The sequence below is a fragment of the Dermacentor variabilis genome, chromosome 3 (genome assembly GCF_050947875.1).
Source record: "Dermacentor variabilis isolate Ectoservices chromosome 3, ASM5094787v1, whole genome shotgun sequence".
Lineage (NCBI taxonomy): Eukaryota > Metazoa > Arthropoda > Arachnida > Ixodida > Ixodidae > Dermacentor > Dermacentor variabilis.
In genome coordinates, this window is record NC_134570.1 from 134,770,995 (window position 1) to 135,032,232 (window position 261,238).

Consider the following 261,238-nt stretch of genomic DNA (forward strand, 5'->3'; position numbering starts at 1 on the left):
GGCTTCGTCCTGCTCCATGCATAAATACGCTGATAATGATGATGCTATTAATGATTGATGATCGTCATGGTCTCAAAAGTGGTACTAGAACTATGATTTTCACTAAACAAGCATCACTTATTCATCATTCGCCTTCACTTCCACAATTTCGACAAATGCCCTATACTCAACGGTAATTCAGTCGCAGTTTGCAGTTTATCATTCTTTAAATAAAAAAAGAAACTGACACTGAAACTGAATTAGAATAGCCATAAAAAAGAAAGCCACGAGAGCATATGTATAATCGTTATTAAATTCACGTTCTAGCTGGCTGCATGCTTTAATAATGTTTCAGTCATAGTAGTGCAGACGGTTCGTTAGTATTGTCATGAAGAGGTGAGATGCATAAAAACAAAACCAACAAAATGACGAAAACAGTGGGAGGGTGGTAGTTAAACTTGCAGGTGAAGCGGTGAAGCCCTACAAGTGATCTTTCGCTTTCGTTGTCCCCATTGATTGTTCACTCCTTTAATACGAAACAATACTAATTCTGAATGTGCCTTTATTGTACGCTTAACTCTATTTGAAAAAGAAAAGACAGGCGCCTGAATTAACCTGAGATTCACACATTCTCAGCTGAGTGCACATTGACAACAATAAAGTGAAGCTTGTGAGTGCAATGTTATTTATAGGCTTCTACATTTTTGGAACAAAGAATGACTACAACATGTAGTGTACGCGTTGTGTGGGTGTGTGTTGTGTGTATGCGGGCTGTGTATCCGTTGTTTGTGCGCGTGTTAGTATAATAAAAGTGTTTTGTAAGTGGCCTCACACAAGGTATTAAGATATGCATACACTAGATAACTTTGTTGGCTACTCGCCACAAAAAACCGCTTGTGCTAGAGTCCTTCACTGAGTTCCGCACGATCATGCTGCTGCCATACGGGTACTAAAGAAACCCTTTTGTTTTTCAGGTCAGTCGCAGCATGACACCCTGAGAGAGGAATTAAGGTGCAGCTCTCAAGCAAGAATCATGGTCGTGCACCAAAAGTCTGCATAATCAGGTGTCTTCGCGATTGAGTTTTAACGAAAAACTCTCCAAGAACGTAATTCTGAAGCCCCTTTCAGTAATTTTGCCGATCCACTATGGTATGATATTTAGGCTGGTTCCCGTGTGCTGTGGTACGAAGTAAGCTGTTTCCGTTTTCTGTTATGGTGGCTTATTTAGCCATCACTGCTTCTTGGCTCAAAATAAAACCCTTTTCTATTTTCGTACGAAATGACCTGTAGCCTGGCTATATATATATATATATATATATATATATATATATATATATATATATATATATATATATATATATATATAATCTATTAGTTAACCAATTATAATTAAGCAATTTTCAGGTGAGAACAGTCTTTCTATTTTACCATTCAGTTACGATACTCCAACCACTACCTAACTTGCCAGAGCAGTTTCCCTTTACATCAAAAAAGCATTGGATTGTATTTGCATTTTGAAAATATTGTTAAGTAGGAAGACGCCGACGAAAAGCTATACGCGAGTATATTTACAAGGCAATACGCCACACTTGCCCAAGAGGCAACAGCCCGCGCTAGCCTCTAATCGTCGTCGTCGTCACCCTGCTCGCGTCTTTGTCATCACAAATACTGTTCCGTAGCACTATTTCCGGCCGCGAAAGTGGCGTCCTGGAGCGACTAAGCGCCGGACTCGGAAGCAGTGTAGTAGGTCTTGAGCCTAGTGACGTGCACAACATCTTTAGATGCTAGAGTAGAGGACGAGGTTGAGCGCACAGGAGCGATTTCGTACGTCACAGGCGTCACCTGGCGCAGCACGTACTAGGGCCCTGTGTATCGCGAAAGGAGCTTCTCTGAAAGTCCGACGTGACGAGAGGGCGACCACAGGAGTACGAGCGCACCAGGCGAAAACTGTACGTCACGGTGGCGGGCGTTGTACTGACGCTGCTGAGTGGTTTGCGAGGCCGTCAGTCGAGTACGGGCAAGCTGGCGTGCGTGGTCGGCGAGGGCGATGGCGTCGCGCGCATACTCATTTGTTGAGATCTCAGCAGGAGGAAGTGCGGTGTCCAGGGGCAAGGTCGGTTCACGACCGTACAATAGATAAAATGGAGAAAATCCGGCGGTGTCGCGCCGGGAAGAATTGTACGCAAATGTGACGTAAGGAATGGCAATGTCCCAGTCGTGGTGGTCCTTAAAGATGTACTTGGACGGCATATCGGTAAGAGTACGGTTTAACCGCTCTGTCAGGCCATTGGTTTGAGGATGGTATGATGTAGTCAGCTCGTGTTGAATGGAGCAGGAACGCACAATGTCGGCGATAACTTTCGAGAGGAAGTTACAGCGACGGTCAGGAAGCAGCTGTCGCGGGGCGCCAAGAAGCAAGATAATGTCACGGAAGAGAAAGTCCGCGACTTCAATGACGCAACTGGTAGGGAGAGCCCGCGTGATAGGGTATCGGGTGGCGTAAACAGTTGCGACGGCTACCCATTTGTTCCCAGAGGATGACGTGGTAAAGGGACCGCGGAAGTCTAATCCAGCACGAAAGAACGGTTCACAGGGAGGGTGATCGGCTGGAGATGACAGGCAGGTAGCATCTGAGGTGTTTTCATACGCTGGCAAGGATCACAGGCAGCAACATAGCGTAGGACGGAGCGAGCGAGACCAGGCCAATAGAAGCGGCGGCGGACGCGGTCGTACGTGCGGGTTATCCTGCAGTGGGTGCGTCATGCATCTCAGAGCACAGTCTGTCGTTGACGTTTTGGCACGGCAAGAAGAAGGTCAGAGCCGTCAGGGAGCAATTTCCTTCGGTACAGAATGCCGCCCTGGAGGACATATCGGCGAACGGATGCCTCGGTAGGTGTAGAGCGCAGACGCTCGATGAGTACTCGCAGCGATAGGTGTCTGTACAGCTCATTGGCGATGTTAGCGAAGGCAGACACAGAGAAAATGCCGTTGGCGGTACTACTGTCGGCGTCGTCAGGCTCGTCTACCGGGTAGCGAGAGAGGCAGTCAGCGTCCTTGTGTAGTCGGCCGGATTTGTAGGTGACAAGGTACGAATATTCTTGGAAGCGTAACACCCAGCGACCAAGCCTTCCTGTAGGATCTTTCAGTGAGCGTAACCAGCAAAGCGCGTGATGGTCTGTGACAACGGAAAAGGGTCGGCCATACAAGTATGGGTGGAACTTCGCAACCGCCCAAACTAGGGCCAGACACTCACGCTCAGTGATGGAATAGTTGCGCTCCACGGGCGAGAGGAGCCTGCTGGCGTAAGCGATAACACGGTCGTGGCCGCGCTGGCGTTTTGCCAGTACGGCGCCAATACCGTGACCGCTGGCATCAGTACGGACTTCGGTAGGCGCAGAAGGATGGAAATGGGCCAGAACGGGAGGCGTTGTGAGAATGTCGATTAAATGTGAGAATGCAGAGGCCTCGTTATCACCCCACTGGAAAGGGGCGTCTTTTTTCAAAAGCTGGGTTAGTGGTCGTGCGATGGCTGCGAAATTTTTCACGAAACGGCGGAAGTACGAGCAAAAGCCGATGAAGCTGCGCACGTCCTTGACACACTTTGGAACAGGGAAGTGCGTAACAGCATGGATCTTGCCTGGGTGCGATTGCACTCCCATCGCGTCAACGAGATGTCCAAGGACGGTAATCTGGCGATGGCCGAATTGGCACTTCGATGCGTTGAGTTGCAGACCGGCTCGTCGAAAAACGTCCAGGACTGCTGAGAGGCGCTCGAGGTGCGTAGCGAACGTTGGGGACAATACTATAACGTCGTCCAAGTAACACAGGCACGTGGACCATTTGAAACCGTGCAGAAGGGAGTCCATCATGCGTTCAAAAGTGGCTGGAGCGTTACATAGACCGAACGATATCACTTTGAATTGATGAAGACCATAGGGTGTTACAAAAGCAGTCTTCTCGCGGTCGAGATCGTCCACGGCAATCTGCCAGTAGCCGGAGCGAAGGTCAATAGAGGAGAAATAGCGAGCACCGTGGAGGCAGTCAAGGGCGTCATCAATGCCAGGTAGGAGATACGCGTGCTTTGTGGTAACCCTGTTAAGGTGCCGATAATCCACGCAAAAGCGCCATGATCCATCCTTCTTTTTTACCAGTACAAAAGGCGACGCCCATGGGCTACATGACGGTACAATAATGTTCTTGGCAAGCATTTTACAAACTTCGGCGTGAATAACTTGAAGCTCAGCCAGTGATACTCGATACGGGCGGCGATGAATAGGAGGGGTATCGCCGGTAATAATGCAATGTTTAACAGCAGTAGTTTGTGCCAAAGGACGATCGTTAAAGTAAAAAAATATCGTGGTAGGAAAACAGAACGCGGTAGAGCTCACGAGTGTGCTCGGACGGCATGTCGGGCGCAATCATTTTCTGTAAGTCGGCGATGGTACAAGTTGCCGACTGCGATGGTAGAGGAGGATCGGCTGAATTGTCGTCTACTGCAATATAGATGCTACTGAGTGATCCTCGAATGAGCAAAGCTGGGCCAGAGACATCCCGCGTGGCAGCACTTGTGTCGTCAAGCCAAAATTGACCACCGGCAGGCAGATGCAATTCGCCGTAATAGATAAAGCTGTATGCAATATGCACATCTCTTCAATGTGCACGTCACAATATCTGTACACTGACATAATAAACACTGCAACTCAGCTTGATACTATTGTGTGTCGCAAATTTGCGCATCAATAGGTGCGGTCACTAAATTAAAGAAATTACTGGTACCGTCGGGTACATTCTGCAAACTGGCAATCAGTGCCTATAATACACAACGCTGTGCGTACTTATTTGCTTCGCTTACCTTGCTTTGACAGGGAATGTGCATTTTTGTTTTCCTTTACGTAGGCCTGCGATTCACGGGGTGGAAGCTTATCTATAGCTTGGTAAACTTACTTTAGGTTATAACAACTTCGGGGGGGGGGGGGGCGAGGAGGAAAACTGATGTTGCTTGTCTTGTGAACCTAGTGCGCATGCGCAGTTTTATTATTATTTCTGTTTTTATACAAGGTCATAGGAACTTTCGACATAAAACAAAAGAATTTCTTGTTTTGTGTAATGGACCAAATCACAAATTCTTTCTTAGAGCCATGAGAGAACAAGTGTTCACGATATGTAACAGCAGCGCAAGGAAACTGAGCAATGTAAGAAAAAAGAAAAGATGGCGGCGTACATGAGCGCTACGTGCGACCTTCCTCTTTTTGCCCCAAGGTTAAATATTTCTAGCTTTCACCACATTGCCAAATTTTCGTTTTTGGACAAACTGCATATATGCAATATATTTGCCATATTAAAATGCTTCTGTACGGCACGACAGAAAATTGAAACAGAAGTTCACAACAAAATGGACACTAAAATGGATAAACAGAGGCATAACAAGGAATATCCGGCGCAGCCAATGTTTCGGCCAAGGAAATTCACGAGGAACAGTGTCCTCAAAACATTGGCTTCAGCGACATTCCTTTTTTGCCCACCATTTAGCACGATAGAAAAGCGTCTGGACAAATCTAGTTTCTGCACATTGAAAACAAACAAAAATGTGAAACAGGAGAAGAAACACACCAAATTTCTGTACCACCGAACAGAAAATAAATTTCATAGAGAAACATAACTTTTTTTGTGCCTTAAAATGGATAATTGTTTTACACATGCATTGTATGCAAAATAAGATTAAACAAAACAAGAATTAAACAGTATATATAGCCTTCTTGTAATACATGGCAGATAACTGTCTTTAAACAAAATTTCTCGCAATGTATAACAGAAAAAAGGAAAGTTCAATAATACAAAAAAAAACAGAGCTCTACACAAATTTTTTAAAAGGGCAAGTGCCAGAAATTTTCTATTAATTATGGAACTATTCTTTATAGTGCAGCCAGTGTAGTGGTAAAATGGTGCAGCGTTTGTGAAACACACGTAAAGCGCCCCGGAGCGCTTTTACACGTAATTTATCGCAATTTCCGGAATTGATTCCGATAAACGTTGATTGTTTCCACATGTGCATTTATTGTTTAGGATATAAACACAGTGTCTCGTTTAGTTCACCGAGAACACAAGTGCCACCTGCTTGCCGTCTCGCATAATGCATAGAAGAAAGAAAAGAGAAGGCTAAGTAAATGTTTACAAGGCACGCAATTAGAGCAGAAAGGTATTGCTACACATTAAACTTGAAATGGTCCACGTTGCCACAAAATACAATCTTGCCAAGGATGCTCCAAAAGATAGGCATTTATACTTGTCAACGTCAGTGCTCGGGCTTAAAGGGAAGCTGAAGAGTCTGTCGAATTCAATAGGACCCTCATATACGGATGCGGGAATCTTATAAACCATGCAGGTAAAGTTCAGGGCGGGATTTTTCACTTAGGAGCGACGTAATCGCCGGTTAAAATTGTGCTGTCGCTCCGCCCCTTGTCGAGCGCCGCGCGCTACTGCTGACGCTGACGATGCGAGCGGAGACCGGAAACCGCGGCGTAGTGACGTCAGCACTGGTGTTCCGTTCCTTCGCGGTCTCCGCGGCCGTGCCTGACCGCGCTTGTTTCTGCGTGCATGTCGTCGTAATCTGCCTCGCTCAAGCCTGCATTCCTTTGTTTGTGTGCATGTAAAGTGGTAGTTGACGTGCGCAGCATCAATTGAAGTGGTGAGCCGATCATGCCGGCGTTCTGTGCAGCCTACGGTTCCACGAACACCAGCGGCCGCGACGATGTTCCATTACCCCGCAATACAAGAAGCTTGCAGCTAAGTGGGAGGCGACTGTGAATCGAAAGAATTTCAAGCGCTCAAGAACAACAGTGCTGTGCTCTAACCACTTACGCGACGACGATTACTACCAGAGTTTATCAATAAGGCGTGAATGAGTTAGAGTACGACTTTCTGCTAGCAGGCTTTCTAAACGCAGCGCGAGAAGGTCGGGGCAACGAACGCACAAAGGCGGGACGGGTGTGGGCGGACGGATGGTAACTGGTTTTGGAAGACCTTATGAATGCACGAACTCGTCCAAACCTGGACTTTGATTTATTGCTAGCTCCTTCGTGCTAGCACGCTGAACGGAAGGTACATGTTCATCTCCCACCCTTGAAGCAGGTTTGGTCGCAAACCGCCGTTAATTTTCTATTCGCACGTGTGTTATGAAACAGCCAACATGCAGCTACCAGAATGCAGTGAAAATGTTGAGTTTTCATGGGTTTGAAAGCCGGCGCCCGCCAGGACGCTGCGCTCCCCCTCGTGCACTGAGAGAAAGCGGCCGTCTCACGCAGCCGATGGAATTCGCCGCCTTTACGGCTCCGGTTACGATTACCGTGCGGATGGCGCGCTGATGAAAACCACTACACGTGGTACAAGAGCCGGAAAACTTTTCCCGCATGCAAACCGTCTGCGTAGATTGCCGACAGCTTTGGGACAGCGCACAAACGCCGACGATCGCATCCCTCCTTACGTTCCACAAGGAGGCATGCTGGAACATAACAACACAGTTGTTTGCCCGAAAACAAAGTCACTGGATCGCTGAATACAGCACAATGCGTTGGCAGGCTAGTTGGTGCGGATCCATAAATACTTTATTTTGCAAAGATGAATACAGCTTCGCAAAAAACATACTCACCAAAGAACATTTCTAACACGAGGAGATGCTAACACTTCGCTTTCGTTCGCGTCGAAAGTACTGCTTGCTACCAGCATCCTTTGCTTTTTGGAGAGGCCGGCTACGTATATGTGTAGGTAGCAACGCCGACTTCCTCAGAGAAACGCAAGCTCTAGAAATTTACCATTACCGTCTCACCAAACCACAGCGCCAAACCACCTTGCACCGTGCTTCATGTGTAGCGGCAGCGGCCGGTCCGGACGAACACCAATGTTGACGTCAGGAGGCGTCCGTCGAATCAGAGGCGGAAAGGAGGCGCGCGAGCTGCCCGAGTCTGCTGCTGCACTTTTCGTCGAAATAAAATTTGTTTGCACTTTCTGTCGCTCAATTTTGTTGCGATATTCGAATTCGGAGGGTTGAAAACCCTTACGTACAGCTCCTCACCAATTTTTTTCTGGAAAACTCTTCAGCTTCCCTTTAAGTCAAACAACGTTCTAAAAATAAAAATATATGTTTCGCCACCCATCCGGGCGACTTCGTCGGCGCACAAAAGGTATAATAGGGAGGATGCATCCTACATATCTACGAAACAGCTGTAAGCATCCGGCAAGGAACTACGCTAGAATGACAGGCCGACCGATCAAGGTGGACAGACCTTGATTGTACAAGTTTTTATCGGCCCCAATCGCTGCGTCCGTGCCTACGTTTTCACACTATCAAAATCAAATAAATGTCCTTTGTCAAGCAGTGATCGACTAGTTTCCTCTCTGCTCGGTGTCATCCTTCGTGTATTCGTTGGGGCGTGTGCCACGACACCGCCCACTCCCTCCAAGGTAGCTGGCGTCGCAGTCTGGGAAGTTCACTTTGCGGACGACACCGCTTTGTTCGTCCGGTGGCGTGCGGGGCTGCGGCTTCGGAAACAGTTTTGACAGTGTGCACGTGGGCTTAACGATACAGTTGTAACGCCCAAAGGCCCAAAGCCCCGCGCATTGCGCGACATACACCACGACTATATGGTATGATGATTTGTTATATGTAATGACTTCCAAACATTGGACTCTCTCGTGCTTTCCATATATTACGTCAGAAGGAACTAAATGTTACACTCATAAATACGTTAATTATGTAGCCGTCCTTCCTTGAACGTGGCCGAAAAATTTGTTAACCGAAAGATTTAGTGAAACTACATAAAAATGAGCAACGGAAAACTGCAAAAGGTGAAAGAGTTAAGATACTCAAAGTGCAATACATTTCCTTTTTTTTTCTTTCACAATGTTTCTGTTTTCAGTGCGCATGGCACGTAGAAGCGAACGCGCTATCAAATACGAGAACCGGTTTGTAATGCTGTCGGGTCGCAATCAGGTACACGTTTCACTTTGTCGTGAATTATTCATTGTGGGATGCGAAAAGCGTATTCGTTATATGTTAAAGGGATGCTAAAAATGAAACACTAACATTTCGTTTTCATAAAACATTTTTCAGAAACCGTATTCTCGTTACTTCACCATACGACGTTGGAAACTAGAAAAGAAAATGAAGGTTGCAGTTGTTTTTCTTGAATTTCACGCTAAAACCCTTGCACCATTACGTCAGTGAGACGTCACAGATTTCTAAACATTCTTTTTGGTACTTGGGGGCCGTTTGTCGAACAGCTTTCGAAGTCTTTGGCCCTGGTAGAATGCAAAATATCTCATCCTTGCCGATAAGAAATGAGGAACACCTAAGCAGACACACTCAAAATGACTTTCCCAGTTGCCGAGCCACGCCATTATGTGTACTACAGCTCTTAATTGTCCCACTGCGGCGGTAAAATTATGACTTTGTAAACATTCTCGCCTGAAAATAGAAGCTAATTGAAACTACGAACACGAACTTCCACACTGCTACTCATGTGGCGGCTTGTGTAGTTCGCCAGAAAAAGCACTATTAAACTGAATGTCGACTGAATTCTATAGCATAAATTTCGGAACTCACGCTTTACGCAAATACCAATTTCCACACGAAATCCTACCAATTACGGCACCATATACCACTGCTCTGATAACAGATTCCACTATTACTCACTCCAAATACAAACGTTTATGGAAAAAAAAGTTTACTTACTGACTTGCCAATTTTTTGGAGCCTTTGTTGCTGGAAGCCGAAGAAAAAAGAAAGATATAAAACGGTGGAACTGAGGTGCGTGACCAGTACTTCAAGCAGTCCGAGTGATTTTCTCAATGACTTCTTTAATACGAAAAACAATTTACAAAGCACATCTAAGACGTTATAGAAGTATTCTGCTTGCTACAGAAACGTCGTTTTGCTAACAGCGTTTACAGACTTCAATCGGCAAGTGTTCTTAACAGGCCCACTTTCTTTTGAAGGAATGTAGAAACTGCTCTTGTAATAAAACAGCGCGAGATACTGGCACCGAAACATATACAAGACGAACGCTGCGGTTCCACTTCCATTTCCACTCCCATCTTGAAGACCCATCGATGTCGGCCTCTCTAATGTCTATAGATTTAGAATCATTATTACATTTCTTTGCGCGCACCTAGCCGCCTTTCACGATCTGTTCACCTGGCTTCGAAGCTGTACTGTCTGTACTGCTAAAGCAGGGCTCTAATGCAAGCAATACGATATACTGGCTTCAAAACAAGACTTGACGCCTACTGTCCCAACAGTAATGTTTCTTTTCTTGCATCATGCAGCCACTACCCTTCTCGTTTCTTTTTAAATACTTCATGTTAATACGCAAAACGCTGCACGCAAACTATCGAATGTAAAAAGGTGCTACTTGATTTCCCCATAGAAAGGAGAACTAATCAAGCCATTTCGAGCTTTCCTCTGTTTGTCTCTCCCCCATCACTGTTCACATAAGAATAGAGTGATTATTATTACATTGCTCATCGCCGCCGCTACTGGCTATCGAACTCTTGCCTCAGCGACAACGTGCAGATCCGAACAAGACGTGACAACCACTAGGCCCTACGAGATACGAAACTGTGACGTTTGCTTCTATGTGCGGAGTTTTACAAGATGTGCATACTCCGAGATGGGTGGTGGCTGTGCAAGAACATCGTAACTCGTAGCAAGAGGCAATGTATCTATAGCAGACAAAGGCGACGTCTTGCACAGCCCCCCTGTACTTCCTTTCCTGACGAAAGTAACTCAGAAGATTCACCTACTAAGCCTCGTGAATTACAGCCTGAAGGCGGTGCTTCCTTAATGCGACCTCAGAAGAGGCAGGTGAATGACCGCAATAGTATCCTCAGGATGCGAATGCACTGAATTATCTGATCATAAAAATAAGTACCCTATTTCAGGGAGCAGTCGGTGCTTTACTTTAGATATGGTCTGCTCGGAAAATACAGACGGAGAGGTCCCGAGGCTTATTTCGTCGCGTATTCCCAATGGACATAATATGAAATTGGAGGACACATGGCGCACTTAGGCATGTACCATTCAATACTTGTATTCACGGGTAGTAAGGTACCTATACCGAGCAAGCGCACTTAGGCATGTACCATTCAATACTTGTATTCACGGGTAGTAAGGTACCTATACCGAGCAAGCGCAACAATTGTCCGAAAGTCGCATATCTGTGATAAACTTGTATGATTTTCAATGCGTGTCAGTGTAACGCGATGCGGAAGCGCTGTCGCATTCTGAGAGATAAGTATCAATATTTCATTCTTCAAGTTTTACAAGGGGCATACACAATAGCTGACAAAAAGTGCAAGGCAAGATATGCAGATTTCGGCAGATAGCCTATACTCTTCGAAGGATGATATGTGTGGATGCGATATAATAGATACTTTCTCGAGAGTTATCGCTGACGGCGTAGGGCGCCAAAAAAAGTTCGATTCTCGCTTAGCGATGGGAATGAAAAGCGAGATACTGCGATCGTCTGACTATTGAGAGAGAGAAAGAGAAAGAGAGAAGTTTATTTACAGGAAAGCACGGTGGCTGACCTGAGCTACAGCTTGATCTGGCCATTTACTCTACACTGGGTAAAGGAGACGGCTATGAAAAGGAATGAAGAGCTATGGAGAAAGGAGAAGGTTCTTATAACATGCCTCCTCTGATAATGTTGCCAAGCCTATAGCTCTAAAGCCATGCGTTTAGCCTGGTGACTTGTACAAAAGCTATAGCTCCTCGTACAACAACAGCTGCGGTTTTTCCATCGGGCCAAAGAACCAAAAAAATAATCAGACCGCGGCCTACTCTGGATGTGTGCCATGGAAAAGACCAGTATTCGTCCTTCTCGCGCGTATTTGCTACAAATGATTAGTCACACTGCCGAAACTTGTCGCAAATGTGTAAAGCCTGAAACAGGCACTGTTTATGATTCATGGCGTTCGTAGACGTTTCGAAAGTTACACTAGTCCCCGTTACTTCTAATATGCCAAATTTGTACCCGCTTTTGGGAGTGAAAGTCGTGTAAAGTGAAAGTGCTCGCAGTTTATCCTCAGTGTGCATAGCTATATGAGCTTCCCGCGCCTATGGTCTGTTTACTTCCGTTTGCAACTTCCATTTGCAACAGTAAATGCGAAACTGCTATCTGATGCGGCATCGGATACATTTCGTCGCTTTAATGATGAACTTCGGAATAAAGCAATAAATGCATTGTGAAACTCCTCGATACGCACCCGCCTATTTATCGGCAAACGTGTAGCTAGCAATCGCCACATGACACCCAAGTCAGGCATTCTGTATTTAAGCTTCCCGCATATTACTACTGCACGTGACTCATGCGACTAGATCCCAAGCGCTTTTGAGCAGCTAACATACATCGGTTATATTGCCACACTGTATGACGAAATCAAGTTAGTTTTGCTTGAGCAGGTAACATGGTGAGATGCATGCGCCTAAGCACGGGCACACTTACTTGGTTTTGTGAGACCTGCGGAAAAAAGTGAAACAAAGGCAAAGCAACATCAGCAACCGTCGAAGCGGCAAACAGTCTACACAAACGGGCGCTGCGCAGCGGATGCGTTAATAATAGTGGACAGTGCGAGCAACGGGGCAAGGAAGATGTACTGAACACACTGGCTGTGGTATAGCCATCGCATCCGTTTCGTTATTTGGCCCGGACTCCTTGCCGACTCCGAGCGAACAAGCACAACTCAGTGTTCTCGTGTGTTTTGCGTTGTTCCTCTTGGAAGGACAACTGGCCTGCGTAATTAAGACCATCGCGCCATGGACGAACATCTGAGCGCTGGATTAGGTTTGTATATAGGCTGTAGCGATATTTCGAGCAATTTATGTAACACGTAATGAGCGCAGATATGACGCAGGAACCACACAAAGAAATTACCACAGTCATCGCCTGGCTTCTCGTTTCTGCTGTATCAATTTAGCGCCGAGTTTCGCCATCGAGAGGCGATTACAGTTGACAGGAACCAGTATTTTCATCTCCTGGCGTAAGGTACGAATTAATGACAGAGACAGTATGAATCAAAGAATGCGCAGTGCGCGTAGCCTGAAGCACAGATGACTGTTGGATGGATGGATGGATGGATGGATGTTATAAGCATCCCTTTTGGAACGGGGCGGTGGGATGCGCCGCCAAGATCTTGCTATTATACTGCTTATTTTCCTAACTAGGTTGAAAAAGAAGAAAAAAAAAACCACGATGAATTCCCATAACCAAATTTTGTGACCCTCTATTGTGAAATTTGTTTTGTACGTCTCCGTCTTTTTTTGTCGTTTCCCTACTTTTCTTCCACCGATCTTCCAATCGCCTCTTACTAGTCTCTATTGCGGACATGTTTACTTTCCCCCTGCTCTAACTGAACACAAGGACTTCAAGGAGGCCAGTGGTGCCTAATCCGACCATTGGGCAGATATCTGCCCCATGAATCCGCTCTCGCCTCCAGTTAATACATTTATTTAGACAACTACATTTATTCAAACCTCAAGCGTAACTCTGCTGCTTCACTAATTTATTTCGTTTCTATTACGCTGATCGCAGTACACGCGTCTAAGATCGCAGTACACGCGTTACGCTGATGACAGCAGTACACGCGTCTAAGTTTCGGGTGAGCTTAATCATCGGCAATAGAATGATAATTGTCTTACGCAGCTCCTCATGAAAAAAAAAAAGAAACGGCCCAAACTAACCTAGGAAAGCAGAATATACCGAGTGTTTTATTCGTTACAAGATGATGTCTGTATACGGTGAGCCAAATAGCGGTTTGCGACGAACTTGTTGCAAAGACGGAAAATTGTTTCCCCGAAACGTTATATCATTTGCAATGTTCATCAGACTTCTGGCTGCCTATTAATTACCATATACAAATGCACATTTGATTTTGTCCGTTAGTAGATGGTACTCTCGTCCCTTAGTTCGTGTTGCTCCTTCATGTTTATTTTATTTCCGTGAAAAATTCAGCGGAAGACGATTATGAAGGCTCATTAACAGGTCCTGTTTTTTGCCTTGCGGAAAGTTTAACGAGACTGGAACTGCCCTGCCTATGCAAACATTGCATTGAGGCCACGGAGCTTTTCACTCGAAGATTGATCAGCCTGGCCCGTACGTACTGCTTTCCACAGGACAGGGGTATGTTGTAAACCATTCCTGCCTAACACTTTGTACATAAAAGCTGCGCTATCATTACTTAATAATGTTGTTGCCTCCTTCACCGTGCCTGCGATTGTATAACTGTGGTTAGTGAGAGCTTGCTGCCTCAGTAGTTCTTTGCTTCAGACTCTCCTCTTTTATGCAAAAGAGAAATGTGCACGAGCTTCCTTTTATGTAGTGTTTTTGGTATTTAAGGAAGAACTAATGAACCGTACTTTTTCTTTCAGAAGAGACAGCACTGATTCAAACACTAAAACATTTCCTCAATAAAAAATTACTGCAAATGCAGGCTATATCTCTAACGCACAAATTTTCATACTATGGCAATGAAATCCGACACAGCTGTGGACGACAAGAAATACATTTGTTGCGAATATATTTAGATATGTAGATTACTTTTTTTATTGCGCTAAACATGGGGGTGGGAATGAAGAAAGGAAAGACATTGTGAATCGCGTGCTTTGAGTTCTTTATGCAAAGTCTACCCGGGGACTGAGGTTCACTCATGTGATGCCGATTGGAACTTTGCTTCTCGTTCTCGCCGTTCTCGATGCTCTCGCCGTACATATTTTTAGTGCTGGTCGAAAATGTGGCAAGTTCCGTAAAACATTAACACCAAGAAATCATGGAAACTCAAAACTGTGGTGTACGAAACACAGTGATGTGATTTTAATGTAATGTGTAGTTCGCAAGGAATAAATGTTAAGATGTTAATATTTAAATGAGTGTTGGCTTGATACTTACGAATGACATTTACGATTGTACTTATTGAAGGTCTAAACCCTCAAACCGCGGACAGAACACTGCAAAGTGTGAGCCCACCCAAAATACCATACTACAGCACATGTCTCTATGAGGCTTAATTCACCAAGTATATTTAATGAGGGATCGTTACTGGCCTCATTGTGCGACCTTGCCGTCAAAAGAAATCCGTGGCAAAAAAAAAAGAAACGCCCCACAAATTACCTCACCTTCATGTAACTGAAAAACATGGCCATGCATGGTGAGGATTCGATCCTCCGGCTCACTGCCGCGGCTCCGTAGGCAAGCGCGCTAACCACTGAGCCGCCGTTGCAATCAACGACAGCGACGAATGTCTTCGAGGCTGAGGGCATGGTTGAGCTCAGGCTGTCGGGCGATTAACTAGATGGCGCTTGAGAGGAGGGACGCCACTGTCGGTGCTATGGAGCGTTAATCGTCCAAAGTTTAATCGCTCGCGACTACATCAGCAGACGAGACAGTAAAGCGTGTACGGAGGTGCCAGTTCCCTGCAGATGAAGTACGAGACAATCGCAACGCAGAGAAATAACGTTCACCAACCAAGTTCCGACAACACGCAAGGCTCGACATACCACTCCGATCACAACGCCATGCCACTGTCGATAAACTAGGACCCGAAGACGCCGTCGCCGGAACCCACGGGCGATAGCGACGAATAAGATGAAATGCACTTCAGGTAGCCGTTGGACGACGACTACGACGTCCCCCAGAGTAGGCGATGGAGTTTGTCTACGAGCCCGACGAAGAAATGTAGTGTCAGCACCACGGTGCCGCTCGGAAAATTACTGTCATCACTAGGCAAAGTGGTGTCACCGAGAAAGGTCACTCGAGGAAATGTGCGCGAAACACTGCTTTAATGAGAACGCCGCAAATAAAGCTCAGCTGAGAGATCGCAATATGTCCGGTTTGTCGTTTTACGCTGCTGCGACCTCATAAGCAGCAACATCACATTCGGAAACACAACGTAGCAGCACTAAACTGAGCGACATAACCAGTGACACGCTCGGCGACAATCAATGCTCTCGCATTTACACACCATAAGAGTTGCTTAGGTCCCCCCAAAGATTTTTCGTAAGTGTTCATCGCCATTCAATGAAAGCGTTAACAGACATGTCGAAGACTGCGATTGGCTGGTTATGTAGCGGTGTCGCGATGTTGATGCTTTAACGTATCACTATAGATTGGCTCGTCGCTGGGCCGCAGTGTTTTTTATGGCTGCCACGCGCCGGAGTAGCCAGAAGGAACACGTGCAGCACTATCTTTAATTCCTCATGTACAAAACTATCATAACTAGCCGTTGGCGTCAGCTAATGTCGCTCTGTGTCGTGACTTCAAGATAACGCCGATGACGTCACGTCTCGCGCTTCGAGTCGGCTTTAAAATAATAATGTGTAAGCTTGTGTCGAATGTTCTAAAGTTCAAATATGCATGGAATGATTATTCGAATTCAACTTGCTGCTGATTCTGTAGTTCATGTTTGGAAATGCATAATATTCATTTTTGCTCGAATATAGAGAATGCCTAATCAGGAATGGTTACCTGTTGCCGCGCCCGCTGTTTCAGCATAGTTTGCATGTATTAATATAGAAAACATAAAATATGAAGAATAAGATAATATTTACAGTCCTGTTCTAGTTTCATATTATTCCCCGTGCTATCAAACTATAACTATTAGGATTTTATATTCAGAATTATTGATGTAAGTGGTAACTTTTCCAAATGATTCTGCTGCTGTTGGGCAAAGGTTGTGTTGCCAGGGCAGCCTTTCTTGCGTGAACGCATCGAGTGGCTAACTTCTATAGTCTTTTTCTATAATTCAACAAGAGCAGCAAGACTTTAGAAGTCTACGAAATTGGTTTCGTGATTTAGACAAATGAACGCATTATGTTGCTCACCTGGCTATCTTTGCAATCCTTTAACTGCTTAACCTACACGGGACACATGTGTCCCCGAATTTGAAACACATCTCAATACAGACATTTTGCCCCTAGAAACAAACTGGGAGCAATTTATGGAACGAGTTGGCTTCCGTAACAAAACATTTATTTTGGTTGACAACTCTTAAAAAAAGAAAAAAAAAACCGACAAAACATTGGTGAAATCGTGCAACAATGGATACGTGCTTTCCCGTCACTGATTTAGGTACAAGCGCTGTAGATTAGTCTAATCAATCAATCAATATAAGGTGTGTAATATAAAGTGCAGTGATCGAGGATGCCTAACAAACCTCCGATACTTCAATTTAAAAGTGTTCGAAACACTTATTTACCAAGAAAAACGCATTGGGACTTATGTGTCCCAGTGTACCGGGACCGAATGCTGGGTGCCAATTGGCGGCGTTCGCTAGGGGGTGGCACATTTATCTTCTAATAACAGCTTGAAGCGAATAAATTTGAATACTTTGTGCCTTTAACTGTGGCCAAGTTTATTTTTAAAAAAAGGCCCAATTTTTCGAAATTATGTCAGAACAATAACGCATATTCCTGGTATCTGAAGAAGAGATTCTAAAATTTTTGGATGAGAACGACAATAAGTCTGTTTTACAGGTTATCAAAAAGATTGTTTGACAACATTGGTGCAGAAATTGACGCACAGAATATTCAGAGAAGCCGGAATATTCAAAGTCGCAGAAAAAAATGAAAGAGAGAACGTGTGTCAGCCAAAAACCTTGCACTTTACTCCTCCCAAAAACAATGTGTGTAGTCAAAGGGTTATCAAATGAAAGAAGACGTACAAAAGAGCGAATGACAGCTCATTCCCGCGTGCAGCACATGGAAATAAAGTATATTCCCAACTGCGAACAGCCGGCGGATCTTCTAACATAAAAATATTTTCTAAAATGAAGTTGGGGAGCTTCCTAGAAATGCTCGTAAAAGAAAAGAGTTCGGTATGCTGAGCAAATCGGGAACATGTTCATAACATCGGCAGAAGAAATCAAAACCTTTACAGTCACGTCCTGTCAGCTCACAGGTAACTTAGGAAGTGGACTGAAAGTCAAAAAGAAAGTACTACCTTCGAATGTTCTTTGAATTCCTGGACATTGCCGTAAACATTGCCGACATCATGTACGTCAAAGTGCAAGCTGACGAGTCCAATGCCCGCTCTGACATAATTTCAGTTCTGCCAAGCAGTCGCACAAGTTCTTACTGATTTATTTTTTTTTTAGCCGAGAGCGGGAGTACAAGTCTTGAGCAGATATGCAGGTGCGAAAGAATGTGCGCGGGACGAGAAACTCCCCCGCATCAGATCTCAAAAGCTCCAGCTCGAAAAAAATGCACGGATTGTTCCTACTCAAGCTCGAAAGCCGGGCATTTACCGGCTGCAGGATTTGCAATGTTCACTCGCGCTTCCCTATCGCAACAAACTGCTTCGCGTTGTTTTACGGTAGAAGCAGCTAAGAAGCCCACGTAGATGTTCTGCTCCCTCAAGGTAAATAGGGACACATATGTCCCAGAGAATAACATATAAGCTATAGGAAATATATTTTTTAAATGTGTCTTTTTATTGGTTCGACCAGCCCAAATAAAGATAAAAGTAAAATACACCGATAATTTGTCGGCTCATTGGCTTATCTACCTGAAGGGGTTAATACAGTGTGCGATGTCCAAGCTTAATCAACGAACGCTTCGATGCCGTGCTTCTGATGACAAGTGGTCGCTTTGTTATATTTCTGTTATTACCATAGTGGAAGATTTAGGATCCCCTTTAGGTCGTTTCTCCAATTACAGTCTCCTAAGTAGACCAAACATTTCGTATGGAGAATGCCGTTACATGTAACCTATAAGGCAAATAGTACATTTTGATGAAACAAACTCTCATGCAGAGTTTATGTTTCGTGCTTTTGGAAAATATTGATACCAGAAGGTTCTTTTACTCGTATTAGATTTTACATAAAAAATTACACTATTCAACACCTCTATTTACAAGAGTTCTGCCAGCCTGATACTTGCTGAGCGCGATCGTTTTACGTGCTCAAAAGGCTTTGCAGAGCATCCACATCTTCGGAAATATATCGGAATCTCTGGATCCGGAGAGGCAGCCAATGGAAATTGAGCCTTGCAACGTTTAACACCCGAACCCTCTCGAGTGCGGCTAGCTTAGCGGGCCTCTTTGAGGAATTATCAGACATTGTTTGGGATACCATCGGCCTTATTGAGATTAGAACTGGTGAGGCTTATACATTGCTGAATAAAGGACATGTCCTCTGCCATAGAGGTCTCCTAGATAAGAAGCAATACGGGGTAGGATTCCTAATCCATAAGGACATAGCGGGCAACATTGACGAATTCTACAGCAATAATGAGAGGGTGGCTGTAGTCGTAATCAAACTTATTAAGAGGTATAGATTAAAGGTACTACAAGCATACGCTCCAACATCCAGTCAAGATGACGAGGAAGTAGATCAGTTTTATGAAGATGTTGAATTAGCGATGAGAAAAGTGCATCAACATACTGTAGTAATGGGCCACTTCAGTGCAAAATTGGGGAATAAGCAGGCTGGCGAACAAGGAATTGGCCACTACGGCGTCTATTCTACAAACGCTAGAGGAAAAATGCTAGTAGAATTCGCAGAGAGGAATAAGCTTCAAATAATCAACACCTTCTCCAGGAAGCGTAGCAACAGAAAGTGGAGCTGGAAAAACCCCAATGGTGAAACAAGAAATGAAATTGACTTCATACTTTCTGCTGTTCCCAGCACTGTTCAGGCAGTAGAAGTGATAGGTAGGGTAAAGTGCCGTGATCATAGGTTAGTGAGGGCTAGGATTCACTTCCATTTGAATAGAGAAAGAGATAAATTGGTCAAGAAGAAACAGGTCAACCTAGAGGCAGCGAGGGTAAAAGCAGACAAATTCAGGCTGGTACTTGCAAACAAATATGCTGCAGTAGAACAGAGAGTTGATGATGACATAGAGCTAATCAATCAAGCCATAACTAGGTTGGCTTGAGAGGCAGGAATTGAAGTGGGAGGCAAGGCACCAAGGCTACCAGTAGGCAAGCTAAGCTCTCCCTAGTAACAAAGGACCTAATAAACAAACGACAAAAAGTGAAAGTGTCCAACTCAAGAGATAGGCTAGAGGTTGCGGAACTGTGAAAACTGATCAACAAGGCGAAAAGAAGGGATATTCGAAACTATAACGTGAGAAAGACGGAAGGAGAAGTCAAAAATTGAAACAGCTTGAAATCGGTGAGAAAGAAACTTGTCATAGGACAAACCAAGATGTATGCACTGAAAGATAAAAGGGTAATATCATCAGCAATCTCGAAGGTATAGTAAAAGCAGCGGAAGAATTCTATACTGACCTGTACAGTACCCAGAGGAGTGAGGATACGTCAATTAGAAACAGTAATGAACAGGATACAGGAACTGCTCCTATAACTAGCGATGAGGTCAGAAGGGCCTTGCAAGACATGAATCGAGGAAGAGCAGCTGGAGAAGATGGAATAACAGTCGATATAATCAAAGATGGAGGAGACATAATGCTTGAAAAACTGGCGGCTCTTTATACGAAGTTTCTATCGATTGCAAAGGCCCCTGAAAACTGGAAGAATGCAAACATTATACTAATCTACAAAAAGGGAGACGTTAAAGAATAGAAAAATTATAGGCCCATTAGCTTACTTCCAGTATTATACAATATGTTAACGAAATTAATCTCCAATAAAATTAGGGCAACAGTGGACTTCAGACAACCAAGGGAACATGCTGGCTTCAGGAAAGGATACTGTATACAATGGATCACATTCATGTCATCAATTAGGTTATCGAGAAATACGCAGAGTACAATAAGCCTCTCTATATGGCTTTCATAGATTACCAAAATGCATTTGACTCAGTAGAGATACCATCAGTCATAGCGGCTTTACGTAATCAAGGAATACAGAACGCTTACGTAAATAGCTTGGAAAATATCTACAGAGGTTCTACAGCTACCTTAATTCTACACAAGAAAAGCGGGAAGATACCAATAAAAAGGGGGTCAGATAGGGAGACACAATCTCTCCAATGCTATTTACTGCGTGCTTAAAAGAAATATTCAAGCTATTAAACTGAGAAGGCGTAAGAGTAAAGATCGGCGGCGAATATCTCAGCAGCTTTCGGTTTGCCGATGACATTGTTCTATTCAGCAACAATGCAGGTGAGTTACAACAAATGATTGAGGACCTTAACATAGATAGTGTAAGAGTGGGGTTGAATATTAATATGCAGAAGACAAAGATAATGATAAATAGTCGGGCAAAGGAACAAAAGTTCAGGACCGCCAGTCGGCCTCTAGAGTCTGTGAAGGAGTACGTTTACCTAGGTCAATTAATCACAGGGAAGTCTGACCATGAGAAGGAAATTCACAGAAGAATAAAAATGGATTGGATCGCATACGGCAGACATTGCCAGCTCCTCACTAGAAGCTTGCCATTATCATTGAAAAGGAAGGTGTACAATCAGTGCATTTTACCAGTGCTGACATATGGGGCAGAAATTTGGAGACTGACAAAGAAGCATGAGAACATGTTAAGGATAGCGCAAAGAGCGATGGAACGAAGATTGCTAGGCATAACGTTCAGAAACAAAGAGAGCGGTTTGGATCAGAGAGCAAAGGGGTATAGACGATAGTCTAATTGATATCGAGGATAAAATGGAGCCGGGCAGGTCATGTAATGCGCCAGTTAGATAACCGTTGGACCATTAGGTTTACAGAAAAGATACCAAGAGAAGGAAAACGCAATCGAGGACGACAAAAGACTAGGTGGAGCGATGAAATTAGGGAATTCGTGGGTGCAAGTTGGAATCTGTAGGCGCAGGACAGGGGTAATTGGAAATCGCATGGGAGAGGCCTTCATCCTGCACCGGTCATACAACAGGCTGATGATGATGATGATAACACTTTTAGCCACACATTCGACAAGTGACACGACATCCACGCCGGTCACGAGGTGGCATCAGCGCGTGTGTGTACTTGCCTTCCCTGAATGTCACGGTGGTGTCAGTCTGTGCCGGTGGTTCAGGTGGGGTCGCTGGTTTCACTGTGCATAAAGAAAAAAATTGTAAGCAAGGACGTTCGCCGACACGCATTTTACTGTGAGTAAAAAAGAAAGTTGCTGCAAAACTACCACTGGCACAAATGCATGCTGTTGCGAGCGCCACATAGTCCGACAAAGTCGTCGAGCTCCAAAGAGCCGTAAGAAATAGCGAGTATTCACTACACTAACAGTACACTTTTTACCTCACCGCAGAAAAAGAAAAAGATAGTGGTGAAAGGAATCATGTAATGTAAGGCCTTTTTACTTGCTTCCTAAGTACATTTTAATGTGTCACGCTGTTCATTTACGAACGCTAAATTTGAAATATATCGCAGCAGCGCTAAACGCCGCATTACTAAACTCAGCCCTCAGGTCAGCCCGCATAATCACAAGCTACATACAGCGTTTTGTTTGCTTCAAACAGCTTTTCTTTTGGTAAAAAATAACCCACAATAGCTATCCGAATGACGTCACCACAGATTAGTGATGTGTCCAGGCGGACATCATTTGCCAAAAAAAAAAAAACCAGAGCGATCGGATCACTAAATAAAATAATTACAATAATTAACTTCCTAGTTGAAGACTTTACAGAGATGTTTATTAGAAAAGTTGCAATAAATCGTCATTATTGCCCAGTTCTGTGTTTCAACATTTCGAAATGGCCATGGAAGGCAAAAATATTGGCCTCAAGTTATTTGTTGAATTTACCCCATTGCGCACGCAACACTGCGAAGCTCGGCTTGCAGTGCAACCCTTCTCTGACGTGCAGAGCGGCGTTAAATGAAGCTGGGCAAAGGGTGCAATGAGGAGTTCCATGGCCCTTCTGCTGGTGAACTTACTATGCATCCAATCGGGAGTTTCGTACAGTGCCGACGGGAACAAGGTCGGGCAAAGGGTGAAGTGCGACGGCAGCTTGATTTTATGCCACCCTGCTACGTCACGAGTTGGTTGCCACGCAAGCTGTGCTTCGCCCTGCTGCTCACGTAACCATGTAAATTCAACAAATATTGTAAGGCCAACTAGCTTGGTCTACGTGACCATTTTGAAATTTTGCAACGCAGAACTCGTCTTTTGCGGCAATTTCCTTCATCTTTCCAAAATAAGGTTGTGTCCAAATTTTGGTTACTAAGAACTTATAGAATGTAATTAGCTTATTTATAAAGTGATAACTTTGGTTTTCCTTGCAAATTATGTCCACCTGGGCGCATAAATTATCTCTAGCGACGTGATTCGAGGCACTTTTGTAGACTACAAAAGAGTGCTCCAAGTAAAAAAAAAATCACTGTATACCTCGGCAATCAACAACATGATTTCAAGAGCCGGCGCTGAATGTTAATCTCTTGCTACAATATTTGCATTGCTTGTGTACGGACAATTGTTTGTCACACCTCTAACAGTGAAAGGGCCGCATGATGCTTGCAGATTACACGTACAATAAATCGCGTCCGTGACGAGCCAGAGGTCAGTCGCGTAACTTGTCAAGGACTGCACTAAATAGAAAGAGGATCTATTGCCATTGTGTAAAAGGGAAATAGACAAAGGTGCAGAATACTTTCAAGCGGTATTTTGCTTCGACCGTTGGAGAAAATCTACTTTGAAGCACCTTATTCACAATAAGCTTATAAAAAGAAGGTAATACCATCTATTTTGTAGTTGTACTTCAACAAATTATTGTAGTACCTTAATAAACTTTCTCGAAAAGGTTAGGTCAAGGACAAGTGGTATATCTCCAACTAGTTTTAACCCTCATGATCATTGTCGTTCAGCAATAAGAATTTTGAAATCCTATATGCATGCCTCGTCCTTTTGAACCTGGTCCGATCGCCATTATCACGTATTGAAAAATAAAACAAAATGTGCCCGATCTTTCATTACGTCGTCACTTGTCTCACTATGGCGTGCTTCACCAAATGTATAGCTTTAACCGAATCCTTAGAGCTCTAAATTCGCTACCTTCATGTACTACATATATTTTATTTTGGTTGCTTGTGCACTTTTGCTTCCTCCCTCTGAACAATGTGCCGGTATTGGTGTCTTCGTAAGGCAGTTGAAACTGCCATAAGCGCCTTCATCCGAGAGAGTCTATGGGTACATAAACACTGAAAAAAAAAAGAACTTATGAATTTCCTCGCTCAATGCCCATCAACACAACATAAGTGTGCCAGCCTTCGAACTAATGAGTATTTGTTCTTTGTTATCCACAAAACTAAAATTTACTAAAATCGCCATCCCCTCACCTTTCACTTCATAAACGAACATCGCTGCTGATTAGCATTCGAGCTAGAACTATAACTCAAGGAATACTATCGCGCTGCTTACGAGCATGTGGGTATACTATGCATGTGTGATTGTATATGCTCGGAGTACTATTACAAATCTGTCTTTAGGGGTTATTCCACAACCGCTTTCATACGGCAGTGATGAAGGCCGCAGAAAGTCAGAGGTGGCGCGCGACGGCGTGGTCGCTTTAAAACGCCAGTCAAGTGACAGTCACTAGCGCAGGCGGCGTGCGAGCCACGAAGCGGCCTTACAGCCAGGGTGTGGGAGAGCAGCTGTCACCAAAACCAACAAAAACGCAGCCCTATAGCGAGCCATTGGAACGCGCAGCCAGACGCTGGCGCCGGTAGAGCTGGCGCATCATGCACACACACGTGTCGGATGTAATGGAGAGTACAAAAGTACTGAGCTCGGATGTAGCTAAGTATTTGAAAAGTTTCGAGTACTGATATTGCATTACTTGCGTACTTGTGTACATTACTTGTGTATTTACGTACACATTACGTATACATTGCGTACACAAGTTGTAGTTGCAGTATATATGAAGCTGTTAACGCGCAAATAGTAAGTAGCTCAGGCCAGGAACAACAGCGCTGGGGAAAAACGCAGAGTGAAGCTACTATGGCTGCGTTATCTGTGTATAGCTTCGGGAGAATCGCGAGCTAAGTGCGAGAAGAGATGCATAGAATGGTTCTCAATATACAAAGATGCCAATGTTTCATCAGAATACTCCGGTGATCACGCTCACTTCTGATACTTGCATGTTTAACGAAGCTGCTGCCCTGAGATGCGATATTACATGTGCTTGTAACTCGTAACTCGGCCAACTAAGTTCGAGGCGTTGTCAGCAGTGGTTAGACGGAATCACTTTGCAAAGGATCGCCGTTACCGTTTGACGTGAACTTGGCACCAGACCTCCCAGACCATGAATCTTTGGTTGCTCCCGTCAAGTGGCGGTGATGTGTGATTTAAGTTCACGAATTCCAAATGCCAAGTATGCCTTATTGATCTTCGGGCGACGTTAGCCCGCCGAATGAAAGGAATTTCGCTGTTGGTTGGTCTCTGAAGTTAGACCCGGTGTCGTAGCTCAGTGGCTATTGCGTTGCGCTGCTGAGGTCGAGGTCGCCGGTTCGATCCCTGCCACGGCGACCACATTTCCATGGAATGAATTGGTAAAAACGCTCGCGTGCTTATCCCTACGTGCCAGTTAATGAACCCAGCTGGTCAACATTAATCTCCAGAGAGAGAGATAAAACTTTGTTATGTCCTTGATGGGGTTCAGGGGTGGCGGGGGTCGGAAGACTAACCCCCAATCCCCCCTTCCTCAGACGGCGGCCAGTCCTTGCTTTCTGGCGGCGTCTTCGGCCATCCGGACGGCCCAGAGCTGCTCCTCTGGGTCCAAGCTGAGCAGCAATGTCTCCCACTGCTCGGCCGTAGTTATGCGTGTGTTAGTGTGGGAGGTGTTGGTGGGTGAGGCTTTGGGGCATTGCCAGATAATATGATCGAGGTCAGCGCGGGCCTCGCACGCTTTGCAGAGTGGAGAGTATGCATCGGGGTACATGCGGTTGTAAAGCACGGGGTTCGGAAAGGTGCGTGTCTGAAGGAGTCGCCAAGTGGTAGATTGAGACATTAATCTCCAGTCTCACACTACGTCGTGCTTTGTACTCACATCGTACTTGTGTCACGTAAAACAACAGATTTTCTTCTTCCCCAACACAATTTCTGACGCGTGGAGAAGAAAGCACTGCGCAGCACGTCTGCGTCCAGAATGTACGTACGTCTGTAGGTGAAGTAGACTGAGCCGGCGATCAGCGCAGAGCCGACAAAGAGTAGGTAGCATAGGGCGCACGTAAACACCAGGGCGTTGGGTATGATGGGCTTCTGTGTCAGCTCGTACAGGGCTTGTTCTCTGCGCGAGCATAAATAACGTGCAGCTGATCAGTGAGAGCAGTCAGCCGGGTGAAAAAATATTTTAAAGCATTATGGCGCTGTGTGCCTGATGTGCACGTCACCTACTGTGCGTCTAATTCTTTTTTTTTTAAGTCTTCAATCGCTGGCCGTCGTCAGGTGAAACTTAGTGGCCTTCATTTACTCATATGGTTATCTTGAGCGAAGTTTTCTTACCGACTGAGTATTTCGTCCAACTTGTAAATATATGCATAAAGTTAACTACTACTTTACAAGAAAAAACATCAAGTGACCTAAATGTACACTTCCGAATACAGTGTACGCTTTTTCTTGTGAGGTAAAATATATCCCTAGTAAGAAGAAAATACCTACGTTGAACCCAGCGCAACCCGGAGGTCCGAAAAAAAAAAGAAAGCCTACCTTCTGGGCAAGCAGCTGTACTGGTTTAAAGCGCTGGTTTATTGCCTGCCTTGAAAGGGTTTGCCTGGCTTCTATTATATATATATAAAATATTATATGAGAGCCAAAATTAAGTCCCAGCAAATGGGTTATATAAGCCCTGTATGCTGACTGATAAAGCAGTGTCAGTGCGCGCACCTCTATCCATTGGTATATATAAAAAAAAATCCTAATCAAAACCTTAACATCCGTCGTCGGCTCAACCACATGTTTATGGACACTGAATTTGAAACGGAACTGCGCATTGTACTCGGGAGATAGTTTGATTTGCTTATATATATTTTTTAGCGATTCGGCATATAGCAGTGGATGTGAGAACATTCTTCGCAAATCTTCCACACTGCCCCTGTGCCACAAGATGTACAGAATCCTTGACTCTCCATCGTTAGCCCGCTAACGATGGTTTGAAACTCCGCTTTCCAGGCCGTCCGCACCACCGACACACTGCGCTATCAGACTTGTTAGTGGAGAACTTTTTCCCCCCAGGCGGTAATTTTTGAACGCGCTCCGAAGTGTCACGATCGTCAAAGCACAAAGCAAAAAAAAAATGGCCGCCTCAGCGAGCAGCGCGTGCCTTTCGAAAGATCGCAGATATCGCAATTCCGCAACGTCTGCGGCTGATTTTGTCGTTGGATCGAAGCAGCAGCGTGTCGGAGAATGCTGCCTTTTCGTTGGACTCTGGAGACTACGCAAAGCAGCTTGAACATCGTCGGCCGTAGCCCGGAGCGCCCAAGCGTAGCGCTTGCGGTCCAATTATTGTAGTGGAATACCTGTTCAATAAAAAAAATTAGATTTTTTTCCGGAGATAGTGCCTATTACTATGACGCGGGAATGCATTTTGTATGTCTCATAACTTTTGTTACATTTTTTATTAGTATATACAAGCGTGTCTTCACAAACATTGGTCAACTTTATCTCACAATCTTGATTATCGTTTTTCTATCTATATTTATGACATATATATATCGTTAATAAAGCTTTTGTGCATGGATGTATCACATAAAATAATGGGTGCAGTAGTTCCTTAAAAAAAAAACAAAGATCTGCCTTAACCTACAGAAAAAACATTCATTTTTCACAATGTATGGAAAGAGGTAAATGAAGGCAAATCTGCGTGGTACTTCTGCGTGCTACCAACTGTCCTCACCATTCATCCTTCTACAAGCGTCATAAGCTGTCTGCGTCCTCGTTAGAGTGTTGCCTAGACGTTTGGAACTCTGCATATGCGTGATTTGATGTTTGCATTTCGGTGTACCTCGTGAGTTTAGTATAGTGCATAAACCAGAATAAAGAAAACATGGCATAATGTTTAATGTTGTGGCCTTTCCGGCATATAAACATAAACAGTATATTATATTGCACGGTATATAAGATGATAATAAAAAAATAATTGTGCCTCGAACGGCGAGTCGGGCGGCAAATATGCATGTATTCGCGGGCTCCTTTCACGCTCAGAAAAAAAAAAGACAAGTGGCACGTGTTCAGCAGCCGAAAGCTGTATCGGGAGTTTCTCATGTTGCTAGATAATTTCCTGATTGAGACTTTTCGTTTAACTATAATAATCGAGAAGCTGTATAATTAAGACTAATTATTTAATTAGACGGAATGCAAGAAATAATCTAAATATCTCAAAGCGACGGCAAATAATACTATCTTCGTTCTGTCCAGCTACGTGGAATTTGAACATTTTTTAAAAGTGTGGCTCAAGTTACGCGGAACGCTCTGTATTTTGACACATTTACTTGTTTAACTTACTCCGGTGACCGCTTTTTGCTGGCTAACAAACGTTAAAGGTTATTGCTGGGCGCAGGAAAGGGCTTGCATGTATCGCAAATCTCCCGAATATCATGGAATGCTTCTATTCGTTGTGCGTTGTCACCGACCGTTGTGTAATTTGATTGTGTTGACACGTGTACTTGTGTAGCTTTCTCGGGTGACCGCTTTTCTTTTATCTTCGTTAGCCGGTGAAAAAGCGCTCACCTGAGAAAGGTAAACGAATGCAACTGTCAGTATGCAAGACGCGAATGATGTCGTACTTTCGGGGAAGGCATGCGGGCGCCAGCGAGTACGCTGCAAGCTTCGTCGAGTTACGCCTAAAAGATGACGCGCTTGACCCACACACGTTTTCGACGATCACCGAATTTGATCGCCGCTGTCGTTGCACTCGTGCGCTACTTGTTCGCCGAATAAATACGTAAATTTGATACTCGCAGCTTTCTTTTTTCACGATGCGTCATTCTTCACCGTGAACTGCAACGTGACAATATACTGTTAGGACACCTCTGCACGAACCTAAAAGATTGCGCTGCAGTGGAATGCAACAGACGAAAGACGAGATTGTTTCTTTCGAGGAAAGTAGCGCGAGCTGTCGTTGAGCCGCATTTCTTGATTTAACCCTTAGATGTCTGGAAAACAGAATTTACATTCTGAAATTTACCTCACTCTTCGTAGATGTACTGCGCAGTAGGAAAAAAATCGGCGGTGAATGTAAGAAATAAAACAGACAGACAATGACAAAGAAGCAAACGCGCACTACAGCCCGGGTCTCAACCTGCCAGCTGTACGTAAAGAAACGCACCCCAGCCTTAGGCAGCCTGGGTCAGCTTCAAACAGGTACGCACAAGTGCAAGGTCATATCAATTTAATAGTTAGTTAAATGCCAATTGCTTATTTTATGGGCTTATTGCGTCGTTAAATAAAGAATTGCCGTTCTGATTACGAGATATTGCGATGACACAACTAATAGCTATATGAGATGATTCCGACAGAAGAGAGAAGCACGCCTTCGCAGCCAGAGAGGAGAGAGCGGACTGCTTTTATTGTCAAGAGGAAGGAGCTGGAGAAAACGCACACATGTTTTGGGGGAGCTAGCAAGAAGGAATGGCGGCGAGATAAAGAATGACGCCGAAGGCGAGGCTACGTTTCAGAGCTGACAAAAAAGCGGGGCTCTACCTAACCACAATGGATATTCGCCGGCGTCATGAGACCCCCAGTGTGCGTCGTTGGCGGAAGCGGGCAGTGGCTACAAAGCCGGGCGCAGACGGTCGGTAGCCACAACTAAATGGTGCAATCACACATTTATAGCAAATTTCCTTAACGTGTCAAGCTTCCACGATGATCCTTCTTCGAAGATCTAGTGTCTCCGAAACACTTTGGCCGAACATGTGTGGAATTAACTGTTAAATCATTGATGTACGCATTATTTACTATGCTTCCGTGCTAACGTGCAGGACAAGTAAAACGCTCACCAGTTCGGCCCCTATGTGCTCTATCTCAGCGTACTTGTGTGTGCTATAGAACATCGAACGCGCCGCTTCCTAACTCGTTTTCTAAATTTTTTTTTGATACTGGATTTTCAGGTCTCGTTAAGTATTACCAGCGACAAAGTTGTTTTGCCACTAGAGGACTGCCATAATTTCGCGGGTATTACCAATGAGAGCTTCTTGGCGCTTTTCCACTTTGCGTTCATTGAAGTTTCATTATGATGGTGAATTGTAGGAGTACATTAAGTGCAGTGGTGCCTGTACACGTTCACCGATAGCATTCTACCATCCCTGTTTTATGCGACATCTTTTTAACTTGCACTGATTTGACATTATAATTAGTTTAGCCTACAAGCTCGCTATGTGCGTAGTCTTATACATATTTGAATGCGAAACAGTTTTTTTGTACAGAAGAGCCATCTATACAGATCGTTGTAGACTAAACAATTAGCACCTTCACTATATCGACCGGTGCAATGGTGGTCATGTATCAATTGCTCAAAGATAACTGCAATACCTTTTTTTCAGCACTGTACTTTCCTACCCAGGAGCATACGTGCCGGGCAAATCATGCCAGATTCTAATTGGGCATTCTTTCCTGCTACACTCTTTCCTGCATGGTTAAGTGCGCCAGGGTGCACGTCTATTCTCATAGCCTTTGTTTGCGAAATCATTGTGCAGAAGGGACAAGAAACGTGCAGTATGCCTTTGAGGGAAAAAAAGAATTGCTTCGAGTAGTTTTGTGGGCACGCTGCTTGTTGGATAACCTAAACAAAACTAGCTAAAAAAGAGCACCAAATAGTTTGCTTTCACCCACATACGAAGCCGACGTCGAGTACTCGCACGAAAACGATGAGCAGCCATAGTGCAATAGCACACTGTAAAATAATTTACACCATTAAAAGCGAAAAAGTGTGTAAATGTGTCTAACTCACACCCTTAGGGTGTCATTTACCTAACTAACACCCTAAGGGTGCGAGTAATAGACACATTTACAGCCTTTTTCACTTTTAAGGGTGTAAATTATTTTACAGTGCACTGGCAAATTAACGCCCACAAGCTTTGAATTCATGTTTTGCACAAAATAATACTAAGCTGCCGGAAAGTATTCATATGTCAAACGAGTCAGTTCTCCATAATTCGAGCAGTTCTGGAGAAGAATAGAGTTAGAGACGGTAGAGGAGTAATTTAGTATCCTCACATCAAAAAGCAGGTCTGTACATCAAAAACTCGAGAAGACGATTTTTGAAGGGCCGTCTCTGAATCCATGCATATACGGTGTTAAATGTACATTGCGCCTTTCTTCGCGAATGAGGTAAATAGTGTTTTTAGAAGAATATTACAGATGGCCGTCCGTTACTTGCGTAGACACGCTTTATCAAACACTGGCGTCCTTTCCATAAAATACCCGGGCGCATCCCGATCTGTGCGTTTGGTTCTTTGTCCATCCTATGGGCTGCTGTTTCAAAAATTTTTCGGCGCTCCACGGTGGTCTTCACGTAACGCACAAGAGTCTGACAGTACACGAATTTACCCCAATGCGTACAAAACAGGCAAAAAATGATAATGACCCACTGGTTGGGTAAACGTTGACGTGCCTTTTCTAAATGAGCGTTCTCATTACGACGGTATGTCGTGGTTGCACGTGTACTCCTGCGGGAAGGAAACAACGTTCTTTACCGCCTTACAACAACTACTCACACTGGAGAGAGGGCAATAGTCAGACACCAATAAACCATCACCTTTTTTTTATGCAGTAGCACTGTACGCGTAACTCGCCAGTCATCAGGCACAGTGCGTCTCGTTTGCTCCGCATAGAGCAGAAAAAATAATTGGCAACGCCATCTTATTCATGAATTAATTATTTTTGAAATGTATCAGCATTGATATGACGCTATCTCTACTTACCACACTAGTGTGTTCAGCAGATGAACACACTAGTGTTCTAATGTGTTCATTTTAGCGCTCTAAAATGCACTCGCGAAACGCACCACCCCCTGCTGCGACGTTGGTCTCCGTTGAGCTTTAATAGCTGCACCGCATGCGCGTTTCTGAGTTCCGCTACACGGACAGGCGGCGGCTAAACACGTATTTTAACGATGCTGGGATACGTGTAATAGCCACGAATCTCAACGGCTACGCTTTTTGGTACTGCGAGCGTCGGTAAACGCCACGGCCGCCGCGTTTCTAATATTAGCCGTTGCCGCTTCTCGGCAGTACACCTCATAGAGAAAGAGCTTAACCTCCAAGATGTAAGTACAAGATTTAAAGAAAGAAAAATAATGGAAAAGAAAGACGCGGCATCGCGTCCGTGTTTTTATGGTGAAGCTCTCGAGAGTGGGAAAGAACCGATCTGCAACAGAGGCGTTGACAGCTCCTGGCCAGGCGCAAACGCGTCTCTCGCCAGTCAGGCCTAAACAAAGGGCCGCAGATGGAAAGAGCAAAGCTGCGCGGCCCACGCCGCGACGCCAGCGTCGATAACGTGCTCCTGCGCACTAGCACTCTCCCCATCCTCGATGGCGCGAACTTCGAATTGGAAGCGTGACATATTGCCTTTCTTGGACAGACCGCGGCGGCTACTTCGAACTATCCCCAATTTCTAATGTTAGAGTTGTGTAATAATGAGCTTCCACTCCCCTACAACATTGCCACTAGAGCCAATCCTTAAGGCACGGCCACGAGATACCACTTTGTATAACCTAGATGGGTTCTCAAAGTACTTAGGTAAATTATTTTACAACATTCTTTTTAAATCTTCACACTTTGCAAAAAAGCTTATGTGGCGCAATGCAATTGTACACCCATCATAAGCCTTTCATCTAATTTACGCTTGAAAAAAAAACATGAACCGTCTTAAAAAATAAAAGAAATTGACTCGCCATGATGGCCCTGCAAAAGTGGATGTCGAAGCTGTTGAAAAGCACCGCTCAACGGTTGAAGGGGGGGAGGGGAGGGGTATGCAATGCTTTTTTTGTATGCGTGTGCAAAATATAGGTAGATCCGAATAAAATTTCCAAACGTATGTTCTCTTGAACATACGTTTTACTTCGATGTTCATATTCTAGCGGTTGCGTAAAAAGACTCAAAATAGCCTCTTCAGCACCTGTTCGATAACAGCTCTAGGCCGTGAAACTTTTCCATCGTGCCTTATTCCCGGGATACCGTAGTCTGAGTGGCCTAGGTAATGGCAAAATTTTCAAAGGACATTGTTAATAACTTTGGTAAGAGTATCCTTTTCGTAAATAACTTATTGCGAGCGTGCTGCGCTTTAGTTTGATGTTTATCTTTCAGTTCTGTAAGCGGCGATCTTTTTGTATCACAATGCTTTCTTAAACATTCATAGCACAACTCTTAGGCTCCCGTTCCTGCGTTGAGAGTCGGCGTCGCTCGGTGTACCCGAGCGAACGAGCACAGCTAAGGATGAAAGAGCGTACGCGGAATGCAGCGGGGCATGAGAGAGTGCGATATCTAAGAGAGCGCGAGGAGGAAAGCAGAGGAGGAGCGTCTAGCGGAACCATGAGGCAGAAAGCGGAGGAGGGTACGGAAGAAAATCGTAGTGCCGCGCAAGTCGGGCTTTGCGGCAACGACCACTGGGACATGGCGCAAGAGTTGCGCGCCGTCGTCTGTTCACCGATGACGCCATCGATAAGGCATGCGGCGAGCGGATCGACCGATACCAAATATGGAAGCAAAGCGCTGCCTGAGCGGAGGTCAGTCTGTGGCATCTGCTGTGAATCGTGCCCACGTGTCAGCACACGCTGCCCCTCAAATATCCCGATTAGCGAGGCAGGCGGGCCACATTTCGCTATATTTTCAATGTGCCTCAGGAAACAGATTATCCGCGCCAGCCACACTACTCATAGCGTTCTCTTTCTAATGTAACCGGTGTACCTGTATAATCATATTACAAAATATTGACATGCATACTTCTTTTAGCTGCGCTTAAATTTCGCATTAACGACTATCGTAATCGTTGGTGCAATTTTGTTTTCATGTTAGGCTTGGTGTGGATACTAACTCCGCTTATTGAAAGGACTGCATGACTTAAGACAGAGTTCTCGCTCAAGAGGCCCTGTTTAAATATATGGGAACGAAGAAATTGTTTTTTTCCCAACAACCACTGCACCGATCTTGATCAGGTATCTTGCACTTAAAAGGAAAGGCCAAAATTGAGCGACTTCTGAAGTCAGCTTGTTTATTCAAGCCGTCAAGTTTTTTCTCGCACAGTTCTAAATAACAACAAAGTCAAGTATCCAATTTACAACTATAACTGAGTAATTGAAAGCGATATCGCAATTATATAAATAGAAACTACTAACACATCAAAAGCATACAAAATTGGTTTATACATAGCACCCTGAAAAGTACTACTCATTTGTGACAAGCACTTTTCCAAAACCTCCGCAGACTACAGTTTCCCGGAAGCTATGCGTGCATATATAAAAAAAATATGCACGATTTTGATGGTCTAACGGGTGCAGTTTACGTACCTGAGATTGGTTTTTGGTACACAGTTACGGATTTCTAAATCTCGTGCATTATTTTTTGAAGCTTACAATATTATAGAATGCACGTAAAATCATCTAACCCTTAAATGTACGTAAATAATCTAAGCCTTAAACCGAATTTCTCGTTTCTAGAGGTTTTACAACATAAATTTCTCTCTCAAATGCAGCAAATCTCATTCAAATCAGCCCTGTGGTTATCGCTGAAAATCGTTCCTTTTTACATGTACTTCAATAGAGAAAACGATTGGTTCAGTGCTTTAGCAACCTTTAGATTTTTACCTTAGCCAATGATTGCAATAAATTCGCGTATTCACACCTTGCACTTAGCCTTAGTCCAATTTAGCTTTGTTAAGTCGCATATGAATGTGCTCGAACTATCATAAGTCTTCCGGCTAGTGCACTTCAACTCCTCGCTTATGCATACGAGCCAGGCAAGCTGGCAACTTCACAACTAATGGATACATGAATGATCACCCTTTAACGTCATGGAGGGCCAACAACGTTCTGTGAATAGTTTGGAGGTCAAATACGGACTGCTGTATAATTCCCACTTGAGTCAACGGTACTGATCGGCACTCATGACGAAGCTTTCTGTCTCAAAGGAGCACACTTGATGGGAACTTAGGACCACGAGATGAAGCTTGAAAGGAATACACCGTATTGGATACACAGTAATCAAGTAGTGTGTTCCTTATTTCCCCCTTATGTAATACAGTATACGTATCTTAAGGACCTCGTAAATAACACATTATGTAATTACCGAAAGGAGTAACCAGTTAGAATTAGTAATACAACAATATGAAATAGCTAAGCTATGTTATTGGGCATGTAGCGTATAAGTCTCAGTTCTTGTCATTTAGGGAGATATACATGACCCTCCAAAGTAATTTTTACTGTTGGAAGATCCCCGTATGAATGGAATGCGCAAGCAACAGAAACTAGCTACACATCATGATGATGATGATCATCAGCATGATCATCTTCATGATCATCACCCTATTTTATGTCCACTGCAGGACGAAGGCGATCTACCTGCGATCTCCGCACCTCTGTCCTGCGCCAACAGATTCCAACTTGCACCTGCACATTTCCTCATTTCATCAGCTGACCGAGTGCTCTGTCGTCCTCGACTGCACTTCTCACCCATTCTGTAACCCTAATACTCCGCCTGTTATCCAACCTACGCATTACATGTTTTGCCCAGCTCCATGTTTTTTTCTCCTAATGTCAATTAGAATACCGGCTATCCCTGTCTGCGCTCTCATCCGCATTGGTGTCTTCCTGTCTCTTATCGCTAGACCTATGATTGTTCATTCCATGGCTCTTTGCGCGTTCCTTACCTTGTCGTCGAGCTGCTTTTGTCAATCTCCAAGTTTCTACGCCCTATGTTAGCACCGGTAGAATGCATTGATCGTACACCTTTCTTTTCAATGATAATGGTGAGCTTCCAGTCTGGATCTGACAATGTCTGCCGTATGCACTCCAGCCCATTTTTCTTCTGTAAATTTCCTTCTCTTGAACAGTGAGCATTGTGTGTTATCGTAATTGTGAGTAATTGTGAGTAAGTAATGATGTGAGTAATTGACCTAGGCAAACGTACTCCTTCACAGACTCTAGAGGCTGACTCCCGTACTTGAATTCTTCTATCTTTTCCAGGCTATTGATCCATATCTTTGTCTTGTGCCAATTAATCTTCTACACTACTGTTACACTCATCATGTTAAGGTCCTCAATCATTCGTTGTAACTGGTCCCCTGGGTTGCTGAACCGCACAATGCCATCTGCAAACCAAAGGTTGCAGAGATATGCCCCGTTGATCTTCCCTCCTAAGGTTTCCCGGTTTAATAGCTTGAACACTTCCCAGCATTCAGTGAATAGCATAGGAGAGATTGTGTCTCCTTGCATGAGCTGAGCTCTTTGTAGGTATCTTTTGACTTTTTTTGTGGAGAAACAAGGTAGCTGCGGAATTTTTGCCCATATTTTCCAAGTTGTTTACGTAAGCCTCCTGTACTCCTTGATTACGTAACGCTTGTATTACTGCTAGCATCTCTACAGAATCAAATGCATTTTCGTAATCTATGAACGGCATATAGAGAGGCAGATTGTACATTGCAGATTTCCCGATTACCTGATTGATCGCATTCATGTGATCCATTGAATAGTAATCCCTTCCTGAAGCCAGCCTGTTCTCGTCGTTGGCTGAAGTGTTGTCCTTATTCTATTGTAAATAACTTTGCTGAATATCTTATGCAATACTGGAAGTAAGCTCATGGATCTCCAATTTTTCAATTCTTTAACGCCTCCAATTTTGTGGAATACTATAATGTAGGCATTCTTCCACTTCTCCGGGACCACTGAAGTCGGGAGACATTTCGAATAAGGACCGCAGGCTTTTGAAGCATGATATCTCCTCCATCTTTGAGTAAATCCAGTTATTCTATCTTCTACTACAGCGTTTCCCCATTTCATGTCTGGAAAGGCCCTTCCAACTTCATCCCTATTTATAGAAGGAGCCTTTGTAACCCGTTCATTACTACTTCGAATAGAGGTATCGTGACTGCTCTGGGTACTGAACAGGTCAGCACAGAATTCTTCCGGCTGCTTTTACTATATCATCAAAATTGCTGATAATATTACCCGGCTTTCAGTGCATACACCTTGGCTTATGCTATAACAAATTTTCTTTTCAGTGATTTCATGCTGCGTCTTTTTTACTAATTCCTCAGTCTTTCTTACGTTATAATTTTGAATATCCCTTATTGTCTCTTTGTTTATCAGTTTTGACAGTTCTGCGAATTATATCTTATCTTTTGACTTGGACACTTTCAATCTTTTGACTTGGACACTTTCAATCTTTGTCGTTTCTTAATGAGGTCTTTCGTTATTTGGGAGAGGTTGCCTTGGTGCTTTGTCTCCTACTTCAATTGCTGCTTCTGAAGCCAGTTTAGTTAGAGTTTCGTTCATTACATGTATCTGATTTTCATTCCTCTGTTCTAGGGCTGAATATTTTTTTCCAAGTACCAGCTTAAATTTGTATGCTTCTATCCTTACTGAGTCTAGGTTGGCCTGTTTCTTCTTAACTAATGTAACTCTTTCTCTCTTCATATTGAGGTGAATCCTAGACCTCACTAACTTATGATCAGTGCATTTTACCCTGCCTAACGATTCTCCATTCTACACTATGCTGGGATTGGCAGAAAGTATGAAATCAAATTCATTTCTAGTTTCACCATTAGGGGACCTTTCCACGTCCACTTTTGGTTCCAACGCTTCTTGAAGAAGGTGTTCATTATTCGCAGGTAATTCAATTCCATGAATTCTACCAACATCTCTTCTCTAGTGCTCCTAGAAATAATGCCGTATTTGTCAATTGCTTGTTCATCAGCCTGCTTTTTCCCCACTTTTGCATTGAAGTCACCCATTACTACTGTATACCGAGTTTGCACTTTTCTCATCGCTAATTCAATGTCTTCATAAAACTGTTCTATTACATCATCATCGCGACGGGAGGCTGGAACGTAGGCTGGTGCTACCTTTGTTCTATACCTCCTATTTTGTTTGATTGCGACTACTGCTACCTTACTGCTACTGCTGCCTTACTACCTACTGCTCATTAATGCTGTAGAATTCTTCACTGTTGCCCGCTATGTCCTTATGGATTAGGTTTCCTACCGAGTATTAGGAATCCTACCCAGATTGTTATATGAGAGTGCTCTATAGCAGAGGACGTGGCCGTTAGTCAGCACTGTATAAGCCTCACCAGTTCTTTTAACCCCACTAAGGCAGGACTCCTTGAGGAACTATCAGGCATTGTTTGGTATACCATTAGCTACAGGTGCGTACGATGAGAGAGAAAAAGTTTTGGTCCAGTTGGAAATTGTTTACAAACCTACACAGAAATACAAGCTCTCACATGGATGTAAATTTCTCCCCGTTCATTATATTTGCTGCAGCTTGCGCATTTCCGCGGAACTGATTTGATAACTATATGCGATGCAGTTGCTAGGCCGACATGTCCTGAAAAGCAGGAAGTGTGATTGATCGGGAGAAAATCGAGAAAAAACTCTGCTCACATGAGCATCTGGCCTTCGATATCCTCTAGGGGCAGGTCACCCAAGGCACCTGGCATAGCGCCCGGTGCGGAACCTGGGGCGGTGGCAGGTGCAGTACCAGGTTGGGCGATAGGCGCTGCACCTCGTGGGACCCCTGTAGCAGCTCCGCCAGCAGCATGCGCGCCACCATGCAGGGCCATTGGCGGCCGAGGGCCCCTAAACGGAGAGACGGGAGATCCATACGCACTGGCACGTCGTTTGCTCGCGGCCAAAGACTGGCGCCTGGACAGCGCGACGGCACGCGCGACAGCAATGGCGGAAGCACCACGCAGGGCCCCGGGAGAAGTGGGCCCAGATCCTGGATACCCCGGCGGATTGTGGTGGGCGCGGTGCGGTGGCGGCTGATGCATCAGGCGGCTTGTTCACTGCTTCGGCGCGAGGAATGAGGAGGCCTTTCGGACCTGCAAGCTTCTGGAAAGCTGCTGGACAGGGGACTTCGCTTGCGCGAGCACGCAGGCTTCTTCTCTTCTTCCTCTACCACAAGGGCGCCTGACTACTGCACGATACCCGCTAATCCACGTTACTGAGTGGCCGACGTGGCTCACTCCGAGCACTTTCCTCTATCGTCCCAAAGACAGCCAGAGGGCAACGCACACTTTATAAGGAAACCCATAAGAATACACTATTAACAGCAGCCAGAAACAATTCTGTATGGTGACTGGTAAACGACGTCTCACCAGAGTGCATATCTGCAACGAACAGCACTTCTCAGCACAGATTGTATGAGAATGTGGACTTTGACTTCCATCATTTTCCTGCAAAACCCAACTCAACCTACTTTCCTTCGGCGAGTGACTGACTCAAGGCAAATCCTTCAGAGATGAACAGCATATTTGGCCGAAGGGACTGAATCGACAAAAGCGAGTGAATGGCCGTAATGCCCCCCCCCCCCCCCCGCCCATTACAATAGCCGTAACTAGGATTTTTTCTCTCGATGGCGCAAACGCAATAGCGGCTCAGCTGCCAGAAATATTAAATTCTTACACTTTTTTGTTAGATTCAGTTCCCCGACTAGCAAACTCGGCAGATGATGATGATGATGCTGCTGCTGCTGCTGATGATGATGACGGCCTCATATTATGCCTCATACCCACGCCGGGGGATTGGCAAAGCATTGCGTGCTCAAACGATTATCTATTCTTTTGAAATATTACATATTCGATGAAAAAAAGAAAAAAAGGAAACATACAAAAACAAACAAATTACAAACGAACAATCAAAAAGTTATTCGTTTTGTTGACTGTATATAACCGCAGACGGCATCAAACACGGCCAAGGATGCTGCTTGTGGTTGTCTTCACTTTCTTTACTTTTGCACGTGCCTTTAGTCGTGACGATCTATCGGTACATTACGGCTGTCCTCACTCTTGCTGTTTCGATTTATCATCCCTGAGGTGTTAGTTCCTTGGAACCTTGACGAGGCATGCTACCAAGTTGAGCATAAGGCAATGACATTTGAAACGGTGGCAGCTTATCACGTGGGCTTTGGCCAACCTGGCGTTCAATTTGGTGTGGCATTAAAGTATAGTATATTAAATCGAAGCGTCCTTAGCCAAGCCCCCTGGACTTTGTTTATCGTCATAGCTATTGTCTTGTCGAATAGTTCTCACACACGCACACAAATAACAAATTATGCGCCTAGAGGGGATGGTGGAACTTCGGTGTCCCAGCAAAGATTAGGCCACCAATCGCAGGCGTACTTCTCTCCTCCTACCGCCAGGTGGCACGTTCACGCGACTGGCGTGTGCGACTCACCTTTGTCACGTGCGCTTGAGAAATGTGCGACATGTTGACACGGGAAAACAAATAAGCACGCGCTACTTTTCAGTTGTCCGCTGACAGTATAATGAAACTGGCAAATATTAATTAACCTTTCCACTATCTATCATGTCGTACTTCTCTATGACTACAACTCTGCTCACCACTCTTCTTTTGACACGCATCAAACATCGCCTACGTCCCCATGACGTCATTACGTCGACATTTAACATTCTGCATTTGCAAGAAGTGCTATTTATATTCTGTAATTGCTGCCATGTGAAAGCGATAACGAGGACAGAAAACCGGGTCTGCCTAACGTCAGGCTTGCGTTATCATACGTGCCATAACTGCTTGATAACGGCTATCGAAAGGCTGTCACTGAATAAACGATTCGTAGTGTTCCTGTTCTTGCGTGAGCGGTTTGATGCGCCTCGCCGCCCGGCCGAATGCCGTCGGAGTACCTGCTCGGTAGCAGCTATAACAGTGGCGACGACCAACAAGCCAGTATCTTGAGGACGGAGAAGGCTCCTGCCATGGCGTACCTAGTTCCACAGTTAGGCCACACCAAAGATAAGTGGTCGTCGTGTTACATCCGAGTCCAGTCGTACTACGTGGGTAACGACATCATCGATGACGCTAAAAAAAGAGCGCTTCTAATCCTGTATTGGGTTCGAAGCCTATCGACATACTAAGCAGGCGTTGCGCTCCATGCAAAGTGAGCCAGTTAACCAACGCTGAAGCGATTACAATTCTCGAAGAACCTTACGCACCCTAGCCCAATGAAGTTTACCCGCCATGGTTGCTTAGTGGTTATAGTGTTGGGCTGCTAAGCACGCGTTCGCGGGATGGAATCCTGGCCACGGCGACCGCATTTCGATGGGGGCGAAATGCGAAAACACCCGCGCCGATTTATTTGCACGTTAAAGAACCTCAGGTAACCCAATTTCCGCAGTCCCCAATTACGGCATGTCTCATAATCAGAAAGTGGTTTTGGCACGTAAAACTCCATAATTTAGTTTCTTTTCTAGTCAAATGAAATACTTTCAACGTTTAATTTTTTCCCCCGCATTTGAAGGGAAGAGCAATCAGCTATGCAGTTCATCGTGAAGCTGCGAGTCCGGGCTGACAAATGCAACTACGGAAGCGTGTTCAACCGCCTCGTGTACGTGACAGGACAGTGAGCGGAGTTTGCAGCACTGACGTGCAGAATGCCCTAGTTTCCCCCCCGTAAATTGATCTTGTAGGAGGAAGAAAATGCCGTGCTTGCAGCAGATGCTGCAGGACAGGGTGTTCAGCTTATGAAGCCGATGGAAACGAAGGCAGAGCCGAAGCTTCACAGGCTAGCCCGCGATAGACAGCAGCGACAGACAGGAAAATCTACTGTCAGGCGAGTGAACCGTCAACAGGCTGTCACCGGTTTGGAAGTCGCAAGCACGCTGAGGCGACTTGTGCCTTGAAAGGGACGCTAAAGGCAAATATTAGGTCGACGTAAACAGTTTCAATACCATTTAGAAACATCGCAGCGTTTGTTTCGTTCCAAGGGAGGAGAAGGAAGGTTTGCGAGAAAATTGCATCTTAAGGGCCCAAATACCTTATTAGAAATTCAAATCACCTTCCATCCAACCGGGAGAATAGTGACGTGGCATATGCCGTCACCACCCTTTGCTGCCGTCGGTGAGTAAAATGGCCCCCGACAGACGGCAGCACCGAGCCAAGATGAATTCGCCGCTGCACCAGCTTTTTGTTCAAGTGGCGTAGACCCCTCAGGCATCCCGTGACATAAAATGGAAGTTGATTTCTCTGCTGCTTGCAGTTTGTGCGAGTTTCGCGAGCCAGCAAAACGAGCGCAATGCTACGCGATAACGAAGCTGCTTAAACGCAAAAGCATGGGCGGCGCAGAGTCGAGTTAAAACGAATCCTTTCGACCGTCCGCGTCGTTGTCAAGAGTAACTTCAATGAGTTCTTTTTCCTAAATATGAAATATAACTGGACAAGTAGCATTTCAGTTCGTCTATAATACAATAGAATGATGTTTTTTGCAACTAGTTGTTGAGTACTAATGACAGAATTCAACTGAGGAGTGCTTTCGTTATCGGGCAAGTACTTGAATGTCCCGGGGGTGTCTCGACTCACGTCCTGCATTTACTTCAGTTTCTCGATTATTAAGACTATGTTCGCGACGATAGTGACGCTTTAGAGATTCTCAAGCACTAATATGTCACTTTATCCTGACCTAACATTTGCCTTTAGTATCCCTTTAAACACGCCAACTGTTTCAGCTGTACGAAAAAAGGACAGCTACTGTGTGCCGATTTAAAGGAAAGCGACCGAAGCAGAGCTTCGTGCTGAACATCAGTTGAATGGAATATGTCGAAACCAAGTGTTCCGCACAGTTGCATACACTAAACCGGAAATCTCAGGGAGACAGTGGACCAGGCAGCCCGGTACGACGCAGTAATTGGCGCCTATTCACTCGTGCGCATGGCATCCTGCGATTTCTACTGCCAACATCGCACAAGCTTGCTCTGTCTTGAAAAAATTCAGCTTGAAGCTGTCACGCAACTTGGGTCCATTGCCTATAGGTGGGAGGCTCACGCTCCCAGTTTCATACTGCGGCACGACTGTTATGGCCTCACAGACCGTAGTTCGCTTCTTCGGACTAAGCCTGTGCGGCCGTGACCTCATCCGGACACTGAACAACGAAGGTGCTGCGGTTGTGAGCGTGACGAGCGGTAAAGAACAAGAGCAAAACTTGTAAGCGATCCCGTGTGATTACGCGGACGTGTTTGGGCCTCAACTGCTTTCAGGTCTAACTGCGATCAAGGTTCCACCCGCTCATGTGTACATGAAGGAGGATGCAGTTCCAAAGTTTCACAAAGCAGGCTACTTCGGCATTGGGGGCGAGCTCCACCACTAGAAAAATTGGCGCAGCCATCTGCGTGACGTGATGTGAAGGATCACGTGGACACAGCGGCCGCGTCGGCTGCTTCGGAAACGCTGAAGCGATCAGAAAACGAAAGTCCTACTTGCGCTCCTTCTCGCTACGAGTATCCGCTTGGCAACACTTGACAGCACTATAATAGACAGTGGCTTCTTTCAAAGGAATCCAACGCAGTAGGCAGAGTGCCACAGTGCCGGACGTAGGCAACGGAGCCCGTGTAGCCTTCGCGCGTACCCGCAGGACAAGAAGCTACGTGAAGATTGCGTCGCGGAAATTAGAACCGGCAAACAGTCATCGGCTACAACTCGGCTGTGTAACAAATACTTCCGGCAGGAAAATTTCTGCTAAGGCATCAGTGCTGCGATGTTCGGTGAGTAGCAGAAAGCGCGCACTCAGATGCTCTCCGGCGTGCGTTGCCCGGCTAATGTCATGAAGCTCTGGTCTATGAAGGTGTTGATGCCAGATACTGGCACGTTCACTGGAATGGAAAGGGAGCGGTAAGAAGCACATTAAAAAACTCAATGCCCTTTCAGTCTGTGAAGAAGAATGACCAGCGAAGCTGTGTATGTGGGTCCCTTAATGGCGAACTGCACCTCCACGGCGAGGCGGCCCGGCATTGGACTGTGTTCGGGATCGGCCCACGTGTGGAGAGTGTTTAACGTCTGCTTCACTTCCGCCGCCGGTCAGCCCGGTATCGTACAATGTTCAGCATCGGCCCATGTATGGGGAGTGCTTAACACCTGCGTCACCTCCTCGGGTCGGCCCGGCATTGCACTGTATTCGGGATTTTTTTTCACACACGGACACAATAGAAGGGAAAGTAGCCCCTTACCAGCTTCGGTGTAAAAAAATCATTGCATATTCCCATGTTTGTGTTAGCACCAAACAATGAATGTGCGTTGCATTTAGGAAAAGTAGCATGCAGGAAATTGCTCGCCGAGAATGATAAACATACAGTGCGACACAAATTGAGGAACAATTATATTGAAACGTCCAAGAATTAAGAAGAAAATGAAAAAAAAAAAATTGAATCGTTTTGACGGCGCAACACAAGTTGTCGTAGGCGTCGAAATCTAGTTATGACGAAATTATTTTTTAACAGCTCTAATAGTGTCCGCGCAACAATGGCTGCTTGTGTACTTTCAGATGCTCATATGTTGCAGCCTAAAGCTCACGGCACTGTGTGAAAACGTGCTCTCAGAGAAAGTGAAAGAATGTGTTCGGCCATGCATGCAGACGCGCCTTCGTTCGATGCGAACCCTTGCAATTGCTGCATTGAGGCTTCATTCTGCTATGCTCCATTTGGGTATACAAACAGCCGTAGAATATTTCACATAGTTTGATCTCAGCGACTGTCTACGTCTCACACAAGGAGCCGGTCCGGGTGACTCCATCGCGGCGACGGCCCGCGGTCGGCGTTCACTATACATATTCGGCAAAAAGATATAGCATCTGTAAGCCATTATCTGCATTCTGTTTGCCCAAGATTATTATTTTGATAGTATAGTCTCGTTTCGACAATACTTACAGAAATCTCCAGGAGAGATCCCGCTTGGTGATCTTGATGAGCGCCGACAGTGAAACCTATGAGTAGCGCGCCGCGTTATCCCTTGTACTAGGCAAGCGAGATGCTCCCGACAGATGGCGACTGCCTAAGTCCTCGCCCCCAGTACCATGAGAGAAAGGGTCTCTAACGAGCTATACAGGCTTGTTAAACCCGGCGTACTCTACCCGGTTGCTCGATAGATGTGGGCGACGCCGATATTTGCTGTAATACAGACAGGCGGAGCAGTCCTATTAAGTGGCCATTGCAAGCCAAAAGTACATGGCACATGAGTGACAGAGCAGCACCCACTCCTGCTAATCAACGACCTTTTGCAGCACTGCAGGCAGGATATGTCTACAGCACACCATGCCCTTACAAAAATCAGTCTAGACGGTCTATAGGGTGTCTGTAGATTTCTCTTACACGACTTTGCCTTTCTACAGATTCGTTCATTTCTGTATACAAAATCTACAGACTCCTCGTTGGCCAAAGGTATTCGTTTTTTTATTTCTTTTTGATCTCATTCCATTCTACAGTCGGTCTGTAGAAAAAGTTTTTGTCTACGTCTGCTCTATATACTACTTACAGACAAACGTTGTCACTGGAATGCATTTTGTAAACGCGCAAACGACAACAGACGAAGCAGGAAACACACAGGACAAGCGCGGAAGTACAACTCAGATTTATTCCAGGAAAGCCACACATTTGTACATGTATCATAATCACACTTGATAATCATCGGACAACCATACCTCGACATTGGAATGCGGGCCTGAGTGGCACAAATTTCTATGTTAATAATTTAACTCTTTTTCACTCAGTGACACTAAAGAGCTGCTCACGCAGCTCCCAGATTGGATTCTTACACAGTAAGATTCATATATTTCTGGGCTCAGTTGTGACGCAAACACCTTCAAGAATTTTGTGTCGCGGAACCTAGGCGTGCAATTGCGACAGTGGCGACAGTGGTCACCTGCCAGTTTGCCAGCCCCCGCCAATCCTTCTACCCCTGCTCGGTGCTCCTGCAGTGTGACGTTTAAACACCCTTCCGTTTGCCCTATGTAGCTGTTGCCACAAGAGAGGGGCATCTGGTACACTACCCCTATTCTGCATGGGATGAACCTGTCAACGTGCTTGATACTGCATTCATTCCTTTTCTTCCTTCCCTGCACCATGTTGCACATGCCCACCAGTTTCTTGGGTGCCGTAATGACCACTGGGACTGCATATTTTTCAGCCACCTTTTTGAGGCGGTGAGAGATTTGGTGGTAGTACGGGATGGCAACAGATACCCGGCGTTGCGGCTCTTCCCTTCTCAAGAAAACGAAATTTCAACACACTGAATAAAGCGCAACACTCGAGTATTTCTACATGCTCTACAATGAACAACATCGTTCTACAGAGGCCCGCCAACTGTATCGCAAGGGCTTGCAGACACAGCAGCTGCCGTCGGCGCCGTGCCGCATCGTCTTATTGTGGGCATTGTTCTGTCCAATGCAAAGCCCTTCTTGCATAATAAATTTAACATTTTGTGTTCTCCTTGTTCTTCCTGGTCTACGGGTCAGACCAAGGCTTACATTGTTACTCTAACCTCCTTTGAGTTACGATCGGGGTCTTGGGCCCTGCCAAACACTTACAAAGCAGCTTTCTGTCCAGCCGCTCTCTCTGGAAGTACAGCGTGGTGAAAATATCCTATTTGATCGTTTGATTGACTCAATTGCCACGAATGCCCGAATGACTAGCTGTTATTATCTTTTTCTCACACATAGCTTGAGGACCTGACTTGAAGGGCGGAGCCGTTCACGAAACATGTGGGAAAAATATCGCGCCAATATCATTTTACCATTCACAGAATCTGTAAACGTGTTCTAAAGACTGCTCTAGGAGCTACGAAATGTTACGGACCTCTTTCACAGTACACTCGTGCTTTAGAACGAAATCACCGGTTCTTCCCTTATCAGTGTGGGCAGGTGTTGAAATTTTCGCGCATGACTCGAAAGAATGTCTCGAGTTACAACTGACACGTGTACATAGTTTATGTTTTCCCAGTGACCGCTTTCATCGTCTCAACGTTGGTACAGAGTTATCGCCAGACGCAAGACGCGCCTTCATTATACGTTCCCGCATGTTATTGGTAGTTCTATATGTTATCTAAGTTGTTGCCTTACTTTGTGCTATAAGATTGCATGCGCGATGCCAATAGTGTTGTACATTCGAGAATGCACACGAAAAGCAGTGGGTATGATGGAATCTACGCCGATTCATGTACAAATAGCCCATGCGTCTGAGCCAGGCGATCGTCAGCTGTGCTCAACGATATTTTTGTGCTTTAAGCGTAACTTTTTTTGTGCCTACACGTTCAATCAATAAACAGTTAGTTTCTTGACTCGGAGTTTCCTTCTACTGTATCGTTACGACTCGTCACTACAATGTGGCTTCTGCTAGAGGAGCTGCAGCGTTTGTGTGCCGGAGATCGCCTCAAAGCCGAATACCAAGCTAGAGCCGTGAAGCGAACACCAACGTTGACGCAGACCACTCAGCTAAGATTAGGTCGGAAAATTTGCCCTCAGAGCATGGACTTCTAAGCGAGAAAAAAAAAAGTTCAGTGCTAAGTCAGCAGCCACAATGACAGCTGAAGTGTCGGCCACAATGATCATGCTGCAACAGTCTAGAGAGCCTCATATGAGTCCTATCTTCCATGGAGCTTCGTAAGAGAACCCCTAAAATTGTCTGGAGTCGCTTGCCTAGTACAAGGAATAACGCGGCGCGCTACTCATAGGTTTCACTGTCGGCGCTCATCAAGACCACCAAGCGGGATCTCTCCTGGAGATTTCTGTAAGTATTGTCGAAACGAGACTATAATAATAAACTTGGGCAAACAGAATGCAGATAATGGCTTACAGATGCTATATCTTTTTGCCGAATATGTATAGTGAACGCCCACCGCGGGCCGTCGCCGCGATGGAGTCACCCGGACCGGCTCCTTGTGTGAGACGTAGACAGTCGCTGAGATCAAACTATGTGAAATATTCTACGGCTGTTTGTATACCCAAATGGAGCATAACAGAATGAAGCCTCATTGCAGCAATTGCAAGGGTTCGCATCGAACGACGGCGCGTCTGCATGCATGGCCGAACACATTCTATCACTTTCTCTGAGAGCACGTTTTCACACAGTGCTGTGAGCTTTAGGCTGCAACATATGAGCATTTGAAAGTACACAAGCAGCCATTGTTGCGCGGACACTATCAGAGCTGTTAAAATAATGCATAATCATAATGCATAATGAATTTAACATTTTGTGTTCTTCTTGTTCTTCCTGGTCTACGGGTCAGACCAAGGGTTACATTGTTACTCTAACCTCCTTTGAGTTACGAACATTCGTTTCGAACATTCGTTCGACAGGGTCTCAGCCTTCAACAACCGGAGCTGTGAGGGCAAGAGGTGCCGCGTATACTTCATTTGAATGAAGCCGCGAGGACATGGTTAGAGAATCAGGAGTCCTTCCTCGCAACGTCGCAGTTCTTTCGCAGCACCTTCTGGAAGACCTTCCCTATCCTCTTCGAAAGGGAAAGGTTGAAATTCTGTTGGAAGCCCGAGTGCAACTGTCTAGCGAAACCTTTACCGTCATTACGGAAGAGTTAAGTAGTTCTTTCCGCCACGCCTACACTGAGATCCCTGAGGACAAGCGAGGTCGTTTCCTCATAGGTGTGTAAAGCGAGAGCCCTTCACCGGATTGTTAAGGAACCCGTTCAAGACTATCGCTGAACTTTTTTCTGAGACCGCAACCACCTAGAAGACGCTTCCTATGCGGACAAGGCAATATAGCCACCGGACGCTGCCCGGACAGTAGGTTCACGAAAGGAACCCGGCGACGACATTTGACGTTATGTTACAGAACATCAGTGACAAAGGTAGTCTCTACGCCTACCTTAAGCATGCCCAAGAAGGCCGACAGCACGCTGGCCTGTCCATAAAGAACGAGCTGAGGACAGACAGCCTGATTTACAATTGTTGACTGCGCGACGTAGAATGCCAGCCCCGCAACTGTGTTTGGGTTCGGTCCCCAACATGCCGACGCGGACTCAGTGAAAAGCGTCTGTGAAATTATATCGAACCATACATGATTATGCAATGTATTGGGGAACTGAACTATGAGATCGCACTGGAGGGCCTTACGCAATCACAGTAGCGCCACTGCCGACCTGAACTCGTGCATGTAGTGCGTCTTGAGCAGTTGTACGCGCCGTAAAGATTTCTTCGAATTTATTTCTTGGGTTCCTTGTTATTTTCTTCGTTACGTGTGCTCTTCTTTTTTTTGCTTTCGCGTTCTGTTTGTAGCATCGCGAAGATGTTTTTCAAGAGAGGGGCTTTGACACGTGTAGATTGTGTATGCTTTCTCTAGTGCCATAATTTCCCCGGATAACCACTGTTATCGCTCGATGGAAAACGTGGTATAATAGTCCTATGTTTTATCTAAGTTGTTGCCAAACCTTGTTTAATCAGATAGCTTGCGTGACGAGAATGGTGTTGTATATTCTAGAATGCTCGTGAACACCAGTCAATACTCTGGAATCTACATTGTGTAATGTAGATTATTATTACACCAGGCAGAACGCCATGTACCAGATGCGCAGGCAGCGGTACAAGTCAGTTAAAGAAGCTTTCAGGAATAAAAAATAATTGAAGGAATAGCTTATGCATCTGAATGATGGATCAAAATTTTGACGATCGCTGATTGTGCTCACCGCTATCGCTGTGCTCTGAGCGTACCTTGTCTTTCTTTTTGTGTGGAAACAAGGTCGCCCAATAAAAGTTAGTCTTGTGATTCACAGTTTTTACAGCGTCAGCGGTTACTGGGCTCATTCTAATAGCCGTTCATTACAACCTGGGCCGCCTGCGTGGGAGTCGGCAACTCTACCACTGAGGCACGCCAGCGCATGCTAGCATGCTGAGTAAAAATGCCCTATAAACGCATCCTAGCGCGCAGAGAGATACGCAATGTGACATGCGCGCCGCGTAGTGTCGATACGTGCACATTTTGTATTGCAGTTGAATACATCAGGTAGAACGCCATGTAGGACATGCATAGGTAGCAGTACAAAACAGTTAAAGCAGCCTTGAGGAACAGAAAGTGATTGCAGGAGATGTGTAAAATACTGCTAGAAAAAGATGGTACATATATTAGGCACCTGATTAAATCAAGCCGGCTAGGTGGCTATGTCGCCGGCAGATTTCAAGGATAATTCCAAATAAATCATCATCATCATCGTTATCATCGCACCGTGCCACTTTCCCGGCGATGCGAGATTCGCGCCGCATAGCGACTATACGCGCGCCCTTTGCATTGCAGTTGCACATTATTACACCATGCGCCATGCCATGTAGCAGTTGCATAGATAGCGGTACAAGGTGTACAGAAAAGTCTCGAGGAAGAAAAAGAAGATTGTGGACATGTATAAATATTGATGTAATGAAACATCTATGGCGTACCTGATTAATTCAGGTAGGCTACGTGAGTGTCACCGTCACGTTTCAAAGGGAATGCGATTAAATCAACATCAGCGTCGTTAGCATCGTATCGTTCCATTTTATACGTGATGTTACATGTGCGCTGAGTAGCGTCCATGCGTACAAACTTTACATTGCAGTTCCGTTATATTCTACCAGGTGTCCCGACATGTAGCAGTTGCGCAGAGCGGTTGCGCGCTGCATGCTGGCCCTGGTTAACTCAAGCCGGCTAGGTCACTATTTGTGACCACCCCGTTACAAAGGGTATGCCACTAAACCACCACCACCACCATCATCATCATCATCACCACACACCCAGCATCATTATCATCATCATGATAAGCATTATCAGCAGCAGCAGCAGTAATGTACCGTACGACAGGTCAAGAGATGTGACATGTGCGCCACATAGTCTGGTTACTCGTATTGACTCTTCGGTACTCGTTAAGGCGCCTCCTCGCAAGATGCGAACCGCTGCTGCAGAAGCGCATCGTAGAGCTACGTGGGCGGCGACAGCCATGCAACAACGGGCTCAGCAGACAACTGTGCAGAGAGCAGGACAAGCCGCAGCTCGCTGTTGAGGCAGGGTGGACAGTGGACAGGGTGGCAGGGTGGACAGGCAGTAAACAGAGGAGCCGTTCCTATGGAACGGCTCCTCTAGCTTACGCTGTTATTGCGCTGCGTGTGCCGAGCAGACCTGTGACTTTATTTGCTACTGTCTGGTTTTTTACGTCGCTGCAACGTGACAGTACAAACCAGCGGCGTAGCCAGAGTATAAGGCTTCAGCCCCCTCCCACCCCCCCAAGAAACAAACATTTTTACGCGCTGTCCATGTACCGCCGACCAAAGCAACCCCCGGCGCCGGAAATCAATCTGGATTTTGTCTAGAACGTCTTTTGCGGGCTTTTTCGGCTCACCGCGGCATCTCGTGGAGGTCGCGGAGTCTGCGAAGCGCATGGATGCGAATTCAGAAACTTTATGGGTATAAAGTTATTATAAACGTTTTATAGAAAAGGTGCATTGACATTTCCAAATTTTATGCTTTATATTTTCAATTCTGGAACTTTGTAGGTTTAATATTATAAACATTGGACTCCAAAGGTACACCGACTTTTCTAAAGTCGTACATCGGAACATAAAAGGAGACAAGCCAAATCAAAACACTATCAGACATGTTCACAAAGCACGCAGCGAGGTTCGATGAGACGAAGCGTTATGGTGGTTCATTTGTTCCGTGATGCGCATAAAAATATCAACATTTTTTTTTCACCTTCGCCAATGCATCCATGTCAAGATGCTATAGCCAGCAAAGGTAACTACTTTCTCATTTATTTTTTCTAATTTGACCTTTATTCGAGGGGGCACATTGAACCTCTTCATTTTTTTTTGTTTGTTTCAGGCTACCTCACCCGCGAGCGGCCCGAGCCAGCCAGAGCACATGCGTTTTTCTCAGGTAGCCCTTACCACCGCGCGGCGCACTTCTGTGCGCGTTTTGGTTTCCTCTGGCCGATTGGATTTTCGTCTGCAGAGTTTTGGACGCTTTCTGGCTAGCAGACGAGCAAAAGAGACCATGGCCGCTCGCCGCCATCACTGTGGGCACTCGACGAATTGCACCGCGTTCGCTTGAGCGCAACCTCTCGGGAAAGTCTTGTCTCGCCGGTGTAGGATGCCGTGCACTATGCGTATGGTTTTCGGTGTACCAAGAGTCTCACGCTTTCTTCGATATTCATTTAGTAGCCACATTAGGTGCGCAAAGTAGGCATTCGATTGTGGCCAACATGCTCTCCTTTGCGAATTGTCTCATGGCGAAAGTTCAATTTTGCTACTTTTTCTTTTGCTGAATGTAATGAGCCACGGGATGCTTCACTTGCCGGATACTCTTATTATATTACTGCGATCGCAATTATATGGACACTCCACGCGCATTCCTGCCGTCGCCGTCGCCCTCATGTTCCGTATAAAGTCCAAGGTCTATAACATCATGACCGCGCGCCGCGTGCTGTATCTGCGAGTGAAAGCGTAAGTCTGGAGGGGGGGGGGGTTGGCATGGGTGAGCCGATGATGGTCGCTCAGTCTTGTGTGCGGAAGGGGGAAAAGCGGGGAGGAAGCGCGCCGCCTTCCGTAGCGCGCAATACATCGGGGGAGTGGATGGAATGCGGGCGGGATCTAGGATTCTGTTATGCGTGAGTCATAGATTGCGCAACATTGCCTTGTCTGACGGATTATATACAACGACTTTTTCTTAGATAAGTAGATTTATTAGAACCTTCTACGTATATTTAAATATCTTGTTGCGAAGTTTTGTGTACACGTGCAGTGAATGTTTCTAGTGACACTTTTTTGCCGTTTATCAAGCTGTATGTTCGCATTTATATATTTCCTTGTATCTTCGCATTCCTAATGTACGAGGGCGAGTCAAATGAAAGTGAGCTTACTCACCCCGCACAATAATGGTTCGGTTCATTATCTGCGAGGCATGCGCGTAGCACAGAGCCATCTCTTTAACAAAAGTGATGCGCAGATGTGAGGATAAATGTTCTTTAACGCTCTCATACACTGGGTTGAACAAGGTTGCGTGACAAAATGCACTCTCCGAAAGTTGAACAGCGCAGTGCCGCGAGCTTTTTGACAGCTGAAGGTGTTTCCCAAAAACAAATTAGTCGCCGTATGGCTGCCACATTGCATTTCGTTGGTCACTGTGAAGCGTTAGGACAAATGGTTCAAAGATGGACGTGAAAGTGGCACAGACGATCCAAGACCGGGCCAAAGCCACGGTGCAGTCACCCCCAACAAAATCGCCAGGGTTGATGAGCTGATTAGAAAAGAACGGAGGATAAGCATCGACGAACTGGCAGAGCGCGTTAACATCTGTGACGGTTCGGTTCACGCCATAATTTATGAACATTTCGGTTATCGGCTCTTGTATGCGGAATGGGTGCCCAAGGTTTTGAACCACCACCAGAAGACGGAGAACTTCGGCGCTGCCTTGACTCATGTGATACGGTATCATAATGAGGGTGACGGCGCCTTGTCTGCAGTTGTGATCGGGGATGAATCATGGCGCCACTCTTGCGAGCCTCAAACACGACGGTAAAGCTTACAGTGTAAACATTCGAATTCACCACTCCCAAAGAAAGCGAAGGCCATCATTTCCGCCGGAAAGATGTTGTTAGCTTTTTTTTCGATCCCCAGGGGCCATTAATGATAGAGTTTGCTAACTCTTGAGAGCCTATCAATTGTTTCCGATATTGTGCAGCCCTGGAGTGGCTACGTGCCGCAATCAAGAACAAATGGCGTGGAAAAGTGACGAATGCGGTCGTCTTGTTCCACGACAATGCCCGTCCGCACGTCGCTGCTGTGGTTAATACAAAGCTGGCAAAGTTAAAGTAGGAAACGCTGGAACATCCACCATACAGGCCAGACCTGTCGCCTTGCGACTTCCACATTTTGGGGCAACTGAAGAAACAGATCAAGGGAACCATATTCGTGTCGGACGATGACGTGAAAGAGTCAATTACGGACTTTTTAAAGCAGCAAACCAAGGAGTGTTATGAGATGGGAATCACGTGACTCGTTAGTCAACGGGACAAATGTCTAAATGCTCATGCAGACTAGTTTTCAATAAAGTACCCCTTTTGTCATATATTCACATTGCCTCACTTTCATTTGACTCGCCCTTGTACATTTTTAGGAACTCCTGCATTTCATAAGTGCCCTCTGCTGCGACTATAATTTCGGTGCAATTACTCACAATACACGACTGGTGACAGCTGCTCCTGCGTAATAGATCGGAAGAAATGGAAATGACAGCGTCATTGAGATTTTTCACTCGCCGTTGCGCATGCACAAGAATGTAAATAAGGTTCTTGAAGGACACTTTCATTAACCTATTTCTCCTGGACTTGTTCATTTCGTGGCCTTTATATTTTTCATGTCAGTGGCATAAACTGCTTTGCTGATTTCGAACTGATATAGTTATGAAGTTCGTGTGCTGTTGTCTTTACTTACTAAGAGAAAAAACATGGAAGCACTGACATCACTTGTTTTGGGCACAATTTTCGGGACGAACGAGTATATGCTGGTATGAAAAAAATACACATTTTACTTGTTTTGATAGTGCGTGGCGTTCAAGAATTCGTTTGCGGAATCTTTGGCAATGGCAAGCAGTTATTATTCATGAAATTCATGAAATTTGTGGCTAAGCCACTGGTACGCACGTAAGTAATTTGAAGTTCTAAGAGGGAGGGACGTGGACGCAGCACTAAGGAGTGGGGAGTGGGCATTAAAATATTACCCTGAGCAATGGTCCCTTATTGAAATATACACGTTTAGTTAACGATAATTCATCTTGAGACGCAGCACACAAGCGACTGCAAATTTAGCTCATCCGAGAATAGGAAAACATTGTTTTGAAGATAACAGTGACTTTGCAAGGAACATTCATGTGACCCATTTTGCCTGCTTCAGGAGCTTGCCTATATAAACGTTGTAGATAAAGGCACTTTTCCGGCGTTCTTTCACGGCCGCATTATTCAGAGCGCAAGTACTGGAAACAAGAAAGCAAAACTGATTTTTCGCAAAACCTGACGCAGCAAGGGAATGTTAGTGGATGTTGGCATGTTACCTAATACATGCATGACGAGTGTAGGCGAACGAATTTGCAATTGCTAATGCACAAGAGCCATGTTCATCTTGCTTCTTCGTGTTTGTATCTCTGTGTGTACCACCTTTGGATCGCCATACCCCATGTAGTCTTGATCCTGCACCATAATTACGGCCCACACAAATTTCCCAAGAACGCTGGGACAATTTGAACAAGGTTCTTGCACTTATAATAACACTTGATGGAGTCGATAAATTGTGCACCATTCTTGCCGAATTTCACATGACGTTTCATATTGATCCTTTGTTCGGTCTATTATTCGGTCTCCATTTCATTAAATACCAAAATTGGGTTGCACAAGAAGTACTTGCATCAAATTATGCCTTGTCACAGAGCAGTTCGGCTGCTAGTATATGTACGCTGAACTATAATATATGTTGGAAGTGGGAAAACCGACACGCGCCTCGTCTTATCGCACGTGTGTGTGAAACACCCGAGTTGTTTTGGTCGCGTAAAATCCTGTCCCTGCGTGGCTTTGCGCAACGGTGTTCATTATGTCGAACAAACTAGCCCGGTGCGATATCCCCCCCCCATGTATATATATATATATATATATATATATATATATATATATATATATATATATATATATATATATATATATATAACACGCGCGTGTGTTATATAACACACACACACACACACACGCGTGTGTGTGTGTTCGGGCGACCATGTTTGACGCCATCCGCGACCTCCTGCTCGCGTCACACAAGTCGACAGTATAAAAGACTTGGCAGCCACCTCATCGGCCTCACATCATTATGCAAGCACTCAACACAACGGCCAGAACCAAAGTGCATCACCGAATGCCTTGGACATACCCAAGTACACAGGATCAGCGGACCATGGGCCCATGGAAGATTGGTTTCAGCTCTTCGAGTTCCACGCATCCGCTGCATCATGGGCACAACGGGATATGGTCGTAAATTTCAACCATTACGTCGCTGGTGAAGCCATTTCGCTTCTACCTGAAGCACATTTTTGAAAACAACCAATCGTGGGAAAAAATCAAGGAAGAGATCATCAGTCGATTCAAAGTATACGCTCCCGACCTCCTCATTATCCAACAGCTAGAGGCACTGCTACTGGGTCGCCGCGGTCACCCACAGTCTCCACATAGCGATCACGATCAGTACCAACCAAAGCCACGTATGACCAGATCATCGACAACTTACCCACGTAGTGATATTCCAGAAAAGACGAAACACAGGCACATGTCTAACGTTATTCCACCCCGCACAGTGGACAAAGTAAAGCCTCCGTTCACTGAGCGAAATCCGAGTCGCTCTTCATCGAGAGCAAACCTTCTACCAGGATTATTCACCAAGCAGAAATTGCCGTTATGCGCGCCTTCATCATGCCATCAGAGAGCTGTCATCGTTGAAGCATAGAATGCATTGAGTACTTCTTGTACGTGCGGGCCGCGGCCTAGTTTCAAGTCCCGCGATTCTTCGATGAAGCTCATTACTTCGCACTCGCATGAAAATTCGAAGTTTGCTGAGACAGAGTCATCACTGGAAGCACGTGATGAAGCTACGTCCTCTACGACCTTGTCTAGTGATTGAATAACCGGGATTCCAAGCCACATCAACTCAGATTACGGTACCATTCACACCAGTCAAGGAAAGAACGCAGCTATTACTTCCAGCGCTGGCATGAGGCAGACTACCTTCCTGCGAAGACAACAAAAGGAAACCACGAACAGCATGTGCTCTTTTCACAAGCAAGACAATGCACTTTCAGCGGCTACGGATGAGCCATGTACATTTGGAGACCAAACGAATTCGCAACACACAAACTTCTTTCCGCACAGGACACCCTTAAGAACCGCTGCCATTGCAGAAACGTCGCAAGTCCTAAGCGTCGCAGCCTGTCAAGTCAAACACATTGAAACACACATTCTGATGGAAATGCTACCTCAGCAGCTCTCGCAGCAACATCAGAAATATCAACATAAACTCCATCAGCAGCTTCACTTACCACGACGGCAACTACAGCGCACGTGACGATGAAGAGCATCGCTAAACACATCGATGCGACACGGAACACGTGAACGTGCTAGCCAACCATCGGAAGCGAGACAATTTATGCCCCAACGATAGATACCATGTGAGCGCAATATCTTAAAGACAACTCCCAACATGCATCCTTTTGTCCGCGCTAGCTTCATAAGCAGCCACCGCCGCCCCTGCTACTTCAAGGCGCTTGAACTGTACTCACTTGTGTCAAGCGCTGAACGTGTACGACAATCAGTGCTCGCGAATTACGTCGCATGCAGACGTCGTCCGGATCGCAACAGTCAGGCCCGTCCTGCAGAGTTATACTGCACGTCACCGGACTGCTAAGCTTATTGTGAACTTTAAGCAGACTGCAGATATAAATCGGGACACTGGACCAACTGTACCTTTGTATATATTATCTTGTAGTCTCCCACTGCCCCATCTTGTGTTGCTTGCTGCGCGCGCTCTTTTGGGGGGGAGGGGCATCTGTAAAGGAGGACAGCAGGACGCTGTCCTAAAGAAGAGGGAGAGGAAGAATGAAGGCAGTGTTCGGGCGACCACGTCTGTCTCAATCCGCGACCTCGCACGCACGCACGCACGCACGCACGCACACACACACACACACACACACACACACACACACACACACACACACACACACACACACACACACACACACACACACACACACACACACACACACACACACACACACACACACACACACACACACACACACACACACACACACACACACACACACACACACACACACACACACACACACACAAAGACATGCACGCACACACACACACACAAAGACATGCACGCACACACACACACATGCACGTACACACACATGAACACACACACACACTACACTACACTAGCTTCGCATAGCGCTGCTGACATTTGCGTCAGCGCGAGTAAACAAAGATGCTTCGTGCAAAATATTGGGAAGTTACTGAAACACAAAGAAAAGGCAAGTAATCTAATATATAAGTCAAGCAGAATAAAAATAAACACGCTGGATCGAACAAATTACAATATGATAGGAGGCCACCGCATAGCGGAGTGTCCCGGCATAGCTTCGACCACCTGCGCTGCAGTTCTTTAACTTGCACCCAATGCTAAATGCACGAGCTTTATTACATGCCGCCCCATCACAATGCGGCCGCCGTGGCCCGAATAGATCTTGAAACTGCTTGCTCAGCAGGGGAACGTCATAGCCTTCGCGGATAACACGCCGGATTACGAACACACATACTGAGGCTATGAATGTCTGCATTGCGGGCATAATTTACATTAAAAACGAAGCTTTTCTTTGTCGACCTCGCCGGGTTTCGTGACAGTGGGCACTGCGGCCTGGCTTTTTCGCTTGCCGAACAGGGCAACCAATCAAACCGGGGCACGCCATGTGCGCCGGTAGGTTCCAATGCCGGATAGCCAGGTACCTGCAAAATGTTCTTCATACCGTCAATTCCTACAGTTCGCAAGATCTACATAATTTGTAATTGGTGAATAATTGCAATGCGAAGCGCGTAACGCACGAAGCGTTTCAATGCGCTTGTAGAAAGTCTTTTTTTTATTGCGACAGCGTGGCTTCTGGCATAAAGAATTATTTACAAGTATAGATACACGTCTGACTCCCAGTGGAAGTCCACCAGTGTACGGTCATGGGGCCCAAACATCAAACTGCCTACATCTGGCGGCCGACCTGGGGGTGGTCAGCACCGAAGCAGATGTTTCTGGCGGAGGGCGTGTAGAGAGGACAGCTCCCGAGGAGGGGCGTAGTAGTGTCTGTCCACTTTGCAGACAGGAGCAGGTGAGAAGGGGCAGGAGTCGCTGACTGAGGCACGGCACTGTGCCGACCACGACCAGGTTGCCGCAGGGGTACGGGCCACACGTAGGCGTGTAACCTTCGGAGCATGACCTCTTCTCAGCGTGCTAGGCCACCAGGGAGGTCGGTGCCACACGGTGGGAGAAATGCTCGCGTGGCACGCCGAAAGTTTCCTTTATCCGTGAGGAGCCCTGTTTCCGGAGAGGTGGGGGCCGATTGAAGGGGACTAGAAGTTTTGTTGTGAGTTGCCTAATCCACCAAGGCTTGTGTGTGATGTGCATTGCGACGTTTCCATTGTACACGTACTGTAATGGGTAATTCTCAAGTGCGTCCTGAATCTCCTGCGCTAAAACATCGGAAATCAGAACACGCCTCAGACAACGGATGATAGCTGAAGATGTCAATGTACCTACTACACGGCTACAGTAGCGGACAGAGAATGGATATTGCGTCTTTAATGACCAAGAGCTCCGCCTTTGTCGACGACCAGGCAGGGGAGAAAGCTTACAAGCAGTTTGCTATTTCTCTCAATATTTCCGGACAAGCGATAGCCGTGGTGATGTGATCATTACTCACACTAGCGTCGACAAACGCTACATGTCTCTGGAAAGAGTTCTCACTCGAAGTTGATGAGCTATTTGCGTTACACTGAACTTACCGAAGTGGCCAACGGATTGCATGCGTATGCGAGTCATAGGCCGATTGTCCGTAACTTGTGATAAAGTCACGGTGGTCGTGGCGGGCTGGAATAGCGGGGCAACACCCAACCATCTGCCATATACGTCTGAAGAGCTGCGGCTTGAGGGATATTATGGCAATTTACGGAACGAGCTTGGCGGCGCTGGTGAACCAGTTCATCAAGCGTATCTAATTGGGCTTCGGCATGGAGCGCGGGAGTGAAATTAATTTGCGGAAGGCCCGTAATAACACGCATTGCTGCTCGATTGATAGATTCTGATCGGTCCCAATCTGCGCGTGTCATGTGGCGAAACTGGGCTTGGTATATCAATGTTGGCTGTAACACAGTACGTATGAGGAGGCGGGCGATGGTGGCTGTGACACCACCTGGTTTTTGAGACATCCTGCGGATGAGGTGCAGCATTCGGGATGCCTTCTGGCGTGCTGTGCGAATCCAAGGGCGGGCGGAGCCATAATAATACAGGTCCAGGCCGAGCACCCGGAGTGAGCTGACGACTGGAATTCTGCTCATGTGCAAAAAAAAAAAAAAAGGTGGGGGGCGATAGGGGTGATGTTAAACGTATGGCCACAGCGCACACGAAGGGGAGCCGTCTTTTGAGGCGACAACCTGAGTGCTACAAAAGAATGGCATTGAGCACTAACTGTAACAGCGAGCTACAGCCTTGTGGCTTGAATTTGGGGAGATGGGTGGATGGACCAGACTGTGATGTCATCCGCATAAATGAGTGCGTGCAGGTGAGCAATGTCGCCCAATTGCCATGCCAAGGGTAGGAGGCTAATGGTGAAAGGTATGGGGGTTTGGACTGACCTTTGAGGTGCACAGCGATGTGGCCGAAATGATCCCACATTGTCTCTGTTGATGCGGATGATAAATTCACGAGATGTAAGAAAGGTGTGAATAAACTTGCATATGTGGGCGGGCAAGTGGATCCAGCGTAGCACTTCAACGAGGGTAGCGTGGCTGACGTGGTCATACTCGTATGCCTTGTGCAAATCTGTGCCGAGAACAGACCTGACTCGGGTCGATCGGCCACGAATGAAAACTATAGAAGATACGTTACCTAGACCGTCATCTGCACTAAAGTGAGGGTGAAAGACAGCGTGCGACTAATGATACCAGTGATGTACGTCAGGCTACCACTTTAGACGCTTAGGCACCATGCGTTCGAACAATTTCCACAAAGTAGACGTCAGAGAAATTGGTCGAAGATTTTATGTGTTGTCATGAGGTTTGCTGAGCTTTGGGATGGCGATTATAGCTGCTTGCAGCCAGTGCTCATATACGTCTCCTGACAGCCATGCAGCGTTTATTGAGCTGACAACAGCTTCGAAGGTGGCTCCTTCTAGGTTTTTAAACGAATCATAGGTCACACCGTCAAGACCTGGGCAGTCTTCAATTTGGCTTGGTCTACTGGAGCGAGAAATGCGGCTGCGTGAACGTCGACTACATCCCGAGACAACATGAGCTCAAGGGAGTGCCCCTGTATTCGACAGAAGCATAACTGGGGCGAAGATCACAGGTGAATGCGTATCATAACCGGGAAATACCTGCGCCAGTCCGGTTCCCGATGCCAGGTAAGTGTCTGATGGCCCGTCACCAGGCCAGGCACGGTGAACACGGTGGCGTGCGTGACTGGCTGCAGCGTGGTGTAGGCATGCATACGTCATTAGTTAGAATAAATTTGTTCTGTGTGCGAGTATCAATGATGAGGCGTCCGCGTTCATTGGACACAGAGTACCGCACTCATGGTGAGGAGCATTGAAATCACCGGCGATTAAAATGGGACAGCCAGGATGATGCCGCCGAAGCTAGGTGAGCTACCCTAGACGAAGACGTGGTGCTTGCCCAGGGTGGGGATGCACATAACGTGACACAAGTACAATTGCATAGTAAGAGAGTTGCACCTTTACGGCCCCCACCCCTTGCGACGCAGTGCACCATGTCAGCATAGGTAGAATCGTCTGAACGAGAGAGGTGCGAACATGTATACCTTATTTTCCCGGTTTATCCGCTGACAAACCCCGAAATTCCAGGAAGAGAGTTCTGCTCCTGAAGGAGTAACGCCCAAGTTCAAAGTGAGGCCAAGCGAGTGCGTTCTCGGAGCTTACCAAGCTTGTTAGCGAGACCATTACAATTCTATTGAATTACATATTTCCATTGAATTACATATGAAGGCGCGTTAGAAGCCATTGTGGCAGCCATCATAAGTGATCCGCGACAGTGGTAGTTAGGGGCTGTAGCTGTTGCAAGGTATGACGCAGAAGCGATGCCGGGTAGGTGTCGAACTGTAGCTGCAGATTCATGCGTAGACGGGATACCTGACGCCGGTTCTGGTGGAGGGCATTTATGACGTGCTTCCGTCGCCGAAGACCTATTTGTTGTCAACGAAGTGCTCGCAGTGACAAGGTGGTTGCGGCGAGAATTGAGTTCGGATAATTCCGTTTGTCGTCTTTCGAGGCTGCAATCGATGTCACCCGATTCCTTTTGAAGTTCTACCTGGGCCGTTGTTGTAGACGCACGATGTCTGTGACGAGTCCGGCTATTAATACCGCTGTAGGTTGCCTGAGGAGCAGACAACACGTTAGATGATGAAGGGTCATCTTCCTCGCCGGCATCATCCTCTTCTGTTAGCGGAGCGAAGCGGTTGGCAGACATCAATAGGACCTGGGTATGTGGAGAAGGAAGAAAAGTGCGAACGCTTCGTTTACTTTTCTGAGTCTTACGCTCGGTTGGGCAAGTGCGATCTGCTATTGTCCCTGGATTTGCACAGAGCACATCGGAAGGCTTGGGAAGTGTTTGGCTAATTTGTCTTCACCGTAGTCGGGTTAGGGCACGGTGTACGCATGTGGTCTTGTTGTAGGCACTCGTAACAGTATACTACGCTTCGACGGTGGGAACGAGGTCCAAGAACGCACCCATTGTAGATAAAGCGTTTGGGTGGCGTACAGCGGGTCCTGAAACTGCTGCCAATGCTGCAAAATGTGCTACCGCGTCCTAAGTAGTGTGCCAGCAGCAGATGCTGAGTGTCACAAGTCAAAGTATCGCGTAGGCTTTTCGGCGATTCGTCGTGATCGACCCGACCCCTGTCGACCAGCTATGCTTGAATAGGTAAGATGTGTCCGTTGGGTAAGGTGATCGCTGTCAACGTGCACCGATCATAAACTTTATTGAAGGAAGGCCCTTACATAGACACTGTGTTGGAGGCCCGGTGATATATGTAGCCTGAGAAGCCCGTCGCGATGACGAAAGAGGCGAGCGTCTTCTGAGGTGTCATCGTATTGATGTCTTCTATGTTGTAGCCTTCCTTTGGATGGACGAGAACTTTATATGATTCAGTGGGGCTCTTAGATGGGCGTACCGGGAGAGCGTCTGGACTGAGCAGACACAGAAGCTTTTGGACAGGAGCAACTGATGATGCAAACGCGGAAGACGCGCCCGGTGAGGCAGCGTTGCACGGAGACGCCGGTGTTCACGGGCCGTCTATCTCGTCCCTCATCGTCTCTTTGTAGGTGGCGGTCACCGACTCAGTGACAGGAATAGCCGCCATAATCTCCACGGCTAACTGCCACCGTAGCTGCTCTTTCTTGCGTGGCGTTATTGCGCCTTGGCGGCGTTGCTGTTCACGCGATGAGATGGCTAAGCCTAAAGCATTCTGACTCACTTTAGGCGACGCTGGCTTGCCCCCGGGAGCATCCCGGGCGCCGTAAATGGCTCGGTTTGGTGCCACAGGTGGCCTGGCTGCAAAGTGCATCCAAGGGTGGCGTAATTTCACAACTCCCAAGTGAAAAAATGACTTGAAATGGCAGACCTGCCGGAACACACGTCTGCCAAAATCAAGCCCTTGTGGGAAGTCGTCATGGCGGCCCTCGAGCCGTGCCGTCGTCCCTACATTTATTTTGGCAGGTGCGCGAATGTGGCGAGTGGAGCGGCGGCTGCGGCAACCAGCGCAGCGGCCTCAAGCACGCGCCATGCACTCTACTAAATTTGTCTCTTAGCAACCGGCAGTATGGCGCCGGCTGAGACCGCTGACCATAGCGTCCCTGCGCAGCGGCGTCAGCGGGCGCTACAGGCTCGCTAGCGCGAATAGCTTTAAAGGTGCTTTATTCCCCCTGCTCAGGCATGCTTGCATGGCCTAACGGTTGGAGCGTCGGGCGTCTATGTGGAGTGAACCGAGTTCAAAACTTGGGCTACTAGATAAAGTTACGACAGAACTCATCTTACGATGATTGCCTATTGAAATAGAATAGCATTCGAACAACGTGGGGGGGGGGGGGGTAGCGGTACACCGTATTTATGAAATCAAGCTTATTTACTTCTGCGCCTGTGCGACAAGGGACGTGGTGCGGCACGAACACATGCGTTGGCGCTTCGTCCATGGCGGACTTTCTGTATACGAATCGGTGCGCGTGCGAGCTCCCGAGCTTTACCGGCCAATGAAAGAAATCGCTTGATTTCTCGCGCCCGGTGCAGATAATTTTGGGAAGCCTGGCGTTGGTATGATATCTCATCGGGTGAACGACGGCGCTCTCACGATTCTTCCAGGGCAAGGACACACATTGGTGGAAATTTCAAGAATACTTCGTTTACTACAGTGGACACCAGCGCAACACTATTTCCTTGCACGAAGCCAACGCTGTTAAGGCTGCACAACGGACGCGTTGAGGTCACGTCATTTAGCGTGGAGCGAGACGGGACGATTGCGTGACTTCTCGCGTCTGGCGTGTACATTTTGTAGATTTCGCATTATGCCAGAACTACACGGTAGAGTTAAACCAGCCACATTGAAGTTCAAAATAATTCAGAGCAATATCTCGAGAACGTATCGCGCAAGATCCGCAACAATCTTGCCATGTTTCTGTACTAGCTTGCGTAAAAATGCACCTATACATAACTGACGCAATCCATATAAGAATTAATAATGTGTGTGAAATGTTGTACGTTGAAGACTGATATAAAAGTCAGGCAAATAAACTAACACACTCGGAGACACTGGTTTAACATAAGCTTATATTTGACAGTTTCTATCTACCGAGGTATTTTGTGGAGATAAGTATACAGAACAAGAATATTTTACCTAGTAACGAGCTATTGACTGAACACGAAAAGCGGGGAACATGATTTTCATTTACTTTACCGAATATTTACCCATATTGAATGAAATAAATGACCCACTGCCATAAAGAAGCCGTCATGTGAAGCTTTAGTGGTTGTTTGCAGAGACACTGTTTCATCCACTGCAGCTAGATTGTCTGCATGAAACACAGCATTGGCCAGCAGCAACTGCAAGACTCACTCTGGTTACCTTTATTATGTATTGAAAGTGACAACAATAGAATACAGCAAAGGTAGCGCTAAAAATAAATGTGCGCCGGCAAGGTGTCAGAGCAAGCTGCCGCACACGCGATGACATTGGCATAAAAATATGTAAAAATCTAAAAATTTCCCTAGCGAGTACTGTTCCTGCAAACGGCGGCACAATGAACACGCTTCGGTTCGCTGGGCTCCTTATCGGGTTTATAGGTGAGTGTGAACATAATGTTTAGCTGTGTGATAACTATAGGATTTAATTCTCTGGGATGGTAAAATTACAATGAAAAAACATTTATCCGCCTAAGTACATTTCGTGCCAAAGCATGAGCGCAGCTACCCTGTAAAACATGGCGTGTATTGCTTGGACGTCGCTCACATTTATTCTTGCATTACAAATATTCTTCATTTTCCAGTATATTTTTGTAGGAGGCACAGCGGATAGGTTAGAACAACAACCACAGTAAAAAGACAAGCTGCCTGCTCTAGTGCTACGACATACAATCTTCGTAAGAAAATATTAGAATTATGAAACTGCGGAGTATCATAATTTCAAAACTGCGGAAACTAGGAATTATGTGTTCTGCGGTGAAGATGAACCTTAAACTTCGAGATACATAGCCATTTCAAGAAAAAATATCTATACGTTGGTTAGTATTATGTACTGAACTTCATGTGAGCGTAGCCAAGGTCATGGGGCTTTAGAAAAGAGCGAATCAATCCTCGTTTCGTTCCCTGCGAAGAACAGTGCATAAACCTTATTTTGTTTTAATATTTTACAGCATATGGCTTGCAGGCTTCCCGAGCACAGGGTACGTAACTGCGCCTGCCTTTTACAGTCCAATATGTAGTCAAGTGACAATAAGCAATAGAGAAAGAGGGAAAGAAATTTATTTATAAGATATGCTGCTCTGAATCAGGTTCCCGTTCTATCTCTCCTGCGTTAAGGGAATGGCGTGAAAGAGAAAATAGAAATGATAAGGAATATTATTGGCAGTGACGACAAATGAAACAGGCAAAGCACTAAACGGTCCGGTCGATCATAGCCTAAAGTAGAGGCTCGTATAGATATAACTTTTAAAGCACAGGCTAACCTGGTAAAACAGGTTTACCGTAACGCCAAGGCGGTATTTTTTTCTGGCAGCGTTTGGCTGTCGCGATGGCCAAGCGTATTAGCCAGCTTCTGCAAATCTTCCAGTTATGGAGGGCATTTGCATAGTAGCTGCTTTCTAGTTTAGTCGACACGACACAGCTGGACACTCCTTACGTCGGGTGCAGCGTAGGGACTCGTATACGTGACTCCCTGCCTAAGCAAGTGCAGAAGTCTGGCACTGCTGCGCCGACGTGGAAGAGTAATGAAAGAAACAGGGCAGAGAAGTTACCCAGAAACGCATCGTGTTGACTATCTTACATAATTATAAGGCCCCAAGAAAGGACTAAAATAGGCCTCTCGCCAGGATTCGGACAGCGCTCTGAAGGTGTGGGTACTTGTAAAAAACGTAGATGATGGTGGCGACAGAATCAGATGGGGGGTGCTGTTTCTGTAACCAGTAGAGTGGAATGTGGGCACAGAATGTCACTATCTCGCTTGTTTTGTCGGCTTTTGGAACGACAGCGAACCCGTGAGAATGTTTGACATGGAAAAGTACTCGTAGAGATGTGCACAAGGCGAAAATGTGGCAGAAGAAGGGTATCAAAACAGAAATATTTTCCTACCATGAGATAGTGACAGTTTGAAGGAGTAATGAAAGGGACACATAAAGTAGCCGAAAACATTTTTGAACGGTCACAACCTCTGTGGACAACTTTAAGCAATTATTTCGAATGTACGCATAACCTGCTTTACAGCACTCTTCTTTACTAGCGTAGTACTGAAAAAAAAAATCACGCATTCGAACGCTTAAATTACATGAGAGAATGTTCAAGTGACACTGAAAATAAGCCCCCCCCCCCCTCCCGAGTTTAACTTGGTGCACAAGATATAATTAATGAGTATCTCACTACAATGACCAGAATGCACCTCGCTAGCTGTCTGAAACATGAGTCTATTTATATTCGGACTTGCTTGAATTTCCACTTGAGCCTGAAGTAAGACACCTTGGGGTACTCTATTTTTGTCGTAGCTTTACGTTCGCCTTCGTGGCCTGCAATCTTGTTTTTTTTTTCATTTTTCTTTTTCTATCTTGAACATCTGTTTTTTTCCCATTCTTCCTAAAGAGTAGGCAGGTTTTCGCACCTCTCCTTTGATGTCGCCAGCATGCTCTCTTCTTATTTTGCTTTCTGTCCATTGTATATGTGTGTTTTCACATTGAATATTACTACTACTACTAAGAACAATAATACTTGTGTAGTATGGTGGCAGATAAGCACGATGCCTTAAGGAATGATTTTCAGAAGCTGATTGTTTGGCATAATATCACAAAGTTGCAGCACAGTAGTGTTGGTATTCATGGCAGATTTCAAATATTTAGTTAGCAACAGAAATTTCTAATCAAAGGTAGGTTTTCGTTCATATCTAGACAGTTTTAGAATGCCTCTAAAGTGCCATTTAGGTAAGCTTGTCGATATTTTTGTCGAAGCGCTGTGTGAGCTGGCTTATGTGGCGTTGTCTTAATCCTATCACCTTTGCCGACAATATTCCTGTGTCTTAATGTGCTGAGCCACATATTCAGGGCTTCCTGAATATTCATGGCTGTATTCAGGGTGGTTTTTATAATTAGAGATGTTTTTGCCAGGAATAGTGGCACGGTGCTTCTCTTTGTGGGATGAAAAATGGTCCGGCCAGCAAACAATGCCGTATCGGCTTGTGAATTGAAGGATAAACCGGAAAGAGTAAAAAATTTAAGAAGGGTAGTCTTGCAGTATGTGTGAAATGCACCTAACGCAGATGTCACCAATACAGTGCAAACGGATCTGGACGTTTGACCTGACGTGCCGCATTCAATACCGAGGATTTCAAGCAAGTGACAGCAGAACTTATATAGAAAAAAACAGAGACCGCCGTCCGAGCATGTGGTAGTGTAACTTCCAACTTTACTCCAAACAATGATCAAACCAAATGAAGGTCAGATAGAGGATGGTGATAACAATACTGCTGGGACGATGCTGGTCGTTGACACAGCTGCACATTTGGAGTTCTTCGTGTATGAGCCTTTCGTAAAATAAATTGCTGAAGAGAAACTGCTCTCTGGGGGGTTCATGAGGAAGCTACAACAACGCATGACGTATGGGCTTCGAAAGCATTGGCAGGCAGACACGATGATACGAATGCGCCCGGAGAAGTTTTAGCAAAAATTATGCAGGAAAGCCCAACTAGAGTATGTAACTGCACCGACAACATATATATATATATATATATATATATATATATATATATATATATATATATATATATATATAACCACTCAGTCTAATTGTTCTTGGGCACTGCCATACTTGTGTTGAGGGTACCAACCAAAAAGTAATTGAAGTCGTTGTTAACGTTTCAAAATTAACAATGGTAACAATGATTTAGATCCTCTTTCTTGTTGGCGTCCTGACCCTCTCTCTTAAATATGCGTCATCCCAACCAGACGGGTTTCGGTTATACGCTCTACTTTAATTCGTGTTGCCTGAGATAATCCCTGGTCTGTTACGACTCTCTGATACTTGCAATGTTTTACTAGAAGTAATGTTGATCATTGAAGAGCGATTAGATACCGTGCCTAGGATTTCCGCCTGAATGCAAACAAAGTGCGTTTTTCGACTGAGTGACGTAAGCCTTGGCAGCGTTGGTATGTGCACGTACCAGTTGCGTCTTGCTATATTGCCGTGGGCATTTTTGTGGCTCCGGATGCTAATATGCTTATTTCTTGCGCTTGTGCGCTCATCCCACTGTGGCGCTGCTACAAAGTCAACCAATGATGCTTGTAACGATCCACGCCTCCTCGTGCGACGGAGTGAAGGGTTAGAGTGTTAGAGAATTTTTGATCGTCGCCCACGAAACTTGTTAGGAGTTAAGTTGGTTTTCCGTCTTTTCAAGTAGATGTCTACAGATTACTACACTTTAAATACTCGCTGATTCAATGGCTTGAACAGAATGAAGAATATTGTGTCGTAAATCCTTTTCTTGCGCTTTGTGGAAGACGTGGGTACATGTGGTCCGCCAAATATTACGGGAGATCGCCAACTCTCGCTTCTAGCATTTCAGTCAATATTCTCTTCCCTGCATGTCGTAGGGTTTCCTTCTGGTATCGGCATGTAGACATCTTTTGGTGATAAGACCTACCTTAACTGTTACGGGAATGTTTGCTGTTGCCTTTTACAGTAATACTCCTTGTCACACGGGCAAACTTGAGCGCACTTTGAGCGAGTGCACTTCTCCGACAGTAGTGCCATTCGCAGGCTGCCACACGTAAACGCTTAGTGACATTTACTGCCGAGCGCACTCGTAGGCAATTGTGTTCGGCGAACACAGTTCACGGCGGTGAAGTGTGTAGCCTCGTACGCAATGAGTAAATATTGAAAGAAGAGTCCTTTAAACCGCTGACGTTACATGGTAATAAAATGAGCCACACTGCAAAAAAAAAAGACAGACAGAAAATCTCAGTGCCCTTCCACTTTGTGAAGGATGGCCAGCGAAGCTGTGTACATGGGCCCCTTATTGGCGAACTACACATCCGCTGTGGGCCGGCTCGGCATTGCACTATCTTCGGGATCGGCTTACATATGGGGAGTGCTTAACGCCTGCTTCACCTCCGCGGCGGGTAGGCCCGGCATTCCACTATCTTCCGAATTGGCCCATGCATGGGGAGTGCTTAATGCCTCCTTCACCTCCGCCGCGGGTCGGCCCGGCATAGAACTATCTTCGGGATTGGCCCACGCACGGGGAGTGCTTAACGCCTGCTTCACCTCCACCGCGGGATGGCCCAGCATTGCACTATCTTCGGGATTGGCCCACGCATGGGGAGTTCTTAACGCCTGCTTCACCTCCGCCGCGGGACGGCCCGGCATTGCACTATCTTCGGCTTTGGCCTACGCATGGGAAATGCTTAACGCCTGCTTGACCTCCGCCGCGGCTCGGCTCGGCATTGCGCAATCTTCAAAATCAGCCCACGCATGGGGAGTGCTTACGCCTGCTTCCATCTATGGATCTATGGATCTATAAACGGTGACTGCGCATGCTTTGACCATGTGCTATATAGAGCAAAGATATCTGTAATCCGGCATCCACCACTGCTTCGGACACTCGCGCAGTTCGTAAATGGTCGCTTTGCTAGACAAGTGCAGTTCACATTGTAAGGTATCCTGTTATTACTAATCAAAACTATTTTAGTCATGGGTGGAAACCACTTCCACTTAACCAAGTAGTCACACAATTTAATCTAATACTAACAGCTTGAACCCTTCTCTATATATACTAGCGCAACGTCTACCGTAGCAGAACAGTACCCACGCTGTTACGATCGTCCCGTATGTTTCATTACTCCTAAACCGCAGCTTAGAAATAAAGGAGAATATTAATATAAGGTCACATTAGTGAACAGAATTTTCAGAAACGCACAATTGATCTCCGGTGATGAGTGTAGCCTGAAACACGCGCGCACACATCGCACTGCGCGCTCCGTCCGCCTCAACGCCAGCAGAAAGTCCAGCCATACCAACTTAAACCACTTCAGTGCATCACGCAGAACCGTTGTGCATGTAGAAGGCGCCACGTCACACTAAACAGGCTGCGTGTGTGCGGAAACAAACACCAAAAACTAGCACCGAGCGTGTACCTCCCACATCATGCTCGCGTAAGCCAGCATGACGACTGCCCATAGATGGCGCCACTGCGTACGCAATATGGTGGCGCCTATGATAAAACGACCTATAACCATTACCAATTTATCTGGTTCTGCGACCCTGTACTCGTAGCTGTTAAACTGTGCATTATTGAACATATCACAGAAGAGAAAGGCGTAATGATTAGTTCCTACTGATGAGTCTTGTAATTCTTAAATATTTGTTTTACAGACACATACACCTACGCAATTGGCGCTGGTGCCCTCCCTGCGGATGGAATAGGAGAGCAACTCACAGGCCCACGTCAAGAACGCACTTTAGTAGATGAAAACTCGCTTCTGAGCAGAAGAGACATCGGTGGTGCGTACGATGCAGTAAACTACATGGATGGGGAACAGGGTGATGACGGCCTTTCGCAACGTAGCTCTGTCGTGTTCGATAGATCTCGCCCAGAATCGGAAGATATGAGTGGGCCATGGCGAGAAAAACAAGGCGGGGAATCGCAAGGTACCCAGACGTTCTTGGGCGGCCTCCTTAGAAATGTGGGACAACGTGGGCCAGAGGTGGCGTCGCTTCTTGCTTCAACAAGTGCACGGAGGCGTTCTGACACTGGATCTGGCGAAGACGATTATGTTTTGCTGAGTGGTGTGGAACCGCGTAGACGTGAAAGTGAAGATGTACCAAATGCATACTTAAGACAGTTCTTATGGGGGGGCAGCCGTCAACCCGTCTTCGATGAATTGAGTGGGCCGGAGGTGGCGTCGTACCTTGCTTCAACAAGTGCACGGAGGCGTTCTGGCACTGGATTTGGCGAAGATTATGTGTTGCTGAGTGGTGTGGAACCGCGCAGACGTGAAAGTGAAGATGTACCAGATGCATACTTAAGACAGTTCTTATGGGGGGGCAGCCGTCAACCCGTCTTCGATGAATTGAGTGGGCCGAAGGTGGCGTCGTACCTTGCTTCAACAAGTGCACGGAGGCGTTCTGGCACTGGATTTGGCGAAGATTATGTGTTGCTGAGTGGTGTGGAACCGCGCAGGCGTGAAAGTGAAGATGTACCAGACACATACTTAAGGCAGTTCTTATGGGGGGGCAGCCGTCAGCCCGCATTCGATGAATTCAGTGCCACTGGAGCAGAAGAAGGTAAACGTGGCCTAGCAAGAATCAATCTACGTCCATTCATCAGGAACACTGGGGACACCGATCAAATTGAGGGCTTTCTCCAAGTTCCTAAGCTTCGTGGACGTCAGCGTTATTCAACTGCAGACTATTTAGGAGGTGCAACTGGTAGACTTTCCATGGGGGCTGTACAAGACGATGGAAGAATTGAGATCAAAAGTGACGGTAGCCGTGAAAGCAGTCTGCTTGACCTTTTGGAAGCATCGGGAGAACCAGAGCAAATTAACCGACGAAGCAGAAATTTAGAATCTGTAAGAGAGACTTCGAGTGACATGACTGGTTCAGGAGGCTCCATTGCCAGATTCTTGTCGTGGGTTTTCAGAAGACAACGACGATTTCATCGCCCTAGGCCTTACCGCTGCGGCATTTTATATCCCAATGAACGGTTCCCATTTGGCTTTAGCCGAGAACGAGGGTTAACTGGAGGTGGAGGCGGAATCCCCTACTGGAAATATGCACCACAGTTATTAGGCGTGGTAAGTGTTCCTGATGATGTGGGAAATCGCCAAGAAGGCAGCATCGGAGGAATGTACGATGATTGATTGGCATTACCAGTAATTGTATTCGATAAGTCGACTGGCGCATTTGACAAATTTGACAGAAGTTCGAGAGTTACACCTGAAGGAGGCTTCAGCGTGCATGGTAATGACTATGATAGTAGCAGCGCCTGAGACGCAAATAGGTTTAGAGGAACGCAGAATCGCGCCTATATTTAGAGATTTTGCTACGCGGAATAGACAGTAACGGTGAATGTTACATAATGCAATGATACGTCTGGTACCCCGCAGAGCAGGCGACTTAACGTGATGTCAGGCTTTATTTTGTCTCCATGGGAAAAAGAGGGAGCCGAGGAAAGCTGACTTGAAGAAGCCCAGTCTCCTTAGTTAGAATTCGAGGGCATTGATTAAATACATGGAATAGTGCGTATTGAGTTTATAATGGGTAGATCTTTTTGAAAGGAATGTGCGAGGATTACGCATGGTTTCTCATCATTTCTTCTTTCCGGCAGCATTAACGTAAGCAGTTTCTTGCTTTCAGCTCAGTCACTGACGTTTGTAAATGTGACACCAGCCACACAGGCAACAAACAATGCTTTGCGTAATGATTTTCGTCGTTGGGCCTGCAGGCTCTCAAAAGTTCACGCTCAGAAAGGAAGCAAAATATATGCGGGCCCGTACAACGTGGATTCGACATTGTTTAGAGAAGTGCTAGTGAATACACAGACGCTACATGTAAGCCTTCGATTGATTCCGACTGTGTTTATTTCTGTCATTTAGTCTGAGAATAAATGCTTTTTTATTGAAATTAGCGTGATGCTCTATTTTGTAGCCTTCATTTGACTCAAGCTTTCCTTTATGGACCTCATAGTGTAACTACGGTGGCTCGTCATTCGGCGTGTTCGTCACAGCATATGCGTGATGCACATATAGCTATATCAGACGCACACATACTCACGCATATATATATGCGGAGTTCACAATGCAGCGCAGACAATGAGAAAGGAACAAGCAGGCATTCGCAAGGACGGCCTCTGGTCTCTTAATATATATATATATATATATACATATATATATATATATATATATATATATATATATATATATATATATATATATATATATATATATATATATATATATATACATATACACACACGTATTAAGAGCCTTGTCAACTCCGCCCTTTACACCCCGCCAAGTTGCAAGTTGTCGACGTGTCTTGGATCCTGGCGCGCAAGGACTTGGAATGGCAGGTGCCGAAAACGGCATTTGTGAGGGAGTGCCAGGGGGGGGGAATGAAAATTTAGGACAACGCAGCTGTCTGCAATACGCAATGACATATGTACAACTAGCCACAGTGCTTGCTGCACGGCAGAACAGCAGGTGCAGACAGATGACATAGTCGAGTTCTCCGCGGAAGTGAAGTTGGCGTCAACGAGCCACTGAGCAAGCCGGCAGCTTAAATCTTTAGCGGGTGACACTGACAGTAACGCCCTGGTCGCAGGCCTCGCAGACGGTTATTGCTTCGCAGTGGGGAAACCACTGAACTCGATCATGGGGATTAAAGATCTGGTGGCCGCACTAATGCTACGTCCAAACCGCAAAACCATTTGCGCAGCTGTATAGTTTGTATTCGCGGCGTTGATAACGAAGCAAAACGGCTTGCCGGTACGCTAGAGTCGTCGTAGCTCGACGAAATGTCGCGTAATTGCATGCCTTTCATGCCACAAGAGGGAATAAACCGCGTATGGGTGCGTTTTGAATAACGCAAAAGGCCCCAAATTATTCCGCAGTCAACTATTACAGCGTGCGCCATATTCAAATTGGTGTTTTTAAATAAAACAAAGGAATTTAAGTTTATTCGATACAGAGCGAAGCCACATGGCTGGAAAGAAATTGCAGCACTATCGAAGGATGAGGAAGAGGAATAAGCTTTGTTTGTAGAAATGAGCTCACGACAGAATCGTCCGAGGTGGGCGGCGTCCCTACTCCAGGAGGCCGTGCGCATGAGCGGATAGCTCGGCCCTGCTCACCAGACGATGCTGGTCTTCAAAGGCTGGGGCTTGTCAGCTGGGCATTCCACTGCTCGACGGTTTGTCAGGTGATGTGCGGTGTGAATGGGTTGTGCCCGCACTCTCATACCACGTGGTAGAGGGTATTTGGCGCAGACCAGAAGGCGCACTTGTAAGCGTAGCTCGTAGGTTGCAAGGCGTGCAGCAGGCTGCCGTGGGGAAATGTGCCCGTCTCTATTTTGCGGAACATCGCCGCGTCTTCTCTTGTTAGCTTGGGATGCGGGGGTGGGTAGTTCCCCTTACCCAGTCTGTAGTGGCTCGGCATGTCGGTGTATCTCTTCGGGACACCATCGGGTGGGTAAACCAAGACTCGTGAACCCGCTCCGGAGAATGCGAAACCGGGCGGCGGCGTGGGCCACTAGATTATCTGCCACGGACCCGTGTCCCGGGATCCAGATATTGAGAGAATTGAAAAAAAAAATTCTGAAAACGTATTTCAATCTATCGATACTATCTACACAAATTGTGAAATTGACATGGCGCAAAGAAAAGCGCTTGAGAAGTACTTATTTATTTGAAGGCAGCGGTATGGCGGAATATAGTTCGTAAAAACGCTATTCTTTCTAAAACACACAATTTTTATGCGCCAATTTGTAATACACCTTATTTGGCATCCTACAACATTTCCCACATGCGCAAGACAAGTTTGCTTCCCTTCGCAAATTTTCTACGTTTCTGTGTTTCCTAGACAATTACACTTCGAAGATGGCGACCACCAACGTGTACATTTTTGTGACGTCTGCCTATCTATAAGTAAGCCTACGTACAAAAAGAGTGGATGCTTTGCTGCGAACCGTTATCTGCTGGAGAGCACAGGCGAAAGAACGCCCACAAGTAAGGTTTTCTTGCAAGCGTCTGGCGCTAAGTTCTTGCGATTACACTGCGCAGACTGCAAGAGCACTGCATGAGCGAAACCATTCACACTGCCAAGGCGGTGTACTAGCTATGCATAGAATCAAAGCGGAAAAAAAGGAGACGCCGTAAAAGCCACAGCCTCGTTTACAAGACCGATTCCCAGCGTGTTGTTTCGGGAGCAGCCAGGGTTGCCAGATGGTCCAAACAAAGAAGAGCCAAATGATCTCAGAATGTAGCCCAAGAATAGCCAGGCCAAATTTTCCGAGAGCGAAAAGAAGTCACAAACATAGCCAAAACGTTTCAGATGGTGTGGATGTTGTCGAACTGTAACCACACATTTTTCGGGCTCTAAAATTACTTCCGCCGCATGCAACGAGCACAACAATGGCCTCAAGATCTGCGTAAAGAATTACAGTGAGAGCTGCCATTCAGACGTGGATTTAGACACCACTTTGACGCCACATTTACATATCGCTAACAACGAACCAAATCCGATTTCCTTAAGACGTTATTGATATTTGCTTACTTTAGTTCACGCCTCACTTTAGCCGAGGAATTTTTCTATAAAAGTCGGGCCAAATATAGCCCCATTCCAACCTCGAGGACCATATTCGGCTGGTCACCATCGAGTGCCCAAAAGGCGGCCCCAACTCAAGGCATCGAAATAGGGATGCCTTTCTTATAGGCTTGATTAAAAAATAAGCATGTTATTTCTCTTCCGCCCTCTCTTTCTTTTTCAATTTACTCGAAAGCAGCTTGACGATGACTTAGTTGTCAAATGCTGCTCATTGGAGGCACACTAGACTCTGGAGAAAACTTGAAACCTTCTCGCATTTTCCTCGTGCGAAGAAGCGGCAGAACGACATGCTGGCCCACAACAGATTAGGTGAATTAAAGTTGATGGTTTCAATTGCAACCTGCATAACGGCGCTGGCAATAATCCAGGCGGTATTATCGAAAAGAGTTGAACTGCGCAATATTTAAACATGGATTCGCAGGCAACATTCTCGCGATCTGAAAACGTGTGCGTAAGTTTCTGTGAATGCGTGTGTTGCCAAATTTCTGAGAGGGACAGCGTGCTTTACTTAGAGTGCGATTTAAACAAAAATAAAGAAATGAAATTCCCTTAGGGAACACACAAAATCAATTTAATGGTTCGCGCACCGCTGTCGTGAAGTTAAGTACAGCGTAAACCCCCTTTGTCTAACAAATTCCAGCACTATACACCAGAATAGGAAGTCGGTAGAACACTATGTATACTTTTTCAAACTGGCAATACCCCTTTGCCTAATCAGCACTGCGATGTGGGCAAAAACAATAATATATGAACGTAACAGTAATATAGAACGTAGTTTTTTTTTATCACAGCTCGACAATACGCGTGAGCAAAGTAAAACGTAATGCATGGTAAGACGAACAAAGGGGAATTACAGTGGTCATAAAGTACGTGCACATAATAAGTAAGCCATATTGCAGCCATATTGCAACATAGTTTCAAGCGAAAAAAAAATTTTCTAGAATATGGTCGAGTGGGCTGAACGACGCTCTCTCGCGGAGGCGCCGCTTGTGGAAAAATTTTTGGAGGGCGCTGCGAAGGAACTGGATTGGGGCCGAGACGCGCTTCGCGGCATATTCAACGTAATTTATCAGCGGGTGCTGAGACCGATAGCGCGCGTACGCTCTTATAATAGTGTTTTAGTTCCACTGCAAATCTATATTGACACCTTTTTGCTACGTATATATATATTTTAAGCGTGGGTTATACAACCTCACGTCTTCAATTTTGCTGTCGTCAAGTGCGTCTCCGGATAGCGAACGCGCGTTCTTTAAGCGGAAGCTGGCGGACGCCCAGATTTTCTCGCAAGAAGTCTGTGCAGAAAATTTTTTAAAAGTTTTACTTGCTTTGGTGCGCCCGCGACTCTTGTCATCCGGTACCAATGGTAGCCTTAGCCAGGTGAACTGCTATTTTTACTATTGTTCTCTAAAAGTAACACGTTACTTTTGCCACAGAAGCCGCGTACCTGCTATGTGAAGCTACGCACGAAAATGTTATGGATATCGTGTGGTTTTACGCGCGCTTCTCGTTGGTACAGTATTGACCAGGGACAATGATCAAAGATAAGAATATTATGCTGAAATAAACCAGGTTTATTAATTGCGTGGCGTGAAGAGATGGAGATGTCCAACGCATCTAAAGCATTCTAGGTAAATCTAAGGGTACATATACATATATATCCATGGCATATGTGCAAGAGAACAATTCTCAAATATTCTAAATGAACTGATTGAAAAATTGAGAACTCCTGAACAGAATAAGCGTGTTTCTTTTAAAAGCTGCACCATCCCTACGTGAACCAGTCAACTTTCCGAGAAAAGGAATCACGGCAGTTATTGCACGTTAATATGAGCAACAGTGTTAGGGACAAGATATTGCGTATGTACTCAGACTGAATCGGGGAGACCGGGAAGTCTTTACCAAAGTAACATCTGTGGCTTGTCCTGCGGTCTCCTTCAACGTGCCAGCAGGCGAAATGATGTAGAAACATAGAGTCTAGTCGAACGGTATTTGCCATTCAGATCGTATTCTACTTCATAATTCAATATTAAAAATTATTGAATAGCCATCTGCATTCTAATGTAACGAATAACAGCAGTTTTGAAATCTCGTAGGTGAGGGGCCGATGCTAATGACGATTTTTATTCCGAATAATTGTGCTGCTGCAGAATCGTGGCTGTTGCGCAATGGCGCACCAGTTCCTCAGAGAATTACCGCACGGGTGCGAATCGGTTCTGGTGAACAAGTTCCTAGCTGTCATTAAAAATAAACGCGCCTTTTTGGGACAGCCTTTAAATCTGCAAACTTGATACAGGCTAGGAAATATTTTTTTTGACAGTCTCACCATCTCTGCAAGATTGCAACCCGCTAAATTGGTTGCCGTATGTGGTACCACACTTCTTTAATGGACAGAGCAGATCTACAAATATCTCTAGGTGTATGTGAGGGATGCCGTTCCCTTAAATACTTCATTATTGTCCTTATGGTAGTGCACCAGATAACTGAAAGCAGCCGTTTATAAGACAGAAGCTGTTCAGTTGAGCGGACGTGCAATATACAATAAGCGTAACATGTTTTTTTCAGAAACCATACTCGAGAATAACTTCTTTCCTTTGCATCCCTAGAAAAAAGCCAAAGGACGCAGCTACCCTTCCTGACTTCGAATCACCATCCACCATCGAAGAGCTCACGGCAGCAATCGGCGACGTAAACAAGCGATCATCACCTGGCCATGACGGCGTGAGTTATGAAGCGCTCGCAAATCTATGCCACACATCTCGCCTACGCCTTCTGGAGTACTACAACGCCTCATGTATAACTGGGGAGGTTCCTGCGGAATGGAAGCTTGCGAAAGTCATTCCTATATTGAAACCAGCGAAGCAGCCAACAAATTACGCCTCCTTCAGACCCATATCTTTGCTTAGCTGCATAGGGAAGCTATTCGAAAAAATGATCTACAAACGACTCAATTGGTTCCTGGAAACTGCAAAAGTTTACCCGGAGGAAATGAATGGTTTCCGGCACAATAGATCTGCAATTGATAATGTCATTGCCTTGGTCTCATCAATTGAAGAGGAATTGGTCTCTGGAAACATACCTACTGCATTATTTTTAGACATTAAGGCAGGATATGATTCGGTCTATCATAAAGCAATACTTGACGCTTTGGAAACCCTTGGTCTTGGAGGACGGCTCTACGCATGGATTGAAGACTATCTTCAAGGACGCCAACTTTTCATGAGTACCCCGGATGGCCCCACGGCGCTTTATGCCGTCGAGAAGGGAGTGCCACAAGGAGCTGTGTTAAGCCCGGTATTATTTAATTTAGTCCTCATCCATCTGAAAAGAAACCTGCCCCCTGGCGTCAAAATCACACTCTATGCGGACGACATCTGCATTTGGAGTGCGGCGCGTTCCCGCAGTACCACCCAACAACGTCTCCAGAGAGCGCTAGCAAATATATCGGCCTACCTAAATCCAAGGGGTCTGAAATTGTCCCCGACAAAAGCGTTGCCATGGCTTTCACGCGGAGGTGTATGGAAAAATATCCACTAGTGTTGGGTGGTCGTGCCCTTCCATACGTCAAGACGCAAAGGTTTCTTGGAGTGACGATCGATAGGAACCTCACATGGTCGCCCCAAGTGAAAAAACTGAGTGAGAAGATTTCCTCGGCGTCGCACGTATTCCAATTTTTAGCCGGATCACAGTGGGGCAGCAACTGTCGATCAATGGTGCTCCTCCATAAGGCCTACGTCGACGGAACACTACGATATTACCTCCCGATCCTGCACAAAATATCTCCCACAAGCAAGAGAAAACTCGAGGCAGCACGAAACAACTGCCTTCGCGTATGTCTTGGCCTTCCGAAGGGTTCGTCCCGCTCAGGGGCTATAGCAGAAGCTGGATGCCTGCCTCTGGAAGTGCTATGTTCGCAGGAGACACTTCGGATACACCTCCGCCACGTCATTCATACGAAGACTCACTTTTTAAAGGATATTTCCAGAACCCGTGCTACATCTGGCTTTGGGCAGGCCGTCGGAAGCATATCTATTTCGATTCCTGCTCAGGCGTCACAAATTATGCCGCGAAACATTTCACCATGGACACTGTCCCCACTGGAAATCGTGCCATATATACCTGGAATCAGTGCGAAAAAGAAAATGCCTCAAGCAGCGACTTATCAGATAGCTTTAGAATATATGCACAAAGAATGCGCAGCCGCAACGCACATTTTCACAGATGGCTCTACAACTCCACATCGTTCATCATGCGGACTTTTTGTTCCCTCTACAGGGCAACGATTCTCGTTTCGTCTTGAGCGAGCGACATCATCTACTTCAGCGGAGCTATATGGCATTAAGGAGGCCCTTGTGCATGTACTTCGACAGCAGCCGCCAAAGACATGTGTGATTTTCACAGACTCAAAATCAGCCCTACAAAGTATGTGGAACAGGCACAAGCGTTGCAATAATCAACCAGCAGCATTTGACATTGCTTATCTTCACCACAGGGCTAAGATTGCTGGGCATTGCATAAAATTCCAGTGGATACCTGGCCATGCCGGCATTTCGGGAAATGAAAGAGCGGACGAAGCTGCCAGAAATGGAGTCCAATACCGCAAGTTCAAAAGAACATATTTTACAAAAGCCGACGCTTCAAACATGGCAAAAAAATACGCCTATGAAGAAAAAGACCGCATCATGAATCTGCCGCTTCACCAAGATAGCTTCCTACGTTACATTGACCCAGGACTGAGACCGAAAAATCCACGACCACTTCCTCGACACTTAGAGACATTGTACCATCGTCTTCGACTGAACGTGGCATACACGAAGAATTATCTGTACCGCATAGGACTTACCACTAACCCATACTGTGATAACTGTCGCAACTTAGAGACAATTGAGCACATATTACTAGAATGCCCCGCGTACCGCGACGAGAGACAATTTTTTGAGCACCAAATGGACATGATTTGCCACGAATCCTTAACGTTACCGAGCATCTTAGGTCCAATGCCCGGCCCTTCAAAACAGCGACGGATTTTGGATTTATTGTTCAAATACCTGACAGAAATAGGTCAAACAGGAAAGCTTTAAAAATTGCATCCTTCCTTTACAAAGGCCTAAATTTACCCGCCATGTCACCTGTAAATATTAGTATTAGGTCCACTCGGACATTTCATATTTATTTTTATCCTCTTTTTCTCCCACTCTCTTCTGGAATCTTTTAATCCCATTCCCCATCCCTATACAGAATAGCATGCCAGCGGTTATATACGCACCGGCTAAATTCTCTGTTTTTCTAATAAAGAGCCCTCTCTCTCTCTCTCTCTCTCTCTCCTGCTTTTTTTCTTGCTTTTTTTTTAATAAACAAATTCTAGTGTTTTACGTCTGGCGATAAGCTTATGAGGCACCCTGTTCAGTTCTCAGAATGTTTGAAAAATAACGTGCAACCTAAATAGAAGTACACGAGTGTTTTAAATTTCGTTGCGTTATAATTTCGAATATGGCGAACTTTGTTTATCAACTTTCAATGCTGTCTAATCTCGTGAGTCGATCACCTTCAGGCTCTCCCGTTTATTCCGTCCTTTGTTACTTGGGAGAGCGTACTTATCTCACACTTCAGCTGATGCTTCTGCAACCAACCTAGTTACGTTTTCATTCATTACCTCCATCCTATCTCATCTTCCTGATATAACAATTCATATTTTTTGCCAGCACTAGGTAGAAGTCGTCTGATTTCACCCTTACTGAGTCCAGATTGGCTTGTTTACTTCTTGATGAATTTTATTTTTACTCCCAAATTTAGAACAATCCTAGACCTCACTAACCTGAAGTCACTGCCCTCTATCTTGCCTAACACTTCTACATCCTGCAATATGCTTGGGTCGACAGATAGTGTCGAATCTATTTCATTTCTTGTTTCTGCATTGAGGCTTTATGCAGGTCCGCTTCTACTTACCGTCCTCGCTGAAGAAGCTATTCTTTATGCGATGTCTATTTATTTCACTTGCATTTGCCATCAGCTCGCCTCTACTTTTTTTTAGAATGTCATAGTTGCCAATTGCTTGTTCGTCCGCCTGCTTTCCCCCAACTTTTGCACTCAAGTCGCCAAGGCCTACGGTATATTGAGTTTGCACCTTAGTCATTGCTAATTCTAAATTTTACAATACTGGTCTATTTATTCATTCCTATTACTGAAGGTTAGAGGACGTACACTTGTACTGTCTTTGATCTATATTTTCAAATTACTCTTATTACTATGACGGCTATTCTCTCATTAATGCTGTACAATTCATCATTGCGGCCTGCTATGACTTTATGGATTAGGAATCCTAACCCGTTTTCCATCTTACCAGGAAAACTTCTGTAGGAGAGGACACAGCCGTTAATTTGCAGTGTATAGACCTCTCCAATTCATCTAACCTCTCGAAGGCCAATAATATCATAGGCAATGCTTGTAATTCTTAGAAGAGCTCTGTTAAAGTAGCCTCACTCGAGAGTGTACAGAGGTGGGACTACCCGTAGTCATTTGTAGTAAAACTGCGGTTTCAAGCAGTTTGGAGCAGACAGAGTTGTATTTTTGGAGGTCCTTCGAGCAGGTGAAATTTCATTTTGGCGCATTCAGTAGCAGATGAAATTCCTTTTTGGAGTAGTTTGGAGCAGGCCAATGTGAATTTCGGTGGAATACAGCAGTAGGGCCCCGCACTGTGAAACCACAACGGATCACCGACTAAACCAACACGAGTGCTGTGCTGCAACTGCTTTAAGCAACGGCGTAGGCTGAATATTGAAGCAGATTATCTTGATAATGAAATCATCTAGCATGCAAGTTTTGGTAATAGTGCCAGTAAAAGTTTCCGTTAGGAATCACAAAAAAAGAGACAGAAAGGCGCGTTTTGAAATAGTGAGTCCAATGTTTTGAAAAGTAGCACAAGACATTTGTTTTTATAATTGTATTTTTTCTGGAATGTCTCGATAGTGCGGATAAGATGCCTGGAAATTCGCTTCACCAATAGACCGTACGGAGAAGCGAAACTTATATAAACTACTGTGATTTAGTGAAAGCCATTTCCACATAATGAAAATGCTCTCCTGTTGCCGCAAGCCAATCACAACGCGGGGCGGTGGAAGCGCACTTTAGAGCGAGAGCTTACTAGAAGGTGGAAGAGCGAGTCGAGCGGCAGCGCGGCGCGTGCTTTCTTGTAAAGCCGCAAAACATGTGTGGCACTACGATCGACTTATATGTGCACGCACCAACGCTCGCTCATGATGATAGGGAAAAATGATCTCAAACTATGCGGTTCAATCGACGCCAGCATACGTCACAGGAGACACAGAGAGCCGCAATCGACGCTGGGCTGGTACAACGTAAAACTATTCCCAGTTGCCTTTTTCGAAATATGCCATTAGCCCTTCGCAATAGGTCAAAATGGCTCAGGCCTCGCCCATACGGGCACGCAGATTTGAAGAGTTTAGTTATACCGGCCCTGGAGGCAGACCTGATAATGAGTATAATGATTTATTGGCATCCCCTTTGAAACAGGGCGGTGTAGAAATAGTCACCTAGCCTGCTGGAGTTGCTCAGTTATGCTATACTTGCCTTAAGTTTTCACGTTTTGTATACATCTTTGTGAGCTTTTCTTCTCTTCCTCCAAGCTTCTCTATCTGCTTTCTACTGCTACAGGCATGTAACGGATCCGGTTGTATCAGTCTCTTCTCTGCTTTTTTCCACCAGTGCTCTAAACGTCTCTTCCTTATCTTGACTGATGACCGGCTGAGGCTTCCGCCCACTTCAAATCCCAACACTTATCAATTTAGTTATTGATATCTAGGGCGCGATCGCAGATCGTTGTTCGGAACGCGCGTTCAGTTTTGTCTCAGATGATTGGCTTAGACTGCGCCGACATAGTAAGCCGCGGGACGTGGGTACGTTTTTGGTGACACAAAATGAGCAAGTGCTCCTCTCAATTATTTTCCAACCAAACACGTCATCGGCTAGGAACCGAACGCGACGAGGGGTGTTCCGTTCGAGCGATCACGCGCTCACTACGAGACCGGCTTCTCTTGACACGTCCGTTGGGTTGGATTGGACCCAAACGGCGGCTGTTGCAACGGAATGGCACGTTCGGATCGAATGCATAGTCTAATGTGATGAAATGGTGGTTGCTATGGGAGTTGGTGTTCTTTGTTTGGCGTTCCTCGAGGAGGAGGCCGAGCGATTGGAGGTGTGAAATGCATTTCAAGAGATGGTAGAAAGCGAATTCCGACGTCGCTTTCCTTCCTCGACAAGAATAGTGCGTTGAACAGCTCCCTGCGACGCGCCGAGACCCGGAACCAGTTGAACATTGCAGGGCAACATGTTTTGTTGTCTCTTGAAAAGCGCGCTACTGTTACCATCAGTTTATTTTTCACTGTGCGTGACATTACCTTGCTACCATGCAGAGAAAGTAATAGTAATAAATTATAGTCCTATGCATTACTATTTCAGAACGTCTTTAAGGTTGGGAAAAAAACGAGAAGATATTTTTTCAGATAAAAATTTTATTCATTACAATGTGAGAAGCGATTCGTCTTGGAATGCCCACAAGCAGACGATAAACGAGGCACGAAAGCTTCGTGGTTCCCGGGTGTTCACCGCTCGTCGGCTTGCTGTTCTCTCCCTCCCGTTCTCACAAATTTCGCGGACTGCGCAAATTGTGACGTTGCAGCGAGTGAGCGCGTTCTTTCCCGAACAACGATCTCTGATTCCCCCCGTAGTTCACTCGCAGTGCCCTATGCCTACTTCTCGTTCTTTTGCGTCTCAGCTGCCGAGCGCCGCGCTACACCACCCACTCAACCGCATTCTAAAATCATAGTAGCACACTGCGCACTAGAAGCACACTGCGGTGTCAAGTTATAAACAGGGATGACGATCTTTGACTGCAATCAACTATTGGCAGATTGCAATAAACTGCAATCTGCCAATACCTGGAACCGAAGTCTATCGAAGAAAAGTGCTTGGAACTACGGAGACAGTCAAGGGCGTCATCTATCCGAGGTAAGGGGTACACCTCTTTTTTGTTGCTTGGTTAAGATTCCGGTAGTCGATACAGAAACGCCAGCTGTTTCTCCTTATTTCTAACGAGCACGACAGATGTCCAAGGGCTTCTAGAAGGTTCGATGATATCACGGGCAAGCGTTTTGGCAACACCATCTTGTATAACTTGGCGCTCAGCGGAGGTGACACGATAGGGACGCCGGTGTATGGGTTTGGCATCGCCGGTATAAATCCGATGCATGACAACTGTTGTTTGGCGCAATGGTCGGTCATTAAGATAAAAAAATGTCCTGGTACAACATGAGCAGGCCCCGAAGCGCGTGTACGTGTTCGGTCGGGAGGTCAGTGCCCATCATCTTCGTTATGTTATCTAACATCGTGGGGTTCTAACCAATATCAGCAGGAGGCGGTGCAGCAGGCTCACTTAAGATGCAAACATGATATTCGGAGGCTGGAGCTAGGGAAGCAAAACAGACACCCTGCGGTATCACTGTAGGGCATGGTCCAAAATTCACAATAGACAGAAATGAGGCATTGTCCTTTATACTGATGACCGAGTGCGGAAACATGACATTCTGCGAGCAGAGGACCGTAGCTTTGGGCGACACGATGTAATCGCCGTCGTCCACAGGAGGATCACAAGAAATGTTGATGTACGTCACAGCTAGATGTAGTATACGAGTGTAATCGGCGGAACACAGCAGACTCGGTGCAGGCTCAGAACTATCAATGGCATGAGATAAGGCAAGCTGGATAACGTCTGCAGAGCAGTCAATAAAAGCCGAGTGTGCCGAGAGAAAGTCAAGTCCTAAGATGATGGCATTTGGGCACTGATCCAAGACGTAAAACAAAGCTGAAGTGGGGCGTCCAGCAACAGTGACACGAGTGGTACACGACCCGGCAACAGCCTGAGTTGCACCATCGTCTACGCGGACTACAGCGATCAGAGCAGGGGTAATACGTTTTTTCAGGTGAATAAAGAGGTTTGATGAATGATATGTGGGCGCCGATGTCATTGAGGACGATGACAAGTATACCGTCCACGTCTACGTTGATGAGGTTGTGATGTCCAGGTAGTGTGAGCAGATTAATTTCGGGTCGGGTCGTCGTGGCAGGCTCACCTCTCGGAGCTGCGCCCGTCAGTTTTCCGATGAGCGACGGGAGTATGAGAGAGAAGGAGAGCGATGACGCAGAGGTGCGCATGGCAGATGTCGGGATGGCGAAGGGGAGCTGTTTGATCGTGCTGGCGATGATGGCCAAGCGTGGGTGTCGTCATTGTGTAGCGGCACTCGGGAACTACCACCTGGACGTCGGATGTTTCGATAGCTCAGCCAAGGCTGCCAGTTGCAAGCACTGATACAATGGCGGGAAATGTGTCCAACGCGTCCACAACCGAAGCAGATGGGCCTGTCATCGGAAGTGCGCTATTCTGCTGAATTCTGACAACGAGGACCAACGGTTGGACGTCTGTATGACTCAGGTGCGGCGGGAGGGCGGTAGTCAGGTCCGTTGACTAGGCAAAGCGTCTGTAATCCTGCGTTTGTTAGTTCTTGACGCACAACGGTTTGGATAAGGGAAATGGTTGCATGGGAGTCATCGGGGTTACTCGCCTGAAGGGGAACTCGGTAGGCAGCTTGAATCTCGTGGCGGATGATGCGCACAATATTGTCGGATGTAGCAGGAACGGGTGGAACGGGTGGGAGACTGAGCTCCTCGCAGTTAGACGTCGCAGTCATGATCGGAAGACGTGTGAAGTTCGGAGTAACGAGGCGACCTTTTGCATCTTCATAGCGTTGGTATTCATTGATGATGTCTTGCACTGTGGCTGAGTTCTTAAGAACCAGAAGTCTAAACGCATCATACGCGCTAACTTAGAGGATATGCGCAACCACTTCTATTTCCGGCATCATGTCATCGACTTTGCGACAAAGCGCGAGAACGTCCTGGATGTACGTCACATAGGACTCGGTGCAAGTCTGAGCTTGGCTTGCAAATTCTTTCTGCGCAGCACGGCGGCGTCCGATGGGCTTGCAGAACAGATCGATGAGCTTTTGCTTACATGCCTTCCAGCTCGTAAGTTCCTGTTCATGGTTGAGAAACCGCAATTGTGCCGTGCCTGCCAGGTAAAATATGCTATTCGCAAGCATCAGAGTCGGGTCCCAGTTGTTGCTAGTGCTCACCCGTTTGTACAGTTGAAGCCACTCTTCGACGCTGGTGTTGTCAGAGGCGGAAAGGGTCACGTGGTTGTGTGAGGATGACGGGCGGGTGGCGGCGGAGGGTTGAGGCACGGTTGGCGACCTGCTCGAAGCAATGCCGTCCCCGCCGTGCGCTGGTATTGTAGATGTCGCCAAGGAGTGTCAGCTGCGTAGATCCGTGTTGAAACTTGAAAAACCGGCACCGTCCACCAAAATTTTAAGGGGAGAAAAGATGCTTGACAATATATTTACAAGATGCATACAACGGGCAGAAGAGAGGCACACAAGATGGCGTCCGTGCGCACGGCTATCGGCGATCATCGTCTTCGTCAGTCCTCTCATCATCATGCGCTTTTTGCAGCGCCTCGCAGCAATATATATATGAACGAGAAGAAAGCGGGTCAACGATGCGCCCGGTTTTTTATTAATCACATCATAAGCCAGAAAGCAAAGACACGAAGGACAGCGCAGGGAAATTACTTGTACTTACAAATTGAACTAAAGAAATGATAGGCTAATTCCAATGAAAGGGGATCAAAGAACAATTTGCCGCAGGTGGTGAACGATTCCTCGTATTCGTATAACGCATGCGATGGTCTTACCAACTGAGCTACTGCGGCGCCATTTTACCATCCACTTTCTTGGGTACTTATGTTTTTACTACTAGAACTAACCTTGTGAGTGTTTGCTAGCGTCACCACTTGTAATCCTTGGCGGCGGATGTGGAACATCCTTTCTGCCGCAGGCGTCACGAGTACGTGATCTTCTTGGGTGAAGGCAACTGGTGAATAAACCCACACAGGCTACCTGAAGACATCAATGTTGCCGCATTCGAGACTCTTGTTATGTAATTAATGATAGGAAAGAGGGACAAGCGAGGGGCCGCATTTTTTTATTAATGACACCGTAAGAAGCGTATTTTACGTGTTCGGCTTTCCACACTTCATACACATGGCCTTATTCAACTTTCACGCTCCTAATGGTACCTCACTAAGCGATTTCTAGATCTAAGTCTAGCCAAATGTTGCTAGAATGTGAAAGTAAGCCAGTATAACTTAGAATATCCAGAATGAGTTAGGACAAATTCACTAGGTAATTACTGAAATGAGAAAAAATACTGCATTATATGGCTTCCTGACTGGTAAGCCAACTCAGGAGTATGAAAATGGCCAATCTGTATTGAATTATCGATATAGTAAGGCTCCTGTAAGGTGAGCCTGTGATCATACGATAATTTGACGGTACTGGCTCTCCTGGGCGTTGCGCCACCTCCTTCACGCGGCGCAGCAGTCGTGCTACTGGTGCGCACTGTGGGGTTCCATTGAATAATTATTGGAGCGAGCTCTGGCGCTAGTGTCTACGGGAGCTTCAAGCGGGGCAATTCAGAGAGCATGCAAATGACGTTTAGTATACACGAGTTTGCATACACTTTGTCCTTCTGGCTTCTAATGGCTTCGCGATTTGGGAAACTCATCATTTTCAACAAATACTATAATGTTAATAAACAAACAATACAATTTCCCGATGGCGCGATTCGAACCCAGGAACTCTAGCCCCAAAGCTTGATATTGACGCATTGCGCAACGGACGAACGCATCCAGAAGCAGCACCGAACGCCTTTAAGAATTTATCGCAGGCACGCCCGCGCGTTGAGACTCTTGGCACGCTTCGATTTGGCCGCCACCTTGGCGGACCGAATTGCTGCAATTAGTAGCCATGGCGCGTGCAAGCAGAGTCTTCTGCGTTTAGTGAACTGTAGATTGCTTTGAGATTTAGAACTATAAAGCTAGATAAAGCCTAATGAAGAAAGCCACCAGAACGTCTGAGACAAAGAAAATCAAATACCTGCACTGGCATCATCCTCATGGTGACTGAACGACCGCAGCGCCAGAGTTCTCCCTACTTGATGTTGCAGGAAACTCTATGGCGCGCATTTGCCACCGCAGAACGCATGCTCATTGCTCAAAGCATTGCACACCAAGTCTCCGCTCACCATTTCTACAGCTGCTTCTGCTCTCGCGAGAACTGCAAACATGTCCCGACCGAAGAAGGTGAGCGTTGCTTCTACGTCATGCGCCAGAACAGCCAGAGACAGGAAGCGCTACTTTAGTCCAACCGAGGAACAGTATCAAGAATTTTTAGCTCGGAAACGCGCAAATACGGAGCTACATTATTGTGCTGCCCACTACGATAACGATTGTTAAGGATGTTTTCTCTGTTTTTCGATTTGCCTATGATTGCGGTTCTTTGCATTTTCAGTCCTTTCTTGTTTGCATATTTTTCATAATTTTGAAATTGTTATTTCTGTTGACGCGATCTCATCATAAGAAGTGGCTAGACGCGAAAGTTTCCCTTCGTGCGCTCAAAGGACGCCACACAGACCGGCTAGCGGAAGCGCTTCACTGTAAATATTTTTGTTTGTATTTTGACTTATCGCGATTCTTTGCCTTCTTGTTTCCTCCTCTATTCAATCAATTCTTGTCCTGTTTGTAAAACGTTTTTGTTATGCCACGCGTGTGGGACCAGTACATATGTTTAACTTTTTCTTTCTAAATGATGTGGTAGAAAGAGCCACACTGACGCGAAAGCAGAAAAAGACTGTTGTAAGAGCTGCAGAATATTAGAGGAAGGGACGTGGATTTTGAACATGTAGGCATATGAGGGTGTCGGAAAGCGCAAGACAGCTGAATAGAGACAACTTGGATTATTTCTGATGGATGCAGACAAAGAAGGTTATATTAATAACAATTGCCAACAATCACCGTAATACACAGTCCCTTCTTTGCCGCAAGGCAGTTAGAGGTAGCCAAAGAGGTAGTGTTGTATTCACGGCAATTTTTTAATTATTTTATTTTGACGAGGTACTAAGCGCTAACAAAGCGTGCCTGATGCTCTCTAATGTCACATTGTGGAGCATTTCGATCGTCGAATGGCAGCACACGCGCCTTCCCAGCAAACTCCAACGTAGCAGTTCGTCGGGCCACCGATTTCTTCCGCCAATGGAGTTACCTGTAAAAGCAAATTATTTGTTGCAGATTACGTCAGCAGACAAACAGCCATGATAATGAACAAAGGGGAGAAAGCTGAGAAATGACGCTGGAATTACGTAAGCGGTTACGCTGAAGACACTGCAACTGCAGGTGAAAACGTAGCCGAGGGCAAAACAGCGACAAATCTGGTAGGCAATACAGACGTGCAAAAAGTGAACTGGGCTCTATAACGTAAAACTATTGTAATATGTTTTTATTCCAATATCCTGATGTCAAATTTGCGTAACCGCCGACGCAAGCATCGGGCGTTGACCCGCAAGGTTGTCTGAACAAACCAATCAAACGCTCTCCTTGTTTATAGGACGTCACTTTTGTTTGCTTTAAAACGAATAATATTGCCTACAGTGAGCGGCTTGTCTTACCTAACTGGCTGACAAGAGGCGAGGAGCACGCTCAAGTGGAGAGGGATTCTATGGGGCCGAGACAGTGCACTGAAAATCGATAACCGGATGAAGAGGGTGGTGCCGGCGTCTGTGATTGGTCCGCTTTCCCATACTTGGCTTCAAGTGACTTCTTGAAAATCGCGGCGGCATGCAACGGAATATTATGAATGCCGCTAAAACGGATTCTGAGCAAAGAAGAGTTGGCGGAACAGGGTTGTAAACGTGCCGCAAGTGCTTGAAAATGCTAGACGGCCACGCAAGAAGTTTTATTGTACGCAAATAAACCCAATCTCTCCGGCAAGTGCGAGTAGCCAGTGCCTGAACTATCGGCGGCTGCCATCTTTTATTCCTTTCGTAACGGGGTACCCTGAGGCCATTCAGAATAACTTCTGTTTTGTTCGGCATATTATTGCATCTTTAACGTGTACACGTCACTTTGACGCGGTGAGTTTTCGCGGTTTTGCGACGTCGCATGAAAGACAGGTGAAGTGGGTGCAGCCCGGAAACTTTTGACCAATAGCCGAGGGCTAAGGGCGAAAAGGCGTTGAATCAGAAATAAGTATTTTTTGTTCGGTCCAACGATGCATAATCAGTGTGTATGCGTTATATCAGATGGGGAGCTATAGCGGTTTTCGTGACGTGGCGTGACAGACAAGCGAAGTGGAGGTGGTTCCAAAAAGCTTTTGACCATTCGCGAAGGGCGATTGCAGAATTGGAATAAAAAACTTTTCGAAAAGCTTTACGTCATAGCGCCCCTGCACTATATCAAAGAAAAATAGTCCAGTTTTCAAAATAGACCAGGCATCGGCAACCCAGCCTTCAGTGACAAGCTAGGCCATCCGAAATCCTGGCTCTTCAGTTGTTTTCTCCTCTCGGGTACTTCGGTGCCGCGGGGTCGCAAAAGTAGGAGCCGGAATGTATAGGTTAAATTACGACGCAATAATTACAATGCGACCGCAAAATTTTTTGGTTACTAGCACTGCCCCGTGGAGCAAATAAACATGTTCCTTTATTCCATCTCTTTCGCAGAAGGAAAATGCGCCGAAAGAGCGGCAAATACCGCCACCTTGAACGTTTTATAAGACTGGCGGCAGAATAAAAACTGCTGCGCTCTCAATCATCCTCAGTCCGGCACTGTGGGATAGACTGCGCCCTTAAATATCAAGCTTTCTTTTTGCGCATCCCTACGCAGCGTATGGCTCGCTATGCGCGTGCACACCCCTCAGAAACGCTCCTAGAAGCTGTTGTCGTAAAAAAAAAAAAAAATTGGAGGACACTTAAGCTTCACCTTTAAGAGTGGAATGCCCAATAGCATTCAAAGAAACCCGGCTGCTACTCAGGCTTCCCGGCAATTGCAGCGTATGTAACGGCAATGTTTACCGGGACACGCTCGCGGCGAAAGCTATAGTGCCGGTACAGTAAAGTTTGCCGCTACCCTGACGTCATCTGCCGCAGCGATGCGGCAGTACTGGGAAGGTGGCTCTGGGGCTCGGCCGGCTGGAAGCGCATTACTTCGCGCGCACTGCACTTCGTGTCGGCCACGGTTGGGGCCGTCTCCTTTTTTTTTTTCTCGGATAAGTCCTGCGACAGCGCAAGCGTGTCGGACTAGCGTCGAAGTTAAGCAGGTTCGAAACAGAACAAGTGGAACCGACGACAGTGCTGCGTAAGACACATCCATGAAGGCCAGCCCGGGATAGATTGGTACATGTTTCCGGGCAGGCCTCGCGAACTAAAACAGCGAAAGAAATGGATCGCAGCTGCGAGGGAAGTTAGGCTCTGTCATCATATTTCTGAGGAGGGTTTGCTTTGTAAATCGTGCTACACGTGCGCCTTTCGCGGCTTGTACGACGCCAGCAGACATGGTCAGGTCAGCTGCTCAACATTTAAAATACATTTGTCACGACTGTGCTGATTCGACGAATGCTTAGTGTAGCCTTAGCATTTGGTATGGTCAGGATAACACTGGCGTGTGTGATGAAAAATATTTTATGGCGAGGAAGCTTATTTCATGCTGACAAGCGCTAATTCACAGACGATAGTCGCTTCGGCTGCGGGCGTCGGAGGCGCAGTTTCACATGGTGGGATTTTTCTTGCGACTTTGCATTTGCGAAATCGCCTTTCAAAAGCGAAGCGCACATGCAAACAAACGAATTTGTAAGCGATATCAGAGCTTGTGAAAATGGCATAATGAACCTCGATAATTCTACATGTTGAAAAACCAACATTAGCGTCATATAAGTTCTGGTCTCGTGGCCAATAAATCTTATTTTTTAGGTGCAGATGGCTCCAAATGGGGTGCCAAACAAATCAACCAGGATATGTTCTAATCATTTAGTCAATGAAGAAAAAAGCACAATCGAAAGTAATCCTCACAACAATTCGACGCTTATTCTTGACGTTTACAAAATGCGGCAAGCTGACGGCAATAATTTGACGAATAAAAAGACCTGGTAAATAAGGGCTTGCTTGTCTCACTTGCCGCGCGAAATGACTTGTAGTTGCGTCGATTACGTCGGCAAGTAGGTCCCGGTGATGTGTTCAGCAGTGAGCCAGGACAGACCGCTTACAACTGCTTCAAAACAGCAAAAGTTTTCGTTTGGTACCGTGCCAGACGACGAATCACAGAGGACGTTAGGGTACCGTGGTGTTACACAGTCCCTCAAGATCGCACCCGACCGGATCAAATTTCTCAATTTATATCAAGCATGATCCCTGCTACATGGTCCAACAATTCCAATCGAGTTAGCTTATCTCACTCGGCATGACGGTGCTGACGACAGCCTACTATCGCGATCATGAAGCTCGAACTCGTTGCGTAGATCGCGATCAACTAAACGCATATCGACGAAAATTGCGATCCATTGTGACTGCGCAGCTGTACCTGATCAAAAGCGAACTGTATGGCGATCTAAAGTAACAATGTGACATGGGCATCAAATGATAGGGCGCGGTTTAGAACGCGCCGCAGAGCGATGAGGCATGCGTCGCCAACAACGAGGCGTCAATTCAAAATCGATCAACCTATTAGAAGCACAACGTTTTCAGGGTGTCAGCCTGGTGACTTCAATGTTAGTGTCACAGAACTCTTTACTGGCATGTAGGATGAACTCGTACAGTTGTTTTCCCTGCTGCGAACGACACTTCTCGTGAACGTCCAGGCCGCCACTCTTTTCGCGGAAAGAACATGTGAAGTAGCGTACAGCTTTTCTCCGTTGGTTAACCCTAAACAGCAAAGAGTATTTGTGACATCACCGAGGAGCCCGCGTGGACCTTCATGTACAAAAAAAAAAAAAAAAAAACGGCGAATCACGGATATACGTACGGATTTCGGTGACATGTCCACGAAGTTTAAATTTAGCGGTCTTTTCACCTTCCCAGCGTCGCGCCGCTCGTCACAGGAGGCGTTGAGCAGGACGGCACCCGTGCTGCTCAGTGGCGCCGCCTGTTCACTGGATGGAGCCTATGCACGAAGGCGGGCTTTCTGGTTGAAACGCGGCCTTTTGCAGGGGCCACGATGCGGTAAGCCTTTAAACTTCGTAAAGTAGTGCCACGCTTTGAAGAATGCCGACCCCTCCTTGCGCGCTCTGATCGAAGCCGACGCCGCGTCGCCATTGGCCAAATGGCGTGTGCGCTCGGCGGCTTCGTTTGTTTACAGTCGCGCTTCAGCGCCATTTCCGCTTGAGAGGTGTCTACGCATTGGCGAGGAGCACATGTTGGCGCCATTGCTGTTCTGTGTTGTTTTGGTTTGCGAACGCCTCGAACATTTGAGGAAAGTGCTACCTCGCTTCACGGCATTTTCTATCACCATAACCTGCTGCGCCATCGTATGCCAAAATAGTTTCATCAAAGACAAGGAGCTCTTCTCGATACTGTCCGGTAAGGGCTACGGGTTAGGAAGAAAGACAGCTTCATCAAACAGGAAGCCAGAACGTCAGACCAAAATTTTCCACACAAATATAAGAGGTAGTTGCGAGTCTCTGACAGCATATTCCTATGCGACGTGTGCTTTTTTTATATAAGCAGTACGGTCGTCTTTGGTGCGCTTAATTATATTGTATGCCAACAAGCTTCAATTCGTGGGCACGCACGGCTGCGTGCGAAAATGTGATTACGAAACCTTAAGGATTCAGCACATTCCTTTTGACAAAACTTTAGGCTCGAGCCCGAAAACTCATCTTAATAAAGTACCTCTCTGCATTGTGTGGTTACTAACTTGCCTTATTTAGAGCGAATAGCTTTATTCGCCTCTTTTGTTCGTGTCGTCTTTCGCGGTCGCCCGGCGGATTTTCGATACAAAGGAAAAGTGTACGTAATCTCCCGAAACTGCGTTCGCCGCCGAACGATAGCATCATAAGTCTTTGAGACGTACGTCTTAATTCATGTCAGCTTTAAAGTGGGCGTAGATTAAGATGCGGTGGCGGAGCACTCGCAAAGAGAGCGCGCGGCCACCCGCTCGTTCACTGGATGGTTTAGCCGTCGTTCACTCGCTCGTCCGTTCGCACGAGAAACATAATAGCACCATCGCCCACCTCTGAGCCTTTGCGTGTGCTTAGGAAGTTGGCATGCACGCACGTTGGCGGCACTGTAGATTGTAATACTCTTTCGAACGTTCAGAGAACTGATCGTTCGTGCGCTCTGTCGGCCTTCCTTTGTCATAGCTAACACCCGCCGCGAATTCGCTTGGTAGGGACGGCTCGGTTTATTTAGGCTACTAGGGGATTGCTGGAAGTCAGCATGTTGGTATTCGATCGTAAATGTGTTATTTACAACGATTCGCAACAGCATCTTGCGACATTCATTTGACAAATGTTGCGCACCTAATGGTACCGCACGGGATATATTCGGAGTCATGGCACAGCGTTAGCGCTCGTTCAGATACATAAAGAATAATTATCAAAACAGGACAAAATAGCTTCCGTCACTGAATTTGTATAACCATCCGTCTAGAAATTCTATGCTCTACACGAAGTTACTCAGAGCTAGAAAGACAACGCGAGCGCCTAAAGCGCATCGCCTTGCTATGCGTGCATTCACTCTGCGAAAGGCCGTCTGCTACGCTCGAGCGACGTAGCCGGCGTGACAGTCGGGGACGGAGCGCAAAAGAGAGGAGAAACGAGGAGAGGTGAACGCGGAGGAGGAGAATGTGGCTCCTTTAACGTAGCGAAACTCTCCTCTTCCGCCTTCAGTACTTCGACAGTCCAATTACCGAGGCATGGCACGCGCACACGACGGCTGCCCTCGCTGTAGCCGTTATCGATAAAAGCCCCTTAAACTTCGTAAAGTATCGCTACGCTTTGAAGAATGCCGCATCCTCCTCTCGCGCTCTTGCGGGGGCCGACGTCGCGTCGCTATCAGCCTAATAGCATCACGCGGGCCCTGGCGGCGTGCTTCAGCACCGTTTTCGCTCGAGAAGCGTCTATGGAGTGGCAAAGTAGCGACACTTTCCTCCTCCGCCTTCGCTTCTCCTCCTCGTTTCTCCTATGTTTCACGCTCCCTCCTCGACTGTAGCGCCACCAACACCGCTCGAGCGTAGCAATGGGCCAACATGCGCTCTTTGCCACTCCGTAGACGCTTCTCGAGCGAAAATGATGCTGAAGCCATAAAGTTAGTAGAACAACTCCAGAGGAAAAGCTGGGCCGGAAAAGTGGGAGCCTCTAGGGCGCCGCCCTGTTGCTACTGGTCATTGTGGCCAGCGAAATTACTATTGAAAGAGCTGAAAACAAGTACAGGTCATATTATGCTTTGTCATCTAAAAACGCATACCTGATGGCTTTGTGAAGGTGGCGCGTTAATATTAAGTTTACAGAAAGCGATCGCCAAGTCAGTGACTTATGTAAATCACGATGTACGCATTCATGCAATGAAGGATGACGCCAATTTCGGTTTCGAATCTGTTTTTTTGGATGCGTAGTAGTTTGGTACAGTTTAGGTTTGACATGCGATCGCGCGTCAACATCAGACGCTATGGCACATTCGTGCCTTTTGTGCCACCGAAGCCGCGAAGTGCTCTGGCATATACCTTCTAATGTAACTAAACGAATGTATCTTCTTGTTCAGAACATCACGCCAGTAGACAGCTCTTGTGATGCATTACAATCGTTTGAGAAACGTCACAGTACAGCATTTTTCTACATGCGGAGCGGTGTTTTTATTTGCAGGTTTCCCTTCAGTAGAAAATTGCTGGACAGACGGGTCTGCGCACCGGAATTGTACTGGCGAATCCACAAGCAAGTCATAGAATCTGCAATTTTTGCACTTTGAACGATCATGCTTTTACAAAGGCCACAGCAGAAAAACAGCCCGATGCCGAGTATTTCTGTGCCACGAAGCAATCAAGAGGCGAGTGCCTAATACGGACGAAATCTAGTGCATGAACCCACATATTATAGCGTAGGCGTTTTATTAACTGTGCAATATTTTCAACACTTCCTTGCATGCAATTTTATGTGGCGTATCTTTTCTGGTCACAAATGTGTGCAGCGAATCTATTTGCATGATCGACTCCGGGCCTGTGCGACCGTTCACTTGCACTTGATGCTGAGTCTTTTACATGTATCCTTAAAGTGCAGATATGCACATCAGATCCCTACGAGCATTTTTAAAATTCAATTATTTTAGACAACAGGCACATATGCAATGCTGACATAATCTCAAATACCACTAAGCAGCTGGGACGCATTTTTGTTGACTATACTCGCAGGTAAAATAAGTAGACCATGTGGACAGCTTCAGCTCATTTTCCTTAAATCAGTGTGTACAAGGGGTATGCAAAAATAAATTTTTTCTCACGAACCGATTATTTTCCTGCATAAGCAAGAGAACCCATTACGTTAGTGTAACGTATCTTGTACATCACACTAATATGTGCTTTAATTTACCAAATGAGATGAGTTCCTTCTATGGCTTATTCAGTCAAATCACACTGCAAGCTGCGTTAATCAATGTTCAATTGTATTTTGAAAGTGTTTAATGAAACATGTTTCCTTGTTATGCAGATATGCAATGGCAAGCCCTTCTGTGTGTTCCAAAGGTAAAATTTAAGCTCTAAATTAAAGAAGACATTTCTAGTCTGAAACAACAAGCAAAAATGGTGAATGCATAGCATCAGAAGCCCAAGGTGCAGAAATTATTAGAAGTGTAGAATGATTTTAAGGAAAGAATGCTATTTCAAAATACAAGACTCTTTAGTGGAGGTCAAGCAAGTTAATATAGGTAGAATACTCTGCAAAATTATGCGAGTGATGCGACATCAAACAATGGGTCTGCAAATGCGTTTTTCTGCAAAACAAAAGCTGATGATTGCCATTACATAAGTCGCTTTAGCATCATGAGACTGCTGCTTCATAACTTCAGAAATAAACCAAAAAACAAGACACGCTCAAATAAAAAAAAACACTTTAATGATGTTTTTTCCCCACTGAGATAAATAAAAAGAAGCACATCATACCTAATGTGGACATATCGGAGGCCTTGTGAAACACTAAAGGAAAAATTCAGTTTCGAGATATGGCACTTGCCGCATAGATGTGGGGGCCCTTGCACTAATAGTGATAGTTACAACTACATTTAGAAATTGAAAGCATTCATGCATACAAGGATGATTCTTTGCATTTTTGGTTACCACTTCAAATGCCTCTACCAAATGTTACCATGCTGCGCGCAGCCATACTAAGGATCTCACAGCAACACCTACCGGTAAAGAGCAGAAGCAGTCAAAGTGCTGGTGTGTTCTGGACACTATGTTTGAAAACTTTTAGGCAAGAAGAGTACAAGAAACAACCGCATTTATTTCCCTAATTCCCCATTTTAATGGCTTTTTATTTTTGCTTAGACAATGCCTACGCCTAGCCACAGCAGCTCCCTCATACAGACACCGCAAGTCAAGAGGCCGTGGAGGCAAATGCAGGTAAGAGGCAAGAATCAATAGCACTGGTATCGACATTCACCTAATTTCTTTATTTTTCTTTCGTTTAGGCAGCCAGCACACCTCGAACAGCCATCTTGACTGCGGGTGTGTTACCTTAGACGCCAAGGAAACATTTGAGGGAAAACGACAGGCAATGTGAACACCTACTTCTTCATGTAAACGATACTCTTTCTCTCGGATGACTCCCACGCCTCGCCACGCCAGCTCACTTGTGCACAAAGATGCCGCGGAGCCACGTGCAGGTCAGAAGCAAGACGCAGTGGCACTGTTGTCAACATTCACCCAATTTCTTTCATTTTCTTACACCGAGGCAGCCAGTACACCTCGAACAGCCACCTTAGCTGCGGGTGTGTCAGTAGATCGATTGCTGTTGTACATAAGTTCATAATAAACTTCAGTAAACTTGAACTAGATAATAAACTTGAAGACAAATGGGACATTGATGCATTGCTTTTTTTAACTTTTAATGTACACATGCAATATATGTTATACTCTCCAGTGCTACAAAGCGTATTTTGAAGCTTCCCTCTATATTTTGCACCTTTAATTACGTATGTGTTGTGTGGCCCTCAATGCTGTTCATGTTGTAGCAGCTGCTTCGTCTGTGTATCGCACATTGGCTTAAGCTTGTGATATCCACATACTTCTCTCACATATACAAAATAAGGTTACAATAAAAATAGTGTTACAATAAAAAATGAAAGTAGACAATCCGATCGTGGAATTGTGTTTATTACAGTGATTCCTATGACAGTTATTGACAAGTTGACAACTTGAACTGGTAAATCCGTCATGGAAAGCGATTGTATGTACACATGTAGAAAAAAAATGGGTATGTGTGTTTGTAGTAGGGGGGTATAGGAATAGGGCGGTACGAAAAAACGTACCAACACTGTCCTCTAGACCCATTCCGTTGAGGTACTGTAACAAAGCGTGTTATGCATAAAGTTCATACAACTCACTCCGATATTACTGCACACGCCAGGCAACCCGAGCTACATATGCCACGACTCGCAGTCGCGACTGCATCGGATGCCCTCCATATTGTTCTGGTTAATCGTGCTCACTGGGCCCAGGCGCCTTTAAATTATCTCAACCTTGCGAGTCACCGCTGCACGTGCCAGGGGAGCTGTCCGTGCGAACACTCCCTGGCACACACCTGCCTCGGCGGCCCCAACCTACGTACGGTTCTGCTTCGAGCTTGGGTGCTCTTGAGTTCCGTCTTCGCCTGCTTTATTATAATCTCGAGTGCTCTCCTGAGACTTCCGTTTGTCGGTTACATGTGCCCTATAGCTGGATCAGTACTTGTAACAATAAAAAAAAAGCCCCGATCTATCGTCGCGACGATAGATCGCGACAGCGGCTTCTGCCACATACCGTGCCCGTGCGAAGAGAATTACGGAACGGAAACATGGAATCTGACCACAGCTTCGAGCTTCTAGCTCGTTACCTTGTAGAGTGACACTCCTGCAACAGGCATGATCTCTGAAAACAGCATACTGCTGGAAACTTCAACAGGATCATCCTTCGGTTGCATGGCTGCCGGCCAACATGGACCACACGCACACCATCCCGCAACAAAGAATAAAGAACCAACGTATAAAGCCCAAACACACGGCTGCCGCATACCGCATCACCACATTACAAGCGAGACGCCATGCTGCTACGCTGATACGCTTGCCGGATTAAAACTGACTACTGTCACCAAGTCTAGCAAACGTCTCAGGAGCTGGCAACCTCAGCGCGTAGCAACATGGCGGTGCTCTTGCGGTTCCCGATTTCAATGCATGGGCCCTATGGGTAGCTTGTCCTCTAGAGACAGTTTAGTAACTCTATGGCTGAAGCACATGATGCTTGCTATTAAGCCAATTGCGACGCGGCGTCGGCCTCGGCAAGAGCGCGCGACGAGGACGCGGCATTCTTTAAAGCGTGGCGCTACTTTACGAAGTTTAAGGGGTTTTAATCGATAGCGGCTACAGCACCGGCTGACGAGCAGTGACGGCAGCCGTCGCTTGCGCGGGCCATGGCTCGGTAATTGGACTGTCGAAGTGGACTCGCGCGCCACGCGCTTTACATCTCCTATCAGCGAAGCCATATTGCGCGTCGCATGATGGAGCGCTTCGAAATGTAGAGAGAGAGAGAAAGAGAGAGAGAGAGAGCGAATTCGTTCGGACCTATACAATCGGCCAGAAGGCGGGAACATCTTCGGGCCTCCACCAAGCGGCTGTCAAGGCTTGGTTCACTTTTCGTCGCAACACCCACGTTGGTCGCCGCTGTTGACGTAGTTTCTTTGTTTCTGAAAATGCGTACTTGACGTTGGTTACGTCCTCTTACTCTTCGGCGCTAAAGACTGCCCCGAAGCCAGGTTCACGATTACGTGGACTGGTGTCGTTTTATGGCCTACTCGTTGTCCGTCTTTCGTGTTGCGTACAGTCAGCATCCCATGGCATGCTGTTGTTTAATAATATAGGCAAACGAGCATGTACGGTCCGTTAGAGCGGATTATAACAAGGCACAGCAAAGGAGCTGACGCTACTCTTTTCACCACATAAAACACACACACATACAGCAGCGACAAAAACGTACTTTGCGCATACGTATACATACGTACACCTCATAGGGCAGTCACTTTCCTAGCCTTTGTTCTAGCTGATATATGTGACAGGGCATTCAAAATTCGCCAACCACACAGCAATGCTTAACTGCACCGCATAACTTTAAACAGTCTCTGTAAGGACGGCAACGATTACACATAACGTTGTATTGAATAACTGATTGCTCAGCAAAGCCGCATACGGTGAGTGACTCGATGGACGTTACATCCATTTGCTGGTAATGACTACAACGTTCGGCGTTACCATCTCCTTGCACGATGTCAAGATGCTGTGTGCAAACGGTGCTACGAAGTCTCCTATTTCACCGGTACACGCGTTGTTCATGGCAGCAGTGCGCATCTTTCGCACGAATTTTCAAGGGGCTTTACGATGCGGCGGAGGCGAGCGCCACCTTGAAGTCTTTCAAGGAAGCGGGTGCGCTGCTCAGTGGACTCTGAGATATTTACGTGCAGTCGTGCGAAAATGGCGGACGCCGTCTCCAGTTTCTGCATTGTAGAAATGTTGGAAAAGGGGTTTGTTTCAGTTTTTGCGTAACAGAATTATTTTTTCTCGTGTACTGAAATTACAATCCGAGCTCTCTAATGCCTGTAGGTGGCGTATAATTATAATAGTTTACGATATTTCCAAGAATTTTAGTTTGAGAAATTCAATTAGTTCAATAAATTCCTTGCGTCACATGAACGGCCTGGGTATGTGTGTTACGAAAACATTTTTCCGATGCGACGCCTGACTCCGGGCGTTGGACGCCGTCGCCCCAACCAGATTTTCTGCGACACAGGCTTCTTAACGCTATCGCGTTAACACCCCGTGCTACAAGTGGAGCGAGACGTCCGTAGAGCTACTTACCGTCGTCGTCAGCTTTGCTAAGCCGCGTCTTCCGTTTGTGCAATGAGTCTAAATATGCTCAAAAATATCCCGCTTCTTGCACACTTGGTTCATTTCACAACGATGGCAGGGTGAAAACACTGTCCTCGTGACAATATTATAATATATATATATATATATATATATATATATATATATATATATATATATATATATATATATATCTGCCACAGGGACTTGACGAACAGAAAGAAATGCCTCAAGCGTCAACGAATTCAAGGAAGCCATGCATGCCCAAAAGCTTGGGCAAGTTCAGTGTAAAATCTCCTTCAAAAATAATCGCTGTCTATCCCTTATCGACTACACTTTTTTCATGCCCATAGAGTCTGCAGCCCCGTAGTTGCATCACAGAGCATTTAGCTGAACACTGAACACTGCCATCGAGAAATCCATAAAGCTGTGTCTCTCCTTGTGCCGGTTCGCATGTTCGTCTGACGCGTTACGACTGTCGTTAATGTTCACTCGGTGTGGTAGCCACGTGAATATTGTGTTGCGCGGCTGTAATCGGCGTAACGGGTTCGATCGCCGCCGATGGAGCTTAAATGCGAAAAAACTCCTATACACGGTAACGTACACGGTAATTAACTTTATTTTAGGTACACGGTAGTTATGGCAGGCGAATTACTGTGGAGCTGCCCTCTATGGCATGCCTTCTTATCAGATCGTGGTTATGGCAAGTGAAATTTCACAATTATCCGAATTCGCTCTATACGCTCTATACGCTCTATAAACACTGCGTTGTCAAGGAAACTGTGTTCGGATTAGGGACGAGAACGCGTCACAGTTGCTCAATCTACGTTGATATAAGCTGTAAAATATTGTTGATATGGTATCCGTTGTTCTGATCTAGATTATTGGTATTTTTATTCGCGGTAGTAATTCAAACTATCTCAGCGATGTATGCACAGTGCAGAGTTGGCTACTCTAGTTGTTCTGTACCATACGTAGGCGAGAAAGGATTATCGCACATGTTTTCTTTTTGCATTCTATTCATTCACTTTGGGAGAGGGGGTGCAGTGTGTTAATTTGAACATTTCCTACTCTTAATTAAATTCGTTCCTTTCGCCAATTGTTATTACAAGAAACGCAATTTTACGGAATAACGTATTTACCTAACTTTACTAACACGTCTTCTGCTTTGTTTTCACGTAAATATAATTTTGCTTGCATATACTGCTCTGATCTTTGTCCTAATTTCCAAATTGTGTGAAGGGAACTAAGATTTTGATCTTCAAACCTGTTGCGTTTAAGTGCTCTCGTAAACCAAGGTGGAGCAGAAATTCCTGACCAACTTCGTTCTCAATTCTGCAATGTGCATCGAACTTGGCCATAACACATATGTGTACTTCCTAGTTGAATATCCTAATGTAAGTCCCATGCAGCTATTTTGACCTCTGCTCAGGAAGCCCACGATTACCACCCTGGTTGACCAAGTTGTAGAAGATATCTGTCGCATGATAGTATGTGAAAACAATCATTTTCAGGCCCACTGTGCACTATAGAAAACTAAATATTACTACTTCCTCCAACACCGGAAGGAGCCCACAAAACGGCCCGCTTCCACGTACATGTGACTCTCACTCACCCTTAACACAGAAAAAGTGCAGCGTGTCCTCTTCTCCTGGTTCCCGCAGAATTTCTCACCGATAACGAAGTCACCTCACGAGGTTCACCTACTAAGCCCCATTCCCCACGTAGTTCGGCCATGCATATCAGATATCACTCAATTCAGCCAAAAACAAATAATACCGATCTCCTCTTGTTCACTCAGAACTGTGCTAACCTGAATGCCTGCTACATCATCGCGATCATCATCATCATCATCATCGAGACTCTCATGGCTCGATAACCACTGTCTGCAATTTCTTACACGTTTCCGTGGCCCTTTTCCACCTCGATACCATGTTTGCACTCCAACCTGATGGACATAATAATGTCGCCCTGATGATCTGCTTAGCCTCAACGATCGCATCGTCAATTCAGAGTACCGTTAGAATCCGTCTTCCGTTCCCGCCACTTCCATCCTCCTTAAATCCCTCCTCGGTAAAGCAGCCAAGTTGGTGGCTGCCTGCGCTGAATCATTTCTGGAACCTATCCCTGCTGCTGTAGAAGAGGTACTTCATGCGTTCCTTATACGCGTAGCCATGTGTAAGGAGCTAAGACCCCCAACAGATGGCAAAAAATGCGCGGACCGTCACACGGTTCTACGTGCCCTGCTACCTAACGCAAGGCCCGTCGCATTTATCGGTGGATCTGAAATGCTTGACGGCATTGGTCCTACAGTGACTAAGATCTCATCGATAGCCCACTTTTATTGGCAACAGCCTGGCCTGAATACAATGGCTTGCCTTGCTCTTCATTTCTACACAGACCAAAAAACGAGATATCCTTCTTCAAGAGCCTAGTCACAGTATACCTTTAACAGGACAAGCACCTTCCGGGACATGTTCTACGCATATTACTTACTTTACCTGCCTCCGTTGAAAAAGAATCTTCCCACAATATTACGCTGCATATTGAAACGGATTCTCGTCCGATTAATGAACCTATACCCATCATGTCTCAAGCACATTTCCTTGCGCGCGATTCTTACACGTTCCTTGATGGCGTTCCCCAGTTACGCCCCACACTGCATTTCACTCATTTACCTAGAGGCGAAATTTTGAACACCCATACCACCTGACGCTATAGCGGGAACTCTCCTAAGGGTACCTTCTTATTCACCCTTTTTGAACATATCAAGGTTCATATCGTCAGTAATCCTGCTTCACCTATAAGACGCGGTAACGATCGAGCGTGACACCACACCAGACATCACACATCTCAAGGATCCGTTTTCAACAGCGTGACTGAGCGCAAAAACACAATGGCCAGTGATCGTACACTAATGCCTATTACACTTCACGGCAGTGCTTATAAGTACCTTAACAACACTACATTTCGCACCAGTGCGCTAAAATGACGCGTGCGCAAATATTGTGTTCTCCGTAGGGCCCTGATTTCTGTCGGAGCACGGTGAACAAACCAAGGGCGCTATAACATAAAACTATTCCACACTTTTCTATTCCAATTCCGCTATCAGCCATCCACAATTGGTCAAAAACTTTTTTTCCACCACCCCCACTTCACCTGTCTGTCACGCGACGTCACGAAAACCGCGATAGCTCCCCATCTGATATGATGTGTACACACTCATTATGCATGATTTGACAGAAAAAAGAAAAACAGTTATTTCTGATTCGACCCCTTTTCGCTATTAGCCCTCGGCTATTGGTAAAAAGTTTTCGGGCTGCATCCACTTCACCTGCCTGTCACGCGACGTCACAAAACCGCACAAACTCACCGTGTCAAAGTGACGTGTACGCGATAAAGATGCATTAATATGCCGAACAAAACTGAATTTTCCTCGGAATAGCCGCAGGCTGCCCCATTCCGAAAGGAATAAAAGATGGCTGCCACCGATCGCTGAGGCGGTGGCTAGTCGCATCTGCCGGAGAGCATGGGTGTATTTGCGTATAATAAAACTTCTTGCGTGGCGGTGTAACGTTTTCGAGCACTTTCGGCACGTTTACCACCTTATTCTGCCAACTCTTCTTTCCTGAGGGTCAGTTTTAGCGTCATTCTTAAGCTTCCGTTGCATGCCGCCGCGATTTTCGACAAGCCACCACAAGCTAAGTAAGGGAAAGCCGACCAATCGCAGACGCCGGCACCACCTTCTTCATCCGGTTATCGATTTTTAGTGTACTGGCTCTGCCCCAGCGGATCCCTCTCCCCTTGAGCGCTCTCCTTGCCTCTTGTCAGCCAATTAGATACGACAAGCCGCTCAGTGTAGGCAATGTTATTCGTTTTTCAAGCAAACAAACGTGACCTCCTATGAACGAGGATAGTGTTTGATTGGTCTGTACAGACAACCCTGTGGGTGACCGCCCGGTGCTTGCGTCGGTGGTTACGCAAATTTGACGTCAGGAGATTGGAATAGAAACATATTGGAATAGTTTTACGTTATAGGGCCCCAAGCCATTCTCTACAGGCGACTGAAATATATCAAGGCATGTTAGCACGCACGGTTACAAAAATTGTGTCGAAAATCCAAAGGAGTCCACTACGGTCGAAAATCACTTGGCTCGTATCTAGAAAACTTGTAATCTCCGTTTTTTCTTGGAAGTAGAGCGAAAGCAATCGCCGTCCCCACCTTCGAAAAAAACACCCATAAGTGCGAAACTCCTAAACGTCGCGATTGCTTGGCACACGAAAAACTTGTATTCAATTTAAAATAAACTGAGCAATACTTTGTATACCTTGGGTAAGCCTCGCATCCCTTTCGGGGTATTCTCTATCTAGAAATTACTTGAACTGCCAACATACATAGCTTTCGAAGAAGGAAATTTACAGTAGAATAAAACTGGTGTTGGAGTCAATACGGTAGGCATTACCAAATTCTAACTGGCAGCTTGCGGCCGTTGTTGAAAAAGTGTACAATCCTTGCATTCTAATGGTCGAACCATATGGGGCAGAAACTTCGAGCTTGATAAAGAAGCTCAAAAACGCGTTATTGACCGCGCAAACAGCGATAGAACGAAAAATGTTAGGCTTAACGTTAAGAGAAGGAAGACAGCGGTGTGGCCTCAGAGAGCGAATGGGGATGGCAGATATTCTAGGTTACATTACCAGAAGAAAATAGAACTGCCCAGGCCATCTAATGCGTTGGGCAGATAAACGGTGAACCATTAGATTTACAGAAAGAATGCCAAGGGGAGGGAAGCGCAGTCGAGGAAGGCAGAAAATTAGGAGGCGTGATGAATTAGGATATTGGCAGGCGCAATTTGGAATCAGCTAGCGCGAGACAGGGGTAATTGGAGATGGCAGAGATAGAGGCCTTCGTCCTGCAGCGGATATAAAGATAGACTGCTGCTGCTGATGATACCCTTCTGAAGTTCAATGACTAGTACACATATCCTGATGCTCACAACTAGGACTTCGTTCCAATTACATTCGTTGCCTAGCTACGCCGAACTACGCCGATTGATCAAGGCTTGCTAGTTTGGACACTGTTATCTATGACCGTACTAGCTTGGCCGACCTCCGGCATGTTGTTGCCGTTCTTAGGAGCAACACCATTCCACCACCCAATCGCTTTACGAACGATCAACTCGGCAATTATTGTGAAACAGACTACGACTTTCTTCTCGCGCATTTGAACCATGTTTTGATCACAGGAGCCGTTCCTGTTGAATAGAAAGGCCCTGTTTATACCGAATGCCGGGGAACGAACTACACTTAGCATTATCCATCCAGTAATTCTCACACATCTCCGGACAAACTTATTGAACGCCCGTGATTCTCCCGTGACTCACCCATTCCTTAGATTTTATTGATTCATCTGTCTTTGCAAAGACCTTTTAGACACTTTATGATATGTATATCTGCATACAAGCACTTTGCTTCAAAATTAACTCGTCAATATTTTCTCTGTAATGCGGCTCATCGGGCCTCTACTTAGTGCTGTGAGATTGAGTGTGCTTTGAAATTTACACCAAAAGCAAATTTCTGCACACTCCTAGGACAGCAAAGTACAAAATTAAGACAGCGAGTCCTCCCGACGGCGAGACCTCATTAGCAGGTCAGTACACGCTGCTTTATAGCTTCAGTCAACTTGAACAGAAATTACGATTTACAAGCCTAGCGTGACGAACGCGGTGACGTCAAAATCACCGCTGTTTACCCGGCAGCATTGATTATGTGGCACTTGAGCAAAGTAGAAAAACGTCACGGATCGCTGTGCACCGGCCGCCTTGTGCTATCTGGGAGGCGTTGGCCAAGGTTCTTAATTTACTCGCTTACGAGTAATAAAAAACTGCGCTAAACAACAGGACGAATGAAGGGACATAGACAGCAGCGCTTCACCTGTCCTATTTAGCGCTGTTTTTTATTGCTCGTAGTCATGAACCAACCAGCCCAAATGCGTACTCTTCTGCAGTACTCGCTTACCTACGAGGAGGTCATAACTGGAAGTACTGCTCCGCGGTGTTCCATTCGATAACATTGCTTTCGCACTCAGAAGTGATGAGAGGTGTTTAAGTGCCTTCTGACTTTTTTTCAGTCATCATGTGAATGGCCAGCATCGCCGTATGAACGCTTGTGGACGTGATAAAACCATAGAAAGCATTCTGTGCCATTGTCTAACCTACAACTCTCAACGAGATGTTCTACGTATGAGTTTTCGGCGCTTAGATGGCCTACCGTTCTAGGAAGCTAAGCTCCCGGGACCATGGCCGCTGACCATTAGTATGCACAAAACCACTTAAGAGCTAATGTGCTTTTTGACGACAACCGGACTAGATGAGCGCTTGAGAGTGATTATTCATGAGTGAACATGCACGACAATTAACATGGATATACGAGTGTGCGCACAATCACTCTCATTGTTCTTTACTCCTTAGCATCTCACTTTCCCCTCCCCGACGTGTAGGGCAGCCCTGGTTAACATTCCTCCCTTTCGAAGTTGTCTCTCTGTGCTTCTGATTGCTGTCAAAGAATTGATTATTGCAACTTAACGTTGCAAAGTTTCACAGTGGTTATAAGGAACACTGGAATATGAGTTCCCGGAAGGAATTTGTTTCCCTGAGATTCTTCACAACCACCAGATAAGTTTGAATAGCGGTGACATAGCGCTCCATCAGAACTTCGCCGCTAAGAAAGGACTGCAGCCCACGACCTCCTAATTTATAGAACACCCTAGCAACTGTCGGGCGGTTGTGACTAGGTGGTGCAATACCTCCGTGTGGTTACCGCATATTTGGTTTATTAAGGAATCACAGTCATATATAATTAGCAGGCCTTTAATGGTTAGGGTCCGGCATAAAATAGATGGTAGCTGGCCCATGCCGTCGTCCAACTCATCCACGCTGAGAACGTTGTTGAAGGGAGAGACTTGTTCTCATCGAGAACGAGGAATATGGGATTTATTTACAGTATCTATATGAAAACGTTACAGTTCAATAGTCTAGCATGACTGAACGAGAATGCACACCGAAGAGCCGACGACGGCTGGTTATAAATACTCTGTCCTCCCTAGGTCCCAAGGTGAGGGTAAACGGTCGTTCAACCTCCGACCGATTCGGAGTGTCTAAAGCCATCGCACCCGGCCCGCCTTTGAGGGGGAGGTTTATACACTCGCTTCCGCACAGGTTGCACTGACCACTCCAAGATGAGAGGGTTCTCGCACACACGGTGCTGCCCCGAGCAGACGCCTCTTTATCCCAGAATCTATTCCGCAGGCAGTGGCCACCGCATCTGTCCATTGACTGATGACTTTTAACCTGGGTGAGATGGTACCGCAACACATCTTCCCATATTAACCACTAACACACTAACCATATTAACACTAACCATACTTGCTCCGCCGACTGCGTCTAGCCATATCGGTGCCATTCCGTCGGGGACGTGGCGCATTGTCTTCTTTACAAAACGAGTCGCCGCCGCAGCCATGGTGGCGCCGATGTGCTGCTGACTCCGTGCATTGTTGTTTTCACAAAGTGAGTAGTCGCAGCAGATATGCCGGTGCCATTCCGACGGTCGCTTCCCCGAAGATCGCCAGCTCCCGCCAATCAAACGTAACAGCTCCTCCATGGGCAGGAAAATTTTGCCTCGGCATTGCTGATAACCGCTGGGCAGGAAGAGAATGGCTGGTGGCAAGAAGGGGGGGGGGTGCCTTGGCTTGCAGCGACCCGCTGTTAAATGATGACACCGCCCCAAAACATCCAACAAGGACAGGCAACTGCAAAGCGAACCCCACAAGACGGCTCTGCGCCGAGATGACGTATCTTGGATCTCACTTTAGACCCGCTAGGCTTCAAAGAAAACATAAGTGCAGAAAAAAATGCTGCATCTTGCTATGCCAATTTTTTAAAAGGAATTTCGTGCTGACAAATTGAGTAATTATGGAGGGAGTCCTGCTAAATGAGAGGGGATCTTCTTGGCTTAACAATATTAACAATAACAGATCCAATATTTTGGCGGCATCCCTAAACCCAGACTTCAAATTACCCTTCTCAGATGGTTGTAGATGGTTGCAGATGGTTGCCTCCGCAACCATCTGCAACACTTTTACGGGCCCATCCCAGTGAACTTCAAGCTTGTTCTTTCTTGAAGGTTTGAAGATCATTACCTGGTCTCCTGTGTTAAACGTACGAAGCCTCACATTCTTGTCGCAATAGAATTTGGCATTCTTTTGAGCTACTCCCATGTTCTTTTCGACTAGTTGTTGGGTTGAACTTAGCCGTTCCAGTAGATTCAGCACTTATTCTACCACTGTTGGACTCTCTTTTCTTTCCTCCCACATCTCTCTTAACATTCTCAGTGGAGAACTGAGTGTCTTCCCATACACTAGTTCTGCTGGCGAGAACCCTGTAGCCTCACGAGGAACCGTTCGCAAAGCAAAGTGGCCGGAAGACAATTCTCCCAGTCCTCCTTGTGCTCGTAACATAGCACCCACAAACTCGCTTAAGCAATGAATGCCACCGCCCTACATTATTTGACTGAGGGTGATAGACGGAACTGTGTATCAACTTTACCCCGCGCTTTTGTAACAATGTGGAAGTTAGTGAACTGGTGAATACTGACCCCTGATCCAACTGAATTTCGGCTGGAAACCGAACTTGTGCGAACACTATCAAAAGTATGCCTACTATTTCGGTGGAGCTGAGCTCTTTCAGAGGGATTGCTTCTGGAAACTTTGTAGCCGGACACAGCATAGTAAACAGGTACCTGTAACCCGACCTTGTCTTTTGTAGAGGCCCTACCGTGTCTATCACAAGTCGTCTGAAAGGTTCCATTGTTAAGGGCACTACCTTTAGTGGAGCTTTCCATGTTTCTCCTGGTTTACCAGAGCGCTGGCAGGCGTCGCATGGTCTTACAAAGTTTTCTCTCTTTGAAACAGCCAGGACAGTAGTACACCATACGCAATCTTTCCTTCGATTTGTTTATGCCTAGGTGGCCAGACCACTCATTCGATGACAGGGACTCAAAAGGTCCTCTCTGTACCTAGTAGGTACGACTAACTGATCTAAAATCCTGCCCTTTCGGTCCCTGTAGTGCCGATACAACAATGCTCCTCTCTTGTATCGTCACGTTGCGCCTAGCAATGCCTTCTTTAGCTGTGTGATGCAATTTACCAAAGCTCTCATTCTTTTGCTCGGATGCCAGCGACTCTCTGTCCACAGGTAAGAGCTGATCAAAGTTCTTTGAGGCCGGTGATAGTAACGACCCTATCTTGCTTGCGAGTGCGTCAGCTGGCTCTTTCTGCCGGCGTGAACTTTGACACCGTACTGATCCACTCTCACTGAGGTAATCAGCTGGCAGGGTTTCTCCAATAGCTTTTTTCGTCCTTCGAGCCTAGCTCAGATTCAGTTACGGAAGTTACCTCTTTTGCCAGTTTCGCTGGAGCAGCTTTTGTATTTTCAGCTGAAAGCGACGCGATCTTACGAGCTCGGCCTCGCGTCAATACCTGTATTACGCCCTCTCCTAGTTTAAGCCCTTTATCAGGCAGTAACTGATGCGACCGATTCGAAAAAATGTAAGGGTACTGCAGCGACAAAATTTTGGAAACTGCAGCCTCGGTCACGAGCTCCCCGAACAGTCCACTGACTTTGGCTTTGGCCATGGGCAGCGGCAGACACGCGCTGTGTTCTTCTACAACCTGTTTGATCCATGCGACTTCTCCAGTGAAATCATCTACCGTCACGCAAAACGGATGGACAATGTCCATAGTGTCGGCACTGTCTCGCAGCACGCGGCATGGTTTCCCATTTACTTACATGTCGTGAAGATATGGGCTTCAAAGTTCGAAATTCTCGTCTTTTTCATCCACTAGGAGAAAACTACGCTAGGCTTCCCGAAGTTTACAGCGATATGTCCTAGTTCGTGGCACTTATAGCAGCCGATATTGGTCTAAAAGATTCGAATTTTCTTTCCCGCGCTTTTTTGTGCGGTTTCCCCGTTTGATTTCTCCTGGCTCATTTCTGAGGGCTTTTGCTCCACGTCTACAGGCTCCTGTCGTCTAGTCTGCGAACCCTTTTTGAACGGAATTGGTTTCCGCGGTCCATTTCGACCGTCCCAATTTCCGTCCTCTGCGTTCAACTTTCTACGCGGTGCGTACTCTTCGGCTAATTCAGCCGCGCTTTCCACAGTGTTCACATTTCGTCTGTTTTGCACCCAAAGCTTCACAGACTGTGGGATGCTTCTGTAATAGTGATCTAGACACATGCATTTTAATGATAATGTCTCCGCTATCGTACGCTTCCGTGCTATTCAACCACTCGACTAAGTTGTTGCGTATAGTTTGCATTTGTCCTTTAAGCCATATGCAAACTCAGGATACCCCTTGCTATGCTTCTTGCCCGTGCTTGTAAACCTCTGCCGAAAAGCTTCGCCTGAAAGGCGGCACTTCTTCAAAAGGCTAGCCTTAACCTTTGCATAATCATATGCATCCTGCGCACTGAGTCTGCCGATTACTTCTGCAGCCTCACACGGCAACATTGACAGCAACCGCAGTGGCCATGTACTCGGACCGAAGTTGATCTTCTCGCAAGTCCTTTCAAAATTTCCTAGCCTATGTCGTTCCCGACCTCAAATGGCTTTAACAGCCTGTCCATTCGGTATGATTGTCTGCCTCACTTGATCGTCCCAGAGCCCCTTCATTTCCTTGAGACAACTTTAAACGTTTGCTTTCAAGTTCAAGTTGCATTTTCATTAACTCGCGATCTTTCTCGCGCTCCTCTCTCTCTCTCTCTCTCTCTCTCTGTGCTATTCTTCTCTGTCCCGTTCTTCTCTCCCTCTGTTCCGTTTCTCTCTTTCCCTAAGAAGTAAGTTTCAGTAATTTCAACTGGCCTGTTCGGAAATCAGCTGCAATAATTCCGATTTTAGCATTTCCTTGCGTACCTCAAGGCCCAGTTCCTGACCAACAATCAACAATCCGTCTCTCAGCAGTGTCCTTAACTCCATGATTGCTGCTTTGCTGCCTTGGTGCTGGTCACTAAACCTACCTAGGAAAACACAACCTAGCTAACAATCAACAATCCAGCTTCCGTACTGTTCTAATCAGAACAACCACAAAATAAAGCCTAGAGAGTCAAAGTAAGAATCAAGCGCTCACCGCAGACACAGGACAGCGTCGCAAAGTCCGTCTCACCGCTGTCAGCCAGTTGTAATGGTGGTAGTCACGCATGGAATAGATGGTAGCTGGCCCATGCTGCCGTCCAACTGATCCACGCTGTGGCCGTTGTTGAAGGGGGAGACTTGTTCTCATCGAGAACGAGGAATATGGGATTTATTTACAGTATCTACATGAGAACGTTACAGTTCATCAGTATAACATGACTGAAAGAGGAATGCGCCCTGAGGAGCCGCCAACGGCTCCTTAAAACACACTCTGTCCTCCCTTAATCACTAGGTGAAGGTAAGCGGTCGGTCAACTTCCGACCAATTCGGAGCGTCCAAAGGCATCGTAGCCGAGCCGCCTTTGAGGGGGAGGGTTGGCACACTCACTTCCGCACAGGTTGCACTGACCCCTCCAAGGTGAGAGGCTTCCAGTAGACACGGTGCTGCCCCGAGTAGGCGCCTCTTTATCCCAGAGTCGACTCCGCAGACAGTGGCCACCGCCTCTGTCCATTGACTGACGACTTTTAAGCTGCGTGAGATGGTACCGCAACACATCTTCCCGGAGCTCCCCTGCTCTAAACAGACCGTGACGGTGTCGCCGTGCACACTAGCAATACTTGCTCCGCCGACTGCGTCTAGCCATCTCGGCGCCATTCCGTTGGGGACGCGACGCATTGTCCTCCTTACAAAACGTGTCACCGCCGCAGCCATGGTAGCGCCGATGTCCTGCTGACTCCGTGCATTGTTGTTTTCACAAAGTGAGTAGTCGCAGCAGACCTGCCGGCGCCATTCCGACCGTCGCTTCCCCGAAGATAGCCAGCTCCCACCGTTCAAACGTAACAGCCTCAAGAGATCGCACGCAAAGTCAAGGTAATATTCCGTAACGTATACTCACCAGGCACGCAGCACCATCTCGTCTTGGAGTATAATTTTCATCCCTGCAGTCTCTGGAATTGTAACTAAACTGTAAAAGAAGAAGTCGAGCTGTGTCAGATACCATACTTCAGTTGCTTACTAGATCGCAATAGTCTACAGAAGACATAATAAGAGGAGAAATGAACGTAGGGTGTAAATACGTGTTGTTTGCTACTTTCCAAAAATATTTCTTGGTATGCGCAAGTAACATGACGCAGAGGGCATGGTTTCCGCAGACGTCGTGGAATAAAGAGAACGCAAAGGGATGGCCGTTGTAGCGGTAGACGCGGACGGTTAACAGCTCGCGAGCGGAACCGTTAAGACGGACAACCCCCAAGTTGCGGAGGAATCCGCGATAGCATTAGTGGTGGCTTCCGCCAAAGCTAGAATTATCATGGGCGCCTCAAAGACCGCAGATCGCCAATTCCTCGAAAAGACGCATCTCGCCAGACGCGATAAAAATGATAAATAATAACAACAACCATCATCGCGGGACAATCAAAATTATTTGGGCACCCGCACACTCCTCTATCCACGGCAACAAGGCGGCTCACAACGCAGCTCGAGGATTTATTCGCCGAGCAAGTCGGCCAGCCCAGCTGGCAACGAGAGCAGACCGCATGGTCAGCTACAAAGAAATCACCGATTACTAACGGCTGGGAACGGCCCGGTACACACCAGCTCATCCCGAGCTAACCAAGAAGCAGGCGTGAGCTTCGCGCCTGCTGCAAACAAACATGTATCCTAACCCGGTGGCCTGCAGCAGATTCTCTGGAGGCAAATACAATGATCAGTATAAATTATTTAAGGGTAGGGTTGATCTGCCACATATCCTATGGGCATGCTAGAAGGCGGCCTCTTTCGAGGGCCACAAAATTGAAAACAAATTCAAGATGAATTGTAATCCCACCCCTTATGTAACACGCCCTGAAATGGGGGCCTTTAAGGAAATAAACTAAACCGAACTGAACTGAATCGGCAGAAGTGGGAGACATTGCTGCTCAGCTGAGACCAGCGAGATCAGGTCTGGGTCATCCAGCTAGCTGACGTAGCCGGTGAGACACAGGGGATCTCGGCTGTCTGCTAGGCGGAGGGAGGCTGCGTCCGACCCTGTGATTGCTCGCATTAATAAAACTTGATTCTCTCTTTCTCTCTATCTACACAGGGAAGCAACATGGGCGTTGTACGGACAATTTTGTCCTCGCAAACACCAAAGGTTCAATGCATCCGGGTTATCTGCAGGTTTGCAGAGTTTTAGCTCCGCCATTCTATATTTAGAACGACTTTCTTAACATATCTCCACAGACCCGTTTCACGAGTTTACGTAAGGTTTTCAAAAATGTGTGCGAGAACTAAATCTAGACTCCATTTCATTTGAGTCACCCAGGGTGCTTGAGTAAGTGTAACAGACAAAAATAAAATAATAAACAGATTAAAAAGTTTGGTTACCAGAACGACAATCTCAGTGTAGTACGCAGTAGCGGAGCACCCTGCATCAGTGCTGAACACGTGGAGTTCTTAAACGTTCAGCTAATGCATGGTAGGCGAGCATTTTTTGCATTCCGCCCCATCGGGACCAGGCCGCCGTCGCCGGGATTGGTCCTGTGACCGCAAAATACCTTTTGATGTGTAACTCGAACACCGGGTTGCGGATCGAAAGACCTTCATCGTTTCATGCCCTGCTCTTAATTGGCTTCACGTGTTCGAGAAACCGTTACCATTTAGCCTATGGATGTTTCGTGTCAAGAAAGGACGGGGTTAGTTAAAAAGTTCTTTCACGTTAGTTGGAAATAAACTAATATGCATTAAAACGTCTCGGGAAAAAATGTCATTGCTTTGAAATCTAAGCAAATTTAGGGTAGAAACTTGGACCGCTTGGTGCGGCATACTTGGAATTCTGAAAGACCAGCGCTTACGCGAAGCACACAGACCATATAAGTGTAGCTCTTTTCTGTGTGCTCCCTGTGAGCATTGGTCCTCCAGAATTTTGCTGGTCCTTTCGTTTTCTGTCAGTGTTCCGGAGTGCAAGAAAAGAGCAAAAGAAATTTGTACATGGCAGATCACGGTTGAATAAATCAGGTTTGCGGTGGATTTTGATTTGACATCGCGAGGAGTGGCCAAAGGGCTCAACTTGGGCCGCTGGTTCGGGTTAGAAGGCTTGACGAAGACAGCATAACGACAGCAAGATCGCAAATCTGCGATGACGGAACGGCCACGACGGCGTCACGGCCGGGAGCACATACCTGGTGGCCAGGCGGGTAGATAACAAGGACCACTAGGGTGGCGTAAGAGATAGATAGATAGATAGATAGATAGATAGATAGATAGATAGATAGATAGATAGATAGATAGATAGAACGACAGACAGACAGACAGACAGACAGACAGACAGACAGACAGACAGACAGACAGACAGACAGACAGACAGATAGATAGATAGATAGATAGATAGATGGATAGATAGATAGATAGATAGATAGATAGATAGATAGATAGATAGATAGATAGATAGATAGATAGATAGATAGATAGATAGATAGATAGATAGACAGACAGACAGACAGACAGACAGAAAGACAGACAGACAGACAGACAGACAGACAGACAGACAGACAGATAGATAGATAGATAGATAGATAGATAGATAGATAGATAGATAAATAGATAGATAGATAGATAGATAGATAGATAGATAGATAGATAGATAGATAGATAGATAGATAGATAGATAGATAGATAGATAGATAGATAGATAGATAGATAGATAGGCGAAAGGCTTAAGTAGGTTAAGAACGGTATAAGCAATAAATACCGAAAGCATGTAGCTCACATTCATCAACGAAACGATTAGGCACAGAATGTGGGCTGCTGCTTCTCCGATATGGCACCAGCAAAAGCCTCGTACCTGCAGCAGTGCTGTAAAGGTGCTTCCACCTCGCAGCGCAGCAGGTTTTGGGGTTTGGACGCGGTCTTATTGCAGTTAACGTCGATAATCTCACTTTTCAGTTGAAATGCAAACGATCCAAAGAAAAGAAACCAATAAACGTAGCTGCTCGCGCCGCCGCGAGAGAAGCCTTCGTCAGGCCTGATTTAATGTTAGAGGGTTGAAACGAGGGTTGCGCTTCCTTTAAACTCAGAGAAGCGCAGAGAAAAATTAGTTTTGAAGAAAGACTCAGGAAGATGGATGAAACAAACGTGCCACAAGTATCTACCTAAAACGCATGGACACAGAATGAACTCTGGAAGGAGAGTTCAAGAAAGTTGGCAACCAAGGAGAGGGTATTTGAAAGTGTAGGTAGGCAATCATGAGTAATCAGAAAGAAAGCGCGAGAAACAGAGAAAGCGAATTGGATATGAAGAATTCAAACGAAAAAGACCATGGAGATTCACACGAATAAAAAAAATAAATTACAAGGGAAAATGTGTACAATAACACGAAGTGAAGCGCCTTGCTGTTTGAGGCTGGAGCTGGTTGCCTAAGGACAAAAACATACCGGAGCAAATATTCGCAATTAGATGAGACATGTGTATGCTGCGACAAAAATCCGGAGACCGCTCAGCACATCCTAATGGAATGTGAAGGGATTCAACCAGCGAAAGCAGTACGTAACGCGAAACTTCCAGAAGCGCTTGAATTTAATGTAGACGGAAGTATCAACGTGTCAGCAAGAGACGTTTGGAGTATTATCCACTGCAGGGTCCACTACAGACATAGGCAGCGGTACAAGGTAGATAGAGAAGTTGAAAGAGATGTATGCAGATTGCTGGAAGGAAAGGCATCGATAGCATACCTGAGTAACTCAAGCAGGCTAGGTGATGCTTTCTCCCCGCCCTGTTTCAAACGGCATGCCAATAAATGATCATCTTCGTCATCATCATCGTCGAGTTACATATCTCCAGTGCCTATACAAGTGACGTGGCACCTTCCCACAGCTCAGAAAATGTTTTGTTGTGCACGTGAGGGTCACTCATGCAGGAACAAAAGCTTACTAGAGGGCCTGGCGACCTCCGCGGGGTCGGATAAAGGGTTGTGGAAATCACGTGCTGTTTTCGCGAAGGAGCACTGGGACTGGTGTTGCAAACAGCAGCGTTGTCGTAGTGACCGCGCCCGGTTCGCGTGGTCAAGCGAGGAAACGCGTGCGGTCTTCACGATCGTTGGCCGTCGTTAGCGCGTCTGCTTCTACCTGTTGCACCGCGCTGGCATGTGCGACACTGACAGTGTTCGCAGCGCATTCGCAGAATCTTTCCTATAAAGCTGTCTCCTCCATTTACTTTAACGCTAGCTTAGTTTCACGGCACGCCAGCACTATGGAAGAACGCATTAGGCGTAGGCAAGATGAACTGAGCGAAAGAGAAGAGAGTCGCAGTTTCACCTTAAAGGCGAAGCATTCATTGCGATAGCAAATGAACAGACAGCTATACGAAATAAGGGTAATAGTTTTATCGGCAGTATAAACGTGGAAACGTTCGTTTACTAATGAATTAATAAGTGTGTTGCCAGCTCTCACAAACAAATGTGAACACACCACATTCGATGAGCACGGGCACTTTCTGTGAAAACGCCGTTGTAAGCAAGCGCGGCAGCAGCAGCGAGCGAAGAGAGCTTCGTGCGGTCTACTGCTTCAGTGCAAGATCATCGAAAGCACAGCGCACAACAGTCTGCAGAACCCTTTTGAAGATACGGCGCGCGTAACAGCGGGCGGCCCTGCAAAGTACGCACTCGTTGGCGGAGTCGGAGCCGTCCCTTCCCCCCCTCTCTCCCGCATTGCGTTCCCACTTTCCTCCATATATGGCGCGAGAGAGGGAGCCGCGATCATCATTTCACCTTGCGCCCAGTCGCGAGATGCTCAGTTGGTGCCGGGGCGCGATGCCGGCCTGCCTCCCTCCCTTCCATTCCGCCACGGCGTCTCACGCGACGGAAGACAGCGCGTTTGCTCTCCGCTTTCTGCCGTCGCGCGTGCCAGATTGAGCCGCGGTCGTTGCCTTCCCTCGCCTGCTTTCACTCGCACATACAGCACAGGACGCGCGGCGACGGTGTTATCGTTCTTTGAATTGATACGGAGCATCATGGCGACGGCGACGACAAAAATGTGCCTGGAGTGTCCATATATATCTTTACTATCGCAAAAGAAAAGACGCGTAGGTGTGTGGCAAAGGAATGGTGGTGGAGCGTCCACATCTGGCTTTAGAAGAATGATGACAGGGCCTTTTCTATTTTGCTTCCTTCCTTCATGGTGCCACTCCTGGAGGAAGGAAAGCGTAGGAGATGCCCTGGCCAGCCTGGATAAGTTAAAGACAGTGTGGCGGAAGTCACATGGGGATTTTTGCAAGCGAGCACTGGAACTGGTGTGCGAAACATGCTCTTTGCCATACCGACCACTCTCGTGAAGCTGTAGTTGCTGCTCTCGGCCTCGGAAAAGGGAGACAAGATTTTTCAGCGCGGGTCTTTGTCGAAGCAAGTTCCGTTAGCCAAAAAAGCTGTGGTTGGAGTGTGGTGTGTGAGCGTTAAAGTTGTCATTTGAGTCCGTGAGTGCGAGTGTCAGCCAGCAACACGTAATCACGGCGCAGGTCTTCGTCGCCTTTTTTTAACGTGCCACACTAAAACGAGGGACCGCGTCTGTTTCACTAAAGCTGTTACAGAAGTTTCGTAGGTTTCGTTTTGATGCGCGTCCGCAGCGCATACTTCCAGCGCTTCGTCGCAACGCATGTTGAAAGCTCGCGCCATTTTCTCCAGCGAGCTTAACAGAGACAGAAAGGGAGGTGGCACACCATGATGGCTGCACTTGTGGCTTTAGAAACGTGACGTTAGGGTCTTTCCAATTTTATTTCTTTTCTCCATCGGGCTACTCAATTTACTCCGCCACACAGACGAAATGAAGAGATTCGAGGACAGGAATACGCGATGTGATTCTGACGGCAGTTGTGCTCTAAAGCATCGTTTTTCAATTGCCTAAAAAATGTATAGAAGATCACTGATGCGCCCCAGCATTTTGTGTTTTCCAGGATGTTTCGGGATTAAAGAAGACATTAATACTGTGTACCACGCAGCCCGCCGCGCCAGCAAAATTGGGCATGGATGGAATTAGAATATGAATACGAAGCCCAGATTCAAATAGGAATCCGAACCTGGGCTTCGTGGGAAAGATGGGCGTTGGTGTCGCGCGTGGCAACTGGAGTTTCTGTTTTCTTTTTTTTTTTTTTTGTCAGAACGTTTTCATGCAGCGGTTGGTGGCGGCGCTGTGTGGCAATTCGCCACCGTAGGTGAGGACTGTTGTCAGACGCATTCGTCACTAAAATTCATCAATGCAGCGTTTCGTCTCGACGTCTCAACAAATATTCGCTTACACCACTGAGCTGTTTCCTTCATTTAAGCGTTCGATGCGTTCGAGCTTGATGAGCGCACATACATATGTATCCTGAGTTAAGGCCGTACCTTCCTATAACAGTGTGATTGAATAGATCACGAAGAATAAATAAGGGTTATAAAGATAAAAAGGATTACTTACATATGGGAACAAATAACCGGGCCAGTAATCAGGGGCCAAAGTAGTTTTGCCACCACTGTTGGGCCGAGTTTCAGGGGCTGGACGAGTTTTAGATGGAGCCTCAGCTGCAAAAGCATAAGTTATACGTAGCACTGTAGAAGATAACCACGGCATGTTAATTTTCTTTGGCTAGTCGTCTCACATTTATAGGGGATATATAAATCCTGAGCAACATTCCTTAATGCGAAAAACAGCCTTTTGAGCTGAGTCTGGTAGAAAGGATTGGTTGGCAGTAATATATACGTATATCCTGTCAATAAAATAAAAACGTAAGAAAAAACATAAGCGCTGAGCTTCGTACCCGGTGTGCGATGTATCACCTCTGCTTTATTTTCAGACAGAACAAAGGAAATTCTCTGGCAGGGTCGCATTTTAAGGGTATTATGAGGCAAAATTTCAAAGGTTCGGGGTAATACTGAATTTCCTGCTAATTGCTAAATGTTTATTTTTTAATAACTGTCGTTTCATGCCAGCTGTCCCTTCAGCTATGCTTGAACATCTCTGATATTATTTTAAGAATCTATAAGAAAATTCGTAAATCAGGGGCCCGTAACGTAAAACGTAAAGGGGCCCGTAACGTAAAACTGTTCCGAACTATTTTTATTCCAATCTACTGACGTCAAATTTGCGTAACCGCCGACACCCTCGCCGGGCGGTCACCCACTGGGTTGTCTGAACAGACCAATCAAACGCTCTCCTCGTTCATAGGAGGTCACTTTTCTTTGCTTGAAAAACGAATAACATTGTCTACGCTGAGCGGCTTGTCTTATCTAATTGGCTGACAACAGGCGAGGAGGACGTTCAAGTGGAGAGAGATCTGATGGGACCGAACCACTGCACTGAAAATCGATAACCGGACGAAGACGGTGATGCTGGCGTCTGGAATTGGTCCGCTTTCCCTTATTTAACTCGCGGTGGCTGGTCGAAAATTGCGGCAGCATTCAACGGAAGCTTAGGAATGACACTAAAATGGATCCTCAGCAAAAAGAGTTCGCAGAACGAGGTCGTAAACGGGCCGAAAGTGCTCGAAAACGTTGCGCGGCCACGCAAAAATTTTATTACACGCTCATATACCCATGATTTCCCGCACGTGCGAGCAGCCAGTGCCCGGACGACCGGCGCCAGCCATCTTTTATTCCTTTCGGAACGGGGCAGCCTGCGGCTATTCAGAAGAAAACTCAGTTTTGTTCGGCATATTAATGCATCTTTAACGCGTACACGTCACTTTGACGCAGTGAGTTTTTACGGTTTTGTGACGTCGCGTGACAGGCAGGAGTAGTGGGTGCAGCCCGAAAGTTTTTGACCAATAGCCGAGGGCTAATGGCGAAAAGGCGTCGAATCAGAAATAACTATTTTTCTTTTGTTCGATCAAATCATACATAATCAGCGTGCGCACGACATATCAGATAGGAAGCTATCGCGGTTTTTGTGACACCCCGTGTCAGCCAGGCGAAGTGGGGGTGGTTCAAAAAAGTTTTTAAGCAATCGCGTGGGGCTGATTGCAGAATTGGAATAGAAAAGTTTGGAATAGTCTTACGTTATAGCGCTCCAGAACAAGTCATTTCCAAAAATATTTCAAGGGAGAACATTATTTTTGTATGTTTAATGAACATTTGCGTATCCCTCAACGGCGCCCAATACTGGTCAAACAAATCAAGTATACTCTTCATTATCACAGGATTTTCGTTATATCAGTTGGCCGACATGTATTTTTTGGTGTGAAACGATATAGCCAAATTCTTCTTTGCGTAATTTGATCTTACATAACATAAATGTTTCGTTAATAAAGATCATTTACGAGAAATGGTCGATTCGAGAAGCTGACGTGCTTCTATGCAAGTGGCTGCAAAAGATGTTATCTGCTCAAATTTGTCAGCGCCTCGATGTCACGCAACAGCCCGGCATACTCGCGCTCAACTTGCAAAACACAATTTTTTTCTCTATGATTACGTTTTAGTAGTGCCCAGAAGCGGTTCTTCTAAAAATCTGGTGAATATGTGCTATTGAACGAAATAGCGAAACTGTTTCGTTTGAGCAGGACCAATAAATTTGGGTTGCACTAATTATGCTTTTTTGCCTGGAGGACCCCGAACATTTTGTTGGAAATACACTGAACTGAACGGAACTAAACCACATACGCTAAACGGTCGCTTCAATTTTACTGACCCGTTTGAAATCTTCTCCGCGTGTGAAGTTTTTGAGCACTTGTTACGAAGGTTTTCTCAAAGGCAGTAATTCGCCCACGATTTATTCAGTTTCCGTGACTTTACTTCGCGTAAGCGCTGGTCGTATTTTCTCCTGCCAGCCTGGTTTTCCAATTTATTTGCTAATTTTGATCTTAGTTGCGATAATAGTTCTCAGCAGCATGGCTTGCATTCTGCACCACTCATAAAATAAACCCTAAAGCTCCGTAGCACTTTAAAACTCAACTTATTTCAAACACTACGACTACCCGCCCTCTTTGAACGTCCGACATTTATCACCCATTATCGTGCCCTGAATTTCGCTAAACACAAAGCAGGTACATAGTTGAGTTTACCGAGAGCACCGGGCAAACGTGATAACACGCTTCGTAAACGTAATGAATTAGGGTTCAAGCAAATATTTCTTACACTCCTAATCATCTTAGCATCCTTAACATTTCGTGAAACATTCCACTGAAATGCACCCCATATGCACTTAACATAAACGCTGCGTTAACGCAGGTAATTAACGCAGAGTGACTATGGGGATGGGTAGCGCGAACAGCGAGGCCGAAGAAAGAGCCACACTTTCACCTTGTCGTTCGCTCTGACCATTTTCCATGAATCAACACCAACGCGCCTCATTTTTCGTTCTTTTGATCAGAGTTATCTCGGGGCATTGGGAAACGTAGCTGATTACGGCCGCGTGACACTTTCGAACACTTGCCTGATCAATGTTTGTTAGAAAAGCAGTATTTGAAGCGCACCCATTGTACTTCACACACAGACTTGTCATAATGATCAGCCTTGTTTCGTGATGGGCCAGATGCTAAATTGGTGGCGTGTGCAGTTACGCCACGGCTGCGTGCTAAATTTTGTGCCGCTAAGTAATATACGCTCAGGAGGCGCAATATTTTGCAGAATTCGCAATAAATCCAAATACTTGTAGTTCTGCGCAAGCATTTTTGCGAAATATAAGTTAGTGCTACGTAGTATTCCCTCGGGAGGCCATGAAACACGCTGTAAAACATATAACGCTTTCAAGCACATGTGAATGACTTGAATCAGACAACGAACCTTTTGGAAGTAAGACATGATTACTTAACGTTTTAGGCATGTGGACCAGCTTTGGTCAGGGTGCAGTAACGCATGAACAATTCGTAAACAGCTTTAAAAGCACCTTATCAAGAGCAGAGAGCGCGCTATTTACGCTAACTAGAACATAAACTGCGCATCATCTATCATTATCTAGGACAGCCATATTTAAATACAGAACTCAATGAAATGCAGATGTGTTCAGGATACAGTATGCAAACATCACTCTCAGGTAAGGGTCAGCGGTTACCACGATTCTGCGTAGTGAAAACAAAATGACGTACACATAAATATACATAGGCGGGATGTCAGCACATGGCAGCTCTAAGCGGAACCTCGAATTATCCAAAATGGAGGCGTTAAGCGTATAACTTCAAGCCACATACGTGGAAAAGCCACATGTACAGAAAAAAAGAAAGAAACGATAAATTTGTATATGCATTACAATGTATGGTAAGTTATATAAGGTAAGCTCAGTCTAAAGTTAAACAGGTTAGTTTTTTCTTTGTTTTATTTATTCCAGACGAGGCCAATGTTAAATTTATCAATAAAGTAAGATTCGCGAAGCACGTGGTCATGGCTGGTGCGGAATCTAGATTCGAGTATCGTTACTTTGGGGTTGTTAAATGAGTGTCCCGGTATGTTAACACGTTTCAAGAGTCGTAAGTTTGGTTCAAATTTGGCATGCAATCTGCGATAGTTAAAATGGATTCTGATTGGATTGGAAATGGATTCTGATGATTAAATGGATACAGTCTGTCCTATGTACTCCATGTGGCAAGTACCGCACTCAAGCAAGTACGCTCGGTTGCATGAATCGCAGTTGAAACAGCCTTTAATTGTGAACGTGAATATGCTGGCTGTGCTAGTGGAAGTCAATGTAGGTGTTATATGAGGGCAGACCGCAACGTGGTTTATGGCAGCGGCTGCAACCGGTCAGGTTAGAAGTGGAAATTTTCGAAGACATTAATGTGTAACCTATGTTTTTCAAGCACCTATACACGACACGAGGTGACTCAGGAAAAGCGTTCGTTAACCTGTCGCTTTGGGTAAGGATGTGGTAGCGTTTGCGGAGTATGCCTCAGGACCTTAGGGTTGCAGAACACACACACACACACACACACACACACACACACACACACACACAACACACACACACACACACACACACACACACACACACACACACACACACACACACACACACACACACACACACACACACACACACACACACACACACACACACACACACACACACACACACACACACACACACACACACACACACACACACACACACACACACACACACACACACACACACACACACACACACACACACACACACACACACACACACACACACACACACACACACACACACACATATAACAGGGATCGCCCAAGTCAGTTTGAGATTAGGTACTTGACCTCGCTGTTATTTTGTGGCCCAGTTTAGGCGACTATAGCAAAGCGTAGGACGAGTTGAACAAAAAAACCAGTCAAAAACACAAAGGACAAGAGGAGAGGTTCACACCACAACGACAGCAATCAATTGTTTCCGCAATGCACTTGAAAGAAGCTGTCACCACGCCATTAAAAGTAGCTTTGACGCACAATCCCTACGTTTAGAGGCCGTAGGGTTCCCACCGCCTCTTTTGAAAGCGGTGGCTGAATCGCTGCTTCAGAGGCTAAAGAAGGAATGTACAAAGCTGGCAGATGGTGGGGCAACTGAACCTAGGAAACTTGAAGTTATGCCGTATGTGCATAAAGTGAGCCACAATATCAAGAAGGTTGCCGCCAAGCAGGGAGTAAGTGTTGTGTTTTCTGCCCCTTGTAAGCTTTCGGGTCTGTGCTCACGTATTTCTCGAGTCAGGGCAAGGAACCACGTTTGCACAGCGCAGCATGAAAACCGTTTTACGGCATGTGCTGCAGGGGTTGTCTATAAGTTCCCTCTCACGTGCGAAAGATTTTACATAGGCCAAACCGGTCGATGTATTAATGACCGCCTGCGTGAGCACCACTCCTCCCTGGGGTCAGATAACAGTGCAAACTTGCCTCGCCATTGCAATGAGTGTGGTTGTTATCCTTCGTTTAGCAATGTGACGATTCTTGGTAGGGGCAAGGGCAAAGAAGAGCGGGAAATCTTGGAAGCGTACTACATCAGTTTATTAGGTGATGACTGCGTTAGTACAACCTCGGTGCGCTTACTTGAAAAAGAATTTGAATTTCTAAGTCGGTCACGATAAAAGCGTTTCTTGTCTTTTTACACTATGTGATTAAAAAAGAACCAGTCGTTGTGGTGTGAACCTCTCCTCTTGTCCTTTCTGTTTTTGACTGGTTTTTTCGTTCAAGTATGTACCAACTGGCCCAGATTTCAACCCTTCTGCGTAGGACGAGCCCACACCTGCTGTATCGGCCAATAACCGGAAATGAGGCACGCATATGGGTTCCGCGAAGAGGGGACGCGAGCAACACTCACGCGTGAAGAGAAAGCGGATTAGTGGCTGCACCGTAGAAAAGGCACTAGAACTGCACCCCCGCTCGGAACAAAAGGGTAGAAGGCCCGAACTGAAGGGGAGCGTTCGGGGAGACAAGCGTGAAGATGAAAGTAGTGGGGTGCTTCAGGTCACCGCCACCGCTAATGCCCACGCACTCCCCAAATGTCCCGTGACGGAATTTGGGCAACGCGACGCTGCCCAGCCGCTTTGATGTTTGGCATCCGCGTGCCCCTGCTAAGGATTCCCGTGAAAATGGCGGTAGCTTTATCACTTAGCCGGCACACAGCTGCACGGGAGACAGATTTCTCAGTACTGGCAGGGTAGCCCGCTGTCCGGCGGATATGGAGTTAATAATCCGCGATTTCACGGAACATTCTCGGCAGCTTGTATGGCGGCCCCTTGCAGGTGAAAAGAGGGAAGACATCAGGGGCCGATACTCGCAGCCCAACATAGGGGAGAGGGAGGTGGCACGTGTCTTTGAGAAATCCTATCCCCTGGCGTGTTCTAAAGAGTGCCACTGTTTCTACCAATGCCGTGTGCGGCACGAAAGTGGTTGTGCTATTGGTTACAATGATGTGAACTCGCATGTGTGATTGGCTGGTTTGCGAATCCTTTGTACAACTGAGGGCTTAAAAAGTCATGTTTGGTTGTGTGGAAGGGAGAGCGGAGCTTCGGGCTTGGACCCGGACAGACGCTTCGGCGTTTCAATAAAGCGTCACTTCATCGGACAACGGCTCTTCCTTCGCGCTGCCACCGTGCACTCGAATCATCGAGGGGCGCCGACTTCGGACCTTCATCACCTTCCCTCCTTGACTAGCGTTGAAGCTACGAGAGGACAAGGGAAATGAAATTAACTGCCCATTACCCCAGTCTTGCGCTAGCTGATTCCAACTCGCGCCTGCGAAGTAAATTCGCAGGCTCGATTTGGAATATCAGTTATATGAGTTATATCATCACCCCACCAAAATTTTTGCCATCCTCGGCTGCGCTTCCCTTCCCTTGGTACCCATTCCGTAACTAAATGTCCACCTGTTGCCTGCCGTACTCCTCACGTACTCTGTCAAGCTCCATATTCCCCCGTATTGTCAACTAGCGTATCTGCTATGCTCGTTTGCTTTCTGATCCCAGTCGGCTTTCTTCCCGTCTCTTAACATTACGCCTGATATTTTTCGTTGCATCGCTATTTGCGCAGTCCTTAAGTTGTTCTCGAGCTTTGTTAACCTCCAAGTTTCGACCTCGTATGTTAGTTGCAGTAGAATGCAATCATTGTAAATTTGTAAATAATTACAATAGTAAATTTGTAATGATTGTAAATTGTAAACACCGCCACACTGAAAAAACCCCGTATTCCTCGTAACCACATCCCATAACAGCATATGACGTATGCGAAAAACGGCTTTTTATATGGGATCTCGTATGTTTAATGCTGGATTATTGGATGTAAGGTTTTGAATTGTGTAGTCAGCTACCAGCCAGGATTTTGTAATACCTACCGTATGAACTCCAACCCATTCTTAATCTTCTGTACTTTGCCTTTTCATAATGAGAGTCCCCTTTCAGTAATAGACCAAGATAAATGCGCACCTGCACCTCGTGGCTGACTGACAATGACGAATTCTTAATCTCTTGCTAGGCTATTAGCATTAGCTTTGTCTTGTGCAAAGTAATTTCCAGCCATTCCAACCGCACTCTTACATTTTCTCGGTTAATGCGCTCATTGATCTGCTGCAATTCATCCCCAGTGTTGCAGGGCAGTACAATGTAATATGCGTATTTCAAATTGTGCTCTGTTGAGATATCCACCGCTCGACTTCATTCCTGAGCCTTCCTAGTCTCATACCTCCAATACTGCCTCTAACCATCAGGGAATAGCATAGAAGGGATTGACCCCCTTCTTGATAAGTCATTTTCTAACTTTATTGTGGAGGAGCAAGGTAACCATGGGATCTTTGTAGAAATTTCCCAAGATATTCACATATATCTTGCTTACTCCTTCATTACGCGATGTGTTCGTGACTGCTTGCATCTTTAGGGAGCAGAATGCTTTTCCATACTTGATGAAAGCCGTATAAAGAGGTTGATAAACTCCGCAGATGCCTCAATTACCTTGTTGATTACATGGACGTCATTCATTGTAGAATATCTATTGAAGTTCCATAGTAGAATAAAGAGAACAGTCTGGCGTCACGAGCAGATATTCTCTTCCTGAATCCAGACTGCTCTTTTGGATGACCTAAGTCAAGTGTTGGCCACACTTTATTAGAAATTATCTGGCTGAATATTTTATACAATATTGAAAACAGGATAATGGTTCTATAGTTCTTGAATTCTTTCAAGTCTCCCATCTCATGGATTAGTATATTATTGGCATTCTTTCAGCTCTCCCTTATACTTAGACTCGTGAGGCATTGCATATGAAGGGGCTCAAGCTTTTCACGTGTAATATTTGCTCTATCTTGAATAAATCGACTGTTATTTCCTCTTCACCTGCCGCAATCTTTTGGGACATGTCATTTTTTAAAGCCCTTCTAACTTCATCGTTAGTTATAGAAGAAGCCCCTGTATCCTGTTCATTACTACTTTGAATGAAGGCAGTGTGATTACTCTGGGTACTGTACAGGCCAGTATAGAATCATCCGCTGCTTTTGCGGTATTACCGAAATTGCTGCTGACATTATCCTGCTTATCTAGCACTGCATATATTTTGTCCAGTCCTGCGCCAAGTTTTCACTGATTTCATGTTGCGACCATTTTTGGCAGCTTCCTAAATCTTTCCGACGTTATAACTCTCTTTTAGTTTATCAGCTTGGAGTGTTCGTTGAATTATATCCGATCACCTTGGTTAGACACTTTCATGCTATGTCGTTTCTCTATTGGTTTTCATTTTACTTGGAAGAGGTTACCTACGGTTCGCCTTGGTGCCTTATCTCCGATTTCGATTGCTGATTCTGCAATCAGCCAAGTTACGGTTTCATTCATTACCTCTATATTATGTTAATATTCCTGTCTGAATTCGTATCCTTTTCCCCTTACTTAGTCCAGGTTGCTCTGTTTATTCTTTTTACTTTTTCTCTCTTGAAATTGATAGCAAACTTCACTAACCTGTGATACGCAAACACTTGTACGTCCTGCGCTATGCTGCAATTGGCCGAAATTATTTCTTATGCGGATTTTATTCCTTTTCGCGAATTCTACCAATTTATCTCCTCTACTATTCCTAGAATCAATGCCGTAGTGGCAAATTGCTTTTGTCAAACTTGGTTTTGCCCCAGTGTTACATTTAAGTTGGCTATGACTACACTGTACTGAGTTTGCACTTTTCTCATCGCTAATTCAGCATGTTCATAGAACTTTTCTATTTGTTCGTCATTTTGGCTGGAGGGTAGAGCATGGGCTTTTACTACATTTATTCTATACTTCTTATTTAGTTTTATTCTTGTTGATACCCTCTCATTAATGCTGCAGAATTCGTCAATGATACTCGCTATCTCCTTGTAGATTAGAAATCCTACTTGGTATTGCTTCTTATCCGACAGTGCTCATAGCAGAGGACGTGGCCGTTGGCCAGCTCTGTATAAGCCTCACCAGTTTCTATAACATCACTAAGGCGAATAATATCCATGGAAATGCCTGATAATTCCCAAGACAGCCCTGCTAAGGTATCCTCACTGGAGAGTTCAAGTGTTCAACGTTGCCAGGTTCAGTTTCCGGGCACGGGCTGTCCAGATACAGAGCGTGCATCCGCTGCACGCTCTACCACCTCGCAGATCTGACCGCCCGCTTGACCAGGCCCTCCGCGGCTGACCTAACTCAGGACGACGGGCTAATAGCAAAAATCACAAAGAAATTAACGGCCGAGTTCTGCACCAGCGAAGCCTATTATTTTTCTGGTGAGGGAGTGCCTTTGTTTAAGCTCAGTGTGCCCTTCTAATTTCGTTTTACCTGTACTAGTATAACCCAACTGGCTCTCGAAATTTTTTCGCGGGTGTCAGGTGCCACTGAAAGCTTCAAAAATGCTGTGTACTGGACGAAGATTTGAAGGTGCGACGTTCACGCTAGAACTTCTACCTCTGCTCCATGCTACCATTCATTAAACCTACTTTTAGCTTAACTGGTCACGCGGAAATGAGAAGATGACTGCATCGACTGCCTCCCCGTGGAGGTTAGCATAAACGAAAGGGACACGCGTACTACGCACGACATACGCTGGCATAAGAGCAGAAAAAATAAATAAAAGGCAGCCCCAACTGTATAGCGACGGTCGCCCTGTCCGTGGACATAAAATACCCCTATATTTACCGTTTTTTTTGCTTTCGTTTCACATGGCACGTGCATAGAATAATCACTAGAATGGATCGAAATGTCACAGTTAATGTCAGCAAAAATGCTTGCACTTCCGCATTAGCTTTGAGAACCGCCTTTGACAACTCCTTCGCCATATGGATTCACTTATACCAAAAATTGGCGGCTGCGGGCTCTTTATTCATTTGCATGCATCCGCAGTCGTCATTAGGGGTGCGTATGTTTTAACATTTTAGAAGAGAAAAGTACAAAGAGGTTATGGGTTATGGTATATGTAGTCTCGAAGAACTAAATACTGTTATATGCCAGGTACTCAACGTAGGACTTGAATCCAACAACAATTAGCCACTACAGATTTATTGATTTGTACAATATCCGTCAAAAATTTCGAACCGCTGAATTTGAGGAAAACTATATATTTCTTGAATCTGTTCCTGGCAGCCTTGTATTTGGATTTGTAGTGAATTATACAGGTGAGTTTTTACTGACTGCAGTCAGAAAGTGCTTGGAGTCCGCGTTTTTTTATCGGTGCCACTAGGAATGCTTACCTCCTCTTACTCTGCTAGTGACAGCGTCCTTGGTTTAGTTATCAATCACTTTCAACTAGGTCTTTCCTTGCGGTACCTTCCCAGGAGCTTTTTTCTCTGTTGTACCTGTATATTTACGTGAGTAGCTATAAAACGACACAATCTATGCCGTCGTGATGAAGCCCATCACACAGCAGCGATCTGTCTAAGTTTTCTAAAGCTCCCTTAATATATATATATATATATATATATATATATATATATATATATATATATATATATATATATATATATATAAACGCCACGAATGACCACCTACCCTTAGACACTGAAATCGCTCTGTACTGAAGATGGGAAATTGTGTTACCTGCAATGATGATTAGGACAAAGAACCATTTGTACGATAAACCTCATGTCTTTCTCTCGGTCCCTGAACTTAGGCAGTAAAATTATATTATTTTTTAAGTGGTTGTCTGGCATCAGTACTTTCTATACTTCACACAATATTTCAAATTTATGCGAGTGCTTGGACAGCTGTATGAGGAGAAACATTGTTTTTTGTCAAAATGAAAGGGAAGGATTGTACCCGTGGATGCACATGAAGCGAGAGCAGTCACATCATTTATGAGATATTGCTCAGCTAGCTGCGATATTGTTAATCAGCTTATCTGTTACGGAAACCGTAGTTCTGATAAATCAGAATAGAAGTAAATAAAATATTACGCGCAGTGTGCCTCCGTATTTCGTCCATTTAATGAAACTACAGTTGTTCTAAGGTATTTTGTTATGCTCAACGTCCTGATAACAGATGTTGCAAGAAAATAACATGTTTTTTAATTCCTCTCCTTGCTACAGCCACTACAGCCACCATCACTGCCACTGTATAGGGGAGTACAGAATTCTCCTTCTGCTTTTACTATATCATCGAAAGTGCTGACGACATCATTCTGCTTCTCTTTTACTGCATGCTTCTTTCCCTCCTTTGTCCCAACTTTTCTCTTCACTGACTTCATGCTGAGGCAATTTGTTAAAGCTTGCTCAATTTTCCTGATGTTCTAAATTCAGATACAGCTAACGTTTTTCTTCACCAATTTTCACATTTTAGCGAGCTCTATCTGGCGTCTTAAGTTAGTCACCATCACGCTTTCTCGTTTCTTTATTATGTCCTTTGCTACTTGGGAGAGCTTACCTACTTGTTCCCTTGGTGTCTTACCTCCCACCTCAATTGGTATTTGTGAAATCAACCAAATCACGGTTTCATTCATCACCTCTATGTCAAATTTATTTTGCTATTCTGAAAGTGCATATTTGTTTGCGTGCACCAGCCAGAATTCGTCTGATTTTACCCTTACTGAGCCTAGCTTGGCCCCTTTCTAGTTCTCTGTTTTTTCTCGTTCTCTCTTCAAACTGAGAGCAATCCTAGACTTGAACTTTTGATCACTGCGTTTTAATCTGACATAATACTGCCAGACCCTGCACTATGCTGTGATTACCAGAGAGTATGACACCTCTCTAATTTCTTTTTCTCCATTGGGGCTTTCCCAGGTCCACTTCCTGCTACTGCGCTTGCTAAGAAAGTATTTATTGTGCAGACTCTGTTCCTCTTCATGAAATCTACCTACGTCTCTCCTCTACTATTTCTAGAATCGACGCCGTAGTTGCCAAATGCTTGTTCTCTAGCCTGGTTCTCCCCCACTTTTGCATTGAAGTCTCCCGTAACTACAGCATACTGAATTTTCACCCTTTTCTTGCTAATTCAATATCTTCATAAAACTGTTCTATTTCTTCCTCATCATGACTGCAGGTTAGAGCGTAGGCTTGCACTACCTTTAATATTTATCTATTATTGAACTTTAGTACCGTGACTGCTACCTTCTTATTATTGCTGTAGAATTCGTTATGTTGCTTGCTATGTCCTTATGAGTTAGAATTACTGCCCCGTATACGCTATTCCTCGAATATCCCTGAAGCAGAGGACGTGGCCGCTAGTATGCACAGTATACGGAGAGAGACAGAAGGGAGGATAGAAAGTCATAGAGATCTACTAGACTCTGTTCAGTTTGATACCCCACAGGTGGAGAGGGAATGGGGAAGTGACCGAAAGAGAGAGAAAAGACACGAGTGTTGGTAGCACTTTCTCAGTTACTAAGACAGGTGTAGCATGTCTAAAGTAGGCCACTCAATTCTGTAGCTATCAGGTGCTAAGACTCACCAGTTCCAACCTCGCCAAGGACAATAGTATTCCTGGCAATGCCTGAGAATTTCTCAAAAGCCGTGCTAGCTAGCCACACTCCATAGAGTTGACGTGTTAACCGTCGCCAGGTTCAGTTTCCAGGGAACGTCTGTCAGGATTTAAAGATTATTAAGATCATATACTGCATCGCAGGACTGACTGCCGCCTTGGTCAGATATTCTAAAGCCAATGTAGATTGAGGCCACGTGTAATCAGGGAGGCAGTGGCCAAATACTGCGCCAGTGAAGCGGATTCGTGATCTGGTGAGGGAGTCTCATAGTGGACGCTTAGTGGGTTTTTTCTTTCGTTTGCGGATAGACTAGTGTAGCCGCACCGGCTTCCATCATTTTTTGCCAGTGTCAGGCGCCAGTCCAAGCCTGAAGAATAAAGTGCAGTAGGCGAGTATTCAAACGTTCGCCTTTCAAATTAGAAGCCCGGTGGTGATACACCCCCTGCTGCATGGTAATATTACTATATATATATATATATATATATACACATATAGTAATAGTACCATGCAGCAGGGGTGTATCACCACCGGGCTTCTAATCATATATATATTGAATTCTAATATATATATATATATATATATATATATATATATATATATATATATGTTATTACGATATTATCTAGAGATGATCAAGACGAGCCGCCGCGAGAATGATGATGAAGTGGGTCTGTGTCGGCTTGGCTGTCTTGCTCCAGTGTAAATAGCCTGTAAATAGCCTCTTTCGTCTGTGTCTTTCCACACGTAACATTCTGGCGGAGATTAGCGATCCCCGTCCTCAATACGAAACTCCGAAGTGGTCGGTACATCGAGATTGTCACTATGCCTCCCGGTGACGAGGTCGCCTCTGCAACGGCTTCGGCTTATCCGATGGCTCTAATCGTCGCGGTTGCCCAACGGTGTGATCTCTGGCCTGGAGGAACAGGACGTTGACGAATGAATCAAGCTCTATGAACACGCCAGTGCTAATAACAGGTTGGATGGAACGATTATGCTCGCCAATATCATCTTTTATCTCGGCGGCACCCCACGCGTGTGGCACCAAACGCATGACGACGAGATAACCAGTTGGGACAGTTTCAAAGAAAAGTTACGGGAACTGTTCGGCGACCCAATCGGGCTCAAGGTTGCCGCGAGAAAGGCTCTTGCGTCTCGTGTTTATACATCTACAGTACCGTACGTTTCATACATCCTCGACGTCTTGGTTCTATGCCGCAAAGCTGACGATACTATGTCTGAAGCGGATAAACTGGCACATGTGCTAAAAGGCATCGCCGACGACGCTTTCAATTTGCTTGTTTTCGGGAACGTCTCGACAATCGACGCCATCATTAAAGAATGCCGTCGCCTTGAACAAGGCAAGAGCCGCCGTATCACACACCACATCAAGCGGCTACCCAACACCGCTGCTACGTCGACGTGTGAGGGTCGACCGCGTCAGGCCACCACCTGTGACGACGTCACCCGTATTGTTCGCCGCGAGCTCGAGGCCGCCTGTTAGCCAGGTTTCTCCACGACGCCTCCCGATCCGCCTGCAACCACGATTGCCATGATTCAGGCCGTAGTCAGACAGGAATTTGAGAACATGGGCCTGAACTCCGTGTGTTCAACATCTCAACCCAGCGTTCCCTAGTTCTCTAGCGGGCCTGCTCATCCTCGGCAGTCCTTTTCCGCCACATCTCGCCGCAACCCGTCCGATTGGCGTACCCCTGATGACAGGCCGATCTGTTTCCACTGCTGTCGCATCGGCCACGTCGCTCGTTACTGCCGCAACCAATGGCCACCACCTCCTAGGACATATACCGACGCTTATTCCCGCACCTTTGAACCTTCCGTTCTCTCTACCACCCGCCATGAACCCGCTGCCGCTGATGCCCCTGCTCCGAACCTTCGTTACAGGCGCTCGCCCTCACCTGGACGCCATCAGTCTCGTTTGCGCCAACCCCGTCGTTTCTCTTCGCCGCCTATCGCTTCCCGGATCCAGCCGGAAAACTAGGCACTGCAGCTTCTGGAGGTGAAGCTGCGTTGTCGACCCTGCCCTCAAATCCTCTGCTCATGTTACCTACGAACCAAAGGTTTCTTGATGTTGACGTCTATCCTGTCAGGGCACTCATCGATACAGGAGCACATCTTTCTGTTAAGAGTGCTGCCTTGAGACGACGACTGAACAAGCTCCTCAATCCAGCATCGGCACGCGTCGTTCGCGTTGCGGATGGCGGTACTGTGCCTACATCGGTATGTGTGCGGCATGTGTTAGCATCGCCGTCCGCCACACTCCTGTGATTGTTCATTGCCCCACGACCTAATCCTCGGCCTCGATTTTCTCTCCGCGCATTCTGCTCTTACTGACTGCTTTGCCAGTACGCTCCACCTTGAATTGCCGATTCCCGCAGAACCTTCCGACGCATCCCAGTGCCGCCTACGCCCCACTGGCTTTCTTCGCCTGCCACTAAAGTCAATAGTCTTTATTGAACCGTTGTCTTCCCCACCAGTTGTCTTCCCTACCTCGTCACTCCTCTGCCCGACATTCCACTACAGTATGACGTTACCTTGCCTCACAGTATACTTACTATTACTGCGAACCGCACTTGTATGCCTATAGGTAAATTTAGATTGGCAAAGCAAATTCTGCCGCAAGGTATTTGCCTTGCCAACGCTGATTGTTTCGGTGACCATCACGTGGCAGCATTATCGACCGATGCTTCATGCGAGCTTAGCAGGCCCATCGCGCCAGCCTGGTCCGCCGATCCAAACACAAAGAAAATGGTTTCGATGGACGTGTCCTCTGCGCAGGCTGAAGACCTTTGCCAAGTATTATCGTCCTACGGAGGTATTTTCGACTTCGACGATCGCCCTTTAGGCTAGACGCTCGCGATAAACCATTGGATTCTTACTGGCGATGCTACGCCTATTCACCAACGACCGTATCGAGCTTCTGCGTCGGAACGCCGAGTAATTCAAAGTGAAGTTAACAAAATGCTTGAAAAAACCTCATTGAGCCTTCTTCGAGTCCCTGGGCGTCACTTGTGGTGTTGTTTAAGAAGGACGGCATGTGGCGCTTCTGTGTAGACTACCGTCATCTGAACAACCTAATTAAGAAGGATGTCTATCCGCTCCCACGTATAAACGACGCCCTTGAGTGCCTGCACGGTTCCAGCTATTTCTCTTCTATTAATCTTCGTTCTGGATACTGGTAGATTGCTGTTGACGATATGGACCGGAAAAAAACCGCGTTAATCACACCTGATATCCTATACCAATTTAATGTAATGCCGTTTAGATTGTGCAACGCTCCTGTCACCTATGAGCGTATGATGGACTCCTTGCTCCCAGGTTTGAAATGGTCCACATGTCTCTGCTACCTCGACGAAGTCATCGTCTTCTCGCGAACGTTTGACACTCACCTTGAGCGGCTAACAGCTATATTTGATGTATGTATTTCGAAAGGCGAAGCTGCAACTTAACTCATCCAAATTTCGTTTTGCCGCCGCGAAATTACTGTTCTGGGCCACGCTTCCGGAGTACAGCCTGATGCCGACCAAACTAGCACTGCCCGAGAGTCTCCGGTTCTGAAGACAGCCACAGACGTTCGAAGTTTTGTAGGGCTATGCTCGTACTTTCGTCGTTTTGTTCAAGGTTTTGCGGCAATAGCTAGACTTCTCATTAATCTTTTGAAGAAAGGCGTAGAATTCTCGTGGGGTGCTTCAGAAGCCGCCGCCTTCTCTCGTCTCGTCACTCTTCTTACCTCACCACCCGTTCTCGCCCACTTCGACCCTGGTGGCCCTATAGAATTGCATACAGACGCCAGCGGTCATGGCGTAGGTGCCGTCTTAGCCCAGCTTCAGCGTATCTAGGATCGCGTTATTGCTCATGCGAGCCGCCCCCTCGCATCATCGGAGCACAACTATTCCATTACGGAACGAGAATGCCTTGTTGTTGTCTGGGCGGTTGCGAAGTTCCGTCCTCACCTTTACGGTCGCGCTTTTTGCGAAGTCACTCACTATCATGCTATCTTCTGGCTCTCATCGCTGAAAGATCCTACAAGCCGGTTTAGTCGATTGGCTTTGAGGCTACAAGAATTTTCATATTCTGTGGTGTAGAAGTTTGGCCGCCTGCAGCAAGACGCTGACAGCTTGTCGCGTTATCCTGTTAACGACTCTGACTCCTCCACTATTGCCAATGCTGCTTGCGTTTTCTCTGTGTCACAGCTGCTTCGTTTCGCCGACGACCAACGTCGTGACGCCTATATCAGAGCACTCATCGACCGTTTTGAACAGCCTCCAGCCAATGCTACTCTACGCCTCTTGGTCCTGCACGACGGTACGCTGTACCGTCGTAAGTTTCTTCGAGACGACTCTGAGTTCCTACTTGTAATACCTAAACACCTCCGCTCAACCGTTCTGGAAGAGCTTCATGACGCACCAACGGCAGGACACCTCTTCGTATCGCGAACCTATGACCGTGTACTTCGCCGTTTTTTCTAGCAGGGCCTTGCCCTTTCCGTACGACGTTACGTCGCCGCTTGCGAACTTTCCCAACGACGCAAGAAGCCTTCCCAGCTCCCCGATGGTTACCTGCAACCGTTTGACATCCCTGCCGAGCGCTTCCATCATGTCGGCTTAGACCTCGTCGGCCCATTTCCGGCATCTACATCAGGAAACAAGTGGGTTGCCGTCGCAGCGGACTACGCGACCCGCTGCTCCGTAACCCGCGCTCTTCCGACCAGTTGCGCAACTGTTGAGCACTTCCTCCTACATATCATATTGATGCGTGGTGCTCCGCGTCAGTTGCTAAGAGACCATGGCCGTGCGTTTTTGGCCAAAGTCATTGACGACATCATGCGTGCCTGCTCAATAAAGCAGAAACTTACCACCTCCTACCACCCTCAAACGAATGGGCTCACTGAGCGTTTGAACGGCACCCTTACAGACATGCTATCCAAATACGTTTCAGACGACTACCGTGACTGGGACTTGGCTCTACCTTACATTACCTTTGCGTAAAACTCTTCCCGTCTCGAAACTGTCCACTTTGCGCCGTTTTACCTCTTGTATTTCCGCGAACCGATGCTACTACTGGACACTGAGCTTTCGTCCACCACAGCTTCAACTAGCGCTTATGCCTGTGATGCAATCGCCCATGCTGGCCATGCCCGCCAACTTGCGCGCCCTCGTTTACAAGTGTCTCAAGACATACAGAAGCAACGCTACTACCTCCGTCACCGTGATGTCGATTTTGTGCCCGGCACCCTCGTGTCGCTTTAGTTACTATCGCGTAAATTTGGTCTTTGTGAAAAACTGCTGTCCTGTTACACAGGCCCATACCGCGTTCTCCGCCAAGTGACCGATGTCACCTATGAAATCGCTCTAGCCACGCCCACTACGTCCTCCGCTGTTACAACCAGTGACAGTGTCCACGTCGCCTGACTAAAACTCTACAACTCTACACGCGCCTTGGATATTTAACAGCACCGTAACGGCGCTTCTGCCTCCAGGGGATAGTATTACAACATGATTGAGAGATGCTCAAGAGACGAGCCGCCGCGAGAAGGACGATGAAGGGGATCTGTGCCCTTGGCACGAGCGAGAGTCGCCCTGGCTGTCTGGCTCCAGTGTAAATAGCCTGTAAATAGCCTGTTTCGTCTGTGTCTTTCTACACGTAACAATATATACCTTGTGCCTGGCTTCCGACACTTCACTAAAGTACACTTTTTACCTTTTGACACTTCTAACAGAAAGGCAATAACGAACGAAAAATTGGAAGGACTGCTCGAAACGCTACCGGACTATCGTAATGCCCTAGCCGTCTTCTATTAATGTTCTTCAAATTTAATATTGAAGGTAAAGTGCAGACCTTGACCATCACCCAACCGCCATTCCGTGCTGCAGCAGTCATTTACAAGCAATTCATTGTGAGAATAAAAAATAAATTGCAGCAGACCGCTGCATTATGTGGTGCGTGTATTTTGCGCATGTCTATCATATGTATTCGACTTCCGCCTCGAGCCTATATTTCCCGCATGCTTGAAAAGGAGCAAACTTCTGCAAGAGAGCACCGGTAACGCCTTACCTGTAGGTGCCTTAATCGTGGTGGCTTCTTTAGGTTCCTCATTTTGTTGAACTTGTGTGCTTTTGATCTGAAGTTCAGGATCATGCCCACCACTACAAATAAATTTGTTGTAGCATGGATCTCTCAATTTTGGGCACCAAAGCTTTGCACACGAGTTTTCTTCGGCTGAAAGTAGAATCCGTCATTGACAAGAGGCCATCTGTCACCCCACATCTCATGCCAGAAATATACTTCTACTGTGCAATCAACTTCAACGAAGAAGTGGTTGATTGCTAGGTTTCCCGTAAGCTTACCAATATCGAGCAGAAGAAACGTTTCGATCAAGGTCATTGCGGTGGCCAGTCACCACGCTTTAGGCCATATTGGTTACATTTCTTACCCGTTTGTTATGTGCACAAAAAACTGGATGTTTTCCAGGTTCGCGATCCATCTTCAGATCCTGGAATGAGTTGTTTCGGCCCGTTTTCGCCGATCTTTTTGGTATTTCCTACTTTGAATGGCACGGAGATTCCTGTTCGAAGGACTCCAGTAGCGAAACGGCCGACGAAGAATAACATGTTGACTTGGCCTGGTCGGTAGATGTCGGAAGAAAACGGGTAACAGCGCTGGATAAATGGACGTGTGAGCGTCTCAGCGCTTCGTCTGTCTCAGTCACGTCCCATTGTAGCGCGCCGTTACTCGTTTTCTTCAGAGCGATGAATCGCCGCTATCCACATGCCGTCATGTCGAGCAATGCAATGATTGTTTTGCACACCGTATATCGCCCACCTCCACTTTACCTGCATCCAGAGCGGCCAACAAGACTTCAGATTTGAAACGTCTACTACCACCAGCAACTATCGCCGCAACGGTGGGAAGCGGCACTCCAAGCACACCTAACTACGAACTCTCATTGGAAAGCGCGAAATAGCAGCACTCACCACAGCCAGAGACTGAGTTAATGATGACATGAAGAAACATTAGAAATTAAATGTGATAATACAAGAGTGGTTGGAGGTTCAGGGACGGCAGTGCCTGTGTAGCTGAAAAGTTGTGCCCATAATTATCGCAGGTGAAAGAAATAAATTTAGTTGGTGATATTTCATCCATTGTTCATTCAGTTTCTGACCACATCCGCGGTCCCTCGAGGACAAGCGCCCCTCTACGACCGGGATGCGCCGACCGCCTTGTCTGTTGCCGCCAGCTTCGAAGCAAACTCCTCGAGATATTGGTGTTCGTTTTGGCCAGTGCTACTTCCTGCCGCAGGTCCCTCCAGCGATGTTTTAACGTACGGTGACACTGCTTCATTCGAGAATACGTCCCGTCCTCTGGAGGCTAAGCGGTACACAGAGCGGCCTGCCCGAGATATATTACACATCCACTGTTCCCTTCGTGTTGGCAAGGTGCACCGGCCATGTACACTTTTCTCTGCACCTATACAGATATATGCCCTCCAATCGTCATCTTTTGGACGTAATATTTCGAAATCTTCATCATTATCGCACAATATTATAGCGCCCTCTTCGTTATTGCGCATCCCTTTCATCGGGCATCATCAGCGCCACGCGTCTTGCGTGGCTCGAGTCGCGAACATCCTACAGAATGCTGTCTCGTCGCTGGCTGGGTTGAAGTCCTCAGCCGTCGCACATTGGACGCAGTCACATCGTCCTACACTTTCATTGTTTCTCTAGCGCTTACGAACCTCAATTGCAGCCGAAACTTGGCATTGTTCACAAAATATAGCCCTAAATAATGCCGTTATGGTCGCTATATTGTCATTGCAGATTGGTGATCTTACTCTCGTCAAGCCGTCGTCGTCACGTCTTTTACCCCCGCCTAGTGACCCAAGCTGTTTAATAGCTTGGAGCACTAAGTATGGGACTTTCATGTTTACATTAATGTACCTATGTGACTGGACATTGTGTTGTTGTGTTTCTGAGTTGACTTTGAGTTTTAGTGAGGAATTAATGTACTTATGTGACTGGACTTTGTGTTATTATGATTTGGCGTTGACTTTTATTTTAAATGCATTTAAGGTAACTATTTTTTTGTTATACGTATATGGAAAGGATTCGCCGACGCCAACTAAATCTCCGAAGTGCCATGTAATAAAAGAAAATTGGCTCGTGGTCTTCATGCCGTCGTGCTCGTTGCACAGTCGTCATCGGAGCTTTCCCAATTGATACTCACCGTGCCGTCTTCGTCAGGCCATCCTCGTCACAAAGTCATTGTGCATTGATATGACGCTGCTATAGTAATGACGTCGTGATCGTTCAATTGTCGTTATTCATGCCGTCGTCGTCGCGCTGTCGCTTCATCATTATCACAACTTTAGCACTGTCGTCCCACTGTCGTCATGCCATTGTTGTCATACCGCCTTCGTTGTTCCATGGACGTCAATCTTTCTTCGCTATTGCATTGTAATAGTGATGTCGTCATTCAATCATGGTCATGCCGCCCTTGTCATGTCATCGTGAGACAGTCCGAATCGTGCACTTATTGGTTGACCGTCTTCGTCGCGTTATTGTCGTCACTACAACTTCGTCATCCGGCTCATCCCCGCATCGTCGTCATAGAGTTCTTGTGATACAGCCATCGCCACGCCATTGTCCTAATACACTCGTCGTCACGGCGTTGTGATGTCATTGTCGTCACTGCGTTGTCGTCATGTAGTCGTCTTCATGCGTGGGTTGTGCCATCATCGAAGTGTCATTGCGGTCGTTCTATCGTCGTCATTATAACCTCGACACCCGACTGTCGTCATGCCTTCGTCGTCATACCCTTTTCGTCCTGCCATCATCGTGACCTTGTAGTTTCACCATCTTCATCCTATCAGTAACATCATGCCATTGTAATGTCGTCGTCGTCATACCAACTTCGTCGATCTATCGGCACCATTGTTTGTTCGTCATTTTATTGTTCTCATGCTCTCGTTACTCAATCGTCATAATACCGGCGTTTTCATACACTGTCACTGCATCGTCATACCACAGAGGTCTGTAACTCAGCATTGTGGTCACTGTAACTTTCATCCTTATCATTGTAACTGACTGTCACTCGTCATGTCGTCGTCATACCGTTTTCGTCGTTCCATGGTCATCACTTCAGTATTGTCATCAATTGTCGTTATGATGACGTCGTTGTCATACCAGGTTGGTCGATCCACCGACATAATTCTTTGTTCGTATTCGATTGCAGTCATGCAGCCGTCCATCATTCGTGATTCTGCTACCGTTGTCACGCCAGCGTATTCTCTGCGTCGTAGTGACACACAAAGTATCATTCATCCGCTATCATATAGTCGATGTCATTACGTATTGGTCTTTCCATTGTCATCATTAACACATCTTCATTGGCGTGTCGTCATAGTGCTGTCGACAAGCTATCGTCGTCATACAGTCCTCATCACCTCATGGTCCTCTTGTCGCCGTCACGTTGTCTTCGTTATGCCATCGTCGTAACTTAGGAATCGACTGCTCATTCTCGTCATGCCACCGTCGTTATGCGCCTACTTCGTACCATAATTATCTTTACTTTTTAGGCACTCCGTCCCAACTGCGTAAGTGTCGTACAGTCAACGTCATACCGCCATGCTCACATATGACCTTGGAAAGAGAGTACCACAACAAAGTGGCCTAGACGATATTGGATTAGGGGCGTATACAGAAGCACCGAAATATCACGTTTACCACTGCAAGTGTCAAATAAGCGTGACTTCAGGAATACAATCTTGCTACATTGCTTGATTGCTATTTGCATCAGCGTCGGTAGTCATCGTAAATGAGTTGTGCCGTAATTTGTAAAGTCTTAAGCGTGATGTCGCACATTTCATGATGCACAATCTGTGAACCTGCAAAAGTTTATGCCACACATACACTGCTGTTTTTTATTTTTTTCACCTGCAGTTGGGTAATTAGCGAAGCCGACTGCCGAATTAATAGCTCACCTTCGGGGTCACCTGTAGAGAGAAGTATCCACGGATTCATATTCGGATTTTTAATCGCAGGGCACCACTCCTTATAGCATGTTTGCGAACATCCTGCAATAAATTGTTCGCTCGGGTAAATAAATGCGCTAGGTAGTTATGATGAATCAAGGGCAAACAGTGAAGTAAATGGCAATGCTTTTCTCTCGGTAAAGAAGGAACTAATCTGTAGAAACCATGTAATTTAATTAATTATTCATGGGTTGTACGTGCCAAACCCACCTTCTGATTAAGAGGCACGCCGTAGTGCGGGGACTCCGGAAATTTTGACCACCTGGGGTTCTTTAACGTGCACGTAAATCGAAGTACGCGGGTGTTTTCACATTTCGCCCCCATCGAAATGCGGCCGCCGTGGCCGGGATTCGATCCCGCGACCTCGTGCTCAGCAGCCCAACACCATAGCCACTGAGCAACCACGGCGGGTCTTAAGAACACAGGCAAGATATTCAAACGGGAGTGCAGGACGGCTAGAGGCCATTTGCAGCGCCACTGGAGAGAGGCTGCCATCTGCGAACAAGTGACCACGCCGTGATTGAGCGCCTTCTGGCATCATTTTAGAGCGCCGCTCCTAGGCGCCCGCTCCTGCGGCGAGTGTAAGCGTGCATCGGCGCCGTAACTCGGCGTAACCGAGCAAACGAGCACAGCGAAAAATCAAAGCGAACGCTGAGCGCAGCAAGAGATGAAAGGAGAGAGTGCGAGGAAAAAAGTGGAAGACATGGCTACAGTGAAAGCTGCACGAGATTACGAGATGGCGCCATATTTGTTCGATTCAGAAAAAGGTGCACGGCACCCCAAACGAAAAGGTGCAGGGGGTGCCAGTTGTGGTGTGCCGGGCTGCACCCACTCGCTGTAAGGTTCAAAGGTGCACTGCACCGCGGCGGCACCTTGCCTTGCACCCCGTTCAATCGTGCACGGGGGTGCAGGATGCACCGCTGCACCTCGGGGAATCGAAGGCCTAGGTGCAGCGCCCCGTGAATAGGTGCAGAAGGTGCAGAGAAACTTGGCTGAATTGAATAGACCTACAGTATTTGTAATCTGAGTGTATGCCCGACGCGAATTGTGTAGTACTTTCTTGAAGCCACGCGGGCACCAACGATAACATTGGAACCTTTCGAAGAGTCACGTATAAAAGCCGACGAGCTTGACCCGCAGATCAAATTTTAGACTATCGCCGGCTCGGTTCGCCGCTAATGTTGTGTTTGTGTTTTATTTGTTTTGCAACGCTTCGCTCAATTTGCGACGTGCCGCAGGAGACTAAAACCACCGAATCTCCAAAAGTATCGCCAACCACTTCCCCCCTCCTCCGCTCCACTCTTGCGCTCGGCGCTGCCTGGACAGCGGCGCCTCCTACGCTCACCCTGCCGTAGCAAACGACGGCTAAGGCGCTACAGGAGTAAATCTGCGGTAAAGTTCATCGAGCCCGGCGGAGAAGTTTTTAAAGCGAGATCGTGCTTGGTCAGTAGGTAACTGGCCTTAATAATGTCGTGTTGGTATTGCGCAAGAATATAGAGAAAAGGACCACTATTTAAGGCGTAAACCGCCCGCACTTTGAGAGTTCGTGTTGCTGAAACACGACGCATGCACATGGTGCGCTCAAACACGTGCGTAATTATCTCAGTTTCAGGTTTTGACTGCGTGAACGTATGTGTACGTGGTTTCGTAGGTTCATATACGCACCTGAAGGATACTTTTTGTCCACAATACAACATATCACATGAGAGTGCCTGAAACGGCCTTCACATATTGCTAGCCCATACATAACTGCACATCCACTTATGTTAAATAGGCAGTGCGAAGCATGGCTTGCGGACGAGGCAAAGGAGAGCGCTCGCCTGGACCAAGCCCAGCGAGCCGCTCGCGCCAGTGGAGTCCTGGACTAAGGGCCCAACCACGCTCGGCTACTTTTCTTTTTTGAAAATAAAGTTTCTTCTTTCCTTCCTTTTGATCGGCCGGCGCGTGAGAGATTCCAACTGTCTGGAGCCAGCAATGCTTAGCAACATGGCCGCTTCTGCTCCGCGCCTTTTACAGACGTGCGTAGGTCACGACCGTCACGTACAGGTTGTGGGAGCCATGAGCAACCTTTTCACGCGTAAGCAGTATTGATAATTTGAACAATGTACCCGCACATGAAATATTTTTTAACTTATTTATTACATTGTAAGTGGTCGGAATTCGATAGCAAGAACAAACCTGACGGACAACTGGTTAATCGTAAAATAATTATCCCCCGCCTCATTAGCACCAGTAACAATTCTTTTGAAGCGCTAAATTTATATCTGTATACTACATACGTCCGCATTATTTTGCCTTGTAAGTTTTCGCAGTGAAGCAGCGCTGCATTCACTTGAAGAATCAAAGCACACAAGACAGAGAAAGAAAACTTCATTCTTGGGCTTTATGTGCGAAAATCACGATCTCATTATAAGACAAGCCGTAACGGGGGACTCCGGAATAATTTTGACCAGCTGGGGTCCTTTAACGTCCCACCACACCAGTGCACGGGACACCGGCGTTTTTGCATATCGTCCCCATCGTAATTCGGCCGAAGCTTCCGTGATTCGATCCCACGATCAATCCGTCTGCGCGTACTTTTTAGCACTGGGCTCGCAATGGCGGTCGGAGCGCGCTGGAAAGAAAGAGAAATATACAAAAGCGCGTCGCGTGCTTCTACGTGATACAGATTGGCCAATGGAGGGGCGGAGGAGGCTGGGGCGACAGGAGGCGTGGAGGAGGCAACGTCGAGGAGAGCGGGGTGGCGGAAAGAACTAAGAATGGCTCTAACTTTGGAAAATTGAGGGGCTTTACACAAGACAGACTGGCCGCGCAAGCCAAGATACCACGAAATGAACTTAAAGCAGGAACGGCATGTTAACTGAAATAAGCTCTCGGGTTTGGCATGCCATGCTGCTAGTGCTGGTGATTATTTAAACATATCCATATTTTAGCTTGATGGCAGTTAGCATATACTCCGTGTAAGCACGTGGAAGCCCTGCAACGACGCGATACCGAATTAGCCTATTTGTTTAATTCAAGTAAGTCACAAGTGCACGCAGCTCTTACTACCTCAGCACTGCGTAATCCATTGCGGCTGATGTTTCTGTCCATAATAATGGTCACACTGTCGATAAACATGTCTGTGTTCTTTTGACTGCTTTTCGCAGCCATCCGTTCTTCTGACCAAGCAACAGGCTGATGGTCCCCAGCCACGAATAAGAGGCGCCAGAGCAAGAGCTATTCGCTACTTTCACGAAACGGGCGCCGCACTGCGCCCGGGCCGCGGAGCACTCGATCCGGCATCCGTGCCAGCGAATTGCGAAACCACCATGCCTGCTGTGTAGATGGGTCGCTTGCCAAGCTCTCTCATGATGTCGTGTGAGCAGAGGTGCAAATTTTGAATCCCGAAAGCTCTGCAGCGTGACTTCAAGCCGTTGATCTTCCGGGGACAATCACGAGGTGAAACAGACGTGACGCATTATTCAATCCTGTCCTCAATGCAACCGAAGCAAAGAGGAGGCAGCTATGCGCCGATAGATTGCAGATAGGGATGCCTATGGCAGCAACGATGCTTGTATGCTTGCAGTATATTCATCTTGATGACAACTTTTTTGCAGGAAAGAGAAGAACTTCGACGTTTTTGCTTGTTTCTTTGATGTCGAAGCGCTTTAGCTAAATTGATGTGAAGTTATAATAACGATCTGAATTAGTTGCTTTCACGCAGACGCCTATATTGCTGGTGTAGTAAGTACACAATTCTTTTGGCTTTCAACGCGAATGGAGTGTGCACACGGTTTTAGAGCTCATTGCTCATCAGCAGTGCATGTTTATATTTTGTCCACGTTCACCGCTCTCTTTAATTATGTCAGTGTCCCTGACGTGTTCCTGTAATGAGTTTATATTTGTTTATGAACGATGACGCAACCGTTGACTGCGAGTTGTCGCAGGAACCGACACAATTAAGACCCAGAAGTCTTTCGAACGCGCTCGAACGGACCCGACGAAGTCTGTCGCTGGTGGATATTATCGCACTTATAGCAAAGCTGAGGGAATTCCTGGGCTGCCATATTTCGTAGTGTGCGAAAAAATAACAGTAAAAGGGTTCTGAGGCTCCAATACAGACATTTTAGTATTCACCAGGTACCCGCGCCGAGATCATCTCCTTCCGCCGAAGGTTAAGCCTAGCGCGTACGCTTAGCCCGTTTATACACCGTTGGCCCGTCTGACCTCAGAAATCAAGGAATCTAATCCAAAAAAATAAAGAAAATCCTCTATAGTCCCGATTTGACGTCGGTGTTTTGAATAAACCATTTTATTTTCATGTGAACAGTGTTAGCATAAGAAGCGACGAGGTCTGATTTGACGGGTTATATGGGTAACAATCGAGCGACAGGATCCCCTCCTTCTCACCATGGTTCCTCCCGACCGCATATTTATGGCCTTTCTCGAGACGCTCGACGTTTCTGCGGGTGCGCGAGTGAGAGCGGGTGTGAGAGAAAATCTGGGGCCCTTTGCTCCTTCAATATGTGACTGCCTAGGCGCTCCGGGAGAGGTTTCTTAGAGAATGTTGTATGCGTTTGACCTTATACATGCCGGCATTGTGGCGTGAGGTCGAGTTTGTTCACGCTGCACGGCTATCTGCCCGCACGGTGACATAGCGGGCACCGACGCCCCATTTGGCGATCGCTGTGTGTGAAGTGGCAAGGGTCTGGCTGGCGTTGTATAAGTAGCGGGTCGCTTTTTTCGTCGCGACGATAGATTGCGTTTTTTACAAGCACTGCTCCAGGAGGGCACATGTAACCGGCAAACGGAGGCCTCAGGAGAGCAGCTGAGGTTATAATAAAGCAGGCGGCGCAGTATCTCCTAGGCACCCAAGGGATAGCGAGTGGATAAAAGCTGGAAGCAGGTCGGCCTGTGGGTTGGGGCCGCGGAGGCCGAAGAGGTGTATAAGAACGGCTGTACTCTGTCGCGGACAGCCAATTTTTTATACGAACACTCCCTGGCACGAGTAGGCCTCGGCGAGCCGCAACCCACGGACCAGTCCGGGTTCCAGCTTTGGTGCCCCTGTTACCGCTTTGGTGTCCTGGAGGCGCCGCCAATAATGCGAAATAATGACACATTGTATCAATTAGTACAAAAGACTATTGAATAAATATAGTTACGTCCAGCCGCCAACTTGCGACGCTAAGTTCAGCACTACAGCGCCCTGCGACTCCTGTCGGCACGCCTAGGGACAAACGCATACAACACGCGCTAAGAAACACCTCCGTAGTGCCTAGGCAGAGTCATATATGCAAGAAGCATAAGTCACCACATTTACTCTCTCGCACCCGCTCTTACTCGCGCATGCGCGCAAACGTCCGGCGTTGCGCAAGTGCCACTCCCCGTTGTACCTACTATTGTAAATACGCCTCCCGGCCACTCGCTTGCACGAGATCACGCGCCATTTCCCTCACCTTACCACGCCGAACAAGTCGGCGAGCTACCGAGCGGCAGTGCGCTGCCCCTTCTTTCCGCCCCTCCCCACCACTCGCTTAGGCAATATGCCGCGCACAACGTACCCGCCCGCGTCCCGCACTTCCTCGCTACTCGGCTGCCCGAGAGTACGCGCCCTCCCCTTCGGCGCGTTTCCTCGCCCTCTCTCCTCCAAGACTCACCACCGTTGTACCAACGGCCTTCCACGAACACGGCCGAAAGAGCCGTAAAATGTTATTCGCCTTAAAATACAGCACTTTTACAACGCTTATCTATGTGTAAAGAGGAGGCTTCCTGTAGTCTAGAAATACACAATTTTTGTACATAACAATATATTCCTACGAGACACTATTCTTGTCAAATAGTTTGTTGTCCAATACTTTTTTTATGAAAATTAAGATAGCTCTCTAGGGGATGTTTCTTGAACTCCAAGTATGACGATGAAAATAAATGAAATTATCAGTACGCAACAATAATATTCACTTTGCCCAGCTGATGAAAATCAATACCATTATTTTATTGCTTGAACAGCAGAGAGAAAGCCCGTGAGGGAACTTACCTTGAGCATAGGATGAAGGAAACGATATCATAATATAAACAGCAGCGAACGTTAAGTACATGGCTGGTGGTTCCTACGTGAGCACTATATACCAAAAGCCCCGTGGCACAACGTTTTTCTGCATAAGAAAGAACAAGTGTATAAGCTAAATATAAGTTACTTGATTCTGCTTATAGACTATACAGACTATATTTATCTAAATATTATAAGATAAACAAGTCTATAACCTGTCAGAATTTGAATACGAGAAGAGCTGATTTTTATAAGGTGCGTAAAAATTGTAATATATATATATATATATATATATATATATATATATATATATATATATATATATATATATATATATATATATATATATATATATATATATATATATATATATAGAGAGAGAGAGAGAGAGAGAGAGAGAGAGAACAGTGACCACTTTCAAAATTTTTTGAAGGTTAACTGTGGCAGGTAGCACATTTGACTTCATGGGCTGGTCTACTCAAAGAGACGGACATTACTAGCACAACAATTTAAGTGCATAATCGACTTTTTAATAAAAATTCAGTAATGAGGTGTTAACTAATTTCCTTATGGCCAATATTGCAATTTAAAATTCTACGCGTGGAGTTCGTAAAGCGGATGCACTTGAAACGAATTATTAGGATGACACCAGTTACGATATTAATTTCCGAACTTTTCGGAGAAATGCATTGGCGTTCCAGTTACTTTTGCGCTTCAACACATAAAAAGATGTTTTTCATACTTTTCATAATTTCATCTCTTTCATAATGTGAGCTGTTTCTCCTCATGCTTGTCCTTTCCATGCTATCTGTACTGTATTGTTTGCGTATGTCTCTTTTGGTAGAATGATGTTGGCTACCCTGAGGCCTTCTCTACAAAATTTGGCCAGAGACTTCTGTCTGGTCTTTGTTGTATGCATCAATAATATATATGAAAGCTGTATATGATGACTGGAGTGTTATGGCACAAGAGACAGTTCTGGCCAAAGAGCGTCAAACCTATGATGCAATGAGTTGACAACATATATAGAAAAGGTTTTACCTATGAGAGCTATATATAAAAGTTGGGTTCCTTTGGCTATATTTACATTTATTTGTGTTAAAAAAGTTGTATTGTCCATCCGCCCGCCTATTAAAATACTCCTTTAGTTGTCCATTGTATCATAATCTCGTAGCCACGCATGAAAGTATTTATTGACTTGCATTGTTCACGTGGAGGATACTAACGATGTTGTAATTGGTAATTATAACCTTGTGTAAAAGTTTTATCTGTTTTCTTTTTAAAGAACCTGCATTTTATTCTGTCGCTAATTTCGGCGATTTGCATTATTTTTTTTAGCTTTTCGGCTCTTGTCCTTCGATTAATCTCGCACGTATAGCATCCAGTTCGTTTTCCGTACGGTATGATATTTTTTTCCCGTCGTTTTTGAGTGGCCGTCGTTCAGGGCAAATTTCATTTTCTATATCAGTCTCACTTCTCTGCATCTCTGTTGTCTGCTCTTTCACTTGTGTGGTACGGCTCAGCTACTCCTATGTATATCATTGCCTTCACCCATTGAATTTCTTCCTTTCACCATCTTGAGTGCGACCGTGTACAGTTTCAATTTTCCTACCTACGTATTCCATGTACTCCAGACAAATAAATGGAGCACTTCATTTTCTCGCGTACTCCTGAAACCCTTCTACCTGATTCATGCCGTCTCTTTTCCCGACTAATATCAAAACATTCCGCCATGTCATCACCATTGGCTTGGAAAGTAAGAATAGCTTCTACATACTCTGGTTTTGGGAATGTGTGATTGCCATGCACAATTACTGCGCGAGCTCCGAATACAGTGGTTTGCGCGAATATTCCAAATGCGTGGCTCATTTTACTGCTTCTTTCTGGACTGCACACAACTACTGCTTTAGTACGTAACCCAGCTTCGCAACAACGACACATATAAAATTATTTTTTGTTATCCACATTTCAACAAAAGTGTAGTAAAGCTCGGCAGAAAAATGTCACGCGTTCGCTGTACCCTTTCGCCAATAATCCGGCATAAACCACCGAGACGCTAGTACCACTGGTGCACAGGGGCCCTCGAGCCAATCTTGTAGCACTGGCCCAGCAATCTGGTGCTTGACCAGCTCGGTACGCGGACAAGACCCAGAGAAAGCTGAGGCGACGTAATGAATTCCATTTTTATTTACATCACTATGTAAGTCACGGTGAGCGCGACAATCAGCTTGTAATGAAGAGTGAAGGCACAAATGCTGAAGCTCACGATGCCCGCTCTCTATTTATGCTCGCTGGGAAAACTCTAGCCCAGGAGACGGAAGGAGTCGTCGTGAAAGTTACAGAAGCACGTGTACAGGGCCTGTTCGGACGAACTGGGACGAGTGACGCTCCTCAAATGTAGGGGAGGGGTAGAAGGCTCGTTCATAAACATACGCCCGCACGCACACAGACCCCAATGCTGCGGCATTACAACTGTAGTTCCCCGGCCCATCCTTGATTGGCACCACAGCTCCGCCTTCAGGCACCTTCTCACGTTCGTGGAGGACACAGGGTTGTCGTGTAACTTGTGAATGCGCCACCTGGCAACCGCTGGCAGCAAAGGGCTCTGTGCACACCACGATCGTCTCAGTGCTCTTTCTTCTTTCTACCCCCACTCCTGTTCAGCAAAGCGCTTACTAGTGCTCTCGAAAGTAGTAATGGGACACTAAAGGTTACTATTAAGTGAACGTGGACTGTTGAAATACCATCCCAGAAACCTCGAAACGCTTGTTTCGTGCCAAGGAGAGACTTATTTTAAGAGAACATGCGTTCTGAAGCGTCCGCGTACCTCTAGCGCAGTTCAAATCGCCCGCCCTCCGATCGAGGAGTACTGACATCATGGTCTCATAGTGACGTTGCGCCATCGGTGAGTAGAACGGCGTCCGTAGACGGCGCTACGACTTTTCTGTGCGAAACGCAAACGCGCGGCCAGAAACAGAGCCAAGACAGAGCCGACAGCAGAGCGAAAGCGGGAGTATGGTGGCTAGCGGAAGGAGAAACGCGCCACCATAGCCTGGTACTTTATTCTATGACGCAAACTTCGACGCTCGTCGCAATGGACCCTGATAACGACAGATTGGCTCGCGATGCTGGGCTCAACTTCAGCGATTTGAGCACTGACGAGCGCGACCTGCTGCTGAGGGCTCGCGCTGCCGGCGCCGTTGTGTACTACGACGGCGGCCTCGACACCGGCTCTCCGGAGCGGGAAAGCAACGAGGGCTTCCCACGACATCACATGGACGTGGCATTCTCGCTGCTTGTTCCAAATGAAAGTTCCGCGAGCCAGCAGAACCCGCACAGCACGACGCGATAACGAAACTACTGAAACTCCAAAGCGTGCGCGGCGCAGAGTCGAGCGAAAACGAAACCTTTCGACCACCCATACTTTCGACCACTCGGTTACTAAAGCTCTGTTCGCGATTATATTGACGCCTTAGACGTTCTAGAACATTGCTCTATCACTTTAACTTGATTTTCTGGTAACCTTTAGTGTCCCTTTGACGCCTTAGCGCTAAGAAGTCGATGATTCGACGGAAGCCCGTCTGGTCGGGATGAAACATGAAAACGACGGACACCGACCAAAGGAAGTACTCAAAAGGAACAAAGCTAAAAGACCATTGTGAACAAGGCTTCCGTAGGGAAGCCGAAACGGCCTTTAGATTTTTTCCTTTACAGTACTTCTTTTGGTCGGTGTACGTTGTTTTATTCCTTCGGGCTAAGAAGCGCATGTCGCTGAAAATCTGGCGGCGGACGTCTCATAGACAAAAGATTTTCTGACCACGTATACCAAAGCCTTTCTTATGACGCAAGCAATTGACTGAACTAATGCAATTTCTCAAGCTAAAATACGTAGTAAAATGATAAATCACGGCTTGCACACAACCTACGGATCTGATAACTCTCGGATGGTAATTTGACTACAGGAGAGAAGATAATTCTGTTACGCGAAAACTCAAAGAAACCCCTTCACGCAGACAAACCGGCCGCGGCGTTCACAGACCGGCCGCGGCGTCCGCCATTTTGCGCGCGCCGGCGCGATGCATGTCTTGGGGGCCACGTTGCGGCGCGCCCGGCTCTTTGCACTAAGTAGAGCTGGCGCTCGCCTGCGCCGCATCGTGGCCCACGCAACAGGCCGTGATTCCACCACAAAGCTCGCCTTTGTGCAGAGCGTTCGCGGCAAGCGTTTCCAGGTAAACATTACGGTTACATACGCTTCAGTTGCCGGGAAGCGTGAGAAGCAGTCAGGGATCTTTGAATCCTATCGCGTTCCAGTTTTAAAGGCGTAGATTAAGCGTCCTCCAAATTTTTGTAGAACATAGCACCTCTTCCTCTTCACAGTCACTTTCTCTCTCTGCTCGTGGCTATGTTCGTTTCTCTATCAGGCACGCTGCATCCTGAGCCTTCGAAATTCTTGTCGTTATCAGAGCGAGAGCTAGAATAACTTGGCGTCATTGTTTTGAGGGCCGTGTGATACTGACGTTCGTTACGTAGTCGAGTCGTTGCAGTATTGGTATTGATATTATTACCAATACACTGGTACAAAAAGCAAGCAGATGTTATAAGGTGTTATTTCAATATGAGTTATGGTCATTCTTGAACCGGTATGTTCCTCTGAGGCAAGGTGAACGCATATGGATACGCAACATTAATGTACAAGTTCCGTCCAGTAAATGCACAGAAAAAATCACCGACTTGACGCTGTGCACAAATTGAACACTCTCCATATCTAATCTGGCTTCATTTTACAATAATGCACTAAGGAATTCTTAAGGCGACCACTACACTGTCTGAGGGGTGTGTGTCTGGGCAGATATTCGACGTGCCGCTCTCCGTCAACAATTATAAAAATCTAGCTTTTCTTCCTGGTAATTCTTGGATGAGCAATTGACACGTGGACATAGTTTGAGAAATTGATTCAATGTTTTCTGCCAAAACGCTGGTGTGCCATTCATTGACTGCATTAACAAAAGAGCGGATTGTCAAAATTGATACGTAGGTGGCCCACTACGGCATGCTTCATAATCAAACCACGGTTCGGTATGTAAAACCCAAAAAATAATTTGCATTTTATGCTTGTTATAAAAAAATCACAGGCCTGCACCGCACACTCAGCACAGACACAGCGTAAGCGGGAGTAGCGGCTCCACAGGAGTTCCATTTTCGCCATCACGCACAACAGGGTTTATTGCGGCGAAGCCTCTTCGCGTGCTTTTCACGAGAACAATCCGAACTGTTAGGCCGAAGTTGACGGCGAGCTGCAGCTTCTGCTGCGGGTGCTTCTCCTGATCTCTGCTCAGCGTTCTGCTGAGGCCGATGTTGCTTGCTTGCAGTCGCGCGCGTAGCTCTACGATTCGCTTCTTCAGCAGTAGTTCGTACTTTGTGAGGAGACGCGATAACGTGCACCAAAGAGCAAACACAGGTAACAAGACTACGTGACGTTCATTCCACATCCCTTGACCTGTGGCACGGGACGTTGCTGTCCACAATAATGATAATGATGCTTTTATGGCATCCCCTTCGAAATGGGGTGGTGAAAAATAGTCACCTAGCCAGCTTGAATTAACCAAGCCTAGTTACGTGCAGCATGCAAGTGTTATATGCAACTGCTAGATCTCGGGATACCTGGTGCAATATAGCGAAACTCCAATGCAAAGTTTGTACGTATCGGCGCTACGCGCCGAACTTATCACGTGGCGTGTCCAATGACACGATAGGATGCCAATGATGATGGTGATGACTTAATGGGATTCCCTACGAAACTGGACGGTGCCAAACAGCCACCTAGCCTACATGAATTGATCAGGTATGCCATGCATGTTTTTCGTTACATCAAGATTTATACGCCTTCCTAATCCTCTTTTTCCCCTCAAGAAATCTCCATCTGCCTTGTACCGCTACCTGTGCAAATGCTACATGGCCTGTCAACTGGTATAATACCTTGCAACTGCAATGCAAAGGACGCGCGTATAATCGCGACGCGGTGCGTATAATCGCGACGCGATGCGTATAATGCGACGCTCATCTGGCATCGCAAAGCAAGCGGCACGATATGATGCTAATGATAATAATTTATTGACATCCTCTTTGAAACGCGGCGGTGACATAGTCCCCTAGCCAGCTTCATTCGAGAAGTGACACGGTACCATACAAATGATAGTAATGATGATGCTTTATTGGCATCCTCTTTCAAACGCGGCGGACATAGTCCCCTAGCCAGCTTAATGGATTGGGGTACCCAATATATACTTTTTTCTAGCATTCTTGTACACATATCCTTAAACTTCTTTTTCTACCCCTAAACTTTCTTTAACTGCCTTGTACTGCTACCAGTGCATCTGCCTTATGGCGTTCTATCTGGTGTAATAATATGCATCTGCAACGCAAAATGTGCACGTATCGACGCTACTCGGCACACATGCCACATACGGTATGTCCTCGTGCGCTAGGATGCCATTATAGGGCATTTTTCCGCCGCATGCTAATAAGCACTGGCGTATCTCATTGTTAGGTTAGCTGACTCCTAGCGGGCCGTAGCTCGATCCCGGCGGTAACTGAGTATCTTTTACCTCATTCCCGGCGATAGCTGCCACGGGCACCAGCGGCGGCGGCGGACACCATTTATAACCTAAACGGCTAATGGAATGAGCCTATAACAGCTTGCACTGTAAAAATCAACAGGGTACATATCACGATCAAAGTGACTTACATCAGCAGTGAAGCAATATATCGACACACTGTACAGCAAACACCAAAACGCGTCATGTAGGAAGCTTGTAAGCATTAGGGCTTTTCTCACGCTTGCCTCTGACACGGTAAGTCATCTAGCACCGCTGAAGCGAAGTCCCTACATGGCGCGTTTGTGAATATCTGTTCAGACAATATTGTCGGAATCAATCTGATTTGTGTTCAGTTCCGAACACCACCAGAAAGACTAAAAAATTACAGTCACATTGATTAAATTAGTTGACATTCTCATTCGAATGTGCTGTTACTTATTACTACTTGTTTTCTCCCACCAAAGGTCGCGGGTTCGAGTGCCTTAGGTTGTGCTACCTTAATTATTTTGGCCTTAATTGACATCGCTCTAATTAACACTAAAGTTCGAGACTGCCACTCCTACTAATGGTCATGGGTTCGAGTGCCTTAATTAACGCGATGTTAATTACCTGTACCTTATTTCGCCTTAAGACCAAAGGTCGTGAGTTCGACTCCCACATCAGCTCCAGAGTTCGACTACGACCGAAGGTCGTGTGTTCGAGTGCTTGAATTATTTATGTCTTTACTAACTTTGCCTTTGTTCGTATGATGAGTGGCGGCGGAGCCAGGTGGGGAAGTAGACGACAAGCGTGTGAGCAGTGGCACGAGCGCGAGGAGCAACATGGGAACGTTGCATGATGAGAGGCATCGGAGCCAGCTGTGGAAGGAGACGATGTTCAACACGCGAGTAGTGGTACGAGCGCGAGGAGCAACATGGGAACGTTGCATGACGAGAGGCATCGGAGCCAGCTGTGGAAGGAGACGATGTTCAACACGCGAGTAGTGGTACGAGCGCGAGGAGCAACATGGGAACGTTGCATGACGAGAGGCATCGGAGCCAGCTGTGGAAGGAGACGATGTTCAACACGCGAGTAGTGGTACGAGCGCGAGGAGCAACATGGGAACGTTGCATGATGAGAGGCATCGGAGCCAGCTGTGGAAGGAGACGATGTTCAACACGCGAGTAGTGGTACGAGCGCGAGGAGCAACATGGGAACGTTGCATGACGAGAGGCATCGGAGCCAGCTGTGGAAGGAGACGATGTTCAACACGCGAGTAGTGGTACGAGCGCGAGGAGCAACATGGGAACGTTGCATGATGAGAGGCATCGGAGCCAGCTGTGGAAGGAGACGATGTTCAACACGCGAGTAGTGGTACGAGCGCGAGGAGCAACATGGGAACGTTGCATGATGAGAGGCATCGGAGCCAGCTGTGGAAGGAGACGATGTTCAACACGCGAGTAGTGGTACGAGCGCGAGGAGCAACATGGGAACGTTGCATGACGAGAGGCATCGGAGCCAGCTGTGGAAGGAGACGATGTTCAACACGCGAGTAGTGGTACGAGCGCGAGGAGCAACATGGGAACGTTGCATGACGAGAGGCATCGGAGCCAGCTGTGGAAGGAGACGATGTTCAACACGCGAGTAGTGGTACGAGCGCGAGGAGCAACATGGGAACGTTGCATGATGAGAGGCATCGGAGCCAGCTGTGGAAGGAGACGATGTTCAACACGCGAGTAGTGGTACGAGCGCGAGGAGCAACATGGGAACGTTGCATGATGAGAGGCATCGGAGCCAGCTGTGGAAGGAGACGATGTTCAACACGCGAGTAGTGGTACGAGCGCGAGGAGCAACATGGGAACGTTGCATGACGAGAGGCATCGGAGCCAGCTGTGGAAGGAGACGATGTTCAACACGCGAGTAGTGGTACGAGCGCGAGGAGCAACATGGGAACGTTGCATGACGAGAGGCATCGGAGCCAGCTGTGGAAGGAGACGATGTTCAACACGCGAGTAGTGGTACGAGCGCGAGGAGCAACATGGGAACGTTGCATGATGAGAGGCATCGGAGCCAGCTGTGGAAGGAGACGATGTTCAACACGCGAGTAGTGGTACGAGCGCGAGGAGCAACATGGGAACGTTGCATGACGAGAGGCATCGGAGCCAGCTGTGGAAGGAGACGATGTTCAACACGCGAGTAGTGGTACGAGCGCGAGGAGCAACATGGGAACGTTGCATGATGAGAGGCATCGGAGCCAGCTGTGGAAGGAGACGATGTTCAACACGCGAGTAGTGGTACGAGTGCGAGGAGCAACATGGGAACATTGCATGACGAGAGGCATCGGAGCCAGCTGTGGAAGGAGACGATGTTCAACACGCGAGTAGTGGTACGAGCGCGAGGAGCAACATGGGAACGTTGCATGACGAGAGGCATCGGAGCCAGCTGTGGAAGGAGACGATGTTCAACACGCGAGTAGTGGTACGAGTGCGAGGAGCAACATGGGAACGTTGCATGATGAGAGGCATCGGAGCCAGCTGTGGAAGGAGACGATGTTCAACACGCGAGTAGTGGTACGAGCGCGAGGAGCAACATGGGAACGTTGCATGACGAGAGGCATCGGAGCCAGCTGTGGAAGGAGACGATGTTCAACACGCGAGTAGTGGTACGAGCGCGAGGAGCAACATGGGAACGTTGCATGATGAGAGGCATCGGAGCCAGCTGTGGAAGGAGACGATGTTCAACACGCGAGTAGTGGTACGAGTGCGAGGAGCAACATGGGAACGTTGCATGACGAGAGGCATCGGAGCCAGCTGTGGAAGGAGACGATGTTCAACACGCGAGTAGTGGTACGAGCGCGAGGAGCAACATGGGAACGTTGCATGACGAGAGGCATCGGAGCCAGCTGTGGAAGGAGACGATGTTCAACACGCGAGTAGTGGTACGAGTGCGAGGAGCAACATGGGAACGTTGCATGATGAGAGGCATCGGAGCCAGCTGTGGAAGGAGACGATGTTCAACACGCGAGTAGTGGTACGAGCGCGAGGAGCAACATGGGAACGTTGCATGATGAGAGGCATCGGAGCCAGCTGTGGAAGGAGACGATGTTCAACACGCGAGTAGTGGTACGAGCGCGAGGAGCAACATGGGAACGTTGCATGACGAGAGGCATCGGAGCCAGCTATGGAAGGAGACGATGTTCAACACGCGAGTAGTGGTACGAGCGCGAGGAGCAACATGGGAACGTTGCATGATGAGAGGCATCGGAGCCAGCTGTGGAAGGAGACGATGTTCAACACGCGAGTAGTGGTACGAGTGCGAGGAGCAACATGGGAACGTTGCATGACGAGAGGCATCGGAGCCAGCTGTGGAAGGAGACGATGTTCAACACGCGAGTAGTGGTACGAGCGCGAGGAGCAACATGGGAACGTTGCATGATGAGAGGCATCGGAGCCAGCTGTGGAAGGAGACGATGTTCAACACGCGAGTAGTGGTACGAGTGCGAGGAGCAACATGGGAACGTTGCATGACGAGAGGCATCGGAGCCAGCTGTGGAAGGAGACGATGTTCAACACGCGAGTAGTGGTACGAGCGCGAGGAGCAACATGGGAACGTTGCATGATGAGAGGCATCGGAGCCAGCTGTGGAAGGAGACGATGTTCAACACGCGAGTAGTGGTACGAGTGCGAGGAGCAACATGGGAACGTTGCATGATGAGAGGCATCGGAGCCAGCTGTGGAAGGAGACGATGTTCAACACGCGAGTAGTGGTACGAGCGCGAGGAGCAACATGGGAACGTTGCATGATGAGAGGCATCGGAGCCAGCTGTGGAAGGAGACGATGTTCAACACGCGAGTAGTGGTACGAGCGCGAGGAGCAACATGGGAACGTTGCATGACGAGAGGCATCGGAGCCAGCTGTGGAAGGAGACGATGTTCAACACGCGAGTAGTGGTACGAGCGCGAGGAGCAACATGGGAACGTTGCATGATGAGAGGCATCGGAGCCAGCTGTGGAAGGAGACGATGTTCAACACGCGAGTAGTGGTACGAGTGCGAGGAGCAACATGGGAACGTTGCATGACGAGAGGCATCGGAGCCAGCTGTGGAAGGAGACGATGTTCAACACGCGAGTAGTGGTACGAGCGCGAGGAGCAACATGGGAACGTTGCATGATGAGAGGCATCGGAGCCAGCTGTGGAAGGAGACGATGTTCAACACGCGAGTAGTGGTACGAGTGCGAGGAGCAACATGGGAACGTTGCATGATGAGAGGCATCGGAGCCAGCTGTGGAAGGAGACGATGTTCAACACGCGAGTAGTGGTACGAGCGCGAGGAGCAACATGGGAACGTTGCATGATGAGATGCATCGGAGCCAGCTGTGGAAGGAGACGATGTTCAACACGCGAGTAGTGGTACGAGCGCGAGGAGCAACATGGGAACGTTGCATGACGAGAGGCATCGGAGCCAGCTGTGGAAGGAGACGATGTTCAACACGCGAGTAGTGGTACGAGCGCGAGGAGCAACATGGGAACGTTGCATGATGAGAGGCATCGGAGCCAGCTGTGGAAGGAGACGATGTTCAACACGCGAGTAGTGGTACGAGCGCGAGGAGCAACATGGGAACGTTGCATGACGAGAGGCATCGGAGCCAGCTGTGGAAGGAGACGATGTTCAACACGCGAGTAGTGGTACGAGCGCGAGGAGCAACATGGGAACGTTGCATGATGAGAGGCATCGGAGCCAGCTGTGGAAGGAGACGATGTTCAACACGCGAGTAGTGGTACGAGTGCGAGGAGCAACATGGGAACGTTGCATGATGAGAGGCATCGGAGCCAGCTGTGGAAGGAGACGATGTTCAACACGCGAGTAGTGGTACGAGCGCGAGGAGCAACATGGGAACGTTGCATGATGAGAGGCATCGGAGCCAGCTGTGGAAGGAGACGATGTTCAACACGCGAGTAGTGGTACGAGCGCGAGGAGCAACATGGGAACGTTGCATGATGAGAGGCATCGGAGCCAGCTGTGGAAGGAGACGATGTTCAACACGCGAGTAGTGGTACGAGCGCGAGGAGCAACATGGGAACGTTGCATGATGAGAGGCATCGGAGCCAGCTGTGGAAGGAGACGATGTTCAACACGCGAGTAGTGGTACGAGCGCGAGGAGCAACATGGGAACGTTGCATGATGAGAGGCATCGGAGCCAGCTGTGGAAGGAGACGATGTTCAACACGCGAGTAGTGGTACGAGTGCGAGGAGCAACATGGGAACGTTGCATGACGAGAGGCATCGGAGCCAGCTGTGGAAGGAGACGATGTTCAACACGCGAGTAGTGGTACGAGCGCGAGGAGCAACATGGGAACGTTGCATGACGAGAGGCATCGGAGCCAGCTGTGGAAGGAGACGATGTTCAACACGCGAGTAGTGGTACGAGCGCGAGGAGCAACATGGGAACGTTGCATGACGAGAGGCATCGGAGCCAGCTGTGGAAGGAGACGATGTTCAACACGCGAGTAGTGGTACGAGCGCGAGGAGCAACATGGGAACGTTGCATGATGAGAGGCATCGGAGCCAGCTGTGGAAGGAGACGATGTTCAACACGCGAGTAGTGGTACGAGCGCGAGGAGCAACATGGGAACGTTGCATGATGAGAGGCATCGGAGCCAGCTGTGGAAGGAGACGATGTTCAACACGCGAGTAGTGGTACGAGCGCGAGGAGCAACATGGGAACGTTGCATGATGAGAGGCATCGGAGCCAGCTGTGGAAGGAGACGATGTTCAACACGCGAGTAGTGGTACGAGCGCGAGGAGCAACATGGGAACGTTGCATGATGAGAGGCATCGGAGCCAGCTGTGGAAGGAGACGATGTTCAACACGCGAGTAGTGGTACGAGCGCGAGGAGCAACATGGGAACGTTGCATGATGAGAGGCATCGGAGCCAGCTGTGGAAGGAGACGATGTTCAACACGCGAGTAGTGGTACGAGCGCGAGGAGCAACATGGGAACGTTGCATGATGAGAGGCATCGGAGCCAGCTGTGGAAGGAGACGATGTTCAACACGCGAGTAGTGGTACGAGCGCGAGGAGCAACATGGGAACGTTGCATGATGAGAGGCATCGGAGCCAGCTGTGGAAGGAGACGATGTTCAACACGCGAGTAGTGGTACGAGCGCGAGGAGCAACATGGGAACGTTGCATGATGAGAGGCATCGGAGCCAGCTGTGGAAGGAGACGATGTTCAACACGCGAGTAGTGGTACGAGCGCGAGGAGCAACATGGGAACGTTGCATGATGAGAGGCATCGGAGCCAGCTGTGGAAGGAGACGATGTTCAACACGCGAGTAGTGGTACGAGCGCGAGGAGCAACATGGGAACGTTGCATGATGAGAGGCATCGGAGCCAGCTGTGGAAGGAGACGATGTTCAACACGCGAGTAGTGGTACGAGCGCGAGGAGCAACATGGGAACGTTGCATGATGAGAGGCATCGGAGCCAGCTGTGGAAGGAGACGATGTTCAACACGCGAGTAGTGGTACGAGCGCGAGGAGCAACATGGGAACGTTGCATGATGAGAGGCATCGGAGCCAGCTGTGGAAGGAGACGATGTTCAACACGCGAGTAGTGGTACGAGCGCGAGGAGCAACATGGGAACGTTGCATGATGAGAGGCATCGGAGCCAGCTGTGGAAGGAGACGATGTTCAACACGCGAGTAGTGGTACGAGTGCGAGGAGCAACATGGGAACGTTGCATGACGAGAGGCATCGGAGCCAGCTGTGGAAGGAGACGATGTTCAACACGCGAGTAGTGGTACGAGCGCGAGGAGCAACATGGGAACGTTGCATGACGAGAGGCATCGGAGCCAGCTGTGGAAGGAGACGATGTTCAACACGCGAGTAGTGGTACGAGCGCGAGGAGCAACATGGGAACGTTGCATGACGAGAGGCATCGGAGCCAGCTGTGGAAGGAGACGATGTTCAACACGCGAGTAGTGGTACGAGCGCGAGGAGCAACATGGGAACGTTGCATGATGAGAGGCATCGGAGCCAGCTGTGGAAGGAGACGATGTTCAACACGCGAGTAGTGGTACGAGCGCGAGGAGCAACATGGGAACGTTGCATGATGAGAGGCATCGGAGCCAGCTGTGGAAGGAGACGATGTTCAACACGCGAGTAGTGGTACGAGCGCGAGGAGCAACATGGGAACGTTGCATGATGAGAGGCATCGGAGCCAGCTGTGGAAGGAGACGATGTTCAACACGCGAGTAGTGGTACGAGCGCGAGGAGCAACATGGAACGTTGCATGATGAGAGGCATCGGAGCCAGCTGTGGAAGGAGACGATGTTCAACACGCGAGTAGTGGTACGAGCGCGAGGAGCAACATGGGAACGTTGCATGATGAGAGGCATCGGAGCCAGCTGTGGAAGGAGACGATGTTCAACACGCGAGTAGTGGTACGAGCGCGAGGAGCAACATGGGAACGTTGCATGACGAGAGGCATCGGAGCCAGCTGTGGAAGGAGACGATGTTCAACACGCGAGTAGTGGTACGAGCGCGAGGAGCAACATGGGAACGTTGCATGATGAGACGCATCGGAGCCAGCTGTGGAAGGAGACGATGTTCAACACGCGAGTAGTGGTACGAGCGCGAGGAGCAACATGGGAACGTTGCATGACGAGAGGCATCGGAGCCAGCTGTGGAAGGAGACGATGTTCAACACGCGAGTAGTGGTACGAGCGCGAGGAGCAACATGGGAACGTTGCATGATGAGAGGCATCGGAGCCAGCTGTGGAAGGAGACGATGTTCAACACGCGAGTAGTGGTACGAGTGCGAGGAGCAACATGGGAACGTTGCATGATGAGAGGCATCGGAGCCAGCTGTGGAAGGAGACGATGTTCAACACGCGAGTAGTGGTACGAGCGCGAGGAGCAACATGGGAACGTTGCATGATGAGATGCATCGGAGCCAGCTGTGGAAGGAGACGATGTTCAACACGCGAGTAGTGGTACGAGCGCGAGGAGCAACATGGGAACGTTGCATGACGAGAGGCATCGGAGCCAGCTGTGGAAGGAGACGATGTTCAACACGCGAGTAGTGGTACGAGCGCGAGGAGCAACATGGGAACGTTGCATGATGAGAGGCATCGGAGCCAGCTGTGGAAGGAGACGATGTTCAACACGCGAGTAGTGGTACGAGCGCGAGGAGCAACATGGGAACGTTGCATGACGAGAGGCATCGGAGCCAGCTGTGGAAGGAGACGATGTTCAACACGCGAGTAGTGGTACGAGCGCGAGGAGCAACATGGGAACGTTGCATGATGAGAGGCATCGGAGCCAGCTGTGGAAGGAGACGATGTTCAACACGCGAGTAGTGGTACGAGCGCGAGGAGCAACATGGGAACGTTGCATGATTTAGAGGCATCGGAGCCAGCTGTGGAAGGAGACGATGTTCAACACGCGAGTAGTGGTACGAGCGCGAGGAGCAACATGGGAACGTTGCATGATGAGAGGCATCGGAGCCAGCTGTGGAAGGAGACGATGTTCAACACGCGAGTAGTGGTACGAGCGCGAGGAGCAACATGGGAACGTTGCATGATGAGAGGCATCGGAGCCAGCTGTGGAAGGAGACGATGTTCAACACGCGAGTAGTGGTACGAGCGCGAGGAGCAACATGGGAACGTTGCATGATGAGAGGCATCGGAGCCAGCTGTGGAAGGAGACGATGTTCAACACGCGAGTAGTGGTACGAGCGCGAGGAGCAACATGGGAACGTTGCATGATGAGAGGCATCGGAGCCAGCTGTGGAAGGAGACGATGTTCAACACGCGAGTAGTGGTACGAGTGCGAGGAGCAACATGGGAACGTTGCATGACGAGAGGCATCGGAGCCAGCTGTGGAAGGAGACGATGTTCAACACGCGAGTAGTGGTACGAGCGCGAGGAGCAACATGGGAACGTTGCATGACGAGAGGCATCGGAGCCAGCTGTGGAAGGAGACGATGTTCAACACGCGAGTAGTGGTACGAGCGCGAGGAGCAACATGGGAACGTTGCATGACGAGAGGCATCGGAGCCAGCTGTGGAAGGAGACGATGTTCAACACGCGAGTAGTGGTACGAGCGCGAGGAGCAACATGGGAACGTTGCATGATGAGAGGCATCGGAGCCAGCTGTGGAAGGAGACGATGTTCAACACGCGAGTAGTGGTACGAGCGCGAGGAGCAACATGGGAACGTTGCATGATGAGAGGCATCGGAGCCAGCTGTGGAAGGAGACGATGTTCAACACGCGAGTAGTGGTACGAGCGCGAGGAGCAACATGGGAACGTTGCATGATGAGAGGCATCGGAGCCAGCTGTGGAAGGAGACGATGTTCAACACGCGAGTAGTGGTACGAGCGCGAGGAGCAACATGGGAACGTTGCATGATGAGAGGCATCGGAGCCAGCTGTGGAAGGAGACGATGTTCAACACGCGAGTAGTTGTACGAGCGCGAGGAGCAACATGGGAACGTTGCATGATGAGAGGCATCGGAGCCAGCTGTGGAAGGAGACGATGTTCAACACGCGAGTAGTTGTACGAGCGCGAGGAGCAACATGGGAACGTTGCATGATGAGAGGCATCGGAGCCAGCTGTGGAAGGAGACGATGTTCAACACGCGAGTAGTGGTACGAGTGCGAGGAGCAACATGGGAACGTTGCATGATGAGAGGCATCGGAGCCAGCTGTGGAAGGAGACGATGTTCAACACGCGAGTAGTGGTACGAGCGCGAGGAGCAACATGGGAACGTTGCATGATGAGAGGCATCGGAGCCAGCTGTGGAAGGAGACGATGTTCAACACGCGAGTAGTGGTACGAGCGCGAGGAGCAACATGGGAACGTTGCATGATGAGAGGCATCGGAGCCAGCTGTGGAAGGAGACGATGTTCAACACGCGAGTAGTGGTACGAGCGCGAGGAGCAACATGGGAACGTTGCATGATGAGAGGCATCGGAGCCAGCTGTGGAAGGAGACGATGTTCAACACGCGAGTAGTGGTACGAGCGCGAGGAGCAACATGGGAACGTTGCATGATGAGAGGCATCGGAGCCAGCTGTGGAAGGAGACGATGTTCAACACGCGAGTAGTGGTACGAGCGCGAGGAGCAACATGGGAACGTTGCATGATGAGAGGCATCGGAGCCAGCTGTGGAAGGAGACGATGTTCAACACGCGAGTAGTGGTACGAGCGCGAGGAGCAACATGGGAACGTTGCATGATGAGAGGCATCGGAGCCAGCTGTGGAAGGAGACGATGACTAACACGCGAGTAATGGTACGAGCGCGAGGAGCAACATGGGAACGTTGCATGATGAGAGGCATCGGAGCCAGCTGTGGAAGACGACGACAAACTCGCGAGCAGTGGCACGAGCGCAGCTCTGCGCGAGGCGAGCTCACATGACTTTGCCTACAGCACGCCACGTTTCGCAAACTATCGGGGGTATGAGCATGTTGAGCCTCTGGCCTTAAAAATTTTAATGGGAAACATTACTTGAGAAGCTCTCTCCAAGGTCAAGAAAGGTAATTTGTTTTTATTGGTTCAGCTTAAAAAATTAATTGTTCGTTTAGAAATCCGGCGAAATAAAGCTTGTCACTCAAACCACACATAATAATATCTATATTAATGAAAAATCATCAAGATACATGCAGCATATCATTAATGAAACAAGATGAAATTAATGTATTGGTCTTGTGAGGAATACGAAGTGATAAGCTAATGTAGGACTTTGAATATAGCCAATGCTTAGTATATTTGTAGTAAAGGTTCACATGAGGTGACTCACTTGACCATGAAATAGTGCCGGGGTCATCTGTGCACGAAGGCCCCATCTGCCGCGACTAAGTCTGATGCTCCGCCTTATTCATGCGCTAGAGGCGCAGCAATCGCAAGAATGGCGCACACCTGTAGTGGACGCGGGCGCTCAGTGTTACAGTTATCGTACATTGAGCACCGCTCGCCGCTACCCACAGCTGCTTGTTCTGTCGCGAGGACTGCGAACATAGCCCGACCAAAGAAGAGCGTTGCTTATACGTCCAGTAGCAAGACAGTCAGAGACAGTCAGCGTTACCCTATTGTGAAGGAAGAAGAGTAGCTAGAATGCTTAACTCTGAAACATGCGAATAAGGAACCACTAGTGGAAGAAATCTTGTGGCGAATCGTACAGCGTACTGTACTTGTTGCGAATCGTACTGCCCGATACGATTCGCCACAATCCGGGCATTGCGGCTCTACCTCTGATGAATAAAGGCTCAGTCTGCCTCTTGAGGGAAACGACCATGCCTGAAGCATTCTGAATATCGATGACTGTGGTCTAGTGAGCTTAGCGTGGGAGAGCGGGAAGTTCCTCCTCGACAGCTGATAGTGCGTTGTTATTTCGTTGAAGGGGAGCAGCGGGTCCTGGTGCTCCCCGCGGCTTCGCGTGCCACGATCGCTGCGGTGCGTGAGTCCTCGCGCGCGGCTTTGCGCCAGCTCGTTGGCGTTGGGAAAGTCGGGGTGCATGTCTGCCCCCATGTGGGCCGGAAACCATTTGACGATGTGATGACCCGCGGCTCCCTCGTTGCCGAGGACGGCCGCCGCTTCCCGCGATATCGAGCCCGAGGCGAATGCTCTGGCCGCCGATCGCGAATCTGTGTACCCGTAAGGACGTTCGGGGTCCCCCATTGCCATGGCTATTGCCACTTGCTCTGCCACTTCAGACGTTACCCTCTTGACCGATGATGCGTTAATGATCGTCCCATCCCAGCGTATCGAGACAGCTGCGTGCCGGTCGCTGCGCCCGTACTGGGCCGCTTCTACAAATACAGCCAGTCCCGGGCAGTTGGCGGCCGATTTCAGCAGTGGTCGGGCCCTCGCCTTTCGGCGCCCCTCGTTGAATTGCAGGCGGACGTTTCTCGGAGGCGGTTCTACTGTGAAAGTGCCTCTGACCGCCGCACTGAGCGCGAACTTCCGTGCGTTGCACTCTGCCTCTGCATTTATGCCTGCTTCTTCTAGAATGCGTCTGCTCGCCCTGGTGGTCCACAGCCGCACGACCTGTGCCTTGGTCTGTGCTTCGATTATTTCTGTTAGCGAATTGTAGACCCCTAACCAATCAAGCCGCTCCGTGCTTGTAGTTATCGGAAGACCTAGCACTCTTTTGATGCTCTTGCACATCAGTGTCGCTATCTTGGCCGCGTCTCTCTTGGTCCATTTAAGCGCCGAGGCTACGTAATTTACGTGACTCATAAGGAAGGCGTAGTAAAGTCTGATGCGATTGCTCTCGCTGAGCCCTCCCCTGCAGTTGGTCACCCTGACGATCAGCCGGAGCATGTTCTCCGTTTTGGGCGTGAGTTTCATGACCGTTTGCGTGTTACCGCCTTTAGCCTCAATTAGCAGCCCAAGGATTCTTATACTGTCCACTCTGGGGATCGGCTGGCCGTCGCTCGTATGTAATTTGATCGGTATTTGATCGATCGGCGTCAAATTGGAATGATAATATTTCAGTTTCCTGGAATTCTTAATATGCCCTGCTGCAAATGAAATAATGCCAGTCTGTGAGCTGCAATAGTCAGAGAGGTGGACGTTACTTCCACGAGAAATCGAAACAAATATTAAATTACTTTTGAAGAGGGCTCTAATTAATGCCCTAATTAATTAATTTAGCGCATATATTGAAATGTAAGAAGTTGCCGTTGAGGTTCCAAGGCGTACCCGATTGAAGTGCATGTCCATAATGGAAGAAATTTGAAGACACTCTAAAAACTAGAGAGGGTATCGCAGGAGTGAATCGGCCGATTTACTCTTCAAAGCGTTCTTTTATTCTCTCAAAATGTCGAGACGAGTGAAATGAATTGTTCACTCCGTTACCAAGGTGAGAGTGAAATGTGTTTTTCCCTCTCCCCTTCAGAGAGAGAGAGTAGAATGTCCGTTCTACTCTTGCGACCATAGAGAACAAAACGTAGCGTAATCTGCTTCAACTGTAGGAGGCTGGCCCCGAACATGGCGATGCATCACTCACGCACGCTGAACAAAGAACACACCGTTTTGCTTCTAAAAGAACAGGCAGCCACAGTTCAATAGAACGCATAGCGAGTGCTCTACTTTTTCACTCGGAGTCGCTCCACCGGGCGCGCGCTCAACATCGCGGAACAACACAGCACCGGAGAAAGGTGATCCGTCCAGCGAGCAGCAACGAAGGCCATCGAAGGGAGATCGTGTGTCAGCCATCTCGCATCGCCGCGAAAACACGACAGTCGTTCGTCATTCGTTGCATATAACAACAAATCTTCCACGGTAAGTGAATTCTAACTTAGGTGCACATTCTGCGTATATGAAATGCTGTCGCCATGAAGTCATCGCGGGGCTTAGCCGACGCGATTGACAACGGACTAGGCAAGCGCGCTGTTTCTCTTGATGTCAATCGAAAAAGCCAGTCGTCGCGATAACTGCGTGTGATTTTATCTCTTGCCGCTATCCGTAAGAGCTTTGAAAATTGCAAACGCTGCCAGCACCATAGTATGTTCAATAAGACTTGAGACGAGAGGCCGCATAAAATGGTTTGTTCACCAGCCCATGATTCCGAGCCTACGCAGAGTGTGCTTAGCGAGCGTTTTGTGTGTTTGAATTTATAAAGTTTGGCAGTCTAGTGTGTATGGAATGCTGTTGAAATAAGGAGTCACATAACAGAAGGCGTCATTTTGCTGGCGGCATGCTTTCGCTATAAATAAGCCGCGCGCTTGACGGTGTCTCGCCCATGGGTAATCTGCGAACACTGAGGTCACGTGCAGCACCAGTGCTAGTTAGAAACTTTGCCGCAGGCATTCAGCTGCATGCTACAATAGGTCAATTGGGAGCGTTATCTTGAACTTACTGAAAACGCATGAGGATCCATATTTTATGCTCAATAACGTATAAACCCTATATAAGTGATCTTGCGCGCGGCAGGTACAAGCGATGCGATGGAGATGGCTGTCGCGTTCGCTCGTCGCCTACAAGTCGTACTCCGTTTGAGCGACGCCTGCCCGGTGTTGCCGGTATGAGGGCTTCAAAATTAACACGCGTCGAAACTAGCGTGACACGTGCTTTAGTAATTTAAGCTGACGTATTTTACTGTAAAATGTTGTATAAAATATTTCCGAAGGTCTTGCAGTAGGTTCTTATCCTTGCACGTATAAGAAATTCAATCGTTTACTCCTTATCGGTAGTGTTTGAGCGATGTACATCCAGTTCCGGCTTCGCGCTATTGGCTAGTCGCTCATAGCACTTCCGGGAGACGAGCGGCGAATTTTAGATTTCCAGAACAGAGCAATCTGCTCAAGCGAGGGCCAGTTTTGTTGCTCGAAGCCGTCGCTTGTCACCGTCGTGCACTAAATCGCTCTCAATTGGGTTTAGCCCTAAGACTGAACTGTTTTTGCTCATGTATTGAAATTTTGCGATTTTATGTCGGATTTTATGTGTCCTGTTGGGGCTTTCCAGCACGGTGCGAATCCGAAAGGTTGCTTATATCTACGAACTCGGTGAATTGTCAAGCAGCAAGTTATGCATCGGCATCAAATATAACGGCTGCTCTGTGTAATTACAATTGCAGGGGCGCTTTGCATAGGCTTATTGTTTTGGACATGCCTGTGCATTTGTTAATATGAGTTGGCGTTTCAGGGTTATGTCATATGAACAGCTAAATCACCCTTCCTGTGGGGGTTACAAGCGTAATGTGTACATCTTGATTCTGCATGGGAGATCAAAGTGTGTTTGTCGCTTTATTATTTTAGTAGAGAAATAAAGTATCAAAATAAAATGTTGATTTAATTCCGTGTTACGAATCGTCAGTCGTACGCAAAACAAAGAGTTGGTCTAATAAGCTAATAGCTGCTGTCTAACTGGAACTTTTACATGCCTTGAAGAATGTAAAATGCTAGATTTGAAACTGCAGCAGTAGTCGAGTCTGTCAAAATGAACTCCATTGAGCACCTCATAAATGAAAATAAGTTCATGCCTTTTGGTAAGCTTAGATGCAGGCCGCAGTGAACTTTCTTGTTATTATTGAAATGTGGGTAAGCTTGCCATTACAAGCCTTGTTGCCCTTTGTTATAGGCACGTCCACTCATATGCACTGAACTGGAGGACAATATTTTCATCCCTACTGAGCATCATGTTTGTAGATATGATCCTCAAATTATGGGTTGAGCAGTGGCACAACCAGAGATGGTGCGGGGGGCACACTGGGCACGTGCTTAGGATGTGTCACAAGTGGTGTTTGCGATACACGAGACTAATGACAGACCTATGACATCTGACAATGACCAATATTCTATTTATTAGCAGGAGTATTTTAACATTGGTGCGGAACGAGGATGAACTGTCCGTTATTTCTTTTTTGTTTCAATCTAAAAGTTGAAGTTAGTTTAGGAGTTGACTGTTGCAGTCATTTAGATGTTTCGCATGCATTTCAGTAGGAAGACTAAGAGCTAAGCTTTCTTTTAGTGCCATGACCTTGACTGTCTTGATGTTGTTTACACCATGTGCTCATGTTGACTTTTGCACACGATATTTTTCAGGCACCCGCTTTATATAATGCAAGAAGGCAGCTGCAAGGATACAAGGATGTCAAAGAGCCCAGCCCAGCACGACTTCACGTAGTGCAGAGGAGCGCACGCCAAAGAATCAAAATACATTGCCATGAAATTTGGATAGTAAAGCTAGAATGTGGGTATATTGGGTGTACTATTTGAATAAATGTCAACAAAATAAAAAAAGTATGTCACACCAAGTTGAAAATTCACACGTGCTCTTAACATGGTATATTTATGTAATGTCTCTGATGGGATAGTCAAAATCAAGTATGCTCTCTGGAGACAAACACATAGGAGCAAATGTCATTGAAAAGTTAGAAATGTGTTTAAAAAAGCTGATTAGCTGTGAGAAGTGTATGCTTTTTGTCAAGCCACTCAACAGATATATTCGCGTTATGAAAAAATAGTGGTACAATGAAATTGCGCATTTGCTTAGTGACATGATACATACTTGCAATGAGTACGGTGCCTGTGTTCACTGTAAAAAGCAACAGCTCATGCTTGGTTATGTGCTTACATATATTTAACAGCTTTAATAGCTTACATTTAACAGCATGTGAATGCACGGGTGCACATAGAAACAACTGCGATTCTGTATTGCAAACGCTGACATGAAGCAGGCACATTTTCATGTCTTCCTTTTTATATATTTTTTACACTTAACATTAGAATTATGGCCTCATTTTAGGTTCCAGAAAGGGGAAGCATTGGGGGAAGAGATTACCATTTTAAGAAGTCATTGTTTACGTGCACGCTCACGAAACCAGTTCATTAGAACCGCTCGTGCCTCCCGAAGCGAAAGCAATGAGCAATTAAGGCCTTTAACTCTGTGCACTGTGGTGCGTACCTTATGTCTTAGAAGCCGGAGAGTCACTTGGAATTGTCACTTAGAATTGAAAGTTATTTTAAAAATGTAAAATTGTTGTTTCTCCAATCTACTTGCCAACGAAGTATGCTAGTAGAGGTAGAGATGCATTCAATGCAAAGAACTGAGATCATCTGAGTAGAACAGTTGTTTATCAATTGGCGGATGTTATCATATAGTGTTAAGCAAAAGCCGCCAAGTTTCATGGCTTCTGTAGGCATAATTCTTGTGGACTTAAGACAGAGTGCACAGTGAGGTGATGTATTAATCTTAGACACATATGTACTTGTTTTGAGACGAAGATTCTGTAAGTGCGTTAGTTTTTCTTACTGAAGCGCATCCTAACCACTTCAGTAGAGAAAAAGCTTTGTTTTCAGGTAGTTGGTTAATTGTGCAAGTATATTTTTTCATTTATTTCACTTATTGATACTGTCAGCCTAACTTTGGGCTATTACAGGAGTGGTAGGTCACAATACAAGCAAAAATATATTGACACGATAAAGAAAAATAAAGTACATTTTGGGGAAGGCACTGATAGTAGCACCATGGCAAATAAAGCATGTAATACATTACCCAGGTGTACAGTATAACCATTAGGCCAAGTTATGGTATGCGTACACATGTGCTTTTGACATTTTCAAGAAAATCGCGCAAAGTTGACGTCCTTACTATTGAGTTTGATAATAGATTCCATTGTTTTATTGCTCTCGGAAAGAAGCTGTATTTAAAACAATCATTGCGATTAATTGGAGGAGGGATATACATACTGTGGCGATGACGAAAATAGTTACTAGGAGAGAAGTGAAAATAGTCATCTTTATCAATTTTAACATGGCCATGAATAATAAGAAAAAGAAACTTCAAACGGTCATAACTCAGTTCTAGACTCTGGAGAAGGAAGTTCAGCAAGTTCACATAACTGGGTAGGAGAGTGGGAACGACAATATTTGTTAAAAATAAACCGTGCAGCAAGCCGCTGAATTTTATCCAGCTTAGACTGATTAGATGAAGTCTATGGGTCCCAAAAAATTTTTGCACACTCCATAAATGGTCGAATGAAAGTTTGATATGCCCGGCATCTTACTTCAGGGGTAGCATTATACAGATTTCTTCTAAGCGACCACAAGGCTTTCTGGGCCTTGGTAGATACGTAATCAACGTGTTCATTCCAACGCAAATCCGAGGTAAGCTTTAAGCCCAAGTGTTTAAATATTGACACTCTCTTTAACGCGACACCTTCAATGGAAAAAATCGTAATCAATAATACTTGGTTTTCTAGTGATAGACATGTAAACCGTTTTGTCAGAGTTCAGAACCATTTGCCAGCTGTCACACCAGTTTTTTACCTTTTGCAAATTTGAATTTAAATCCGTCTGATCGGCAGGTGATTCGATACGGTTATATAATATGCAATCATGGGCGAAGAGTCTGATGGGAACTGTAATGTCGTGCGGCATGTCATTGATAAATAAAGAAATAACAGGGGGCCTAATACACTTCCTTGGGGTACTCCAGACTCTACATGCGAAAAGGAAGACCCGTATCCCTCACATGCGACAAATTGGTCTCTATGGCTTAGGTAGGGCGAAAACCATTCAGATAAGCGAGGGTTTTTGAATATAGCTTTAATTTTTAATAGCAGCTTGGGGTGCGGCACCTCATAGAAAGCCTTGGCCAGATCTAAGAATATTATGTCTGTTTGGCCTCGGTTATTTATTGTATATGTGAGATCGTGAAGAGTCTCTATTAGTTGAGTCACTGTAGAGAGTCCCTGACGGAACCCGTGTTGGCATTTGTTTAGGATATGGTAGTTGTCAAGGTAGGCCAATAATTGCTTAGATATGATATGTTCAAATAGTTTTGAACAAGTGCTAGTAAGGGAGATCTGCTTATAATTTTTACGTCTGATTTGCTGCCACTTTTATGAATTGGGATAGCTTTAGCACGCTCTCATGCCCTGAGAAAGGAACACTGGTTAATAGATGCCTGAAAAATTACAGTTTGAAATTTAGAAACCCACTCTGCGTGCCTTTGTAAAAATTCTTCAGGAATTCCGTCAGGCCCCGTACTTTTTTTAGTGTTCATGTGGAGTAAGAGGTTAAATGCACCCTGTTCGTCAATTTTTGCATCTTGAAAAGGCGGCCTTTCAGATTCATCGGTAAAATTGGGCAGGAAGCCGTTATCGCGTGTGAAAACTGACGAGAAGAAAGAGTTGAAATCCTGTGCCTGCTTTAGAGCGCTATCTCCAGTTTCATGCAAACGAGTAGCAGCTGGGGGGTTAATATATGACGAGAAGACAGAGTTGAAATCTTGTGCCTGCTTTATAGCGCTATCTCCAGTTTCATGCGAACGAGAAGCAGCTGGGGGGTTAATATATATCACCAAAATTTTCCGAGGGCCTTTTTCAGAAAAGATTGTAATGTGACATAGAATCCATTTCTAGATTCTTTGATTAGCCCTTTTAATTCGCGAATCATACTAGAAATGCAGCTTTTGTCAATTGGCTGGCAATTCTTTGAAGACGATTTTCGCTTCCGTTTTAGGTTTTTTTTGCATGAATTATCTCTGTAGTTATCCAGAGATTTTTCCGTTTAGTTGTTTTTAAACGTTATGGGACAAAGCTTTCCACACAGTGTTCGACCATGTTTGAAAAGATATTCCATAGTGCGTCCACGCTTCCGCCAGAGTGGAGAAGATCTAGGAACTCATCTAACGAGACTTCGAGGTAATCTAAAATAGATATATCATCGACTAAGTCGCATGAAAAATCCACGTGCGTGGAAGGGATATATGAAACAAGATGGTGTCATTCGCAGTTTGTTTTGCTTCTTTGTCTTTCTCGTGCACTTTCCTGCCTCTACGTATGCTTATGTCGCCTTTGATGCATCATATTCATCACATCTGATATTTGGTTCACATCTGGAGCCATGCTATACTGCAGTCAGATTGCATATTCATGGAGTGACAATAATTGATCATGTAATTATGCAAGCTGCTCCTAAGTATAGCATTCGTACTGTAATGGGAATAAAAAGCTACCACATATGACAAGAAATTGGATGCGGAAGATTTTAATGACAAGGCTCCTTGCAGTTTTATGTTCATTTGCTACACACTAGGTAATATTGTAAATTTAATTTTATTTATTTGTGAGAAAGTGTAACGGATTAATTCCAACAGCACCAGGAAACTACTTTCGTGAGAAGGCCAACCGAATAGGAAATATAATACGCCTCTGCACCTGTTTGAGACCGGGCAGGATATTGCTGCAGAACCACGAGAAGGCACACTTAGAAACAATGGCGTGCAACCCATACATGAATAACTATATGTGAAATATAAGCAAAGCTAGCTAGACCTGCTGCCTTAGATGAGAATATACAACACATTTCTAAATGCACTGTACTCTAAGTCAGGAACATCCATACGCTGTACAGGATGTTATCAAATGAGCTGCAGTATTAGAATATGGCACGCAAAAAAAGTTTCTTGCACAATTTGTCTACATTACCAGCCCCACGCATAGCAGCTCATCTGGTGACCTCTGCCATATAAGTGCACGCGTTTTGTGTCAGTAATGCGTTTGTTGGCCAGTAATGTGGCATATATTTCTCTTTGATCCCAGTGTCAATACTTCGTGCGTTTGCACATGTTTGTTCTATGTTTAACTTTCAACTGTTTACTTTATTTTTGAAAAGAAGGAGCCAATTGAAATTGAAGGATATTTCTACACTGTAATACTGATGAAACTTTAGAGAATATGTGTTCTAAATTTCATGGCCACCATTGTAATCTCATTTTATGTGTTTGTGAGTATGTTTCTCAAGTTATTATTCAGTTTGTCTTGGGACTGCTCAATAAAGATTTTGACCTTTTAAGAGAAAATGATTCATGTGAGTAATTCGGCTACTGTGCATTAGATCCTATTCACCAAGCATAAGTGCAGAAGCTGCTTGTGAAGGAATCAAATAATCCCCACATGTAAGTGTTTCGAATCCCTTCAAACGTGACCATGGATCTACATCGTGCTTTCACACTATAGAGAATGGTATTAACGCTCTGTTCTGAAGGAGTAGAAACACTCCGTTTGGGGGAGCAGAAACACTAGGCTTGGAAGAATAGAAGCACTCGGTCTGGGGGAGTACTGTTACCCCTGTGGGGAGAGTATTAGCACTCTGTAGAAGAGTACTAGCTCTCCCTGTGGGGGGAGAGTATTAGCACTCTGCGGAAGAGTGCTAAGACTCCCTTGTGGTGGAATAACAAAACTCTGTCAGGAGGAGTCGCCCTACTCTCTATCAAAGAAGGTCGATCTACTCTCGAAAAGAGTGAAATATGTGACAAGCGGATACTCCCTCAAAGAGGGTGCCCGGAATTCTCTGTTTTTAGACTGTATGCGACATCAGGCTGGACGCAATATGCACTAGTTCCATACTTCCTTAGCAAAACGGTCTTGTATGATTTGAAGCAAAAAGATAACTGGTACGCCCGCATATTTCGACCCACGTTTTGGAAAATGTTATGTGAAAATTGATATCGTTGTGGATATTTATTTCAACTGGATACATCTTCCAACGTCGCCGGCTACAATTCATATATTACATTATGTGCAGTAAAGTAATTAATTATGAAGTATGTTAGTGAACCTTTGCTAATTAGTTGAAGTTGTGCTTCGATTTCTCGTTTAATAATGTCCAACTTTTCGAGTAATTCAGCTCAAGGACAAGAATTATGCCGTCTGTCAGAGGCTATGTTTAAATAATTCGAAGTACTTAGAAATGATCACCCCATATAATGGTTAGCATAACGCTAATTTTCCTTTAGAGTTTCGGGCGTAATTTTATAGCGTTAGCATTTTCAGGCTACTTCGTGCACATTGTGGGAGGCAATAGCTAACTTTCCATTTATGTGTGTTTCTATCTACGTATGTTTGCATCATAGCGTTTTCCCGCCTACCTGGATTACTTGGACAGACAGGCAGTCAGATTCCGAAATGTGACGGAATTACATTAAGGATGCTTGTCGCAATTAGAGTCGATATGACTGAGGCTACACAAATTGAAGACTTACTTCTCCACTCACGAAGATTCATCAGAAAGTACAGAAATGATCTTGCTATCATTTTGAGTTTCTGTGTTTGCCACAGAACGTTGAAATAAAATTGTGTAAGTTGGCCACGTTTCTCAGCAGCCCATCATAATTCGTGCCTGAGAGGCTGCGTTAAAAGTCAGCATAATAATTTTTTTGTAGATTTTGCAGATGTTTGCCGAGCGGGGATTTTTCAGGAACCACACACAGCCGGAAAGTGCAAGTTGAAAAATGGCTAAAAATTTTTAACATTTTCGCAAATACTTTTCGAGTGGAATAATGACTACTGTTGGAAACACTTTCTGTAACTATATTAATCGAAATTTACCCAGAGCAAGGCTTTAAAAAATGTTGGAACTTCCTGCCGGTACTTACTTGAGAGAACCCTGAGAAGCAATTACTAGTGTAAAATATACTGAAAATGTACAGTGCCGCGGAACGCAATTGTGTGTGACCTACTAGTGACAATCCGAGGAAATAAATGACAATTACCATCACCTCTTACAACAAATACCGTCACGTTTGTGCTGCCAGGCACTGCTTTTTATTGTAGACAGGTTCGCACTTGTTTATATAATCAAGTCGTTTGGGAATAAACATTTACTTTAAAGTGAGCGCTTGTGTTTTGATGTTTTGTTCCTTCCTCCTCTCGTTAGCGATGCTGCTTGTCAAATACGAACTTCTATCAACTCGCTCAAGTTATCCTGCTATTACAAATGCCGGATCTCTGACTAGCCCATCTGGACACATACAACGGCCTTCAGTAAAGGTTCCACAGCCCCACGTAAGTGCAAAAGAGAAACCGCATCGTCGTATAGGTTAGCCCAGAAGCTGCACATCCGTGTATTAAAACGCATAGACCACATCATTATCATCAAAAGAAAATACTTACTCCAAGTGTGGCTCGATGGAGAATCTTCGAACCAACAAAGCGACGTACTGATATATCCTCTGCGGCCCTGAGAGACTATTGCACATCATTTGCGGCACTGTATCCACGTTTAGAACCATTAGTCATCTGCTTCTATAATTGGAGAAATGTTCTTGTATGACTTCTGCGACGAAGAATTCTGCGAAATCAATTCATTAAACTATTTCTTGCTTCATGCAGCTTCATTAGTTTTATGTCATGGATTAACATAACCATTAGAACGAAAGGTATTATTTTGACGTCGCTGTCATTTCTATAATGTGCTGGAACTTTCCTTGAGATGACGTACTGATAGCGTCAATGGAATAGTAAATCGGTCATCGGGATTGAAAGAAATAGCAGTTATTGCTTGGTAGCGAACTAGCTGAAACAATGAAGATGTCAACTTCATCTTGTATAAACGAGCATTAGGTGTCAATTTCTTGCCTAGCTTTTGGTAAACTGTGGAAAAACGTAATAAACAGAAAGCATTAGCATCCATATTAAATCTAGCGGCATTCGTGATAAACCTATTCTCTTTCATTTTAGGCTCACCGTCAAATCACGTTATTACACCATAAAAGTGAAAAAGAAGTAAAAAGTAAAAAAAAAGTTAAAGGAAGTAGCAATGCGCTCGAATGAGAATGTCAAACTAATTTAATGAATGTCTCGTGAGCGCGCAGGCTTTCGCCTTCATCCTCTTTAGCTTATGCTAAAGTGACTATCAACTTTTTCGCAGGCTGATCACATCAATTTTTCGTGTCATCAGAACTTCTACTCCAAAATTCCACATCTGTACAAATTTTTATTTATAAGCGCGAAATGCGCCTGCAAACAAAGAGAACATTTTATTTGCAACACTGATATTTTATATCTCACTTAGCCCATATTAGACTCCACAAGGTGAAAAACCTCGCACGGGAGCAGCTTTTTTTTTTTGTTGGCCGAATCTTCAGCACCTGTCCTGGCAGGCTGCTGCAGGGACTGCCACCATGAAGTTCTTTAGAACCTACTGGCACATCCTGCCTTCATTAGCCCATTTAACATGCGCCGCAGCTTACTTTTTTCAGGCTCAGAAAATCCTAACCTTTCTGCCACCACTGCGCCACCTAGGGTCGTCTCGCAAATACTAGGCTTTGTCATCGCACCGACTTTAAGCAAGAGAAGCAGAGATTGAACGTAGTCCAATTTTGCTATGCTTTATAGATCTGTAATCACTCATTAATGAACATCTCATTAAGCTCCATGTTGCATGGAACCTTGCTATATTTCAGTAGCGCGCCTAATCACCGAAAACATTCGAGTGTTCATCACTCATGGTCGACATGCTTCATATCTCTCTGGCGAAGCGGCAACGCAGATGTCAAAGATACGTCAACACTTCGAGGTGCAATTCTCCCTCACGTCTAGTAGCATTTCCAGCTTGGCTGTCGTTATTGGTCGCGACTGCAGAGTACACCTTATAGATATGCTCCTCTTAGTGCACAGTAGGAAATCGATCATCAAGAAATGACAAGGCAATTAGAGGCACTATCAAGGAAATAATATCCAGTCGTATGTATTGACCGGCGAACGCGCGTTTCGGTGACGAATAATCTGGCATTAAAATTTGCGCACACATGCAAAGGACGGAGTGCACGCGACTCATATTATGACTTTTCCATAGAACAATATGGTAGGAGCAGACGTGCACCGCTCTGCTGAACGTTTTAATCGTTTTTATGGGAAATTGGCTTTTTCCTGTAATGGTTTTCGGCTTCTCAATTGTTTCGTGAGCGTTGATACGGCGAAATAGGCTTAATTACGTCAGTTTTAAGAAAGTGCTTAGGGTAACATTTAAAGGGCCCCTCACCAGGTCTGGCAATTTTTAGCTGACAAGCGCAGAGCATACAATGTGCGCCAACGATCCTGTTTGCAAAGAATTACGTCACTACGCGCCGCTGAAAGGCCTGAAATTTCAATCCCAACGCCGTTTCCCTCTTCACTCACGGCGAATCCGCGTGGTCGGGCTCCTGCAAGTATGTAATCGTGTCCGCCTTGTGACGTAGCTCGGGGTGACACGTGACTTCGAGAATTATTCAAGGGGACACCTGTTACTTGTGTGATCTGTTGCTTACAATGATGAATCCACGTTTAGAGAAATAAAACACACAAACGGAATGCCTGCATGTTTTTTATTTTACTTCGCACACAAGCGAGAGAGATGTATTTCCGCTTCGTCTGCTTGTCCCCGCGGTCGTGTGGTCACGTGCGCAGGTACCGAAATTATGCCCATTTTCTACCGTGTTCCAGCGCTTGATGACGCTCTGCGCACCGCTTGTTCTGACTCAGTATTCGTGTAGCACTAAATTATACCGCTAGTCATGTTTCCTTACGCACAGCGCGCAAAATCGTGCGTTGCGCGAACGAGACAACAGCTCGCGCGCGGCGTGGTCACCGGAAATGCGTAGCGCAGGGAAAAAAAAGCCAAGAGAAAAAAAAAAGAATGAAGGCGGGGCCTGTAACGAATGCGTCATGCGATCCTCGAGGTTTGGTATGGAAGAACGCAGGTAAGGAATTTCGCTTGCGAAGGCTACACGGGGTGAGTGGAGAGAGCTCCTTGCTTGGCAGTGGAGCCTACCTGCTGAAATGATGTGTTCGCGGCGCTGAAATATTTCTATCTCGGCTATTAATGGAACCGATTTGAAAAATTCCTGCGGCAGAACGCTCCCTGGAGGACACGTAACAACTTCCAGGGCATAACCGAAATTTACTGTGGGGCCTGGTGAAGGGCCCTTTAAAGGCAGTGCCATACCTTCAGAAAATATGTAAGAATTCTGAAGCGGCCCATATTTTCGCCTTCTACTAAGAAAGAGTACGCTTGCGAAATTTCAGAATTCTACTCCAAAGATTTAAACTCCCAGCTTCATGCAGGAAGATACGCTTTGGCTACGATAGAGAAAACAAAGGCGGTGACAGAGCAAGACTAGCAAGCAGCTATTTTCAGTTGCGAGGAAGCGCAGAGTTGCATGGTGAAAAAATGACCTCGCTGCTTTCGAGAAGGTCGGCCGCGGTGGTTCACAGAAACGTTAAGCAGTGACAGAAAAAAACTGACACACACTTAAGTATCCTTACGTGATTTGAATGCGAAATCATTCAAACCTACCTTAATTCCCCTGATTCCACGTCATTCCACCTTAATCCACTTTTATTCACCTTCATCCACTCTACTTCACCTTAAGTAACTTTAATCTACCTTAAGTAATCTCACTCTAACGTCACAAATCTACCTTAATCCACCTTAATCAACGTTACTCTAATTCGTAGCAATTTTATTCCTCCTTAATCCACCTTATTCCACTTTAATCCACTTTATTAACCTTCGTTCACTTCACTTCCCCTTAACTCACTTTAGTCCACTGAACTAACCCTAATGTAACTTATTCTAACGTTCATTCACTATAGTTCATTGAAACTCACTTTATTGCACGTTCATCAGTCACCTTTAATTACTGATAATTAACGTTGTTATACCATTGACTATCATGTAAATTAGAAACGAGGTCATGCAAGATGCTGACGACGTCAGCTCCTTCCCATTGGGTGCGTCGTGACGGGCCCAAAGGCACCCGTACAAGGCCACACGTGTACTTAGCCAGGTGACTTCGACGTGACGTGTACAATGACGCAAGCAGTAGGCCCACCTACCCCGAACAGTGGATTCGCCGTGGTGTCGTCGAAGTGTGCTCTTCTCGCACCCCGGAGGCCCGGGTTCGATTCCCATCCCGTGCGAAATTTCCGCGTTTCCTTTTCAAAGGCGATAATGTGGTTTTTTTTTTACAGGAACATCCCTCAAAAATGTAACGACAATCCGACGTTTTTTACGTGTTTTACTCTTTGCGCCATCGGTCATTTTTGGTACCATCGCTTGATCAGGCCAGATTTTGTGCCTCATGGGACATATAATGCTCTCGCATTAATAAAGATCAAAAGGAACGAAAGTAGCACCAAATCACGAAGCTTGTGTAAAACGCTGAAGTGCAGGAATAAAGACACAAAGGAGGATATTCCATTCACCACAGCCATGTTAAGATCTGTAATAATGTACAGCTTCAGTAAAGGCATAGGGCAACGCGTTCGGCAGATTACCATCATGATTTTACCCGGTGTCAGTGATCACTTACGTGTGTATTGAGAAATGAATGCACAATACAAGCCAGTTAGAAATTTAATTCCGCTGCTTTACGTGCCAATAGCGTAATCTCGTTATGACGCACAACGTAGGCGATGGCTCAGGAATAATTTTGACCACCTGGGGATATTTAACATGCTTCCAAAGCAAGGTACACGGGCGTTTCTGCATTTCACCCCATCTAAATGCGGTCGATGCAGCGCAGATTAGATCACGTGACCTCGTGCTTAGCCGCGCAACACTATAGCCACTAAGTAACCGCTGCGGGTGAACGCGAGAGCTACCGGCAATCCTAAAAGGCACATGTGTAGCTATTAGAAAGCACGTATAGAAGAACTAATGCTTGCACTAAACTCAAATTGTGATACTATGGAACGTTAACAAAACCAACTAACGTGGAAAAATTGTGGAACACATTACGTGCAATTTTATAGGGTTGCGTGACCAGCGTGCGCCTTCATGTAGATGACTTGACGTCGAAATAAATGCAGTCACGCAAGCAATCGTTCGCGCAAGATGTCCGCAATATAGTACAACGTAGGCAATGAGCTTATGCAGGCTTTAAGGAAATCCCTCGCTGCAAAGAAAAGCAGAATTGAAACACGTTACCAAAGAAATGCAGGACACTCTAATAAAAGCAGGATATACGTACATTATTCTGTACATTCCTCTTGGGCATGAACGATAATCCAAAAACATTGTGGATGTTCATAAAATGCAACGGTAGAGAGCAGTCATTTATTCAACCTCTTGATCATGAAGCCGTAAAATTAGGCGAAAATCTCGCCAAGATCACTTGCTTCAATTTCTTTTTTACCTAAGTGTTGAAAACAAGCGCGCAGCGTAGTAATCTTGGTCGTCCTATCACAAACAGAAAAGTGACCCCATGCAATGCGTGCTGTATGATCAGCGTGGCCAGAAAAAGTACATAGCAGCCTTCTGGCATCGACAGCTACAGACCTTGATGATATGACAAGCGTCGTGCTTTTCAACGCGATATCGTCAACGGCCCTGTGTCGCACAAAATCTGGTGTCGGCGTCCCGCGTTCCGCATCCGGTGTCGACCACCTTATGAGCGAAAGATCATTCCGAACCACGCATACCCAATCACGCAGGCCCTCCGTGTAGTTCAAACACGCTACTATGCTAAATGAACTTCTCAAGTAAAATGCTTCAGAAAAATCGTAAAGTACAACTTACGCACAACCTATAGACATGACAACGTCGAATTGTAACTTGAATATACGAGAAAGACATACATCAGTTATGGAGAAACTCCAACACAAACCCATCTTCCAGCGTTTGTACCATTCATAGAACGGCGCGCCCGGTTCATGGCAACACCTTCCAGATTGTGCTTGCCTCTGCGCATCCGTGGCCCGCGCAAGAGGCTGAATTCTTCCAAAAAAGCACGCCTTCATGGATAAGGTTAGTTGCCAGCGTGTTCCGGTAAACATTACGGTTACATAAGCTGCAGTTGCCAGTAAGCGGGGGAAGAGGTCAGGAATCTTTGAATGTAATTGCGTTCCATTTCTTTTACAAAGTCGTTAGAAGAAATATCCCTGCCCAAGTTGTACTACACAAATCGGCGTTCCGTTTCGTTGTTACAAATTTACACCCAGTTTCATTAAGAAGTATACGTTTTGCAAAGTATGTAATGTTTGGGATCTCGTAGTTGAAGTGGTAAGCGCTTTACACAAGAGAAGAACTAACGTTTGTATCTGGCTTATGTGTTGCCAATACTTCAACACGCATGTGCGCTGTGGGAACGGTCGACTAATTTACGTATAGAAAAAAATAGAAGGAGCGAAAAGTTTTGCAGTCCGACTTGTTTTTACCGCCTACACTCTTTAAATCAGCAAAACAAAAGCAGAATAAACATTAAAATAGAGAACATTACAGGATCGTAGAAGAATGCTGACCCTAATTTTTTCATTTACACTTTTCACACGTAATTAGGCAGAGACTACTTTTTATCAAAACCAGTTTGTGCGCCACATCGTACAGATATTCTAAAGATAGTTAGATAAGTTAGATGTAGATCAGAATTATTTCGATTGTATTTCTGCCTACGCACAATAACGGAGTAGAACAAGCCGGCTATTGGTGTTACAACTATTGCGTCAAACGACGTCTTTAATACATCCTTGTGGATAGCGTTTACGATGTAAGTTGTTTCAATTCGAAGGGACCCTATTTTGTCAACATATTGTTGATTTGTATTCTCGATGTTTACAGTCTATAGATATATAGGTAGCTATCCTGTATATGTATTGTGTTTCTTTATTTGTTTTTATCTCCCCCACTCTGATGGATTGGCACTGTGCCTATAATAAATGAAGGAATAAATAAATACTGCATGCTTTCCCTCGTGATTTCATGAACATGATTTCTTCGCGTCGCTCTTCTGTGACTTTCCTAAAAAGAAATTCTATTGGAAAAACTGTTCAACACTTTGCCCCACAATATACTGGCGAAACTCTGTGTCACAAGCTGGTTCTTTGTTTTCTTGGCTAACACTAACAAGCACTGAACGGAAAGCGTCGTTCAAGGGAACCGCAACGGCCGTGTTGTGCTTGACACCTTTTAGTTGCGTTTTCCGCCAGGCTTCATCGATATCGATACAACCCATGCGTACCACGATTTCAGAGACGGCTTGTGTCTGATAGCAAAAGTGGCCCAAAATATCGTGATGGTGGCTAAACCGGCGCCTTAATGCATACACCAGTGCGGCAGGTTTGCGTCTGCGGCGAGCAGACGCAAAGGGCGGTATACCGTGCTACCCCGTTAGCCTCCCTCCCTCCGCAATCGGCAAGTGGTTATCGACTCCAAAGCGCTATGTAACGCGTGATAAAGTGTACAATCAAGATATATATCAAATGAAACCAACGGAATGAAGCTTGTGGCTCATTGCAGTAGTATTCAGTTCAACAGCTTTTTATATGTTGGAGCCACTATGCGGTCTCGCAGCCCTTCGGGCAACAGCAGTTCCTCGATCATCCTTGGGTTGCGACGCAGACTGAGTGCGACCGCAAAGTCAAACCAAGGTGCATTAACAAATTGAATGCGCAGCAAAGATTACCAGAGATAAATCCAACACGCATTTGTCCAACCACAATGAAATGATGGGCAGCACAAATATATATATATATATATATATATATATATATATATATATATATATATATATATATATATATATATATATATATATATATATATTATCATAGCGAGACCGACCAAGTTGTCCAGCGCTGTTTATTCCCCAAAAAAGGCAGCGCCCCAGCTCATGCGCGAAGAAGAAGAACAGGGAAGATGATGATGGCTACGTAGAAATAAAAACGATGAAGTACGTCAATAGTGCTTACACTTTTACACATTTTATGCTGAATAACGTATAAACCCCATATAAGTGATCTTGCGCGCGGCAGGTACAAGCGATGCGATGGAGATGGCTGTCGCGTTCGCTCGTCGCCTACAAGTCGTACTCCGTTTGAGCGACGCCTGCCCGGTGTTGCCGGTATGAGGGCTTCAAAATTAACGCGCGTCGAAACTAGTGTGACACGTGCTTTAGTAATTTAAGCTGATGTATTTCACTGTAAAATGTTGTATAAAATATTTCCGAAGGTCTTGCAGTAGGTTCTTATCCTTGCACGTATAAAAAATTCAATCGTTTACTTGTTATCGGTAGTGTTTGAGCGATGTACATCCAGTTCCGGCTTCGCGCTATTGGCTAGTCGCTCATAGCACTTCCGGGAGACGAGCGGCGAATTTTACATTTCCAGAACCGAGCAATCTGCTCAAGCGAGGGCCCGTTTTGTTGCTCGAAGCCGTCGCTTGTCACCGTCGTGCACTAAATCGCTCTCAATTGGGTTTAGCCCTAAGACTGAACTGTTTTTGCTCATGTATTGAAATTTTGTGATTTTATGTCGGATTTTATGTGTCCCGTTGGGGCTTTCCAGCACGGTGCGAATCCGAAAGGTTGCTTATATCTACGAACTCGGTGAATTGTCAAGCAGCAAGTTATGCATCGGCATCAAATATAACGGCTGCTCTGTGTAATTACAATTGCAGGGGCGCTTTGCATAGGCTTATTGTTTTGGACATGCCTGTGCATTTGTTAATATGAGTTGGCGTTTCAGGGTTATGTCATATGAACAGCTAAATCACCCTTCCTGTGGGGGTTACAAGCGTAATGTGTGCATCTTGATTCTGCATGGGAGATCAAAGTGTGTTTGTCGCTTTAATATTTTAGTAGAGAAATAAAGTATCAAAATAAAATGTTGATTTAATTCCGTGTTACGAATCGTCAGTCGTACACAAAAGAAAGAGTTGGTCTAATAAGCTAATACCTGCTGTCTAACTGGAACTTTTACATGCCTTGAAGAATGTAAAAAGCTAGATTTGAAACTGCAGCAGTAGTCGAGTCTGTCAAAATGAACTCCATTGAGCACCTCATAAATGAAAATAAGTTCATGCCTTCTGGTAAGCTTAGATGCAGGCCGCAGTGAACTTTCTTGTTATTATTGAAATGTGGGTAAGCTTGCCATTACAAGCCTTGTTGCCCTTTGTTATAGGCACGTCCACTCATATGCACTGAACTGGAGGACAATATTTTCATCCCTACTGAGCATCATGTTTGTAGATATGATCCTCAAATTATGGGTTGAGCAGTGGCACAACCAGAGATGGTGCGGGGGGCACACTGGGCACGTGCTTAGGATGTGTCACAAGTGGTGTTTGCGATACACGAGACTAATGACAGACCTATGACATCTGACAATGACCAATATTCTATTTATTAGCAGGAGTATTTTAACATTGGTGCGGAACGAGGATGAACTGTCCGTTATTTCTTTTTTGTTTCAATCTAAAAGTTGAAGTTAGTTTAGCAGTTGACTGTTGCAGTCATTTAGATGTTTCGCATGCATTTCAGTAGGAAGACTAAGAGCTAAGCTTTCTTTTAGTGCCATGACCTTGACTGTCTTGATGTTGTTTACACCATGTGCTCATGTTGACTTTTGCACACGATATTTTTCAGGCACCCGCTTTATATAATGCAAGAAGGCAGCTGCAAGGATACAAGGATGTCAAAGAGCCCAGCCCAGCACGACTTCACGTAGTGCAGAGGAGCGCACGCCAAAGAATCAAAATACATTGCCATGAAATTTGGATAGTAAAGCTAGAATGTGGGTATATTGGGTGTACTATTTGAATAAATGTCAACAAAATAAAAAAAGTATGTCACACCAAGTTGAAAATTCACATGTGCTCTTAACATGGTATATTTATGTAATGTCTCTGATGGGATAGTCAAAATCAAGTATGCTCTCTGGAGACAAACACATAGGAGCAAATGTCATTGAAAAGTTAGAAATGTGTTTAAAAAAGCTGATTAGCTGTGAGAAGTGTATGCTTTTTGTCACGCCACTCAACAGATATATTCGCGTTATGAAAAAATAGTGGTACAATGAAATTCCGCATTTGCTTAGTGACATGATACATACTTGCAATGAGTACGGTGCCTGTGTTCACTGTAAAAAGCAACAGCTCATGCTTGGTTATGTGCTTACATATATTTAACAGCTTTAATAGCTTACATTTAACAGCATGTGAATGCACGGGTGCACATAGAAACAACTGCGATTCTGTATTGCAAACGCTGACATGAAGCAGGCACATTTTCATGTCTTCCTTTTTATATATTTTTTACACTTAACATTAGAATTATGGCGTCATTTTAGGTTCCAGAAAGGGGAAGCATTGGGGGAAGAGAATACCATTTTAAGAAGTCATTGTTTACGTGCACGCTCACGAAACCAGTTCATTAGAACCGCTCGTGCCTCCCGAAGCGAAAGCAATGAGCAATTAAGGCCTTTAACTCTGTGCACTGTGGTGCGTACCTTATTTCTTAGAAGCCGGAGAGTCACTTGGAATTGTCACTTGGAATTGAAAGTTATTTTAAAAATGTAAAATTGTTGTTTCTCCAATCTACTTGCCAACGAAGTATGCTAGTAGAGGTAGAGATGCATTCAATGCAAAGAACTGAGATCATCTGAGTAGAACAGTTGTTTATCAATTGGCGGATGTTATCATATAGTGTTAAGCAAAAGCCGCCAAGTTTCATGGCTTCTGTAGGCATAATTCTTGTGGACTTAAGACAGAGTGTACAGTGAGGTGATGTATTAATCTTAGACACATATGTACTTGTTTTGAGACGAAGATTCTGTAAGTGCGTTAGTTTTTCTTACTGAAGCGCATCCTAACCACTTCAGTAGAGAAAAAGCTTTGTTTTCAGGTAGTTGGTTAAATGTGCAAGTATATTTTTTCATTTATTTCACTTATTGATACTGTCAGCCTAACTTTGGGCTATTACAGGAGTGGTAGGTCACAATACAAGCAAAAATATATTGACACGATAAAGAAAAATAAAGTACATTTTGGGGAAGGCACTGATAGTAGCACCATGGCAAATAAAGCATGTAATACATTACCCAGGTGTACAGTATAACCATTAGGCCAAAATATGGTATGCGTACACATGTGCTTTTGACATTTTCAAGAAAATCGCGCTAAGTTGACGTCCTTACTATTGAGTTTGATAATAGATTCCATTGTTTTATTGCTCTCGGAAAGAAGCTGTATTTAAAACAATCATCGCGATTAATTGGAGGAGGGATATACATACTGTGGCGATGACGAAAATAGTTACTAGGAGAGAAGTGAAAATAGTCATCTTTATCAATTTTAACATGGCCATGAATAATAAGAAAAAGAAACTTCAAACGGTCATACTCAGTTCTAGACTCTGGAGAAGGAAGTTCAGCAAGTTCACATAACTGGGTAGGAGAGTGGGAACGACAATATTTGTTAAAAATAAACCGTGCAGCAAGCCGCTGAATTTTATCCAGCTTAGACTGATTAGATGAAGTCTATGGGTCCCAAAAAATTTTTGCGCACTCCATAAATGGTCAAATGAAAGTTTGATATGCCCGGCATCTTACTTCAGGGGTAGCATTATACAGATTTCTTCTAAGCGACCACAAGGCTTTCTGGGCCTTGGTAGATACGTAATCAACGTGTTCATTCCAACGCAAATCCGAGGTAAGCTTTAAGCCCAAGTATTTAAATATTGACACTCTTTTTAAGGCGACACCTTCAATGGAAAAAATCGTAATCAATAATACTTGGTTTTCTAGTGATAGACATGTAAACCGTTTTGTCAGAGTTCAGAACCATTTGCCAGCTGTCACACCAGTTTTTGACCTTTTGCAAATTTGAATTTAAATCCGTCTGATCGGCAGGTGATTCGATACGGTTATATAATATGCAATCATGGGCGAAGAGTCTGATGGGAACTGTAATGTCGTGCGGCATGTCATTGATAAATAAAGAAATAACAGGGGGCCTAATACACTTCCTCGGGGTACTCCAGACTCTACATGCGAAAAGGAAGACCGGTATCCCTCACATGCGACAAATTGGTCTCTATGGCTTAGGTAGGGCGAAAACCATTCAGAGAAGCGAGGGTTTTTGAATATAGCTTTAATTTTGAATAGCAGCTTGGGGTGCGGCACCTTATCGAAAGCCTTGGCCAGATCTAAGAATATTATGTCTGTTTGGCCTCGGTTATTTATTGTATATGTGAGATCGTCAACAGTCTCTATTAGTTGAGTCACTGTAGAGAGTCCCTGACGGAACCCGTGTTGGCATTTGTTTAGGATATGGTAGTTGTCAAGGTAGACCAATAATTGCTTAGATATGATATGTTCAAATAGTTTTGAACAAGTGCTAGTAAGGGAGATCTGCCTATAATTTTTACGTCTGATTTGCTGCCACTTTTATGAATTGGGATAACTTTAGCACGCTCTCATGCCCTGAGAAAGGAACACTGGTTAATAGATGCCTGAAAAATTACAGTTTGAAATTTAGAAACCCACTCTGCGTGCCTTTGTAAAAATTCTTCAGGAATTCCGTCAGGCCCCGTACTTTTTTTAGTGTTCATGTGGAGTAAGAGGCTAAATGCACCCTGTTCGTCAATTTTTGCATCTTGAAAAGGCGGCCTTTCAGATTCATCGGTAAAATTGGGCAGGAAGCCGTTATCGCGTGTGAAAACTGACGAGAAGAAAGAGTTGAAATCCTGTGCCTGCTTTAGAGCGCTATCTCCAGTTTCATGCAAACGAGAAGCAGCTGGGGGGTTAATATATGACGAGAAGAAAGAGTTGAAATCTTGTGCCTGCTTTATAGCGCTATCTCCAGTTTCATGCGAACGAGAAGCAGCTGGGGGGTTAATATATATCACCAAAATTTTCCGAGGGCCTTTTTCAGAAAAGATTGTAATGTGACATAGAATCTATTTCTAGATTCTTTGATTAGGCCTTTTAATTCGCGAATCATACTAGAAATGCAGCTTTTGTCAATTGGCTGGCAATTCTTTGAAGACGATTTTCGCTTCCGTTTTAGGTTTTTTTTGCATGAATTATCGCTCTAGTTATCCAGAGATTTTTCCGTTTAGTTGTTTTTAAACGTTATGGGACAAAGCTTTCCACACAGTGTTCGACCATGTTTGAAAAGATATTCCATAGTGCGTCCACGCTTCCGCCAGGGTGGAGAAGATCTAGGAACTCATCTAACGAGACTTCGAGGTAATATAAAATAGATATATCATCGACTAAGTCGCATGAAAAATCCACGTGCATGGAAGGGATATATGAAACAAGATGGTGTCATTCGCAGTTTGTTTTGCTTCTTTGTCTTTCTCGTGCACTTTCCTGCCTGTACGTATGCTTATATCGCCTTTGATGCATCATATTCATCACATCTGATATTTGGTTCACATCTGGAGCCATGCTATACTGCAGTCAGATTGCATATTCATGGAGTGACAATAATTGATCATGTAATTATGCAAGCTGCTCCTAAGTATAGCATTCGTACTGTAATGGGAATAAAAAGCTACCACATATGACAAGAAATTGGATGCGGAAGATTTTAATGACAAGGCTCCTTGCAGTTTTATGTTCATTTGCTACACACTAGGTAATATTGTAAATTTAATTTTATTTATTTGTGAGAAAGTGTAACGGATTAATTCCAACAGCACCAGGAAACTACTTTCGTGACAGGCCAACCGAATAGGAAATATAATACGCCTCTGCACCTGTTTGAGACCGGGCAGGATATTGCTGCAGAACCACGAGAAGGCACACTTAGAAACAATGGCGTGCAACCCATACATGAATAACTTTATGTGAAATATAAGCAAAGCTAGCTAGACCTGCTGCCTTAGATGAGAATATACAACACATTTCTAAATGCACTGTACTCTAAGTCAGGAACATCCATACGCTGTACAGGATGTTATCAAATGAGCTGCAGTATTAGAATATGGCACGCAAAAAAAGTTTCTTGCACAATTTGTCTACATTCACAGCCCCACGCATAGCAGCTCATCTGGTAACCTCTGCCATATAAGTGCACGCGTTTTGTGTCAGTAATGCGTTTGTTGGCCAGTAATGTGGCATATATTTCTCTTTGATCCCAGTGTCAATACTTCGTGAGTTTGCACATGTTTGTTCTATGTTAACTTTCAACTGTTTACTTTATTTTTGAAAAGAAGGAGCCAATTGAAATTGAAGGATATTTGTACACTGTAATACTGATGAAACTTTAGAGAATATGTGTCCTAAATTTCATGGCCACCATTGTAATCTCATTTTATGTGTTTGTCAGTATGTTTCTCAAGTTATTATTCAGTTTGTCTTGGGACTGCTCAATAAAGATTTTGACCTTTTAAGAGAAAATGATTCATGTGAGTAATTCGGCTACTGTGCATTACATCCTATTCACCAAGCATAAGTGCAGAAGCTGCTTGTGAAGGAATCAAATATTCCCCACATGTAAGTGTTTCGAATCCCTTCAAACGTGACCATGGATCTACATCGTGCTTTCACACTATAGAGAAGAGTACTAACGCTCTGTTCTGAAGGAGTAGAAACACTCCGTTTGGGGGAGCAAAAACAGTAGGCTTGGAAGAATAGAAGCACTCGGTCTGGGGGAGTACTGTTACCCCTGTGGGGAGAGTATTAGCACTCTGTAGAAGAGTACTAGCTCTCCCTGTGGGGGGAGAGTATTAGCACTCTGCGGAAGAGTGCTAAGACTCCCTTGTGGTGGAATAACAAAACTCTGTCAGGAGGAGTCGCCCTACTCTCTCTCAAAGAGGGTCGATCTACTCTCGAAAAGAGTGAAATATGTGACAAGCAGATACTCCCTCAAAGAGGGTGCCCGGAATTCTCTTTGTTTTTAGACTGTATGGGACATGAGGCTGGACGCAATATGCACTAGTTCCATACTTCCTTAGCAAAACGGTCTTGTATGATTTGAAGCAAAAAGATAACTGGTACGCCCGCATATTTCGACCCACGTTTTGGAAAATGTTATGTGAAAATTGATATCGTTGTGGATATTTATTTCAACTGGATACATCTTCCAACGTCGCCGGTTACAATTCATATATTACAATATGTGCAGTAAAGTAATTAATTATGAAGTATGTTAGTGAACCTTTGCTAATTAGTTGAAGTTGTGCTTCGATTTCTCGTTTAATAATGTCCAACTTTTCGAGTAATTCAGCTCAAGGACAAGAATTATGCCGTCTGTCAGAGGCTATGTTTAAACAATTCGAAGTACTTAGAAATGATCACCCCATATAATGGTTAGCATAACGCTAATTTTCCTTTAGAGTTTCGGGCGTAATTTTATAGCGTTAGCATTTACAGGCTACTTCGTGCACATTGTGGGAGGCAATAGCTAACTTTCCATTTATGTGCGTTTCTATCTACGTATGTTTGCATCATAGCGTTTTCCCGCCTACCTGGATTACTTGGACAGACAGGCAGTCAGATTCCGAAATGTGACGGAATTACATTAAGGATGCTTGTCGCAATTAGAGTCGATATGACTGAGGTTACACAAATTGAAGACTTACTTCTCCACTCACGAAGATTCATCAGAAAGTACAGAAATGATCTTGCTATCATTTTGAGTTTCTGTTTTTGCCACAGAACGTTGAAATAAAATTGTGTAAGTTGGCCACGTTTCTCAGCAGCCCATCATAATTCGTGCCTGAGAGGCTGCGTTAAAAGTCAGCATAATAATTTTTTTGTAGATTTTGCAGATGTTTGCCGAGCGGGGATTTTACAGGAACCACACACAGCCGGAAAGTGCAAGTTGAAAAATGGCTAAAAATTTTTAACATTTTCGCAGGATACTTTTCGAGTGGAATAATGACTACTCTTGGAAACACTTTCTGTAACTATATTAATCGAAATTTACCCAGAGCAAGGCTTTAAAAATTGTTGGAACTTCCTGCCGGTACTTACTTGAGAGAACCCTGAGAAGCAATTACTTGTGTAAGATATACTGAAAATGTACAGTGCCGCGGAACGCAATTGTGTGTGACCTACTAGTGACAATCCGAGGAAATAAATGACAATTACCATCACCTCTTACAACAAATACCGTCACGTTTGTGCTGCCAGGCACTGCTTTTTATTGTAGACAGGTTCGCACTTGTTTATATAATCAAGTCGTTTGGGAATAAACATTTACTTTAAAGTGAGCGCTTGTGTTTTGATGTTTTGTTCCGTCCTCCTCTCGTTAGCACTGCTGCTTGTCAAATACGAACTTCTATCAACTCGCTCAAGTTATCCTGCTATTACAAATGCCGGATCTCTGACTAGCCCATCTGGACACATACAACGGCCTTCAGTAAAGGTTCCACAGCCCCACGTAAGTGCAAAAGAGAAAACGCATCGTCGTATAGGTTAGCCCAGAAGCTGCACATCCGTGTATTAAAACGCATAGACCACATCATTATCATCAAAAGAAAATACTTACTCCAAGTGTGGCTCGATGGAGAATCTTCGAACCAACAAAGCGACGTACTGATATATCCTCTGCGGCCCTGAGAGACTATTGCACATCATTTGCGGCACTGTATCCACGTTTAGAACCATTAGTCATCTGCTTCTAGAATTGGAGAAATGTTCTTGTATGACTTCTGCGACGAAGAATTCTGCGAAATCAATTCATTAAACTATTTCTTGCTTCATGCAGCTTCATTAGTTTTATGTCATGGATTAACATAACCATTAGAACGAAAGGTATTATTTTGACGTCGCTGTCATTTCTATAATGTGCTGGAACTTTCCTTGAGATGACGTACTGATAGCGTCAATGGAATAGTAAATCGGTCATCGGGATTGAAAGAAATAGCAGTTATTGCTTGGTAGCGAACTAGCTGAAACAATGAAGATGTCAACTTCATCTTGTATAAACGAGCATTAGGTGTCAATTTCTTGCCTAGCTTTTGGTAAACTGTGGAAAAACGTAATAAACAGAAAGCATTAGCATCCATATTAAATCTAGCGGCATTCGTGATAAACCTATTCTCTTTCATTTTAGGCTCACCGTCAAATCACGTTATTACACCATAAAAGTGAAAAAGAAGTAAAAAGTAAAAAAAAGTAAAAGGAAGTAGCAATGCGCTGGAATGAGAATGTCAAACTAATTTAATGAATGTCTCGTGAGCGCGCAGGCTTTCGCCTTCATCCTCTTTAGCTTATGCTAAAGTGACTATCAACTTTTTCGCAGGCTGATCACATCAATTTTTCGTGTCATCAGAACTTCTACGCCAAAATTCCACATCTGTACAAATTTTTATTTATAAGCGCGAAATGCGCCTGCAAAGAAAGAGAACATTTTATTTGCAACACTGATATTTTATATCTCACTTAGCTCTACAAGGTGAAAAACCTCGCACGGGAGCAGCTTTTTTTTTTGTTGGCCGAATCTTCAGCACCTGTCCTGGCAGGCTGCTGCAGGGACTGCCACCATGAAGTTCTTTAGAACCTACTGGCACATCCTGCCTTCATTAGCCCATTTAACATGCGCCGCAGCTTACTTTTTTCAGGCTCAGAAAATCCTAACCTTTCTGCCACCACTGCGCCACCTAGGGTCGTCTCGCAAATACTAGGCTTTGTCATCGCACCGACTTTAAGCAGGAGAAGCAGAGATTGAACGTAGTCCAATTTTGCTATGCTTTATAGATCTGTAATCACTCATTAATGACCATCTGATTAAGCTCCATGTTGCATGGAACCTTGCTATATTTCAGTAGCGCGCCTAATCACCGAAAACATTCGAGTGCTCATCACTCATGGTCGACATGCTTCATATCTCTCTGGCGAAGCGGCAACGCAGATGTCAAAGATACGTCAACACTTCGAGGCGCAATTCTCCCTCACGTCTAGTAGCATTTCCAGCTTGGCTGTCGTTATTGGTCGCGACTGCAGAGTACACCTTATAGATATGCTCTTCTCAGCGCACAGTAGGAAATCGATCATCAAGAAATGACAAGGCAATTAGAGGCACTATCAAGGAAATAATATCCAGTCGTATGTATTGACCGGCGACCGCGCGTTTCGGTGACGAATAATCTGGCAGTAAAAAGTGCGCACACATGCAAAGGGCGGAGTGCACGCGACTCATATTATGACTTTTCCATAGAACAATATGGTAGGAGCAGACGTGCACCGCTCTGCTGAACGTTTTAATCGTTTTTATGGGAAATTGGCTTTTTCCTGTAATGGTTTTCGGCTTCTCAATTGTTTCGTGAGCGTTGATACGGCGAAATAGGCTTAATTACGTCAGTTTTAAGAAAGTGCTTAGGGTAACATTTAAAGGGCCCCTCACTAGGTCTGGCAATTTTTAGCTGACAAGCGCAGAGCATACAATGTGCACCAACGATCCTGTTTGCAAAGAATTACGTCACTACGCGCCGCTGAAAGGCCTGAAATTTCAATCCCAACGCCGTTTCCCTCTTCACTCACGGCGAATCCGCGTGGTCGGGCTCCTGCAAGTATGTAATCGTGTCCGCCTTGTGACGTAGCTCGGGGTGACACGTGACTTCGAGAATTATTCAAGGGGACACCTGTTATTTGTGTGATCTGTTGCTTATAATGATGAATCCACGTTTAGAGAAATAAAACACACAAACGGGATGTCTGCATGTTTTTTATTTTACTTCGCACACAAGCGAGAGAGATGTATTTCCGCTTCGTCTGCTTGTCCCCACGGTCGTGTGGTCACGTGCGCAGGTACCGAAATTATGCCCATTTTCTACCGTGTTCCAGCGCTTTATGACGCTCTGCGCACCGCTTGTTCTGACTCAGTATTCGTGTAGCACTAAATTATACCGCTAGTTATGTTTCCTTACGCAAAGCGCGCAAAATCGTGCGCTGCGCGAACGAGACAACAGCTCGCGCGCGGCGTGGTCACCGGAAATGCGTAGCGCAGGGAAAAAAAAGCCAAGAGAAAAAAAAAAGAATGAAGGCGGGGCCTGTAACGAATGCGTCATGCGATCCTCGAGGTTTCGTATGGAAGAACGCAGGTAAGGAATTTCGCTTGCGAAGGCTACACGGGGTGAGTGGAGAGAGCTTCTTGCTTGGCAGTGGAGCCTACCTGCTGAAATGATGTGTTCGCGGCGCTGAAATATTTCTATCTCGGCTATTAATGGAACCGATTTGAAAAATTCCTTCGGCAGAACGCTCCCTGGAGGACACGTAACAACTTCCAGGGCATAACCGAAATTTGCTGTGGGGCCTGGTGAAGGGCCCTTTAAAGGCAGTGCCATACCTTCAGAAAATATATAAGAATTCTGAAGCGGCCCATATTTTCGCCTTCTACTAAGAAAGAGTACGCTTGCAAAATTTCAGAATTCTGCTCCAAGGATTTAAACTCCCAGCTTTATGCAGGAAGATACGCTTTGGCTACGATAGAGAAAACAAAGGTGGTGACAGAGCAAGACTAGCAAGCAGCTATTTTCAGTTGCGAGGAAGCGCAGAGTTGCATGGTGAAAAAATGACCTCGCTGCTTTCGAGAAGGTCGGCCGGGGTGGTTCACAGAAACGTTAAGCAGTGACAGAAAAAAACTGACACACACTTAAGTATCCTTACGTGATTTGAATGCGTAATCATTCAAACCTACCTTAATTCCCCTGAATCCACGTCATTCCACCTTAATCCACTTTTATGCACCTTCATCCACTCTACTTCACCTTAAGTAACTTTAATCCACCTTAAGTAATCTCACTCTAACGTCACAAATCTACCTTAATCCACCTTAATCAACGTTACTCTAATTCGTACCAATTTTATTCCTCTTTAATCCACCTTATTCCACTTTAATCCACTTTATTAACCTTCGTTCACTTCACTTCCCCTTAACTCACTTTAGTCAACTGAACTAATCCTACTGTAACTTACTCTAACGTTAATTCACTATAGTTCATTGAAACTCACTTTAATGCACGTTCATCAGTCACATTTAATTACTGGTAATTAACGTTGTTATACCATTGACTATCATGTAAATTAGAAACGAGGTCATGCAAGATGCTGACGACGTCAGCTCCTTCCCATTGGGTGCGTCGTGACGGGCCCAAAGGCACCCGTACAAGGCCACACGTGTACTCAGCCAGGTGACTTCGACGTGACGTGTACAATGACGCAAGCAGTAGGCCCACCTACTCCGAACAGTGGATTCGCCGTGGTGTCGTCGAAGTGTGCTCTTCTCGCACCCCGGAGGCCCGGGTTCGATTCCCATCCCGTGCGAAATTCCCGCGTTTCCTTTTCAAAGGCGATAATGTACTTTTTTTTTTTACAGGAACATCCCTCAAAAATGTAACGACAATCCGACGTTTTTTACGTGTTTTACTCTTTGCGCCATCGGTCATTTTTGGTACCATCGCTTGATCAGGCCAGATTTTGCGCCTCATGGGACATATAATGCTCTCGCATTAATAAAGATCAAAAGGAACGAAAGTAGCACCAAATCACGAAGCTTGTGTAAAACGCTGAAGTGCAGGAATAAAGACACAAAGGAGGATATTCCATTCACCACAGCCATGTTAAGATCTGTAATAATGGACAGCTTCAGTAAAGGCATAGGGCAACGCGTTCGGCAGATTACCATCGTGATTTTACCCGGTGTCAGTGATCACTTACGTGTGTATTGAGAAAGGAATGCACAATACAAGCCGGTTAGAAATTTAATTCTGCTGCTTTGCGTGCCAAAAGCGTAATCTCGTTATGAGGCACAACGTAGGGGATGGCTCAGGAATAATTTTGACCACCTGGGGATATTTAACATGCTTCCAAAGCAAGGTACACTGGCGTTTCTGCATTTCACCCAATCTAAATGCGGTCGGTGCAGCGCAGATTAGATCACGTGACCTCGTGCTTAGCAGCGCAACACTATAGCCACTAAGTAACCGCTGCGGGTGAACGCGAGAGCTAACGGCAATCCTAAAAGGCACATGTGTAGCTATTAGAAAGCACGTATAGAAGAACTAATGCTTGCACTAAACTCAAGTTATGATACTTTGGAACGTTAACAAAATCAACTAACGTGGAAAAATTGTGGAACACATTAAGTGCAATTTTATAGGGTTGCGTGACCAGCGTGCGCCTTCATGTAGATGACTTCACGTCGAAATAAATGCAGTCACGCAAGCAATCGTTCGCGTAAGATGTCCGCAATATAGTACAACGTAGGCAATGAGCTTATGCAGGCTTTAAGGAAATCCCTCGCTGCAAAGAAAAGCAGAATTGAAACACGTTACCAAAGAAATGCAGGACACTCTAATAAAAGCAGGATATACGTAGATTATTCTCTACATTCCTCTTGGGCATGAAAGATAATCCAAAAACATTGTGGATGTTCATAAAATGCAACGGTAGAGAGCAGTCATTCATTCAACCTCTTGGTCATGAAGCCGTAAAATTAGGCGACAATCTCGCCAAGATCACTTGCTTTAATTTCTTTTTTACCTAAGTGTTGAAAACAAGCGCGCAGCGTAGTAATCTTGGTCGTCCTATCACAAACAGAAAAGTGACCCCATGCAATGCGTGCTGTACGATCAGCGTGGCCAGAAAAAGTACATAGCAGCCTTCTGGCATCGACAGCTACAGACCTTGATGATATGACAAACGTCTTGCTTTTCAACGCGATAGCGTCAACGGCTTTGTGTCGCACAAAATCTGGTGTCGGCGTCCCGCGTTCCGCATCCGGTGTCGACCACCTTGTGAGCGAAAGATCATTCCGAACCACGGATACCCAATCACGCAGGCCCTCCGTGTAGTTCAAACACGCTACTTAGCTAAGTGAACTTCTCAAGTAAAATGCTTCAGAAAAATCGTAAAGTACAACTTACGCACAACCTATAGACATGATAGCGTCGACTTGTAACTTGAATATACGAGAAAACATACATCAGTTATGGAGAAACTCCAACACAAACCCATCTTCCAGCGTTTGTACCATTCATAGAACGGCGCGCCCGGTTCATGGCAACACCTTCCAGATTGTGCTTGCCTCTGCGCATCCGTGGCCCGCGCAAGAGGCTGAATTCTTCCAAAAAAGCACGCCTACATGGATAACGTTCGTTGCCAGCGTGTTCCGGTAAACATTAGGGTTACATAAGCTGCAGTTGCCAGTAAGCGTGAGAAGCGGTCAGGAATCTTTGAATGTAATTGCGTTCCATTTCTTTTACAAAGTCGTTAGAAGAAATATCCCTGCCCAAGTTGTACTACACAAATCGGCGTTCCGTTTTGTTGTTGCAAATTTCCACCCAGTTTCATTAAGAAGTATACGTTTTTCAAAGTATATAATGTTCGGGATCTCGTAGTTGAAGTGGTAAGCGCTTTACACAAGAGAAGAACTAACGTTTGTATCTGGCTTATGTGTTGCCAATACTTCAACACGCATGTGCGCTGTGGGAACGGTTGACTAATCTACGTATAGAAAAAAATAGAAGGAGCGAAAAGTTTTGCTGTCCGACTTGTTTTTACCTACTACACTTTTTAAATCAGCAAAACAAAAGCAGAATAAACATTAAAATAGAGAGAATTACAGGAACGTAAAGAATGCTGACCCTAATTTTTTCATTTACACTTTTAACACGTAATTAGGCAGAGACTACTTTTTATCAAAGCCAGTTTGTGCGCCACATCGTACAGATCTTCTAAAGATAGTTAGATAAGTTAGATGTATATCAGAATTATTTCGATTGTATTTCTGCCTACGCACAATAACGGAGTAGAACAAGCCGGCTATTGGTGTTACAACTATTGCGTCAAACGACGTCTTTACTACATCCTTGTGGATAGCGTTTACGATGTAAGTTGTTTGAATTCGAAGGGACCCTATTTTGTCAACATATTGTTGATTTGTATCCTCGATGTGTACAGTCTATAGATATATAGGTAGCTATCCTGTATATGTATTGTGTTTCTTTATTTGTTTTTATCTCCCCCACTCTGATGGATCGGCACTGTGCCTATAATAAATGAAGGAATAAATAAATACTGCATGCTTTCCCTCGTGATTTAATGAACATGATTCCTTCGCGTCGCTCTTCTGTGACTTTCTTAAAAAGAAATTCTATTGGAAAAACTGTTCAACACTTTGCCCCGCAATATACTGGCGAAACTCTGTGTCACAAGCTGGTTCATTGTTTTCTTGGCTAACACTAACAAGCACTGAACGGAAAGCGTCGTTCAAGGGAACCGCAACGGCCGCGTTGTGCTTGACACCTTTTAGTTGCGTTTTCCGCCAGGCTTCATCGATATCGATACAACCCATGCGTACCACGATTTCAGAGACAGCTTTTGTCTGATAGCAAAAGTGGCCCAAAATATAGTGATGGTGGCTAAACCGGCGCCTTAATGCATACACCAGTGCGGCAGGTTTGGCGGCGAGCAGACGCAAAGCGCGGTATACCGTGCTACCCCGTTAGCCTCCCTCCCTCCGCAATCGGCAAATGGTTATCGACTCCAAAGCGCTATGTAACGCGTGATAAAGTGTACAATCAAGATATATATCAAATGAAACCAACGGAATGAAGCTTGTGGCTCATTGCAGTAGTATTCAGTTCAACAGCTTTTTATATCTTGGAGCCACTATGCGGTCTCGCAGCCCTTCGGGCAACAGGGGTTTCTCGATCATCCTTGGGTTGCGACGCAGACTGAGTGCGACCGCAAAGTCAAACCAAGGTGCATTAACAAATTGAATGCGCAGCAAAGATTACCAGAGATAAATCCAGCACGCATTTGTTCAACCACAATGAAATGATGGGCAGCACAAATATATATATATATATATATATATATATATATATATATTATCATAGCGAGACCGACCAAGTTGTCCAGCGCTGTTTATTCCCCAAAAAAGGCAGTGGCCCAGCTCATGCGCGAAGAAGAAGAACAGGGAAGATGGTGATGGCTACGTAGAAATAAAAACGATGAAGTACGTCAATAATGCTTACACTAACTTCCGCCCGTCATGGAAGCGGCGAGCCCAGCCGCAGATTAGAGATGATCTAAACGGGGAGTGAAGGGATTCATCCGCGAGACGCGAGCAATTTCGGCATTCCGGCGGCGCGGGTCGCTGACGGAGTGTACAGGGCGGGCGAGATAGTTCACTGCAGATATTTGCTGCACAACGGTGTATGGGCCATTCTAGCGTTGAAGGAACTTCTCACAGAGGCCTGGAGTGCGGAGTGGAGTCCAAAGCAGGACTTGGTCTTCGGGGTGAAAACGTACGTCACGGCGTTTGTTGTCGCAGTGATGTTTGCGCTCCGCTTGGGTAGCTTCTGTGCTTTGCCGGGCGATTTGACGGCAATGTGCAACTCAGGAAGCAAAATCTTTTGGAAGCGACGCGTTAGGGGAAGAAGGTGCTAAAAAGAATTCTCTGTCGAATATGGTGGAAGGAGATCGTCCATACACTAGGAAGAAAGGGCTGTAGCCAGCAGTCCGTTGAATAGCAGTATTATATGCGAATGTCACAAAAGGAAGAATTTTATCTCAGTCAGTGTTGTCAGGACGGATGTACATAGAAATCAACTCAGACAGCGTACGGTGGAAGCGCTCAGCACGGCCACTGGTGTGCGGACGATAGGTAGAAGTAGATTTGTGGATGGTATTAGCGGCCCGAAGAACTTCCTCGATAACTTCGGTAATGAACGCCTTGCCACGGTCACTGAGAATAACGCAAGGAGCCCCGTGGCGCAAGACGATGGAGCGCAAGAAAGAGTCGGCTACCTCAGAAGCGGCACCGGATCGCAGAGGGGCAGTCTCGGCATACCTTGTTAAATGGCTGACCGAAGTAACAAACCAACGGTGACCGGAGGGGGTCAACGGCAAGGGACCATATAAATCAATACCAACAAATTCAATAGGTTCGTCCGGGCAAGTTGTAGTAAACCGGCACGATGGGATGTCGAAAGTTTGTGGTGCTGACTTGACGCACAAGAGGCACCGTATTTGGCCACCGTTGTAGATAGGCCAGGCCAGAAGCAGCGGGTCTTGATGCGGTCGTACGTCTTGTGGAAACCTAAGTGGCCAGCCGATACGTCGTCGTGAAGTGCCTCTAATACTCGCAGGCGACGGCAGCGAGGTAGAACTGGGACCCACCGGTGGCCTGTTGAGTGGTAAACGTAGCGGTGTAGCCCGCCACCTTGAAGGCGGAATCGTCGAAGTTGGCTTCGCAAGCGGCTGTTGGGCGGTTCGGCGAACCCACTGAGGCGATCCATGAGAACTCGACAGTAGGAGTCGGCCCGCTGAAGCAAGACGAAATCAGAACGCGATGAAAGCGTAACTTCGTCCAGGGGCGTTATCAAAACCTTGTGTGAGGCAGGTGTAGGATCGGAACAACGCGGCGGGGAAGACGACGACGCGTTAGCGGGAAAGAGCAAGAGTTGGCAGCGATACTATGCGTCTGCATCATGATGAGTTTTTTCAGACTTGTACGTCATTGTAAAGTCATATTCCTGCAAGCGGAGTATCCAGCATCCCAAGCGTCCTGACATGTTTTTAATTCATGACAGCCAACACAGACCATGATGGTTGGTGATGATGGTGAAGTGGCGGCCGTAAAGGTATGGGCGAAATTTCGGAATCGACCAAACGATAGCCAGGTAATGACTCACGCTCTCGCTCTGTAATGATGTAGTTCCACTCAGCTGGAGAAAGTGTTCGGCTGGCATATGCTATGACTGGCTCTTTAGAGGCTGCATTAGGTTGCAGAAGTACTGCGCCAATACCTTGTGCGCTCGCGTCAGTATGGAGTATCGTGGGGGCTCGATTATCGAAGTGACGAAGCACTGGTCCGGAAGTAAGATGTCGCTTAAGAGCTTGAAAAACCGACTCGCAGTCGCTAGTCCATGTGAAAGAGGCATCGGTAACCAGTAGCTTGAGTAGAGGAGCTGCTATTGCAGCGAAGTTGCATATGAATCGAGGAAAATATGAAGCCAAGCCGAGGAAACTACGTAGATCTTTCTGTTGCTGTTGAACAGCACTAATCTTTTCGGGGTCTGGCTGCATGACATCTTTTGAGACGACGTGGCGAAATACTTTTATTGTCTTGCTTGCAAATTCGAATTTTTTGTATTGATCTGGGGACCACCATTTGCAAGGCACTTGAGAACTTCGTCTAATCGATGAAGATGTTGGCTGAAGTCAGAAGACAAGATGACAATACCGTCCAGATAACAGAGGCACGTCTTCCATTTTAGACTACAAAGTACGTTGTCTATCATGCGCTCAAATGTGGCAGGAGCGTTACAAAGGCCCAAAAGGCATCACGTTAAATTCATAAAGTCCGTCTGGTGTTGCGAATGCGGTATTTTCTTTGTCAGTCTTTTTCAACGCAATTTGCCAATATCCTGATGGAAGATCAAGGCTGGAGAAATACTCCGCCCTTTGTAGTGTGTCCAAAGCGTCGTCAATTCGAGGTATTGGATATACGTTCTTGCATGTGATCTTATTGAGCGCTCGATAATCGACGCAAAAGCAAACGGAGCCATCTTTTTTCTTTACCAGAACCACGGGAGAAGCCCATGGGCTAGATGAAGGTCGTATTATCTTACGCGCAAGCATGTCCGCAACCTGTTGTTCAATGGCCTTTCCTTCGGACGGTGATACACGATAGGGGCGTAGTCGTATTATAGCGGAACCATCGGTTTCGATGCGGTGGGTAGCCGCAGAAGTTTGGCTCAAGACAGGGGAACAGCTATCGAAACAGGCTTTGTGCTTTGCCAAGACCACCAGAAAGGCTTCGGACTGCGCGGCTGTTAGGTCAGAACCAAGAACGGCTCGAGGAGGGAAAGAATCATCAAAACCTGAGGTTGGCGCTGGCGATGAAGGAGGGCAAAGCGTGACTATAGAGATAGGTTGAGTATCACCGAGGGTTGCCACAGTCATCCCATTGGGCAACATCACAGCATCTGGGGTCGTGTTGCAAGCAGACAGAAGGGCGCGGCCACGTGAAAACCGGACGAAATAGGTGGCGACGAAAATTCTGCGAGAAGTACAGGGGGAAGAAGGGGCGACTAGGGCGTCTCAGTAGGCGATCTGACTGGATGTTACGGCTACAACGTCTTCGTGACCAGGACGCAGGAGCGATGGCCAAGTTCATGCATGAAAGTGAAGAGTCCGTAACAGGTGCAAGCGCTGTATCCGTGATATGGACAACTTCCTCTGTACATAAAATGACGCCTGAAGCAGAATGTAGGAAGCCCCAGCCCAGTATAGGTTCATGGATACACGTTGGAAGGATGATAAACTCAATGTGGTGGCGTATGCCGTCGATGAGAACACGAGCAGTAAGCTGGCCGTCGGGGTGTATGAATGCACTATTAGAACCACACAAAATAGGTCCAAGATAAGGCGTTTTTCCTTTGCAGAGCCGGGAACACAGATCACTACGAAGAACAGAAATGGCGGCACCGTTATCGATGAGAACTGACGCGGGAACACCTTTGAAAGTCACAGAAAGCCTGTTGGCCGGGCGAACAGGAGGAATTTTCGAAGACCGATAGGAAGCAGTTTCCCCTCCAAAAACTGCAACAGCTAGTTTTCCGAGTTCTGGTCGACAAGATGGGAAGTGGGGCGAAGCGATGATGTAGAGTGCCGGTAAGGTGATGGAAAACGTCTGGCAGAACGGGAACTATAAGGCAGGTTGGGAGCAGCTGGAGGAGACGGAGAACGCTGTTGAGGGAACGAATACGATCCGGGATAGCAGGCGTCTGGTCGGTGAGTGTGGTCTGTCTCGTGCTCAGCATAGCCTCGCCTTTCATCCTGCTGGCGATGGTGGCAGGAGCGAGATATATGGCCGCGTATACCACAGTAAAGACAAACCGGACGCGGTAGACGTCACTGAGGGTAGGATGGTGCAGCGAGTACTTTGGTTCCCATCGAAGCTAAATGGTCATCACCATCATCATCAGCCTGGTTACGCCCACTGCAGGACAAAGGCCTCTCCCATACTTCTCCAACAACCCCGGTCATGTACTAATTGTGGCCATGCCGTCCCTGCAAACTTCTTAATCTCATCCGCCCACCTAACTTTCTGCCACCCTCGGCTACGCTTCCCTTCCCTTGGGATCCAGTCCGTAACCCTTAATGACCATCGGTTATCTTCCCTCCTCATTACATGTCCTGCCCATGCCCATTTCTTTTTCTTGATTTCAACTAAGATGTCATTAACTCGCGTTTGTTCCCTCACCCAATCTGCTCATTTCTTATCCCTTAACGTCACACCTATCATTCTTCTTTCCATAGCTCGTTGCGTCGTCCTCAATTTGAGTAGAGCCCTTTTCGTAAGCCTCCAGGTTTCTGCCCCGTAGGTGAGTACTGGTAAGACACAGCTATTATACACTTTTCTCTTGAGGGATAATGGCAACCTGCTGTTCATGATCTGAGAATGCCTGCCAAACGCACCCCAGCCCATTCTTCTGATTACATCTGTCTCATGATCCGGATGCGCCGTCACTACCTGCCCTAAGTACATGTTTTCCCTTACGACTTCCAGTGCCTCGCTGCCTATTGTAAATTGCTGTTCTCTTCCGAGACTGTTAAACATTACTTTAGTTTTCTGCAGATTAATTTTTAGACCCACTCTTCTGCTTTGCCTCTCCAGGTCAGTGAGCATGCATTGCAATCGGCCCCCTGAGTTACTAAGCAAGGCAATATCATCAGCGAATCGCAAGTTACTAAGGTGTTCTCCATTAACTTTTATCGCCAATTCTTCCCAATCCAGGTCTCTGAATATCTCCTGTAAACACGCTGTGAATAGCATTGGAGAGATCGTATCTCCCTGCCTGACGCATTTCTTTATTGGGATTTTGTTGCTTTCTTTATGGAGGACTACGGTGGCTGTAGAGCCGCTATAGATATCTTTCAGTATTTTTACATATATCTCGTCTACACCCTGATTCCGTAATGCCTCCATGACTGCTGAGGTTTCGACAGAATCAAACGCTTTCTCGTAATCAATGAAAGCTATATATAAGGGTTGGTTATATTCCGCACATTTCTCTATCACCTGATTGATAGTGTGAATATGATCTATTGTTGAGTAGCCTTTACGGAATCCTGCCTGGTCCTTTGCTTGACAGAAGCCTAAGGTATTCCTGATTCTATTTGCGATTACCTTAGTAAATAGTTTGTAGGCAACGGACAGTAAGCTGATCGGTCTATAACCTTTGAAGTCTTTGGCGTCGCCTTTCTGATGGATTAGGATTATGTTAGCGTTCTTCCAAGATTCCGGCACGCTCGAGGTTATGAGGCGTTGCGTATACAGGGTGGCCAGTTCCTCTAGAACAATCTGCCCACCATCCTTCAACAAATCTGCTGTTACCTGATCCTCCGCAGGTGCCTTCCCCCTTTGCATATCTCCCAAGGCTTTCCTTGCTTCTTCCGGCGTTAGCTTTGGGATTTCGAATTCCTCTGCACTATTTTCTCTTCCATTATCGTCGTGAGTGCCACTGGTACTGTATTAATCTCCATAGAACTCCTCAGCCACTTGAACTATCTCATACATGTTAGTAATGATATTGCCGGCTTTGTCTCTTAACGCTTACATCTGATTCTTGCCAATTCCTAGTTTCTTCTTCACTGTTTTTAGGCTTCCTAAACGTTATAGGAAACGTCAGTAGGCACTGAGGTCACGGTAGGGGTGGGTATCGAAGCACCATCCGCGTAGGTAGGTGTGGGGCGCGCTACCGGATCAGGATGCGTCGTGGGTGTATTCATCGCTGTCAACTCTTGCTTTACGACCTCGTGCAAGACGAAGGTGGGGATTGGAGTGCAGGCAGCAGGTCTTGTATTTGAAGCTCTTAGCGGATGATGGTGCGGATAAGAGCACGTAGATCTGGAGAATGGGGAACCTGAGCATCGCTGCTGTCATGTTGAAGACGAATACACTTCAGCTCGTCTAGGCATTGACACGTGGAAGTGATGTCTTGGACAGAAGCCGAATTTTGCACGATTAAGGCATTGAACACGCCAGACCCAATGCCTTTTAATATGTGGTGAACGCGTTCGGCCTCCTTCATGCTAGGGTTCGCACGTGGGCACAGAGCCAAGACATCCTCTATGTATGAGGTGTAAGACTCTTGCGAAAGTTAGAGGCGCGTGCCCAGCTTCTGCTTGGCGACTTCTGCACGGCCAGACGAGGAAGCGAATATTTGCCGCAGCTTGGAGGTAAACGTGGACCAATCTGCGATGTCGGATTCCTGGTTGAAATACCACGTCTTTGCAGCACCGGTCAAGTAGAATTCGAGGTGCCTCAATTTCTGGGTGTCGTTCCACTTATTGCAAGAACTCACGCGGTCTTAGTAGCTGATCCACTCATCCACGTCATCACCACGGAGTCCCGCAAAGACAGGGACTGTGACGATCGCGCTAAGGGCTCGTCACAGTCCAAGAGGGCGCCGCAGGCGGGGTTGTCTGTGTGGTAGGGTTAGAGGCGCCGGAAGTGACGGGGTTGGAAGTGTCCATCGTTGCAGGGGTAGCCGGGCGCAGGCGGTGACCGGAACGTAGCTCCAGGGAGGACGGGAACGCGAGAGCATGTCGGGGTCTTGCCGCACCTCCACCACTTTATAATACCGAGACCGACCAAGTTGTCCAATGCTGTTTATTCCCCAAAAAGGCAACGCCCCAGCTCATGCGCGAAGAAGCACAGGGAAGAGGATGATGGCTGTGTACAAAGGAAAGCGACGAAGTACGTTAATAGTGCTTACAATATATATATATATATATATATATATATATATATATATATATATATATATATATATATATATATATATATATCTACACAAGTCGTATTACGATGTCATCGACTGATGCTCAAGGGATGAGCCGCCCGCGAGATCTACGACGAAGTGGGTCTGTGCCCTTGGCGCGAGCGAGTGTCGGCCTGGCTATCTGTCTCCAGTGTCAATAGACTGTATATAGCCTCTTTAATCTGCGTCTTTCCACACGTAACATTCTGGTGGAGGTGCGGGGTAGATGATCAACACACGGAGTTGAGACCCATGTTCTCTAATTCTTGTCTGACAACGGCCTGAATCAGCGCAATCGTGGTTGCTGGTGGATCGGGAGGAGTCGCGGAGAAAGGTGGCAAACAGGCAGCCTCGTGCTCGCGGCGAACAATACAAGTTACGTCGTCACAGGGGGTGGTTTGACGCGGTCGACCCTCACATGTCGACGTAGCAGCAGTGTTGGGTAGCCGCGTGATGTGATGTGTGATACGGCGGCTCTTAGCTTGTTCAAGGCGACGGCATTCTTTGATGATGGCGTCGATAGTCGAGACGTAGCCTAAAACAAGCAAATTGAAAGCATCGTCGGCGATGCCTTTTAGCACATGCGACAGTTTATCTGCTTCAGACATAGTATCGTCAGCTCTGCGGCAGAGCGCCAAGACGTCGAGGATGTATGAAACGTACGGCTCTGTAGATGTCTGAACACGAGACGCAAGAGCCTTTCTCGTGCCAGCCTCGGCCACCTACCCCAAGATACAGAAAATAGTTACGACGGACTTGTCCTCTGTGCAGGCTGAAGACCTTTACCAAGTATTATCGTCCTAAAGAGATATTTTCGACTTCGACGATCGCCCGTTAGGCCAGACGCTCGCGGTCATGTATCGGATTCACACTGGCAATGCTACTCCCATTCACCGACGACCGTATCGAGTTTCTGCGTCGGAACGCCGAGTAATTCAAAGTGAAGTCAACAAAATGCTGGACAAAAACATCACTGAGCCGTCTTCGAGTCCCTGGGCGTCACCTGTAGTGTTGGTGAAGAAGAAGAATGGCTCGTGGCGCTTCTGTGTAGACTACCGCCATCTGAACAAAATTACTAAGGAAGTCTACCCGCTCCCAAGTATAGACGACGCCCCTGACTGCCTTCACGGTTCCAGCTATTTCTCTTCCATTGATCTTCGTTCTGGATACTGGCAGATTGCTGTTGACGATATGGACAGAGAAAAAACCGGGTTTATCACACCTGATGGCCTATACCAATTTAAAGTAATGCCGTTTGGATTATGCAACGCCCCAGCCACCTTTGAGCATATGATGGACGCCTTGCTCCGTGGTTTCAAATGGTCCACATGTCTCCGCTACCTCGACGACGTCATTGTCTTCTCGCCCACGTTCGACACTCACCTTGAGCGCCTAACAGCTATACTTGATGTATTTCGAAAGGCGAAGCTGCAACTTAACTCGTGCAAATGTCGTTTCGGCCGCAGCCAAATTACTGTTCTGGGCTACCTCGTTGACTTTTTCGGAGTACAGCCCGATCGCGACAAAACTCGCGCTGTCCGAGACTTTCCGGTTCCGAAAACAGCCGCAGACGTTCGAAGTTTTGTCGGGCTATGCTCGTACTTTCGTCGTTTTGTTCAAGATTTTGTGGCAATTGCTAGACCCCTCACTAACCTTTTGAAGAAAGGCATACAATTCTCGTGGGGTACTGCAGAAGCCGCCGCCTTCTGTAGTCTCGTCACTTTTATCTCCTCACCACCTATTCTCGCCCGCTTCGACCCTGATGCCTCTACAGAATTGCGTACAGATGCCAGTGGTCATGGCGTCGCTGCCGTCTTAGCCCAGCGTCAGCGTGGCCAGGATCGCGTTATTGCTTATACGAGCTGCCTCCTTACACCATCGGAGCGCAACTATTCCATTACGGAACGAGAATGCCTTGCTGTAGTCTGGGCGGTTGCGAAGTTCGGTCCTTACCTCTACGGTCGCCCTTTTTCCGTAGTCACTGACCATCACGCTCTCTGCTGGCTCTCATCGCTAAAGGATCCTACAGGCCGGCTTGGTAGATGGGCTTTGAGGCTACAAGAATTTTCATATTTCGTGGTCTACAAGTCTGGCCCCCTGCACCAGGACGCTGACAGCTTGTCGCGTTACCGTGTTGACGACCCTGATTGCTCCAATATTGCCAGTGCTGCTTCTGTATTCTTTGTGTCGCAGCTGCTTCATTTCGCCGACGAAAAACGTCGTGACGCCTACATCAGAGCACTCATCAGCCATTTGAACACTCTCCGGCCGAAGCCACTCTACGCCTCTTCGTCCTCCGCAACGGTACTCTGTACCGTCGTAACCTTCATCCGGACGGCTCTGAGTTCCTACTTGTCATACTTAAACACCTCCGCTCAACCGTTCTACAACAGGTTCGTGATGCACCAACGGCGGGACACCTCGGCGTATATCGAAGCTATGACCGTGTATACGGCGCCGTTTATTCTGGCCGGGCGTTGCCCGTTCCGTACGACGTTACGTCACCGCTTGTGAACTTTGCCAACGACGCAAAAAGCCTTCCCAGCTCCTCACTGGTTACCTACAGCCGCTCTACTTCCCTGCTGAGCCCTTCCATCGTGTCGGCTTAGACCTTCACGGCCTATTTCCGCAATTTACATAAGGAAACAAGTGGCTTGCAGCCGCGGCGGAATACGCGACCCGCTGCGCCGTAACCCGACCTCTTCCGACCAGTTGCGCAACTGATGTTGCGGACTTCCTCCTGCATGATATCATTTTGATTCATGGTGCTCCGCGTCAACTGCTAACAGACCGTGGCCGTGCGTTCTCAGCCAAAGTCATTCACGACATCATGCGTGCTTGCTCAATACAGCATAAATTTACCACCTCCTACCACCCTCAAACGAACGGCCTCACTGAGCGTTTGAACCGCATCCTTACAGACATGCTATCCAAATACGTTTCAGATGACCACCGTGACTGGGACCAGGCTCTACCTCACATTACATTTGCGTATAACTCTTCCCGTCTCGAAACTACTGGCTTTTCGGCATTTTACCTCTTCTATGGCCGTGAACCGACACCACCACTGGACACTGTGCTTTCGTCCTCCACAGCTTCAGCCAGCGCTTATGCCTGTGATGCTATCGCCCATGCTGACCATGCTCGCCCACTTGCGCACACTCGTCGACAAGTCTCTCAAGGCAAACAAAAGCAACGCTACGACCTCCGTCACCGTGGTGTCCATTTTGTGCCCGGCACCCTCGTGTTACTTTGGTCACCCTCCCGTAAAGTTGGCCTTTGTGAAAAATTGCTTTCCCGCTACACAGGCCCATATCGCGTGCCTCGCCAAGTAACCGATGTCACCTACGAAATCACTCTAGCCACGCCTACTACGTCCTCCGCTGTGACAACCAGTGACATTGTCCACGTCGCCCGACTCAAACCCTACAACTCTCCACGCGCCTTGGATATTTAACAGCACCGTGACGGCGCTTTTGCCGCCGGGGGGTAGTATTACGATATCCTCGAGCGATGCTCAAGGGACGAGCCGCCTCGAGGACGACGACGAAGTGGGTCTGTGCCCTTGGCGCGAGCGAGACCAGTGTAAATAGCCTGTATATAGCCTCTTTAATCAGTGTCTTCCCACACGTAACAATATATATATATATATATGTATGTATGTATGTATGTATGTATGTATGTATGTATGTATGTATGTATGTATGTATGTATGTAAGGCTTACGCAGACTCAAACTCAACAGAAGTCTGCTCAGCTGGGCTCATTCGCACCCAAGCACGTAATAATTCTGCTCAACCACGTTCGCTTGGACTCGCACCCACCATATTTCTACGCAGCCGGGCTAACACACTCACTCAACAGGTCAATTTCACCAACAGACACTCTCGAAACTCAGTGTTTCTCTTGGATGGGACCGATCACTAAATAAACACCTTTATACGAGACTGGTGTATACCACATGCACATATATTACAAATTAAACATTTCGAATAAGAAGTATGCGAAAGGGCTGGAAACCTACATGAAAGCTCCCTATTTCTTGTTCACCACAATGTCTTGTAAGGAATAAATGCGTATGACGCGTGACCTTAGTCGTAATGGAAGCATTTCACCTAAGGTTAAAATGTGCTAAAGGGATCGGTAAAAAGCACGAAAATTCTTATTTCTCTGTTTTTGCAGGCATTCTCGCCTGCAGGCAGCGCATTCGTACGAATTTGGCAGCACAGTGTAGAACTATGTCCTTTATTTCTGCCAGTATGCGGTGTGAAGGCCTTCTTCATCAGCAAAAGTGGACGCTGCTAAATTGTTGGGCAAATAAAACGTGTCTCTAGGTATCGCAACCTTTAAACTATCATTTAGGATAACATCACAGAATAACCGGCTCACTGCTTTGCAGACCCTAGACGCTGCTAAATTTATAAGTCCTGGTCGGATCACGAAATCCTTGACATCATATGCCTTAGTGCAGACGCACAGTTCCAACACTGGCATTCTGACATCGATATTAGCCGTCAACAGCGCGGAACTCGACAACCAAACACGGAGGAGAAAAAATTATTAGGGGGTAGTGCTACGTAAGCACCTTGAATCCTGGTCACAAAAACGTAAAGGAAAGGCTCATAGTATATTATCACTCAGAGTACCGAATGCCGGGGGAGTTGGTATTCTATACTGACAAAAAAAAAGCGCGATAGACAAGGGACGAGAAAGAAACACGACACGAGGGCTGGTGCCGTGCCGCTCGCTCGCCCGTTGTTACCACGTGTCAAAGGTTTTTTGGAAAGACCCGCCAGCCGTGTAGGGCCTGCTCCTTAATTTAATCACGCAGACACACCTTTGAGAGAAAGGGGTGGGGCGCCGTCACAGGAGGCTAACTTGCAAGGCCTGCTGTTTGGCGCCATGCTCCCTCCTAATTTCTTTCCCGTCTTTCAAAGCACCAGTGTGAGAGAAAACGCTACATCGCCGACGTTCAATCAAGAACGATTATCAAGAACACTGCTGAAACTGCAGCATACTTCGTTCTTCTTGAAGGCTGTGCTGGACACTGATCATTTAGAGAGCCCGGTAGCTCTGCAGGGACAACAGCATTGCGGCTTGCTAAAAAAATCCCCACGAGCGTAAATGCGCCACACGGCCTACAAATGGGCACTCCCATGGTGTCATTCGCATTGAACGCCGGTGATCGTCAATTCCCCACAAAAGCAAGAGCGCCGACGCTCAGTACAGCTGAAACATCTGAGGAGTCGAGCAAGCACTGAAAGGGAACAGCATCTGAGCTGACTTAACTTACGAAGCGCGAGAAACTCGGACGCGGAGATGCAGTGTGTCGGCTAGTTAAAGGCGTCGCTTTAAATTACTTTTGCAAGCGCTCTCGATCCTTACAAGTGCGTCTTCCAAATGTCGTAAAAGATAGCTTTTATTTTGTCATTAGTATAACTGCTATGGGGATGAGATTCGTCAACAATTTTTTTTAAGTTATGGCTCAGGTGCATGTGAAAATTCACATATGTGGATAAATTAGCGCTCTTGTGAAGAATAATTTAAGCAAACGTTTGAAAGCACGATGCCGCTATTTTCCGCAATCTTCCAATTTGCCGAGAAATAAGTGCATGACACACTGACATTAGATATGATGGCATTCAGGGACATGTTAGACATAATATGTGGCAAAGGCTGTACTATACTAGCCTAATGAGAGCTCTGCAAACGATTACTTGAGGCTTGCTTTCTCCTTCTTCTATTGCATTACACAAGGCTCGTATGCACGGCGTTGATGGTAAAACGAGTTCCGTTGTTTATATTTGATATAAACAGGAGCCAGTTATGAATTATGTATCAGACTTGTACGCGAATAATTACATGTAATTATTTACTCGTAATCAACTACGTTTTGTGGTAATTTTGGTAATACAACGAATGGTTTGCTGGCTTGGTAACGCACACTGTGACTGAATTGCTTTTTTGCCTTATATTTTTCACGAAAGAAGTTACACCACGAGACGCGATTTTGGGCACTTAAATTTGGAAGGAATTGGAGTGTCGCAAGAGATGATAACTTGCACATGTGTTGACTCCTTCCCAGTGTCAGCGTTCTGTAACTAGGCCTCGTTCATATGGATATGACAGGCTTGCAGTTTGGCACACCGCTCTTGCAACTGCGGCCTTTCAACTTTTCTCTTATAATTATCTCCCTCCTCGAAGCAATTTTAGGGATACTTCATAGGCGGCGACAGCTGCTGCTTGATTCATCGCTTAGTGTCGCGTATGACCTTTTAGATATAGACAGAATTCGTGGCTATTAAGCGCTTATATGTTTGATAAATACGTGACTCACATACGCCTATTTAAACACATGAACATCATTTTAGGGCTGAATAACAAGTGGCTTAAAAATCCATCACAGTACAAATTTGGTTACATTTTCTAGGAACGTGAACGTTCACCGATGTACGTTGCCATTAGTTGTTTAATTGTAAATGTCTAACCAGTGAATGGCACCAAGAGGAGGCCCATCAAATTTATTCAAAGCAGCGTCTATAAATCGACAGCAATGACCGCTTCAGACGTTGGTGCCAGGCACTCACCTATGGATGTTTCTTCATTTCTTCAAGGGCGCTATCGGGAGCGCGTTCCGCTAGCCCGAGCAACAATGACGCGCTATGTTTCGTAGAGGACCCACACCCAAGCATCGTGGCGTTTTCAGTAACCACACCCTTGTGAGCGATGTGTTCGTGCATTACAACGCAGCCCTTCTCTCCAGCGCGCTCACGGAGGAAGTTTTCCGCCTTGCTGTCAGATGTATTCACAAGAAAACGAGAGAGCATTACGGAAGAAGCTTTGGAAAAGCAATTATTAGGGACAATGAACAGCGTGTCAAAGGCTGCAGAGGGCACACTCAAAGCGCCAGGCTATTGTTAAATTTTCTATATTTGTGTAATGTTAATAAAATGGAGAGAAGAGCAACGTTAAAGTAATCGTTTACTTTCTAGTAATCACTCAGACATTTACGGGGCAGATGTTGGTACCTTGAAATCAACTGACCTTTCGAAGAAAGTATTTGTAATTATAATCAGTCTTCTTTTTTGTAACGTGTACTTGTATGTGATCTGTACGCATATTAATGTTTGCGCACGGGCTGGCTTACCTATAGTAAATATCTTGCCGCTCTCCAAAAGAGGTTTTGCGCACGTCGAGTGGCCGAACAGATGTAAGGCTATGAAATTGACTGTGGAGGAGTGTCATGGCCTTCTAAGATCAAGGCCTTTCAATATTTTCGTCGCTTCTGTCAATAGCGGTGGCAGAAATGACACATGCCCAAGTTCGAAGTCTGCACACAATGAGCGAACTGTTTTCTTTGTGCTGTTCTACGCATTTTCTGATTGCATTTGGCCTGAATCGCTATGCTCACTGTGATAAATTGTTGCAGGTGTTGACTGATACTTCCTTCATTCCTTCTGGTGCCACTTGACCAAGGTAGATGTTCAGAATCTGCCTGTGCAGAAAATTTAGGCTGCCTAAGCAGCCGAAGGCACAGTCAATTGTGACATTCGCAGTGAGTGACACAGTGGGAAGGCCCCGCTCTGCCCCTCACTCACGTATTTCTATTGGAATAGTATATCGTCTTGTTTTTTTTAATTCGCTAGCAATTGTGGGGACGCTGGAGAACTATTTTGTTCCATAGCAATTAAATGGACGCTGCAGGCGCATTTGTGCCATCGGCGTTGCCCGTCATGTTCCTTATAAAAACCAAGCAAGATTAAGCGGAAGAGGGTGTCTCAATGCCGTGCGTGGAAGAGAGGAAGGCCGTGAGGAAGCGCACCGTCTTCCAACACGTGCGCAGCGCTGGGGGGGAGGGGGTATGTGTACTGCGGAGGCGGCTGCGTATGTCACGGCTGAGCGCTGCCGCGCTAGCCCTAGCTTGACAATGATCTGCGATGGGTTTAGAACTTGTCCAGTATAGGCGCGCCGAGGGCTTCTTGTGGGCTGTGTTCTGCTTAGTTGGCGTTGAAGTGAGAGGCATCACGGAGGTCGACACGCTCGGTGCTGCTGCCACACTTCTTCACACCAGCATTCTGACAGCGAGCGCGCGCGGTCATCGAGTACGATGTGTTCATGTTTGCCTGAGAGCGCGTCGCACAATGCTCCTTAATTTAGTTAGTACGCAAGTGTTTATACTGCCAAAAAATAACTACTATCCTTACTTCGTATAGCTCTGTAATAATGTGCTATCGCAATCGATGCTTCGCCTTTAGGGTGAAACAGGGACTTTTTGCAGTTGTCGTAGCCGTCGCCGTTGTGACCACCTTGCGTTACAGACAGCACAGGCGTGGACCGTTAGTTTTCTGAAGACACGAGAACCACACAGTGTGCTTGGCCATAAAAAACTAACAGGACAGTTACAAATGTGTAACGCTACTGTTTAGGCATTCCTTATGGTGCGGGCCAGGCGTTCTCGTCACAGACCTTGAGCTCGCCGAATCTTTTGGGTGTGGGAACGTTCTGCCTATTCCATGACATTTCACTGTACACGTTTCATAGCGTTCTCGGTAAAATATCTATGCTCCTCTACGATGCTCGTGCACTCGTCGACTTTCCAAGCACACACTGGCGCAGCGGAATGCAGTATGATAAGGGCATGACGGCAATTGGATGATGATTCTATTATGAAGCATTTTTAATAACGACAGCGTCACAACAGCGCCATAAGGTCAATGGTGTGACCCCTGGTAATTGACGACGATGGCCTGACGAAAAGTGCATAGGAACGGCTGAATGACGACGATGGCGCGACCACGACGTTATGAGGAGAATCGGATGGAAACCTGAAATGATGACAGCAGAATGACCGCGACGGACGACATCACGACGACAGTATGACGATGACGACTTCCCAACGTGATCATAATTATGGTTGAATGATACCAGCATGATTAGGATGAAATGACGAAGGAATGCCGTCGATGGAACGACGACGGTGGTATGATGACAATGGAATCATGAATGTATGATGCAGACGACCTGAGGGCAACGGTACGAAGGAAATTGGATGTGTGAAACTATATGGCGAGATGGCGTGACTATGACGAGACGACGGTGACGTGAAAACGATGGCGCAGGCCCTGTGGCATGAAAACATACTCCGCGGCACATACCTAGGGGCACATACCCGCGATAATTAGTGACGGCACTATTTCCGTGATTGACCGACACCTGCGAACCAGGCCACTGGCGCAGCGTCCTGACTTCTGCTGCTGGCTTGAGCCTTGTGCGCCGACACATCAGCGTTCCTGTTTAACAGTTGCACGCAGACCACAGCATGTTACGGCGAACAGAACAGACGAAGAGAGAGTAAACATTAAGCTTGATGTATCTATTCATTACATTGCGGTTATGGCAAACGCTGTCTCATCCTTGGTCTCAACACGTGCCCCATCGAGGGCCGTCACTGGTAACCTCACTGCTAGCGTAGCTCATCGCGCCAGCGCTGTGGCTGGTCTGGTTCTTGTCAGATAACTGGTGCTCCGGCGTGGCAAAAGTTATATGGCCTACTGCGTCATGCCACGTCCTGTTCACCTATTACTAGAACACCGTGTGGGAAGGTCTAGTGTAGCACCAGACCTTGCTATCACTTTCAGTGTTCTCCTTTGTGCAAAATTGCTCATTTCGTTCCTGTCGAACCGTTATAGTCGCTGTCGAGGTTCAAGAGCTCGATGATTAAGAAACTAAAGGACCTGGACACTTCCATGTAAGTGTTCCAAGTCTTACACTATACCACAAAGCCAAGAGCTTGGCACAAGTGCGCACGGTTCCTAAAGGCCATAGCGTAAGATGGCTTATAGCGTCCAAGAAACGTAGTTATGAGTCCGCAATGACGGAACTTTTGCAACTAGGAGAACCTCTACGTTTGTCGAGTTGATAATTTAATGGACATTCATGGCAACGCAAGTCCCCGCCCTGTGGGACTCTTGGAAATATAAACAATGGCCCTTATATTAAGTTAAATATATGCTGAATGGCGGCGAAGTGAAATTTCGCTGCCGTTTGCAGGACAGTAAATGTCACAGTTTCTGCTGGCAGGCCAAGCATTGATTAGGATAAAGAACTATTAGACAGCTGTACTAAGTAAGGTTAGTCGTTTTATAAGCTGCACAATCTGCTATAAGCATTCTGTGTCTAAATTAACAAGGACGTTGTCACCCGCGCATGGACAACACAAGCACATCTCACTCGATTGCCGCGAACGCTCTTTGTGGGAACGCTAACATAACGAACAGTGGAATGAGCGGTGACTGAATTCTCCTTCATTATGCCCCTTGGTTCAATGCAATGCGAACTAGTCGCGCAAAAACACAGCTCACACGACGCCAACAGTTATCTTTGGTCGGCTGGCTTTCGAAGCCTGCACAAGTTAGGACGTGCTAAACCGGTGCAGCTGCAGTAAAAGAGGAGATGTGCATTAACCGGCCGCATTCCCCCACTTCTGGCACACACACACATCTCCCCCACTCCTCACCGTTACACACATGAGAAGTCGACACGCACTCTCCTCGCCTTCCTCATTTGCGAGCGCGAAAAGACACCATCTCATCAAGCCACCATTGCTCTGGGCTCACCCTCAAAAACCTTCGCTTGGGGCGAGCTCCACGACTGGACAAGCTGGCGCTGCCGTCGGCGTTACGTGGTATGAGGGATCACGTGGACACAGCGGCCGTGTCGGCTGCTTATGAAGCGCCGAAGCAAGCTGAAAAGTAAACTGTAAGCCTTTGAAGGCTTCCAGGATGGTAAGTTACTGTAAATTACTGCTCTGTTCACCTGCACAATACCCGGCTAATGTAAAGCTTTGATCTATAAACTTGTTGATGCTAGACACTGGTGACGCTCATGTTTGTGTTAGCACCAAGCAATGAATGCATATTGCATTAGGGAAAACGAAGCAAAGGGAAATTGCTCGCTGAGAAGACCGATAAGCATACAGTACGATCCAACTTCATGAATAGCGATATTGAAACGTCCAAGAATTTAGAACAAAAGAAAAAAGCATATTGAATAGTCGCAACGGCACACCACAAGTCGCCGTAGGCGTCGAAGTCCCTAGATATAACGAAATAATTTTTGAACAGCTCTGATAGCGTCCACGCAACATAGGTTGCTTGTGCACTCTAAAATGCTCATATACCGCGGCCTAAAGCTCAAGGCACGGTGTGAAAACGTGCTCACAGCGAAAGCGAAATACTGTACTCGCGTATGAATGCAGATGCCCAGTCGGTCGCTGCGAGCCTATGCGATCGCTGCACTGAGGCTTCATTTTGTTATGCTCTCTTTAGTCATACAGATGGCCCCCTATAAGAACACACTACGCATGGTTTGCTCTCCACGAGTGCTTATCTTTCACGAAAGAACCTGGTTCGGGCGAATCCATCGCAGCGACAGTGCGCAGTGGGCGTTGACTATACGTATTCGGTAAAGAGACAGCGTCTGCAAACCATTCTCTTCTTCCCGTTTGCCGAAGAATATTATTTTGATAGTGCCAAACTTATCCTGTTTCGAGAGTACTTCCAGAAATGTCCAGGAAGACTCTCGCGCGGTCACAGCGCTCACAGCAGAACCTATGAGGAGCACGCCGCGTTGTCCCTCAAACTACACAAGCAAGGCGCCTCCTACAGATGGCGACTCCGTAAGCCCTCGCCGCCAACAAAGCTTACGACGCTTGACGGCAATGTTATCGCACTTGAACTTGATACTGAACATCCTGACAACGCCGCTGCCGACGGCGACGACGACGGTGGAAATTCGCCTGGAATGTCCATATAATTCATATCTCAATAATAACTGTAATATTGCGTTATAAAGAAAAGCAAATGTCAGTTGGAGCTGTTATAGAACTACAAGGAAGACCTTTCTAATATGATGTTTTGCCGAATTTCCTCATCTGGACCACGAAATATTATGTCACGAAGAGGCAATACAATTAAGATAAATGTATAACAGATGTGTGAATTCATCCGATTTAATAACTGATACAAAGAAGTATATTATTGTCCACAGTCGGGCCACGTGACGTTACTCATATTTTCATATGAAAAGGCATGCACCTCGCATTATTAACGTACATACCAGATAAATGCGCTTTCAATGACAACTTAGCCTGAAGTTACTAGACTCGTGCACACTGGTAATGTGTACAAGACGTAAACTCGTGTATATTTCATAAAAATGCACTAATTGCTAGACATTTTCAGATGAATATATGTGAAACTATACGGAAATTTATTCTCTGGATGAACTATAGTCCCTTTACAAGTCTTGTAAAGGCATTGGCTTCCTTGTCACATTTACATGTTGCATATGATCTTAGTAATATGCGCAACTGCTGTTAGGTATTTAGTGCGCACTCTGCAGGACTCAGTAGGCAATTTCTTTCGTACCTTAATTATACAAGTTCATGTTTCTATTAACACTGCCCCAATTCTGCATGCCCGTTCTCCATCGCTGCACTGCAATGATTATCGACTTTGCACTCCCTCATGTGAAGTCCCCGTATTCCCATTAGTGATGTGAAATTTCCAGAAAGTTTGAAGGCGTTGAAAACTTGAAAGATCAGGCTTTTTATCCGGAAATATTGGAAACACTCGCAAAATATTCGCACCTTTCTTAACATGATTAAGCATAAATAACAGCAGGCCAAGGCTCATGCAAGGACAAGTTTCTAACTGTTATGGCAATACGTGTACCTTTTATAACAAATAGCTCACTCTTTTATTCGCTAGAAGGATTTTGGTTCTACAGGTCATGAAGGACATGTTTGCATGCTTCCTGATCTTATAGTTTTCAGATGGTGGGTGAAGTGTGCAGTTATGTGTTACGAATCAGCGATGGCGACAACTATATCAATTATGTGGGCGCCATTTCACGCGTGGCACGATGGGAAATTAGAAGGAGCGTCAAAATTATTTTGGACCAGTCGCTTAAATCCAGTTTACCATAGTAATTTATTCGTTCAAGCTGTTAATGCGAACAGCATTTTTTTGCCAACTTGAGCTGTTTTCATTCTATCGATCTATGATTCAAATTTACTGGAAATTTCATATCACTAACGGCAATACAGGCACCTAACATGAGGGAGTGTAAAGGTCGATAATCATGCACTGCCGCGATACAGATGTGGCGTGCAGAATTGGGACAGTGTTATTAGAAACATGATCTATCTATCTATCTATCTATCTATCTATCTATCTATCTATCTATCTATCTATCTATCTATCTATCTATCTATCTATCTATCTATCTATCTATCTATCTATCTATCTATCTATCTATCTATCTATCTATCTATCTATCTATCTATCTATCTATCTATCTATCTATCTATCTATCTATCTATCTATCTATCTATCTATCTATCTATCTATCTATCTATCTATCTATCTATCTATCTATCTATCTATCTATCTATCTATCTATCTATCTATCTATCTATCTATCTATCTATCTATCTATCTATCTATCTATCTATCTATCTATCTATCTATCTATCTATCTATCTATCTATCTATCTATCTATCTATCTATCTATCTATCTATCTTGAAATGGGGTTTATTGTAGCTCGTTCGAGTTATCGCAGGTAGCGCTAGATCACGAGTCCTAGCGCTTCGCATCAACAACCCGCGCTCGTGTCTCGCGCCGCAGCGGTGGCAGTCCGCACAGTGCCACATGCATATTACCCACTACAACTACAGTGCCACTTGCATATTACCCACTACAACTTCCCCCGGGGCGAAGAGGAGCCATCCTGGCGACCTAAGGCGATGATACGATAAGGGGGTCGTGGTACGGCTTCAGGCGGCTGACGTGAACAGTCTCGCGGCCACGGCGGCGTTTGTCCGGAGATGGCGTCACCGGTTCGACCACATAATTCACAGGCGAAGTACACGCGACGATCCGGTACGGACCTTGATATTTTGGAGCAAGCTTTGGGCTCAGGCCTGGAGCTTGGAAGGGCAGCCGAAGCCAGACGTGAGAGTCCACGGCGAAGGACTGTGTGGGCTGATCGTTGTCGTGGCGATCTTTGTGGATTCCTTGGGTATCCTACGTGAACGAGCGAGCAAGTTGGCGGCACTCTTCAGCATGGCGAGCAACTTCGGAAAGAGGGGTGAATTCAGAGGCATCCGGGTGATATGGTAGTACGGTGTCGAGGGTAGTGGATGGTTCACGGCCATAAAGAAGGAAAAATGGTGAGAAGCCTGTGGTAGCCTGAACGGCGGTATTGTATGCGTACGTCACAAAAGGGAGGACATCGTCCCAATTGGAATGATCCGACGCAACATACATGGTGAGCATGTCCCCAAGGGTGCGGTTGAATCGTTCCGTTAGACCGTTAGTTTGTGGGTGATACGCCGTAGTGGTGCGGTGAACAGTGCGGCACGCGGCGAGGAGCTCATTAATAACTTCGGACAAGAAGACACGGCCTCGGTCACTGAGCAGTTCTCGCGGTGCGCCGTGCCGTAAGACGAAATGCCGTAAGATGAATGCGGCGACGTCGCGAGCAGCAGCCGAAGCAAATGCAGCAGTTTCAGCATATCTTGTCAGGTGGTCTACTGCGACAATTATCCAACGATTGCCAGTAGCACTGCATGGAAGAGGCCCATAAAGGTCGATGCCAACCCGATCAAAAGGACGTGCAGGACAAGGTAAAGGTTGCAGAGGGCCTGTCGTATGAGAAGATGTCTTGCGTCGCTGACAGGCTGCACATGACCGAATGTATTTGCGGACATAAGAATACATGCCGCGCCAGTAGTACCGCTGGCGGAGCCGCTCGTAGGTTTTCAGGACGCCAGCATGAGCTTGTTGTGGGTCTGCATGGAAATACGTGCATACGTCGGAACGCAAATGGCGAGGGATGACTAGCAGCCATTTGCGACCGTCGGGCTGATAGTTTCGGCGGTACAAGATGGCGTCCCGTAGCACGAAGTGGGTGGCTTGGCGACGAATGGCTCGAGGGCATGCAGACGTTGAAGAACTGCTAAGAATGTCAATAAGAGACACAATCCACGGATCTTTTCTCTGTTCAGACGGCATGTGACTAACGGCAAGCGTAGCAACCGGGCACTCTATGGGTGAAGGTGGCCTTTCGTCGGATCGCATGGGCGCACGGGAGAGCGCATCTGCATCAGAATGTTGGCGCCCGGATCGATAAATGACGCGAATGTCAAATTCTTGGATCCGAAGAGCCCAACGTCCAAGACGCCCCGACGGGTCTTTCAGTGACGCAAGCCAGCAGAGCGCGTGGTGGTCTGTCACAACGTCGAACGGACGGCCATACAAGTAAGGGCGAAATTTGTTTAAGGCCCAAACTATAGCTAAACATTCTTTTTCCGTGACAGAATAATTGGATTCTGCCTTCGTGAGAGCACGACTCGCATATGCAACCACATATTCTGGAAAGCCAGGCTTCCGTTGTGCAAGGACGGCCCCAAGACCAACGCCGCTGGCGTCGGTATGAACTTCAGTCGGTGCACTCGGGTCGTAGTGGCGTAGAACAGGCGGTGAGGTAAGCCGACGGCGCAAAGTGGTGAAGGCTTGGTCACATGCCGGAGTCCAGTCGCGAAGGTCACCAGAGCCAGCCAGGAGCTTCGTCAGGGGAGCGATGATGCAGGCAAAATTGCGCACAAAGCGGCGAAACTAAGAGCAAAGACCGACGAAACTGCGGAGCTCTTTTACTGTAGTCGGCCGCGGAAATTCTGCGACAGCACGAAGTTTGTCAGGGTCGGAAAGGAGGCCGTCTTTGGACACGACATGGCCAAGTATGGTCAGCTGGCGAGCTCCGAAGCGGCACTTTTTCAAGTTAAGTTGAAGGCCGGCGGTGATAAGGCAAGTAAGGACTTCGCGTAGACGAGAGAGGTGAGTGGTGAAATCAGGGGAGAAAACTACCACGTCGTCTAAATAACACAAACACGTCTTCCATTTGAGGCCTCGTAGAAGATTGTCCATCATCCTTTCGAATGTCGCGGGTGCATTGCAGAGGCCGAATGGCATTACTGTAAACTCATACAGGCCATCAGGCGTAATAAAAGCTGTCTTCGAGCGGTCGGATTCAGCCACTGGCACTTGCCAATAGCCCGATCGCAAGTCCAAAGAAGAAAAGAATTCGGCACCATGAAGACAATCCAGGGCGTCATCTATGCGCGGCAGAGGATAGACATCTTTTCGTGTAATCTTGTTGAGGCGACGATAGTCCACACAGAAACGAATCGAGCCATCTTTTTTCTTAATGAGTACTACAGGAGATGACCAAGGACTGCAGGATGGCTTGATAACACCACGTTCAAGCATGTCTTCAACTTGCTCGGCGATGACACGACGCTCGGTGGATGACACGCGGTACGGACGCTGGCGTAATGGTGCGTGGTGTCCCGTATCAATGTGGTGAGAGACGGTACTGGTGCGGCCTAATGATGCTTGGTTGCAGTCAAAAGAGGCGTGAAAATCATTTAAAAGAGTAATAAGCCGCTCACGTTGTGTCGGCTCGAGGTCATCGGCAATAGAGCGACAAAAAACATCCGGTGGTACTTGGTTAGATGGCACATGGGGTGCCAGTGCTGTTACGTTGGCAGTATCCACGTCGTCGGGAACAGGGAAATGCACAATAACGTCAGCGTCCACAGTCTGGATGGTACCAATAGTCTCGCCACAGTGCAAAGCCAAAGTGTACGAATTTGGGTTAGAAATCAGTATTGCTGCAGCCCCATGGTGAATTGTGAGGAGGGCGAAAGGCAACAATATAGGTAGGCGGCGAATGAAGACGGCAGCGGGTGAAAACATGACCGTCGCTTCGGCAAGCGATGCGCATGAAAGAGGGACAAATACCGCGCTGTGAGGGGGAAGGTCAGTATCTGAAGCTACACAGATCCTGGTAACATCATGAACTTGAAAGTCGTGAGACGGCAAATCACACAGAACGGAGAACTGAACCTCAGCACGTGCACAGTCAATGACGGCGTGATGGCGCGACAGAAAATCCCAACCGAGAATCACATCGTGGGAGCAACAAGTTAGCACAAAGAAATCAATCGAATACAAAATGTCTCGAATCAACACCCTGGCAGTGCACATAGCGACAGGCTGAACTTGTTGTGCACTGGCTGTTCTAAGCAATAATACCGAAGGCATCATGGTCACTTTCCGTAATGCACGGCAAAGTTTCTCACTAATCACAGATACAGCAGCACCTGTATCGACGAGCGCAAGACATTTGATGCCATCAACAGACACTTCAATAACGTTAGCGGGAGAAAAACGAGGACTTTGATGTTCCGAGGATGACGCAGTTCGTGCCTCAGGAACTGCGGAAATCAGTTTTCCGCCTCAGTAGTACTGGCACTGGGCCTACGACGCATGGGTGAGAGTGAGCGCCGACGAGGGGAAGGCGAGCGACGAGTATTGTAGAGCTGTGACTGCGGTGCTGGTATGTCATCAGCAGCGTAGACTTCCGGTGGTGGTCGCTGAGGCATACGGTATGGTCGGAAGCCGGAGCTGGGTGGTCGCGCGGTGCCCACGAAGGCCGGCAAGCGCCGGCGGCAGAAGCGCGCTACATGTCCCGGTGTACCGCAGGCATAGCATATTGGGCGGTTGTCAGGAGTGCGCCAAGGATTTGTGCCTTGCTGCTGTGCGCTGAAAAAGGGAGCGACCTGCTGGCGAGGCGAGGGCGGATGAGAGAACACCGGCTGGGGAGGCGCTGAAGGCGGAGGCGAGAATCCCGGCAGACGAGGCGCCCGTGCAGCGGCTTCAGCATACGTCAGAGGCGCGGCCACGAGAGCCGGCTGACACGGAGGTGGAAGAGCTTCGGTCACTTGCTCTTGAATTACCTGTCGGATCGCTGGAGCCAAATATTGAGAAGGCTTCTCCGTGGTCGGCAAAATCGAGAGCTGTCGCGCGACCTCCTCGCGCACAAATTCTTTTATTTGCGTCAGCAAAGTTGTGTGGTTGTCGCCAATAACCAATGCTGCTAACGAATCTTCCGTAGGCGGTGGGCGCCGAGCTAAGATGCGTTGTTTCCGTAGCTCGTCAAAACTTTGGCACAAGTTGATAACTTCGGCCACGGTACGCGGATCCTTCGCTAGCAACATTTGAAATGCGTCCTCATCAATGCCTTTCATAATGTGTTTTATCTTGTCCTGTTCCGCCATTGACGGATTCACGCGCTTACACAGGTCAATGACATCTTCGATGTAACTTGTGAACGTTTCACCGTGATGTTGCGCGCGCCCCCGTAAGCGTTGTTCTGCGCGAAGCTTGCGCACAGCGGGGTGCCCGAACACTTCTGTGAAACTTGTCTTGAATCTGCTCCACGTTGTGAAATCGTGTTCGTGGTTTCGGAACCAGAGGTTCGCGACGCCGGTTAAGTAAAACAGCACATTGTGCAACTTCGTGACGTCGTCCCACTTGTTATGCTGGCTCACCCTTTCGTAAGATGACAACCAATCCTCCACGTCATGATCATCGGTGCCGCTAAAGATGGCAGGATCACGCTGGCGCAATGCACCGGAAACGATGACCGTCGGAGGCTGTGGTGCATCTTCCTGGGTGGTTTCGTCAGGCATGGTCGCAGCAGTCGGTAGCGTCCGGCTTCGGAGTTCCAGTTTTCGAGGTTACCCCGCAGCTCCACCAAATGAAATGGGGTTTATTGTAGCTCGTTCGAGGGATCGCAGGTAGCTCTAGATCACGAGTCCTAGCGCTTCGCATCAACAACCCGCGCTCGTGTCTCGCGCCGCAGCGGTGGCAGTCCGCACAGTGCCACATGCATATTACCCACTACAACTACAGTGCCACTTGCATATTACCCACTACAATCTATCTATCTATCTATCTATCTATCTATCTATCTATCTATCTATCTATCTATCTATCTATCTATCTATCTATCTATCTATCTATCTATCTATCTATCTATCTATCTATCTATCTATCTATCTATCTATCTATCTATCTATCTATCTATCTATCTATCTATCTATCTATCTATCTATCAAGCCTCCTACGCTTATTTAGTGGCCCAAGTTGTGTACCTGCTTGGGCTGCTAGGTATGTCTTATCGTAATGCCGCCGTGGTCATTCTAGCGTCATTCCAGCTTCGCGATCTCACTCTCATCATGCCGTCGTCGTCGTCATGCCTTCAACCTCGACCTAGTGGCTCAAGTTGCTAAACGCTTGTTGAGGGCTATGATGCCATCGTAGTCATTGCATCATGGTTATTCCAACTTTTTTACCCGACTATCGTCATGCCGTCATCATCACGCCATCATCGTCTTGCCGTCATAGACACGCTATCGTTTCGTTCTCATCACTTCAGTAACGTCATCTCCCTGTCGTTATTCCGTCGTTATACCGCTATCATTGTTCCATCGACTTAACCTTTCTTTGTCATTGCACTGAAATCATACTGTCATTAAGTCGTGACTATGCCAACCTTGCCATGCGGTCATCGTCAGACGGTCTATATCATGCCTCCATTGCGAGACCGCCATCCTTCTACAGTCGTAGTCATGTCGCCGCTGTCACTCCAGCTTCGTCACCCGACTCTCGTCATGTCAACGTCGCGCCATCGTCACCGTACAGGTTTCGTGATGAAGCTATCTTCATGCCAATGTCATCACGCAGTCGTCGTCATTCCATTCCCTTCATGCCGCTGTAATTCCGTCGTCACGCCATCATCGTCATTCATTCACTGTGATACTATTGTCGTTTCACCATCCCCGTAACTTGACCCGCCGTGGTTGCTCAGTGGCTATGGTGTTCGGCTGCTGAGCACGAGGTCGCGGGATCGAATCCCGGCCACGGCGGCCGCATTTCGATGGGGGCGAAATGCGAAAACACCCGTGTGCTTAGATTTAGGTGCACGTTAAAGAACCCCAGGTGGTCAAAATTTCCGGAGTCCTCCACTACGGCGTGCCTCATAATCAGAAAGTGGTTTTGGCACGTAAAACCCCAAATATTATTATTATTATCCCCGTAACTTCAGTAATGTCCTTACATTGTCATCATGCCACAGTCGTCGTACATGGTTCGTCAATCCATCGACCTCAATCTTTATTCGTCATTCCATCTTAATCCTGATATGGTCATTGAGCCGTGATTATGCTGCTGTTTCCATGTCATAGACGTCATTACGACGCTGCGAAACAGCCGCTATCATGCATCCGTTGTCTTACCATAGTCATCATGCTTTCTTGGGTGTGCCATCTTTATTATTCCTACTTCTTCGCCCAGTTGACGTCATACCGTTGTCTGATGTCATCGTTGTCATAGAGTCGTCGTTTCATTGCCCTCATGTTGTCGTCGTCGTCCCATTGACGGCGTTATACCATAGTAATAATTTAAGAATCAAACCTCATTGTAGTAAGGTTCCTAACTGCGCAACTCAAGACAGGGAGAAAAGGAACGTAAAAAACGGCCGTATTGTCGTTCTTACTTGCCTTTTGTCCGTGTCTTGAGTTGCGCTTGAGTTGAGTCTTGAGGACACGTAATGAGGAGGGAAGATAACCGATGGTCATTAAGAGTTACGGAATGGATTCCAAGGGAAGGGAAGCGTAGCAGAGGGCGGCAGAAAGTTAGGTGGGCGGATGAGATTAAGAAGTTTGCAGGGACAACATGGCCATAATTAGTACATGATCGGGGTAGTTGGAGAAGTATGGGAGAGGCCTTTGGCCTGCAGTGGGCGTAACCAGGCTGATGATGATGATGATGAGTTGCGCTGTTAAAAACCCTTCAATGAATCCCGACCGAGTCGCCCAACTTGGCGTCTTGATGTACCTCACGATACTCATGTCATTGTTGGATACCTTTGTCGTGCCATCAACATCATTCCGTCTTCGTCATTGCATCGTCAGTGGTTCGCGTGGTACAGTCGTCGTCCTGCCTCTGTGCTCACGGGTACGGGCGGCACTATGACAAAACGTGACGATATCGGTGCATGCGGCATATAGCCGAAGCGGCAAAAGTCTGAGAATTACCACTACACGTGTTCAATAAAGGTGACTTCAGTATAGCCTGTCGCTATATTGCTCCATTACTTTCCGCATTACCGCCCACAGTCATCGTGAGATGAGTTGTGCTGCAATTCTTCTCGTACTGGGGGGGGGCGCAAAAAAATAAAACATGATGAATAGTCGAAGAATTCAAGATAGAACTGCTTTCCTAAATTTCTTGGCCTCAGTGCTGCCGATTAGGTAGTACGTCATAAAATTTTATCTTGATAATAATTTTCAAGTATTTGAGCCGTTTCATCATCATCATCATCAGCCTAGTTACGCCCACTGCAGGGCAAAGGCCTCTCCCATACTTCTCCAACTACCCCGGTCATGTACTAATTCTGGCCATATTGTCCCTGCAAACGTCTTAATGTCATCCGCCCACCTAACTTTCTGCCGCCCCCTGCGACGCATCCCTTCCCTTGGAATCCAGTCCGTAAACCTTAGTGACCATCGGTTATCTTCCCTCCTCATTACATGTCCGGCCCATGCCCATTTCTTTTTCTTGATTTCAACTAAGATGTCGTTTACCCGCGTTTGTTGCCTCACCCAATCTGCTCTTTTCTTATCCCTTAACGTCACACCCATCATTCTTCTTTCCATAGCTCGTTGCGTCGTCCTCAATTTCAGCAGAACCCTTTTCGTAAGCCTCCAGGTTTCTGCCCCATATGTGAGTACTGGTAACACACAGCTGTTATACACTTTCCTTTTGAGGGATAGTGGCAACCTGCTGTTCATGATTTGAGAATGCCTGCGAAACGCACCCCAGCCCATTCTTATTCTTCTGGTTATTTCAGTCTCATGATCCGGATCCGTGGTCACTACCTGCCCTAAGTAGATGTATTCCCTTACCACTTCCAGTGCTTCGCTACCTATCGTAAACTGCTGTTCTCTTCCGAGACTGTTAAACAATACTTTAGTTTTCTGCAGATTAATTTTCAGACCCACCCTTCTGCTTTGCCTCTCCAGGTCAAAGAGCATGCATTGCAATTGGTCTCCTGAGTTACTAAGCAAGGCAATATCATCAGCGAATCGCAAGTTGCTAAGGTATTCTCCATCAACTTTTATCGCCAATTCTTCCCACTCCAGGCCTCTGAACACCGCCTGTAAACATGCTGTGAATAGCATTGGAGATATCGTATCTCCCTGTCTGACGCCTTTCTTTATAGGGATTTTGTTGCTTTCTTTGTGGAGGACTACGGTGGCTGTGGAGCCGCTATAGATATCTTCCAGTATCTTTACATATGGCTCATCTACACCCTGATTCCGTAATGCCTCCATGACTGCTGAGGTTTCGACTGAATCAAACGCTTTCTCGTAATCAATGAAAGCTATATATAAGGGTTGGTTATATTCTGCACATTTCTCTATCACTTGATTGATAGTGTGAATATGGTCTATTGTTGAGTAGCCTTTACGGAATCCTGCCTGGTTCTTTGGTTGACAGAAGTCTAAGGTGTTCCTGATTCTATTTGCGATTACCTTAGTAAATACTTTGTAGGCAACGGACAGTAAGCTGATCGGTCTATAATTTTTCAAGTCTTTGGCGTCCCCTTTCTTATGGATTAGGATTATGTTAGCGTTCTTCAAAGATTCCGGTACGCTCGAGGTTATGAGGCATTGCGTATACAGGGTGGCCAGTTTCTCTAGAACAATCTGACCACCATCCTTCAACAAATCTGCTGTTACTTAATCCTCCCCAGCTGCCTTCTCCCTTTGCATAGCTCCTAAGGCTTTCTTTACTTCTTCTGGCGTTACCTGTGGGATTTCGAATTCCTCTAGGCTATTCTCTCTTCCACTATCGTCGTGGGTGCCACTGGTACTGTATAAATCTCTATAGAACTCCTCAGCCACTTGAACTATCTCATCCATATTAGTAACGATATTGCCGGCTTTGTCTCTTAACGCACACATCTGATTCTTGCCTATTCCTAGTTTCTTCTTCACTGTTTTTAGGCTTCCTCCGTTCCTGAGTGCCTGTTCAATTCTATCCATATTATAGTTCCTAATGTCCGCTGTCTTTCGCTTGTTGATTAACTTAAAAAGTTGTGCCAGTTCTATTCTAGCTGTAGGGTTAGAGGCTTTCATACATTGGCGTTTCTTGATCAGATCTTTCGTCTCCTGCGATAGCTTACTGGTTTCCTGTATAACGCCGTTACCACCGACTTCTATTGCGCACTCCTTAATGATGCCCATGAGATAGTCGTTCATTGCTTCAACACTAAGGTCCTCTTCCTGAATTAAAGCCGAATACCTGTTCTGTAGCTTGATCCGAAATTCCTCTATTTTCCCTCTTACCGCTAACTCATTGATTGGCTTCTTGTGTACCAGTTTCTTCCGTTCCTTCCTCATATCTAGGCTAATTCGAGTTCTTACCATCCTATGGTCACTGCAGCGTACCTTGCCGAGCACGTCTACATCTTGTATGATGCCAGGGTTCGCGCAGAGTATGAAGTCGATTTCATTTCTAGTCTCACCATTCGGGCTCCTCCACGTCCACTTTCGACTAACCCGCTTGCGGAAGAAGGTGTTCATTATCCGCATATTATTCTGTTCTGCAAACTCTACTAATAATTCTCCTCTGCTATTCCTAGAGCCTATGCCATATTCCCCCACTGACTTGTCTCCAGCCTGCTTCTTGTCTACACTGGCATTGAAGTCGCCGATCAGTATAGTGTATTTTGTTTTGACTTTACCCATCGCCGATTCCACGTCTTCATAAAAGCTTTCGACTTCCTGGTCATCATGACTGCATGTAGGGGCATAGACTTGTACCACCTTCAATTTGTACCTCTTATTAAGTTTCACAACAAGACCTGCCACCCTCTCGTTAATGCAATAGAATTCCTGTATGTTACCAGCTATATTCTTATTCATCAGGAATCCGACTCCTAGTTCTCGTCTCTCCGCTAAGCCCCGGTAACACAGTACATGGCCGCTTTTTAGCACTGTATATGCTTCTTTTGTCCTCCTAACCTCACTGAGCCCTATTATATCCCATTTAGTACCCTCTAATTCCTCCAATAACACTGCTAGACTCGCCTCACTAGATAGCGTTCTAACGTTAAACGTTGCCAGGTTCAGATTCCAATGGCGGCCAATGGCGGACGGAGCCGTTTAGCACCACATAAGTTCGCATTACTTGCTAAGCTGAGCCTTTGATTCATTCAGAACAGAATGTACCCCTTTAATGAAAACAAAACACTTAACTATAGGTCTATGCAAATTGTGTTGAAATTCACTTGCCAACTTCTTGATAATCCACTACGGAGAACTTACTGACAGCATCTGCTTAATGGATTTCGTTTTTGAGCATTTCCCGGTTTACCTTTCCATTGTTCTCTTTTTACCTTTTTCTTTACGATGTCTTTCAAAGCAAATATTGATAGCCCGACATAAGGTTTAGTAAATTTAATTATTTGTCAGAAGTAACACATTAACAATCTTGCTCTAGAAATGCGTCAGTTCGAATTATTGTGCAGCCAGATAGCATAAGGTCTTGCGTCCAGATTGACAACGACCGCGAAGAAGGAGCTTCTGTCCCTGCTTTTGTTGCTAAAATGAGACAGAAATCCAAACGAATCTGTTCCTTTGCAGAGAACGGCAGCTATAGAAAAATTTCCTGAAGGAAAACACAGAGGGGAGGGTGTTGTCCTGGCTTCGACGTCAAGAAATCCACACTGAAGATTGCGGCACAGCACTACCGAAATATCGGCAGATATGCTTTTCACACTCACTTAAAGAGTACTGATATAAAAAAATTTATGCACCCGTTAATTCCATAATTACTGTACGAAGCTTGGTTTATTGAAGAGCGCTACAAATAAGTAATTATAGTACCTTTTATGTGAGCCATTCCGAGCGCGCAGCAAGTGCAGCTTTTCTTCGGACACGCAAATGGAGACAGTTTTCTTCAGAGAAAGTAGAGCTGGCAGACACGTTGTATCGCAACAAATTAAATGGCACGTGAGGTCATTGAATGACCTTGTCGCATAAAACTGCCATATTTCTTATTCCAACTATATGCTCCTCATGGAAACGCTGGGAAGCATGCTTTCCGCTATTGTCCCATAGAGTGCTGAATGGACTCGGCTTTCGGCAGCAAGGTCATACTGTGTGTGTGTGTGAAGGCGTAAGTGGTGTTTGCTACTCTGAATCCACCAGATTAAGTTTCGGTGGCACTGATCGCCAGCTTTTTTTTTCGCGTTAGAAGCCGCGCTTCTCTAGGCGCGCGTTTTGAAGAGCAATTGAGGCACCATAGCGTAATTGCTGGGTTGGCAGCTACACAACAAAGAATTAAAGCAAAGCTTTCTGTAAGTATCCCACCAAAAAACTCAGTGCCCCTCGACTCTGTGAAGAAGGATGACCAGCGAAGCTGCATATGTGGGCACTTTAATGGCGAAATGCATCTCCGCCGCCGGTCGGCCCGGCATATGTTGCACTATCTTCGGGATCAGCCCACATATGGCGAGTGCGTAACGCCTGCGTCACCTCCTAAGCGGGTCGGCCCGGCATTGCACTATCTTAGGGATGGGCCGAAGTATGGGGAGTTTTGTTTCTACACACGGACACGATCCTGCGGGAGCTAGCCCGTGACAGCTTCGCTGTAAAAACAACGGTCACTATTGTTCTGCGTACCTACCCAGAGGTGAGGGACAGACAAGACATCTAGGAAGCATTCAGGGCTAGGTCTGAAACATTGTGAAAGAGCACGTTATGAGCATTGTCTTCGCTGTGGTTTTTATCCCTAAAAATCAGATCCTGTATCCAATGATAAGGGACGCATGTAGAGGTTGCCACTCTGAGAAAGGCGCGAATGAAAATGCAATGGACTACCACTACTAGAATCTTACACAAACTGGTTCAGATAATATATCTCCTGAATGTTCGTATTCACTACGTGGAGGCAAGCTTTTGCATAACTTGCATCAATGCACTGCTTTATTGAGAGAATATCGACCCTTCCATTTTTTACGCTTTTTGTTCCCTTAGAAAGAACGAGAAAAAACCGTTCGTTCAGAAAATTATCTTTTTTTTTATTCTAAAGCCTCACATCCCTGGCTCCGGTCTTCATTATTCCAAGTTAACGCTTGCGCTGTAACTGCGTTATTCGTATTTCCTATTTCGGTGTGTACAGAGTTTTACCCTTTCTTTAAGTTTGTAAAATGTTCTGTTTTTCGCTTTGTTCCTATGAAATAAAAGCCCTACTATGCATCAACTGATTCAGGAAGGCTTCTAATACATACTAATATATGAGTCATTGTTACTATTATTGGTCTGCTCGCCTAGCTGCATATGCAATGACAGCCCCTGGTAACGCCAAATAACTCTTTTCTTGATATTTTATTCATACCTTTACAGCACATGCACATTTTCGCTGTTGAGAAATATTCGCTGAATCAGCATAAACTGCGGTTCAGTACTAGTCTTTATACCAGTTGAAATTGTGCGTGTGCGCACTTTCTATGGCTGCTTACTTCTCGTAATGCGTTCCGCAAGGTAAACATTGGTTGCGAGAAAGGCCGTGGTGGCTGTCAGTACGTTGAGCACTTGCTCTCCACAGCTTCCGTACACTTCCCTTTAGAGCACTTGCCCACGTAACACTTCGTTGGGCCTGTAATTTTGTAACGGTCCGGTTTCATCTGAAACGAAACAGCGCATGAGAAATGCATAGCTATCGACTTTACGAATACACACAAAGCTACGCACACACGAACACAAAGGCCCACACACACACATACGTATTCATGCAAAAAACACAAACATAAACACACACACACACACACGCAGACATACAGACCTCGTATATCTGTAACTTCGACGCGGCGAATCAGCGAAAATGGGAAATGGTGCTACTGCGCCACTCTCGCTCTCTCCACTAGAAAGGACTCGGTTGACCTCTGCAAGAGCCTGTTCTGCTGTATAGCAAGACACAAGTTATGTGCCTACTTTTGGTGGAACGCGTTCTTATTCTCTGTCAAAAACTGACAACCTGACAGACCCAAGTATCGATATAGATGTTTCTGCAAAATTAGGCAAAACGGTGCAGATATTATTCGTGTTCGAAAATGCTTTAAGGTGCTCTGAACGCACGAACTGCATTGAAGTGAGTTCAGCGTTTTCGAGTAGGCTGTGAAAATTCCGTGGGCTATGCATGATCAGGACGCCCCTCCACTTTGTGAGAAGACGAAAACGTCAATCACGTGCGTTTTCTTCTGCTCAGCGAACGCCGAAAGACAGTTAGACGATAGCAGAATTACATGGCCTGTGCAGTAGCTCGTTCACTCGGCTTTAACTAAAATTTTGGAAATGAGACTTTTGCGCTAAAATGGCACTCAAACGGATGACTCTTGAGTAAAAGATACAACTGAAGAAATGTTGCATTGAATGGAAAGTTGCAGAAAACAGCGACGAATTCATAAAAAGATCGTCAGCGGAGACATGGCTTGCGTTTGCAAATCGGACATTGAGCCGAAGTCGTTTGCCAAGGATGAGAAAAAGGAAGATGAGCAACGGCCCCAAAATTATGCCGTAAGAGAAAGTATTGTCGATTGTATTTTTTAGAGGGCATGATATTGCGCACTACAAATTCCTAGATGAACGTCAAACTGTGAAAGCAGGTTTGTACGTGGAAGTGCCGAAGCGTGTGAAGCTTCAGGGCCTCAGCTTCAAGACCTTGTCGCCGCCTTACAATATTACGAAAATCAAAGCACCAAAGTTGTCTGTCAGTGGTGAACCAAATGGGTAAGCAACTTAGCAGATTAGGGTTCTCTTCACGGAGCACAATTTCTTGTGGACATGAAGGAAGAAAACGTCATTCGACTGATCCATTCATTCGTTGTCAGCCACATCGCCTACGTAGCCGCCTACCATAACTGGTACGTGGCGGAAAAGAACAAGATCAACACGCTCATAAGGAAAACGTACAATATAGCCCTGCGCCTCCAAGAATCGACGAGCACCAAGCTCTTGGCTCACTTGGGCATATATAACACCCTAGAGAAAATAGCCGAACCACAACGCATCTCAAACGCCTGTCGACCACCACGACAGGAAGGCACATTAGGAACACGCTCTGTATAACGTACCACAACCAGCACGGCCAGAAAATGCAAATCCCCCAAAAAATCAGAGACACCATTACGGTGGCAAACATCCCATGAAACGTGCACCCCGATTACAACCGAGGTAGAAGAAAGGCAAGAGCCGAGGCTCTGCTCCGTTCATTCGGCAGGCAGAGAAACGAGCGCTTTGTCGACGTAGCCGAATATCCGAACGGCCAAAAATACACCGCCGTAGTCATAGACACCGAGTCCAAAATCAGAACCACATGCAGTGTATACACCAAACACTCGGAAATATCGGAGGGAAGTAGCGATTGCGCTGGCCCTCACAGAACAGGAATGCGAAGTCGTACTAATTGACTCGCAAAGGGCAGTAAAGAATTACACCAAAGCTCGAATTTCCAAGGAAGCCCTATCCATTCTGGCCAAAGCGGGCAGGTCCGAAACCGCGAGCTCGAGGATCATATGGTTCCCCGCGCATGTCACCACGGAAGGCGACGCGCTCCCCAACCTAAATGAGACGGCGCACCGGACGGCACGAGACATGACCCGCCGCGCACAACAGGGCAACGCCTCTCGCACGATAGCAAACGCTTCTCGAGCAGAACGGGATAGGCTCACCAGATACAACGACATAACCAGTACATATTTTAACGCCAGAAGGATATAACCACCGCCAAGACTCAAATTGAACAGGAGGCAGGCCGTCGCCTGGAGACAACTCCAGACGAACACCTTCCCTAATCCATTCCGTCTGAAACGTATCTTCCCGGAGAAGCATCAGGACGACACGTGCAAAAAATTGTGCCAGGAAGGACCAGCAACACTCAAACACATGCTGTGGGAGGGCAATGTAGCTATAGGAGGGATGGCAGCTACTCCGGAGAACCTTTCGTCGAGGTGGGCCGCCGCTCCGCGCTGCTCAAACATCGGAATCCCGACGTGGACAGTCCAGCAAGTCCGTGAGGCGGCGTTGAGGCAGGGCCTTGACGTTCCCCCGTGGGAGACGTGGGCCCGGGTCGCGTTAAGCCTTGCCGGACGTACAAGAAAGTTGTATCCATCCATCCATACATTCATTTTAGGAAAGCGTATATATTGTCAGGGGCATAAAACTATTTACACGATGTATTTACACGATGCGTATATATACAGCAGCCCAGAATCCCGAAAGATGATGATGATGATGATGGCCTCATGTTATGGCTCATACCCACACTGGGGATTTGCCACTTCGTCGTCTTCACTGTCGACAACCTTGTCCTCTTTTTCCATCGTAACGTGACTCCCGGCAGAAAAAGCCCCGTCCCGGTGCTTCAGACGGGGCCGTCGGTAAGGACATAGTGAGGCTTAAGCCGAGAGATGTGTACGACGTCAGCTGACGTGGAACCAGCTGGCATGACGGAGGTCACGGGCTATATCGTAAGTGACATTGGTCAGTTGATGTAGAACACGATAAGGGCCTTTGTAGCACGGAAGGAGTTTCTTGGAGAGCCCCACTCAGTGGCAAGGGGACCAAAGTAGCACGAGAGAGCCTGGTGAAAAATATGTGTCACGATGGCGGCAATTGTAAGCGTGCCGTTGAGATTCCTGCGATGTGTACGCGTTGACACGTTAATGGCCTTGTTGAACTTGTGCCAAGACGGCACTGATTCCGTGGCCGCTGGCATGGGTGCGCGCTTCTGTAGGGGGGCTGAAGCAGCGAAGTTTCCAAGAATCGGTGGGGTGGTGAGAATGGTGGTAAGGCGAGAAAAGGCAGTGACCTGAGAGGATCCCCATGAAAACGACCCACTTTTGTTCAAGAGATCTGTGAGAGGGCGTGCTATTGTGGCAAAATCTTTATGAAAGCGGCGAAAGTAAGAGCAAAGGCCCACGAAACTTCGGACATCTTTTCCGGACCGTGGAACAGGGAACTCTTTCACGGCGCAAATTTCCTCTGGGTCCGGTCGGATGCCAGTCGCATTGACGACATGTCCAAGAACAGTAATCTCACGGTGGCGGAAGTTATATTTCTTGGAGTTGAGCTGTAGACCGGCCTTGCGAAAAACAGCAATTACAGCTGAAAGGCACTCAATATGTGTGCTGAATGAGGGCGAGAACACAATAACATCATATAGGTAGCAGAGACAAGTCGACCACTAGAATCCTTGGAGTAAGTAGTCCATCATACGCTCAAAGGTAGCCGGAGCGTTGCATAGCCCAAAGGGCAGAACTTTGAATTGCTAAAGAGCAACGGGCGTTATAAAGGCGGTATTTTCACGATCTAGATCATCGACAGCGTTTTGCCAATATCTGCACCGCAGGTCGATGGACGAAAAATACTGTGCCGCGTATAGGCAATCGAGGGCGTCATCGATACGTGATAATGGGTAGACATCCGTCTTCGTTATGCGGTTGAGGTGGCAGAATCGACGCAGAATTTTTGACCAGCACGACAAGGGGCGCCGATGGACTGGACGATGGCTCAATGATCTCTTTCGCTAGCATCTTGTCTACTTCCGATTTGATGGCGTGAGACTCCGAAGCTGACACTCGGTAGGGTCGCTGATGGATGGGTGGATTATTGCCTGTATGTACACGATGTTTCACAAGTGACCTCTGGCAAGAGTTGTTGGGGAAAGTAAAATGCTCATGAGGAGTTTATCGCGCCTTCTTAATTGTGAATGTTTGAAAAGGTCTAAACACTGGTGGCTTTCTCTGGTGCCTCGCTATGCTGGCTTCACCTTACATAATTCGGAAAATAAATTGCAATATGAGGTAAAAGTCTGAAGACATATTCGCATTGTGCTCGCCTGTTCTGTGGTTATGGCCTCAGCGCCGTTCATAACTGAGTGCTCTCCGAGGAAGAATGAAGAAAGGTTACGAAAACAGCTTTCAAGGCCAGTTCCAACAGACCTGGACAAAGCAGAAAAGCCCCGAAGATAAGAGGCCTATAAGCTGTATGACTTCACCTTCATGGTCCCAGGAATCGACAGGCCGCGGAACAAGGGTCTGTCAAGGGAGAAAGAGCATGAAATCTTAAATGCAAATTCCTTTGCGCTGTAGCGACTGGACACTCCACCTCGGGATGTTGCTCCCCCGTCAATGGTGCTGTTAGGGCTCGCCACCACAACAAAATTCGAATGTAGTGGGTGACTCCCGTCTCGCATGTCTCAGCGTAGCATGGTGCGACGTCAATTGCCAAACCCAATATGGCTGTCTATTGGGCTACCGGTGGCCCAGAAAAAAAAAACAGAATTCCGGCTGTCGACTAGGGAATTATCTGCAACGGTTAAGAACCACGCACTGGTGTGATGCTGTGCCTGCTGCGGTCAAATGCCACAACCCAGATTTGGTTTTCTCGTAATGCAAAAAAATTCATCTCTCAGTTGTAGGCAAGGAAACCATCTCGCAACCCGAGAGCGACGGATTAACTTCTCATATAAGAGAAAGACACAACCGAACAAAACAGTAGACAGAGAGAGCGCTGTGCGGAAGCCTTTAGTGGCATGATGCTATATAAGCGGTGTTATCCTACCCACCTTTTCTGTTGGCCTCGTGCAAAGTTATGCTGGTCGAACACCTGGCTCACCCTCAAATATAGGTTGGCCCTCCCCGAAATGTAAGTTGGCCCGCTCCCGGCCCCAAATTTCAAGTCGACCCTCCCACTAATTTAAATTGGCCAATGCCTAAATTATAGTTAGTCCATCCTAAGACTTCAACTTGGCCCATCCCCAAATTTATGTTGACCCGCATTCAAAATTTCTATTTGCCCACCTATAAATTTAAGTTAACACAGTCCGAAATTTCAACTCTACCCACCCCAAAATTTCCGTTGGCTCACTCCTACTATAACCTTCTGCTTTCCCATGCATATTCGCAGGAACGCTAGTTATCTCTATGGGTATTCTATTTATTTTATTTCTTTATGTAAATTGCTTCGTATCAACTAAAACCTTCCCATCATCTACATTTACACCATCATAACGGTTCAATGTCTGAACTTTGCGAATTGCGCATTTTTCTGCTGATACAAGGAATTACACTTTTCGGCTGACAGGGCTGGGCGCTCGCCAAAGAATGCCTGCGTATTAAAGAGTACGCACAGCAGCACATTAACACTCCTGAATCAGACATTGTAACTGTATCTAAGTTGTGCAAAATATTACTAATCTAACTAAATGAACAAACAAATGCAACGTTATGTTTGACGCCTAATACAGTAACATTTAATACATTTATCTCTTGGACAGCGTTCTTTTGGTACCCGTCATTTCTTGTAAGTTTTTAGGAATTCATATGTAATGCAATTTATGCTTGACGACCACCGAATTAAAACCATATTGAGAATGCTAACCGCAGGCTGAGTTACATAATTCATAATTTTCCACCGCTTCGTCCTGAACTAAGTTACTATCTTACCATACCCTAATATCCCTAAAACATCAAGGCGCTGCTTGGCTGTGGAATTGTGTACATGAAAAACTCATCACTGCAATAATACTCTGATTATTTCGTTCTATCTAATTATAATTGTGGCGCAACCACAACGAATGCCACTCTTTCCCTTCCGTCTTTTAGCAGCTCATCGCAATTACCACCACCTCAATTTATTTTGTAAAGCATACCACCATACCGTTCTTGACGACAAATTTATTCTATCGGCGTAGTGCATGTCGCATCGCATTGCTTACTCCGTACGGTGGCTACCCGATTGGGTGAAACAAAAAAAATTACAGCGTCTCTCAAGATTTCTTCTAATAGGGGAACGGCGAAAGCCTACTCTTCCTACTCTTATCATGCACCTCTTTCTGTTTGTCTCTTCTCTTTCTCTTGTTTCTTTTCGTCATTACTGGTCACCCCAAAGCATATTTAGTGATTTGTAGTCAATTGTGCTCGTTACAATTCGTGGCTAGACATATTCGTCATTTCGAAGTCATTAGTAGTTATTACATGGCATTTCAGTCATTATTAGTTGTTACTGATCATTACTCACCATTTTAGTCATTTCTAATCAATTGTAGTCGTTTCGAGTTGTCGTTAGAAATATTGGTCATTTCATATTCATTATTAGTCATTACAAGTCATTTCAGTAATTAAAGTACCGATAGCGGCACATTAGGACTCCTGAATCAGATATTGTTACTGTATCTAAGTTGTGCAAAATATTGCTAATGTAATTAAATGAACAAACAAATGCAAGGTTATATTTGATGCTTAAAATACTAACGTGTAATACATTTATCTCTTGGACAGCGTTCTTTTGGGGCCCGTCATTTCTCCCAAGTCTTTAGGAATTTATATGTAATGGAGTTTATGCCACTACTGCTTAGTGGGAAGTATTTTTAGTCATTTCTAATGAACTGTGGTAATTACAAGCCGGCGTTAGACATATCGGTCATTAAAAGTCATTAGTACACATTATTAGTCGTTACTAATCATTACTGACCTCTACCAATCCCTATTATAACATTATCATTCACTAACTGTCACTATCAAGCATTTTTCATTCTTTAATCTGTCTTTAATCTGTTTTTATATGGCGTGATGACGCTTTGGCGGACACTCCAGCGGTCAGGTCTGCTGACACACACTTCACCATGAGCGTAGATAGGCTTTCGTCTTAAAACATTTTTCATTTCTTTCTGCTACGATCAGCAATTGACTGGAACCGCCCTCCAGCTGACATAGCATCTTTGGGGATAATCAACATTTTTGCGATGTACTAACCAGCATTGCATGTTAATCAGGGAACGCATGGGGAAGGGAGATGAAACTTCAAGACGATCAGCAAAAAGAGATTACCTTCCACGAAAAAAGGAACCTACAGTGGCATGTCAATCGGCTGATATACAAGACTACCTCACATTCCTGCGCCGACTTTGAATAGTAGACCTGTTTTTATATCCACACCTACGCCGCTAATGCACTCTCGTTCTTTCCCTCGCCCAACCGCATTACCGCTGGTACCCTTTAGAACAAACCTGCCTACATGTAATATGCCGAGGAAAGCCCACGTCGCCTTGAAAAAGACTAGTCCACTCGTCGAAACGTTGGCTCCGACTTTCACTTTGTTCTAGTTTTGCTCATCGTCTGGAATTTCCATCTCCCACGTTCCCCGTGCGTTCCCTGGATTTCTACTTAAGGAAGATGAAGGAACAAGGTGAGTGCCCTCTGGCTTTTATTGGCACACGTAGCAATCATTGGCGACAGTCATTACAAGTAGATTTATGAACACTTCCTGCCAGGCCAACATTCACCACGCATTGCCTTTATAAGTGGCGCCACGAAACACCATCCGAGACCTAATTGCCGCAGCACCAGAGCACATCCCGTATTTCATCATTCACTGCAGGACTAATGGCCTGAACTACGACCCCTGTGTCAACACAATTGAGGCCATGAACGTGCTCATAATTGATTTGCACACCAACAGACCAAACGCAGAAACCACCCTGACGACATCATTTAGCCCAGGATCGCAAACAAACACAGGCCACTTGTGCAACAATCAAAGACATTCCTAGCTGACGTACTCAACCAACGTAAGCTCAGTGATTATTTTCTGGAGACTGGACACCAACACGAAAAGGTCGATCTCATATCCTGCGCCGAAATACACCAGGACCCACACATTCTAATCGGCCAGTACGGAATACACGCCGATATTTATGGCATCAAGGTAAAGGTAATTGCCAACAACATCAAGTGCAGTGGAAAAATGGACACAGAGCAACAAAGGCAGGGACACGAGAGAGCGACACGCACGCAGTGTGGTGTCCTTTTTTTCCAAACAATCACCAACAAGCAACGCTTCCACGCTTCCATCGCTTAGTTACATCAAGTAAAGGCTCAGAAACTCATTGAAACCGACGCAACCAACCACACCAGTAAATCCTCCATCCAAGCTTGCTACAACACAGAAACTCACGCCTGAAAACGTCAACACCAGCCTACACGCACGTTCCGCCGAAGCTAGACCCCACGAAGCATACACACAGACGCTAGACACGGAATCAACACCACCTGAACAACAGGCGCTCATACGCAAGCCCACAACCACCCGCGAAGCCTTCGCGCAGAGCTTCATACAATAATAATCAGAGAGATGTATAGACGGACGTCGGTGCAGAGCTCAACAAACAAACAAAGCGTAAAAGTACGTCACCTAATGATCTTGCACCTCGGGAAGTCTGCCCAAAGAAAATAAACATCACTGTCACGTACTAAGCACATGCAACAAAAAATCTTGCCGTTTTCTTCAATCTCGCAATGTCGCCGCCAAACAAACAAATTACATATTTCACCTAAAAACTTACACAAATTGCATTAAACCCAGAAAAAAACCAAAAGGCCTTAGAATTAACGTTAGGCGTGCCATCGGCTCTACACCCTACAGGATATTATTGAATGGTAATGCTGTGATTGAAAATGCATCGCTCACTTTAAATCATATTCTCGAAGAACACTGGCAGGAACAACCTAAAATAGTTACGATTCAGCTCGACAGCATAAATTTATATCAACCGGAAAAAAGAAAACGAACAATTCATTGAAACTAGGGAGGGAAACCTACTAGGTAAATACCAGAGCAAAGGTATTCGAGCTAAAGATCCGCCCAATGATGATGATATGTGGTGTTTAATGGCGCAAGGGCCAGGTATGGCCAAAGAGCGCCATGACAAGTGGTGATGTTGACGATGTATTATGGACATGTGACTTGGCTGTAAAGTGGCCTAAAAATAGTTGCTGTAAAGTGCATAAAATCTACGTGATATAAAATTATGGCGATGACTAATGACGAATACTGTGAAGATTAAAATCCATCGTAAAAGAATGATGCATTGTTTAAAATATGCGAGACGTTAAATTGCTTACAGCACTACAGCCTTGCCAGAGCCCTTGAACCACAAGGGCCTAGAGGCATGTGCTTATTCAAAATGATTATCGCAGCGGCATCCTCTGAAGAGAGGAGGCGCTACGAACATGTGGGGCTAATAACATTCAACACAACATCTTTCAAAAAACCTAAGACGGCGTTGGTGTCAAAGATTGGTTCTGGACCAAGTAACATAACAGGATGAAGGGGGATGTGGTGCCTGTATGCTAAGAGAAAATGTTTTTTTCTTTCGGGTTCGGCTTCCCGACACTCCAGTAGGACGTGGAGGACGGTCACCCTCTCCCCGCATCTACCACAGGTTGGAGGCTCGTTTCCCGTGAGTAAGAAGTTATGTGTGCCAAAAGTGTGTCCTATTCTTAGACGGCAGAATAGGACATCTGTCCGGCGGGATTTCGTTACAGGAGGCCAGAAACCTAATTGTGGCTTTATTACATGCAGTTTATTATTTATTTCTTCGTCCCACATGCGTTGCCAGTGGTTTCGTAGTTTCCTTCTTAAGAAAGCCTTCAGGTCTGTGACAGGGACCAAAGCAGTAGAGTTAACTGCATGCGATGAGATTGATGTGGCCATCTGGTCGGCTAGAACGTTTCCCTCGATGCCCCTATGTCCAGGCACCCAGCATATGATCACATGTTGGTTAGATATATATGCTTTGCACAGTGCGGAGTAGAGTTCAATAAATACTGGATTTTTGTTATTACAGAAAGACATCAAGGCCTTCACAACACTGAGGGAGTCCGTATATATAACTGATTTCGGGAGTTGTGATTTGTTTATATGCTTTACGGCCGAGAGCAGTGCGTAGGCCTCAGCCGTAAAGATACTAGTTTCCGGGTGCAGTACGTCGGATTCCGAGAAGGATGGACCGACGGCTGCATAGGATACCCCGTCGTGTGACTTTGATGCGTCTGTGTAGAACTCCGTGCAGGAGTATTTGTGCTGGAGTTCCCGGAAATTCATCTTGATTTCAATCTCTGGAGCATGCTTTGTGACTTTCACGAAAGATATATCACATTGTATGAGCTGCCACTCCCAAGGAGGTAGCAGTTTGGCTAGATGCATTAGGCGAAGCTCGAGGAGTGGAACGTGCATTTCTTCACTAAGCTCCCTCACTCGAAGCGAGAAAGGCTTTCTTACAGAGGGGCGATTATGGAAAAGTGTAGTGCAGGTCATATCGTTAACAGTGGTAAAACATGGATGTTGATGATTGGATTGTATTTTAAGAAAATATGTAAGGCTGATATAAGTTCTCTGTAGATGCAGGGACCATTCATTTGATTCCGCGTATAAGCTTTGAATCGGGCTCGTTCTGAAAGCGCCAGTGGCTAACCGGATACCTAGATGGTGAACAGGATCTAGTATCTTTAGCGCGCTCGGAGCGGCAGAGTGATAAATAACGGCGCCATAGTCCAGTCGCGATCGAATCAGGCTTTTATAGAGATTGATTAAGCACTTCCTGTCACTACCCCATGTAGTCTGGGATAGAAGTTTGATTATGTTCATTGTTTTTAGACATTTTTCTTTAAGTTTTTAATGTGGGGGACGAAAGTGAGTCTGTAGTCAAGTATGACACCTAGAAATTTGTGTTCTTTGTTAACAGGTATCTGTTGTCCATGCAGTTCTATGCAAGGATCTGGGATAAGTCCTCTCTTTCTTGTAAAAAGAACAAAAGAGCTTTTGTTAGGATTGATCCTAAATCCATTCCTGTCTGCCCACATTGACACTTTGTTCAGGCCATGCTGTACCTGTCTCTCGCAGACTGCGAGGTTACAAGATTTGAAAGCTATTTGAATGTCGTCCACGTAAACAGAGTGAAAGATGGCGGGTGGTAGTGAAGCACGAAGCGTGTTCATCTTCACGATAAAGAGCGTGCAGCTAAGCACGCCTCCCTGGGGTACACCAGTTTCTTGTATGAAAGGACGTGACAGTACATTGCCGACTTTTACCCGGAATGTACGATTGGACAAGTAGTTTTTTATTATGTTTAGCATATTGCCATGAATGCCCATTTCTGACAAGTCTCTTAAGATGCCGTAGCGCCACGTTGTGTCATAGGCCTTCTCCATGTCGAGGAATATGGATAAGAAAAACTGCTTGTGTACAAATGCGTCCCGGATATTTGCTTCTACACGTACAAGATGGTCAGTTGTTGAGCGCCCTTCTCGGAAGCCGCACTGATAAGGATCAAGCATTTTGCTCTGTTCAAGGAAAAAGATGAGTCGCCGATTTATCATTTTTTCAAACACCTTACAAATGCAACTTGTGAGGGCTATTGGGCGGTAACTTGCCACTGAGGAAGGGTCTTTTCCTTGTTTCAAAACAGGGACCACAGTGGCTTCCTTCCACGCGATTGGAAGGTACCCTGCATCCCAGATGGTGTTGAAAAGTGTGAGTAGTGTAACTTGCGTATCCGTGTGTAAATTTTTGAGCATTTCATACATGATTCGATCCGATCCTGGTGCGGAGCTCTTGCATGCGCTCAAGGCAGCTCTCAATTCTGCAATACTAAAAGGACGGTTGTAAGGCTCATTCTCTCGACCTTTTCTTGTTAATGGCTTACGTTCTTCTGTTTGTTTGTATTTCAGAAAGGATTGTGTATAATTTGTTGCACTTGACACGCTCTCAAAATATTCCCCAAGTGAGTCTGCCTGATCTTGTAGGGTATCGCCTTCTGTGTTTACCAAAGGGAGTGCATGTGCTTGTCGCCCTCCTATCCTATTGACCCTGTTCCAGGCTTTCGCCTCATCTCTGAACGAGTTAATACTGGATAGAAATTTCTGCCAACTTTCTCGTCTGGCCTGTCGGCGGGTTCGCCTGCCTTCGGATTTTACTTTTTTAAAGTTGACTAGATTCTCTGCAGTGGGAGAAGCGCGTAGCAACCCCCACGCCCTGTTCTGTTTTTTACGAGCGATCCTACAATCTGCGTTCCACCATGGGACACGCCATTTGCAGGCCAAGCCTTTTACTTCTGATATGCATTTAAATGCGACATCTATTATGAATGCTGTAAAAAACTCGACTGCAGCGTCAATTCCTAATGAAGACAGGTCAGCCCATGAGATACTAGTTAGAGATCGAAATTTCTCCCAATCAGCTGTCTCAATCTTCCACCTAGGAGCGTATGGTGGATATTCGTTTTCTTTATATGATCTTAGCAGTATAGGGAAGTGGTCGCTACCGTAAGGGTTGTCGGTAACTTCCCATTCAAGTTCAGGCAGTACAGACGGGGAGACTATACTAAGATCTAATGACGAAAAGGATCGGTTTGCAAGAGAGTAATACATGGGTTCTTTCTTGTTGAGAAGGCACGCTCCGGAAGAAAAAAGGAACTGTTCAATAAGGCGACCTCGCGCATCTATACGAGAGTCGCCCCACAGGGAGCTGTGCGCATTGAAATCGCCAAGAACAGCATAAGGTTCTGGCAATTGATCGATCAAGGAGTGAAATTCATGTTTGTTCAGTTGGTAATGCGGGGGTATGTAAAGGGAGCAAATGGTGATGAGTTTGTTTAGTAGGACAACTCGAACCGCCACTGCTTCAAGGGGCGTTTGTAGCTGTAAAGGTTGACACGCAATACTTCTATGAGTAAGAATCGCAACACCACCCGATGATGCGACGGCATCATCGCGATCTTTGCGAAACGTAACATACGTACGGAGAAAGTTTGTGTGTTTAGATTTTAAGTGTGTCTCCTGTAAACACAGCACTTTTGGATTATGTTTGTGGATGAGTTCTTGCAAATCATCAAGGTTTCTAAGGAGACCTCTAATGTTCCATTGAATGATTTGTGTATCCATATTTAAAATAAATTGGTGCTGTGTTTACGGAAACGGAGTGGATGCCTTATATTACAGAGCCCTTTCGAGGCCCTGTAATAGGTGTTTTGTTCTTTCTGAAGCGTTCGAGCGATTCTCGACGCTCCTTAGGCGTTTGGTGCGCCTTGGGGACAGGTGTAGTGTCCATTGCCTCGTGTGAGGCGCCGGACAAGCGCTCTTGAGAGCGAGAGGTTTTCAGAGGGAGTCCCGCCTTGGAGGGCAAGACCCCTGCGCCCACCAGCCCGGAGGTCGATGGGGCTCCCTGAGGGATTTGGCTGCGCTGGCCGTTGCCAGCGCTGGAAGGGGCCTCGGAGGTTGGGGCAGCCTCGGCTGCACCCACCTTCGGGGTGGATGGTCCCTTCTCCTCGGTTGACGGAGCAGCGCTAGCTGCAACCGCCGCGGGGGCAGATGGCGTAACTGCCGACTCACTGCCTGCGGGTCGGACAGCCGCCGGAGGCCGTTGTGACGCTGCCCCCTTACGCGCCACATCGGCAAAGCTGCTCTTCGACAGATATGACACCCGCCTACGTGCCTCCTTGAAAGATATATTTTCTTTGACTTTGATTGTGACAATCTCTTTTTCTCTTTTCCAGGACGGGCAGGACCGCGAGTATGCGGCATGCTCGCCCTCACAGTTGACACAATGTGGAGTGTTCTGGCACGTTTCGGAGGAATGTTCTTTGTCACTGCACTTGGCACATGTCAGCCGGCCTCGACAGTTCTGTGAACTGTGGCCGAACCGTTGGCACTTAAAGCATCTGAGAGGATTGGGCACGTATGGCCTAACACGAAGTTTGATATAACCGGCCTCGACGGACTCGGGGAGGACACTTGAACCGAAAGTGAGTATCAGGTGTTTCGTATTGATCTCTTTACCGTCTCGCCTGATCTTAATTCGCTTTACATTTATGACATTCTGTTCACTGAAACCCTCCAAGAGTTCAGCTTCAGTGAGCTCTAGCATGTCATCGTCCGAGACAACGCCGCGTGTGGTGTTCATGGTTCGGTGCGGAGTAACTGTTATTTGGGTCTCCCCAAATGAGACAAGTTTCGGCAGTTTCTCGTACTGATTCTTATCGTGGAGCTCCAAGAGAAGATCACCACTTGTCATTCTCGACGCCTTATATCCTGTTCCAAAAACTTCAGTTAAAGACTTCGAAACAAGGAACGGTGAAATGTTACGCACTAGTTTGTCTGGGTTTTCTGAGTGGATTACATGATATCTAGGAAAGTTCTGGACTTGTCGTCCGAAAAACTGAAAGAGATCTTCGGTGCGCCCTCGTTTGTGAGGGCGATCAGGGAGTTTAGGAAAAGCGTTTTCCATGAGTACAGTAGGGTTTTCGGCCGCGATGCCGACCACCCACCGTGGAGCCCAACAGGGGGACGTGACAGGAGTTCCTGCTAGAGGAACCCTGCCAACGCCAGCCGTACATCGCTGCTATAACCAAATACAGCATAACCAAGGCTGGCTAGCTACACAAGGTTAACCCTTGCCGCCGGGAGACTAGGAAGTTAGCAGAAGTGAAGAGAAGACAGGAAAGATGAAAAAGGCGAGAGAGAAAGACGAAGATTGGAGAGGAGGACAGGAAAAGGCGACTGCCGGTTTCCCCCGGGTGGGTCAGTCCAGGGGTGCCGTCTATGTGAAGCCGAGGCCGAAGAGGTGTGTTGCCTCCGCCGGGGGGCCTTAAAGGTCCAAACACCCAGCATCGGCTCAACCCCCAGGATCCCCTTTTCCCCAGACACGGCTAAGCCGCGCACGGCTACACGCGGGAGGGTCCAACCCTCGTGTGCTCGGGTCCGTGGTGTCGCAACACACCAAACGCCTGCTGACGCAGACGCCCCTGCGGGGGATCCGCCCAAGTAAACTGCTATGAACCCTACAGCACATAGCTCGCCCGATAGTGCTATATGCGAGGATCCCGAACACTGCAGCAAACGTAATGTCACAGAGCTTAAATACCTATGAAGTTGCCAACCTCAAATGTGGTGGAATGTTTTGTCCTATGAGCAACACAGTCAAGGAATACTAACTCTACAAAGACATAACATAGGTTAGCAAACTGTTCGGCCCCCTTGTTGGTTTGACATAACATAGTTTTCAATACGCATGCGCATCAAGGAATTCTTTTCTATAGGCTAGGAATAGCAAAACAGGATGGATATTCTCTTAGGCCAGCGAGCACGTGGACACCGGAAAGCGAAGAGACGTTGGTTTGTACGTAAAGCTTACCTCAAAGGAAATTATAGAGTCAACATGGCTTTGCCGCAAGCGCAAACATTTTCCCCATGCTCGGCCCCAAATTCTTCAAAAACACGCGGAAAGCAAGGACATTGTAATAAAACCAGCAGAGAAAGGCGGCAGTATTGTACTTTGGCTCATAGAAAAGTACCAAAATGAGGCCTCCGAACAACTAAGCAACACCACCGATTACAAAAAACTCGACTCGATTTTATCTTTTCCCTGAAACAAATAAGATATCTCAATAGAAGAAATCTCAGGTCGGCGTATCGTGTCTAATAACAACACACCTACCGAGTCCCTATCTGAATGCTTACACCACCACCTGTCAAACAGCCCGACCAGCCTCCCATCTTTTGTTCAAGGCATGTACCACTTCCTTCGAATTATGCACTGCTCTCACACCAAACAAATCCTTTCCGACAGCGCTGGTCTAGTAACTTTAGGTGTTTCTGCCCTTTACACTAACATAGCCATGAGGGAAGGAATTGAAACCATATCGAAGTCCCTCTCAGTCAATCCTCAAGCGCAGGCTCCTGAAGTGTAAATGTCGCTCTTTAACTTAGTTCTCGCGCTCAACTATTTCGAATTCGATTGTATGCACTACCTGAAAACCTTCGGCACAAGCATGGGAACACCATTCGCTCTCAAGTATGCCAACCTTTTCATGGTACAACTCGAAGCAAACCTGATAAAATCATACCCTTTTAAGACCCCACAGGTATCTGCGTTACATTGGCGACATATCTGTGTCATGGAAGCATGGCACAAGAGCGCTAAATGGCCTAATTAGGCATTTCAACCGCTTTCACCCTGGTATTATGAAATTTACTGCTCACCATTTTCTTCAACTTCCTCGGCGCGACAGTCTACATAGTGAATGGAAAACTGAGAACGACACTTTACCGCAATCTACGCATAACCAGCTATATTTAGACATCACCTGTCATCACTCGTGACACTGTAAAGGAGGAATTTTCGCCGACAAGCGAAGCGAATAAGATGTTATCTGTAGCCAAGGCAACGATTATATCTACCACTTAAATGAGCTTAAAGCAACGCTAGCAGTAATACACTATTAACAAGTTTCTCTCGACCAGGTTTATGACGTCAATATTTGTGAAGCAGTCGTAATTAGCCAAGAAACTGCCTACAGAAGAATCAGTGAAAGTACCAGCCCTTATACCACAAATAAGATCCTTCAAAAATACCACACAATATTATCAAGTAACGAGTGTCTCAGATAAGCGTTCTCGGTGTAACCAAGGGTGATTTATCACGGCAACAGAAACTTTACAGAGACGTTAGTGCACGCATAAATCAGCCAGCATCGTTCCCTAGTAATGAAAGCATGTTCTCACCCCAGGTTTAAAACCTGCAGGCACCTTCAAATTGACCTTACAATTAATACCACTGCAAATGGCTATTCACATGAAGTGAAAAGTAAATTCACTTGCAATAATTCCAAAGTAATTCATATGCTCGAATGTTCCTTCTGTAACAAACAATATATCTGCGAAACGAGGCAATCAGGGAACGTCAGGTAAACGGACATCGCACGGACACAGCTAAAAAGCTTCCCAAGCCGTCTTCGAGCATTTCAACCAACCAGGTCATAAATTTGATGTCCTGAAGCTCTGCGTCCTGCAATCAAATTTCCTTTCTGTGGGAGACGGAAAATACAGAGAATCATGCCTCATCCATAAATTCAGGTCATTGCAACCAATAGGCATAGAAGTTTTAAAGAAAGCTTTGCAATATATTCACTATGCTAAATTTCATAGTATAGACAACAGAACCTACTTATTTTTATTTCTAATCGGCTTGCTTGGTTTTTTTTTCTCTTCCTTTTCTTTCGTTCTATTATTCAAAGTTATACATTTTTTTCCACGAGCACCAATTTCTACCGTTACTTTTATTCGCTCCTTCAGAGAAACGATAGTTCACTGACCTTCATCAGCACAGCTAATGCCTTGCCCCGCCCGTCCGTCCAGGCCTCTTCCACGAAAAAAAGGAACCTACAGCGACACCTAAACCGGCTGACATACGACGCTAACTCGCATTCCTCCATCGACGTTGAATAGCACACCTCTCGTTTCAGTTCTACATCCTCGCGGCTAACACAGCCTCGCTTGTTGCCTAGCCCGCCCGCATTACACATTCTCCTCTTTAAAAGAACCGTACCTATAATACTGTGCCGAGGAAAGCATATGTCGCCTTGATAAAGACAAGTCCACACGTCGGAACGCTGGCTCTGGCTTTCGCCTTGTTCTCGTTTCGCTCATTGCATTGCATGGTAATGCAGTATTTTGTTTTTAATTTATGATCCTGTAGCCTTTACTGCTTTTGCAGGAGTGGTTACAAAGGTAAAACAACCGCAATCATGAATAGCAATGAATGGTTTAAATTTTGGTTACAAAATATTCCACAGTATTTCAACACACAGCATTGTTAGCTAAGTCGTTCCAGTAAGAGATAGCAGAGGGAAACATTGAATATTTACGTATATCAACGCGGCTTGGAGGTTGGCGAACTACATTGCTGAGGTTAGTTCTTGATGAGTGTAAAAAGAATCAAGTAAGTAACGTGACCGTGGAATCTTGAAGTGTACATGGTACAAAAGGTAAATTAATTTAAGCTTTAAGATTATTCTTCGTTGTGCCCGTGGTTCTAAATGTGCTGTCGATAATTTGCGTTTTAGTAATACAAGATTATATGTTGTTTGCTGTATCTATTTTTTTACTGAATTAACTGCTATGCTTATGTCCTCACGGATGAAATACATATATATAAACGAAATACAGAACTCACTTCGTGGTAAACTTCCGTCTCTCTGTAAGCACCGATCGTGGTTATTTTCAACGTGAAACAATCCATTTTTATGTAGTAATTAATAAAGGTGAGAACTGTGCAGAAATTAACTATATATTTTGTTATTGTTTTTGTTTGCTCAAGTCTAGCGCTATGACGCAGAATGTGTTGTTCAGTTGGAAGACGAAAAAAATTTATACTGAGACATACCAAACACGAGCCTCCTTCTCGCCCGGGTTTTTTGCAGTCGACAGACGGAAAGCTCATCTGTACGGGAAGGTGAGAAAGAGACAAGTAAAAGTTAGAGAGAAAAATCAGAGTTTACTCACTCTGCTAGTTTTGACTTGGGGAACAGGAGTAAAAGAGGGAAAACAGCAGTGTGGTGCAGCACGAGCCCTTGATAAGGCGGAGCTCGTCTGCGGTACAGCACTCGATTTTTGCATTCAAGTGCTACAGAAGCATGTGTGCAGCTTTTGGGGCAAAACCAGGCTTCCAGAACTTGAGCTTCGGCTAAAGAACGGTCGACTACTGAGTTAAAGGCACGTCAGGAAGCTTGGCGCTGTTCCCCGCAACGGGAACAGTGGAAATTGTCTTGTTTTATCAAATCTGCACTGAACACGCGTATGTGAGTCAGGTATACGTGTGCGATAACGTTAGAAATTGGTGAACGCCATTCCAGCCTAGAGCCCATAAATATATGTTGCGTCTCAATGTGAGGGTTTCGTGTTCACTTCAATTGTAATGACGGGTCCAGATGTGTAACGTCTAAGTTCTGCCGAATATTCCGCCGAGCCAGCGTGGTATACGCGCCAGATTGCGAAGAATTTTTAGAGGACCTACACATGACAGGGGGTATGTTAAGGATTGTAAGGGTTTCGGCTTGGGTACACGGGGTAGCTGCATTTAAAATATGAGTGCCAACGATGCAAAAACGAGCTGCTGCCAGCAAAAAAATTTCCTCGTGCCTCTATCAGCAGCTGTGTTATGGCTTCAATGAGAGATATATTCTCTTCAACTTACATTTCTTAAGCTCCGCTCGCTTCCAAGAGCTCATTCAAACTTTTGAAACATTGCTCATCATCAAGGTGACTCTTCTCTATAGTATGACAAAGCGGCGCGTTCTCATGTTATGGATGAAATAATATGTTATTTTTTTAATGTGTGAATGTGCGGCGGGCACGTCCTGTACTACCAGGGCTTCGCGGAGAGGCGAGAACTAGGAGTCGGATTCCTGATTAATAAGAATATAGCTGGTAACGTACAGGAATTCTATAGCATTAAGGAGAGGGTGGCAGGTCTTGTTGGGAACCTTAATAAGAGTTACAAATTGAAGGTCGTACAGCTGTACGCCCCTACATCCAGTCATGATGACCAGGAAGTCGAAATCTTCTATGAAGACGTGGAATCGGCGATGGGTGAGGTCAAAACAAAATACACTGTACTGATGGGTGACTTCAATGCCAAGGTAGGCAAGAAGAAGGCTGGAGACAAGGCAGTGGGGGAATATGGCATAGGCACTAGGAATAGCAGGGGAGAGTTATTAGTAGACTTTGCAGAACAGAATAATGTGGGGATAATAAATATCTTCTTCCGCAAGCGGGATAGCCGAAAGTGGACGTGGAGGAACCCGAATGACCAGAATAGAAATGAAATAGATTGTATACTCTGCGCTAACCCTGGCATCATACAAGATATGGGCGTGCTCGGCAGGGTGCGCTGCAGTGACCATAGGATGATAAGAACTCGAATTAGCCTAGACTTGAGGAGGGAACGGAAGAAACTGCTACATCAGAAGCCGATCAATGAGTTAGCGGTAAGAGGGAAAATAGAGGAATTCCTGATCAAGCTACAGAACAGGTATTCGGCTTTAACACAGGAAGAGGACCTTAGTGTTGAAGCAATGAACGACAATCTTATGGGCATCATTAAGGAGTCTGCAATAGAAGTCGGTGGCAACTCCGTTAGACAGGATACCAGTAAGCTATCGCAGGGGACGAAAGATCTGATCAAGAAACGCCAATGTATGAAAGCCTCTAACCCTACAGCTAGAATAGAACTGGCAGAACTTTCGAAGTTAATCGACAAGCGTAAGACAGCTGACATAGGTAAGTATAATATGGATAGAATTGAACATGCCCTCAGGAACGGAGGAAGCCTAAAAGCAGTTGAAAAGAAACTAGGAATAGGCAAGAATCAGATGTATTCGTTAAGAGACAAAGCCGGCAATATCATTACTAATATGGATGAGATCGTTCAAGTGGCTGAGGAGTTCTATTAGCCCCGAGAACGAACTACAGGGGCGCTGCGAGCGCCGCTCGCGTGACGTCAGGGCAAGGACTCGCGCCAGTCGTCTGCTACAGTTCGGGCGTTGTCCGGGCGCTTTCTGCGGTGTTTTCGTTTGTTCGCCCTCGTTCTCTCGGCTTGTACACTCATGGTGATCGTCTCAAACTTAATATAGATGACGAATCTGTTTGGCGAACTGACACAGGCTGCTCGGCCCAATTTTTTTGTGAAATATGCTTGTTGGACTGCATGGCTGCTGCCAGAAAGAAGTCTAAGCGTCAATCATTAGTAGTATGGGACATATTGAAGATATCGAAATTCCCCGGTGGAGGGCCCGAAATCAAGTGAAAGTATATGCAAGGCTTGTAGTGTTTTCTTTATGAATGTTTGCGATTGGATTAGAGCAAACTTTATTTAGCCGGCAGTTGGACAAGGTTATCTTTTATGTACCGACGAAGCGAATAGTTATCCATTTGTATAATTAAAGAACGCTGGATCGAGACATGGTGAGACAGAAGGTGCTTGAATTTTCCTCTTCTAGGCAATCTAAGCGGCGCTCTAGTAGCTCCAGACTAGCCATTTCAGTTGGTGCTGTAAGAAAATGCTTTATGGTTTAAATTCGAAGTTGTAGTGAACTGATGGGTTTCGCGAGCATAGCGTGCCTCGCCATACCGACAGTCGATTGCTACCGTTACGTGATCAGGGGTGTGCCATATTGTCGATAAAGGCTACTGAGGGTCACTATGAAACATTTCATCACCTTCAATTGATTCGCTCTCGATCTTAAGAAGAAAGCATTTTATTGAGTCGAAACCTGCGGCTGAGGGTAAGTAGCAACTTTTCATGGAGCAGACATTGGATGGTTTATTGTGGATGCACATACTGTTTACCCCAAAGAACATTCAGGCAGGGCTACTGCCGAGATTTAGGCATCTAAGGGCGTCTAGCGCTCAGGGTTGACAGGCAGTTTGATACCCTTCAGGGCACCTGCCAAGGTGTGAGGGACATGAGAACGCTGTACCAAGTATCCAGTTCATCTACAGCTACATGCGTCATTGGTGAGCAGTCGACATATTGGAAGGCCTACGTACCGATAGAAAATGCACTCATAGCTCCTGAATTCTCCAGGTGGCCTACACAGCAGGTCACGTTGCATAGAGGAGGTTTATGGTGAAACCATGGCTACGCGGTGGCCATAATTTCTCGAAAGCAGCCCCTCGTTTTAATAAACAACTGCCGATCTAGCGTTTTATTGAAATCCATTGGGCTCGCAAAAGAGTGTAAAAGTGGGCGAGCTGGTCGATCTTCATAGCAAAAAGCGGCGCTAAGAATAACAGCAATGCACGAGAGAAATGCGCTGGACGGGTACTGATTCAGGATAGGTCAGCGCCTCTCCTGTTTACTTCTCGGCTTTGTGTTGCCGCTATTTTTACTTACCGGGTTCACTGCCAGGCTAGAATATCCTTAGTGCGGAAACTACTAGCATGGTCATGGCGCAAAGTTTGGTAGAATTTCAGCAAAGACGTTGCCATCGTGCTTTGGCTGTCACTGAAGTGCAAATCACTGCAAATTTTATTGTCGGAAAGACGCCACACTTAGCGACACTACACGCAACATTTGAATGTCGTAATGCCAAAGAACACAGGTACTTTCTTGATGACGTAGGAATCATATGTTTTGGTGCATTAGGGTTTGATACGTTTGCTTACATAATAAAAATTCAATTATTGCTACGATAACCCAGCTGGTAAAGGCATTTGAAGCGTTAGCTTGCTTCCATACGCAATTTTATTATGTCTTAAGCGGCAAATACGCCCACTTTTCCATACAGTTGTACTTTAATTTTTACGTGCGCATAGCCCGAGTGCAAAAAAGTTTTTCACTAACATTGAAATGACATACATATAAAAGTTCTCGCCAAGGTGCTCCACCAAAGTGCAAAGGTGTCGTTTAGGCGTCTGACCATCCAGCTTATGTCTGGTCAATAAACGAATTTAATGATTGATTGCATATGAAAAGGAGAATCAGTAGCAATGGCCTACTTAGTGGTTTCTACGTAGAGGGTCTTAAACAACACATTGAAAAAGAAATTCTGGAACTTTGCGTGCAACAATCATCGTATGATTATGAGCGACGCCGTAGTGGGAGACTCTGGGTTAATTTTGACAACCTGCAGTTCTTTAACGTGCACTCAATGCACAATAGACGGCTGTTTTTGCATTTTGCCCCACCGATATGAGGCCGGCGCGGCCGTGATTCGATCCCAAAACCTTGGGCTGAGCAGCGCAACACAAAAGCCACTATGCCACCATGGAGGGTTAAACTATATCTTGCTCTTACAATTCGTTTCAATTCATGTTTACAAAAATAAATGCTACGTACAAGAGAGAGATAGAGAAGAGGAAAGGCAGGGGAGCTTAACCAGATCTTAGTCTCTCGTTTGCTACGCTACACTGGGATTGAGACGTAGTGGTTAGAAAGAGGAGAGAAAGGAAATGATTAAAAGAGAGAAAACATTCACACACACACACACACACACACACACACACACACACACACACACACACACACACACACACACACACACACACACACACACACACACACACACACACACACACACACACACACACACACACACACACACACACACACACACACACACACACACACACACACACACACACACACACACACACACACAGGGCAATCCAGTTAGACGTTCACAAAAGCCTGTAGATCGCAAGAAGCGCAGTAGCGCTTGCACGGCCTTCTCTGACGCTAGGTCCTGTAGATTGCGTAGAATTCTTTCTTCCGGTAGTGGTCACTCGTCCAGCCGGTTGAGTTCATGGCCAAGGGTTTCCCGCTGTGGACTGTACTGCGGACAGTCGCACAAAATAAGGCCAATCGATTCTTCATGGCCGCAGTGGTCACAGGTTGCCGTGTCGGCCATCCCTATGCGGAACGCATAGGCTTTGGTAAAAGCAACGCGCAGCCACAGTCGATACAAAAGCGCGGCGTCACCACGGCGAAGCTTTGATGCTACTCGAAGGCTTTATGTGGGATCAAGGGAGTATCGTCGGGAATTCCTGAAATGTGGCGTATGCCTTTGTTACGTGGTGCACGGGCCAGCAAGCAGGCAGAGCTTGTGTGTTGCGTCAGTTCTAGAAAGGGGCATTGGTACAGGGTGATCCTCAGTATGGGCTGAACGGGCAGCTTGATCAGCTCGTTCATTGCCGATGATCACTCAAGCACTTGGAAGCCATTGCAAAGTTATATCATGGCCTGCATTACTCATATGTTGCATCGTTTCTGCAATCTGAAATACTAGCTGTTCGTACGGTCCGCGTCGTAAATTTGGCAGTAGAGACGGCAGTGCCGCCTTTGAACCGCAGAAGATGGTCTACTTGTGTGGCGGTTCATCCCCGATGTAATGAAGGGCGGTAAAGAGCGTTGCGAGCTCTGCTGCCGTCGATGTTGTCACGTGAGTCGTCTTAAATGTTATGCTTGTAATTTTCGCTGGTACCGCGATTGACGCAGCGGAGCTTTTTGGCAGGCAGATACATCAGTATACATATGCGCAGAGTCACGGTAGTTCTCGCACAAAAGTACTAACGTGAGCTGTTTAAAGACTGGTGATGACAAATCGGCTTTTTTCATGGTGCCAGGTATTATTAGGTTGAAGTGTGGCTGAGCGAGGCACCATGGAGGAATCGAAGGTCGCGCAGCCGAAGGGAAACAAGCTGACAATGATTCACCATGTGTGGTTATCATTCAGCTTAAAGAGGTGCATGGTCTGTCCGCTGGTAGAGAGGCGAGATGGTGGCGAGGAGCCCTGGAAAAATGTCTTATATGGGTTCTCAGAGCTTCGATTTCAATATGGGTCATCATAAGGTGGTCTCTAGCGATTGCTACAGTCGCCACTGTTGATGCACTCTGAGGCAGGCCTAGACACATCGAAAGTGCTTGAGCCTGAACACTTTGTATTGTGCATAGATTTGTTTTGCCTGTGTTGTCTATTGCTGGCAAGCTGTACTGCAGAAAGCCGTGAAAAAGCACCCTGTATAGTTGTAGCATAGCAATTGTCGAAATTCCCCAAGTCTTGCCAGTGAAAAGAATAACAGGTGGCAGATGCCTATGAAACGTTTTTTCGCGTAAGATGCGCGAGGGCTGCATGACAAGTTCCTGTCGATTATGACACTTAGAAACTTCTAAGATCGAACATATAGTATTATGTGGCCATTTATCCTTACGCTGTAGTTTGTCATAGGTATGCTCGTAAATGGCACTAGTGTGCATTTCTCGGAGGTATTTTCCAGGCCCCCATTACGCAGGTAGATAGCAGTTTGGGTGGCAGCTCTCGGAATTCTCGCTCGCAACTGTAGGCGTGTTACTGCAGACGTCAATATGCATATAGCATCCGCATATGTTGATAGCCTGACTGTGCTTGGTACGTGCTCAAGGATAGCAGTTAGGGTTAGATTAAATAACACAGGGCTATGTACACCACACTGGGGGACGTCACAGTAACTATAATGCAGAGGAGTGTGACATCCCTCGGTGCTTACAAAAAAGGATCATATGAAGATATAGCTGAGTATCCATGCAAACATCCGACCACCCACTCCTACCTCTTCGGGAGCAGAGAAGATGGCTTCATGCGTAACGTTGTCATACGCCTCTTTGACAGCTACGTAGAAGATGAGAGTGGCGTGAGTGTAGAAAGCAATACATCAAGAAAGATGACAAACATTTCTACGATAACTAAAAGATAGGTGATGTTGGTCTTTGGAGAAAGAAGGAACAAGAGCTAAAATCTACTGTAATTCTATTTTATGCCGAGGGCGTTGTGGTTTAGAATAATTTTTTTACTGATATCTAAGGGTATCGCTCTTCGAGATTAATAGAGAAATACTTTCTAACGGCGTTATAAAAACTGCACACACAACATTTCAGCAATATTTTGCGATCATTCCTTGTTCTTATAGGAGGACGTTATCAAGCATCATGCTGACTACATATAAATGTTGGTTCCTTTATTTTCGTGACAAAGAAAGGTTAAGCCCTTGCGATTGTATGTAGATCGAACCAAGAGGTTCCGAATCAAGTGTCCGCGCCACATATTTTTGCTTAGAGGTTATAACTTTACCTATGATAATATCTGGTAGCACGGATAACAACAAAGCTATTGAGGTCACCGGCTATAAGAGTCACAAAGTTATCTCTTCGGCTACCTCCATGTATCGGTACAGATAGCGCTAGACAAATTGCACTTTCTAAAGATATTGCAATATTTTCTTGTACACTAGAACTTCCTCATTAAAGCGTAAGACCACGAAAAATAAAGTCCACTTCATGGTGAAGATTTTGTGCTCTGCCCTTCGATTCGGGGGTTTATTTCAGCCTGTTGTTCTTCTTTTTTCA

At 46.2% G+C, this 261,238-nt stretch overlaps 2 protein-coding genes across 15 annotated transcripts; one reads left to right on the top strand and one right to left on the bottom strand.

The window, feature by feature from the left end:
* The first annotated feature begins 64,839 nt into the window (after nucleotides 1-64,839).
* On the top strand, nucleotides 64,840-73,020 carry LOC142576304 (uncharacterized). Its single transcript, XM_075686363.1, has 3 exons — nucleotides 64,840-64,979; nucleotides 65,549-65,578; nucleotides 70,764-73,020. Exons 1-3 carry the CDS (start codon nucleotides 64,937-64,939, stop codon nucleotides 72,251-72,253), a joined length of 1,563 nt encoding a protein of 520 aa, XP_075542478.1. The 5' UTR covers nucleotides 64,840-64,936; the 3' UTR covers nucleotides 72,254-73,020.
* Nucleotides 73,021-89,761: 16,741 nt separating this feature from the next.
* Nucleotides 89,762-199,161, bottom strand: LOC142576305 (uncharacterized). 14 transcript variants are annotated; one of them, XM_075686369.1, is made up of 11 exons: nucleotides 199,009-199,160; nucleotides 194,408-194,585; nucleotides 182,934-183,086; nucleotides 178,321-178,452; nucleotides 149,324-149,441; nucleotides 143,257-143,349; nucleotides 139,332-139,496; nucleotides 120,370-120,473; nucleotides 113,844-113,912; nucleotides 112,944-113,060; nucleotides 89,762-89,940 (listed from the first exon to the last, which is right to left on the bottom strand). In XM_075686369.1, exons 5-11 carry the CDS (start codon nucleotides 149,382-149,384, stop codon nucleotides 89,833-89,835), a joined length of 717 nt encoding a protein of 238 aa, XP_075542484.1. In that variant the 5' UTR covers nucleotides 149,385-149,441; nucleotides 178,321-178,452; nucleotides 182,934-183,086; nucleotides 194,408-194,585; nucleotides 199,009-199,160; the 3' UTR covers nucleotides 89,762-89,832. The 14 variants fall into 14 exon arrangements, with proteins under 14 accessions (XP_075542484.1, XP_075542482.1, XP_075542481.1 ...); XM_075686367.1 differs by having other exon boundaries at nucleotides 178,321-178,498; XM_075686366.1 differs by having other exon boundaries at nucleotides 182,930-183,086.
* Nucleotides 199,162-261,238: the final 62,077 nt, after the last annotated feature.

Excerpts from the sequence above, each read along its gene's own strand:
- LOC142576305 (XM_075686370.1), bottom strand. The coding sequence starts at position 149,384 with ATGTACTTAACGTTCGCTGCTGTTTATATTATGATATCGTTTCCTTCA. Across the intron at positions 143,350-149,323 it reads TCCTTCATCCTATGCTCAAG|GATGTTCGCAAACATGCTAT; the intron begins GTAAGTTCCCTC and ends AATTTATTGCAG. Across the intron at positions 120,474-139,331 it reads CACGATTAAGGCACCTACAG|CTGAGGCTCCATCTAAAACT; the intron begins GTAAGGCGTTAC and ends ATGCTTTTGCAG.
- LOC142576304 (XM_075686363.1), top strand. The coding sequence starts at position 64,937 with ATGAACACGCTTCGGTTCGCTGGGCTCCTTATCGGGTTTATAG. Across the intron at positions 64,980-65,548 it reads GCTCCTTATCGGGTTTATAG|CATATGGCTTGCAGGCTTCC; the intron begins GTGAGTGTGAAC and ends AATATTTTACAG. Across the intron at positions 65,579-70,763 it reads GCAGGCTTCCCGAGCACAGG|ACACATACACCTACGCAATT; the intron begins GTACGTAACTGC and ends TTTGTTTTACAG.